A 288358-nucleotide genomic window follows, 5' to 3' on the forward strand; every position below is an offset into this window, starting at 1 on the left:
AACATATGCCCTAATTGTTCTTGGTCTTACTGGGGTGCCTCCTTCCTCTAACAATTTCTCTTGCTCGGAGGCGAACAACTTCAAACCTTGAGTCAACCATTTTCCCCAGTTTGCCTGAGAAAGTTCTAGGAACAGGCAACTTGAAATAAAAACAAAATAAATCAAAACAATAACACATTGTTTTTTGAATTGGTTACCCATTCTTTCTCTCTTCCTCAAGGGTGAGAAATTTCACTTACCTCTAAGCTTCAGAAGTTCCCCGTACGGGCCACCAAATGCCACAGTCTGGCTGGGCACAAATCACGAGCCACCACACAGCTTGTAGATTCAAACAGCAACTCTTTATTCCCGAACTCACACCAGCCGTCTACAATCACGTCCTCTGCCCAAAATCACCTCCACTGGGCTTCTATCTCCAAAATATACTGTCTGAATCCCGTGAGAACTCAAGGGGAACTCAGGCAGCAGGATACGCCCTATTCCCAGCAGGAATAATCTTAAACCTTAAACCTGGAACCTAAACTGGGAACGCCCTAAACACGATTATCTTAAAACCGGGAACACCCTAATCTGCCTTGGTCCTTGAGCAAGGTCACCTACATTCAATGTCGCTGCAACATGTCAGCAACATGGGGTACGCTGGCAAGGAAATTGTCATACCTACTTGGCTAATGGCTCCCAGCAGGCTTATATATTTGTTCCAAATATTTTCTCCCAATTCTGAATTTCACTTTCATTTTCTTAATGTAATCTTTCAAAGAACAAACTGAAGCCTAGACAGGTAATTTGACTTGCTTAAAAATTACTCAGTTCATATATATCAGATCTGGAATTTGAACTCAAGTCATTATTTTCCACCTCCCAGATTTTAGTCATTATACTATAATTCTTAAAAATGTTAAAACAGTTCATTTATTTATGCTAAAATATTTTAAGAGAATGTCTATTATTTGGTAGTTTCAATTCTTGAGTATTGAGTCTACATAAATGAGCAACACATGTTTCTAGTGCATTTACCTAGGAAAATAGAAGAATTTAAACCAAAACTCTAAAAAGATATGTTGAATGTTGTTATGAAAATAAATAACACAGGGAAGGCAGGAGTTTACTACCTGGGTTGTGAAGGATGTAATCAAATAGAACATATGATTGATCAGAGTCTGAAAGATAGACAAGTCTAGAGAACAAGAAAGAATGATAAGAGATACCACAGAGTGTTAAAATGGAAACGTCAGAGTAGTTCATAAATGGAGCCAATAAGGCAGCATTAGGATGGAAGAAGGAGTTGTGCTTATTTATTTTGAAATATATAATGAGAAGTTTTGAGAAATGCCATTATTTTGAAGCCTAAACATCTAGAAAAGTGGGTTCCAATTGTATTCGATTAAGTAGCTGTTATGGTTTGGAGGTGAGGTGCCCCCCAAAAGTTTACAGTAGATGGGGTAGAGAGAGAAGATGGGAGGGGAGTGGAGGGGAGATAGTAGAGGATAGGAAAGGTAGCAGAATACAACAGTTACTAATAGGGCATTATGTAAAAATGTGGATGTGTAACCGATGTGATTCTGCAATCTGTATTTGGGGTAAAATTGGGAGTTCAAAACCCACTTGAATCAAATGTATGAAATATGATATGTCAAGAGCTTTGTAATGTTTTGAACAACCAATTAAAAAAAAGAATAAGAAAAAAAATTAAAAAAAGAAACTTACAAAAACAAAAACAAAAAAAAAAAAAAAAGAAAGTTCAGAGAGGAATGATTGGGTTGTAAGAGCCTTAACTCAATCAGTGATTTAATCCCCTGATGAGGATTAATTGAGTGGTAACTGAAGTTGTAGAGTGTGGCTGGAGGAGGTGAGAATTAGGGTGTGGCTTTGGGTTAGGTATATATTGTATCTGGAGAGTGGAGTCACTCTATCTGCTTTCTAATCACCATGATGTGAGCTGCTTCCCTCTGCCACACACTCTGCCATGATGTTCAGCCTCACCTCGAGCCCCGAGGAATGAGCTAGTCTTCTATGGACTAAGACTTCTGAAACCGTGAGCCCTCAAATAAACTTTTCCTCCTCTATAGTTGTTCTAGTCAGATCCTTTAGTCACAGCAGCGAAAAACTGACTAAGACAGTAACTTTTCTGATGAGGTCCTCTTTAAGGCAAAACTATTAAATGATTACATTTTACTTTGAGTCAAAAAATCTACCTTTTCCAGTACTCTTTTCTTTCTCTTTAACATTAAATTATCCACCATAATATGTAGTCTTTATTAATGCCTTTATAAGATGTGTGTGTGTGTATGTGTTAATAAAGTGTCTTCTAATATATTCACAGAATGAATTTTAAAACTAGCCCTAGCTTTAATTGTGGAATACTATTAAAGGCTTGGGTTTTAGATTTGTTTATTCTTTCAACAAATATTTCATTCCTAAAGGTACAACAGCATAGCAGTAGTCAAGGCTTTTCCTTTCTTGTAACTTCAATTCTAGTGAAGAAGACAGATCACTGATAAACACTAATCATAAACAAATGAATGATTCTTCATCTTGATAAAGAATAAATAGGTTATTAGGATAGAGAATTATTAAGAAAGGGATTAGGGTAGGCCTCTCTAAAGAGTAACATTTGAACTAAATCTCAAATATAAGGAGTCATCCTGGGGTGACTGTGGAAACCGAAAATGTAAAGGCAAGAAAGATCTTGGCACATTCTGAAGGCAGAATAAAGCCAAGGAGGAGAGAGTAGCAGGTGATTATGAAAGGAGACATATTTCTTAAATCTGTAAGTTTCCTCTTATCTCAGTTTCCTTATTGCAAAAGGGTAAAAATAACAGCTTTTTTACTGAGTTATATAAGCATTAAATATTATAAAGGAATACATATTCCTCTGGCAGATTATGGAAATTCCTGGGAGAAACTTACTGTTGGGAGAAAGAATAATAAACATGAATAACCCCTTCATAGGAGAAACAGGGTCTACCTCAAAACCAGTCCCAAACCCAATTCACACCTGACCACTGTTGATACATAAAGTCATGCTGACATTGAACCCTAGGACAGCTGAGCTGGAATTAAAAAAAAAAAAAAAAACTAAAAGTGCTATAGTATTTACTTTCAGTAAAACTCTTAAGGATACTAGAACAAAAACAAAAGTTCTTTGGAATCCAGACAATGAGATATAAATCTAGCAGGTCTAATTAGTCCATCTGTACAGTTCTGTAGAGAATTGGACAGGTTCCAGTACTTTGGTTCAAGTTGTGTTAGTTTACGTTATGAGATGTCCCCCAAAGCTCATGTGTTAGAGCAAGAAAGTTTAGAGGGGAAATGATAGTCTTAACCTATTCAGTGCATTCATCCACTTGAGTGGATTAACTGGGTGGTTAACTGTAGTAGGTAGGGTGTGGCTGGAGGAGGTTTGTCACTGGGGGATGTGCCTTTGGAGTATAGATTTTGTCCCCTGAGAACACAGCTTTCTTCCACCACATATCAACCATGATGTTTTAATAGTACATCAATCCCGATAGAGATTAACTGGGTGGGAACTGCAGGAAGGTTGGGTGTGGCTAAAGTTGGTCACTGGTGGGGGGGTGCCTTTGGGGTTTAGATTTTTGTCTCTGGTAAGGAGCGTTTCTTTCTCTCTCTCTCTCTCTCTCTCTCTCTCTCTCTCTCTCTCTCTCTCTCTCCTTCCTGGTGCCCATGTACTAACCTGCTTTCCTCTATCATTCCTTTTATCATGATGTTCTGCCTCACCTGGGGCCCAGAGTAATGGAGCCGGCTGTCTATGAACTGAAACCTCTGAAATTGTGAGCACTAAATAAATAAACTTTTCCTCCTCTATAATTGTTCTTCTCTGGGCTGGGGATATAGTTCAGTTGGTAGAGTGCTTGCCTCACATGCACAAGATCCTGCATTCAACCCCCAACACTACAAAAAAAAATGTTTTTCTCAGGTCTTTTGGTCACAGTGAAGGAAAAGTTGACTAATAGAAGTTGCAACATACCTACTATGAGAGGCCCTCCCCAGAGACAGGATAGCAAAGTGGAGTGGGTGGGATAGTTCCTGGAAGTCTTAGCAGAGGGTTCTGTGGTATCTGGAAACTAGAGAGACTGGTAGTGCTCAGCTGAGGCTGAGGTGTCTATAGGAAGATAGAGATGCCTGATGGGTTCCAGAGCCACCTCAAAAGTAATGTAGTACCTAAAAGATGCTCTGGTATCTGGCAGCAATTTGTAGAAAAATTTAGGAATTGAAGAACAAGGGGTGGGGATCGGGACATGTAGTAAAGCACAGGAAAATGTGGTTTTAATGCCTTACGTTGTGTGAGATATATAGTAAAGGTCTCTGTGGGATTGCCAGATAAAACACAAGATGCCCAATTAACTTTAAATTTCAAATAAACAATCAATTTTTTAGTATAAAGTATGTCCTATGCAATATTTGGGACATACCTAGATTAAAACTATTTTTCATTATTTATCTGTAATTCAAAAGTAACTGGGCATCTGTACTTCTATTTTCTAAATCTGGCAAACTTATAACGATTAAATTCCATTTGATTATAGCTTGATTAATTTCCCCTGACTATTTGGAGGTCATTTTCTGTGTAGCAGATTTTCCAGCAGACTTATTATATTGGGGTTTAAACATTATTTACTTAAAACACAGTGCCACCTAGCTAGGCCTTTGCTATTTAGCTATTTCATACCCACTACAGGAAAGAGTCACTCAAGCAGTCACAATCCACCGTGTATTGCTATGCAAAAAAATTCAACATTCAGAATATTTAGTTACTTATTTGAACACACCCCCCCACAAACCCCCAGTCAGACAATTAGTGTTTCTTAAGTGCCTAAGACTGAAAGCTTACTTTCAAAGATTTGAGGTGAAAGAATTAGAAGAAAAAAAAATATTTCTGTAGTGGAGAAACTCTGGCAAAGGACCCTAGGCAACTGGATTATGGAGAAATTATGAGATAGACCTGAGGAAGGAAACTTGAAAAATTTAGTCTCTTTGATCTTTTTGTCTAAGTACAGACCTGTCTATAGGCCTTTGCTACACTCTGGTTCTAAAATTAGAATTTCCCCTCTTAAAATAGACAAAATATCATTGAAGAAAATCATGATTTCTTGCAGATGCTCAACTGGTTCTGGGAAAGTTGGGTTCACCTGACTCCTAGCCTCCACTGGATTTCACTTTCCTACCCACTCCAGGGTGCTGAGTTCATTAAAGGCACAAAGAGCCAGGGTAAAAGCCATCTCTATTGAACTTGATGATTTTACTATCATTAGTAAGATTCTGAGACTATTAAAGATGGCCTCAGAAGTGAGGCCAAAAATGAGGACACCTTTGGTTCTTGGTTAAGGGGTAATTTTTATATCTACACTTTCAATTTTCCCAATTTTGAGTCAGATAATATTTGCTACTAAAAGGTCTTATTCTCCCTTTCACATGATGGCATGAATTGAGGATCCCCACACCTCCCAAGAAAGGAGAGAGATTGACTTAAATAATTTGTGTGTGAATGTGTATTACATTCAAATACTTTTCAAAATTTCTGCCAGATTAATTGATTTTAAAAAAAATTAGCTTCAGGACCGAGATTGTGGCTCAGTGGTAGAGTGCTTGCCAAGCAAGTGTGAGGGCACTGGGTTCAATTCCCAGCACCATATAAAAAACAAACAAACAAACAAACTAATAAGATAAAGGTATTGTGTCCATCTACAACTAAAAAAAGTATTTTAAAAAAATTAGCTTCATGGGCTGGGGCTGTAGCTCAGTGGTAGAGTGCTTGTCTTGCATGTGTGAGGTACTGGGTTCAATCCTCAGCACCACATAAAAATAAACAAATAAAATAAAGGCATGCTTTCCATCTACAACTACAAAAAATAAAAATAAAAAAATAGCTTCAGGCTGTTGTATATATATGACTTACATCAAAGGGTTTACTTAGCATTCTCTGCTTTTCACAATCATAAGCAAGTTTTTAAAGCACACATTGATTTACATGATTAAAATGCCAAGGTCTTTCATCTTTTCCTCACCATCTTTCAACCCCTCCCTCCTGTTCCTGTACATGTTTCTGATTCACTTTCACAAATGCTGACTATATTGGACTCTATGTAATGTGTTTTTTACACTTATAAATAGACCAAACTGCTAAAAAGGGCACCACATTCATCATTTCAAAAGTTGAGCTACTTTTTGATCTACATTGTCTGCTCTTAGCCTTAGGTTCCGCATACTAAGAACAGAGACTCTGATTTGACTTTGAGTTTCAACTTTGTATCTTATCATTGATGTCAGCTACATTATTAAATTTAAGTGTTAATTATATATAAAATGGTTGATGATAATAATATTAGTTATGCAGGTTATTCATAGGAATCATATGATCAAATGCCTGAATAATACTAGTACATAATGAGTGATCAGTAGGTGCTAGCCCTTTTGTGTTTCCTGCCATTTCAATTTCCTCCTCAAAGACAGCATAACCTTCTTATGAACCACCTAGGTTCTCTGCTTTATGCTGTCCCTGGGACCATCTTGATTTTAACTGCCTGTCCTCTTTTTTTTTCTTATTTTTCCTGTCCCCTTCCCTTTCCATTCCTTTCTCCCCTTCTTCATTTTCTTCCTTCCAGAAAGACACTTATTAAGGGCTTTCTATGAGCCAGTACTATCTTGGGCATTGAGGATAAAATGATGATAAAAAGTGATGGCCCCTCAGGAGGATCCAATGAATTCTGAATCACTTTAGAACAGCCTGACACAGAAGGGCTCCATCAAGTGTTCATTAAATAAATTAAAAGCAAACCTGAATTGTTGCTTTGTTTCTGATGCCTGAACTCAATCTTATGTTCCATCAAGTGATCAGGCCCTGGCCAGTTGTGATAACAAGTTTGTTAAGTACTCTGGTCATTTCAGTATTGAGGGCCAATTACTTTTGCCATCTCATTTTCATTTGGGGCAAGGTGGGGAGAAGAGCGCTGAGAACATCCCACTGCAGGCAGTGGTTTCTGAAGTGCCGCCCCCTGCTGGTAGGTTCCTTCATTGCCAATTGCTCGTTTGGATCTGTCAAATCCACTTTTATTGCTCTCTGCTATTCTGGTCTGTGTTGTGCCTCTCAAATCCATGCTGCTCCATATAAGACCTTCTGAGTAAAATGAACATGCTGGATTATCTCAGATTTTCCATTTCCCTTATTTAGGAGTACTGAATATTCACCTACTAGCTTTGCCTTCCATGCTGGATAAGCAGTGGACCCCATGCCTGCCCCCCACCTCATTTCTCAGTTAGATCTACTCTGTGGACAACCCACACACCCAGCTGTCATCATTTAAAGAGGAATAAGGTTTATTTCTCTTCATTGTTCTTCTTTATCATCAGATATCTCAGAATGTCTACTTCTTAATGAATGTGTACATGAATATTCATGAGTCTGTCAAGTAGATGTTAAGACATTTTTATGAATAATTCACAACAGACAATAGGTGAAATCAATGTCTGGGGAGTAAATGATGTGAACTTCAAGTTTTCCTTCTGCCTGTGACATCAGAACAGTAGAGAAGATGCCCTAACTAACCTCTAGGAACAGTTTTATAATTTTTAATATTATACACACTTCCTTTAAGTAAGCCTAAACCTTAATTTGGAATAGGTTTTAATTTGCAAAAATATTGTCAATATGATAAGAGAGAATTCTTTTACATCTCAGACTCAATTTACCTATTATGATCATTTTACATTAATTAGCAAGGCACATTTTCCACAGCTAATAAAGAGATTTATTACAATTAACTGAAGTCCATTCTTTATTCTGTTCCCTTAGTTTGTACCTAATATCCTTGTTGTGTTCCAAGATCCTATACAGGATTCCATATTTCATTTACTTGTGTCTCCTTACACTCTTCTTGGCCATAACCATTTCCCAGGCTTCTTGTTTGTGATAATCTTGAAAGTTTTGAGGAGTACTACTCAGGTATTTTGCAGAATTTCTCTCAATGGAGATTTATTTGATATATTTTTTAATGATTACAGTGGGTCTTTTGTTTGGGGAAGACCTCAGTGGTAAAGTGCCCTTCTCATCCCATCATATCAATGGTATATACTATGCATCATTTATGACTCAATATCAGTTTGATTACCTGGCTGAGGTAGCATTTGTCAGGTTTCTCCACCACAGATTACTTTTCTGCACACCATACTCTCTGGATGGAAGATACTACGTGCAGACCACACATTAGGAACTGAAAGTTTACAGCCTCCCTGGGTTGGTTCATTTTACCGAAATTATTCACAATTGCTCTGCATAATTTGTCTATTCTTCCCCCTATTAACTTATTTATTCAATTATTTATTTCCATCAGCATGGGATCTTTAGCATTTATTTTAAACTTTGGCTTATAATAACGATACTACATTATTTATATTCTTGCTCAAATGCTTCTATCTTTAATCATTGGGAGCTCTTTTAGTTGGGCCCTATGTCCCTTGGACACTCTGTCATCATGTGTTAAGGTGTTCAGGATACAGTGCCCCAGAATAGGACTTAGGCACTTGAGAAAACAGCAGAAGCAGAAAGTTCAGCCTTACCCTCCTCTTACTCTTTTCCCCGAAGCAGCTCATAAAAGCTTCATTCAAAGGCACTCTTCCTAAACTCAGAGGAAAACATGGAGATCCCTGGAATAATGTAAGCAAACAGAACCAGCTGGGCTCTCCTCAATTCATAATCCCTGGATCACCCACCCTTTGTCCAATCGAATTTCTCCAGGACTGTCCACTCTTCATCAAGTCTAGATCTCCCTCTTTCCTAAAGCTCTCAGGTTATGTAAAACCTAAATTAACTTGTAAGCTTTCCTCTTGTTAATTGATCTTTTATTACAGGAGCCCCAGGCAAAAAACATTTCAATGAGTGAAGAAAATGTGACAATTTTTTTCCAGTTTCTGTTCGTTTATTGCTTCTTTATGTCTGTGTTTCCTGCTCCCTTCCTAGAAGCCAGCCATTTCTCCAAGGATCTCTATCTAAAAGGCAGATGCTTTTTATTGGAGAATGGTATTAAAATCAAGATACAGGCTCTGGTTGTTCTTATTGTAGCAAGGAGCATTCTCTTCTGTGCTATTTCCTTTAGTCAGTAACAAGACATGAGGGAGCTAGCCATGAGGGTCATTCTCAGCAGGTGAGGTGCAGAAATGGATGGATTATAAGACACTTGGCACTAGAGAGAAGAGAGGTAATGTTAATGAGTAAACAATTGAAGATAGCACCTAGATGGTCAGCAAAGTTTTCTGTCTGTAGTTAGAGTGAAGGATTCAGACAATGGAGAAATTTAAGACATAGGACAGGGTCAAACAACTAACCCAGGAAGCTAGATCATTTTATATGGAAAATATCAGCAAAGAGGCATTATTTTGTTATAGTTTTCATTACTAATTAAAAATGACAAAATACAGATAAGTTATTTGGTAATTGCCTTAGACTTTACTTTTTTCATAAACAACTCTAAGAGATTTTTCAACTATCTGTGGTGATAATATTTATATGGTACATTTTAGCTTCTTCAGAACTACCACACTATGTTTCCCATTTTATTCTCAACCATCTGTGTGGTGAGATAAGTAGTATTTACCTCCCTTTTACAAATGAGAAAATTGTGGGACAGGATTTAAGTAGCTAGCTTGAGGCCATCTTTTTTAGCAGTGGAAATAAAACTAAAAGTTTACCTTCGATCTCATGTTCTTCCCAGGGCCTAATCCAAGTTTTCTCAAGCTAGGTACAATGGCCATTTGGGACCTGATGATTCTTTGCCATAGGGGCCACTGAGCAGCTGTCCTTTACACTGTCAGGCATTTATTAACACAGGGCATTTACCTGCAGGAGGCCAGGGGTACACTTCCCAAGTTGTGACAACAAAAAAATTTCTAGACATGTCCAGTTGTCCCTCGGGAGACAAAATTGCCCTCATTAGAGTACTATTAGCCCTAGTTCATAATCTACTTTTAAGCAATAAAGACGCAGATACCTCACCCCCAAAATTCAGCAGTGTATATATGAAATATCTGAAGATCTAAAGTCCATATTTTAATATAATGTATGAGCTGTGTGTCATAGCTGATTATTTCATTCACTAAATTTCAAGAGGTGTTTTTTAAGATATAAGACCTCATTTACAACAGTAATTTAGTATAGCTATTACAAAGGTGCTGAGTTTAGGATTATAGATTAGAATAGGATGAGGTTCAGTCATATTATAACATATGATATTAGGATTTCAGTCAGGGTCAATCCATTGGGTTGAAAGGCATTGTTCTCTGTAGGGCCATTTAAACTATAATTTTGACTTCATTATGTAAATAATACTGTAGATGTACTTGTTAAACATTTGATAGATGTAAAGGAATGACTGAAATATATGTTTTAATTATCACAAATTTGCACATTCTAGATTTCAGTTTCCCACATTCTCTTTTAATCTCACACATTTACATATATGATTTTTTTACATAATAGTAATCACAGGGTATAATTTGAATCTTTTTTTAACTTCAAATTATATCATAAACATTTTTCTCATTGCTCCATAATGTGCATAATTATAATTTAATGACTACATAGTATTCTGTCTAATTGGTAAGTCATAATCCATTTAACCATTCCCCTATTGCTGTATATTCAGGTTGGTTTTTTGCTATCATAAATAACTCTGCAACAATCGTCTTTGTGATTATTAAATTATATTACTTTTGGAGACAGATTCACAGGAATAAAATTACTGAGTCAAGGTTATGAGCATTTTAGTGGTTCATGAAATGTAATGCCAAATGGCTTTCTAGCAGGATTTGCATTGCCAGCAGAAATATAGGTTTGCATTAGTTATATTACATTCTTTTCAGAATTAGGCATTTTAATCTTTTTTCCTTCCTGTGTTCTGTAATTTAATCATTGTGAAATTTACTTTGAATCTTCTTTTGTTGGGGATAATAATCTAGGGTATAGGGGAAAAGAAAAGAAAAATTGATTGGATGCTCACTCTGGCCATCACTGCATCAGGACATTTGTAATAATTGCCAAAAACATCTACCCTACCTCTACCTCCCCAGGCCAGTGTCTCTCAATGCCCTTACCTTGTTTTACATTTCTTCATAACATTCAAAAGTAATCCAAAATTACATTGTCCATTTATATTACTCTGTAATTTTACTTATTCTTACAGTAAAATTAAAACTTAGTAGAGACAGGAGAATTTTTTCTTTTTCTTTTTCATAGCTAACTGATTTCTGGGACAGTACCTGGCTCATAGTAGGGACTGGGTGAACATTGTTGAATGACTGTATGAAGATTTAATTAATTTTGATTTATGACCATATCAATTCTGACAGATGGTCATTGGGGCTATTTTTCAGATGTCTCGCCCCTTCCTTCCCCACTCGATTGTATTCAAGCAGGTTTATGCAATTTGATTTGGTAAATGAAAGGTGAGCAGAAGGGATGTGTGTCTTTTGGGGGGTGTACTATTTAGGAGCCAAGCATACCTCCACACAGGTCTTTCTGTCCCTGCCACAAATAGTATGTAAGTTCCAAACAGTTGCTTCTCTGCCAGTCTGGATCTCAATTTAGAATAGATATTAAAGAGATCAATACCTTTGAATGACACTGGAGACATATGGAGTATGAACCCCAAATACACACTAATTCCTTGGGGCTGAGATTTTGGGGTTGTCTGTTACTCTAACATAATTTAGTATAACCTCACTGCTATAGATTAGTAGGTTTAAAGAATGTGGTCTAAAATCACAGAGCTGGCCATGGAGAAACTAAGATTCAGATAGGACTCTGTTTGTGTCTTCCCCATTATTCCTGAATACTTTCAGGTTAAATAGGTGCATTAGTTTTCCAGGGCTAAGTACCACAAATTAGGTGGCATAGACAACAGAAATTTATTATCTCACTGTTTTAGTCAGCTTTCTTCACAGCTATGACTTAAGGTACTGAGGATTAGGACTTCAACATATGAACTTAGAGGGGAAAAGTTCAACATATGAAATAGGAATAAAAGTGCTTATTCTATAACTCAGCATGAAATCATCTATATACACATACATATGCATATATATACAGATATATATATATATATATATATATATATATAAACATAAACAAGGTACCATGAGTTTATGTAGGATATAAACAGTCTATAACATTTATGTGACAACATTTATAAGATAATTTAGCTTACTATTGCTTCTGATATCCTGACAGTGTTCCTGGAAATTTGTGGAATTAGAAACAGTAAGTGATAATGCAAAAAATGGGAGTGAAAATAGCAATGTTATTTTTTGAATATATATATTGTTAAAATGAACAGTATTGGAGTTTCAATTGATGATGACAGCTGTTGTGTACATATGTCTTCAGTATTTCATGATTAGCACTGAGTATTCGGAATAAATATAAAGGCATTTGAAATGGTATGGCTACGATCCCAGATACTATCACCATATGTCTTATGAATTTCCCATTTAAAACTACCAGGTTCATATCATTTGACTTATTGATCTAATACACAAGTTGCTGGCCTATAACACAAAGCACTGAACTTCAAATAAAGGAAGCTAGCCAAAAGAGCTTGAAATTCTCATTGCATTGAACTTGCACAGTCATTGCAATTTAGGATCCCCAAAGTTTAGGTTTACAATAAAACAGTTTTAAAATTCACCCATATGTTAATATCATTCTGCAAGAGAGCAAACGTAATTATTTGGGCTCTTTCTATAGGGGTTCTTGCAGATTTTACTCCAACAAGGCATTTGTAAATCTAATGTTTCATGTTTTTACTGGTAGTAGTGAGGAAAAAAATATTCGACTTCAAAATATACTTACCCAGCAGATACGTAGTCATGGTCCCACATTGGGGACTGTTTGGAATCAGAAGTATTACATACAAATCTACAGTAACAGCAGCAAAAGCATTTATCACAAAGACCAAACATTTAATTTCATGAGAGAAGTGTGCACTTTACCCTAAGTGACTTAAGTTGCCATTGTTATCTGTGATCTTTTGGCATCTTTTAGTTCTTTCATGGGACATGAACATAGGAGATGAAATTTCAAGACAGGGTATTTATGGAATGAATTTGGCCTCTTCTGCTCACCTAAATACATGCATTCAAAGCCATAACCTACAGTGTGACTGTGATGGGAGGTAGATCTTTTAGGGAGCAATTAGAGTTCAATGAAGTCATGCAAGTGGGGCCTTAATCCCATAAAATTGAGGTGTTTATAAAAAGAGGAAGAGACACCAGAGATTTTCTCTCTTTGTTTGCACACAGAGAAGTCAATTGTGTGCAACTCAAGCAGGGAGTGTTGAACGAAACTGTGACTGCTCATACTTTGAAATTGGTCTTCCAGTTCCAGAACTGTGAAAAAATAAATATCTATTGGGTAAGTCCAGCAGTGTGTTTTATTCTGTTGTGACACCCAAGCTGACTAATGCAATAGCAGACTGGAGGCAGGTGAGGAAGTTTCTAGGATAGACAGTTTTCAAAACAAAAAATAATGGGAATAAACAGCAGAGGGTAGAGAATGTCAGTAGAAGGTGAATACTGAAAAAAAATCAAATAAACACATCTTCTGCGATTTTTATTTATTTATTTATTTTTAAGTCATGGGAATAAACTCCTCCATAGAGCTCTTTATAACTCCAAAGAGCTTTAGTTTATTAGAGTACCAAAAGAAATGATTCATATTTGAAAGGCTGGGCTGGTTAGATTCCACATGTGTACGTGCTAGAACAGAATGTGAGCAATATCATTTTAAAAGGTTGTTAAATATTAACTTATCTGGGAAAAAATATTTTTCCTAATTCCCATTCCTCTCTTTCCAATGAATTATCTGAATAAATGAGATGACACTTGAATACAAATATTTTTAAACTATTAGTAAGACCAGTATTTCTTGATTGGGCAATAAAAAAAATAAGTGATCAAATAAAGAAGAATGAAATTATAGCATTTGCAGGTAAATGAACAGAACTGGAAAATATTATGCTAAGCATAATAAGCCAATCCCAAAGAACCAAAGGCCAAATATTTTCTCAGATATACATATGCTAATTCACATTAAGGGCAAGGGATGGGGAGAATAGAGCTATCTTGGACTAGAGAGAGGAAACTAAAGGGAGAAGAGGTGGCAGGTGATAGGAATTAATATATAGTAGAATGAACTGGACATTATTACCCTTTGTACATATAGGATTACATGACCTGTGTAACTCCACATCATGTACAGCCAGATGAACAAGAAGTTATACTCCATTGATGCATGATGTGTCAAAATGCATTCTACTGTCATGTATAACTAATTAGAACAAATAAAAAATATATTTTAAAAAATTTAAAACACTGACAGGAGATGTGAAGTTCTAATTGTTCTGTATTACTAATTGTTCATTATTACTAGTAATAATGTTATATAGATAACATTTCTTTTAAAAATAATTTTTATGAAGTTTTGTACACACACAGGGTTCTGTGAATGTTTTTGTGTGTGTATATAAACATCCCTATATACACACATAGATTAGTTCTCACTTCGTACAGTAGTATGGGACCATAAAAATGACTACACAAGCTGAAATAATGCAAAGTGATCCTAATAAGCAATGGAAATACAATTAATCTATTACCTTTAAAAAAATTTTGTTCAAAACATTAAAAACTCTCTTATTGACCGTTTTAAATTTGGCAAATGAAAAAAATGCTATTATTTATTCAATACGCTTCAACTTAAAAAAAGAATTAAACATTTCATTTCTTTCCCTCCCCAAAATATTAATTAGTTCTGTTATGGATTTGATGTTTGTGCCCCTCCCTCTAACTCATGTTGAAGCTCCAGTCCCTAGTGTGATGGTGTTTGGAAGTGGATCCTTGGGAGGGAATTAGGCTTAGGAGAATTTATGAGAGTTCATGACAGTGGGTCTCTCAGAATGGAGTTAATGCCTTTCTAGGAAGGGAAAGAGACCAAAGCTTAAGTGCTCTGTCTCTCTCCCTTTCTGTCTTCTCCCTTTATCTCCACAATTTGAATATATAACAGAATGAACATCACTTGAGTTCAGTTATGCTGTCTGGCACCCCAATTTTGAACTTCCAGCCTCCATAACTGTGAGAAATAAATGTCTGTTATTTAAACCACATCTATGGCATTCTGTTTGAGCGTCCCAAGCTGAAGCAGGTTGGAACAATATTTGCTGCCTTCCTATCATAAAACTTACAATATGGAGCAAGTGTCTTTTTTATGTCTTGGCTAATTGTCACATTCCTCTGTAAATTCAGATTAGCTACCAATGTTTCATTCCTTGCACTTTGAGTGTTGTGAAGTATCTCCAAGAGTTTCATCAATGGAAGTTTCCTTCAGACTCACTTCCCTCAGGACATCATCTTCTTGTTCACCATGGCCCCTTTCCTCACTCACTTTCATTAGCTTTCATGTCTCACTGGCTGTACTTCAAGTTTTTCAGATAGTGGTGATGGTGCAGACATTCCCACGGTTAGCTGTATCTTCTAGAAGTCTATGTTCTATTTCAGTTTCATTTTTAGCTTTATCACTTTTTCCTTTGCCGATGTTCTACCTTTGTTGATCAAATCCTCTTTAAATTATGAACTTTGTAAAATGTCATGTGGATTTCACACTTCTACGAGACAAGGAGTCAACAAAACCACATTCTTGGCTGTGTGTGTGCACAGAATGATAAGTGTTCAGTGATCAATCTGAATGAAGTCACATGATTGGTCCCTGAACATATGTGCATATATTATTTACCTAGTGATTGGTAGACTGAAGAGTTGGTAGCAGAGTTTTGCCTTATGCAATTAACCACAGTTACTGTATCATAATTATTATTTGAATCCTATTGTTGTGGAAGTGATATTTTTAGGTTAGACTCTGGTAACTGAAAGCTCTGAAAATCAGAGTTGCTTAAATCAAATGTGCATACACATATACCCACACTCACACACTTCACAGCATATGTATTATCAATATATCATAGCCTTATATCTTATTTTCCTATTCTTTTGGCCTAGATGTTTCTTCTTCTTCTTTATTTTATTTTTGCATATAAAATTATGTCTCTTCCCCTATTAATACATATAGGAGAAGACTTAGAGAGTTTATCTCTAAATAAAAGTCTCAGCAGTTTCCCTAAAACTCTTAGTTAAATACAGAATAGATAGTTCTCTAGCCAGTCTATCACAAGGGCATTATGGGGCTGTAGCTGGTGACTGGTGGGGTGGTCATCATTACTCACATGTAATAAACTTGCTTTCTGTCATCATTTGTGGATTTCTTATGTTTACTAGAATCCATGAATACTCAAAAGTTGAGGAACTCAAGTTGGGGATAGCACTTGAATATTTAGCAGCAGTAAAATTTTGTGATAAATTTGACATAAAAATACTCCTATTGTCCTCTGTTTCTCGATCCACCCTGTGTAATAAGACCATAGTTCCTCTCTCAATCCTTGAATCTTAGCCTTGGGACTTGCCTTGGACAACTGATGAGGTGGCTAAGGGGTGGTGTGCCAGGACCTTGTACACTTCTGCTCTCTCACTCTGTCCAGGAGCTGAGCTAGTCTGATGAGATTTTAGGGATTACATAAAGAAGAACTCAATTGTCCCTGGCAAAGCTATCCCAGACCAATAGACAGCCAAGTGAACACTACATATGTGACAGAGTCCAGTCAAGATCAGCACAGCCATCAACCCAACTGTGGATGCCTGAATGAGCTCAGCTCACACACACAAAATGGGTTGGCTGAAGCATATCGTGTGAAGGATCGTAAGTGCTTATTACATATAGCATTTTAGGGCTTTAAAATGCAGCAATCATTGAAAAATACAATGTTGTTTATGGAGCCAGTGATTCTTTTTTTTTAATCTTAGCCATTGCTGTAATCTATAAAAATGTCCTTTGCTCAGCCCCAAAGTAAAGATCAGATTAGCTTCTAGACCACTCTCTCACTTTAACTTTAAATAAACCTTTTAGAGCTCCATCATTGTAACTTCTGAACCATACAATTAAGAAGGGCGGGGTCATGCCTATCTTTCCAATTACTGATGAGTCGGCACATTACAAATTATCTGGTATACAGAATCACTCGATAATTATGCTAAATGAACGAAAGCTAAAAGTTCTTATGGATAAGGAGCAATGCCTCTAAGGAAACCTGATTGATATTGAAAGTGTCTCACTATTTTGGAAAGTTCTCCTTTTTAATAAAAAGGACCTGAACAGACACTTCTCAGAAGAGGATATACAATCAATCAACATATATACGAAAAAATGCTCACCATCTCTAGCAATCAGAGAAATGCAAATTAAAACTACTCTAAGATACCATCTCACTTCAGTCAGAATGGCAGCCATGATGAAGACAAACAACAACAAGTGCTGGCGAGGATGTGGGGGAAAAGGTACACTCATACACTGCTAGTGGGACTGCAAATTGGTGCAGCCAATTTGGAAAGCAGTATTCCTTGGAAAGCAGGGAATGTGACCACCATTTGACCCAGCTATTCCTCTTCTCAGACTATACCCAAAGGACCTAAAAACAGCATACTACAGGGACACAGCCACATCAATGTTTATAGCACCACAATTCACAATAGCTAGACTGTGGAGCCAATCTAGATGCCCTTCAATGAATAAATGGATAAAAAAAGCAGCATATATACACAATGGAATATTACTCAGTACTAAAAAATAATAAGATCATGGCATGTGCAAGGAAATGGATGGCATTGGAGCAGATTATGCTGAGTGAAGTTACCCAATCCCCAAAAAACAAATGCTGAATGTCTTCTCTGATATAAGGGAGGGGGATGACTCAAAATGGTGTAGAGAGGAAGAGCATGGGAAGAAGATTACCTCTAGATAGGGAAGAGAGGTGGGAGGGAAAGGGAGGGAGAAGGGAAATTGCATGAATGGTGGAAGGAGACCCTCATTGTTATACAAAATACATGTATGAAAAAAAAGAATAGCATTACCTTAGATTAAGAAGAGAGAAGTGATGGGAGGGGAGGGGAGGGAATGGGGGGATAGGAAGGATAGTAGAATAAAACACACATTATTATTACTGTGTGTATATATGTGACTGCATGACCAATATGATTCTGCAACCTGTACACTCAGAAAAATGAGAAATTATATCCCTTCTGATTCAAATGTATGATATGTCAAGGTCATTATACTGTCATTTGTAACTAATTAAAACAAATTTTAAAAGAATTCAATTAAAATGTTTTTTTTTCCTCTTGAGGAGAAAAATAACTCCTCCTTTTCTACAAGTCATGGTGTTTCAGTAAAAAAAAAAGGAAAACAGAAATACATTTATACATGCAATAATATGAAGGAATGGCATCTGGCAGCATCATTTATTTTCTTAAGAATGACATCTTTAGAATGATGTCATGAACTTGGGAGTTTTCATTGAATGCTAGGTATGATTATATATGTCCAGTCATCTATATTTTCTTGTTTGTAGCTCTTTATGACTGAGGGAACAGATTTGAAAGATGGCAATCTGAGCTTAGAATTTAAACCCTAGGATGCATTCTGGACTCACAAGAATTGGGATTGGAGGAGCATACATGTTTTACATAAATGCAGCTATGTCCCTACTGGACTAGCAACTGCCTAGAATCTTAACTGAAAGGGGCAGAAAAGAAGAATCTGAATATCTTATTTTTCTTCTTCAAAAAGATCCACTCACTTGTAATCTGTAACTGATATTTTCAAATAATTTTAATTCTTAAAGATATTAGAAAGGCAATGCCAGGCAAATTGTGAGGTCAATTTTTACAAGGTATAAATGGAACCATTTGGTATAAGTCCAGAGCAACTCTCTAGAACATAAAATCAAATTTTAATAAATGGTGCCCTATAGGCAGGTCGAGATATTTTACATTCTTTATTTAGTGCTTTGCCATTCATAGGAGGATGATTATAGAGTGGATTATATGCCTGCCCAGTGACTCAGAGTTTCCTGGGGTTGGTGGTTTGTAAATGAGGAATTGGTAAGATGCCAGGATGGCCCTAGGGATCAGAGGGCTATTGATTGCCCAAAAAAACTGGTTTAATCTGACCCTTTGTGAGCCATTTCCAAATTCTGTCCAGTTAATCTGAGGATTCTGACTTCCATGCACATTAGCCAGCATTCTTCAGTCCTCCACCCACAATGAGGACAAACACACAAGGAAAAAAAAAACTCATTTTCAAAATTCAATTTTTAAAATTTTATTTGAAAAATACAATATACAGCAGAGAATTATTTTCTCCCCTACTGCTCTTTTCACAAAAGAAACTATATGGTAAATGTAACTGAGATATTTGGCTAGGATAGATCCTGAGAAAAGAGAGGCCCAGCTAGAAGTGGAATAGACAAAGTCTGTCAAAGAAGGTTCACCTCTCTTTTAACATAAAAGAGCCTTTTAAGTTATCTTAGGAATCAGATAAAACATGTGCAGAATTTCTGCCATGCAAACAGAGACTACTGAAATTTTCAGGTTGACCAATTTATACTGACCTGGGCCCCAAGTGAGTAGAATAAAAAGGAAATGTCTTTATCTGAAAGATATGTGTTTGTCTGCTTTTGCTAGATTATGTATGTACATATTTACATATTAATACTTTCATAAAGGTATTTTTCATTATTCTAAGTAATAGCATCAGGTTAAGGTCTCTTTTCTGGCCTTTGCCCTATTTGCATGTACCTTTTTTGTTCTTTTTGATCATTCATCACACAAGCATGGGCCTATGATATATAAATATTAGAAATGACTTTACTCTGACTCTGAGTTATATCTGAGTTTTGAGAATTTATAACTCCTACATTCAGACAGGTTTAGCAAGGTGCAAATATACAATACTGACATACTCATATAGCCAAGGCTTCCACCAGAAAAACATGCCTGCTTGGATCCTTGGGAAGCTAATAAGGAACCAAAGGAAATAACCACACTCTGGAAGCCTTGCTGGTAATCCTGCTTCTAAAAAATTAGGACCATCCCCCTTACTCCCATTCCCAGTAAGTAAATCCCACTGCTGCCATTGCCTAAGTCTTTGAAGACAGTCAGACATTTAAAGCTGTTCATGCTCTAAATTTCCAGCAGAAATGAATCACTACAGAGATCTAAACTGGTAAAAATAGAGAATTTTCTTTATTTGGCCCTAATAGAAGGGTTTTAACTCCTACAACGTTGGAAATGGGCGAGTGACATCCATTTGGGGAACAATGAACAAGTCTTTGATTATCCTTATTCGCAGATTTCTGTCAAATTATGGAGTCAATTAAAACTCACTTTCTTTCAAGATTTGCTTCAGCCAATTCAACACCTGCTCAAGGGAGCCAAAGTAACTCAGGTTAGCTTTAAAGATTGTGAAGTCGCTGCCAAGAAGCACCTCTTCCTTAGATTACAGTGACGTTCACATGCTCAGTGTCAAAGATGTCCTGCAGACCCCGGGGGCCTATGGGAGAGGGCTCAGGAGACACATTTGATTCAGGCTTCACATTCATGAAAAATCTGATATTTTGTTTTAAAATAGGTTACTATAGAGTTGTTTTTGAAAAGTGTTCATTCTTAAAAAGTAAACATTTAAAATACGGCAGAGCTTTTGTGACCCTCTTTTGGCATGTCTGTATTTTTAAAACAGAGGTTGTTGCAAAGAACTCTACTGACCTCTGAATGGATTCAGCATTCAAAATGGCATGGCCATGGTGGCATATTTGAAAGAAATATAAGTCTGGGGTCCAAAGATCTGAATTTAAGTTTTAACTCTGCCTCTTTCTAGTTGCGTGGAATTGGACATGTTTGTTTACCCTGTCTTGGCTTCATTTTTCTCATCTATAAAACAAAGCCATACTTTTAACATGTACATGGAGATATTATGAAATTGGATGAGACAATTACTGTTAATGTATTTTTGCATTTTAAAGCACTACACAAATGCAAATTAAAATACGTTAATCATATTTCTGGAATTTATATCATTAAAATTGTGTATCAGTATGTGGTTATTTCCTATTTAAATTATGTGGAATCTTGGCCAGTAAAAAATAATCTAAGGAGGGAGCGTATAACCATTTGAGGACATTGTTACCAATGGAAAATTACTCAATAAGAAGTTATCAATGCTGGATTTACTCATGTAGTTTATCCTAATTACTACCTGCCATCAAAAACTATTAGTCAACAATTAAACCACAGCTGTCAGGAGAAAAAGTCCAAATAAATAATTTTTAATTATGATACATTACTTATTACAGTAAAAATTGGCATTTTCCCCTTCAAAAGCAGAAGCACCAGTCTTAGAATGTATGCATGAATGGTATTTTAAGTGAAATATATTATAATATAATGTGCAAACATTATTTTAGTATAAGACATACTTTCTAAAAGTAATTTCACACACTGAATTCTGTTAGAATGGAAAGAATGTCATGCTTAATAATAAAATAAAAACCCCCATGACTTTCAAAGTCCACTTCAAATTAAATATGGTATACTGCTGAAGAGATATATAAAAAATTAAAAAGCTTAACTAGCCAAAAATCAAATTAAATATGGTATACTGCTGAATAGATATATGAAAATTAAAAAGCTTAACAAGCTCAAAATAGAGGGTTTTCTTATACAAATATGACTCATGTAGAAGTTTCTTCTTCACATAGTTGCAGAGATTCTTTGAGAAACTAAAGTGAATATTTTATTTAAGAATTAATTTTTCATCTGATCATTTCATTTTTTATTGAGCACCTCATGTGTGCTGCTAGGCTTTGTTGCAGATGTTGGAGATACAGAAAAGAAAGACACAGTCCTGCCCTCGAGGAGCTCACAGTCTAGTGGGGGAAACAGATAGGTTGACATTGATTTTAAAATTATAAAAATTATTAGACAACTTTATAAACTTCTATTGTAATCAAACAAACTTTGGGTGTTACGAATGGATGGTAAAAAGGGATGATGTCCAATGCAGGGAAAAACCATCTGCTTCAATATCATGTGACTTCCGCGAAGGCGGTGATGTGGTTCTGCAAAAAGAAGAAATTACAAAGTCAGTCTTGGGAAAACTGGTTCTGTAAAATATTTAGAGCTTTTACTAATCATCATTAGCCTAATACAAAACTGCAGCCCGAGGATGTTTAGCTTGCCAAAACGTACAGTGTTATTCAACTAAAATCTGTGTATTATTACGTAATTTAGCTGTTAATTATATATTTTATTCAATATTCTTAATTAACTGAATAGATTAAAATGTTATACCTGCTTTATTCAAAATTAACACCGAAATTTGGAGAGATAAAAATGGCAATGCCAGACATGTTAATATTCTGTTCAGTGTTAATGGAATTTTAATGCTGCCTGTTGGAGTTTCAGATTAATTGCTCCCTGTGAGACAGATGGCGTAGAATGAGGTGGTGAAATGCTCAGACTGAAGTGGCATTTGTTAGTTGACAAAAATCTACTTAAATATCTTATTTTTGATGCTTGAATTTAGATTCCAGACTGCAATATCTGTTTTTTACTTCATCCATAAAATTCTTGATAGAACTTGTTTTTTTTTTAAAGCAACAAATTATATATGGAGAAAACCTGAGGAATGACTAATATTTAAATAGCATCAGGCATGCAATAGGCCAGGTCATGGCTGCTAGAATATTGCAGTGAAAATTGATATTACATAATTAATCATGCCACATTTGGGATTATGTCAAGATCTAACACGAATGACAACTTTTACAGAAAACAGCAACATGACAAAAGGGCTCCACCATCACATTACCCATTTGGAATGCTTTTAATAGTAGTTGTCACATTGGCTCTTTATAATACAATGGTATCATAAACAGAATTTTATATAATGAATGCATGCCATGAAATGTCTTCAGCATAAATTTAGTTCATTTCCAGTTAAAGTGTTTTAACCAGTTAAAGCACACTTAAAATGTATGTGAAGATGAATATGTATTTTCATTGAATTTGGCAAAATAAACAGCAAGAATGTGACTGACTATAATTTAAGGCATTGTTTTCTAGACTTGACCCATTTAATGCTAGAGAAAAACAATATTAGCAGAAGTCAGAAGTAAGCAGAGCATGCTGGCTGCTTCACAGAGTCCTGATAACATTTTAGAAATTTTAATTTTCCATTTAGATAATGCATGATAAAAAGGTTGGGAAATTCAGGAATTTATTGCCACGTTTTCCTTCCAAAAGTGCAGGCCTGACTTTGGGACGAGAAACAGTTTTCAGAGTTATATAATCCACTATGATTGAATAAAAACCATAAGAATTGTGGAAAGAATACATCTTCGCTTTATTTCCAGTATCCCTGTGGGAACTTGAAATCAGTGAACTGAGAAAATACAATCTGATATAGAGTGTTTCAGTACAAAACTGACATTAGTGTTACACCTCTGGACAGGACCTAGAATTAAATAATTACTAGAAAGTTAAGATAAAAATTGAAGATTAATCAATCAGTGGCAAATGATGGGTAGGGAAGGAGTAAAGAAGAGACACTAAGAGAGAGGAGAAGACATAAAAATGAACAGAAAATAGTGTTCTGAGGCCACTGGTATAGGCCCTTAGTGTTCCTGCTGTTGACCCAAATAAAGAGGGGGCCACAGGCTCATTAAAATTGCTGAGGATAATTCTAAGTGAAGATGACAGCAACACTCTAGTGGGTAGAATTAGATGTCTGGTGATCTTAACAAGGCACAGAAGTCATTAGAAACAAGCCATGGATGAGCAATGCAAAGCTTGACAGAAGCAGAGAAAAGCCAAGTTCACAAGTGTCAGCTGGAGAGAGTACTTGAAGGGTGTGGTCACTGTAGGGGGCCACATAAATGTAGGTTATCATTTAACCTGGATGTGATGAAAGGTAAAAGGGGGCTGAACATAATCAGCAAGAGCAGACCTAAATTGGGACCATCTCAAAAAAAGAATGTAAAATCACAATATGCTATGATTTGAATGTGTCACCCAAAAAATAGGAGTTGGAGATTTATCCTCAATACAACAGCACTGGGAGGTGGAGCCTAATGAGGTAATTAGGTCACAAGGGTAGGGCCTTCATGCATGGATTAATGTGATTATTGTGGCAGTGAGCTGGTTATAAAAGGGCGAGTTCAGATCCCTTCTCTCTTCCTTCTCTTTCTCTTTGCTTCCAACATAGGATGATGCCACTTGAAGGCACTTTCCAGATGCTGGCCTCTTGATCCTGGATTTCCCAGCTTCCAGGACTGTAAGCCAACAGATTTTTGTTTATTATAAACTAACTGGTCTTTAGAATTTTTGTATAGATGCCTTAGTAATGAGATGTTGAACATACAACTCTAAGTGTGCTATTGAGATCCAGAAAATGCTGGGATTCAAGGTTGTGATTTAAAAATCACATGCTTCGGTGGCTATTCCAAACCAAGGAATATTACCCTTTCCTCCATGCCAAGTCATTATCAATTTTAACTACAAGGGTAACAGTTTATTTTCAGACTGACTACATTTTTAGATCCCAGAGTTCAGGGGGAACTCTTATGCTTTCCTCTTAATTAACACTCTTTCCATTTCATATCACATGTAAGTTTTAACATCTGAGATGATTTTCCTATTTGACAGGAATTAGAAGGATCCCACTTGGGGCTCATCATTTAAGTTAGCTGTGGTTAGCAGAGAGCTAAACATATGAAAATAAAACATTGAAGTGTGCATAGGGAAGAAAGGGAAATTTAATATGATCTCAGTACATAAAAAAATTGCACAGAGAGGACAGGGGTCTCTTTATCAACTTCATTGTTTAAAAGCAAATGAATCTATACTCTAAAATGAAGGAGATGGATTATCTTCTTGCTTATTGCAGGCTTTTAAAAATAAGATTATTTTTTTTCTAGCACAAGGGTGATTTCCCCTGTAGGAATCTAGAGAAGGGACCAGATTATTATATAACAAGAAAATTATGTTACGATCTTTATGTTACCATCTGAGATTTTATATTACACAATATTCATCAATAAGGTATGTAAATACACACTTTGAAATATACAGATGTAATAATTCACATGAAAGAAATTATGATATTTCTCACTTCCCCACTGATGTTTTTCTCAGTAATACAAAAAAAAAAAAAAAAACAACTGCATTTACTATTTCCATATCATGTATCTTGATGAGCATTGGGCTCAGTATGAAGCAAGCCAAATGACAACGAATTTTTCCTTTTGTGTGAATTGTTTTTTTGTTGTTGTTACTGGGATTGAACCCAGGGGCAATTAACCACTAAGCCACATCCCAAACCCTTTTAATATTTTATTTAAAGACAGGGTCTCACTGAATCTGCCCTTGAACTCAGGATCCTCCTGCTTCAGCCTCCAATGCTGCTAGGATTAGAGGTGTGTGCCACTGTACCCAGGTAAATCTGTGTGAAATCTTAATTATGCAATACTAAATCTTATTTCTGGAAGACAGTACAAACAAGCAGTAGGCAAACCAAAATCTCATGCATAGAAGTAAGTGGTCTTATAAATTTATCAGCACAATTTCTGGTGCTGTTCACAATTACACATGCCAGAGGCTTAAAGTGAAGATGATAGAACTGCAACCCAAGTAGGTAAAGTTTGGAATATGATACATGAACTATCCATTAGAAAGTATTCACTCAGATCAACAGAAAGCATGGAGCAAAATACTGAGTCCAGTCCTTGAGTGCAGGGATCCCATGGAAAAGCAGGTACTTCATTTCTAAGACATCTTTTGGATTCATAAATTTGGAAAATTCTAAAACCTATAGCATGTCCATTTTTAATGCTCTAAATTCTAGATGAAAATCTATTTTACTATTTATTTTTTCCCCTCCCCATTTACAGAAATTATGCTCTGCAATGAATTTAAAGTGCTATTTAAACCAAACTATCATTTATTTATGGCATAAACAATTGGTGATGACTTGCCACCTGAGATTTGCCACTCACCACTTCCTTTTAAAAAAATAGGGGAAATGAGGGGAGAAAAAATAAAAACATTACTCTAGAAAAGTATGCCGAATTAAAGCTATATAAAAACAAAATGTGAAAAGCCATTATTAAGGAGCTATTTAGTTAAGGAATTTTAAATTCTCATTAATAAGTGAAAAATGAAAACATTTGAAAAATTAACAATAATTACAAGCAATCTATAGTGTCTAGGCCTCTTTTGGTTGTAATGGAATTCTGCACAGAAGGACACATTTTTCCGTATTTGCTTTTGCTTTGCAACCCAACTCCAATTCCAGTGCGCTCTAGCGCACATACGTTTATTGCCTTAAGTGAAGGTGTTCACAGTGGCTTACTCCTATTATCCAGCTGAACAGCCTGGCCAGACAGTCTTTAAAGGACCTTTCCTGTGAACTTTCTTCTTGGCCATTCTCAGAAGGTTGGTTTTCAGACACCTACAAAATGTGTTTTACATATTATTTAAATATTTACTTCTTTATGTAGGAAAAGCACCAGTTTAAGTTCTAGGTTGCTAACGCTGCTAGATCAAAAGCTGAGATTAAATATTTTTCCAGTTCTTTCTTTGAAAATGCTTCATTACAAAAAGATTGGACTTTGTGTTTTAGTAAGAGATTGTCATCAATCAGGCTAGGTTTTTAACCTGAACATAAAATAGGATCCATGCATATAATGCCTTTAATTCAATGATCTGTAACTTTGACCCTGTTGGTTGGGGAGATGTGTCATTGGGCATTCTGCAGTCAGGTAGTTTCAATGTCCAGTGTTTGGATGTGCCTTCCAACACTGGGAAGTTTTCACAAATAATTTAACCTGAAGAACCAGCTTTCTCCTATGTAAAATAACAGATAATCCTATTTGAATGGACTTTATCCTATTTGTATATATGATATTTTAGACATATTGATCCTTATCCCTACTCAAATATATCCACCATTAATTTAAATTTATAAGAATCATAGAAACAAGCTAAAAAAAAGGTAAAAAGACAGAATAAGAAGGATGTGAAAGAAGAGGAGGGACTAGGAGAAGAAGGAAAAGAAAAAAAATAATGAAAGAAATCAAGAATTTTTAAAAATGGCTAGAATTTTAGAAATAAAATCACCATTTGTTCATTTGATCTTATAGTATATAATTCTACAAGTCTACATTTCTAATATCTAAGCAAAATTTAAAGGTCAAATGTTTCTCACAAGACTTGGTGCAAACTTAATGGGTAGCAAAAACATAACTGATACAAAACAATTTGTGCTATTTTGCTGCATAAATTACCATCTTTGATTACAAAGTGATCCTCTAAACCCTGTTTCTGTAACAGAATCCACAAATATTTGAAATATAAAATATTTTGCATCCTGAAAAACTCCTGAGGATTTAGGATAAGGAATCACTGTCCTATGATGAAACCAGTCAATGATTCTGGTGTTATACTGATGTAGCCCACATTTTATCAGGAAAGATAGATGGCTAACATAATCCCAAGTATTGTTGCTCTTTATTGTTGCTATTTGCTTCCTTACTTTATTCATTGTATGGGTGAAGAGAGAACAGAAAAAGCACTTTTACTACGAAGAGTGAATAGAGTACATAGTACTCTACAACCTGACTTTGTTTAAATTTTCCTCCTGGTATGGTACACTGTGAAATTGGTGAGAGTATTTCAGTAAACAGAAATAAAGACAGGTCCATGTAAGAAGAAACTATTAGAGAAATTCAGACTTAAAGCTGTGAAATTGGTTGTAGAATTCATGTTATGTAATTTATTTTCATTTTAAGGATTTGGGGTATGGAAACAAGCACAAAAACTAAAATGTGACAGAACAGGAGTTTCCTTGGAAAAGAAAAGTCTTGGGGACCATTTCTCTCCATACAGTGGTTCCGTTTCAGTGCAGGATTTTGTATCAGTTTGGAGTTTTATTTCCATTCAGGAATTTCCTTTTGTACTCTTGAGAGAAGAGGGGCTAAAAGCTATTTTCTGAGAGAATCGTTTCTCCCCAAAGAAGGAGGAACTCTCTAGGCGGCTTTCTCTGATAAGCTAATTAAGCCAAAGGCAAGCCCAGTTTTTACTGGAGCATTAGCTACAGATCTTATAAAGTATTTTCAAGTCCTGAGATGCCAAAGAAGCAAACAGCTTTCTACACCAAATCTTTAGGGACACTGGTTCTCATTCATGGTTTCATGTTAGGAGCTTTAAGAAAATACTGATGCAACTCCTGAGACCTGGATTTAATTGGTCTGAGGCATGGCATGATAGCTGGAAATTTTAAAGGCTCTCTGGATGATTCGAATGTGCAGCCAGCATTGAGAACCACTACATTAGAGGCTCTGCTGGCCCAGCTAGATCCAGGCCATGTCTTGCCCCACATCCAACTCACCTGAGTTGCCTGATACATTTCAGATCCCCAGACCCAAATAAGGGCACACTGGATCACATTCTTTGGGCTTGCATCCTCAAAGTTTACCATATTTGCAAGTGCTTATAAGCAATGGAATCCCCTTCTTTTACATGAGTCTGAGTACCACTGCCTGAAGGTATAGTACAGTGATTGGTTAGTGAAGTAGGCATTGCCAGGCATATGAAATTAGTTCTTTTTTAAAATGTAATCACTGTAAAAGAGTACTGCCTTTAAAAAAAAAGCAGCAATAGTGAATGATTATAAAAAGAAGTCCCTCGTGTTCAAAATACTGTAGATCAGTTGCACATCAGATGCCTTGCCCAGAGCCTCACAACACCTCTAGGTTGTGAAGGGCTGCTTTATTTCAACTCCACGTTTTCCAAATGCATTGACAAGACATTTCATGGAAGTCCACTAATGCTCATGTGTTTATGGTACCTGATGGATGTGGGAATCCATGTACTCTGCATTCTGAGTTTCTTATCTAAGTATCTTAGGTCCCATGGCCCCTTTTTATCTAATAGTCCTAGCTATATTCTCAATAATCAAGCATGTTAGGAGTAAAAAATTCCAATTTATCTCCTGTCCGGTCTGCCTCACACTATGAAGTTTCCTGAGCCATGTGGATATTTCCTGACTGCTAATTTATCCATCTGCTTCAGTCTCTCTTGCTCCTATGAATTCCATTTCTTTCTCATTCATTCTGGACCCTATGCTTGATCATCTGAAAACTCATCAGTATCCTGCCAAACACAACCTTTGCATGAGTTGGTTTGTCTATCTGGAACATTCTTCTTTCCCCTCCTCTTTCGCATAATGATCCTTGAGGTCTCCCTTTAGTTAATGTTGCAAGCATTCTAAATTTAGTTAAGTCCCCTGTAGTAGCTTCTTTAGCATATCCATCATCACAGTCTTCTGTATGTGCCTACAAAATGGTCTTTCTCCCTTCTACACTGTAAGCTGATGAGTTCTGGAAAATATATCTCAGTGTTTCTTATTTGATGTTTGTTTCATTAATTACAAAACTGACTACATACAAAATTTTGCTGTATGTAACAACTGATGATAAGGTAATTCATTCATAAATAGCCTATAGGCCTTCTTTTACACTAGTATTTTAAATAACTGGATTCTTATTTATTTTATTTCATTTTGACTTTTGGAGATAGTTTAGATTTGTTAAATAAGCAGGCCAATGTTATATGACAGAGAAGAATTGGAGAAGTGGCTAATGGACAAACTGCATAATGAATTCTTGCATGATCAGGACCTGATTAAAATTCCTCATTTAAAATTTGCCTATTTTCACGAAGAAACACCAGTTGTAAAAAATTAGACAAGCCAAATCAAGATACATTTCAGAGCCATTCCAAACCACAAGGGCTCTGAACTAAGATAATCTATAAAATCTTTTTTAAAGGTAAATATACATTTACCATACAAACCATATAATCTCCCAGTGCCATATACCCTCTACTCTTAGGTATATATACAAAAGAAAAAAAAATACAGATTCATACAAAAACCTGTACATGTGTGCTTATCAGCATTCTTCATTATTGCCCCAAATGTCCTTCAATTGGTTAATGGGTAAACAAGCTGTAGTACCTTCACAGGACAGAATCCTATTCAATAATAGGAAGGAAGGTGGGGGAGGCCTGTTGATGCATGCAGGACAAATCAGACTCAAAAGGCCACGTGCTGTATCAGTCCATGTATATGACAACCTGGGACCAGCAAAACTGAAAGAACTGAAAATAGATCACAGGTTGCCAGGGAGTGGGGGTTGAAGGAGGTAGCTGGTGGCAAAAGGGGAAGAAACATTTTGGGGTGACAGAAATGTTCTATAACTTGGTAATGGTGATGATTACATGATGGTATGTGTCTATCAGAACTCACTGAGTGTTCAGTTTTTAAAAGGAAACTTAGGGAATAAATTGTGCTCAGTGTGCCCAAACTTTAAAACATTAGGATGGCCAGTCATAAACTAAATGTAAAGGCCCAGTAGTGTCCATAATTTAGTGTGTCAGTTATTGAATTGTTGTTTTAACACTTGATTGTTAAAAAAATATATATAAAATAAATTTACTGGAAAATATTCAAACAACATTGATCAAAATGAGATACCTCACTTAAAAATAAGTGATCTCTAACACGGGTGAAGATTATGAACAATAGTCTCCATTGTTGGCGAGGACATTTGCATTAAACCGAAAGTCTGAATAGTATTCATTCTCTTTGTTTTAGGATTTCCTCTTATAAATTTATCTTGTTATTGTTTGATTTACAAATATAAATGTATTATGGCTGTTTACCTTAGTATTTGTATATAATTGTGGAAAATTGGAAGTAGAAGCAATCTCTTATGCCTATCAAAAGTAATGGTTATATAATTTGATATGGTTTATAATCTTTTTCAACGTATTATTGTGTGGCATAGTGATTATGAGTTTGGTATCCAAAATGACAAAGATGCAATATATTTCCATGAAAATGAAAAATACAGATTTGTATTCTTGATTTAAAACACAGGCCAGGCCAGCTGTGTGACCTTGGGCATGTTACTTACCCCTTTTTAGTCACTTTCTTTGTAATGTGGGAGAAAGAAGCACTCATATGATATCTATAAAAACTCAAAATATTTTACGTGTGAGGTTCGCTGTAATTTGAGACTCACATTAAACTCTAATTGAAGATTAGCTTTTACTGTTATGCTTGATATCCGATTATTGTATTTACTGATCTATACTATGGTGTATTTTTAAGTGAGTAAAAGCAGGCTATGAAAGGGATCATACACGGAATCGCTGCTGGTTGTGCACAACCTCCTCCCGCCCCCCAACTCACAGGTTCTTGAAAGCTACATTAAGAAAATATTTCCAGTGATTACTCTGGTGAGATACAGGTACTTCCCATTAATTTTTTGTTTTGTTTATTGAATTTTATATTTTATTTTGTTTTTTGTGGTGCTGGGGATTGAACCAAGAGTTGGAGTATGCTGAGCAAGCACTGTACCACTGAACTATACACTCAACCCTGAATATTCAAATTTTAAACATTGACTTGAATTGTTTACTCTTTGATTCCTTCTTTAAGAACCACACAAAAAACAATGGTTGGTTCTTTCATAAGACATGTCATTGTTTAGTTTATTTTCCTAGTTTTGGTTAACATTTTACAGTTTCACTGCAGAAAGTTTTCATGGTATCATGGTGCCTCTGATTGATTCCAAGGACTCTTAGTGCTTCTAGGATAGTGCATCCCAAAGAAGCAGATTTGATGGAAGAGGGGATGAGCAGCCAGGAGCAGTTTCCTGTGCACAGCTAATTATGTAGGCATTAGGAATGATTTTTTAATCCATCATTGTTTATTCTCTCCTTAACTAATGGCTGAATCATGTCACTTTAAGATGCAGACATCAACTCTATTTATTCACACAAATGAGATGAGAATGCTTGTTGTCTATATTCCAAAGTAAATTGCTGAAATATGCATTTATAAAAGGACTGTTGGATAACTGGAAAAAAATCTGGCTTTTATTCTTCGTGTAGTACATTCTGATTCATAAATAGTGTGAAAAACTAAATACTAAATATATGGATGCACAAACTGGAAAAATGACATATGGCAAAGGAGTAACTAAATGTGCTACTCTTTTTAACCTAAAAAAATGTTAAATGCTTGTTGAAATCTTTAAGCTTCCATTTTCAATGCACTGTTTTAAAGCAAAATTAAATTTAACAAGTGAGAACAGAGTATGGCACATAAATGTTGATTTACTTCAAATATTTGGCATAAATGCTCAGAGCTTAGATTAAGGGAAAATGCCTAAAATATGACTATGTTTAGTTCCACTAAATATTCCAATAACTAATTACTAATAAAGTTGTTTTGATATGGTCCTGTATAACATTTATATTACAGTCCAGCAGCCCTGTAAAACAAAGATTTGTATCATAGGAAAGCAACTGAATCTTAAATAGATTGCCAGAGTTATTCATGCAGAGCATTCTGAAGCCTCAAAGAAATTTATCACAGGGTACATGTTTGTCTTGACAAGAAATCACAATATTGTTTTGCTGTTGCTAGGGCCCTAATGTATGCAATATTTAATACCGTCATATTTTTGGCCACATGTGCTCATGCATGAGGTAGACATTGCATAAACTTTTAAATCTATGAAATACATTCATAGAGGTATCCTTGTCTGAAGTAAGAGAGAATTCCTAATTTTTGCACGAAGGAAGGTGTCTAACTCCACCTACTTATTACATAGAAGAATTGGGTTTCAAACCAAGGATTTCCAGCTGCTAAAACCTAGCTCTCCTTCTACCCCCTTCCCTGACTAAATTTCAACTCTTGCTTCCCTTGGATTCCTGAAATCCAATAATCTGCAAAGGAGAACATGTAAAGGTCAATGCATATGGTTGCCTGGGTCATTGTGAGTTCTCTTAGAATTTTGCTATCCGTATAATTTGACTTTGCCGTTGCCATGGGAATTAAATATGGTAATTTCCATCTGTAATAGTACATACTCATTATGATATTTCTAGATTTTTGGAATTGTCATTACTGCCTATCACTTTCATTTAGTTAATGCTTCAGTTAAGTAGGGTATGCTTTCACATCATGAGCTTCATTGGCTAGTGAAAAGCCCCTTACCCTAGGTATATGCAAACTCTTCTATTGTAAACTATTTCTGACATTACCTTCTGTTTCTTGTTGGCAAGAGAAAATCCTCTTTGATTCAACTGATTAATATCACATCAATCAAAGAGAACACAATGCTTGGGTTTAGATGAAAAATATATTTTCCCAAAAAAGCACTTTTTATCCTTGAGTCTATTCACTTTACCTTTCAAAATTATTCCATATCAGCCATGTGTGCCTATAGTGGCCTGTGATAACTGCCTTAATAAAATAATGTGGATATTAATTTCTCTTAGTTCTATTGGAAATATTCCATTTTCTTTCAAATCTTATCTATTAAATTTTAAATATTTCTCTTCCCTTGTCAGATAAAATGCCTCTTTCCTTTTATTTTCCATGGGGAATCAGTTAAGATCCATCATGCATACATCATTTTCCATGTATTTACCTGTGCCAACCTGAGCATCAGCATCAGGCTTCAGAATGACAGCAAGTAGGGGCAAGAGAGTGGTAAAGTTTCAATGGTTGACAACAAAGAGCTCACTGCTTTGCCACTGGAATGAATGCAGTGTGACCCAAGAGGCTCACTGAGAAGGAATACCAATGTACACCTTACCCATTAGAGTTGTGAAGAAGAGAAATCTCTGACGAGAGAACAGAAAAATACCACAGAGGAGAAATAAGCAAGCTTTTTCAGGTGGGGAAGGTTCTTCGTGAGCCCTGGCTCACAGTCCTTTTCTACTGTAAGCTATTAAGACAATTAGAAAACTCCTCCGATCAGAATCAGCACCTGACTTAAAATGGACTCTGCCAAATGATACCTGGACAGTCAAAATGACATGGCATGGCTTCATTGAGATCTAGTCCACATTGTCCGTAGCATTGAACTGGACTTTCACAATATCCTTTGTTTTTTATTTTTATTCACTGTTACTCTTCTTCAGTTTACTGTCCTTCAGTTTATTCTCCATTCTGAACATGTTTACTTCCTCCAGCTCCTTAATGAATCTCCATTGTTCCTTAATGAACAATGGAGATTCATTAAGACTCGACTGTTTAATGTCACATAAGAAACCCTTCACAAATTTTCATCCACAATCACAGAATGCTTTTCCATGTATTTGACCCCCAATGATCTGCCTATTCATGAACTTTACCCATTTTTTCAAGTAGCATGTTTTATATACTAAAGACATCGAACTTTTGATCTATACATTATTTATATTTTACACTTTTTCATCAGGCTTTTAAAAACTGTTTTTAAAATACTCTTGGTAACTTCTGTTTTTCAAAACACTTGAACTTTTTTTCTGGTTAGCAAAGCCAAGAATGAAGCACTAAAGAATAGTACCTCCTTATAAAACCTGGAAATGCTCAGATTTCATACTTTTATGGTACTATCTAGGGTTTCTGTTTCATTTTTCATTATTTCTTTTGCTATAAATCTTGTCTTTAAATAAATTTTATGATTTTGCAATATTTCTATTTCTATGTTTTGCCATAGTTAATTCCATTTAATTCTACATGTAAATAGCTTTCACTCTTTCTCCCAACCCATTCATCTAATGACTTTCCTAAATTAAAAGCTCTGGACAGTGGTGTATTACTCAGTTGGCAAACATTTTCTGGTAACTTTTAATGAGAAGCATGATTTGCAAATTCTGACAAAGCTGATATTTTATGGTTATGTTAACCCTTACATGACCTTTTGAGTGGGAACAGAACTCATATATCACAAACTTACTCCTTGAAAACCTTGAAGACATTACTCCATTGATTATATGTCTAATGTGGAGGGAGAAGTCTGACCCAGCCTGCTCTTATTCTTGGGAAGTAACTAACTTTCTCTAATTTAGTGTTTGCATATTTCACTAAGTACACATTATGACAACCTCAAAAACTCAGAAGCTCCCAACAAACATTTATTTCTGGTACCACAGTTTGGCAGCCAGGTTCTATTATTTGTTGAGGTTGCAGGTTAGATGCTGGTTGGCTTCTGCTGTCTTCCCATTCTGGGGTTGAGGCTGAGGGAGCAGTCCTGATCTAGAAAGGAGCTTCTCCTGGAGGAAGGCACGGGATCAATGCCTCTGATGACCCTCTGAGTCTCTGGCTGATATGCGTCCTATAAGTTCTATGCACATGTCATTGGTCAAGCCCAAATAACCATTGAAGGAAGGATGTTTACCCAAAGAAGGAAGTACTTAATAATTGAGAACAATGCTATCCCTCAGTATTTAGAGGATTCTTCAGTTTTGGTAGCTAAGAACTTCAGTGAGAAATATCTAATTTCTGATATGTATTTCAACTTTACCTTGTATCTGAATACTGTTGCTGCTCCATTTATTCTCTTCTTTAGGACATACAATGACCCATGTTATTTTTCTGTGGTATGTTCTGTATCTACTATCTTTTCTGAATCTATTATCTTTTCTGAATCTATTATCTTTTCTGAGATCATTTTTATTCTCCTGTTCTTCTATTGCAAAACTTGCTTTTAATGTATGTGCTTTGAGTTTCTCCAGTGTGAATTTTCTTCCTCAAGGTTTCTAGTATTGGTTTAAATCCTTGCAGGGCATTATTTTTTTTCTTACATTAATTTCTACTTGTACAGTTATCTTTTCCCTCTCATTTCATGTTTCCTTTAATTTCCTTGGCTGGAAAGAAGATGCTATCTATAATAAATGTAATTAAATTTCATATTATTAAACATTTTTTAAAGATGTGTTTTATCTTTCTTCTGTGTCACAAAAATCATTTTAAGGGATTTAAGTTCTTGTCTTGATTATTTATGCTTGAAGCAGGATAGAGTTAGCTCAGTTTATTTTCCTAAAACAAGGGAGAAAGGACTCATTGATGATCTTTTAGGAAATCCTCCACAAAGATTCTGAGTAGAGGAGCTGGACAAAGTAGTTTTATATCATCATTTTGATGATATATTCTTGGTACATCCCTAGCACCTCAACACATGTGTTCCAGATGCTGTTCTAAGTATTTTACTATAATGACCAATCTATGAAAGAGAAAACTGAGTCCCTGGGTATTTAAGAGATTTGCCTGAGTTCAAAATTGCCCCAAATCCCAAGCAGTCTACCTCCAGGATTTATAAGCAGAACTACCATACTATAACATACTGGATCCCATTGTAGGAATGTGGCACCATTGATTTAACAATTCACTGCTGATGTACAATTAGACTTCTCATGATCTGATATGAGTAAGAGCTGTAATGAGTTATTGGTAACTTGAATACTTAGTGGACATTGGAATATGATCGGCCAGTTTCCACAGATGACTAATTCTTTTCATAAAACCAAATGTAATGAATGTTCAGATATACTTAGTATTCAGAAAAATCATGAGTTTTTCTCATAAACTATGGTAATTAACCATATGACAAACTCCCTATAATTAAGGGATAAATTGCTGGCATAAAAATAAAGCACGCTTGCATGCTATAATTACTCTGTAGCTTATAGTTTATCAAACATGCACTCTGAACATAAGAGGTTATATAAGTACATAACTTCTGGAAGAAACCCTGTGCTTTTTCCACATGAAAGTGACAACAAGAAAATGACAGTTTGGTGTAATAATGCTAAGCCTACTGGACATGTCTGCAGGCCAAACTTTAACACAGGGTCCCTATCTCCTCAGAGGGTCAGCTTTAAGAAACTAATATATACACTATACAAATATCAATTATTTGTATATTTGTATAGTAACAAATGAACAAATGATATTTATATAGTGATATTTCTCACTATATAAATATCAATTATTAAAATCAATTACTGGAAGAATTTTGCATTTTTTTGCCAATGTGAACAAAAGTAAAAAGCAATATGTTTACTTCATTTATTCCTCATCACAAAAATAAAGCACAGCCACAGTGATGGTCTTGCTTTCATTCTGGCTGATAAGCATAAATGCACGTCCTTTTAACAGTTTCAAAGGAGAGTCTGAGATATATTCCTAGTACATCCCATCTTCCTCTGTTTACATGTCTATGTAGTAAAAGAATAAACCAGGCCCTATGCAGGAAGTATTCTGCCTGGGACCAGGGGAAAAAAAAAAAAAAAGAGCAGAGCCAGCATCATGTACAGACACTCCAGTGAGTGACGGGAGAACTGAATCAGCTTCAAACCATCTTTATTCCCCAACCACAAACTAAAGAAAAGTACACGGATTTGATATGGACAACAAACAAATACAATAATGAAAGAAAGAAGTTAATAAACATTCTCTCTGGCAATTCAGAGTCTAATATAATATTTTTGCTTTTATCATTTTATATTTTTTAAAGGCACTGTAAATAACAATGAATCCACATAAAATCAACAATAGGAATTTTCAATCCTTTAATATAGAGAATGTCATAGTAGTACATAAGAATATTTGCAATGCTAGGGAACTACTAAAGAACTCCCATGCAAACAAATATGTTCAACAGCAGAAGTCTGTGATGATTACCTATGGTGATTTCGGAGGTATACAAAGTGAAAAGACTCTGATTGTTACCCTGACCATTTTCTTTAAAATGTGTTTAAGATCTTTTTCTCAATTCCATTGTTTCCTATGCTTATTTATTAAGTTAAACAAAATCTAATTTGTAGATATAATTCAGTTTTTAAAATGTGTACTTATTTATATAAGTATGTATCTCAAAACATTATACTGTATAATGTTTCTCTGTGGCTTATCAATGATGTGGACTTTTGTGGATAAACATGGGAAATTTATTATAATAAAACATCAGCTAAACCCCTACAGAACAGAAATTAAAACAATCCAATGACTCAGAGAGAAAGCTGTTCATTTCCTTTTTGGAACCATCTAAAGTGCAATGGTTATGTGGGCTCTGCTCCAGGAGGTCATCCAGGGACACAGATTGGCAAGGTTGATCAGTCATTTTACAGACCTGTTTCCAAGATTGCTCCAGTCTATATTTTCCATTTGATGATAAGGGGTAGAGAATGCCCAGAGCAAGAGTCTTTGAAGAGATATGCTAGAGGTTGCACTTATTCCTCTACTCATATTTCATTGCTCTAAACTTGGTCACATTCAACTAACTGCAAGAGAAGCTGAAAAGTACAGACTAAAACTGGGCAGCCATGGATATAGCAAAAATTTGAAGGAAGATGGGGAGAATGAATATCAGTAGACTCCTGGCAGTCTCTGCCACTATAAAAAGACCCAGTTTAAAAATTGTTGTGGGGACTAAATATAGTTGTAAAGCGAAGTGTTTTATAGAATTTACAAAAACCATTAGTACAAAACTTGATGCATACTAAGGATTATTAAATGGTAGCTGATATTAATATTAGTATTTAGGATCTCTAACATCTAAATACTTAATTCCCTCCAAAGTATTGTAGGTAAGTGATTATTTAGCTATTCTGGAATCCTTATAGTAAAAAGAAATAACCTCTCCTAATGCAGTCATTCCATTTTCAGAAAGGATTTCCTCTCTCTGGTCATCGTTTATTTTCCTACCTCTATTTCTTGTGTTCACCCTACTTGTGATCTCTGAGGTCCTATAGAACCAATCTCATACATCTACCATTTATTAGACACTCATGGGAAATTATTGCTTCTTTCATGAGTTTTCTTTGTCTCTGATCATCTTTGCTCCAATAATCTCTCATTGTCCATGACTTTGAGTCCACTCAGCATCCTGGACATATTCACTAACTCATTTAATGTTCATTTTTGGAATACTGAATATTCTATTTTGTTGGTCTCCACCATTGAACTGTGTTGCCAAGAGCATTGCACGATATTCCATGTTATCCTGACCAGGATGAGCACAGCAAATCATCAGTCTGCTCAGTCAGGGATGCATTTTCCTTAAGTGAGACTTAAAGATCCTATGAATTATTTTGACAGGGGTATCATGCTGTTGGCACATGCCAACTTGTGGTCCCACTGAGCTATTTTCATTTGTGCACTTAACCTAAATGCTCCCTACCCTACACAATTTTCAAATTCAAATACAAAACATTTTATTTCTATCTAGATTATTGTCTCTTCTTACAGTTTCTTAAGACATTTTATTCTTTCACCCAACTATCACTCACAGATTCTCTCCACCTCCACTCCTGATTAGCACGTGAGTAAATTTTTCTAAGATACTGACCAAAATGTGAAAGTGGATCAGGCTGATTCAGAAGACACTAGTAACTCTCCGAGCAATCAGCACACAATCAAATGCACACAACTGCGTCAACATTTAGGAAATATCATCCTATCCGGTTCATCACAAGAATCTCAAGAGCAGCTTGTCTTAAGAACTTGATTTCTGTGCTTGCTGCCAGGCCTGCTGAGGTCTTGATCTGCTGTTCAATGTTCTTCGTAGTCTGGCTGTATTCAGCCCAGCCTGCCTTCACTGCCTCCTTTCAGGAAAGCACGACTAGTATTTTCCTGCTGCCAGAACTTTGAGAATGAGATTCAACACATATTTATTAAGACCTGATTATGCGCCAGGAATTGAACACAGCACTTTCTCATAGAAACGGAATATGAAAGAAATGGAATCTATTTGATGAAAAAATGCATATATTCCCAAGTAAAAGCATCTTACTACTTTGTCTATGTGTGAGACCAGTGCACAGCATTCCTTATATAGAAACTATAGCAGAATACTTAACAGATTCCATCTATAGGTACTCAGCTTTTAGCATGAGGGATACAGAGACACTTTAAATACAATATGCATTTTTTAAGATGATCTTTTCAATGGCTAATTTCTTGCTAAACCATTAGACTTTGAGGTTAAGTAAATTAACAATAACTGTGCAGGCACTTTCCAGATACATACACAGGAATAATTATTAATTTGCTGTAGATAACAATTACATTTTAGAATTTAAATTGTGAATTACCTGTACAGATGGTACCTTTTCCAAAGGACTTTCTACTCGAGGAATGCTGATCATTGGCATCTGGGCCAGATTATCCATGTGTATATGCTCATTTTCTGGTTGTCTTCCTTTGAAATTGTTTACCACACACACGACCTAAAATTTCAAACAGTTATAGTTACTATAGATAGTGAAACTATATATCATATGACTGTTGCCTTTTTGAACAGTTTAATAGATCCAAATATAGTAATAAAGAATTAAAATAACTTAAATATTACATGCATAAAACTTTACACCCATATTTGTCTCATATATATTTTAACAACTACTTTGATGCAGATAGGTTCGAGAAATTCACCATTTAATATGTAGCTCAATTAATAATGAAAATTTATTATTCCAAATTTTTCATTAAAGTATACTTAATGCTCAAATCAATCCAAAAATAACACCATAACCTTATAAAAATTCATAGCAAGCTAACCTTCCCCTAATGTGGCTAACCTACAACTTAATTTAAATGCTAATTATTTTCCATTGCTTCAAGATTATTGCATTCATAATAAACCTTCTACAATTGGCACTATCTAATTTAGTAACATCCTTTTAATTAACCTCATTTATTGTCTATTATTTTTGTTGCATATGTACTTGGTATTTCAACAATAGAATACCGGGGCTACTACTGAAATAGAAGACCCTTTACATAAAGGAAATTGACCTTGGTTTCAATTGATTAGATCCCAGAGATAAAAGAATTTGAACTAAACCAAAGGTTCTCATATTTTTGTATGCCTAAAAATAAAGTTCTGGCACTGTTAAAAATGCACATTCCTAAGCCTGCCCCTAAAATTTCTGAAGTAGAATATAGGTGAAGAATGAGGCCTGGGAGTTGGCATTTTTTAACATGTTCCAGAATTTCTGGATGGAAGTGGATCATACTTAAGAAGTAGTAAATTAAACAACACAGTAAAATTATTTGCTATTGTTCATTTATAATAACTAGTGAGTAATGTACTGGGCTTTGTTTTTCTGGATTTATGGAACTCTATAAGTCAAAATGCAGGTCTTATAAGCCAATATTCATTTTTAGTAATACTTTATAATAATACATTAACATTGCATATTTTCACAAATGCTCCATCACAATGTCTTTTCTTTAGTAGAATTTATTATTGAATATTTTCAATGACCAACTACAACTTGTTACTCTCAATTTTTAAATACAAATTACAAATCTTTAAAAATCATAACATACTATGAGATTTTCCTTCAGAAAAAATAAGTTTCCTTGCAAACTCTTACTTATCTCTTATCCTTCCATTTCCTAGAAAAATTACAGGTTAAAAACCTGATAATTTGATATCTAATATCAAATTCTGATAATTTGATACCTCAGCTTTACCAATGCCACCAAGATCTTTAAAGTAATGGATGGTAAAGGCTTGAAGATGGGTACTTCATAAATCTACTGTCAAATGATGTTTCTAGCTTCACAACCCCAAAAAAGACTCATAGATACTGACTGCCCAGGAGACAGAGTTAGCAAATTTTATCTGGAGAGGGAAAGTGATAAAAATCATTGATTATGTGGGATAAAGTTTCTGTGGGAACTACTAAAACTCTGCCACTCTGATGCAAAAATAGTCACTGATAGTTCATAAATGGCTTATTAGTGTTCCAAAAAACTTTCTTTAAAAAAAATAGGCAGCAAGTCAAATTTGGTCTATCAGCTGTAATTTGCTGACCACTGCTCTGGAATATAAAGGATATAATCAAGAATTTTAGCTAACAATCACAACAAAACAAATTAGCAATTTCATATGTATACATATGATACATACATACAGGGACAGACATTCTTCCCATTCTATTAGTATTATAAATTATTGGAAAACAGGGCAGATGGGAAAAAAACTGCAGATGAATCTTCTGAATAAAAATTTGATGAAATTAAATAACTATGTACAAAGCCATAAGGAACTCATGAGATGAAATTCACCTAGAGTTAATTTGGGCTTCTAAAATTAGTATAATTGTTTTTGATATTATTTAGGTTTGGAAAACTCAGTGAAAAGATTTACTGTTTATACCTGCTTTTATTAAATGACAGGTTAATACCACTGAAGCAGCTGAAAATTCATATATGAAATTCATAAGCACATAACACGTATTAGACACTTATTAAATGTTATCTATTAGCATAATAATTATTATTCTTTACTCTTGTTATTTAAATTTTAAGAAAGGAAATTACCAAATCTTCTTTACAGTCATATTGAAATATTTAATAAGTCTTATCTGCTAACATTCACAAGTCTTGATTTACTGTTCATAAAAATAATAAGAAAAAAAAAACAAACAAGAGATCTGGCTGATCCTGAGTTCAAAACTGAAAACTGACATTCTTCATTCTTTGGGTCCATTTTCTCAATTAGAAAGTGATCACCAAAGTAACTCCAATTCTTTTTTTTGGCAAAGGTGTGACAAATTCAACAAATATTCAAGACTAAGTTCAAACTTCACCCATCTTCTGACCTACCCCTAGACTCTCTCAGGAAAGGCAACATCCCCACACATATCTTCTCCCAGCCCAGTGCAGCTATAGGAGGCTTAAAATTTAAATTTATCTTTTACACTTTCTATACTCAACCACTTATTGAATATGCTCAATTTTACTTTCTAAACATGTTGATTATTTCTATCTGTTTGAGTCTATGTCTATCATCAACAACTCCAAAGACTAAGCAACCATCACTTCTTCCAGATTCCTGCAAAATTTTCTAAATTATCCCCCTAAATCCAGTCTTGGTCATCTTCTATTTTGTATAATGATGTGAAAATGATGATTCCAAATGCAAATTGAATTATATGATCCCGTTAGAACAATCTTTTGGCTTAGCTTCCCATTTATCCTAAAATGTAAATGCTAACCACTTTGCAACCTTCCTTCTCTCGGTTTTCCAAACACCTTTGCTCCTTTTCACTTCCTTCTATTTGAAATACTCCTCAGCTCCACCTTCTTTGAATTCCATTTTTAACTCAGTCATGGTCTATCCCTTTAGCATCTCTAACTCACAGAAGTCTTTCCTGAATCTCTGACTAGAACAACTTATTTTGGTTTTGTGTGTTTGTTGTTTTGCTTTGTGCTCATGTGAAACCATGCTTCTTTTTTTTATCAGAGCACCTACATCAGTAAGAAATTATATATTAGTTAGACTAGTACTTTGATTAATATATGCCTGTTCCAAGACTATATATGTTCCACAAATCAGAGATACTGGCTTTCATCTCCTGCTGTATTTCCACTGCTACAGTAAATGAAAAGATTAATGCATGAGCCACATTCAGGCCAAATATTCTCAAATTTTCCAGTGTGTGTATATAATTTAATTTCCTTTGAAAGATTCAACTTTTGTATTTGTGACTTCCACATGTATAAGTCTACCTTTTCCTATAAAGAATATATGTGTGTGTGTGTATATATATGTATATATACACACACATATATTTGTTTTCTTCATCCAGTAGTGATAATAAATTGATATGATTTATTTGTGTTTGTTTTTTCCCTTCCCATAGCAACAAAATATCATTATTGCTTGAGATGAAGTTCCTGGGCTTTGGGGTCAAATAGTCTTCAATCTTAATTCTGGACACTTTCATATTCTAACTTTTAAAACATGTACAGGATATTTAATATAACTAAGGCTTATTTTTTTTAATCTGCATAATGAGGACAACAGCCACATCTCAATGAGTTATTGTGAGGTATAATGAAACTAATGTAGCAAAGATCACAAACATAACTATTATTTTTATTATTATGTAAGATAATATGACATACTACTGTTGTGCTCAATAAATCTGAACTATTCTTACTAACACTGAAACATATATAATTTTCATAAGTGTTTTGAATCATGCATTTGTATAAAATAATATTAATCAATCAACAACTATTAGTCAACTAACAATTTCTTTGCATGTTGCTAAACATGGGATTCTACTCATTACTCTTAAGCAAAATGCACATAAGATGGGAACAAATTTAGATTGCAACATAATTCCTTGTAAGATGTAAAACAGACTTAGAGTATGGCAAAAATCAAGAAAAAAATGGGAAAACCAAGTAATCAGGAATATTGCCTAGAGAAATTGGGACTTGCCTAAGCCAAATCTCAGGCATGTAAAAGACTTGAATATAGCTGTCCAAGATGAGGACCATGACACTCAGCACTTGGTCTGTTAACAGGCACTGGGCTGCACCTGCAACATGTAGGATTTCACTTGACCTTTAAAAGAGCCCTGAGAAGCGGATAAAACAGTTTCTCATTCATCCATCTATCACCTGTTTCCTGAGCAGTTCCTTGGTACCCAATCCTGTTCTAGCCATGGAGGATATGCAATGAACAAAGCAAACAGACTTCTCCCTGGGGAGCTTACATTCTCCAGTGACTGGTAGCAAAACAAAAACAAAACAAAACAAAACAAAAAAACATTAGATGTGACATAAGAATTGGAGTGCTGTAGGAAAAAAAAAAAACAAACATTTTTTTCAAGGGTAATGAGTAGAATCCCTATGTCTAGCAACATACAAAAAAAATGCTAGTTGAATAATAATTGTCAATTGATTAATACTGTTTTATCAAAAATAAGGGAGGAGTCATGTTTTAAACATGGTTCAGGGAAGACCTTGCTGTTTTAGGGGTCACCAGGGGCTCAATGACTTGCACAAGGTCATACAACAAGTGGCCAAGGCTGGACTCAGATGTAGGTTTTTCTGACTTACAACTCTTTGCTTTGCCCACAAAGGCATATATGTAGGATGGTCAAAGCTTGCTTCTGAGAAAGCAGGAAGCTGATTGGATTCAAGGTGCAGGCTTTCTGTACTCAGTAAATAGAGGATAATAAATTTCACTAGGAAGAGAGCAGGTGATGGAAGTGTGGATTTGATGCTGCAGGAAAGAGGTTTTGTTTTTGTCTTGTTATTGGCAGTGAGTTGTTATAAGTCTACAGAAGTAGAATGGGGGTGGTACTGGCAGAAAGCCTGAAGGGAGGAGGCGGCTAGGAACCTACTGATAAAACAGAGGTGAGAAGCAATAATCTCTAGATTGAGAGGTTCTGGTTAAAAGGGCAAAGATATAAGATATGGAAGAAATACTGTTTGTAGTGGAAAGGAACTTGAACTAGATGAATCACTGGTTGTGGGAGAAGAACCAGGAGAATGAGTCAAGGCAAATGCTAGACATAGAGTCTGGGTGATTGGAGGGGGTGGGGGCTCTTTTAACCAAGAGTCAGAGGCTTGGAGCGGGTTAATGTTAATTTTGTTTTGGAATCATTTTATAATCCTGCACACACTGCAAGATAACTGGAAGCTCCCCAGGATATTACAAACCAGAGCTGGAGTCATTGCTCAAAATAAATGTTCTACTGAGTTGCCCAAATGAGAAACTCAGGAATCATCACAGATTGCTCCCTGTGCCTTGGCCATATCAACTCCAGTGTTCCCTCAGGCTCCAAAACATCCCACCTCCCCGATCCCTCCTGGAGATGCTCTCCTCTCTCTGTGTCATTGAGGTCCAACTTTTGCCATGTTATTTTCCTGGGTCTGCATAAACTTTCTTCTCTATCCTCACCTGGAGTTTTCTTTTTCAGTAAATATATTTTCATAGCACAAATTTTATCACAAGGTGAAAGGACATGTGAGAAGACAAACTATCATGTATGGAACTTATGTCATTCATTCATGTGGCCATTCACTGAACATATTCTATCTCATTTAATCTTTGTAAATCCAAAGACTGATCTTTAGGGAGTCTCTGATTCACCTCATTGAAAGGAGACACTAAGGCTCAGAAAGAATAAAATTACTTAAGGATACAAATTGAGCTCATGAAGAAACTGGGCTTCAATCATGCTGTGTTTTTGTTTCAGTTAACTCAAAGTCTGACAGTAGATCCTAAATCGCTCACATTTTTAAGCAAAAGCCCAGATTTTTCTTGTAACATACAAGGCCATTCAGGATACACTGTCTGTGTCCTGTTCCACCCCGCCTCTTGTTACATGTGCTGGAGGACCGGTACCATTCTAGGAGGTCATGCTCTTTCATAAACAAGCTGCACCCTGTGTCTAGGGCAGAGTTGGGCTCCATGCAGCCAATGTTTTGAAGCATTTCATGTTGCTTTTGTGCACTGTGCTCTTTGACTCTCATTCCAAAACTTTTCAAGTTGAAATACCACCTTCCCTTTTTGGATTTATGTTTCATCCCAAACTTTATCTCCTGAGTACTGGTACTTATATCATTACCTTTGACCCTCTGCAAAACTCTTTGCCTGTTTTTCTTTTTTTTTTGACTTGTTATCTATTTAAGTACATGGATGATTTATTTTTTTGGATATTTGTTTCCTGCACCAAGAACAATGCCTGGATTAGAACAGAGACTCAGTAAATGTTTATTTTATGATGGAAGAAAGGGAGAAGATGTTTAAGGGAATAATAGGACTGTTATTGTCTTTCTCCTAAACCAGACTGTAACTCCTACTAGAGATAGGCCATGTTTATTTGAACTTCCTTGTATCTCCAGTTCTTGGCACAGTGGTTGTTACCTGTAGGCACTCACACTCACAAACTACTGTGAATAAACACATAAATGCATGTGTAGTTATTATATGGTGAAAGTATTGATTTTGCATGACTTTTTCCTGAAGTCCTTTTCCTGGGCATGGGGGAATGTTCCATGAGCCCTCTTGGAATGTTCTGAGTCTGTACAACACAAAGGTCTTGAACACAAGGAGGATCCACTATAGAGCTCAACCCTCACCACAGGATTCTCTACCTGGTAGGTAGCTAGGAAGGTGCCAGGGTTCCTGTTTTGACTTTGCAAGGTGTTAGGAAGTTTGCTAGAGACTAGAGGGAAGATGGCAGCAGCCACAGTAAGGTCAATAGGAAGGCTAATGAGATGCTGGAGAAGATGATCTGGCCTGAGAAGCTGAAGCACAGCAGTCACATCTGGTTCCTGTGCTCTGAAATTTTGACTGTTGGTGTGTTCTTTGCCTTGCCTGGGAATACTTTAAGATTTGCTTAAGGTGGTTTTTTTGTTTGGTTTGTTTCTTTGAAACGTTAGTTTAAAAATGCGGTGAATGAAAGCGAGGAAAAGGTTTTGGCTCAAGTGTGGGCTCTTTTTCAGGAGGCCGCAGGATGTCTCTAAGAGCAAGAGAAAGGTGTTAAATTGATAAATTCAGCTTAAGGCTATTTCTGTACTTGGATAAAATTTGACCCAAAGTGGCCTCTGGATTTAGTGAACTGTAGCCTATCTTGATATATAAACAAATTGCAATGTAATCTATAGGACTGTACCAAGGAATGGAATCTAACCATTCACAACAGCTGAACCTCCAGCCAATCAGAGGCTGAACACTGCCAAAACATGACCAAGGCACTGTTCACTTCCTGTTCCCTGGGTGTAAATATAACCTGTACCCATGGTATGTTGGGGCATTCTGAACCAACTTTGTTCTGAGATGCTATCCAGTTTTAGTACTTCTTTTTTTTTTTTTTCTCAAATAAGCTTGGTTAATTTTAACACAGATTTTTTTTTTCTTAACAGAGGGTGGTCCTAAGACTCCCAGACCTTGAGATTCAGAGTGAGTGAAATCACCAAAAAACAGAAAAACAAAAACAAACAAAACCCACACATGCACAGGATGTAGAATAGAGATGAGATTATGGTCACCATTTTACCACAAGAGATTCCAGAAGAAATAACCTAATAAATATGCAGGTGCATAAGTTGTGCTTAAACATTTGCTCACTAGAAAGATTCAAATACATTTTTTGGTTACTTACTGGTTATTGAATAGTGGAAGGAGATTGAGGAAGGACAGGTTAGAGTGAGAAGCAATTCAAATGCAATCAAAATGGAAATAAAGTATTTCTTATAAATTATAATGTGTCCATGCAAAAATAATCTTTGATTTATAGTCTCTACAATTTGTCATCCAGGTGAAAGTTATATACCTACAATTATAATGGATTGATACACTCTAATATTGGACTCAAATACATTTTTTCAACCACCAGAACTTATAGAAATATTCCAAGGTTACTTTAAAATAGGAATATGGATGGCAGGCTCACTTCGTGAGAATTCTCTGCCCTATATGGTGAAATATGACTTGAGGTGGCATTTCCTTGGAAGCTCTCCACAAATTTTTAGTTATAGAAATGTAATGACCCTTCTCACAAGCGGGCACTGTCAGAGCACCTGTGACTTGTTGGTTCCTGGAAAGCATGGGGCAAGGCACTAGATTATTCAAATAGGCACTGTTCAGATACTCCAGACATAAACTGCCCAGAGGAAATTGTTTAAATATCCATACGGTCAGTCCAGTTTTATATCTATCCAGGGAGGACTGATTTTAGCCCTGATACATTTTATCTGAAAATACTTTATTCATCTTTAAGTGTAGAATTAATTTTTTCATCCCCCAACCTGACATTAAGCAGAACATATGTGAGAGGAAAAAGAAATGAATGACTTAAAATATTAAGTATGATCATGTGATATGCCACATTTAGACAAACTCAGTAATTCTCTCTTGTATTTTCTTATAGGCAGTTTTTCATGTTAATTAAAACCCAATAGTATCTACATAAATTTGACTTACCAGAAATACTGCTATAGATATTCCAACCAGAAAGCCTGCTATCACATCTGACCAATGATTTCGATATTCTGCTACTCTGTTGAGTCCAGTAAGAAAAGCCAAACACATTAATCCCAGGCATAGAACTGGCTTGGCAAGTCTGGTTCCTTTGGCTTTGATTGTGTTGGTAATGTACATCTGAAAGAGTAAAAAAACATGACCTTCCTTGATGGTATTTTCTTTTTTTCTATGCATAGCATATTACATGTATGTACACATAAATATTACAGACATATATACAACTATATGGCTCAATTAATGTAGTTTAAGAATTTTTTTGACTGAAGTTTCATTAAAGCACAATTTAAGATTAGATATTATTTAATTTTACTTACTCGCCATGACCATTTCTTACTATTGGCCAATTATTATCACCTAGGAACAATGAGCACAGATATTCTAGGTAGCCTTTTTGAAAAGAAAAAAATTGTTAACATACCTTTTCTTGTATTATCTGAATTTACATTTTAGCGTGATCTTAACAATATTTTTAGAAGGGGAAAACTGATAATGTCTAAAATGTTTTCACTGTTATATGTCATAATGAAAGGACGCATGCTGGATAAAATAAGAACTGTGAATATTGCTTAAAAAAATAAAATGGAGCAATTTCCAACAAACAGATATTACTTTGAAGAAGGAATTTAAGAGTCAATACAGTGCCAAGGTCTATTTTTATGTTTTTATCTGAAATGGTGAAATTACTTTCTGTAAATTTATCAGCCAAAAATTAGGACGACAAAAACAAAAAAAATATGATGGAAATGTATCAGCTAATAAATAGATACTTATATTTTTGGCATGTTCACACACATTAATGAAGACTATGTAGTGTTATTTGATTGTACTGAATGAAAAATTATGTGCCACCATACTCAAGAATCATTTGTTCCTATTCCTAATCTGACTTGCTCTAGAGTTCACCTGCTCATATTTAAATCATGTATTACTTCATAAGCAAATGTGACGACTAAAGGTGTCAATTATTATTATAGTCAATAGGAAAGTAATTACAAAAGAGATAGCTTTACCAGCACAATCAAATTTTATGGTTTTAATGTCAGTAAGTATGCAGTAATGATAATATGCCCAGAAAGATACCTAGAAATGTATATAATCACCTGACTATTGCCATGAGTTGAATAAAAAATGCATTTGCCTAGGGGAGTAGACCAAAATATTTAAGTTTTTAGATCACAGCAACCATTTTAGAACACTACGAACTTTTGTAATTATCTTTTTTGTGTTTTTCCCCTCTCTAGGCAAAGTGTGAAGCCCTGTTAGCTGCCAGAAGAGGCAGTATGAATATTTAAAGAGTACAAATGATACAATTTTTGTCTCTAGCCAAGTCCTAACCCTTTGCAATCTATCCTGGTTCCCAATATTTTAAAGGGAAAAAAAAACCTAAAAAACTAAATAGTCCCCATGTTGGCCTGTGATCTTCAAAATTAGTTCTGTATATTCAAAGCCAGTGCTCAGTAGAGCTTAATAATTTCAGTTACAAGGATCAGCACATAGGACAGGGAAATAGGAAGAGATGAGAAAGAGAAAAAGATGGTTTTGTCATTCTAAATGTATTCAAGAGTTCTGCCTTCGTGACTACCAAGGCAGGGGTATCGTGCCACATCAGGTTTCCAGTGATGCAGCAAATGCAGTTATTCCTTGGATGTCTCCTCTGTATGAAGGGAGAGTGGGATTTGGGCTGCTTGTAAGATTTCCTTTAATATAGTTAGAGGACTGATTGATAGTTCCTTACCTTAGCCTTTTTTCACATCTGTCAGAACTCTAAAGATTGCCTATCCTTACTAAGACAAAACAAATATGGTACAGTGGAATAATATTAATACCACTAATATTAGTTACAGTCATCATTTAATGAGTGATCACTATGCAGGGAAAAATTCTAAATATATTACATTATCAAATTAAATTCTTTTTAAAAAAATCCCTGAAATTTAGTTACCATTGTTACCTTCTTCATCTTAAAAATGGGAAAACAGAACCAAGGTAAAGCTTGTTATGAAGAGTATACAGCTTGATTATTGGGATGGCATTGTTGAGAAAGAAGAGATATAAATGGAAATTAAGGGGAAGATATTTAGGTACTTAAGCACCTAAGTATTTCTTACTTTTCCTTTCTTCTTGATTTATTGTTGAGAGCAATGGTTGATGGACAAAAACTGAATATCAGTAAACATAAGAGAGTTGGAATTAAAGACAGGAGAAACAAAGCCACGATAATATCACAGGAGTGAGGTTACATTTATACTCCACCCTTAGCGAGAAATGGGAAAGTAGGGTAAGTGTGGTTCATGTACAAAACCTCCTACAGAATCTATATGACTTTGATAAAGGCTTGCTTTGCCTTATCCCCAAAGGCCATCTCAGATACAGCTCAGCCTTTACCTGTTCAAACTGTGGAGACTCATAGTAACCTGTGAGCTTGTACTATAATGTGCTGAAGTTTCTCCTAAACTACCTTAATGATTTAAACAAGGCTTATATGGGACCCAAAGACACCATATGGCCACTTTCAAAACTAATGAAAAAGATTTTATATCAGAAAAAGCCTGGAATTTGATGTTTTTTTCTCTATCAGATCCCACTTCATGTCCAGATGCAAAGGGAAGATGAGAAGGTGACTTAATTTCCAGGGTTATGAGAATTTCAAGTTACAGATTTTTTTTTATTAGTGCATTTCAATTATACAGAGTAATGGGTTTCATTGTGCATATAAATTATGAAATCAGCATAGATGCCTGTCAACAGAAGAATGTATAAAGAAAGATTTAACTTGAAGGCAGATCATAGCAGTTATTTATAATGCACAGATTTTTCTGGAGCATAATCAGCTAGCATGGATATAACAAAAGAAAAATTAGAGTTTTCACTTGTACTTGGCAACTCTGTAGTACTTTATGAAACCAAGTGCATTTTAACCAGGCTAATTGTGTTATCTTTACAGAAAGTCTATTATTCCTAATTTGCAGAAGAGGAAATTATGGCATAATAATCTATTAAGTGAGCTGGATACAGGACAGGAATTTATTATTTATGCTTTCTTGGTTTTTAATTCACTTATGAAACCATCTTGATTAAGCAGATGTCAAAATGTAGCTTAAATAAACACAAACAGAAAGATGATATTATTTGAGCAGGACAGTATTCACTCAGTCCTCAAGGGTTAGTGGAAGCTCACTGCCTTACAGGCCAACTCATTTAGCCATATTAGTAGTTCTCAGGCACCTATTCCATAAATAACTGTTAGCACTAAGGTGCAGAAGGATAAAGTTGATCATTTGCTGCTTGTTAATAACCTGGTATATATTCTTGCACATTTTTCTCTTTGTTTATACAAATATACAATAATTAACATACATATTTTGCATATTTGTTTACTTTGACTAAAATATAATCATTATGCCCAAATTATATCTGTCATGTGAGTTAACTCACTTGCTATAATAAAGATCTATATTTTGAATAGATTGAGAATCTATTATACTATTTATAAAACAATACTATTATTAAAATAAATTTTTTAAAAACCCAAATGTTTGTTAAGCATCTCCTGTGCATCAGTGTTGAGTTTCTTCAAGAAGGCAGCTAAGGCTTGATTTTGAAGAATAAATACTACAGCTCCAGGTAAGGGAAAAGAGGGCCACGGGAGCTGTCTTAGACACAGGACAACATAGGTAATCCTATAATGTGCTCTCAAAGAACTCTGTCTGTCTTCTGTCAGAGTGCTTCCCATCATCTGTGGTTATTATTAATTTTAGTTGTTTTCTTCATTAGAGTGAGGATATAGAAACCAAGTCTGGGTTGTTCACTGTATGCCTTGTGTTTTGCACTGTGCCTGACCCATAGTAAACACTAGATAAACACTAGATTTATTAAACAAAAGCATGAATTAAGGTAAATGCAGATATTCAAGGGAGAGAGCATAGAATACTTTCTTTGTTTCATTTGTTACTACCTGAATCATGTTTTCCATTTGCATGTACCTATGTTTAATCATTCTCTCCACTAGAATAGCCAATTAGCACGGAACTTCTATCCAGTCACTACTCTCCCTGATATACATAGAAGATCTTCTACACAGGAGCCACTCAAAAATTATTAAATGAATGAAGCATGAATGGCATGGATGGGTGAAAATAAATTTTGAACTCTGTCTGAAAGTACATATCACTCTTGAAAGTACTTATTGTCTGAAAGTACTTATCACTGTTATTATCTTGCAAACGTATTTTTTTACTTGCTGTTATGATTTGGATATGAGGTGTCATCCAAAAGTTCCTGTGTTAATGCAGGAATATTCAGAGATGAAATGATTGGATTATGAGAGCAGTAATCCATCAGTCCATCTTAGTTCAAGTGGACTGACTGGGTGGTAACTTGTAGGGAAATGGAGCATGGCTGAAGGTGAAGGAGGTGGGTCACTGGGGGTGTACCCTGGAAAGGTTCATCTTCCCTATGGCCCTTCCACCTTCTCTCTCTGCTTCCTGGTCACCATGACTGGAGCAGCTTTCCTCTGCCAGGCCCTTCCACCATAATGTTCTGGCTCACTTTGGGCCTAGAGCAATGGAGCTGGTCCCCATTGGACTAAACCTCTAAAACTGTAAGCTAAGATAAGTTTTTTTCCTCCTCTGAGTTTTTATTGGAAGATCCTTTGGTCACAACAATAAAAAGCTGACTAACACACTAGCTTGTCTTTGTCCTCTTTGTCAGGAGCAATGCTTGTTACAGAGTAGGCACTTGTGCTAGGAAGAATGTCAGCCCCCTAAAGATGTCCATGCATTCATCCTAGGAACCTATTTTGGGTTCCATACTATTTCCTTTGAATGTGTTCTCTAATCAAACGAGTCCTTCAAAGTACAGATTCTTCCCTGGCTATAGTCAGAAAGAGATATGGATATGCAATGGTACTGCCTGTGAAGATGGAGGGAAGAATGCAGAGGTAGCTCTAGAGCTGGAAAAGGTGACCAATGAATTCTTCCTCAGAACACCCTGAGGTTTGCAGCTGGATGACAACTTGACTTTAGTCCAGGGAGACCCATGTTGGACTCTGAGATACAGAACTCTTATAAATCTGTGATGTTTCAAATCACTACATTTGTGGTAATTTGTCATTATGTCAATAGAAAACTATTACACTCAATATCTATTTAATGTGTAACTGAATTAATATTTATAAAAATTTCCATAGGAAGAGATAACCATGGCATAGTGATTAGGAACTCTGCTTTGGAACCAGAAGGATTTGGGTTTGAATCCCAGCACTGCCACGGTGTGAAGTGTTCAACTCATGTAAGGTTATCTAGGTATCAAATGCAAGTGATCATTATAATACTGCCACATGGTGTTGGAAGGATTAAATTCTAGGGCAAAGGTAGAGTACTGAGTGCAGTAATATCTACAGTGAGTTCTCAGGAACTGTAGGGGTTAAGTCAGAGCCAGAACATGAAAACATAACAGGCCCAGAATCTTCATACTGGGGGCAGAACCTGGTGAATGAAGATTGGTAGGTTTAAGATGGTCCTGTAGCTGAGCATTTGGAGGACTTTATTCCTTCTCTTGTTTTCATGCTTCTTCATTTTTCACTATGTTATTTTGACATTTTTCTCCTTTTTTAAATACTGCAACTGAAATTATCCATAATTGTTTATTTGCTGGTGATTATTATGTACACTTTTATCATTTACCTCTTTCTTCCTACAGATTCACAAGTTAGATTTCATCTATTGATGTGAGAATAATGCAGTGGCCAGATTCTTCGGCAAAATAGAGACTTTAACATATGCTCATTCTTCTCCAAAAATTCAGAGCCCCAAATTAAGCTCTGCAGAATACAGATCCTCTGCCCCACCCAGAGTCAGGTGGACTGTTCCGTATTGCACTCTGTACTTTACTCAATATCTTAGCCAGGTTAGGACTGGATTATCTTTAAACTGATCTCTTAAATTGATAACTTTGATTAATACAATCTAATAAAGCACATAACTTATTTTTTAAAACATAACCTCAAAACATTATTGGTCATATTATATTTATATCTATGGTGGTAAAAAGAAACTAAGTCTTCCATGACTTGTTTACATGGATCAATGCCTACCTATTTTCCCTTATCCTGGACTTCTGAGACTCTTCAAAAATTGAAATTTCCTATTGCATTCAAAACAACATCCCATCCTGTCAAGATCACTTTCAATTTTTACATTGATATCTGTCATATTAGTTTTCTGGTTTATAGACAGATTTCCCCCAAATAAGACAACTTCAAGGATGTGATCCTCTGGCACTCCAGAAGAGATCTGTATGCAACTTGGTAAAGTGACAGTAAAAAAAAAAATGAGGGGTTTATTTACCAAGCCAATGTGCAGTGTTCTGAACGTCTTATCATTGTATTCATACCTGATATTCTTATCCACATTGCTAGGTTTTCCAGATTGCTATCAAAGGTATCTGGTAGTGCATGTAATAACAGTTATGATGGAAGGCCCTGCAGTAGTGGAAAGACCAAGGATTTTAGAAAACATATTTATATTCACATAATTCAGACCTCTCAGGGGAGGTGGTGATAGTAGTATAATAAATGATAGTATATTGAAGTGTTAGGGTTCAGAAAATTATACACCAAAGCATAGCATTTTGGCATTCTTAATACTTTGAAGTAAAGGAAATTAGAAGGTTTCAGAAGCATGATTTCTCTCTGACCTTTTCCTGCCCTCCCGTCTCCCCTTTGCTTCCCCCTACCCCTGAAACAATTCATAGAAATCAGAATTTTTCTTCCTCAAGGTGGGTCATAAAACCTAGAAAAGTCATTATCCCCTTTATACTGTGAAACCCTCCTTACAAAGGGGTCCTGGCCAATACCATAAAGAAAGGAATACTGCTGAAACCAAGAAGAATCTAACAGAGTCTGTCACATTAGATCATACCCCTCTATGCAATCACATCTACATGGTTGTTTATTCTGCACTGAATCTGAGCATAAAAATAGACTGTTTTCCCTGAATCACTGGGTCCTCAGTTCCGAAGTCTCCCATGTAACTTAAAACTTTGATTCAATACAATTTTTATGCTTTTCTTTTTGTGAGCCTCTCCTTTGTTATAGGAGCACTGTCATGGGCCTTACGATAGGTGAAGAAAAGTATCACATATTTTTGCCCCCTCAGAAGTCATTAATTTAATTTACTACATTCTGGATTATATAAAGCCTGAAGCTACTCTATTTTCCATAGTGGATCTAAACTTCATTGTGAGCACCTGCCTTTCAGAGTAGGAACAGCATGGGAAAGGAAGAATCCCGAATACATTCTCAGTTTTTCTCTTTTTCTCACTGTTCCTTTTCTGGCAGAACAACACAGGGGTCTAGATGGAGGCCTGCGAGACCTCATGGCTGAGGTGGGGAGGCAACATCAGAGCAGTGAACGGAGGACTCTGACAAAGTGCTCTCTCTGTCTTTGTTGGCCTCCGTTGCTGTGTCACTGATACCCTACTGACAACCACTACTCCTGTCTTTGTGGCCCCAGGCTGACTTGATCCGTCTAAACTCACAGGTGAATTCAGACCCTTTAATCTCCAGCACTCCTTCTTTCTAGTCCCAGGTGGGCTATGCCCTTTCAGCTCTGCTGAGTCATAGCAGTTGTCCTTTCTGCTTTCTGACCTGCCTGCCATGGATTGAGAGGGGAAGTTCTCCCAGTTTCAAACTAGAAGTGAGCTACAAGCTCCTCGACATTTTTTTATATTCAATGACCAACTTCCTTCTAAAGGGTTTCTAACCAAAGTGTACACAGCTGCCATTTTGCCCTCCTCCCCCTTTTCCTCTCCTCCAGTCTCCTCCCCTCCTCTAGGTTGGTGGTGTCATCCTGTACCTTATATTAGGTCCAGTGTTCTTTCTATTATGGGCACGGTGATGAAGGTTCCCAATGAGTTTGAAATATCAAGCACAAACATCCATTTTCCTATTATTGACAATACTTAGATCTTCACATTTTGCTTTTGATATGTAGAAGTAGCTTTGGAATTTAGAAGTCCTTGTTCTTTCTTGACAAGGCTAGCCTCATTTAACACTGACGTAAATGCCAGCTTCTTTTTCTGATTGTTATTGTCTCTTGTCATCCTCAGACCTGCCCTTCTCTGAGGCACTGAATCCAATATGATAGCCACTAGCTGTTGTAGATACTAAACAATTGAAATGTGGCTACTGCCACTGTGGTACTAAATTTCTAATTCTGTTTTCAATTAAGCTTAAGTCTCAAAACTAGTACTTAAATAGATTATTACAAAACTTTAAGGTATTTGAAACTAATTATGTGGGTATATATATATATATATATATATATATATATATACACATATATATTCACACTGTGAATTTTATGAAATCCAAATGCAGATCAAGATCAAGTATTTCAGGTAAAAATTTAATACTTAATTAAGATGTCAAATATATACTGGATTTAGAAAACTGAAAAAAGGAATAAAATATAATTAACTTTAAATTGATACCTGTTGAAATGATAATAGTTTGGATATACTGGGTAAACAAAATGTATTTTTAAAATTAATGTTATTCCTTCTACCTTTTAAAATTGTGACTATTAGAAAAGTAGTTCACTTCATATTTCTATGGGACATGCTGACCTAATTGAGTGCATCAAAACTTAAGAGAAATGAAAAATAATCAGTAAATGTTCCCAAAAGATTATACATATTTCATCACTTATTGGTACTTTATATTATTTGTCACATTGTTTGGAGTTAGTAACTGAATCTAAACAATATTTTAGGATATCTGTGCTTTGTCAGATATTTAGCTGTATCTTTTTTTATCTCATCTTTCTATAAATATATTACTATTTCCAATAGCATATTCTGTAATAAAATATCATTATGAAGCTATTTTGAATTTTCTGACTTAAACTATCACAGTCTATACTTTTTTCAGATTCTAATTATCATAATAGTTACTTTTAAAAAATTTTACCTTCATTAAAATTAACCAACTATTTTGTATTTTATGAGTTTAACAATCTGGGTTAGAAGGTCAATCTATCCCCAATTAGTCCCATGACCTTAATCAAATTACTAAACTTCTGAGAATCTTAGATATATCATTGGTAAAATGAAAATAATCATAACATTCACTTTGTGGGATTTGGCATAGAAATCATAGAAGGAGTGTCCACTTTATTACTGTCATAGGGTATGTGAAGACTTTTGTTTTCTCTGTGACTAGAATAAACATAAAGAATTGAAATGATTTATTTGTATTAAAAATAGGTATTTGCTGAGAGAAATAATAAATTCAATTGCATAACATGGGCATGGAGATAATGGTGCTTATTGTATTTGAAAAATGAAGCACAAACATCCATTTTCTTTACAATATCCTTGATGGGTACCCAACAAAAGATTACATCAACAGGAACACAGAATTTATCCTGTAGTTGACGTCCTTGAATGGGTAACATTAGGGAGTCACAAATGTGATGTAAGTAACAACAGCCTCAGTGTTCGGGACCAGCTGGTACATGCAGTTAAGATCAGAATACGCTCAGTAACTCAGCTGCCCTCAGCACAATGGCCAATTGATGGTTTGGCTGTGAATAACAGCTCCTTCATCACTGCCTCATTTACCTTATCCTTGAAGTGCAGCCCCAGCTGATTTCACATGGAGACCATTTCTCTCCAGCATGACCCCCTGATAAGTATATTGCACACCTGATAAGTATATGGCACTTCATTCATCAGGAAGAAGAGCAAAAACACTTTCACTGGACATTGTCATCTATGAAATCAAGAACAACACTTATTTACCACTTAACATTCATTTTCCATACACCAGATAAAAAGTAAGCTGAGATTTACATAAAAATAGGCTGCTGTCTTATTTCTACTTCTGATGGAATAAAAAGCAAGCTCTGTGAATGTGAGGAGTTACGTGCAAGCAAAATATATTTGATTGCTATGATATCAAGACTGTCACCTCTGAGATTTTAAATACCCTGACTAGCAAGTAAGGAACTAAAATTAACATGCAAAAAACCAATCTGTAAATCTGTAAATACTATAAAAATATGCGCTAGACAATTGGATGAATTGAGGGATTAGTTTTGGCTTACTATAAAGGCAAATGAAATAAGTAGAACCTGAAAAACTATTAAAGTATGTAAGCCAAAAATTTCATTTGAATGTTGAGGACAAGAAACTAGTGGTGAACCTGGGAAAGTATATTTCAAGTACTTCTGACTAATTCTCAAAATTGTTTGAATTTGCAGTTAAATCTTTAGGACTAAAATATTTCTCAGATGTTTGTCATTAAGAAAAAAAAACTATAGTTAATTATGTTGTGATTACCTTTATACATGATCTTTAAATGAAATATACTGTATAATATATAATACATATCCATATGTCACCTAGAATCAGAGAAACTGGATTTTAGATTCTGAATACTGTCTTAAATTATAAAATAATGAGAAAAAATCAAATCTTGAGATGATAAATATACTATTGTAACAGGGAAGAGAAGTGTGTGCTACAAGGCTTTGAGTCTCATGGTTACTGTGGAGTACATCTGAATAGTGCCAAATGCAGGTTTGAAATCAGCAAGAAGTACTTCATGGATCCTCTAATCATTACTATAAGTATCATACATATTAACTATGGTGTGACAGTTTATAGGAAGTCTTCAGATTTGAGAGTCTGCTTATAGATATTTCTGACCTTATTCCTAATCCTAACTGGGTAATAAGTAAAGGTTAGATGGTTTTCTGATTGGGGTTTCTGGAGGGGCTCTACTTTCCCTCTAAGGGTTTGAGATTTCCCTCTTCTATTTCCCAATTTTCATTCAACTGAAAGTTGCTTAGATCCACCTATGAGCCTTCACCTAGTTTCCTACTCCTCTTAAGAATGAGAATGTGGGAGAGGATGAACTCCAATAACCTCTTCTTCTACACCCACCACCTTCTACCTCTCACACCAAAAAGCTATGGGTTCAGAGGACCCAGGCTGTCAAGAAGTCAAAAGATACCTCTGCTTTCCTGCCTCTCAAATCATATAATCAGCCTCAGGCCAGCTGTTGGGGCAGAGGGATAGATCCTTTTCATTTTGCTACCCAGTATTTTGTTCCTATCATGAAAAGAGTTGTCATTTTTATATTTTAATAATATATTTCCTTCTCCTTTGCTAGCTTATAAGGGATAGAAACGTCCTTTACACTTTGTTTATGTGCCTAGCATGGAATTGGTTCACTCTCAATAGCTAGTTAATCCTTAAAAATATTAATATTTCTGAATGCTTTGTAAGAGTCCAGGGATGGGCTAAGTGCTTTATATGTATGCAATTCAGTCATCCAAATAATGTCATGATGTTGGTACTTACAACTAGTCACAGGAAGGTTAAGTAACTCACCTATTAAATTAAGGCTAATAGGTGGTGAACAAGGGATTCAAACTCAAGCAGTTTGGCTACAAAGCCCATGCTCTGTCAGAATGCTGCACATAGTACAGAAGTCAGAGAAGCCATTTCTGCTTCAGTCTTGAGGCAGGAAGGGCATGAGGACTCCTTGAGTAGAGGTAAGAGCATGCTCTAAGGAGGAACTGGGGGACCCGAAAATAACTGAGTGTGTCAGACTGAAGGCTGTGTGGGAGGGGGCTGTGGGTGATACAGAGAAAAGAGTGGCAGGAAATCAGTCCAGGAAGATTGATGGGGCCAGGTTTCAAAAGATTTTGTGTGTTGAGTGAAGGAGTTTGGATTTTCATTAAAAGGAAAGTGGGACAACATTAAAGGGTTACGAGAAAATGACATTGGGGAGTTTTTAAAAACCACTCTAATAAATTAACAAATAATAATCATGTATATTTGTGGAGTAGAGAGCAATATTTTGATTTATGTATACATTATACAAAAATTCAGTCAAGTCAATTGACCTGTCCACTACTCACCAATTTATCATTTTTTGGTGTGTGTGATAAGAACACTTGAATTTTAAAATAATAATTTGGCTGAAGTGGTTCCAAGTGTTGGGTTGTCACAACCTGAACTAGAGTAATGGCTGCAGTTAGGAGCAGATTGAAATATTAAAGAAATTGAATCACTAGGATTTGTCTTATAATTGGATGTATGCTTGCATGTGTCCATGAGTGTGAACTGAGTGGACACCATTGGTGGAAGAAGAAAGTACCACGGTGAGGGAGAAGTAAAGCATGACTAGTCCTAGTTCTATTCATAACTAGTAAAAGCAGCTTCTCGTCAGGGCATTTCTATTCTCATCCAAATGGACAACTATGTTCAGACATATACTAAGAACTGACCTGTCTTCTCATTGAAATAGTACACCCATGGTAGAACCATGGCACTGTTAATAATACATTTTAAATGCATAATGGGTTAAATAGACTTTTGAAACCTGAGCCAGGTGCCAAATCTTCATGTCTGATGTGTTACCAGTTTCCAATAACTGAGTTAAAACACTGGAGTGGACTTCCATAAGGCAGGGTGATAATTGTCTTGTCCCCTACTCTATGTTTAGTCCCAGCACATTTAAGGAATACAAAAAGCACTCATTGAATGAAAGAATGGAAACACTGCTTTGGAGAACTCAACTCGGATCTGTGTTAGAAGGGTAATATCTAAGTAGAACAGAAATATATATAAAATTTATAACAAATTCCACAATATATATAATTTCATGGCTTTTGGGCCTTAAGTACTATATAAGTTATTATCTATGTGTGTATATCACTCTAAAAAATTTCATATTTTCCAGGAATCTATTTCTCTTTGAAAAATTAATAAATTTAATGGCTTGGGGTAAGGGAATCCACTTTCTCATCTCTTTCCACCCTGCAGGAAGCGTCCACATTAAGTGCCTGTTAGGAGTGGATCATGCCCCAGGTAGAATCAGAGAATCTAAGTCTCAGTCCTAATATGGGTTCATCAGGGTTATGCTGTAAGCTGAGTGGCTTATGTCCACTGAGCCCTAGTTTCCCCATTGGTCAATGTGGAAACCAGCAATGTTTGTTCTGCTACAGCTCTATAACCCTGAACCCTGGAGCTGGGAAGCATTCCAGAATTCAGAATGTGCAGATCTTCAGAGGTAATATAATGAACACTATTTTTGTCAGCTTTTTCTCTGCTGTGACTAAAGTATCTGACCAGAACAATTATAGAGGAGGAAAAGTTTATTTGAGGGCTCATGGTTTCAGAGGTCTTAGTCCATAGAAGGCTGGCTCCATTCCTCAGGGCTGAAGATGAGGCTGAACATCATGGCGGAGTGTGTGGCAGAGGGAAGCAGTTCGCATCATGATTAGCAAGAAGCAGAGAGAGACTCCACCCTCCGGATACAAATATATACACCAAAGCCATGCCCTAATTCCCACCTTCTTCGGCCACACTCTACCACTTCAGTTACCACTCAGTTAATCCTCATCAGGGAATTAAATCACTGAGTGTGTTAAGACTCTCACAACCCAATAATTTTTCCTCTGAACCATCTTGCATTGTCTCACACATGAACTTTTGGGGGACATCTCACCTCCAAATCATAACCCACAAACTGCTCATTCTTTCAATGACACCTTCAGGGCATTGCATGATATGCCCCATGATAAACCACACTCATATCTCTACACCAAAACAGCAAAGAACTGATAAATAGCCTCGCATGAATGTACCAAATAAATCAGGTCAGATTAGGCTTTTCTATCTACAAATAAACAAACAAAAAGTGAATAGACCTACTTTGAGAGGGTAATTTTTTGTTTCATCATGCTTTGTTCACTTTGAGATTTCAGAATTGAGAGAAAAGAATTGCAAAACAGCTGTTTTGAGGACGGGATGAGATAATGACACTCAAGAAGCAAGTATGGATAATGAGGAGCTGAGTGAGTCCTGAAGCTATATCGATCAATTCAGAAATGTTTTGGTTGAATTGGGAAAGCCTTTTCTTGTGAAGAGGTGACCAGGACTGGGGTTGCCTTCAATGCATGTAGTGAAGACAGCAAGGGCACTGAGGTTCATGGGGTAAGGTGTATCCTGGGACATGTGAATAGATGCCTCTGGTGAAGCTGGAGAATTCTGGTTTGTCAAATAAGTAATTAACCTGAAATTATCCTGAAAGAGAAGGACAGTGTCTTACATGCTTGAAATGCCAGAGGAAAAAACGTTTTGGGCTAATGGAACTGCATGGGCTCAGGGAGGAAGACAGATACAGATATCCTCAGCTCTCACCAGGTCGGCAGAACCCGGAGACAGGGGAGTTAGAAACAGAGACATGGATGTTTGGCCACAAATAAGGGATAAACTTCCAGTGGGAATAAGAGAGATAGGAGAAATTATTTCGTAGGTTTGTTCTCCTAAATCTTTTGTTTTCTTGTGACCTGTCACTTGGTTGGCAAGGACACAGTTGAGGCAGAAGAAGAAGGCGTGTGCTTGCAACTAGGAGCCAGTGGTAGCCAGCTTCTCATTCTCCAGGGCCAAATACCCAAAGGAAGAAGAAATGCAGACCATGTGTTTCTTGGCAGACAAGAAAAGGTTTCCTAGAATACCACTAAAAATATAGTATGTGCCTGGAAAAAATTTTGATTAATAGCTTAAAAATAGAATGAGGCTTCATGAGAACGAAAGGGCAATAGATAGACTTTGTCCATTCATTCCCTCATTCCTTCATTCATTTTCAATGAACTTTTATTGTTTCTTTACTGTGTCCTGGACAATGTGCTTGGGCTAGGGGTATGAGTTAGGGAAGTCTGTCCTTGATGACCTGAAGGAGTCCTTAGTCTAAGAGAAAAGTGAAATGTAAAATGAGGTGCATATTCAGGAGCACAAATCATAGGAAGAATTTTCAGAAAATAGAAGTCAGATTGATCAATGTTTTTTGTTTTTTTTTTTCTAGGCCTCAAGTATACAAAGACCTTTTCCTTGCCTCAAACAAAAGAAAAAAAAAATTTGAAGCAAAAGCCAACCCAAACATGGGGAGGGGTGGGCAAAGCTTCTTGTGGGGGCTCTTTCCATGAAAAGCTGAAAGATGAAGGGGCAGGAGAAGAGGAACAGGAAGGAGATTTTAGGCAGAGGGGAAAGAGGAAATACCTTTATAGAACCTTAAAGAGAGAGGTGTAAATTCATTTCCTTTAAGGACAAATAAAGTAATATAAATGAGCCAAGTAGTCTAAGTGGAGAAAGCTAACAGCAAAAGCATGGTGACATATGTAACTGGCCCCAGTCTCATGTTGAGGAGGTAGTAAATGAGGACGAGGCCAGCAGGAGGGAACAACTGCTTTTAGAGAGGGGACAGCAGTCCTCGACCCCCACCGTTTTGCCATTAGTGAACATACACCCAGTGCCGCCACAGTACTCACATTTCAAGAATAAGCACACACAAAATTCTAATATAAAATTCACCAATTTTAAAAGGTTGCTAACTAATTAAAATTTAAAATGTGTTAAGACAAATACTACCAGATTTGCTTAGTGGATTGGGCATGCATCACCAGTTCACCTCCCTATGGGGTGAGCAAGAGTGTGGAAAGCTCTCAGGAAGGCCAATGTCAAGTCCCTACTGCATTTCAGGAAAAGGGTCCAGCTTCTAAGCATGATAGAAAACACCCTCCTGATGTGGCCTTTCATATTTCTCCATCCTCAATCTACCACTCTCTCCCCAGAATTGATGCTCTATTCACGCTGACTGCTTACAATTTACTTCAAGAGACCCACATTCTGTCACTTCATCTCTCTGGTTCCTTGCAGTGAGTTGAGTAGTGCCCCTTCAAAGGATATGTCCAAGTTTTAGTCCCTGGAACAAGTAAATATTCCTGTTTTTGGAAAAAGGGTCACTGTGGTTGTAGTTAAGACTCTCAAAATGAGATCATCTTGGATTTGGGGTGGGCCCTAAATCCCAATAGAAAGTATCTTTGAAGAAAGAGAAAAGGAGGGGAATACACAGGGAACGCTGCAAATGTGGCCTCGTGGAAACAGAGCTTGGAGTTCTGCTGCCACAGGCCAAGGAGAATCTAGAATCACCAGATGCTCAAAGTTGCAAAGAAGGATTCTCACCGCGAGTCTTCAGAGGGAGCTTGGCCCTCAGGAAGCCTTGCTGGCTTCTGGCCCCCATAACTATAAGAGAATACATTTCTGTGATTTTGGGCCACCACATTAGTAGTAATTGTATGGCAACCCTAGGAAATCAATGAACTCCTTAACCACTGGCCATCCTTGCCTGGCTTCCTCTCCCAACGTTCCACATCTGTCTCCTGGCAACCTACTGGCCTCCCCATCGCCCTGTGCCTGTCTGTGAAAGCACTTACTAAACATGTTATTGGGTGGTTTTCGGCCCTTCACTCGAAGCAGCACCTGAGTGTTAAGCACCCTCACAGTAAAGACAGCAACTTTGTCTCAGATCCTCGGAACCCCTATGTGCCCCACATGCTCAGTAGTTGTTTGTGAAGTTGTCTGAATTGATTGTTATTTTCAATGTTTGAAAGTTCACCTATTCATAGTTATTTTTATGACATACATTTCTTCTCTAGCACATGGTCCAAGAGCTGTAAATTAATATAAAAGTATAGTGAAATAAAAACTTATATTTTTTATGTTCTAGAAATGTTACTGGACACTAAGACAACTAATGACCATGAAAATGACTAAAAACTCCAATCTAGATTTATGCCTTTAAAGAAGAAGCTTATGGTCACTGCTGAAGAAAAATGCAGGGATTTGTGTCTAACCATCAGGTCAATAAAAGTCAATAGTGTGATGTGCCTGATAAAACAAACCACCAAACAAAGGATCAATGAAGAAGTAAACACACAGGAAGTGACACAGTGCATGGTTCATTATCTCTGGATTAATGCTGAGGTGCTTGTGTAGGTATTCTCTCTTTGATATACTTTAATAACTCTATTAGGAAAGCACTTCATGGTTCATACAATTACAGAATTTTAAAAGTTGAAGAAAGCTTACAGAAATCCCAGCTGCTTCTAAACTATATTCCATGAATTCTTAGGAAATTGCAGAGAACCTTCTAGTGCCTTTATGGGAGGAATGTGTGGAGACAGTAGTGCATTATTTGATTGTATGTTATAGGGCTGGTTACTTAATTTAGAGCCTAGTGCAAAATGAATGCATGGAGCTCCATGTTAAGATTCATTAAGATTTACGAGGCCATGACAGCAGTAAAAAACCCAGTCTGGGGCCCTGTGTGATTACAAGGTACACATGCATGAAGCTGGCCCTTCATGGTAGGAGCTCCATTTTAGAAAGTTACTTGGGCAATGACATAAAGAATGAATGGATCACAACTGGCTTAATAAGAGGTTAATAAGAAATTTTTTTATTAGTAATGCAGTCTAGCAACGATGGGGGCCTGCACTAAGTTCTTGTAAATGGGAGTAAAGTTTTATCATCCTTAAGTAACACTTCATATGATCATTCAATTTTACTGTTTAATCTTCTCTATTTTAATTGTATTTGTAAGAATCTTACAGTTTTATTTGAAACACCATAAGGCTTCATGAAATAAAAGAGACCCAATAAGAAAACTTTATAGGGTAAGGAAAAAAAATTACAAGAATAGGTTAAAGTGCTTGCAATTCTGTTAAAAATAGCCCAACTGAATTAGTGGGTGCCACGAAGTTAAACCTAATAGCAACAAATATAAGAATACAGAGACCATTAGGAACCCTTAAATATAAGAAATATGCCTGATTTTTGTGTGGTGGCTTCCTGTAGTGCTTGTTGTCTGATGGGTGCACTATGACTTCCTTTTCCTTCTTAAAAAGCCATTAGTACTTGAATTATGCCATGGCTACTTGAATGGCAAAGGACCATGCTGAAAATCAACATTACACTTCTGGGAAACTAAAGAGATCTCAAATACCCCAAACAAAGGGCCTAGGTTACGGGATCTGAAATTCTGCATTGTCAGGCAGCCCAGGCATGCTCTTTAATTTGCTGGCTGCACTGGGGGGCTGGTGGGGTGGGCAGTGAGGCAGAGCAGGCCAGAGAGTACACCTGAGGAGCATCCCTGGCTCCAGTATACCAATTGTGCGACTCTGGCCAAGTTATTACACTTCTCTGAGCTTCCATTTTCTCATCTTTTATTTAGGGAATTATAATAGTATCCATGACATACAACTATGAACTCTGAAGATTAAATGTAATCTATGTTCTCAGTCCTGGCACATATAGTAGAAGGAAATCAATTAATATTCAACTGTTCGCACAAATAAAGTGTACTCTTTTAATGAAAAATAACAATAGTCTCTTGAGTTTATGGGTTTTAAAAAGTATGTAAGGATTGTACTGAAGTTGGCTGCTCAGGATTCTACAGCTGTGCTATACAGAATACTGAGGACATGAGAAGCCACAGACTCAGCTAGGGACAGGACCCTACCAGACAACATCTATGAATCCAACTCAGTTGCCTCCATGTCCACATGCATGACAGGGATGTGGGCTTGTTCATGGTGTGCAACATGACTTCCTAATCTTCAGGATGTGTGTGGATCCCCTTCAGGCAGCATCTCCAACCATAAGAGTAAAAATTTTCTCAAGTTAATATTAGAGTGATGAAGGGGCTTAGAAGGAGGTCAGGTGGCTTCTAGCTAAATGTCAAAGTGTGTCCCCATTATTTCTCTTAGTTCTATTAGAATGATCAGAAACAGTACACATGCTTGATTTATTTAACAAACTAGAGCTTTTTATTCAGAACCATCAGTCAGTGCTTAATCTTGAGTATTTCTTTTTATGAATAGGTGTACTTTGAGACTATAGATCTATTAAAGGACAAGAATAAGGCATTTATTTAAAACTCTTAGCTTTAAATAATAAGCATTTAATATATAGCTGTAGTCATTTCAACCAATAAATACAGTTTCTTGACTCCTGTTATGTTCATGCTTTATAGCAATGAGGTAGCTAAAATTTATATGTGATAAGATTTATAATGGAGGTGAGATAAGGATGCACAGATACTAATAAAATCAGGCTCATTTTTAACCTTTTAAAGTAGTACATTACCTAGGCCTTTGGGGATCAGAATAAGGGTAGTGGCACATTAAAGATGGTTTCCTTTCTAGGTGCAGGCACTAAAGAAACATAGTAGTAAAAACTACTAAATATATATCTGCTCTCCATTGTTACCACAGTTGGCAATTCTAAACACCATTCATGATAACACTTTCCTGCCCTCCTTTTCATTGGTTTTGGCAGAACACATTCTTTGAGGAGAGATGCTACAGCCCCCACTCCCACCCCTTATCACTCCTCCAGGGAGAGGTTGAGTTAAACCCCTTCCTTTCAAACTGTGCAGTCTTATGAGCTCTTTGTAACCAACAAAATGCAGTAAATGTGACACTATGAGCTCACAGCAAATGAATTTCTGCCTAGGTCACTAGAACACTTGTGCTTGGAGTCTTGCAGGAAGTCAGACTCCCTAGGGTTGCCATTCTGCAAGAAAGCCATGAAAATGTTATGTGTAGGCAGTCTCAGTCTTCACCTCCTCCTAGTCCAGATGTAGAAGGAAGGGTGAATGACCAATCCTTCAGTGGATGCCCGGCCCTAGCTTTTTTGTTTGTTTTGAATCAGCTTTTGACTTTTCTCAATTGAGACTAGAAACATCATAGAGCAGAGATGAGATGCAGCCACACTGTGCCTTTTCCAATTATTTGACCTACGGAGTCTGTGAGTATAATAAAATAGTGTTTCAAGACAACTTTGGGGTGGTTTGTTAGGGAGTAATAGTAAATGGAACATTACTTTAAGTTGAAATAATTATTGCAATTACTGAGTGTTACAAGATTCAGATTAGTATATTTTTATATATAATCTTCATATATTTTGCATTATACATGGAAGTCAATCCAAAGAGCTCCCAACCATACATTTGTCCTTAGCACATGGACTCATCTATGCATATCTGTCTTAAGAGCAGGTTTATGGAGAGGTTGGGAACCACTAGAGTAGTTTTTGGCTAAAGTTAATATCTCGTCATTTTGATGATGTTAGTTCTGCCTATCCATGAACAGGGTATATTTTTCCATCTTCTAAGATCTTCTTCTATTTCTCTATTTAGGGTTCTGTAGTTTTCATTGTATAAGTCTTTCACCTCTTTTGTTAGGTTGATTCCCAAGTATTTTATTTTTTTTGAAGATATTGTGAATGGAGTGGTTGTTCTCATTTCCATTTCAGAGGATTTGTCGCTGATATACAGGAATGCCTTTGATTTATGCGTGTTGATTTTATATCCTGCCACTTTGCTGAATTCATTTATTAGCTCTAATAGTTTCTTTGTAGACCCTTTTGGGTCTGCTAGGTATAGAATCATGTCATCTGCAAATAGTGATAATTTAAGTTCTTCTTTCCATATTTTTATGCCTTTAATTTCTTTCGTCTGTCTAATTGCTCTGGCCAGTGTTTCGAGAACTATGTTGAACAGAAGTGGAGAGAGAGGGCATCCCTGTCTTGTTCCAGATTTTAGAGGGAATGCCTTCAATTTTTCTCCATTCAGAATGATGCTAGCCTGAGGCTTAGCATAAATTGCTTTTACAATATTGAGGTATGTTCCTGTTATCCCTAGTTTTTCTAGAGTTTTGAACATAAAGGGATGCTGTACTTTGTCGAATGCTAACATCATCAAAATGGCGATATTACCAAAAGTTCTCTATAGGTTTAATGCAATCCCAATCAAAATCCCAACGGCATTTCTTGTAGAAATAGAGAAAGCAATCATGAAATTCATATGGAAAAATAAAAGACCCAGAATAGCAAAAACAATGCTAATCAGGAAGTATGAATCAGGCGGTATAGCGATACCAGACTTCAAACTATACTACAGAGCAATAGTAACAAAAACAGCATGGTACTGGTACCAAAACAGGCGGGTGGACCAATGGTACAGAATAGAGGACACAGAAACCAATCCACAAAACTACAACTATCTTATATTTGATAAAGGGGCTAAAAGCATGCAATGGAGGAAGGATAGCATCTTCAACAAATGGTGCTGGGAAAACTGGAAATCCATATGCAACAAAATGAAACTGAATCCCTTTCTCTCGCCATGCACAAAAGTTAATTCAAAATGGATCAAGGAGCTTGATATCAAATCAGAGACACGCAGTCTGATAGAAGAAAAAGTTGGCTACGATCTACATATGATGGGGTCGGGCTCCAAATTCCTCAATAGGACAACCATAGCACAAAAGTTAATAACTAGAATCAACAAATGGGACTTACTCAAACTAAAAAGTTTTTTTCTCAGCAAAAGAAACAATAAGAGAGGTAAATAGGGAGCCTACACCCTGGGAACAAATCTTTACTCCTCACACTTCAGATAGAGCCCTAATATCCAGAGTATACAAAGAACTCAAAAAATTAGACAATAAGAAAACAAACAACCCAATCAACAAATGGGCCAAGGACCTGAACAGACACTTCTCAGAGGAGGACATACAGTCAATCAACAAGTACATGAAAAAATGCTCACCATCTCTAGCTGTCAGAGAAATGCAAATCAAAACCACCCTAAGATACCATCTCACTCCAGTAAGATTGGCAGCCATTATGAAGTCAAACAACAACAAGTGCTGGCGAGGATGTGGGGAAAGGGTACACTTGTACATTGCTGGTGGGACTGCAAATTGGTGCAGCCAATTTGGAAAGCAGTATGGAGATTTCTTGGAAAGCTGGGAAGGGAGCCACCATTTGACCCAGCTATTCCCCTTCTTGGTCTATTCCCTAAAGACCTAAAAAGAGCATGCTACAGGGACACTGCTACATCGATGTTCATAGCAGCACAATTCACAATAGCAAGACTGTGGAACCAACCTAGATGCCCTTCAATAGACGAATGGATAAAAAAAAAAAATGTGGCATTTATACACAATGGAGTATTACTCTGCATTAAAAAATGACAAAATCATAGAATTTGCAGGGAAATGGATGGCATTAGAGCAGATTATGCTAAGTGAAGCTAGCCAATCCCTAAAAAACAAATGCCAAATGTCTTCTTTGATATAAGGAGAGTAACTAAGAACAGAGTAGGGACAAAGAGCAGGAGAAGAAGATTAACATTAAACAGGGATGAGAGGTGGGAGGGAAAGGGAGAGAGAAGGGGAAATTCCATGGAAATGGAAGGAGACCCTCAGGGTTATACAAAAGTACATACAAGAGGAAGTGAGGGGAAAGGGAAAAATAATACAAGGGGGAGAAATGAATGTCAGTAGAGGGGGTAGAGAGAGAAGAGGGGAGGGGAGGGGAGGGGAGGGGGGATAGTAGAGGATAGGAAAGGCAGCAGAACACAACAGACACTAGTATGGCAATATGTAAATCAATGGATGTGTAACTGATGTAATTCTGCAATCTGTATATGGGGTAAAAATGGGAGTTCATAACCCACTTGAATCAAAGTGTGAAATATGATATATCAAGAAATTTGTAATGTTCTGAACAACCAACAATAAAAAATTAAAAAAAAATAAAGTTAATATCTCCAAACCCTCTGGAGCTGCATTTAAACAGTGGTTTGAGGAGAAATACACAAATAGGATAGAATAATGATTGTAAAGATAAAGAATGATAACTCAAATTATTTCAATTCTTTCAATTTATGTGACTACTAAGGAATTTTTATTTATGTCTAAAACTTAAATAAATGAAATCATGTGAATGCACAGTATTTTTGTTGAGTAAGTGCAAGTTTTAGTTCATACATGAAATTCTGTACTGAAAATTTATATCTTTTACATTATAATATATTATAATGTCATATAAATATAAAAACTATTATTTGAAACATTTTAAAGATCACATATTCTGAAACTATATTAAGACTGAAAAGAAGAAATAAAGTAATGATTATTATCGCATAACTTACTGAAAAAAATTTTTCATCTAAGAGAAGGGGTACTAAAAACGATTTTCTCTGGTGTCAAGTATACTAGATTGTATCATTGAACATGGAAAGATTAATTTCAATTACAAAGATGAGACAAAACTTCAAATAGAAAATCAATCTTACTCTCTTCAAAAAGAACATTCTTTTTTCTTTTCTTTTTTAATACCAGAGCATCCCAAATCCCAGCAATTAGCAAATTTCTTACACACATGCCTCCTACATAGGAAACATATATTGTACCACCAAAGTAAAAACAAAAATCTGGATGTGGCCTTCTCCAAAGTGCTGGCAGGCAGGCTGCTGGCATGTGATCCACACTATCAACCATGCTCCTGCAGTTGACACAAAGTTGATAAAAGTGAAGCATCCATTCCCCTCAGTAGGGTGGTAGCAGTACAGATGCTGGCAGGGAGAGAAGAGGTACCAGGGCCCTGTAGTCACGGCAGGGTATCCTCGCCACATCCTTCCTGTGGTTTGCTTCTGGCTGATTCTCTCTGCGTAGATTCTGCTGGTTTCTGCTCATTCACAGAGCCTCATTTTTCAGCTTGTCCTCTTATCTAATTTTGTCTAAATCACCCTGATTCACTTTCAGTTATTTATAGTAGAGACCTTTAAACTAATATGCAAAAAGTGAAGAGAATCTTGACAAGGTGAATATAGAAGTTGGAGACAAGAGAAATATTGTAGGCTGAGAGAAAGCAAAAGTATAGAAATCTAAAAAGTATATTGTGTTTAGGAACTAGTAGAGGTTTAGTATAAACTGAGTTCACATGAACTAAGAACTGAGTCCCTGAAAAGGGTATTCTGAAACAAAGGAGGTGTTCCAGTCAGTTCTGGTTGCCAGAAAAAAATGCCATATGATGGCTGGCTTTGACAACAGAAATTTATTTTCCCATAGTTTGGGATACTGGAAATTCAAAATCAGAGTGTCAACAAGGTCAGGTTCTGGTGAAGACTTCCATCTTGGCTTGCAGATGGCCACTTTATTGCTATGTCCCTTCAAGGTAAAGAGAGATAGAAGACAAGCTCTCTGGTTTCTCTTTTATAAGTGCACTAATCCCATAATAAGGGTCCCACCCTCATTACCTCATCAAATCCTAATTACCTCACAAAGTCCCACCTGAAAAAATATTATCACACATATGAATTATGGGATCATAATTCAGTCCAAAACAAGAGCAAAATGAGATTTCGTCCAGGGCCAGGCCTGCTTTATAGGCCACATGTCAGAGTGTGAAAGACTGGCAAGGAAAGGTTATAGGAATTTTTCATGCAAGGTGTCATGTGATTAAAACTTATTCTTCCAAAGTATTACTCCTGCTACAGGCTGTAGGCTGGACAGGGTGAGGAAAGAACTACGTCAAGAAGTTTATTTGAGAGACTCCTGCAGTAGCCAAGGCCAATAATGTAAAAGAGCTGGGTTCAAGCAGGAGAAGCACATAGGGGAGATAGTAGAATCTGTGAGTGAGAGATTTCAAGTGTGGAACCAACAGAATTAGTCAGACATCTGGATGTGGGGGTGTGAAAAAGGGAGGAGTTGAGAATGACTCAGAGATCTCAGGGTTGGGTAACTGGGAGGGAAGGAATGCCAATCAGAGGACACACAAGCAAGGCTAGCATGGAGTAATGGCAAAATCATAATTTTGGTTTGATCATAATTTTGGTTTTTGAATTCTGGGTTTAAAGAGCTGATGGAAAACCAAATAGATATGTCAAGTTAGGTATAAAGCCTGGAGCTCAGGAAAGAGGCTAAAGCCAGTGAAGGACTTTCAGGGTTCACTTGAAAAGACATGAAAGTGGGATGGATGAGATTGTCCTCAGGCAAGAAAAGAAGGTCAAGAATAGAAATTCTGTACACTGGTAGATAATTTTCTTTCTGACATGGCAACAAAGCATTTAAATGAGAGAGAAAGCAAATTCTTTTAGTATAAAATGTTTTCAAAATCTTAAAAAGAGAAAAGCAGAGATAGCAGATGAATGGCCCACATTATTCATACCATTGAGGTGGCCCTCAAAACAAGAATCTGAAAAGGCCCTTGATAAAATCACTGGTAGATTAAATTTGAGGATTGGTTTCAGCAGGGTGTGAGTGTGTGTTTTGGGAAGAGAAATAAACCTGTGCTGTAATTGGCTCATAAAGTGAGGAAGTATAAATTAGTCTTTCTAGAAGTTTCCTTTCAGGATGAGATAGTAGCTTGAACTAACAGAAAAATTTTGCATGATTGTTTTGGTGTTTGACAGTGGAAATTTTAAGGAGAACATATTTCTTTATAGCATCCACTAATATTACAAGCCCCACAAAGAGAAAGAAAGCAAGCAGTTAAAAATATTGTCTGTAAAGTGCTCAGCACAAAGTGCTAAATAATGATTATTATTTTATATACTAAATTGCTGTATTATTATAGACGAATTTTAACTTGTTATTTGAAATTCTCCATTCCCCTTCCAAGATTTTCCTTAAATGGAATAAACAAACAAATAGCTCAATGCAGACTGTTCATGCAAAGGTAACCTTTATAGTAATAATAGAAGAGGTGCCAAGAAAGCTCCTGGATTTCAACTACATCCTCAACCAAGAAGGAGTTTAATAACTGAAGTTACAATGCTATAATTTGTTTCCTACATATTGAAGGTACTAAAAAATGCAAATGTATGTGACATGGGGAGGTTCACAGAAAATAATACATCATGCTATTAATCTCTTGCTGTGCGTTAACTTATTAGCTCCTCTCTAGTTACAATTAGATGAAAATGGTGTGGCAGCCACAGAAGTAAGTTGCTCTGATCTCCGTCTTAGAAATATAGTGTTAAAAAAAGAGGAAGGAAAGAAGTAGAGAAGGAAAGAAGGGAAGTGGTGTTCTTCTGCTATAAACTGAGCTTTCACCTATAGTTAGCTCTCTTGGTTGGTAAAAGCTCCCTGCTGGCCTGGTTCCTAGAAGCCTGGGGAAAGAGAGGGTTTTATCTGAATGAAGTAGAAATGCCTAAAATGCATTGGCAGATGGTGGAGGAAGGAATTAAAGGGCTCAGAGAAGTGTGCATTGCTGCAATGTATATATCACATGAATTTTGAAGACCCACCAGAGGATTATGTGTCACGGGAATACCTAGTAGACACACTGCTCACTGAGGCCACGGGAATATAATGGTGAGAGGGACACCAGCATCACTCAGAAGTCCACAGGGAGCTTTTCTCTGCAGGTCAGAGCTAATGGTAGGAGAGGCTATCACAGAGCTGAGCTTCTTGAAACTAATGGGGTCTACAGAGTCTCTGAAGAAATGAAAGCCAAGTTTCAGTGCTTAACCACCAGAAACCAAAAACTAGGGTCATCAATCATCATAAGAAAGACCAAGGCCAGTGTGACAGCCAAAGGAGTTAACCATAGAAAGTTCTAGAGATGGTTTGTAGAATATTATCATTTCCTAATATAGAGGGAGTCAACAAGACTACTGAATATATATCATCATAAGAATTTATGAGTTGAGGGTACATGCCTCAAGAAAAATGTTTCAGGCTTTGCACAGTTGCCAAACCCAAATGACTTCATCAGCTGAAGAGGCAATAGGTCCCCAGAGGTACACACTGCAATGATTTCCCCAAAATTACCTATGACCATTTACTCAGTCATTTATATGTAGGGTAAAAGAGAATACCTATATATTTTGAGAACTACTGGACACAAGGAGTAAGTGGATATTGATACCTGGATACCTAAATCAGTATCATCATAATCCCCTGTTGGAGTAGGAATATATGTGGACTATGTGATAAATGAGTCCAGGCCAGCATGTGACTCACAGTGGGCTTACTGAATTTGTTAACACATCTGTTAATACACCTCTAGTAGTAAATGGAATAAATCCTTATTGGGGAAATTCAACTGGAAGCCCCTGAATCTGACGCCTCCCATTCCCTGCAAGAGCGTAAATCAAAAACAATGTTGTGTTAGGGGAGGTAGGACAGTGACTATTGAATGCTACTGTTTAAAATCTCAAGAATGTAGCAGTGGTGGTTCCTATCTCATTTCCATTCACCACATGGGACAGGTCCTGGAGAACAAGTGTAGCCTGTCAAATCTTGAGTCAGGTAATAGTGGCCTCATTTGTCTTCTGTATCCCACTCAAGAAAGAAAGCAGATGGGATAAAGCTCAGATGCACCAGAAAGAGGAAGGTCCTATGCCACAGTTTATACCATATTAACTCCTCCACTCTCTGCCATAATATATCTGTACAGACATGAAAGTTTGCATGTCTCAAAGAGTGTCTTGGACATTTAATATTGAAGACAGCATGCTGAGGAGGCAAGATAAATAAATGATGGCTAGCACACTGGAGGCCCTGGTAATTCACATTCCCTCCAAAGTAAAAGACGATGACTGCATCTTGTATCCCAACCACAAAGAAGAAAGTGCAGCATATGGTAAGGGCCTTTGGGTTCTTGGGGAAACAGCCCATGCCATGAATGCTACTCTGGCCTATATACTGGGTGCTCTGGTCTGAATATTTGTGCTCCTCAACTCAGATATTGAAACCTAACCCCCCAAATGATGGTGTTAGCAGGTTGTTCCTTGATGAGGTCATAAAGGCTCTGATTATAAAGAGGCCCCAGAGAATCAGCTTATCCCTTCTGCCATGTGAGGACACAGCAAGAAGGTAACAGCCATGAACCAGGAAGCAGCCCTCAACAGACACTGCCTGACAGGGATGATCTTGGAAATCCCATCCTTCAGAACTATAAGAAATACATTTCCATTGTTGTTAAGGTACCTGTGTGGTATTTTGTTAGGGCAATACAAATGGGCTAAGATATGTGGTGACATGAAGAACTGTGAGACCTGGAGGAAGGTAGGGCTTTGCAGAAGGCACAGGCTGTGAGGCATGCAGCCCTGCTGCAGACAGTGTGACCCAGCAGACATTGAAACTTGAGGTTTCAGTGGTGGGAAAACACTGCCTGTAGCTCATGGTACAGGAGCGACTTACAATGCAGGCCCCAGGAATGCAGGAGCAAGGTCATGCCACCTGCAGCAGAGAATTACATGGTTTTTGAAAAGCAGGCTTAAGCATGGTACTGGGTCTATCTGACCTGAGCTGCTTGGTCCAAGATAATCAATGATCATGAATTCAGAGCTGTCCCATTATAAAATGGGTTCTGCTGGACTCTGTTAAAGTGGTAGTACCTACCATGAAGCTCTAATTAACTATAAGCACTGTGAATGCTTGTTATAATGAAATTATGCTGCCAATTATTGTACATTGCAAAGAAATTAAAGATATCTTAGTTGTCATCTTAAAAGGCAATTAAGCTTCTTTAACTCCTTAAATAATGGGCAGAACATTAAAAATTAAGGATCATAAAAATAAAATATGCATTCACTTAAGATCAAAGTATAATTAAAATCCAATAATCCAAATCATTTATATTACTTTTAGCGCTTGAGCTACTTGGTTACCTGGAAAGTGGGACACGAGACAGGAATTTTTGAAGTGCATACATTTTTATAACTGTCTTCCTCATTTATATTATGTAACATCCAATTAAAATCAACTAAGAGATTTTCTTTACCTACTGTGTGTGAGACACTACCCCCTGAGGATCACTCAAAATATGGCTGCCTTCACTTTCCTGGGGGCATATCCCAGGAGGTAGTGTGATGTAAGAGACCAAATGTTGACTTTGGAATCACACTGATCTGGGTTGCCCTCCTGGGTCTAAAGCATAGTACCTGAACAACTTTGAACAAGTTAATTAGCCTCTAATATCTTCAATTTTGTTACCTGTACAATAAAGACAGCCATGCTTTTGTTTTGGCCACCCTGAAGATACACATATATAAAGGACCTAAGACAATGTTAGGCAATCAGTTGATTTTCAATAGATGGGGCTGTGGGACAGAGGTTTGAAACAGAGCCACAGAACTGAATATGATGATGAGGCCTATGTACTTGGCTACATGTAGCCACATTGTCTGGGTCACCTGGTGATGATATTCAGACCTTGAAGTGCACATGGGAACACAGGTTCCAGCTGTCAGCCTGACTTTCTTATTTCTGTGGTTTAAAAGAGATTGTCTAGAGATCTGTGCACAGCTCCAACTTTTAACCACTCTGGTGTGGCTCAGCAGTTCATAGATTCCCAGCTCCTTGCCTACCTAGAAACTATAAATTTAATCTGACCCTGGTCTCATGGGCTCCTAGTTATAAGAAACTGGTTAAATCCAAATCTTTATCAAATTTGAGATTCTGTGACAATCTCCTTAAAGATTCCCTTCAGCTTTAGTTTCTCCATCATTTTAATTCCCTCTTTACTCCCTAGCAGACGATTTTTAAACTTTAGGAGTTTATGTCAGGACATAGAGGCCTGATGCATTATAAGCATTCAGTTTCTCCACAGAATTGAATTAAATGCCAGCATTCTGAAGCACAGCTTTTGTCACATCATTTTTCAGCTCCACATTGCTTATTATCTCAAGTCATGGATCCTCAGGGTGGTTTACAAGGCCTTCCTCATTTACCTACTCTTGCTCATGCATAAAGCCCACAACTCCCCACATACGTTTCCACTGTAAAGGTCCCCCCAGTTGTGTGTTCCTGATTGTCTCCATGTTTCTTGCTCTCTTCCTTTGCTTCTGTGGCCTACCTCACCTATAATGTACCCATCCAAGTCATATCTACCTTCCAGAACCATTCCAAGTGCCACTTATTCCCTTAGCCCTCACCCCTGCTGCCTGTCTATAGTGGACAATGCGTGGCTCTCACTGTCATCACTAGATTAGCCAATGGTATAGTTTGGCTGTGAGTGTCCCCCCAAAGCTCCTGTTAATGCAGGAATATTCAGAGATGAAATTATCAGATTATGAGAGTTTTAACAGAATCAGTCCATCCAACTTTGAATGGACTAAGGTATGGCAACTGTGGGCAGGTGGGACATGACTGGAGAAAGACTCATCTCATGCTCTAGAAAGGCTTATCTTCCCTTTTGGCCTTTCCCCCTTTCTTTCTTTTCACTTCCTGGCTGCCATGAACAGGGCAGTGTTCTTCCACCATGTTCCTCTGCCATTCTGTTCTGTCTCACCTTGCACCCAGAATGAAGGAACCTGCCAACCATGGACTAGACCTCCAAACTGTAAGCCAAAATAAAACTTTTCCTCCTCTAAGTTGTTCTTGCCATGTATTTAGATCACAGCAACAAAAAGCTAACACTACTAGCAATCACATTTGATCTAGCATTCATTAGGTACCATACTCAGGATAGACTTACCCAGTGGGTATGGTAGGGACAGTATCTAGGATCTTTGAAAATGTCTTCAATTATTTTAAAATCAGAGAGAAAATGTGAACTTTTTAGGCTGAAGAAAATATCTATTCTATAATATTTCGAATTTGCTTTTATAGCATGGCTATTGTAAAACATAATTTTAAATTTCTTTTTTTAAGAGGGAAGGGTGCATGAAGGAATAGTATACCTAGGGTCTACAAAAGTTATAATGAACCCCCCCTGGCTCTCTTATATTGCCCTATAATAGTATGTCTTCTTTTTCTAGTTAGAAAAAGAATGTGTGCCCTATCTAGAATTTGTCTATTCATAACCAGAGATATGAAAAATTGTGCTGTATATGTGTAATAAGTATTGAAGGCATTCCACTGTCATTTATTTTTAAAAAATCAATTAAAGAAAATTTAAAAAAAAGAATGTGTGAGTTGCTGCCAGTAGTCCTCATGCTGGAGTTTGCTAACACCTAAGAAAATACAGACATATTAATGGAATTCTGTGACATATTTTTCAGTTCTTCAAAGATCCTAATAGAATAGTGTATTTACCCATCATGGGCCCACATATACTAACTAAAATGTCAATGCTCTTTGCTTTTAGCTAGGACTATTAAATCAGTTGACAACACTGGTTATCTCAGATTGTTCAGTGGTTCTGATACATTATCTAAAGGGCTGAAATTTCTGTGATGTAGCTAGAAAACCTGATATCATTACAAAGTCACATGTCCATCACAGAATTGCCAAATATAAGTGTCATTTATGGAAGTCTGGTAAAATTAGAGATGCAGAGTATCCATATGTCTTTAATTATAAATTTAACTGTCAATTACTATCTCTACAATTTTAATAATTCTATGTGCACTATTTCAAAACAGCCTCATTATATTTTTATTATTATGGGTCACTGTGTAATACATAGGCCTAAGTTGGTGTAGGAATCTAATGTATTTGATAGAGGATTGTAAAACATAAGAGTTCATGGAAGAATGTGAGGCAAGGGAGGGTGAATAATAAAAGGGGTACATGATAGTGAATATATTTGGAACCAGTGGGTACTTCATAGATGTCTTTTTTGTACTTCCAACAATAACACTGAGCTGAAGATTGACATGAGAGACGTTCGTTGACTAATAATAGTGGTATCAGCACCAGTAGTTCCATTAATAGTACAGTGGTCACATTGTGAGTAAACCCACAATAAATATTTTTGATAGACCACCTACTAGACACTTAATCAAATTTTCTCATTTGAAATACACTTTAGTATTGAATTGCTCCTAAGTGGGAAAACCTTAGAGTTTGGCTCTGTGATAACCGCTGGGTCTCACTAGCCATGGAAGACAAACACATAAAGGTAGCCCAGAGTGTATCTTTTTACTAACCCATCCTTCTCCTCCAAACACAATCCCCAACCAGTCTCATGAAATGAATTGCTACAAGAAAACTGGCATGCATTCCCCAAATTCCTATGCCCCAGAATCTGTGCCATTCATGCTCCTATACAAAATTAAGTGGAAAAATCACTAACAGGAAAGGGTAAGCTGACTCCAGGCTGGTTGTACTGATTTACCACTTGACTCAGCAGCCTGTAAGCAGTGGTTGTTGCACAGGGTACCCTGAGAGCTTATTGTACAAGATGACCATGTGGGAAGTAAAGGTATGGTGATGCTAATGAGTAGTTACCAGTGACTAGGAGGACAGAGAGAAATGATGTTTTAGCTCCCCACTGATATTCTAGAAAACACTGAAATAAATTCTTTAATGTCTATAAACTCTTCCCCTTTCAGTATATTCATCTCTTTACAATCAGTCATGACTGGAGGTGGAGTCTCTGTCTGCACCCAAAACAGTTTGGGCAGTCTTGAGATTGGTTTGGACAGACAGAATAGAGTAGTGGTGCTGTTCGGGAAGTTTAGGAGCCTAACTCTCAAGACACCTTACATCTTGGGCCTTTGCCCTCTTCTAAGGAAGCTCTGAGAGGCCATCAGGGAAAACAACCTGCAAGAAAGACCTCCTAGGAATGGAGAAACTCAGCTGTTCCAGCTGCCCCACCTGAACCCGGACTCCAGCCAAATGACCAAGGAGAGAAACCAAGATAGACCACCAGGAAAACTGCAATAGCACCATTACTGTATTCTGTCTGTCCAAAAAATTCTGAAGATAGGAGACCATTTTTTGAGGTTTAGGACAATTGGTAATGAAGTGACATAGAACGGAAAGAGGCCAGCAAATGTAGCTGACTCTCTTTCTTTTCTTTTAATATTAAAAAAAAAATCTAATGCCAGAGTTGGAAGTGACCCAAGAGATGGTTTTATGTCTTTCCATCTTAGTGATTCAGGGGGTCAACTGGAAAGCCACCAAACAGGGTTATTTTGCAATTTTGAAATTCATTTGCTCTTAATTAGAAAACACATTACTCGTTTCATATGAAAAGAAATATCATAAAGCTAATTTTAAATATTCTAATGTAATTTAACATTGAATTATAAATTTGATAGTTGAAGGTTAAATAATCTTCAAGTTTTTTTTTCCCCCTGGGAAAACAAGAGTATTTGCAAAAATAGGAATAGGGATTTATTTTCCTGCAAGTTCTCAGGAAAGCAAAAGAAAGCTCTGCAATCAAATTATCCTCAAAGCCTTAATTAAAGTCAGATGCTAAGGGAGAGTTCCAATTCATTTATTTTATTTAGTAATCCATATACAGAAGCACCAGACAATATTCTTCAGTTCTTATTCAAATGCATCTTCATAGGTTTCATTTGTTTTTATTTATGTTTATATATGTTTTTCATCAGCATTTAATATATATCAAATACAGTCATAAGACCATCTCCACAAAGAATACTGACCACATGGCTATTTTCTCCTATTGACTTGCCCATCGAAATTCTAGCAAATTTTATTTCATGAAACTACATTAGTTTGAAACACCCAACATTTTTATTATGAAGTTTTCCCAATGTATTTCTACTAAATCTTGGAAGAAATATATTTGTGTATAAGTTCAAATATAATGGCAAAAAATATATATATAATGGCAAAACCTGACTACAAAGCCTACATTTGCAGCAGGAGTTACAATCAGAGTTGCCATAGCAGCCAACCACCTACCCACTCTCTCTCTTTCTCTCTCCCTCTCTCCCTCTCTCTCTCTCTCTCTCTCTCTCTCTCTCACACACACACACACACACACACACACACACACACGGTAGGGAAGAGAGAAAAACAGAAGAGAACAGATACATGAGGTGGGAGGGAAAGGGAGAGAAAAGGGAAATTGCATGGTAATGGAGGGAGATCCTCATTGTTATACAAAACTACATATAAGAGGTTGTGAGGGGAATGGGAAAATAAACAAGGAGAGAAATGAATTACAGTAGATGGGGTAGAGAGAGAAGATGGGAGGGGAGGGGAGGGGAGATAGTAGAGGATAGGAAAGGTAGCAGAATACAACAGTTACTAATAGGGCATTATGTAAAAATGTGGATGTGTAACCGATGTGATTCTGCAATCTGTATTTGGGGTAAAATTGGGAGTTCAAAACCCACTTGAATCAAATGTATGAAATATGATATGTCAAGAGCTTTGTAATGTTTTGAACAACCAATTAAAAATAATAATAATAAAAAAAGAGAACAGAATCTATTGTTCAAGACAGAGGAACCCATGAATGTAATGACAGGCAGGGATCCTAACTTTCAATCTGAACCACACTTAAAGACAGAAGGTTTCTGAGTGTTGGAGTGTTTATTCAATGATTACTCTTTAAACTCATCTACTTTGCACCTTCATCTTTAAACTTTGCTGATGCTGGGATTGTACAGGAGGAGGAGGGAACTTAGTTGATCAGGCACACATTAGGACTAGCTTGATTTAATGTTTCCTATCTGGAGCATTCAGAATCATTGTCACAAGAAAATTTGTGGTATATATTCATCTATAAAATAGGTGTAATAAAAGCACATGTTTCAAGAAAGTTTTATGTGGATTCAATAAGTTAGCATAAATAATCAATTATTAAGTAACAGTGACAAATAATAAAATTTAAAATTTAATAATATGTAAGAATTAGTAAAGTATGAAAGTAACAGTGAAGCAATTAATGCTGGACACATAGTAAATGCTCAATAAATGTCTGCTATAATAATTATAATTAACCATTACAATGAATACCTCCAAGTCTTCTTACAGACTAGAACAGTATGTTTTATAATGCATAAGTAGCTAAAACAAATGCTTGCAGGTGGGCAACAGGCATGAGCAAGATAAAATATTAAGATTCTTCCAGTACATAGGAGGATAATGTCTTCTCCCACAATCACATATTTTAAATACTATTTTGATGAACTAAAAATACCAAGTATTTTGTTTTTGTTACATTTTAACCACCAATGGTGAATGCTGGTTTACACAGTAACATCTAATTTCTACTCATGCTGAAATATTCATGCAACAATAGTTGGAGTCAAAGAGCATTCTGGAATTTGTCTTCCATTATTGGCTTGATCACATATTTATAAGCAGAGATATATTTGCAATATTGTGCAAACACAAATATAAACATGGGATTTAGATGGGATGGCAATGAGGGAAAAGCATTTTGTGACTTCCGATTTGCTTCTTTTTAAACCTTCATTTTAAGGCAGGGTGTTTTATATTCTTGCAGGGGTAGAACATGAAGTTAAGTAACTTTGTGAATAGTAAAGAATGTACATGGGTTAGCATATTTCACATTGAACCACAGTCACCTTACACCATGAGAAGAAAGCTGAGCTTACAGGAGAGAGAAATCGAGGGCAATGAGAGCAATTAGACCCAGAGAGTGAAGTGAGAAGGCAAAAGAGGAATTGTGCGAGACAAACTTTACAAGTTAGTAGGCACTAGAAGAAGAAGTGGATCTCCACAACTCTTCTCTCTCTCTCTTTCTCTCTCTCTCTCTCTCTCTCTCTCTCTCTCTCTCTCTCTCTCTCTGGAAAAATCCAGGAAGTGAGGGATAGAATTAACTTGATTTAAAAACCTTAAAATGTTAAAATGCATCCTCTATGGCCTCTAACATTATCTTGCCATTGTAAATGTTATGTTCAATGATTTATTCCCCCTTTAAATTGTCTTTCTGCTTTGCAACATTTGTTTATTTGTTTCCATCTCTAGAAGAAATGTTATAGGCACTGCTATAATTCTCTCTGTTTTAGTGGTAGCTGACATGATTGCATTAGAAACATCTCCATCATCAAACAGCTCTTGGAGGTTAAAAATAATCCTAAATTTTTCCAAATCATTAGAAATAATCAAATTTGGTTTCAAATTGGGCCTGAGTCTTAACAAACCTCTTGTTAATAAGCTGAAAGCAGAAGGAAGTAGATAATGGCACCATTGGGAAGAACACCAGAAGGCACTTAAATTCTCTTAACTTCTTTTTGGAGTTCATGGAAAATCCTCTGGAGAACTCCTTGTGTCCAACAGCAAGATGCATGGAACATCCTGCTGCTAGAGGCACAGGCAGATGACAATAATATTGGGGGTCGAGATGCTCCTGCTTCCTTATCTTGCCTATCGATAACACACTCAGCTGTGACCACTTATTTTTGCTTCAAGTTCCTAAGATGGCTGCACTTGGGCTTGGCTCTTACCACAAAAATGATGCAAATGCTCAAAAATAAAGGAGAAACATAATTTCTAAAAATATTTTTGTGAGTGCTATGAGGAAATACTAAAACACAGATTGTGATACTATGATGAAATAATTACCAACAACAAAAGAGCTTTCTAAAAAAAAAAAAAAAAAAAGCATCCCTTCTTCACCCAACCAAGGAATTTGAGAGCTTGAGTAGGCAGTGAAGAGCCTAGATAGTTCTCTTAATTGCACTGTTACAAGTTCATGGGAAGTGCTACAGAGCAAATTTGTTTCCATTAAGTCCTATTTAACACAAAGACAAATATATGCACAAATAGAAATGCTACTGGCTATATTTTTTAATACAACCAACTACCCACACACAGCCTCATGAGAGTCAACCGACTTAATTTTATCCACCGTGTAAACAGCAATTATTAGAAATGAATCGAATGGCCAATAGAAAGCTATTAATGTCTTTAAGTGACTTTTGTTATGGCAAAGAAAAGAATTTCTGCATTGGAAGGATGAACAGAAATACACACTAAAACAGGTTTTTAATCCTTACTTACTGTCAGATACATGGCTGCATAGACGCTGAGAGCTGCTTCTTTGGATGGGAATGTTTTCCTTGCTCTCATGATGAGATCCGGGTTGCCAGTGCAAGCTTCTTCCCCACTGATGAACTGTGTGTACTGCTGGCATCCAAGTGCTGTGTAGTTAGGCTTACACAGGGCAAGAAAATGTGGAGCCAGATTTCCTGTAACAACTTGTCCAGCATTTACAAAGATATCTGTAGCAAATAATCCAAAGGTATAAATTCCTGAGGAAGAAAACAAACAATTTTAGCTCTCTGCTTTTTTTTTTTTTTTTGCTGTTGTTATTGTACCTCAATTTACAATAAACCAAGATGAAATATTTTAGAAACAGTAAAATTCTCCATATATACATACACCTGGTTCTATTCATTTCACTCCTCCTTAGTTTCTTCCTTGGCTTTCTGGACTAGTGGGAAGTATTAAATTATTTAACATATTGAGCTGTCTGCCACTGGCTATATTTTGATGCCTCACAGGTTTATAAGATACAAAAGAAGAAAATATATTCTAAGACTGTTTGAGTAATGCTAGTTTTAAATGGAGCCACGTATCTCTTGAGAGGGTATAGTCTATCATGTTTTACTAATGTTACCAATCTTTATATTTTCCCTGCTTTTGAAAACATTTTTTTATCTCACTAACATAAAGCAAAGCAGTTGTCTTCCTTGATTATGTCTCTTCTGCCCATTCAAACTGATATTAACTCTGCTGGAGGTGCCAATTAGCAGTAAAATCCAAAGCCATTAGTTTTCATTTAAATATCATGGAAAATCTTAAATAAAGCAGAATGCTTTCAGATGAAGCTTTGCATTGCCTTCAGAAACACTTTAAGAGGTACAGAACAGCTTATCTTTTATGGATTGGCTTTCTACTTATCAATTGTGGGGCAATTTAGTAAATAATAAAAAAATCAATATAATGATTTTCCAATTATCTTTACAGTATTAAAATTTATTTACGCTGGTCACCAGGAGGTATAAAATTAAGTACATAGATTTTTTTCCCCTCCTGTTATAAGAACTTGCCAATTTACTTGAATACCAAAAACATTTTCTAAATTCAATGTCATTCATCATTATTGTCAAAACTTATTTTTCTACTTAGGCAAGATAAATTTTTTGCCAATGATTTCAATTAAACTTAGATGCAACTTTCAAGGTGTGATGCTGATGTAATTCATTCTTTCATAATTTTGGAAATAAAATCCATGAGAACCTCTTAAAACTTGACAAAATTCTTCCTAAAACAGTTGGCTCATTAAGAAGTCATCTGATTTTATTATAAAATTTAGATGCTTTTCTTCTTAGTCACATATTTCTGGATTGTTTGTTTCCAAAACCTTTTAATCATTACTAACTGTCATGTGGGAAATCATGAAAGTTGTGCAGGATCAAATAATTTTCCAGTATTAGATACATGGCTGGGTCCTTTTAATTTTTACATTATGTAAGATTTATGCATAAAAATTTATGCACAAAAATCTGCACATAGCAAATCTCGTATGTGTATCCAAATGTCAATGACACAAAGACATTAGTTCTCCTTTTATCCTGAACTTCTGAAAGGAAACAATAAGAATACCTTTCTTTATATCTCATCAGCATTCCATGAATCTCAAAAAGGAAAGGCTATCAAAAGCAGAATTTTGAGAGAGGCAGAGAAATAAGAGAACTCCATAAGATACTAATGTACACAATCTCTCCTTCCAAAACCTCAGGGCCAAGCACAGGAGTCTAAATTACAAGCTCTCTTCATCTTTACTCCTTTGAAATCTAGGCTAAGATGTACTCATTTTATTTGACTAAATCATTCTTTTTATCTAGTGTAATAGGTCTTCCTGTTTAAAATAGAAATATTTGATAAGCATATGGAAAAGTCTCTTGATACTTGTGAAGTTTCCAAATGTCCTTCAGAAATATCAGTGTATCACGCCCAAGGCCAATGTTGTAGTTGACTACACAGATAATTATCAAAGTGGGATCCCATGAGGGATTTGACCTCAAGGATAAAGTCACTACACAAACTGAGGTCCTTTTATGCAGTGATGCTTGGTTACAAACTTTCATTTCATTAAAATAAACCAGAAACACAGGTATCATGATAAGGGAACAAGAAAAAAATGAAGCTCTCCTATGTTTTACAGAGACTCTAAAGCATACTTTGTGCCACAAATTCTTGAGAAACATGTATTTAAATGCACAAATGTGATTTGGTTAAATAGACACAATATAATTTTCTTAACAGTTTTTAGGAAAGCATCAATTTCATCAAATACTTTCATTTTTCATATATTATTGCTTATTTATTTTATTATTAAGTGTTTCTTGTACAAAGAGACATGAGTTAAGAACACAGTATTAATGCATGTGAAAATACCTTTTTAGTTTTCATAAAAAAGTTATTCTTCACCAAGATAAATGAGGACTGTAGAGATACATAGTATGATGGTTATTAAAAGAACAGCTTTGGATATGAAGACCTTTTGTCTTCAAAGAGATCTATAGCCATGATGGCATTTGGTTTATCTCTAATGAGTTTATATATAGATTAGGTCATCTAATCTAACATCTCCAAAGTTTTCATCTCAATCCCCTCCTAGAGAGATTAATAAATACTTAAGTGTTATACTATCCTCAGTGTATCTCTTAATACTGTACAGAATTTATCTTAAAATATATAGCATATCAATATATTCTCATTTTATATAATTAATCCAGAAAATAATAATTTATATTAAATTTTATGGTGTCAGTTAAAGAATTGATCTTGGCCAAGTTTTTATTGAATTGAAATAATGTTCAGTAATTCGTCAGTGAACATTCATATTTATTAGAGCTAGCATTTGAGATGGAAAGTTAAACATCAATGAGTCTTGTCCTCTAATAAGATCACCAATATAAAATATAATATATATATATATATATATATATATATATATATATATATATATATATATATATAAATAGTTCAGAATTTGAGCCTGAAATACTTCTTATGAAATGCAGTATTTCTTGAAATTGCCAGGTTGCCAGTCTTTACCTTTATGATGTTGAACAATCTACCTCCATATCATTTCTCCACAGTCACTTTCTGATATTTTATAATAAATCATTTAATTATATAACTGCTAGTTTCTTAAAAAATATCCAATATCCAAGTGTTTTTCTTTTCTTCCTTCATGTGCAAATGATACCCAGAAGAGGGATCTTGGAGCATTAGAGAGAACGCAGAATGTGATGTTCATTTATAAAACCAAATTGAAATATTTCACAAGAAAGAAAACCTAATATTTTTATACAGTTAAGACATGGGTCATTTTAAAAATTAGCTTATACATCAACAATGTTTTGGCAAGAATAAAAACAATGCAGTGAACACATACCAAGAAATCGGACAGTTCGGCGCACCAGTGGGTTTATATAGCAACAGTCTCCAGTTAAAATTGTTTTCTCCTGGTTTTCAAAATCCCTTGTGGCTAGTTGTAGGCAAAACACAGCAGTTTCTCCAACTATTATCTTGCAAAGAAATAAAAGATTAAAGGATATTAGAATGGAACCAATATAAATGTGTTTTTTTTTAAATGCAAAAAGCCACTCCTTTTGTAACAATCTTGATGTAAAACTGAGACACATTTGTGTTTATATCTTTCATTATAACTTTGACACTATATATAAAAATCGTATTTCTCTCAATTCAAGGGAGTATTAAAATTATAAATTATGAATAAAAATAGACTATAATGATTTTGTTTTCTAAAAGCCTTCATTAAAAATGAAATATAGAAAGGATCTTTAAAGTACTCAGTTATTTTTGGTGTGTGACTGAGTTTTATGATTTATAAGTGACTGTGTCTTGTTTAAATATAAGTCTTCTGTAGAATTCAAATAGATTCTTTTTGCAAAAACTTAAAAATCCGGTATAAACATACTAATTAGAAATCACAGTAATACTTTTATAATAAAAAAAAGCAATCCACATGTTTTGCCTTAAGATTGTTCTCATCTGATACATCATTAAGAATTGTAATGATTAACATATTCTTTTTCATTAGTATATATACTAGTAGGGTTCATTTAGATATAATCATATAAGCACAAAATATAATTTATTCCATCTTGGTCCCTAGTAATTTCTTTTTCCCTCTTCATTTCTTCCCCCTGTTCCCTTTATTCTACTGGTCATCCTTCTACTTATTTATAGTTTTTTTTAATTAGTAAATTATGAATATACATAAACATGAAATTCACTGTGATAGATTCATATATGTACATAGGATAGTTTGGTCAATTTAATTCCATCATCCCTCCATTTTCCTATCCTTTCTTCCTACTTCTTAATCCTCTTCCTCTATTTTATTGATCTCTCTTCTATTTTCATAGGAATCTACCACTTTTTTCCCTCTCATTTTTCTCTAGCTTCTGCATATGAAAGAAAATATATGACCCTTGACTTTCTGAATCTGGCTTATTTCACTTAGCATGTTGTTCTCCAGTTCTATCCATTTACCAGCAAATGTCATTATTTTTTATTCTTCTTTATGACTGAGTAAAACTCCATTGTGTATATATATCACATTTTCTTTATCCATTCATCTGCCGACAGGCACCGTAACTTGGCTATTGTGAATTGTGTTACTATAAACATTGATGTGGCTGTATTGCTATAGTATGCTGATTTTAGTTCTTCTGGATAAATATTGAGGAGTAACATATTCTTTATATTTTAGTATAAATGTTTTATTTTAATCTTCATAAAAACCAGATGAGACAGGGAATAATATAACCAGTGAAGAAATCAAGACTTAGAACTCAAGTGAAATGCTCAAGAGCCAGTAAGGAGAGCTGGGCTGCGTTCTAGTATAGGTTTTCTGCTCTATTTTCTGACTTAAAGGACCTGGCTATCTTCCACTTTGTTCTGTACCATTTGCAGTGGTTTTTGTACATGGCTTTTAAAATCACCAGTAAAATAATTAGAATATGTGTTATTATCTCATTTTACAGATGAGGATGTAGAAATTTAAAGGAGATAAAAATATTTACTTCCCTTCAGACCAGTCAATCCAGGAGAAATCTCTCACTCATCCTTACAAGTATTACTCTATTTAATACCATGAACAACAGCATAAGAAATAAGATTAAGAGAAAAGGAAAGTGAAGTCAATAATAATGCCTGCAATTTTGTCATTGTTAAGTTTGTTTTTGGTAAGTTTTGTTAAGATGCTGTATAGGTAGTCCTTGACGCTCCCCAGGTGCTATGGTTCGATGAGTTCCCCAGAATTCATGCAGAAATTTAATTCCCAAAGTCAGGTTTGTTAGAGGTATTTGGAAGTGGGCCCTTTGGGAGATAACTAGGATTTAATGAGATCATGAACTTGAGGACCCTGTGATTGCATTAGCAGCTTTATATGAAGGGGAAGAAAGATCCAAGCTACACTTGCTCTGTCTTGTTATGCAATGCTTTCCACCATGTTAGGATGCAGCATGAAGATCCTCACCAGATGCTGAGCAAATGTTAGCATCATGCTCTTGAACTTCTCAGCCTCTGAAACTGTGAGCTAAATAAACTTTCATTTGTTACCCTTTCTCCGGTATTTTGATACAGCAATAGAAAACCGACTAAAACATCAGGGAAAAGTTTCTGGAGTCTACATAAAAAGTAATATCTATGATTACAAGATATTCAAAATAGTAAGTGACAATAGAGGGGGGACATAGAGATTAGGTGCTCAACCTACTTTTACCCCAATGTGAACAAAAAATTATGTGGCACCTACCAATTTTCATTTTTATTTCTATCTCCTTTTCCTCTTTTCTTATTATACTTTTATTACATATACCTTTTTTCTTACTATATTTTTCTTACATATACTATATATGCATTTTTCTCTATTTTAATTTTTGACCCTTTTTATTGGTATATTATACTTATACACATTAGTGGAATTCATTGATACATATTCATACTTGTACACAATATGATGATATAATTTGCTCACATTTGTTCCCCAGTACCCATATCTCTTCTTCCAAGAAGGCCAAAGTTCAAGGTTAAACCAGAAGACATTGAGCTGAACTATATTTTAAAAGTCTGGTGTTGCCTTTCTGGTGAGACTGAATTGAAATAGGAAAGATTCAAACTTCCAAATTCCTACTGACTTTTTTTTTTTTTTTAGTACCAGGGATTGAACTCAGGGGCACTCAGCCATTGAGCCACATCCTCAGCCTTATTTTGTATTTTATTTAGAGACAGGGTCTCACTGAGATGCTTAGTGTTTTGCTTTTGCTGAGGCTGGCTTTAAACTCGAGATCCTCATGCCTCAATCTCCCAAACAGCTGGGATTACAGGCATGCATCACGGTGCCTGGTTCCTCCTAACTTTTAATTTTGACTGGTGAAGCAAATCAGCTGTGTGATGAAATGATCTGGTCAAAAGAGGGGGGTGCATTATTTTTCATGGGTACATCAGCTGTCACCAGGGCCTTAGAAAAAAACTAACAAATAAATAAGCTACATATTTGACACCTTCTTATTTCCCTTTCTGAATAAGTCATTTATGTCCTATCTCCTCTCTTTTGCCCCTCAAAATAAATAACCACTATGATTTTTTCTGGGTTTTCAATTTCCACTCCTTCCTGATCTGTTTTGCCATAGAATGTTCCAAATTCTAACAATCTACTATGAATTCCACTTCATGACTTCCCATTCCCTACACAACTGCAGCCCTCCTTCTCTTCTCCATAGCAGCTGTCATGGGTGTCCACTCCAGGCTAGCCTCACCTCATAGCACCCTGAACACCAACTCAAGCTGATGATACAGTGTGTGTATATGTGTGTGTGTGTGTGTATGTATGTATGTATGTGTGTGTATTCATAAATATATATGAATTATATCTAAAATTCTTATTGAATGCTTAAATAAATCCAATCCTCAATAGATCTCATGTTCAATAGATCACAATGTCCTAGTCTGATTTTGACCTTGTGCCTGACTTCTAATAACCAACTTCTCCCTTGTTCCTGTGACAAAGGCTTTATCCCATTTCTTAGTTCCCATAACCAGATCTTGTATGTGCAGTCACTAACTTGATAATTTTTTTCATTATAAGATTGATTGAGAACTGTCTTGTGTGGGCAACTCTTTCCAAAACAACTATTCCCAGTGAGTCAGTCAGGGATTCTCATAAAAAGCAGCACCTCTTAAGATTAAGAGAATAACAACTATCAGGCAGAAATGAGACACCTATCATCCCCAGGAAAGGGCAAAGCACTGCTGGGCTCCTTATCTTTTAAAGCATGGTATGTGCTTTCCTATGGGTCCCACCTTGCTAGCTATTGAGAGGATTATGTGCCTTTCCCTACCCCCTTGCTCACTAACTCTCCAACAATCTCTGGGCTTCAGAAGCCAGGCATAGCATGAAAACCAGGATACCCTGCCAGGACTCTCCAAAGACAAACATAGGAAAAAAACTGTTGAGGAGTCACTCAAATAGCAAATTCCCAAGGTCCTTAGCTTGTTACTCACATATGTGTTTCCTTCCACCCCCTACCTATGTGTTCTCTAAACAGCTACAGCGACTCATCCTTATCACAGGGCAAAGATGTTTATATAGCATGCAAATCCATATGAAATACAAGAGATATAACATTTGACCAGGATGAATAATGACAGGCTAATTACGCCTCCCAAGAGGTTGAAGTGAAATGTACCTAAAGCCAACAAACGTTCCTACATTCTAGACCTCCCCTACCACCCTTTCACATGAATAAAACTAGTTCTCTCCTTTGTCTGGGAGCCAGCGTGATGCCATCTCTCCCTTCCGCTCTGGCTAGAAGTTCTGATAATCATGCTTCCCTCATAATTGTACTATTTTTTTTAATCTGATCTTCTGATGGAGGCAAAGGAGCACTTTGTGACTATATCACCAGTATTTTTCCTCAAGCTAATCATTTGCTTGGTGCATCTCAGCACATTTCATTTTTTGAACTTCTTGTTTGTGTATTGAGCATGTTTGCGACAATAGTACCTCAGTCAATGGTATTTGGCTGCTACTATAAGATACCCACTCAAAAATAAATAAATAAATAAGCAAGCAAATAAATAAATAAATAAAGTGAAAGATACTCAGATTGGATTAAGAAAAGAGAATTGAATTCCAGAGTTGGTGGATTATCTCAGAACCCAAGGGAAGGGTCTTGGAGATGAGCTCCACCCATGGAAAGTCCTCTGCGGTCCAGGCACAGGGTCTCTCTCAGTCTCAGTCTCGCTGTTGCCCTGGAGTCACACTGTCTCACATATCAGCTCCTAGAGGGCCTGACTTATTCTTATCTTTCTGCAAGCCAGTTCTCCTGATTCCTAACCTACGCAATGGCTCCAACAGCCTTGAGTCTTATATTGAACATTTTAGCTTAGTTTAAGGAAATGGTTCAACTGACTCATCTACTCAACCCCAATGCCAAATTCCCAGGAGGCTCAGCTTCAGGTAGGGCTCTTCCTTGGTTCAATGAACCAAGGTTAAGAAAGTGTGTCATGGTTTATACAATCTAGCTTCCTGGGGAGAGAGGGTAGTTCTCAGAAAGAAGAAATTCACTGTGACCTGATGGCTTTCATATCCATTATACTCTCTGGACATCCCTATGCCAGTTCTTGGCCTGCACCAGCCCTTTCCATCATGTTCTCTGGAGACTGTGATCTGTCCATCTACTTGGACTTCATCTCATCAAACATACATGTTTGGACCCTAGTGTCTTCTTGGACCCAGTGGGTCTGTCTAATTCATATGCTCTAGTTCTCATTTCCTTTAGGACTCATTGAGACATCTATGGAACTCCTCATCAAAATAAAACTCTCTCTTACATCATCTCCCCACCCATCTTCCTGAATGAAAACTCCCATTGTTAATATTTCTTAGATAAATTTAAGTGTTGAAAATAAAATAATTATTATAATGAATGCATTTAAGTAAAGGCCTTCTGAGTTAGGACACAGTGCGAGGCAATGATATTCAAGGAAGACAGAAACAAAAACCTTAAATAGGGTACAGGGATGCACGTGCTGACTGGTTTGGGTGATATTTGCCAGTAGAACACTTAGGAAGAATTGTCATGAGTGACTGAGGGCATCTGTGGTGGCTTGTGACTCTAGACATACTACTGTATCTCTGCTGAGGACACTCTTCCTAAAGACTAGTCCTACCAATGACAGCATAATGGAGCACTCAGGCATGCCTATTTCTCTGTGACATGGGATACCTCTACCAGGCAATTTTGGTTGTTAGATTCCCCATGAGTTTGGACAAATCTTTCTTGGAATTGTGCCTCACAGTCTGGGGTACCTTCCACATAATTCTCCTCCCCTCCCATTCTCTAATCTAGGTGAGACCTCCATCATCATCTGGGTTAGAGACTTTCTCTGTTTTCTCTAGATTACCCTCCGAACTTTGTCTTTTACGGTTGCTTTTCTAATAGATCTTTTGCATACTTGATCTTATTTTTGACCTCCTTCTAAGAAAACGTAAATTAACACAACATTTAAGAAAGACATTGTGTGATCCTGGCTACAGTTACAGGAAGAGTGGTGGTTAGATAAGTGAGCCAAGGATTTGGAAACAAACCCCACCAGAAGAGCATCAGGAAGTCCCCAGATGTTGCCTTTTCCTGGTAGCTCTCTGTTCGAGCCCCTAGAAGCTCAAATAGATTATCTTGGCCTTAGATAGCACTTGGTAAATGTTATCCATGATCATAATCAATGACATAGTTGTTGGTAACAAGAATACTATTAGCAACAATAAGAGTGCTATTAACACCAATAGCATTAGTACTGAGTCTGACATATATACATAATCATTTGTAATTAGTAATATTACTATTAATAATAATTGATGTTCTTATCTACTTTTTCTTCCTAACCTCTTAGCACAGCAGTAGGAGGTACAGGGGACTTTTTGGTGTTTATTTTTCTCCTATTTCTGTCCTTCTTTTTGACTGATATAAAATCAAGTCACTTTGAATCTAATGCATACACTTCTCTCTCCTGAATTTGAATTAGAGGCTCTGGTCAGTGAATTACAAACCTAAATTCTATGTTCCCCAGTATTTTGTGATGACTCTTTTCTTCTCCTTCCAGAATCACTCCCTGGTAGACTTCATCCCTCTGAAGGCTTTCCCACCCTTGCTATTCTTGGGAATCCTAAATGTTCACCTCTCCCCTAAACTCCAGATACAGGAATTCATGCATCAACTAAATGGCAATATCTCAACAAGTTCAGATCTACCTACTAAAAATCCTCATAGTCCTCACACCCAAACAAATCTATGGGTCCCACCCCAAACCTCCTGCTCTTCCGTGTCACCTCCTCAATGAGTCCACTCATCCTCCACTTGGACACTCAAGCACCTCTCTCATAAACTTATCTGTCATTATATATCCTGCTAACCCTTCTTCCCTCATTGGCCTCTCTCTACCAATCACTTTTACTTTAATTACATTTAATTGAGAAAAATGTATATTTTCAAGTGGCTTCTGGAGGCTGAGGCAAGAGGTTTGCAAGTTCAAAGCCAGTCTCAGTAATTTAGTGAGGTCCTAAGCAACTTATGGAGACCCTGTTTCAAAATAAAATATAAAAAGGGATGAGGATGTGGCTCAGTGGTTAACTGCTCCTGGGTTTAATCCCAAGTACCAAAAAAATGTATATTTTATGGTGTGCAATGTGCAATATGATTTTTAAAATATGTATACATTGTGGAATGCCTAAATCAAGCTAATTAACATGGGTATTGCCTCACATATTTATTCTATTTTATTTTTGTGGCAAGAACACTTGAAATCTACTTTCTTGGCAATTTTTAAGTAAACAGTACATTGTTATTAACTATAGTCACCTCATTGTGCAAGACATCTTTCAAAGTTATTCCTCTGGTCCAACTGAATTTCAATTAATTCTTAAACTATGATGAATTTATTCCTTAATTCTATTTCATGTTTGTTCATTTCCACCTCTATCACTATTTTTGTTTTAAAACCTAGTGCCTCATTACTTTTATCCTGCATTGTAGTATCCTTGGAATTCACCTTCCTTGTTCAGACTGTCTACTGACAGATTGATTTATTCAAAATAAAATTTGTGCAATCCAAATGCCCTATGTATAATTTCAAGTCCTTATAGCCTATGGATTAGCAGGACTTGTCCTAACAGATCATTTACAGCTGAGCTTAGACCCATGCTTTTCAGCTTTTGCTTTCTTACACAGCCCACAGACATGCTCAGCATTTACATACACCCAGGCTTTTATACTTGGCCCATGGCTCAATATAGCTTGGTAAGCAGGACATTGCCGAGTGTGCAAGACGTGATTTAAATATTGCCTGCTCTATTGCAAGCTTATGTCTATCTCTGGTGCAATTCATCTGTCCCTTCTCCGTGTACCAACAGCACATAGTACATTTATTATGGTGATTTCCATATGGTTTTATAAGTATCAGTAACATCTGTCTCCTCCACTCAGCTAGAAGTTTCTCTGAGGCAGGGACTGTATAATGTTTACACTTGGAGTTTTAAAGCTCAGTGATTGACAATAAATGTGAATGCTCTTATCAATGAGTGAAATCCAGTTTAATCTACTCATTTTAGATATAAGAAAATCTATTCAAAGGTAAATAGGGAAGTTATATATGCCTGAGTCACACAGTGCATAGTCAGAATCCAAATCCAAGTTCAGAGCTATTTTGAACATAATCTCAACCTAGGAACTTGCAAACTTTTCCTCCAGCTTTTCCAGGTCAAGAGAGGTCAACTCCCTGGCTCCCCACACCTTGAAGTTCCACCATAATCCTACCAGTTTTACAGTTTTAAAGGGAAGGTTTTGGGTACACATCTCATAAGCACCTTCAAAATTCTTTAGATGTCCAGGTATAAGACAACTGAGTACAGAAAGATGACTTTACTGATCATGTTACACATGCCAGTCTTCTAGCAAAGGCCAAAAGAGCATCACATCACCCATCCCAACTCCACTGTTATTTCTTATGGTCTTCTGTATCTTCTCTGCAGACCCTGGCCTATTATGTGGAACTGAGGACCTGGTTTTGAGTCATTTTCTATCTTATAAAGAAGGGGTTCTTAGTTCTGGAGTCACTGGCTGCCATTCTGATTATGTTCCCAAAGCAGGCCTTGGGTACAGAATGCCATAGTTTTGTTCTCCCTGTAAGTGAAAAAGTTAGAAACACAACAGTCCAAGGGCACAGAAATCAGCAATGAAAATGCTAACAGCATTGTCAGCTTTCTTTGATAAAATTTCCTTTCTTCCACGAACTAGCAAATAAAAGCTATTTCCAGAGAGAGTTCAAGTGATGAACCATGTTGGCTGAGATGAACTCAGGGCCATGGCCCTTCACCTGCTGCCACAAGGACCAGCTGCCTTCAAGAGTGAGAAAGGAGCAGAACCTCAGGAGGGACATGTGTGGCCTTTGTGGGGAGTATCAACCAGCCTCCCAAGGGTCAGCCTTTTGTGGGGGCAGTCCTCCCTCACCTCAATGAGAGTTCTTTATGCACTGGAATGTAAAAGAAAAGGGAGGAAAAAATTTCTACTGGTAGACAGAGCATGGGCTAGCATACACCATGTACATAGCTGTCAAGTCCCCACTTCATTCACCTTGCATCTGCCTTCCAGCCATGCTCCCATCTGGGCTGTAGCCTCAACTATGCTCCCTCTTCCTTTGCAAGAGAGGCAAAATCCCTCCCTGTTCCAAGCTCTGCATGAAACTCTGGAATAATTCTGTAGAAGGTTAGTGACTGCTCATGTTCCTTGCTTACCTGATGCAGAATGTGGAGAAATGCCCACTAACAGCTCAGGAGCTAATAATGCAGGACCAACACTGATTTACCCATCCAGCCAGGACTGGGTCTGAGCAAAGGTATTGATCCTTGAGTCAGAATCTTCTCCTTGGGGATGAGGTGACTCTGTGTCCTTGGAGGCAAGACTTCTGCTCCTGAACCCAGGCTAGAGGCAGATGCTATTCTCCACATTCACAGAGCTCTGCAAACTTGAGCATCATGCTCCCTGTTAAACCCCACCCCCTTGCTGGGTCACTATATTAGATTTTATATAACTCAGTGTTAAACACTACGGAGTCCTTCTAACCCTGCCTTGCCTATTATCTTGGACCTACTGCCCCTCTAATGACCTGTCTACAATTCTGTCCTGTCTTTGAGGACAATTTTTCCATTCAGCCTTGTTTCTTATCCATGATCTCATCTGGCAGTGAGTAAAAAGCCCAAACATGCTAATGAATAGTAACCCACAAAACTGCAGGTATGAATTATAAATCCCCAGATATAAGTGTATAAGTGTCACCAATATGAGCACAAAATGTTGCTCTCATACCTCAAATCTGGACATTCAACCTTTGATATCTATACTGCTTAATGACAAAATACCAAAGCAAGATGTTTTAAAAACATGGAATGTTTATAGACCTTTTCAAATGCTAAATACCAAAAGTCTTTAAGATTTCATTAGTAAGACCCCAATTATAAATTCCTCTCTGAGGGTGACTCTAACATATCCAGGCATTATTGGTTTGAAATTGGTACAAGAAAGCCATTTCACATGTAATGAATCAGTAGAACTCATGCCATCAGTGTGTAATTATTTGGCATTATATTTCATCACAGATTTCAGATGTGAGTGAAATAATATCTGAGAAACAATGATAATATGTAAAAATATAGTTGTGGATGATAATTTAGGTTCCTATCCAACGTATTTTGTATTCTTGACAATTTGTCAAAGGCATATGTAAAGAACTCATTTCCCATTGTCAAGTTCAAGTTAGCCAAGGAAAGTTCTAAGCTATACTGAGGTAAAAAGTTGCACTGGGTATTACCTCATTAACTTTGTGTCCTGATACAGAAAAGCCAAAGCTTCTTACATTTCATCATTATAGCTGAGCGATACAGTTGCTAATTTCTCTGAGCATGGTTTCTGAGGATAGATGAGAAGTAATTGAACTGAAGAAGTGACATAGTTGGTTATACAATAGTTGTACAGTATTTTCCAGCAGTTAAATAACTGAGGTTGTATCTTCCTATAACTACCTGCATTTCATAACTGGACCACCAAAAACATATTCTTTCTTTGTTTTTAATTAATTCATTCAAATTTAGTTGACCAAAAGTATGTATTCATTATATACTACACGTTCAGAAAATTGTATACATCATAGAACGACTAAATTGATCTAAATAACATGTTTAGTCTCACAAACTTTTTTGAAAGATACTTGCTTTCAAACTAAAGTCTTCATGGGAAGTGGCTACCTCATCTCAACAACATCCCTTGAACATTTGAATCTAGATGAATTTTCCCCCAAAGGAATCTTAGGATAAATGATGTGTGTGTGTCAATTCCAGATCAAAGAGGTAAAAAAAAAATTGGGAGTGTTTTATCCATTTTCTCTTCCCCAGATGCTGGCCAGAAGCAGAGATCTTTGGGCTCCAGCAATTGCTGCTGCCACAAGTTGGAAGCGGCTGAGGTCCCTCAGTCATAAGACCTGCACTGGACTCCTAGATAAGTAAAAGATAACTCTTATGTATGATGTCAGTGAAATGTGAAGTTTTTGTTATGGCAGCTAGAACTTGCTAATTTTTATACTATTTTTTTAAGATGGAGTAAGTCTCAGTTTTATAGTTTTTAGCAGAAAAAAATAACTGGCTAGAGTTGAAAAATACTGGCTTTTATTGTATTTATTCTAGACTCCCTTCTGCTTATCAAGTGGTATTGGTTTTTAATTAGTCATAATGATATGAAAGATCCTTTTCATTAAAATTTGCCAGAAAATGGGATAAAGAAAAGTAAATTAGAGCTGAGTGGTATGCGTCCATGATAGAAATCCTGAAGGAGATACTCTAAGGGGGGAATTTGGGAAACATATAACATACAATAAAAATAAAATTACTGGAATTTGCTAGGTTTTATGCAGTATTCTAGCTGCTTTTCAAGTATTTACCTACTTAATCTTCAAACTTATTAGGTAAACAGTGTTATTAAAATTCAGATACATAAGAAGAAAATAAAGCACAATCAATACGTTACTGGCTATTGTCCTGGGGAGAGGACAGTTTAAGTGGAGTGGTGAATCAAAAAGCCAGTTTAGATAGAACAAGATGAAGTCAAGAATTGAATTTATTCCTTTGAGTTAGGCTGGCAGTCTTAAAGATCAACATCCCTAAAATGGAGCTACTAGGGGATAAGAAATATATGAAACTGTCATCCCAACCACTAGGTCAGATAAGCCTATTAACTCTTTTCTTAACTGGGAAACCAGTGGAACAGTATTTGTCTATTTCCAGAGCTCCACAGGCAGTGGTTCTCAAATGTGGTCTATGAACCAGCAGCAGCAGCAGTTCCTGGGACTTGTGTTCTCTCAGGACCCACCCCAGTCCTACTGACTCAGCAACTCTGGGGGTGGGGTCTAGCCATCTAGGTTCTCAGTGCAGCAGGATATTTCAAAGAGTCTATAACTCTTGATTACCACACATTTTTAATTTGTCAGGGAGATATTCAAAGGAATTTTAGATATTTATTTGAACAAATAAGTATTATATATACTTGTGCTAGCTATGCTACAAAGACAGGTTAAATAGATTCTAAAGTATAAAGAAATTAAACACTCAATTTCCAGATATTTTAAGTGAGACTTGAAGAGAAGAAGATTCCTAACCAGAAAGACTCAGTCAATGCTCAGCACCAGACCAGTTCACTCATGTCCCTGGCCTCAGAATTTACTGCACAGTTCATTTTGTCTAAAATGGAGAAGGCACAAAGAAACAACTTATTTGCCAGTGTAGACAAATGTGCAGATAATGCTGGAAAATAAATAAAGGATGACATCAGAGGTAAGTGATGTCTGAGAACCGGGTATGTAAGGGACCAAACCTGCACAAAATGGAACTTGGTATTCCTTTCTGGAACATTCCTTGCAGAAATGCATCCAGTATTCTTCAACCCCATGTAAATAGAGTTGTCAGCAGTAACCCTCCAGAGCCTGAGGATATAAGCACAGAATACTTGCTTCCTAGAATGTTTGCCCACACTGAAAAGGCTTACTTTCTCCCATGCAATCCTGTCAAGAACTTGAGAACCAGCATGGCTGAGGACTGGCCTCATCTCACTAGAGGAAGGACCAAGGGTAAGTCATAAAATCTCTCTTCACCTCACTGTTCACACCTGTAAGATGGAGAAACGATGCCATCATGGGGCTGCTGTGGGGATTACATAAGTTAATTGTCAAAATTATTAGACCAAGAGATGGCACAGAGCAAGCCCTATGTAAATTTTGGCCATCATTAGATGATGACCTTGAAGATTCTCTCCAACTTGTATCTGCAATGAGATACAAGATTTATGCTGGGATACCAGGAATAGGTAATCTTAGAGCACTTTGATTCTTTTGGATATTGTTAAAGCTCAGACACTAATATTTTGGTGCATGTGTGGGTGAAGTGGCAGTAAGAAGATAGAGAAAAAAGAGGTGTGTTCTGTTAACAAGAAGACATACATTTACACACTATGCACAATCCTTTCTTAAAATGACAATAACTTATGTAAAGCATTAAAAATACTTTCCTAGCTAAAATAAATGTTGATGATTAAACTTCACATGATTTTTATGCTTTGCTCAACCATTCTTACACATGTGGTGAGCACAAGCAATAAGAAAAATGAATTATGAGAACACTGTAATACAAACTCATTTTGTATGCTTATAATATTATGATTATTATTTTAATATATGAGGTTGACTTCTCCATGTTCACAAATCTGCTGGAGGCCAACACTGTTATCATGAACCCATTAGGTCCTCAAAAAAGTTCCCTCATAATTAAGCAAAATTGATAGATAGTCTATTAACAATCTTTTCTAAAATACACTTTAGAATTCATTTCCTCTCCTCTTTATCAAAATAAAAGAGCAACATTATAAAATGTAAATATTCTTTGGGACTTTGGGATGATGGAGAATTTTAGAAATGTCTGAATCACAGGAAAAAATTAAATGTCCTTAGTTAGTGCTCCTCAAACTATACTTAGCAGGATGTTAAATGATATTTTGAAGGGGAAAAATAGATTATCGGTCAAGAAAAAGCAGCAAAAATCATCTATAACTGCCTGAAAGTTCAAATGCATATGAGCTCATCAAGAGTCATAATTTCCAAAGGCTCCATAATGGCACTATTTTATCATATTCATCTTATAGATAAGAACACAAAGCTTAGAGATACTGCCTGCCTTATTGTATTAGTCTATTTTCTATTGCTATACCAAAATACCTAAGGCTGGATAACTTAAAAAAAAAGGAAAGATTTGTTTAGCTCACAGTTTTAGAAGCTAAAGGTACAAAAAACCACTGAGCATTTTGGCTTTAATGTCACATCATGGTAGATGGAACCATAGGGCAAGTCCAGAAAGAGGGAGATATCACATGCTCAGACAGGCAAGAAGGGAGGCCAAAGAGGCTGGGGAATGGCTAAGCTTGTTCTTTCCTGAGAACCCTCACAGAAGAATTAACTCAGGGGTCTCATGGGAACTACCTTAATCCCTTCCAAGGGCAATGCTTTTAACAAAGATCCCCTCCCACTAGGCCCCACCTCTTAAGGGTCCCAACACCTATTAAGATTGGCACACTGAGGACCAAGCTTCCAATTCATGAACCCTCGAGGGGCATACTCAAACCACTCCAAAACTGAGGCATGTATCTAAGGTTATTCAGCTAGTGAGACATAAAGCCAGGACTTAATTCCATGCAATCGAGTTCTGGGGTTCTACTTGATCCTGTGATATTTTATTATTGTACTTTAGTTGGGAAGAAAACTCTAGCAAGTTAAAGTTTTCTTATCTGACCTTCTGAGTTTATGAGTATAATTTCCTACTAATTAACTTTTCTGCATGAACCAAAAGATTGACAATCTGCTAAAGAAAATTGTCAATGTTACTGCTCATTGTTTTCCAAATTTATTTCATCTTGGAAATCTATATTCTAGGGACCATCCTTCTTAAAGCATCTAGTAGAGCTTGTATCTCAAAAACTCTAGTGAGAATAGGTAAGAGCAAAAGTCATCTTCCTTCTTGGGGGAGAGAAATTTGAAGAAGGGTGATCAGCTAGTGTAGCTATTATATGACAAGTGGAGAAAGAGAATCAGAGCTTTTGAGAAAGAAAAAGTAAAGCGGAAAAAAGTGGCAATGAACTCCTTCACCACCTACTTGGATATTAGAAAGAGGAGAGAGGAAAGTTTAACACAAAAGAGAACAAGTATTAACTAACACAATGGGAAGGAAAAATATTACTCTAAAGGTGACACAGGTGGGAAATAAAAAGGCATTTGAGTAGTGTTTTGAGATTGATGTGCTGTGGGAAGTGGCCAAGGGAACACACTGGGATTTACCTTACTTTTCAGATTCATGGTTTACAAAGAGCAACTTTATTTTCTTACAGCACAGAGAGCTATACTTTTCCCCACTTGACTTCCTGGAATGTCTGCTGACAACTGTATCTGGGGAGAATTTTCAGGGACTGGAGCCAGTGTGCCGGCTCTTTATTATTGCCTGGTAGCAGACCATAATTCTATCCCTTTTTCTTTAACTGTATTTCTGTTGTTCTCTTTACTGGTTCAATTTATGTTGCTGTGCGGTTGAGATTTCTTTTGTACCAAAATACAGGTTTCTGTTGTATAAGGGGACTGAATTATTAGGGGTCACCTTCAAGTGCCCTACCACAGCATCACGGCAATATGTATTCAATAGACTAATCCATGATCCCCCAAATAACACTCTCCTTTTCATGGAAATAGGCTTACGAGGTGACAGCTCTGCCTGGGAAAGCAGAGACACTGTTCCTTGTAATTTCAAATTCATCATACAGATCGTTCCCTGGAGGCCATCTTCTTCCGGTTTTCTTGGCTTTCATCTCTCCTGCCTTTAAACAGACTGCCAGAACAAATGTCTTTTAAGGCCATTCAATTTTACTGAAAAAAGGACCAGACATTTGAAGGACTTTATTTTTAAAATGCTTTCACGAGAACAGTAAATGATGATTACATAGGAAATCCTTATACTTACCAAGCCATTAAAAATGTTTGATGAGAATGTACAAAGAAGAGCATGATTGAAACCCAAAAATAAATGAATGAGATGAATCTTGGAACATCAACTCATTTTGCCGTCTGGACCCATTTGTATTTGGTGTAAGTGCAACATTCCAGATTACTGCTCACAGTGTATTAGGAAAAGGTATAATTATAATTTAAATGCGAAACCCTGCCAGCTCTGAATCAGTTGAATTTATTAAGCAAGCCATTTAAATCTTTCCAATAGATAATGGGAAATGTATTTTTAAAAGATGATTATTTATTATCCCAAATACTTTGAATACCAGCTTGTGCTATATACTTATTTATTATATAAATTCATAAATATATTCCCTTGGTCATTTAAAAAAGTGGCATTAAACACTTGCCGTGGATCAAAAAAAAAAAAAAAAAAGAGCTACTGTTCTAACATCATATGTGTATCAATTTGATTTGGTCCCCACAACTACCCTATGAGGTAAGTATTACTACCTCATTCACAGATAAGAAAACTGACACACGAAGAGGAATTTTCCTGAATTCTCATAACTAGTAGTAAATGGCAGACTTGAGATTCAAACCCAGGTAGTAAGACTCCAATGTGAATGTTATATTCATCATAAAGGACTTTCGTAATAATGGAGTCAAAGAACTTTATAAGATACAAATTAACCTACTTTATTACTAAATGCCAAAAACTTGACTTGTAATATTTTATTATTTTGCTTTCTTTTAGGAAGACATGTGGGAAAAAAAAATTTTTTCTCACCCTTTGCACTTATTGTTTCCCTCAATTACCTATCTTGTAATTGGGATAAATTACAAACATAAGCAAAGAAATATGTTCTCTAAATAAGCTAAATAAATCTGACAAGAGGCTCTAACAAAAAGTTGCATTTCATCAAACAAAGAGTAGGACAGAGTTTGTATTTGTGGGCAGAGTATAATGGGGCTCAGAATACTGATTTCTGCAATGTGTCCCTAGACTACTGCATCTTATTTTGAGAATCAGCCTATTCTTCTGAAATGCCTTTTAAAATGTTGGTGATGGGGCAGTTTGGTAGGAGGTAAAGAAATTAACATGATTTCAGATTACGTTAACAGAAAATTCATTTAAGGAAAAGAAAAATTTGAAGAAAAGTTATAAATTAATACTATTTCCCCAAATAATATTTTTTTACAGATGTTGACTAGCATAGCAGAAGATTACAGAAGTGATATAGAAGATTTAATTCTAATTTTTAAGGGGAAAAAGATATCTTTGAAGCCCATTATCTCTTTCATATATTACTTAGTTTCTGTGCTATTTTCCCCACAACTCTTGCTGACAAGATTCTGATTAGCATTTCCATTTGAACACACATGTGAAAATTACCCTCTGCTAAGATTCCATGACTTTTATACTTGGAAGGAAATCAATCTTATGCAGCTCCTTCGAACCTTCAGAATATCCCTCCAAATGTCCCAATCATACATAATCTTAGTGTCTGCTTGTCTACTGAGTTATATTATGGGTTGTCAAAATATTTAGAGTCATAATAGCTCAGCAGTTAGCAAGTGTGTGCTGAGAACATAAAGTACCAACTCTAAGCCCTCTGACATCAGGTTCATAATTTTGTACAGCAATACCAAATGAAGGTTTTAGATGTGATTTTCCTCTGTCTGTTCTTTCTATATCATTCAGGGAAAAAATTCATCTACCTTATCCTTTCATTTTGTTTATTAGAGCTTCATAGTTATACATAGTTATACACAGTTATGACAAACTTATACATACATGGAGTTTATGATTTCCCCCTTTTCCCTCTCCTTTTCTCTTCCATCCTACCTGCCCTCTTCCATTTCCTTCCTCTAGTCTACTAGACTTTCTTTTGCTCATCTATTAATTTATATTTGTTTGTGTTTTTGTTATCCTACCCTTCCGTCCCCCTTTCTTGTACTTTACTCTAGTTTCTGCATATGACCTTTGAGTTTCTGAGTTTGGCTAATTTCACTTAGCATGATATTCTCCATTTTCATCCATTTGCCAGCAAGTGTCATAACTCTTTTAGTAGCTGAGTAGAACTTCATTGTGTGTGTGTGTGTGTGTATGTGTGTGTGTGTATACACATACCACCGTTTCTTAATGCATTCATCTGATGATGGGCATTTGAGTTGATTCCATAATTTAGCTACTGAGAATTGTGCTGCTATAAAAATTGATGTGCTAGGTCACTGTAGTAAGCAGATTTTAGATCTTTTAGGAAAATACCAAGGAGTGGGATAGCTGGTTCATATGGTGGTTCCATTCCTAGTTTTTTTGAGAAGTCTCCATAGTGCCTTCCAGAGTGATTGTACTAGTCTGCAGTTCCATCAATAGTGTACAAGTGTACCTTTTTCCCCACAACCTTACCACCATTTATTCTTATTCATATTCTTGATCACTGTCATTCTAACTGGAGTGAGATGAAATCTTAGTGTTGTTTTAATTTGCATTTCCCTGATTGCTAGAGTTGTTCAACATTTTTTTCATATATTTATTGGCCATTTGTGTTTCTTCCTTTGATAAGTAAGTAAGAAAAGTGAAACAGGAGGCATCACAATCCTGGATCTGAAATTATACTACAGAACTGTAGTAATAAAAGCAGCATGATATTAGTATCAAATTCGACATGAAGACCAACAGAACTGAATAGAAGACACAGAGACAAACCCCAAAATACAGCATTTTAAACAAATGGTGCTGGGAAAACTGAATAGCTATATGTAGAAAAATGAAACTAGAACCCTATTTCTCACTCCACACAAAACTCAAATTGAAATCCATTAAAGGCTTAGAAATTAGACCAGAAATTTTAAAACTGCTAGAACAAGATATGGGGTCAATACTCCATCATATAGGTTCTGGCACTAACTTCCTTAACAAGACCCCCAAAAGGACAAGAAATAAAACCAAGAATCAATAAGTTGGATGCCATGAAACTAAAAAGTTTCTACATAGCATGAAGAAAACAATTAAGAGCATGAAGAGAGCCTACAGAATGGACGAAAATCTTGGTGATATACTGTTCTGATAGGGGATTAAAATCCAGAATATGCAAAGAACTCAAAACACATAATACACATGTGTGAGCACACACGTAACCCAATGAGGACATGGGCAAAAGAACTAAACAGAAACTTCTCTTATGCTCTTACTGTGTGGAATATTTTCACCTTCATAGCATTGGGTTCTTTTCATGTCTGCCCAGAGGGTGCTGAGCCCCTGTGGTCTCCCCACTAGGATGCCTTTGTGGATGCCTGGTGGCGACAATTCAGAAGATTGAGCAGATCCCCATCTGTACTATATAGTAGCAAATGCTTTGCAAGAAATGTGGGAAGGCTAAAAATTCTCTGGCTCCACCTCTGACTTAACTGTGGAAGATCTTGAGTGATGTGGGGCCCAAACTGACAGCGGATGGGAAGAGAGAGAGTCCCTAAAGGGGCATGACAGACTGCATTCTCATTTAGCAGCCTTTCCCTACAAGCTCCCCTAAGTGCAACAGTACATTTCAAAATCATGATTTTTTGACCTATGGTTTGTCATATTTCACAGTCGGCAGACATTTTGAGGATTCTGCAATTCACTATCAAAAGGTAAATTTATAACAGATATTTGAAATCCTATGAACATTTAAGTCCTAGAGGACTCAAATACTGGGGATAGATTCCCTCAAAAAGAAACAGGAAACAATTCCCCTTAATGAGCAATTCTGAGCATAGTTTGCTGGCCAGCAGTTTTAGATGGCCATTAAAATCTCAATCAAGTTTTCTTTCAAAATTGTAATTATCATCTCTCCATATAAACTTAAGCAAAATGGTATTAAAATGAACCTAGTATAGGCAGTATTGAAACAATTTTAAGTAGATTTAACATCAGCTTTTATAACTCAGGGTACCACTAAAAAACTGACATAAATTAAAATTCTTAATATCCTGACTTAAAATTAAAATTCCACTTAATAATTATTGATTGATCCAAAACTTATATTAGTAGACATGCGTTTTTCTAAACAATGCTCTCTCTCCCTCTTCCTAAAAGAGCTTTAGTTTTGTTCAGTTGTCAACCTTTGCATAAGAGCATGATTGTCAGGGGATTTAGGGCCATTCTCAGGCTCAAAGGATGAATTATTTGTCAAGTCCTAATGGCCCTGTCCACCAGACCTGTGGCTATTTTAGTCCTGAATATGTGAATATGGGATTTTTGCTAGACATGGGTACTTCTGAAATAGGGGCTCTTGCTTTTTTTTTTTTTTAAAAAAAAAAAGGATGCATAAGAGAAATGTTATTTTTCTGCTAGTTATCATCACATTTGGGTAAGATTTCTAGAGCAAGGGTGGCATTGTACAATGGGCGGGGGGCACCAAGAGTAGAGGAGACATGTATTACAGAAGAGGAGATGGAAGAGACACTTGGATCATCGATCTGATGCTCAGATATTTTATGTTTGAGCAACCCTGATTTGCTAATTCTTATTACATGAAGTAATAGATTTTTCTTATTGTTTAAATGTTTAAGTCAGAGTTTTCTGTCCTTTGCAGATGAAAGAGTTTTCATTGATAAAAAGAGTAAGACCCTGAATTGAGGAAGTACCATGAAGATAAATTTAAAAGACACGAATAACTGTATGTGAGTACAAATTACTGCAATACCATGCTGGTAAATGTAAGATTGAAAGTAGGAAGAGAACATATTCAATTGGTGATAGTTGGGGGAGGGAGTAAGCATCATGAAAGTTCATGGTTTTTATATGGCATATGATTTGTAAAGAGAGCTAAGCTTACAAGCAAATTAAACAGACTAGAGACTGAGGAATAAGACTGAGAAAAGGAGCAGGAGAGACAGCTTTCTAGACAGGATGACCATATAATTGATGATGCAACCTATACTAAAGTGTGAAATGGCAAGCTTAGTGTTACTGATACAAGACAACAGGATCAAGCAGGGACTGCCCCAGGTAAACCAGGACATAGGGTCACCACAATTATAGCACAGAAGAGAAATAGTCTCTGAGGAAGTAAGGTATAAGTTGTCCCTGAGAAACAGGGAGTGTCTGGATTTGGCTGCCATGCAGCCTGATATGGGGAACCGATGGGAGATTACCTTGGGACTATGATGAAAATGCTTTAGGATCCAGGTGAAAAGCTAGTATTTAATTCTATTCACAGTGGAAGGCCATGAAATTTCCTTGCAAGGAAGGGGGCAGCTCAAAACTACACTTTAGAAAAATCAAAGTGGAAGGAAGCAGGGGAGACAAGAGGAGGAAAACCCAGAAAGTAGCTACTGCAGTAATACTTTCCAGGTGATGAACTAGGGATGCAGCAATAGGAAAGCAAATGAATATATGCAGATACTGAGGAGGGGAGGGCAGAGGGAGAGGCTCAAGGGCAAATTCAGAGATCACCCACATTTGGGGAGTGGGAAATAAAAAAGAAGCCAACAGAAGACACTAAGCAGTGAGATGGAAGGAAATTATTGTGCCATGGACACCAGGAGGAGACAGAATTCAAGAGGAGGGACCATGACCAGCCACCTTCAGTGCAGCAAAGGAGAAGAAGCAAATGGAAGCAGGGAGGTTGTTGTTGGTGAGCTCCAGGAAGCAGCTTGACATGACAGAAACAGAAAACCTCTTTTCACATTGCATTTGCCTTTCAGAAAACCAGGATCATTGACTCAACAGAATAACTCCCCTCACACAAACAATCTGACCTTAAAAGACCGGACAGTAGGTTTGACTAAATGATTAAATCCATTAGGTGAGGAGTAGAGGAGGGGAAAGCTCTGAAGCCAGACTGTAAGAGTTTCCTTTTCCCCTCTGTACCACCCTCTTCACAAAGTTAGGGCTCTTGAAGGTATTCCTTTCCCAGTTCTCCCCAAACTATAAGCTCAGCCTTCCCTAATCACTGAAAACCCTGATACTGTGAAAGACAGGATATGTCACTATCACCCCAGCTCTGTGCTTGGGAATCAAGTCTCATTTCTGCTAATTCAGGTTGAACATTCTGACCTATATTTGATAATAAGATTTATGCATCATTCCTGAAATGCAGTTTCTATTTTGCATCTGATTTCTGTTAATGTGTTCCTGAGTTTCTGCTTTGACCACTCTAGTTCCTCTAAGGTTGAAACTGTGTGTTTATGTTTTCCAAGCTCCAGGATTTTGCTGCTAAGCTATATGGTGACTTAGACACTTATTTTCTTGCTTTGTGATGGATGTTCTCAACAGTGCACCCCTACTCCTGGATTCATGGGAGCTATGTTGTGACCACCTCCCAGACATACAATTACTACTCATGAAGACCATGATCCCCACCCGTGCAGGCTATTTTCTGGAATACCTGTATTCTGCAACTGTGCTTTCTAGAACCCATGTTTTGTTGCAGGACTAGAGCCCCTGAGCACCTCCAAAGGAGTCTACTTTCCATTCCTTTACTGTGTCCATTCCTCAGATATGTCCTACACCAACTCCTTCTAAATTAATTCACTTCACCAAGTTACAGAGTGGGTCTCTGCCTCACCATGTTCTGATGTAGAATAGTTTTTCTTTTCTTTTTTTTAATCTAATTCCCATCTTTGCCAAAAAAGCATCCAGGCAAGAAGAGCACTTGCAAATTGGAAGCACAAGAAAACAGATTTTGCATTGTCCCTTCATTGACAAAAAAAAAAAAAAAATCACAGCATGTGATTCATATACTTGGAAATCTATAGAAAGCAGTGAGAGGCACTAATCCATGCATACAGATGAACTGAAGTCTTTTAAGGTCGCAGTACCATCTTTGTTGCCAGTACTTGCACTGTGAATAAAGCTGTCAGCAATGATATTTCTGTGATAATATCTAAATAATATGAATATACCCCACATATGTGTTTAGAGATAATAAAGTAGTGACTTCTAGTATCTATCCCACCTGACCTGATGCCTCTGATAATTAAGTACACAGAAATAAACTTCTGATAGGGGTATTTGCTTTGAAAATGGGGAGGCTGGAACTCTTAAACATTAACATAAGTGGGACATTGAATAAAAGTGAGGAAGCAAGGAACAGTTCCTATTTCCAGCATATCAGGACATCTGGACCCATGCTCTACCACACTAACAAAGAATAAATGATATGTCTTGCTGAGGGTAGTGCTGCACAATAGAGGTCAATGTTTGTGATATTCTTAATCACTATTCTCCCATTATGGTGTGAGATCCTTGAGGATTTTTTTTTCATTGTTTAATCCTATGCCTTGCAAACTTCCTGGCATATTAGAATTGTATGAATTAATTCTTACATTAAATGGACTGTGCCCAGAGTCTCAGCTGTGGATCCAGAAAATATACAGGTTCTACAATCTTCAGGCCACTTGCTGCCATGATGTGTACTGAAAGCAAGATAATCTCCTTTAAAGAGAGAGAGAGTGCAAGAATGCCTAAATGATGCCATGATTAGCCTTTCTTCACAACTTCTTTAACACATAAAAAGGATATGCTCTGATCCAAGTATGAACTACAAAAATATTCAAGTATTTTCTCATACTTCTCTATTTTTTCTGCTTGATGAAAAAAGTGTATTTTATTTTTAAAAACATGATTTAAAAATCATACTTGAAACAGTAAACCAAATGTCTATTAATTTGATGAAATTGTAAAAACCTATTCAGGCATCTTCGGCAATACATATCCAAAAGGTGCATATCAATGAAATGATATTTGCTAAACTCTTAAAAAATGTAGCCACAAAACCACTGCTTCTTTAAAACACAGGGGAAAAAATTATTCCAGATCTGCCCTACCCAATGTAATTGGATCTAGCCTTGAGCCCTTGCCTATTAAGCACTCAGAAGACAGCTGGTCCAAATTGAGAAGTTCAGTAAAAGTGTAAAAGTCTAAGTGGATTTAGAAGACTTAGTACAAACAAGAATGGAAAATAACTTATATTAACTTTACCTGTTTCTCTTTTTATTTTTCAATGTGGTTCCCATAAAATTTAAAATGCTTTGCCTTATATTTCTATTGTGTCTCATGAGTCTTGATTCTATTTTTATGGCCCCTGGTACACCCAAAGCTGCAGGTAATTGGTCAGCAATCACAGTTATTTAACGGATTCTGTGTTTTGAAAGGAATCAGAACTAAGGAGAGAGAGTTCATGGGTATCATGGACATAGATTTTTGAGGCTTTATTTAGTGTGCATATTTGATTGATTTTCAAAGGTATAAATCTAAAATTAAATATGAGAAGAGCTTTGGAAGACTATCCATCCATCATGTTTCTTTATTACAATGTCTTAGTCTTTGAAAGATAAAAAGGCCCTATGATGTTGACTCCACTAAGCAACTGGGCATACATTTGTGGATATCTTAAAAAAGATATGTCCAACCCTAGAATCTCAGACAGGTATTTTAATCAATTTTCCTGACATCTGTCTTGATTCTGAATTAGATCCAGTTCTGCCATATCAATCACATCTAAGGTCTAACGTACAACAATCAATATGCCATTCATTATTCTTTTATGTTCCAACTAAAACAAATAGATCACTGTGGAATGAACTCACAGAATTTGTACTCTGATTTTTTTCTACTGCCTGAACAAAGGTTGTTACTGTTTCTATGGTAAATGCTAATGTATCCAGAATTTCTAACCTGCTTTTTCTTGATGCTGATTTTTTTTTTTTTGCTTATAACCTAGGATTCTTAAGTCATCTTTTGAGAAACACAAGTTATGTGAATGCAGCAAGTTCAATAAATTCTCTATGAACTGTCTAGTTTCTCATGCTGACATCATTTGAGTGTACCTTCTTGGCATGCTTTTAATCAGGCTAGTTTTTCCCTACAAGGTGTGATGAGTTACTGGTGTTTTTATTTATCACTAGAACTTTGCACAAATCCTGGCATGGTGAAGGCAATTAACAAAGAATTGCTTAAGAAAGATAAGACAGGAAGGAAGGAAGGAAGGAAGAAGGGAAGGGAAAGAAGGATGGATGGAAGGAAGGAAGGAAGGAAGGAAGGAAGGAAGGAAGGAAGGAAGGAAGGAAGGACAATATAAGAAAAAGGAAAAGCATTTTAGTTGTATTGATAATCAAACTAAATACCTGCCATCTGAATGAATGGTGTTAGCTATGGTACATTCAGGATCTACTTGGATCCACTTGGATACCTGACACTATAGCCATGCAATACTAAGCACAAAACACCAGTGACAGTATTTCATCATCCTTCCACATATAGACAATCTGTGGCTCATATTTTTAATAATACATTAATATACTTAAAGAAACTTTATTCATTCCATCTGGCCCATCACAGGACGGTCTCCTGTTTTACAGTATTATTGGAATCCACAAATCCTCATACTTATATATTTATCATCTGTACTTATCTGGGATCCTACATCAACTGAGAGTAACTCGGAAAAGCAGGCTTCACAAAGGACATATGAAGAGATATTTAAATACAAACATCCTGGACAATGCTCTGTGAAGGAACTAATAACCACTATTTCTGTCACCTCCATCCTACTTAATGTTAGTAAATTAAGCTATTTTCTTCTAGTTTAAAATAGTCACAGAACATAAATACTCTGGCTGTTTATTTCAACTCACTCTCATTTCAGACCATGAGTCGAATATGTTTATATCCATAAGACCTATCACATTACTTTATAAGAGCTGCATTTTCCAAATGGCATCAGTCACTTGATTTTAATATAGATTTTTTTATCCCACCCTCTAATCTTCTTCTCTATTAGTGATGATCTGATGTTGCTTTGGGACTTGTTTCAATTAACACATAAATTATTGCTTTCTTGACTTGTTCAAAATTCTCTCCTTTTATAAACTTCCAGTGTGGTACAATCAAAGGCACTAAGTGGAGCAAGAATACTTCTTTTCCCAGAAATCCTCCTGGACCCCAGGAACACATCCCTTGCTGTCACTGAAGAGTATGGAAAAATAATGGATTTTGGAGCCTAGCAGACCTATTGGTTTCAAATTACTTAACTTTATGCAAATTACTTAATGTTATTTGAATTGCAGTTTCTTCTTCAAAAGAGTAATAAAAATACAAAATGATAGAACTGTTATGAAAATTAAATTGCCCCCTAAAATTAACATGTTGAAAAGAAATAGCTGTTATACAATGAACGCCTATTATGAGGAAACTGAGAATGAATGAGGAATGAGTGAGGACAGTTTCCACACCAAGTTGATTAGTGGCAGAGGCAAGATCCAAACCCATCTATATCTGATTCTAAATTTGCCTCAGTAAATATTAATTTTTATATCCTCCTAATCAAATCCAGATACACCTGATATGGCTAAAATGCCATCTTCCTAGAGACACCTTCTCCATGCCTGAGTTCACTAAGATCTAAGAGCATGGCACATGGGATTCATTTATACATTAACCAGCGGATGGCTGCCTTCCAGGTCCTAGGTACTCTCCAGGTTCTGGAATAAGTTTTTGAGATTTTAGCTTCTGAAGGTTTTCTGTATGCATCTGGATCCTTACTGTGACTTCCTACTGTTAGAACAGTCATTTGTCTTGACCCCAACTACCCTTTTCTGTACTCACTGCAAAATACCTAGCAAAGGTTTAAAAAGCCAGAAAAAAAGCCAGGCATGGTGGCACACACCTGTAAGCTCAGCGGCTTAGAAGGCTGAGATAGGAGGATCAGGAGTTCAAAGCCAACCTCAGCAAAAGCGAGTCACTAAGCAACTCAGTGAGACCCTGTCTTTAAATACAATACAAAATAGGGCTGGGGATGTGGCTCAGTGGTTGAGTGCCCCCGAGTTCAAACCTTGGTACCAAAATATATATATAATTTAAGCTCTTCCAATATTTTAACTGCATGACACTAAGCAATCCTAATTTCTCTGAGCCTCAGTTTATCATCTTTAAATGACTATAGTACCAAGAAGAGGAGCACCGGCCTGCTGAGAGGCAGAGCCGCCCCCCACCCCCCGCGACTGCCAGGTAGGCGGAACTGTGACCACTGACAGAAAAGGCCCAGTGGCCCGGGGCGGGACAGAGCTTCCAATCACTCCTGCAAGGTAGGCGGGCCTGCGACCCACCGGCAGAAGAGGAGCAGCGGCCTGCTGAGAGGCAGAGCCGCCCACTCCCCCTGCGCTGGCAAGGTAGACGGAACTGTGACCACCCACAGAACAGGCCCAGCGGCCTGCTGAGGGGCAGAGCCGCCCCCCACCCCCCGCGCCTGCCAGGTAGGCGGAACTGTGACCACCGACAGAAAAGGCCCAGTGGCCCGCGGAGGGGCAGAGCTTCCAATCACTCCTGCAAGGTAGGCGGGCCTGCAACCCACCGGCACAAGAGGAGCAGCGGCCTGCTGAGAGGCAGAGCTGCCCCCTCCCCCCGCGCCTGCAAGGTAGACGGAACAGTGACCACCATCAGAACAGGCCAGACGTGCAACCGACAGACAGAACAGGCCCAGTGGCCTGAGGAAGGGTAGAGCCGCCCCGCCCCCCGCGCCTGCAAGGTAGGCGGACCTGCGACCCACTGGCAGAACAGCCCCAGAGGCCTGCAGAGGGGCAGTGCCGCTGCCTGCGCCTGCAAAGTAGGCAGAACTGCGACCACCGACAGAACAAGCCTAGCGGCCCGCAGAGGGACAGAGCCGCCGACCGCGCCTGCAAGGTAGGCGGACCTGCTACCGACTGGCAGAGCAGGCCCAGTGGCCTGCCGGCGTGGTAGGCACATTGCCCCAATTGGAGGAGGGGCAGAGCCGCTGCCCACGCCTGCGAGGGAGACTTTGCAACTATACAAGACCAATATAAATATATAGGGGGAAAATTCAATAGCACAACAGTTTCACCAAGTAGAAAGGAACGCGAACAGTATGAAGAGACAAGGAAAGAAAGGACCACAAGCAATGCAGGTCAACTCAACGTTAGAAGAGGTAATAGCTGCAGCAGATGGAATGTCAGATAAAGAATTCAGGATATACATGCTTCAGATGATCTGGAGTCTCAAGGAAGACATCAGACAGCAAAATCAGACAATGAAAGATCACTTCAACAATGAATTACATAAACAAATCCAAGAAGCAAAAGATCAACTATACAGGGAGATAGAGGTTATAAAAAACAGACAAACAGAAATCCTAGAAATGCAGGAAGCAATAAACCAACTTAAAAACTCAATTGAGAATACTACCAGCAGAGTAGAACACTTAGAAGATAGAACATCAGACAATGAAGATAAAGTATTTCAACTTGAAAAGAACATAGACAGCTCAGCAAGACTGTTAAGAAACCATGAGCAGAACATCCAAGAAATATGGGATAACATCAAGAGACCAAATTTAAGAGTCATTGGGATACAGGAAGGGACAGAGTTTCAAACCAAAGGAATGAGCAATCTATTCAATGAAATAATACGAGAAAACTTCCCAGACTTGAAGAATGAGACAAAATCCCAAATCCTAGAAGCCTACAGGACGCCGAATGTGCAAAATCATAAGAGACCCACACCTAGACACATTATAATGAAGATGCCCAACATACAGAATAAGGAGAGAATTTTAAAAGCTACAAGAGAAAGGAAGCAGATCACATTTAGGGGAAAGCCAATCAGGATAACAGCTGATCTTTCAACACAGACTCTGAAAGCTAGAAGATCCTGGAATAACATATTTCAAACACTGAAAGAAAATGGGTTCCAACCAAGAATTGTGTTTCCAGCGAAATTAAGCTTCAGGATGGAAGACGAAATTAAAACCTTCCACGATAAACAAAAGTTAAAAGAATTTGCAGCTATAAAACCATCTCTTCTAAACATCCTTGGCAAAACATTACAGGAAGAGGAAATGGAAAATAACAATGAAAACCAACAGTGGGAGGTAGGACAGTAAAGGGGGGAAAATAATCAAAGAGGAAAACAAACCATGTTTAGTAACATAAATAAACAAATATGGCTGGAAGAACAACCCATATCTCAATAATAACCCTAAATGTTAATGGCTTAAACTCACCAATCAAGAGACACAGGCTAGTAGAATGGATCACAAAACAAGACCCAACAATATGCTGCCTACAGGAGACGCATTTGATAGGAAAAGACATACATAGGCTGAAGGTGAAAGGTTGGGAAAAATCATATCACTCATATGGACTTCGGAAACAAGCAGGAGTGTCCATACTCATATCAAATAAAATAGATTTCAAGCCAAAGTTAATCAAAAGGGATAAAGAGGGACACTACATACTGCTTAAGGGAACCATACACCAACAAGACATAACAATCATAAATATATATGCCCCAAACAATGGTGCAGCTATGTTCATCAAACAAACTCTTCTCAAGTTCAAGAGTCTAATAGACCACCATACAATAATCATGGGAGACTTCAACACATCTCTCTCGCCACTGGACAGATCTTCCAAACAAAAGTTGAATAAGGAAACTATAGAACTCAGTAACACAATTAATAACCTAGACTTAATTGACATATATAGAATATACCACCCAACATCAAGCAGTTACACTTTTTTCTCAGCAGCACATGGATCCTTCTCAAAAATAGATCATATATTATGTCACAGGGAAACTCTTAGACAATACAAAGGAGTAGAGATAATACCATGCATCCTATCTGATCATAATGGAATGGAACTGAAAATCAACGATAAAAGAAGGAAGGAAAAAGAATACATCACTTGGAGAATGAACAATAGGTTACTGAATGATCAATGGGTTATAGAAGACATCAAGGAGGAAATTAAAAAATTCTTAGAGATTAATGAAAACACTGACACAACATATCGGAATCTATGGGACACATTGAAAGCAGTTCTAAGAGGAAAATTCATTGCTTGGAGTTCATTCCTTAAAAAAAGAAAAAACCAACAATGATCTCATACTTCATCTCAAAATCCTAGAAAAAGAAGAGCAAAACAACAGCAAAAGAAGTAGAAGGCAAGAAATAATTAAAATCAGAGCTGAAATTAATGAAATCGAAACAAAAGAAACAATTGAAAAAATTGACAAAACTAAAAGTTGGTTCTTTGAAAAAATAAACAAAATCGACAGACCCTTAGCCATGCTAGCGAAGAGAAGAAGAGAGAGAACTCAAATTACTAGCATACGGGATGAAAAAGGCAATATCACAACAGACACTTCAGATATATAGAAGATAATCAAAAATTATTTTGAATCCTTATACTCCAATAAATTAGAAGATAGTGAAGGCATCGATAAATTTCTTAAGTCATATGATCTGCCCAGATTGAGTCAGGAGGATATAGACAACCTAAACAGACCAATATCAATTGAGGAAATAGAAGAAACCATCAAAAGACTACCAACTAAGAAAAGCCCAGGACCGGATGGGTATACAGCAGAGTTTTACAAAACCTTTAAAGAGGAACTAATACCAATACTTTTCAAGCTACTTCAGGAAATAGAAAAAGAGGGAGAACTTCCAAATTCATTCTACGAGGCCAACATCACCCTGATACCTAAACCAGACAAAGACACTTCAAAGAAAGAAAACTACAGACCAATATCTCTAATGAACCTAGATGCAAAAATCCTCAATAAAATTCTGGCGAATCGGATACAAAAACATATCAAAAAAATTGTGCACCATGATCAAGTAGGATTCATCCCTGGGATGCAAGGCTGGTTCAATATACGGAAATCAATAAATGTTATTCACCACATCAATAGACTTAAAAATAAGAACCATATGATCATCTCGATAGATGCGGAAAAAGCATTCGACAAAGTACAGCATCCCTTTATGTTCAAAACTCTAGAAAAACTAGGGATAACAGGAACATACCTCAATATTGTAAAAGCAATCTATGCTAAGCCTCAGGCTAGCATCATTCTGAATGGAGAAAAATTGAAGGCATTCCCTCTAAAATCTGGAACAAGACAGGGATGCCCTCTCTCACCACTTCTGTTCAACATAGTTCTCGAAACACTGGCCAGAGCAATTAGAGAGACGAAAGAAATTAAAGGCATCAAAATAGGAAAAGAAGAACTTAAATTATCACTATTTGCAGATGACATGATTCTATACCTAGCAGACCCAAAAGGGTCTACAAAGAAACTATTAGAGCTAATAAATGAATTCAGCAAAGTGGCAGGATATAAAATCAACACGCATAAATCAAAGGCATTCCTGTATATCAGCGACAAATCCTCTGAAATGGAAATGAGGACAACCACTGCATTCACAATATCTTCAAAAAAAATAAAATACTTGGGAATCAACCTAACAAAAGAGGTGAAAGACTTATACAATGAAAACTACAGAACCCTAAAGAGAGAAATAGAAGAAGATCTTAGAAGATGGAAAAATATACCCTGTTCATGGATAGGCAGAACTAACATCATCAAAATGGCGATATTACCAAAAGTTCTCTATAGGTTTAATGCAATGCCAATCAAAATCCCAACGGCATTTCTTGTAGAAATAGAGAAAGCAATCATGAAATTCATATGGAAAAATAAACGACCCAGAATAGCAAAAACAACTCTAAGCAGGAAGTGTGAATCAGGTGGTATAGCGATACCAGACTTCAAACTATACTACAGAGCAATAGTAACAAAAACAGCATGGTACTGGTACCAAAACAGGCGGGTGGACCAATGGTACAGAACAGAGGACACAGAAACCAATCCACAAAACTACAACTACCTTATATTTGATAAAGGGGCTAAAAGCATGCAATGGAGGAAGGATAGTATCTTCAACAAATGGTGCTGGGAAAACTGGAAATCCATATGCAACAAAATGAAACTGAATCCCTTTCTCTCGCCATGCACAAAAGTGAATTCAAAATGGATCAAGGAGCTTGATATCAAATCAGAGACACGCCGTCTGATAGAAGAAAAAGTTGGCTACGATCTACATACTGTGGGGTCGGGCTCCAAATTCCTCAATAGGACACCCATAGCACAAAAGTTAATAACTAGAATCAACAAATGGGACTTACTCAAACTAAAAAGTTTTTTCTTAGCAAAGGAAACAATAAGAGAGGTAAATAGAGAGCCTACATCCTGGGAACAAATCTTTACTCCTCACACTTCAGATAGAGCCCTAATATCCAGAGTATACAAAGAACTCAAAAAATTAGACAATAAGAGAACAAACAACCCAATCAACAAATGGGCCAAGGACGTAAACAGACACTTATCAGAGGAGGACATACAATCAATCAACAAGTACATGAAAAAATGCTCACCATCTCTAGCAGTCAGAGAAATGCAAATCAAAACCACCCTAAGATACCATCTCACTCCAGTTAGATTGGCAGCCATTATGAAGTCAAACAACAACAAGTGCTGGCGAGGATGTGGGGAAAAGGGTACACTTGTACATTGCTGGTGGGACTGCAAATTGGTGCAGCCAATTTGGAAAGCAGTATGGAGATTTCTTGGAAAGCTGGGAATGGAGCCACCATTTGACCCAGCTATTCCCCTTCTCGGTCTATTCCCTAAAGACCTAAAAAGAGCATGCTACAGGGACACTGCTACATCGATGTTCATAGCAGCACAATTCACAATAGCAAGACTGTGGAACCAACCTAGATGCCCTTCAATAGATGAATGGATAAAAAAAAATGTGGCATTTATACACAATGGAGTATTACTCTGCATTAAAAAATGACAAAATCATAGAATTTACAGGGAAATGGATGGCATTAGAGCAGATTATGCTAAGTGAAGCTAGCCAATCCCTAAAAAACAAATGCCAAATGTCTTCTTTGATATAAGGAGAGTAACTAAGAACAGAGTAGGGTTGAAGAGCATGAGAAGAAGATTAACATTAAGCAGGGATGAGAGGTGGGAGGGAAAGGGAGAGAGAAGGGAAATTGCATGGAAATGGAAGGAGACCCTCAGAATTACACAAAAGTACATACAAGAGGAAGTGAGGGAAAAATAATACAAGGGGGACAAATGAATGTCAGTAGAGGGGGCAGAGAGAGAAGAGGGGAGGGGAGGAGAGGGGAGGGGGGATAGTAGAGGATAGGAAAGGCAGCAGAACACAACAGACACTAGTATGGCAATATGTAAATCAATGGATGTGTAACTGATGTGATTCTGCAATCTGTATATGGGGTAAAAATGGGAGCTCATAACCCACTTGAATCAAAGTGTGAAATATGATATATCAAGAACTATGTAATGTTTTGAACATCCAACAATAAAAAATTTAAAAAAAAAATGACTATAGTACCCATGTCATGTGATTATTGGGAACCATTCTCTGAGTGATTTAGGACTACATAAATGTAAGAAGCCATGTTATTGTACTGTCAATATCAGTCATTACATGATACATGGATGTCAGAATGAATGTTCATTCTACAGATAGCTTCTGCACTAGCAACTGTGAGATCAGAACTGTGGATCCATACAAAACTTCCGTCGTTACGTTATCTCTCATTTGTTGTTTCCACTTGCCCACATTCAAGTTCTGACCACCTGGATTGTTGATTTCTGCCTCATGGGATGGTTTCTGATCCCTGGTTGCTGGCGATCCTAATGTGGGCTCTCAAGCCTTGCACCCCAGACTGTACGCCTGGGACCTCATCTCATTGCCTGTTGTATCCTTTGCCTCCTCTTGATTCTAATTCTTTTTTGTTGTTTGTTTTTTTTTTTTTAGTGAATTATAATTATACGTTGTAATTCTGGCTCAGCACTGGTGTCTGTTGTCCATTAAACCCTTTTTTAGAACTGCTTGCCTGAAGCCTGCCTGTCCACCATCCAAGCAGCCATCCTTCTCTTGGTCTTTCTGGTTCTAAATGTATCATGGTTCCCCCCAGTGTGTAATCAAACCCATCTGAGGTATCAGGGCTGCCCTAGTCCCATTTTCCATTGAAAGAAACATCAAAATCTTGTGGTCTAATTCTCGCCTCTCTTTTTTCCCATGCCCAGTCTTCCTGGCTTTACCTGCCTGCAGATTGTTAAAGCTTCTATAACTTTAGCTTCTTTTGGTTTGTTCTTGCCATGTCATTAATCTGACTGCTTTTACATACTTCCTTTGCAAACTTTAATGTGTTTCCTCTTTCGAATTCCTTGAAGTTCTCCCTTCTAAGTGAAAGAAGCCAAGATGCAAACACATTCACATCATAAAATTTATGCAAATCCAATTAATCCAATCAAAGCTTGTTTGTGAAAAGCCTGTCTTATGTGTTCTTTGAAGTCATTTCCCATGAATGAAAATCTTAATGAGATGACTAAATTTAGGAGTATAGTGCTTCTTGCAAGAAAACCAAGCACATTTAATCCTTGGTACTACAAACTGAAAAATATGAGTTTCACCTTCCAAGAATAGTACTTTTCAATTTCACATTAATTTCAATCAGTTTTTTTTTCAGAAAGAACTGCAATATCTTCAATTTCTAGAGCAACAAATGCATGTATACATTTCCATTCAATTTCCAATTTATAATGAGAAGACTAAAAACATATATTATACAGGTGAGCATACCTGTTACACAATATAGAAAATGCAAGGCAAGATGACTCAATTATAGGAGCAAAACAGCAAAAGTAATAAAAATAACCTTTCCAACTTGAATTTTAGTTATGCATGTCCCACGTAAACTTTCAACATAAATTGTTGTACAAATATTGGTCTCTTCGCATTGTCCAGGATACCTGAAATGACTTCAAATCACTTAGCATGTGTGTCACAGAAGTTAACTTATTAATAACCAACTAATTCACAGTGGTGATATAAATTGAATAAAATAAAGTAATCTGAGTACAAGATCATTCTACTTTAATTTGAAAGTGAGAAAAACTTTAAGAATTCTGAGACAAACTGTGTGCTAAATTGCCCTACACTGCTTAAAACTCTGAAATAATATTTTTTTTATTTTTCTCTAGTTTACTAAATTGAAATCAATGCAGAAATAAAATTATTTGAGTGAGAAAGGCAGATTTAAAATGCAGAAAAAGTGAAGCTGAAAGGTTAGAATGTGAATCATAGCTTTACCTCTGCAAGAGGGTAAGAAATCAGGACATCAGTCTGAGTATCAACAGAGTGTAAGTTCCTCTGTGCTGTAATTCTGTGCTCTGCAACTTCCCATTCCAGACATTCTTGTAGTTCCTTCAACCTACAAGGTTTCTCCAGCCTAAAAGACTTTGCATGCTATTTGATTGGAACACCTTTCCTTTCCTCCCTGACTTGCTGACACCCCTCCTTTAGGAACATATTTTCATGATTCACTCCTCCACCCTACCCCCGCTTCTTATCATGATTCACTTTGGAATATCTAGAACCCATCACACACACTGGTTTTTCTAGGAAGGTCTCAGCAAATGTTCCCTAATAAACATATGAAGGGATGAATTCCTGAATACAAGATCATCCTACTTTAATTTGATCTTCAGTGGGCTGTTTCATTTGCACCCATTTGATAAGGTGAAGAGCTAATTTGCACTTGTTTGATATGTCACTCTAATTGGGAAATCTTGAATTTCATTGAAAAGTATCCATAAACAATAAAATCCTAATTTCATTTCCCTGTTCTGCCTGAAGTTAATTGAACTTGTAAGTGATTTGCTTGCCCAAGCAGCCCTGAATCTTTCCTCTATTCATTAATGTCATTCTCTAAACTACAACTAATTTTTATCACTCTCAGTGGGAAGAAACCCTTCTCAAGAACATTCCCATGTACTGAGTCAAGCGTTTCAACTCTTGATCCATGATTACTAATGAAAGTGTATAGAGAATGATTCAGAGATCCTGAGTGACAATAAAATCATGACTCATCTCATTTAGAAACTGCCAACTCTCTGAATGCAACATCAGAACAACATAAAAAACGTCTTCTAATTTTACCATACACATTTCACATGTAAAATGCACTGATGGTTTAATTTACAAAGCTGAAAGAAAAGTGATTTGCTCTTAAGTCACCTGATTTATTTGGGGGAAAAAATCTAATTATATTGAAATATATAAAATGTCACACTTGTTGAAGAAAGAATACATACTATACAAATGTTAAAGTAGTGATGTTAGAAAATTATAAAAAGATATGCTGTGTAAAGATAAGACACAGAAAATGAAAAAATAATTACAGACTACGAATATAATGATGTTAAAGATTTTTTACACAAAACTTCAGGTGTTTGAAAGAGTGTCTATTTGAAATCAATGAGACTTATTTTGCACTACATTCTGTATAACTCTGACTACATGAAAAATTAAGTAAATATACTTGAAATTATTGATGACTAGAAGATAAAGTAGAATATTAAATACCCAGGTTTGGGAAAAAATAATTTAAACTCTATAACTTAAGTATCTATGAATGGAAAGTGACATAAATATATTTTTTCATAAAAAAATAGAGTGCCTAGGAAATTAATAACAGTCTTAAATAAGTAAAAGTACTTAAAATTATTTTAATTCCTATTAATTCTTTTAAGATACACAAATTATCATTTATATCTACCATATGGAAGGCATTACATTTGGGAGTATACGCTGAGAAAGAGGCAAAGATACACAAGACATATTTGCTAATCTACATAAATTTTTGATCCTTTGATAGGCAAAATATTTGTACACAATTAATGATAGTGCATAACAATTCAGAAATATGCTACATGTATATGCTACATATAACTAAAAGTGTTTAATAATCATCAGACTCCAAGATGACAAATCCAATTAGAAGAAGTTGCCTGGAGTTCAGTCTTTAGGATTAAGAAGCCAAGACAAGACCAGTTTCAAACAGAGGGAAAATTCTGTGATCTCTCAGCAGTGTATATTGTGGTCACTGGAGGAGCCAGTGGACATCTTCTTGCTGTGGGAAGATGTATCTACGTGGGAAGAGGTGGAAAATATTCCCTTTATAGATGAGGTAACTGACCACAAGGTGGTTTAATACCCACTAAGACTAATGCTTCAATGAACAAAATAGTGTGCAAACTAGGGAAAATGCCTGATCTAACTTGCCAAAGTTGAAAGTACGCCTGAGATATCGTCTTCAGTGCTGAGCATTAAATATAAGAATGTAAGATATTTCAAATTCAGTCAGACTTGGGCAGCCAAAATGGTAGAACAAATTCAAGTCCATGCCAAGTGAAGATCTGTGTGGTTTCTCACTAGTTGTATGGCCTCAGACAAGTCATTTAACTCACAGGGCACAGATTAAAAGATAAACCTATATGAATCCTTGGTCCTCTTTCATTATTAAAAAGTTTTAGCTATAAAGAAGCATGTTCTCTTTCATAATGAATTTACAAATCATTTCCAAAAATGGAATGGCAGAGTGAGGCTGATAGAATGGCTTGAATAAAGTGTCTACTGGAATCCCATATCTGTATTCTAGACTTTGCCCCCAAAAATAAATGAACGAAAAGGGGATCCCAAGTAATCATGTGGTGAGGAGTCAGAGAAGAGGAAACAAAGGTCTCTTTGTGAAAGACAAACAGGGTTGTAGCTTTGATTAAGTCTCTTCATTCATTTTAGAAACTGAGTACACCCAACACTGCCCAGGCACATGCAAAGGAAGAGGTCATTATCACCAACCCAAGGATACTGTTTTCTTTTAGTTTTTACATCAATTGGAAATGTCAGGAGTTCATTTTAAATTATAAGATGAATCCCCAGGTGCACTATCTCTATCCAAGGCTGCTCAATTTGGGTGTCTGTGAGAACATGGCATTCTGCTTTGATGAGGTCTCTGGAAATACAAGATGTTTCTCAGTGTGAAAAGTGCTTGTATGCACCCCAGTGTGAGAAAAAAACTAAATCTGAAATGGAGATAAAAAAAAAAGTACAGTTTTTTCTGTTGCTATTGAAAGCACCCTTTTAAAAAATGGGATCCTTGCATAGGAAACACATAGAGGTTCTGGTTATACTAATAAATTTCAAATTTCTTTAGAGAGGAAATAGCACACGATATTTTGATAATATGCAGATGTGTTAGGAGTACATTTATGCTTAGCTGCCCTATAATTTCACATCCTTTTATTTCCCAACATTGCTTTGAAATGTGGGGGAAGGGTTTTGAGATTTGGAGCATGTCACTTAACCTCTTTAAATCTTAATTTCAAGGTATACTGCACAAGGAATGTGCTCACCAAATATTTGTTGAGAAAAAAAAGTATGAGAGGAGGAAAGCAGAGAAGGAGGGATGGAGGAATGGAAGGAGTACAGAAGAGAATGGAGGGAATTTTTAAACATTCATTCTTTCTATAGTGTTCCAGTTCCAAATGTTTTGAATATTTTTATACCACACCAAACACAAAATACACCCTTAATAAAAAAATTCAATAGACTAGCAAAACATGAATCTGACAATAGGGCAAAAAAAATTTTAGGTCATCAATTTAGTTAACATATTTTGGGTGTATAGTCTCAAAGTAATGAGGATATAGAAGTCCCAGTTCCTAAATTAAGAAGTCTACAATTTTCTTTAAGCTATTTCAATGTATTCTGTGTGATATATATGTACCACTTTGTTCATGCTCCAATTCTAGGAATAATCTGCTAAAATGCTACTAAAATGCAAAGTCTTAGGCCGTCATTAACATTTTATCAGAAAGATACCATTCCAAACAGGCTGCCAAAAGTCTTTTTGCTATGCCCATGTTAATTAACAACTGACTTAATTAGCATTGTGAATATAAAAAGAGGATTTTTTTTATTGATATAAGTAGTGGCTTTTAATTAGCATGATGAATGCTAAAAATGGACTCCTATTGGAGAAAGGAAAGATTTTCCAGTTACGTGGATTATCTAAGAGAGTTCTGAGACACTTCCCATGCCTGAATGAACAAGGTACAAGACTCTGGCAAGGCCAGTAGCATACACTCAATGGCTTGTTCTTGACGGATCCAGATTCCAGCCATTGTTGGTTTGGGAGAATTTTAGCTTCAAGTATCTCAACCTGAGATCACAGAATATCTCTTCACGAAGAATTTCATAAACCTAAAATGCTATAAAAACCAGAATGTTTGAAGTTATTAAATTTACAGCACAGGACTACTCTACTTGTTTTATTGAAAGGTTATTAAATAATGGTGGGCTCAACGAAATTTTGTCTGATACTTGAATTCAAATTCACCTTACCTTCATCAAGAAAACCTTCAGTGGGTGCCTGGATAGCATGTCTATCAAAAATAATCTAGGGCTGGGGTTGTGGCTCAGTGGTAGAGCACTTGCCTAGCATGTGTGAGGCACTGGATTTGATTCTCACCACTGCATGTAAATAAATGAATAAAATAAAGGTTCATAAACAACTAAAAAATAATAATCTAAAAGTCAAGTCAGTTTACAATGCCCTAACATTGAGATGTTCAAGTCTAGTGATTGAAACATAGATAAAAATGCAATCTAAAGAAACCTATAAAGTTATTTAAATGCTGAAATTTGTATATGAGGCAAAAGGGTCATAGAGAACAATGTAGCTATTTCAACTGGGAAAATATAAGAGGTGTATTTGGCAAAGTTTGTGCTAGGTCTAGAAGGATATGTCAGAATATTCCAGAAAGCTGTGAATTTGGGGGGAAGGGAAAGTGGGGGGGCAATTTATAGAGGTTAGAATCCAGAAAGATAAAAATGGATTTATACAAGAAATCACAAATGTAGTAATGTTTATAGATGTATGTGTGTGCATGTATACACTAAACACACATACATACACACACACACACACACACACACACACTTTCACTCACACATGTTCTCTCATTTGAGAAATGTCTACCAAAAAAACTGTTATTAGAGTTTTAAATGTACCTGGGTTGGGAAAACAATCTCTGGAGTTGTGTTTTTACCCCCTACCCCATATGGTAATTTTACTGACAGTGATTCTCAAGCTACATCTGTCATAATAGGACTAAAAATGTAACTAGCCTGCTGAGTGGAAACTGGCATTCTCAGAAATAGTTTAAATAGCACTGAATATAGAACTCCATTTCACATATTCTAAAATATCTTCCATCAAAATAATAGTCCTTATGGTTTTCCAAAGTCCATTAACAAGTCCTCCTAACCACAGGTTAAGTTCATAATTCTGAAATCAGAATTTGCCCTCTCAACTTGCATGGATAAGAATATCAAGTTCTATTGACTATTCCACCTGTGTTACGAATCAGTGAAGTTTTATGTTTGCACAAAGATCTTAAAACTCCTTTTTTCATGTTCTTTTATAACTAAGCCTAAAGACTAAGAAGCATATGGACACTACAAATAGCATACTGATATATAATCAATATGCTTTAGCTCTCCCCTGCCTACTAGGAATGCCATCATTTATGCTGTGAAGCAAATTAGTGAACAACTGCATGTAGCCAACAGACCATTGGACTTGAAGTAATAAGTTCACATTCTCAATGTGTCATTTACCAACTGGAGCAAATTGCAAAAGCTCTCTAGATTTGTTATTGCATGCACTATCTGAAAGAATTAATGTGAACAGTAAGTGGCTTACCTCATTCATTCAACAAAATGATTAAGTACACATGATGTCATTTGACTCTGCACTATCAATAAAAATTATTAGCATTTATGTTAAAAGAACAGCTATCACTTATTGAACACTGAGTGCAAACATGTATTTAATTGTTGTAAGATATCATGTTAACTATTATTATCTCAGTCTTACAAAGATAAGATCTGAGGTTTGGAGATATAATTTTATGCGTATTATCTGAACTGTTGAAGCTTATGAAATATGCCTTATTCATTTTAGAAGCCCATTCAATGGCAGTGCTACCTAGTACATAGTAGATGCAATAGTATCATTCAAAACTTCAACAAATAATGTATTTTTAGCACAGTGAAAATTTAAAAATCAACATGATACAATACATACTTAACAAATGGCATCAGCAGAGCTCCCTGGAAATATGATTTACTTCAAATTATGGAAAGGAATGAAATGATTCTTTATAATAATCTTTACAATACTCAAAGCTTGTTGAAATAATAGAAATTGAAAAATAGAATTGAATATTAGAGTAATGGTCTGTAATAATCAGGAGGCCATTTTATACTGTTGGCTTTCTATTTTTGCTACTCTTTCTATAGGAAAATCAGAAAATAAGTTAAAGAAATCATATTTATTTTTCCACACCACAAAGTAAATACATAAGGCTGGCAAAGTACTGCTGCCAGTAGTGTTAACCATCTCTGATGACGGTGGCTGCACAATCCACGTAACTCCTCATCTTATGTTTCCCTTACAGGTATGAAGTGATTTACTGTCTCCAATGTGCTTTCTCATCTATTTTATTCTCACAACATCTCTTCAAGCTGGGAAGGAGGAAGCCAAAATTTACTGGATAAAGTAACTCTCTCAGAGAAGTTACATGGATATGAGTGATGACAGGTGGAGGGAGAGAGTAAAAAGGGAAAGAAGAGAGGGCAGTGGAAGAGAAGAGGGAGGAGGAAAAGCTAGTTAGTGTTCTGATTCCTGGGTCTTTCGTTTCCCCTCAGCATCACCATCTCCTTATCAGAATACAAAGAAGAAGGACAAATGGAAAAACAGCGACAATGAATGTTAAACGGAGGAAGAGAAAAGAAGGGGAAAAGTGTCAATGTGAAAAAATGAATAAGAATAAGAACATCAAGTAAAACAAGGTCCCAAGAGACACCAAGAGAGGTTCAAAGAGTCCCAAAGAGTAGCTTTTTAGAGGATCTGGACATCTTTGACAGTATGATTAAACCATGGAGGCATACTAAAAAAGAAATGGTACGTGTACACACATAATATTTTATGCATTATTTCCATTCATTCACTGCACTTCAAAATCTAGTGCTAAGTTCAAGTTTAAGAAACATGCCTTAAAAGCAGAGGTAGCTTCACCTCTCTGAGTACTGTGGTTTGCACATCCAGAACCAGAGGGTGGTTCTACAGAAATGTGGATGCCTGCAGCACCATGACTGTGTGTGCTGCCGAGACAAGAGACATGCCTTCATATCAGAACAGAACTCTCAATCCCTTCTGCTGCCACCCACCTCTCCACGACATTTCCAAGTTTAATAGGAAACAAAACAATATCCTACACCACACATTGAGACCATTAACTTCAGTGGAACACAAAGTTTCCCATCAAACCAAGAAAACTGAAATCAAGGACACAGTGTTTGAGAAAATTTTTAATTTCCTGTACTGAATTACTATTACTAAAAATCTTTAAAGACCAGTTAACATGTTAGGATTCAGATATTTGATAAAATAATTAAATGCACAGGCTTTGACAACTGGCACTGTAATTGTGGACATTGAACTGGTCATCTAACCTCTCTACATCCAAGTCTCTTCCATAAATTTACCGTGGAAATTAATAATATTAATGAATTTAAATAACTTAAGTCTGACATAATAATCTTACTGAACTTATTACATTTCATCAATGAAATAGATTTAATGATGGTATATTTCAGGAAAGTACTATCTTTGTGGGCATTAAATGAAGCAGTGCATAAAATATATCTAACATAGGATCTGGTGCATAGGAAATGAATAATAAATATTAGTGTTAGTGTACTTTAAGAAATTGAAGTGTCATCAAAGGTAGGAATTATTAACTTGGTTTTAAGAATGGAATTCTGATTGCTGCACTTTTCTTACTATTCAGACTCCTTAATTTATGAAGGTTGGAATGAACTCAGTGGCTTCTGCCTCTCTCAAATAGGTTTTCAGCTTTGGAATCCACTAACAAAGGTATTTTGCTAAGTGCTTTATAGAGGTTAGCTTGATTAATCATCCCAACCTCAAAAGGAGTAATGATAGCTGTCACATACATAGCTGGGCACTACTCTGATACTTATATGTATTGACTCATTTCACACTCACAGTGTATCCTTATTATCTCCATTTAATAGTCAAAGACATAGAAAAATAGAGAGGTAAATGGGTTCAAGTTTCACAGGTGAAAAAACTGGCAGATATGGGATTCAACCCAGGCAGTCAGATTCTAAGGCTTGTGATCTTTACCCCTACAACCACTGACTCTCCAAGAGCCAGGTGTTTTTATCTCCAGTTTTTGAAAAAGATTTTGGCAAAAGCATATGGCTAGTGAGGAGAACAGGATAAGAATCCAGACACATCTGACACCCATATCTGTGCTTCATCTCCTATTCCAGCCCCAGTAGTGGGTTCCAGGAATGAGGATGAGAGGGAATACCCAAGGCAAGGTTAGGAGGAGAAGAGGTCTTATGGGAAAGCATTGGGTACAAGATGCCTTCCTGTCACCATCTACCTTCACTCCATTCAGTGATGCCAGCAGCCATGGGATGGCAGCTGTGGCTACATTCCTCAACTCTGGATCTCAAGGTCCAGAGAGCTTCCTGAGGATGCAAACATAAAGAATCTGAGATGTGCATAAACTTCCCACCCTCCCCATGTAGTGTCAGTAGCTACCTTGGTTGGTGCTGATTTTCTTTATCTTGATTCTGGCTCTATGAAGATGGATGGACGAGTTTAAACTCCTTTGAATCATCTGGACTGCTCAGAGATCTAAAGGACAATAGGTCCTATGACTAATGAATCCAAATTTGGGGAGCAGAAGCTATTGTCATCACCAGTTCTTTTAATCAATGAAAATCAAAGGTCACTAATTAAATTTCTATCTGTGTATGCTTTATGTGACACTTTGATAAATGCCATACAGATCAAACTGAACACTACCTATTTTCAAAGGGTTTATAAATCATATCATCCATGTAAAAATGAAAACACAATTAAAATAATTATTATAAAATATTGGGGACAGACTTTAAATTGATCTTATGTAGATATTTTGATAACAGAAGATCCCTCTACACTCCAAGCAAATAAATAAATATATGAATAAATATGTCCTTAGACACTACCTCTCAGACCATGTCCTGCTCAGTTCTTAGAAAACTAATTTAAACGCTCAGTCTGGCCTTCCAAGTCTTATTCATGCAATCCCAGCCTTTGTCTTTAGCTATGAACCCCCATTTCCCCAAACATGACTCTCTGAAATGAAAAAAAAAACAAAAAACAATAGTTGTTTGAGGAGTGAATTCAGCATTTTCTGCCCTCATGGGCTGGTAAAGGAAGCTGCTGCTGTGATGTCTTAACTCAACTGCCAATTGGACTCACCTTTCAAACAAATCTCAAATGCTACCATCCCGTCTAGGAATCCTCTCCCCATCCTACCAAACAAAAGTGATCTTATCCTTTTCTGAATCACCAGAGTCTCTGTGGTACCTATAAGTATATATATGCAGAAGTAAATATATATATATATATATATATATATATATATATATATATATATATATACATAAAACTTTTATCATTATTATTTGAATTATGATCTTCAATGTGTTTACCTAATTTCCCAAATTAGGCTGCAAATTTCTTAGTATTGGTGACCATGGTTTATTTCTCCAGTTGCCTCAATTACCTCTCTTTTGCCAGGAAACCATTTGCACTACAAGGATTCAATAAACACTTACTGAACTGCTATTTTATTAATAATAATGATGGATGGAGGGTGTGGTTTTGTAGTAGAACACTTGCCTGGCATGCACAAGTTTCTGGGTTCAATCAAACACTGCAAAAAATTAAATAATGCTAGTGATATAGAACCTCTTATGGAGCATCAACCATGCCAAAAGTGACATTAACATAACTAATTTAAAATTCAAAATCCTGTGACCAAGGGAATTAAGGCTTACATTAATTGTTCAAGTTTACATAACATGTGGAGTTCCCAACTCAACATCTCAAATATATCTTCAATCAAAAATCCAATTTGTTAAGATTCTCAATCTGAGCCCAAGGGAACTCTATATGAAAGTGATACAATGCATAAGATATATGGTTTTTAAGTTTTGGATAAATTAATTTAATGAGTATGAAACAAATCTGCACCTCTCAAGAGTAATGAGTTTAAAAACTTAAAAATATATTTATTAAAAAGAACCTTTATCATCGCAGTATAAGAACTATAAGAGATGAGAGAAAATATTCTTGTGTGAGGTATTCGTTCAGAATAATGATTATGAATAAATTGAATTTGCACAAAGAATAAAGCATAGGCTTAGAAGCTTGATGGACTAGAGTTAAAATTCTGAGTGTAACATTGTAGCTCTTGTCTTTGGGCACACTACTTAAACTTCCTATTTTAATAGGGAATAGATTATTTTTGAAAGAACACATACATGAAGCTGGATTGGGACTTCTGATGTATTTTAGCAAATTATAGAGTCAAAAGACAAAGCAAAACATTTTCCTGGGTAAAGTATAAAAAAAACCTTTCCAGTTTTCTTGAGAAGATGCAGAGGTACAGCTGCCACTCCTATTTCAATTCCTGGTGTAAGGACAGAATACTCTATTATTCCTACCAGCACAAGAGAAACAAAGGCCAGCATCACATCTTTCCTCCAAAATCCAGTACTTCTCTTTAAACCAGCAAACAAACCCATTCTCTCAAACCTAAAGAACTAAAGGTCAAAACCTGAAACCCAAGTTGGATCATCCCTTTAAAAAGTCTGACTACTATATCCTCAATGCCTGCTCCATCAGTCAACCCCCAACATTCAGAGAACGTGTTCTTTGGAAGCAATAGGAATATGGCATTTGGCATCAGTCCTATGAACATATAAACACAATAGTCAGTTTTTAAAATTTTTTTCAGATGTTCCCAACTTACTATCTGAATCTCAAGTTTCCTCAAATGTTAATTGGATCCCCTAGAAGGGCTGCTATACAAAATATATGTGACTACAACTATTCAGTACCCAACACAGTGGGCACTCAGTAGAGACTAATTAATTCCCTTTCTCCTTCCTAGGTTCTGCGTAAGTGGAGAATTATCAAAATCTTTGGACCAATGTGTTTTTTTCTCTCACTGCCACCTGCCACCATGGATGGTTGGTTCAGATAAAAAGTGCTACCTCATTTCAGTAAGACACAGAATGTCATTTACCACAAGACAAGTTACAGTGTTTATTGTATTTATGATGGTTGCGACCAAATAAATGACATGAAAGTAACTGTTTTTTTTGTTTGTTTGTTTGTTTTTTATCCTTAGAAAATCCCTGAGCTAGTCCCCTGGAAAACAGGTGGCTGGAAACCCAGACTCCACCCAAAGTCAAAAGACCCCAAGAAACAGACCATTGCTTCCTCTGCCAGTTTTTGAAATGGAGGAGAAAGATCACAAACATGAAGTTGTATTGGGACTTCTGATATATTAGCAAATTAAAATGTCAAAACACAAGGCAAAGCATTTTTCTGGGGCAAGGTATATCCCATTTCAAACCACTATGCTAGAACTGAATTTGAAGTCAACTATCACAGTATGTGATAAAGTTACTTTGAAGTTATCAGAAGATGCTTGGTTTGTTCACAAAATTCCATTTTGTGTTTCAGGAACATTTCATTATTTTGTAAATCACAAAATCATGTTCTTTAAAATCCAAGATGAATATCAAAGCCAAATGGATTCAGCAGATGTTCTTAACAGTCATAATTGCAATTTATACATTCAGCTATTGAAAATAAAACTTCACTTTCCCTGTCCTCTTGATTTTCCAATTTCCTCTTCATTCTTTATCTGAAAAGGGGGGATGGGAGGGGGAGGGAGAGGGAGACTACATCATAGGAAGGGAATCTCTACTACTTTGTCAGTCTAAAGAAACCATAATGTGTCAGGTTTTCTAAAGAAATCCCATCTATTCTCATACAAAAAAAAAAAACACGTCTGCATTGTATTCACATATGTAAACTGTGATGTAATTATTATTCCAATAATTGTATATAAGGGTATATATACACTTGTGAGTGTATCTTTATAGTCCCTATCCTTCTCTCTCTCTCTCTCTCTTTCCCACTCTCAGACACACACACACACACACACACACACACACACACACACACCAGTCTATAAATCCAGAAGGCATTCTCAGCCAGATTTAAAGAGACAAGGATTTGAGCCGCCCAGGGAAGGAGCAGCCTTAAATAAATCTGAAGTGCTCTTGTGATTTAGGCACAGCTCCTTCTCAGCAAAGCCCTGTTGCCCAATCCTCTTCATTGACAAATTCCCAATTTCTTTTTTTAGATATTTGGTCTCTGGTCAGCTTAGTCCATTTGGCTTTTTCATCTGAAACGGAAGGAGGTAGTAAAAATATCGGTGTGCCCCGACTGGGGAAGCAGGGGTACCTTCCACACCCCAGCAATTGACCCCCTCTGTCCTCACTAGCTTGGCTGCTGCTCATCTTCCAGGAGCACAGAGGAGATCAGTGAAGCAAGGCCACAGAATCCATCAAGTCCAGATTCACCCAAAAAAGCAAGCCCCTTCCCCATCCCCGACACCCACCCATTACCTCCTACAGCCCCCTTCCCTTCTGTTGCCTCCGCGTCACCCAACACTGCAGCCACCGCAGGGGGTGCGGGGGTGGCGTGTGGGGAGAGAGGGGGCTTCCTTCGCACCCACCCCTCACGCACCCAGAGAAGACTGTCCTCTGGGGAAGGGGCTGCCAACAACTTGGAGGAACTTAGAAAGCAAAAGCTGCCGCGCCCCGACCCTTGGTGGGGCCGCAACCCCGAAGGCGAGGGCGAAAGAAGAGAGTCCGCGGCGAGGGCGAGCACCCCCGGGCTTACCACGAGCACGGGGACCCCGGCGGCCAGAGAGTAGAGGAGCACGGGGGGCACGGCGCTGCTATCCTCCGGGCCCGGGTAGGGCTTGCGGTAGGCACTGTCGTGGCAGAAGAAGCCCTGCACGTTCACGGTGAACGTGTCGGTGTATTCGAAGTAGTAAGCCAGCATCACCGTCCCTGCCATGATCACCATCTGGAAATAGAGCATGCTGCTGGTGAGCGCCGCGGGCAGCAGGGGCATGCACGCCTCCGGGCCGAGCCAAGCCGAGCGGGCGGCCGACGCGGCAGGCCCCCTCCCGGGTCCGCCGAGTCAGCCACCGGGGGCGCGGCGGCGGGGGAGGCTGGAGGACGCGGAGCGGGAGGAGGGATGGAGCCGCTGGAGGAAGAGGCGGAGGCAGTCCGGGTTTTGAGGCGCGGGCAGGCTGCGGAGGAGGCGGCTACCCCCGGACGAGTCCCTGCTCCCCTGCCCGCCTCCTGCCCGATGCTAGCGCCGCCCGCCCCGGCGCGGGGTCGCGCGGAAGGGCGGGGAGTCCCCGGGGACTGGCTGTGGCCGCTGCACCCTGGCAGGAGACCATTCGCGAAACCGCTGTTCTGGGTCAAGCCCTCCGGCCAGCAGGCAGAAAGCCGCGTCGGCGGACCGGGCGGCAGCAAGCGGGACAGCGGCACCTGTACCCGCTTCTGAGGGCAGAGGCTGTGGAGCTGGAGAGCTCCTGGCGGGGGGGAAACCAAAATAAAAAGGGGAGGAGAGGCAATAGAGATGGAGCTTCTAGAAACTCCCTTTCTAGGCACCAGCTGAGCTGTTTAAGAAACCCGCACAACGCCTGGGAAAATGGTGCGTGGACACGTCTTCAGAGCGCAAATCCCACCAAAGCGCAAAGTGTCTGAAGCGGCGCGAGTTTCAGCGTGTGCCTTTAGCCGCGCTCCCTTGGATTCCTTAACCCTGCACAGGACCCCAGCAGAGCAGTGGTTTCTAGGTTCGATTAGAAAAATGATCTCAGAGGATTTTAGCTTCGGGGTTTCTTTGCCTCCCCTGCAGCTTCCTAGGGCTTTGTGTGTAAAAATACAGAAATCATTGCTTGAAGCTCCAGAAGCATCATCTCTTGTACACCGGTTCCTTCCTTCTTCCATGTATTCTTTTGCTCATCTTCTCAGTCTCCTTTTATTAGCTGCTTGTGAGAGGGGGCTTTGCAGATTCTTGGGAGTCAGCGGTACCAGCCACCAGGAAAAGAAAAAAGGCTATTTGATTCATCTCTGTATTCCCCTAGTTTAGGAATCTGCAGGAATTCCTCTAGGCTCAGGTGAAAGGAGAGGCAGACCAGTGCAGGCTCACAATACATGCAAAGTACACCCATACGTGGGTGTCCACGCGTGTGCGTGGAGGTAAGGTGCTATGGAATTCGTTTATGCAAGGAATGGATTCTGTGATGCCATGCAGGTCCCTCTGTGCAAGCTTATGTAGTAGACTCCTAAAGGGCCCTTTGGAAACCTGACACTGCAGGTAAGAAAGCATTTATACAAAGCAAGATAGGAGAATATTCTTAGAGCTCTGCCCTTCTCATTAAAATGTAGAATTACCTCCGCAAATTTCTAACTTGATTCATTTTAATGGGTGTAAATGATTTTTAAAAGGTGGGCCTTTATCATCAAGAAAATTCAACATTGTTAGGCTAAAAAAAACAAGCAGTTCAAATGATTGGTAGTTTGGGAATGGGATAGTAAAGACAGTGTGGGTTTCTTTAATGTTGAATGGATATCACATATACCTCCACATTATACAAAAACCATTCAGAAACTTATTTCTCAGAGTGTGCACTAAGAGATGTGTATAACAAGCAATTTGGGGCTGTGGGAGTAAATAGTTCCTAGGTGGACAAAAGTGATTTTCCATATTATAAAAATGTAACTATTATAACAATGCATGGGTTAAGGTTTCATTCAGAAAAATAATTATACTGCAATCACTGTAGTATAAGGGAATTTAAACCACTTCTTTGGTTCTAAAGGGTATCGTGCAAAATTTCCCACTTAATATAATTTTTAGAAGAACGATGTTAATCACTAAGGTCAACTCATTTGTTCCACCTAATAAAAACAAGCATTATTTTCAAAATTGAAATATATTATAATTCACTGTTAATGTGTATTGAATGCTTCATACTGTACATGTAATGCAATGGAGTCCTTATTTTCTTTCATTGCTCTATTTCCTGAATGAGCAGGGTATGACACATGGTGGATATTTAATTAATATTTGTTGAATAAATTAATGAGGTTACTACCCTAACAACAACAGGAAAGTGTTTTCATTTATAAAATTTGTCAAGGTTTAGGAAATCACAGTCTTTATGTCCCTAGATAAATACAGCCCATCTACTGGCATGGTCACACCGACATAGAAGTTCAGTATAAGAGCATCATTCTGATACTGCAATAGTTCATATGCCAGCTCTGCCACTTAACAACTGTGAACCTAAGCAAGATGCATGACTGTTTTCTGCTTTAGTTTCATCACTAGAAAAATTGAGATGATATGAGTAACCACTATACACAGTTGATATAAGTATTACATGATGCTCAGCTCACTATATATGGCACATAATGAATATATAAATAGTGTTTAGATTCTACAAAAATCAACTATCTAGCCTACCTTAAGTAACTTGGGAAATCCCAACACCTATCACTAGTCACTTCCTTCTCATATTGCTTACAGCGTGACTCTGGGTGTGCTCATATTTTTGTAGTTGTGCATGTTTCTTTCCTATAGTATTGTGTTCATTCTATCTTTTTATTTAAATGCAGTCAATCTCAGGAACAAGATATGTATGAGCTTTTTATCACTGTAAGTAAATACTTGGGGAAATTAACTGAGAGGAAGAAAGATTTATTTTGGCTCATGGTTTCAGAAGTTTCAGTACATTATCAGCTGGCTTCATTGCTGCAGGCCTGTGATGAGGCAGAACACCATGGTGGACCAGCATGAAGGAGCAGAGACATGCTCACTTCATGCTGGTGGTGAATCAAGGAGAGAGGGGAGGAGAATGAATAAGAAAGAAAAAATGCAGAAGGGACACCAAGGGCAAGAAATACCCTTCCAGGACACACTCTTAGTGACTTACTTCCTCCAGCTAGGTCCACCTCCTACAGTTTCCACCACCTTTCAATACTGCCATAAAATTATGGGTCCCTCAGTGGATTAATCCACTGATGAGATTTGAGTCCATGATCCAGTCATCTTCAGAAAAGCTCCACCTCAGAATACTGCTGCACTTGGGACCAAGTCTCCAACACCATGAACCTTTAGAAATATTCCAGATCCAAACCATTAAAGTTTTTTTTTTTTTCAGAATCTAATATCCCCATTATTTTGTCATTTTAAATGGTCAAAGGGCATTGTTGACTGATGCGTGGTTGATTGAACATCCAGTGCTGAAATTCAAAGTTAATATTGAATCTTAACATGCATTATAAGGAAATCAACATTAAATTTACCTTCCATAAATATTTGAGTAGACTGGATATTCATAGAAAATGGTTTGAGGTGGATGAGAGAGAATGAGTTATATGCCCCTGGGCTACTTACTTTGTCTTCCTAAGCTTGAGCTTCTTCTAAGCTAAAATGAACTCAATTTTCTTACCTCTGGGCTGATTTTGGCAATTAAATGAGAATATATAAATTAGCTGATCAAAAGAAGGAACTTATTTAGTGTATTTCTTAATTTTGTTTTAAATCATTTAAGCTAATTCTTTCCCAGAATACATCTTTTCATCTGCAAAGAATCCTTTGAAATCCTTCCTCAATTTTTATTTAAGTTTCTGGCTTTTTCTAGATTAAAAACATCCTGTTGCTGTGTAATCTTGTGGAACAAAGACTTAATTCTTAATTTAATTTGAATCTTAAGGATATCATTGTGTTTTCAAATCTATTACAACAATCAGCCTTTTTTTTTTTTTTTTTTGGTACCAGGGACACTCAACCACTGAGCCACATCCCAGCCTTATTTTGTATTTTATTTAGAGACAGGGTCTCACTGAGTTGCTTAGTGCCTTACTTTTGCTGAGGCTTGCTTTGAACTCAGGATCCTCCTGTCTCAGCCTCCAGAGCCGCTGAGATTACAGGCGGCACCACTGCACCCAGTGAGCAATCAGCCTTTCTTAACAAAAAATTGTACTGTTGGAACTCTCCCCATCTCAGCTCCTTCCAATTTCCAGTATTCATATTATATTTAAATGCATATGACTTAACAACCATTCATACCTCTACTGTGTTTCTCTATGACAAAATACTGAAACAAATCTTGGGGGAATCATTTATCAAGACCATTACCTGCCTTCTTTCCACCTCAATACCATATGCTCTAGTAAGAATGAGTAAGGTTCTATACCAGCATACAGATATAGTCCTTGGGGCTGGAGATATAGTTCAATTGGTAGACTGTTTGTGTAGCATGCACAAGGCCGTAGGTTCAATCCCCAGCACCACACACACAAAAAAAGATACAGTCCTTGTCCTTGTGGTTTATAACTATTCTTCTACAGATAGAAGACAAGTGTACAAAATGTCAAGTTGAGAGGACATTTATGTTGGTAAAAAAAAAAAAAAGTGGAAGAATAAATTGCCTAGTCCTTGGGTAGACAAGCATTGAATGCCTGTGGAAGACTAGATATGTGAGTGTGTTCTCCTCATTCATTAATACAAGTACAGGAGACTATTCCTGACTCCTCAAGATTTTGACCCATTGGGTTCAATAAAACAAATATTTTATTACTGAAAGGGTCAGATTGATATTTTCTGCCAAGGGCTAAGAATTTGATCCTAAAGGCTTGTGGACCAAATGTTTTTGTCAAAGACATAGCATTTGCAAACAAAATACAGAATGTTAAATGTTCATTTCCACCCATTTGACGCAAATAATGTGTAAATCCAGTCATTTTCCTTACACTTTTACATTTCATGTGAAAGAGAGAGAGAGAGGAAGAAACACATGACCCTCAATACATATTCTGTCCTTTGTGGTAGAATATGAAGGACTCAGAATACTTTACATAAGACAAATTAGAGATTTTTCTCCAAAAGAAAAATGGATTTCTTCTTTAAACAACAAGGCTTATGTTCATAATGCTAAAATTGAATTAAAATGTTTTAAAGAGAGAGTGTGAAAAGTTTTGCACTTTGCACTAAAGAGGAAGTTTAATATGAGCACATATTTAAGATCTCATGAGAATAGACTTGGAAAGATTTTTTTAAAGAATAGATTATGTAACTGCTTTCAAAATAAATAAGGGCATCTGGTAATTCATTAAAAAGTTATTGAATGTATACTACAAAAGGTAGTATCCAGCAGCTCATTGTTAACTGGATCTAGAGAATGAATAAATACACGAATATACTAACTCATCTACTACTTGGTACAGGGAACACCTTGAAGTTTCAATGAGAAAAAAGGCATAGAGCTGTTTAAAACTATTAATATAATTCAGAGATGTGACATCAAAAAAGAAAGAGTTCAGAACATTTGATTCTTACTGTTGATGTTATAGAATACTGCATCCCCACAAAATGCTACTTTCCAGTGTTTGATTTAGGAGATAGCTGCTTTCTCAAGAAAACAGAAAGAAAAGCAGCTAGAATGGTAATTTAAGTGTCCATCTCCGACATTCCAGCTATAATGGGAGGTTTATCTCAAAGGCCAGATGCTTCTGACTGGACAAGCAATACTTTTCTTCAGCTGGGACCACTGAGATGTCTTTAAACTGTCTCATTCCATGACTATATTATAGCTTGTTCTATTTTTCTACATTTCCAAAATTGCCAATTTTCACTTTCTACAGTTATCACAATGAAGCACATATTAGTGAAATTAGTTATTTCTAACTAAAAGTACATATGTGAAATTTATGGACTGAGTATAAAAATCCAAAATAGTTTTAAAATATCAAGGCCAGGAAAGAATGGAAATATTTAATCAATATCATTACCTGAACACTCCCAGATTAAAGTAAAAAATTTCAATTTAATAATATGCTATTCATATTCAATGTGTAGCCCCAGCAATTAGAAAGCTTTTCTGAGTCTCAGTTTCCTCATCTATCATCTAGGTTAATGAATCTTAACTATAAGAATATATTAGAAGGCTTATATTTGTAAAATTATTTATGAATATTAAGGAACTGGGGAAATCTACATTGGAAAACAAATGATCAGTTATAGAGAACACCTCATCCAAGTGGGTCCGGGGTCTCCTCCCCATTACTGAGTTCCAACTCAAAAAACAAACAAAAAAAAACCCCTCAGATTAATCGCTGCCTGCCTGTTTCCATGCCATGGCTGTGGGTATTGTATTGTTTATCATATGTTTTACTCATAAAAAAACACACTGTTTTGTTAAATATCAACTCACAGATTCATAATGCTAAGTGAAATTTCTAAGTGTACATGTTCCCTAAGAATAATTTCATGCAATATTAAGGAAATGGACATAGGAGTAAGACGGGAAAGAGTGGCGTTTTAACCCAAGGACTGGGGACTCCACAGACCTGTCTTTCTGTCTGTTTCTGCAGAATCATGATTACTTGGCCTTGGCCAAGTCATTTTAATTTCTCAGTTTCTATAGTATCCTAAACCTTGGATAATATTGCCCCTTAACCAAGAAACAGGTCCCAAGCCATCTACAACAATCCATCATCATCACTGCTATTATAATTCTTCACTACACCAGTATAATTCTGCCACTGCTAGATCAGCAGAACTTTCATTGATCCATTTGGACATGTGCCTGCATAAAATCTTGCTGAATTGTCTTTGTAACTTCATGTCCCTTGAAGATACCTGAAAGTCATTATTTGTGCTGTGCTAAATGAGGACCACCCTAAACTAAATGGCAAATCCTAATACTTTGAGAAACAAAGGGTCTTTAGCAGTGATGTGGAACATGTGCGACAAATTAAGCTGATGACAGCTGCAACTCCATTGTCAAAGACAAAGATTGTGAATGCTAATCAGCTAAGTTTGCTTGCCTTTCCGTGTGCTAGATAAATGATTGAAATGAAAGCATGGCAGAAACTAGACACTCAAAATGATTCCTTATGTTCATAGCCAGACTACAATCAACTATTAATTTAGCATCTTTAAAAACTGGGATCAAGAGCAAAGGAACAAGTCCAAGTTCATAACCTTGATTAGTAAAAGCCTGACTTATTCATAACCATACTCCACTCACACTGAAGACCTCAGTTAGGTAGAATCCTTTCAGTCATAGGGTTTTGCACATCATTTTGTGAAAGAGAAGCAAAGACTGATGCTGACATATTTCTTCAGTAAACTAGAGGTAGTAGTGAGGATCATAAATGTGAGTAAAGCACTTCCCTCTGTTTCTGGCCTATAGTAGTCAATTTAAAAAATAGTGTTGTTGCAAAATCTACTTCAGGCATTTTTTCCCCCCACAAAATGTCAAGTATTTATCCTACCATCAACACTTAGAAAAATCAGTCTACTATACCGTGTATCCCTGTAGTAATGGACTGTAAGAGCTGAGCTTCAAAATAATGACCCTACGTCAGATCAAAGAAAAATACTGTATATTCAGCGCTCTTTGGTTTGGTTATTAATTTAAAAGTTCTGATGAGAAAGTGAAAGATTTCTATTAATAAAAGCCATAATTCCCCAGGATACCCTATTTTAGAAAGTTAATTAAGATTTTACTATTCATGTACTTCTATTTTTATTGTACATGTATATGAACCAAAAGAAGTATTAAAGCAAAAATTGTGAGTAAAAAACAAACTAAAATATTTTATTCTCATCCATTGCATTTGATTGAAAATATCATTCCACATTGAAGCATTGATTATAACAATGGCATGGATAGTAATCAAATATGATCAATAATACTGACTTAATAATAAAATGATCCTCAGAAAAGCAACAAAACAATATGCACATTTCAAAATATTTTCCCTTTCTTTCAAAAATATTATTTACAGAGTATAAATATGCACATTTTTAAGGTTATACGTTTTTACCACTTAGTATCTTTCAATTCAGCAATGAAGGTATTTTCTTTTTCATTGACACAGAACTGTTTTTCTTATAATTGTAACTTAGTGGTGGATGTGGAGAGAAGCTCAGGAAATTTAATAATCCATCCAAGTCTAGTGAATTACAGGCCAGGGAAATAGAGCCATATCTTTTGCACCTTCACTAAAATCATGTTCTGATAAATCACCCGAAATGTTCATGGAAACACACACCTGAAACAATTGTGATTTGCCCATCTTTATACACCTCATGGCATGGTGTCTTGTTGGAAATTGAGGGTGAACACAGTAGAAAATTCATGAATGGAGCCTGTTTCTCCTGAATCCTTTCTCATTCTCAAGAAGAGCCAGAAGTGATCTGCTCTTTAAATCTCATCTCTTGAGATTATTCTACGATTTGAATTCCATTCATATTAAACCAAACCCCCAAATTATGAACTCTCTGAGGTCACATAGCTTCAGAGCAAGGAAGAAAACCTCAGTTTTCTGATTCCCATTCCATTTTGGTCCTGTTATTTTTTTCACACTGAGACAAAGTCATGGTTTCATCATAATCAACTGGCTTATTTTTTTTGACTGAGAGTATCTAGATCTTTTATCATTCATACCTCTTATCTTTAACTCTGAATGACATCCTGTTAAAAAGGACTTAGCCATGTCCTTAATCCAGGTTTTCTGAATCTCAGGCTGAATATTTTCTAATATAAAACATGCTTCTTTACATGTTTATCTGATTAATATAAAGACAAATATTACAGAACAAGAATTTATGTGGGGAAGTTCAGTTTGCCTAATGGGCCTAATAATCATGTGGTTGGGTTGAGAGAAATATATAAGTGAAGCTATACAAATATACACTATGACTTATGTCACAAAGGGATCCACCAAAGGCACATTTGAAGTTTCACATTCAAGACTTGCTAACTTCCAAACACCAAATCACTAATGAAGGCATTTCAGGCAGTGACAGAATGAGTTTTGGGAAAAAAAGGGCAAAATTCAGGATAGGCATAGGACTTTTAAGTGTTGTTACATCATACAGTCCAGAGGTCTCAGTTAATTTGAAGCTTGATTCTGTAGACTTTTGATGGTAAAAATCTGTTTGTAATTCTACAGAAGCATAAATAGAAACTGTCTTTGCTGACAGAGTTCTCACTTTGGTTTTTAGTGGATTTAGAGATGAAGCCATAGGCTTGAAGGATAGTTTCCCAATATTCCTTCAACTTTGGATAATCAGCCTTGGTTACTGAACCAGGAAATTAGGAAAGGACTGGGAATAGAGACCCATATTGTTCCACTTGGGCTGCTCTAACCACATTCTGCAAACTGGGTGAATTAAACAGCAGAAATTTATTTTCTCACAGCATTGAAGCCTAGAAGCCCAGATCAAGGGCCACTCGGCTGGTTCCTGTTAAGGCCTTTCTTCCTGGTTTATACATGCCTGCCTTGTTGCTGTGTTGTCATATAGTCTTTCTTCTGCACATGTACAGAGAAAAGGAACTCGAGTGTCTCCTCCTCTTCTTATCCTACCTCATCAAGGGCCATGCTCTTATTACCTAATTTAAACTTAATTACCTCTCTAAAGGCCCTATCTTCAAATACAATCAAATGAGGCATTAGGGCTTTGACATGTGGATTTGGGGTACAATTCAATCCACAACAGCACCAAGTGCTCTCCCAAGTCAATATATGAATGTTTTTATTAGGTTGAACCATAGGAAATTGCCATTTCTGAAGGAGAAAAACAATTTTTTCTCTCCATCAGCTGGCAATTTCAAGTGGATCAACCCACACAAGGTCACTGATGATTTCTTTATTGCTGGAATATCCAGCTGATGATCTCATAAATTATAACATTGGAGAACAATTGATTGTTTACTCCTTTTCATTGGTGTCTATACCTTCCAATCTGAAAGATTTCCAGTAGAACTACTTAATGTTTCAAATGAAGTTAATTTTATTACCTCATTGTAAAAGTCAGAAAGCATGAGTTAAAACTGAGTCAATGGCACATAACCTTAACAATTTACTTGGCAGTGCAACTACACTAAAGCCCTTCTCAACAACATGATTTTGATCCTATAAATGTTGGTGACTGAAAGGCCATCTTACTCATGTAGCCAGAAGTATAGAATGAATGCATATTTGGAATTTTGGATAAGCACACACATATTTTTTTTAACCTTTGGATAAGAAATTTAGTTGCTCTGTCTAGCTCATCAGGATAAGAAACTATGTGCTATGCTCCAGGAATCACAACAAATCAATCACTGACAAGTAATAGAGTCCAGTATCAAGTGAGATAAAGATGCTCAAAAATCAGCTCCATCTGAGAGCTTTGGCAAAGCTGTGCAAACTACTCACACCTCTTCTAAGTTTAAGTTTTGCCTTCTTCCCTCCAGCTGGACTGAATGATGCACCACAGGTAAAATATACATACATTTCTTTAATCCTAAGGAATATAAGAAGTATTGTGGATATCTCAGAAAAAGAAGCAATGCACAAAACAGAAAATTCCATCCAACATTTGGAGAGAATGTAGAGAAGGCCCTTCCTTCTCCTAACTTTCCCTCCTTCTGACAGCAGGAATAAGACCAGAGAATAGGAAGAAGTATACTAATTCCTGTAGAGAACTAGAGGATTGGGAATAATCATTGAGACATTGGGGAAAACAAACAGATTTGTGCCACTTGAGCCTAGAAAAATGGAGTTTGGGAGGGGGCTGGGGTAGCAGGAAGGAGGGAGTGCCAGAATTCTATCTGGTAGTATCAAAAAGTGGTTACCATCCGACTACACCATTGAGCATGTCCACTTGTCAAACCTAAATCTGATAGGTTAGTGAGGATTGACTTAGGAACTTGTATCATTAAAGGTTAGTGACAAAGGTTGGGGAGGAAGGAACTGTCTCTTTAAGTGGTTTTCTAGCTTCAAATGGTTCAAATGGAGCTTTTCCAAGAGTTCTGCATGTTTTTAATATATGTGAAAAGAGTCCTATGAGTGGTAGGGTAACATAGAGGTATTACTTATTATTAACCTTGAAACTGGGAGCCTACCTCAATGGAATATATTAAACTAGAGGATTAACATCTGTAAGGTAACCAAAATACCAAATGCTCAGCTTTCAAATGTTTAAACATGCATTTCAGGTAAACATAATCCATGTGTCTGCACATTGTGTAAATATTCATACTGCACATTAATAAAGATATAAATGAGCTGAAAATTGTGAATTACTCAGTAAAACCATAGCATCCCATCTTGATGAGATTACCCTTTCAGGAAAATCCATTAAAATGCAAATATGTTAAATAAATCAAATTTGGGGGTCAAATTTTCCGGGGAAGTACAATCTGCTAGCAATATTGCATCCCTACAGAATTTCCATCTGAATTGTACTAATGATGCTCATACTGAGAATGCAATGAAAGAAAAATTCCTAAGACTATGGGCTTCATCTTTAGCAGATGTTTTATCTTCTGATAACTAAATCAAAATGAGATGGATAAAATTCTTTGCACATACTTTACATATATTTGAGAGATACTTTATAATAAGCAATTCACAGGGGAAATGAGGAAGCATAGACTATTTTGAAATAACATAATTCACATATATCAAAATATTAAGTACATCAACAACATTACATGAATAGAATATCTTTTTCCCAGGCATGCTGGTAAAGGTCTGAATTCTGTTTTAGCAATGACTTTCTCAGGCATAAGTTCCCCTCCTCCCAGCTGATTCACAAATGACACAAAGGATGTCATGTTTGAGCATCTGTGGCCATCAGGCTTCTCAAATAAAAACTAAGATTCAGATAGTAAATAGCTCTTTGATGTATCATCAGTGTCTCATTCTGTAAAATCTTAGTCTTATCCTTTTGAAGTCATCCCAGAAGACCTGTCCAAAGGTACTGTTAGAATAACCCAGTGGAGAGGAAGTCTACCACACTCTTAAAATGCCCCACAAAGGACCTGCATCCCTAACAATTCTGAGACACTGTCTGTCCTTTCTTACCCTGACAGGGTTTCCAAACTTTGATGCACATTGGAATCACCTGGGGAGGTTTAAACCTCTTGCTGACCAGGTCACACCCAATACCAATTATATCAGAATTTCTAGAGTGGAGAAAAAGAGAGTTATAATTTTTTTAAAAATTCCCATGCAATTCAAACATGCAGCAAAATTTCAAAAGTCAGTCTGATACTGAGCATAGTGACTGGGATGCAATTCACATCACATGTATTTGTAGCCTACATGAAAGAATCCAGTCTCAGACCCAGAACTCTTCTTGCTACTGGGGTTCACTGAACCTTCACTTTGTGATAACAATTTTCCCAACACTCACTCAGATAATGTAAAGACAAATGTTAAACCACATTAATTATACATATTCAAATCAAAATAATACCATGTTGTTTCTTTAAAAATTAAATTACAAAAGTTATATGCAATGATAAGAACATATGCTACTGAGAATGTGATGAAATAAACATTTTACTACACTCTTTGTAGGAAGACTTTGTTGGAAAGTTATTAGGTGATAAGTAATAATAATTGGCCACTTGATGCAGTAGCTGCATATTTCTAAGCCTATCCTGTGAAAATAATTGACACTTGAAGAGAAATGATGGGTTAATCACATTATCTATGCCACAACAAAATGAAAAATTTTATATGTCCAGTAACAAGATGTGGTTGAATAAATTACAGAAGAGCAACTCAATAATATCTCATGTAGCAAAAAAAAAAAGCATTTTGAAAGAATTTTTAAGAACATTGAAAATTTTCTATTATGTTGGACTATAATTCTTTCATTCTACCTGCCCTTTTCCCTATTTTCCAAAATTTTCTTTAGAAAAAAATATGGCATTTAGAAAAGATAAACAAAACAAAACAAAAAACAAAATTGCTCTAAAGGTCCATACTGTATGTCTAAATTGACACATGAAGCCAAGTTGATGGTGCCTAAATTGTATCCCACCTTCTCTCCTCCCACTGCTTCATACGCTCCTCTCTCGGAGTTTAATACAAGTGAGCTCATACAGTGGTCTAGAGTGGTTAGGGAACATTTCACAGAGGAGGTAGCATCTGAGTGGAACCTCAAATATTTTTAAATTCTAGTAAAAGGAAAGATGTTGGTGAGAGTTTCAAAAACTTAAGAGTCTCAAACAATAAAGTGGAGGACAGAAATGAGACAGATGTTTTTTTGGGGGGGCGGTTAGTAGAAGATCAGTTTAGCCAAAGAAGAGAGTGGGTGCTGGGGAGAAGTAGCGAATTATTTAAGACAGGCAGATGGATCCATTTGGTAGTAACCCTTAGCAAAACAGATGCAATAGTTTAAGCTTTATCCTAGAAACAGTAAGAAGTCATCTGTTTGATCAGAAAAGAAATAATGTTCAAACAACATGTCATAAGGCTGACTTGACATTGCTTTATATAATAACTCACAAGGTAGAGGGACAGGAGACATATACAATCAATTAGGAAACAAAGAAAGTGGTCCAAAAATGCAAGATTATCTTCAAAATTTAATCAAATCATGTTACCCCATTGTTTAAACATTTCAATGGCTTTCTTTGACCACAGAGACGACGTTCCTTAACATGAGATTCAAGGCTCTAAATGGTGCCTACCTACCTCTGTAGTGCTTTGACCTTACCATATCCCCCAACTCTGCACTTAGCTTCTTGCAGCCTCCGTTCACCATGCTCCCTCTGATCATAAGGCATTTGCACATGTGGTGGATTAGTGGAGTGCTCCTCCTGGCCCTCATTGTCTGACTACTCACACTTTACATTTGAACTTAAGTGTCACTTCCCTCAGAAGTTGTCTCCCATGTCCCTGTTCCTCTTATCAGTACATATGGCACTGAGTGCCTTTGAGGCATTGCAGTCATCTCTATTGGGATGATATCATTGTTTGGGTTACTATTTGATATCTCTTTAGTTATTCTTCTAAGCCCTGTGAGGAATGAAGGGATGTTTTATTTTTACATTTCCACTTCCTAAATAATTTCCCAGAAACTGGTCTACACTGCATTGGTAGCTTTTAAATAAATGCATAATAAATAAAGTATGGAATAAGGTGGTAGAGGTACAAATCAGAAAGGATGAACATGAAAGACATTTTAAGAACCAGTAGGAAAAAAGAAGAGTGACGAATAAAAGATGATGTCAAAGATGATTACCAGAGAGTAGTGGTATCATGGACTATAACAGAGGACACCATGGGGCTGGGGGAGGAGGAAATGGATAATTTTAACATTGTAGAGTTTAGACATGCAAATGATTTGGACATGCAGACTTTGGAATTATCTACAAAAATGATGACAATTGAAACAATAAAGAGGAAAATTACCCTATATTGTGTGTATATATAGCTTCAGAGTTCCTTGCAGAGGTACTTCCACCAAAGGAATACTCACCATGCACATTACTCATTTCTGCTCAAGTGAAAGCAGTGATTTACCTGAGTGGTAATGACACCTTTCTCCACTGGGAAGATGTTATCTACTTAAATACTGAAAAAGTCTGCAGATTCAGCTCTCTTTTTGGTAATGGAGGCAGCTATTCTGGATAAAAATATTTTTCATTGAATAGGTCTTTTCAACCTCAAATATGGGGATTGAGTGGAAAGGCAGAGAACATTGGCATCCCTTTCTGGTCATGGATTAATAGAAACAGTGACTATCCATCTTCTAATCTCCTATATCTGATTGTCTTTGATTAGTTCAAAATGATGCAAAGGAATTAAGACATATCATGCTTTATTCCACTAGAGTCCAAGATTATAGAAAGTTTTACAATTAAAGTATAAGATAGGGGCTCAGTGGTAGAGCACTTGCCTTGCAAGTTCTGGGTTCAATCCTCAACACCACACAAAAATAAATCAAATAAAATAAAAATATTGTGTCCATGAGAGAAAAGTTTAATCCTAAACTCACAATGCAGACTTCAAGATCCTGTCTCTAGGAAACACATCCTCTGCTCTCTTGACACACTCTAGCCCCCATACCACCTTTTTTTCCCTTCACTTTGGGAAAAATAGCAAGGACACAAAACACTTCTATTTTTCTCTTTTAGTAGTTAAATTATTTTATGAATATGGCTCCTGTATAAAGAATCCTATATCAGAGCAGCTCAAGTTGTGCCAAATCCACCGATTGATCCAGTGCCACGTTCTGGGGCTGAACTGAGTCATGGGACACATCAAATCAGAAAGGCATGGGAAAGGCGAAGAGAAAATCTCATGGGGTTTTCAAGTGAAAAGCTAGAACTAGCATTCATCAATGAAAATCAGTACTCTATTATGCTTCCTGCCCCTATTTCAATGAGAAAGGTGAAAACATTTCAAATATAGAGTAAAAAAGTTTTGGTTTTACAAACAAAAGGCAAAAGCAACCACTGGCAAAATTGGCTATGTTTAAAATGATTATATATGTGTATATATAACATATAATTTTTGTTTCAAAATAATTATATTTTAATAATTATTTTTACAGGGAACTTGAAGAACAGAAAAATAAACTATATTAATTATCAATTTCCATTTGTCCCATAAAAAATGGATGTTCAAAAGGAGTAAGAGAATTCAACAATTTTCCCTGAATCAACAAATTAATATCAACTTAAAATAAACTTCTTAACATAAAAGCATGAATAAATTGAGTTATAGAGAGATGCTGGTTACTTTCAGTGTGTGCTAAAAAGAATAGCACTAGCAATTGTAGATCTCTTATGTGTAAGGTATTGTCCTAATCATCCAACTTTTTTGTATTATTATTTAACATTTTAAACATTCAGAAAAGTGCAGAAATGATATTTTTGGACATGTCTGAACCCACCAGATTTTTTTTTAATTATAGTTTCAAAAGCATACCTAAAAAGGATAAGCAAACCCTTCTGTCCATATTATTCACCTTTGGTTATTATGTCCTCACCATCAGTCTTATTTTCTCTTTCTTCTTCCCTTTCATTCCTCCCAGATTTATTGAAAGCAAACATTCAACTGGTCATTTCCTTCATAAATAATTTACCATATCTCTAAATAGGTGTTTTTATAAAGATAACACAATAATTATACTTAATAATTGATATTAACTATTTAATACATCTAATATTAATATTGCTCAATATTCAAATTTCCCCATTGTCTTTTTAACAGTTTGTTCAAATAAGTATTCAAAAAGATGCAAATTTTATTATATTTCATTGCTACATTAATTTATAAGGTTCCCCTTCTATAAGTTTTTCCTTTGAATTATTATTTAATATTTCAAACATTCAATTTTTCAAACATTATATAATTCAAATGACTCATTTATTGAAGGAATGAGTCATTTGAATTATGAAGTTCCCATAATCTAGACTTTGGTAATTGCAACCCTATACAGACAACTAACATATTCCCCATCTCCTATATTTCTGTGCATCAAAAGATCAAGTCTAGATTTGGTTTTTCTGACAATAATACTTCACAGGCATCCTATTTACTTCCATTAGGATATATATAACAACTGGCATATATACTGTTAACAGCATTTAAAAAGATTTTGACTTGCTTTTCTCTATTAGTAACATTATTAACCCTTGGTGATTATTGCCTAGATTTGTTAGGCAATAAATCTCCAACAGTGAGATTTTAATATTACAATATTAAATGTTAAATTTATAATATTAATATAAGAATTAAGTCATTAATATAAAAATATTATATTTAAATATATTATATATTTATTATAATTATCAACAATATAATAACTATTATTAGTTATAATACATATAATTACAAGTTTAAAATTTAAAGGTATTTGAAGTGTTTTTCTTATCGATAGATACCCCAATCATCCTGTTTTTAGCTACTCAGAGCCTCTTCACATTGGTTCCTGGATCATTTTTCACATCTCTCTATCACAGCTAGCTTCCTTACTTCCAGTGTAAGATGTCCCACAATCATCTTTTTCATGCTTTTCCCATAGAGCCCACTAACTTTCCAAGGTGCTTTGGTTCCTTTTAGGAGGAAATGTATCTTTATTCGCCAAATCTGGCCAATAAAGGTTGCCAGATGCTACCAGTTGGTTATCATTTGTAGGCCTTTTTAGTGGTAAGAACTAGATTTTTTTTTTCTTTTAGAGAAAACATGTCATGAGTTTACAATGGCATTCTAAATCAAAGTCAGGAATAGTAGATTTCTTTGGTATTATAGCTATAATTTCTTAGTTGCTGAGAATTATGCTATACAAGAACACCAACATAATTACACATCTGTTTTTATTATGCTTTGCACAACAGCAGCTAACAACATCAGTACTAACACAAATAACATAACCACTGAAGAGTCAGGTTTTTAATTTTTTTTTTTTGGTGTGTGTGAGTGTGTGTATTACTGGCATGGAACCCAGAGAGCCTCTGGCATGCAGGTAAATATTCTACCACTAAGCTACATCACCAGCCCACCACTGAAAAGAGCTAAACATTTTTATTGTGGGTTTTTCCCCCTAGGTTGATGCATTTTCATTTGTTTGAAATTCTTTAAATTTAAAAAAATAATAATTTTTTAGTTGTTGATGGACCTTTATTTTATTTGTTTATATGTGGGTGCTGAGAATCAAACCCAGTGCCTCACCCATGCTATTCAAGTGCTCTACCACTTAGCTGATCAGAATTTTCCATTCATTCGTTTAATCATAAGCAGTCATAGTCTGCCTACCATGTACCTGTATCTAGACACTCAGGATAGAGCAATGAGTAAAGCAGACCAAATGTTGGCCCCTATGGAGTTGATTTGTAAGTAAAATTTAGCATAGGTTACATAGAGATAAACACAAAGAAGAAAAATAAAGCTGAGGAGGGAGATTTGAAATCCAAGTGAGGATTGAAGTTTTAGATTTAAAATTTTAGATACAACAGTCAAGGAAGGCCCCACCGAGAAAGATGACATTTGAGTAAATATCTAGAGGAAGCGAGAAAACTCACCATAGGTTATATCTGGGAAAAAGAATGTTCCAGGCAGAAGAACCAACAAGTGAAACCCTGAAGGAAGAACTCCTCTAACTTGACAAAGAATGGAGAGGCTGGTGTGGCTAGGGTGGAGAGGGAGAGTAGAAGGAGTTGAGGTTGGACAGAGACTCAGGTCAAATTATCTCTCCTCTGGTAGATCATGGTCAAGACTTGGGTTTTTACTTGAGATGGAAAGCCCCTGTTAGGAAACAGGGCAGTAGCATGGAGTTACTATGTAAAGAATAGACTGCAGGGGCCTGGAGAGGAGAGGCAGAAGCAAGGTGATCAGTTCCAAGTGACTACCACAATCCCTTGGCCTCTAGGGCTGCTTCCAACTGCTGGATGGATGCCACCACTTGACCTGACCTGCAGCACCTCAACCTCAACACATTCAAAATGGAAGCCATGTTTTCTTCTGCCTTCCCCATGATTGGTTTTCCATCTTGTCCCCAAATTGTGTGAAAATCATCATTGCATGAAGTGTTTTACTGGAAGCCTGGGATCATTTTCTTGTTTCCTCCTTTTCACGCTCATTCAGTCAGTCCCCAGTGCAATGACTGTATCTGTTCCCTGAATCTTCTCCCTCCTCTCTGTCCCCTCTGCCACCATCTCCAGTCAAGTCTCATTCCTTCTACTTCAGGCAATAGACTCTGATACATCCCTTTCTCTTGATGAATATCCCTCTAATCTCTCCATGTTGCTTTCGGAGTGAATTTCATAATGAGAACAGATTGGGTCCTTTTCCTGGTTAATGAGAATAGTCTCTTGGTCTAATTTCCACTACCTGTCACCTTTAACATTTCAAACTCCTGTACGCTATACAAACCCATCTGGATTCCTCCTTTTGCTTCAAAAATAAAATACATAAGATTTGTTAAGAGACCAGCCTCACATTAGATAAGGCTCTGCCTTTCACCTTAGTATACATTAAAATGGCTCCAAAATAGGCTAAGATCAAGCTTATTTAAAGTTATGTTCAAAAGATAGATTTTTGTTGTAAATATTACTGTAACATTTCTTGGTTCAAAGCTATTATACAAAATAAATCCTCATACAACTTTATAACAATTGCTTGTTAGTATTTTGAAAAACTACTACTTCTAACACAATAACCTGAGTTAATTTAAGAAAATAAATAATCAATTATAGGACAGATAGGATATAATGCTTTCAGTACTAATACTGAAACCAATTAAATAAAAAAGGTAATTATAAAATTATAGACATTAAAGTTAAAACCCAGTATTCCTACTTCAAGACCAGTGAAACTGGCCTACTGGATGTTTAAAACCAAATCTTTGAGACAAAAACCAAGGAAATAAAAGGGCCCAGGGGAAAGCAGTCAATATTTTGGCCCTTGCCATGTAAGGTCAGCCAGAATCCAAGGAATGACTGAACCCTTCTAAGGGCCTTTCAACTCTTATAAGTCACTTAACCTCATGATCAGGGGGATCCTGAGGACCCTAGAGAACAGGAAGCCAACCAGTGCATATTCTGCAAAAAGGAGGGTCATTGGAAAGGGAAAAGTCCCTGATGCTCTTGAGGAAAGCCACGTGTGGTCAGAAAGACCCTGCTATATCTTCCCAGTTGTGCTCTGTGGGAAAACTTAACCTCTATGAACCTATTCTGCAAAATGGCCATAAAGGACTAAAGTGAGGATTAAACGAAGCAATGCCTATGGTATATGATATAACTCTAAAGAGCTTTCAATAAATATGAGCTATTACTACTATTATTTATGTCAATAGAGGATTAATGTAGGTAAAATGAGGACAAGGTCAGTCTCCAGGGGAAGCTGTCATATCACCCGAGGCAGAAATTGATGCAAGAAAAGCAGAACTTGGAGCCTACTGGGGACAGAAGCTGCAGGTCACCATGTGGCTCCCCTAATTAGACCAGGAAAAACAACTAAGCCAGTCCCAAGAGGCAACTCAATTGAGGCTGCCAGTAGCTTGATGAGAAGTTAGGTAAAGAAAAGTAGGACGTACAAGGGACAGTTCTCAGAAATGAGCTTTTTACACAACTCTTCTGGCTTGATGGATTTGAAGTTACTTGGCTCCTTTAAGAGGTAGTATCAAAAGTAGCTAAACGTTATCAAGTGAATTGTATCCCCCCAAAGGAGCATCAAAGTGCTAATCCCTAGTACCTCAGAATGTGATGTTATCTGTAAACAGGGTTTGAAAAGAGGTAATCAATGTAAGATGAGAACATCACAGTGGGCTCTAATCCAGCAGAAGTGGTATCATGAGAAAAGGGGAACTTTGGAAACAGAGATGGACAAGTACAGAAGGAAGATGATGTGAAGATGAGCAGGGAGGGGACAGCCGCGTGTCGAGAGGGGTCCATCTACAAACTCAGGAAGGCCAAATATTGCTCCTGCCAGAAGTTTGAAGTGTCTGAGAGGGATTCTCCCCTCTAGAACTAGCAGAGAAAGCATGACTCTCCCTCCCAACACTTTGTTTTCAGACTTTTATGTTTCAGAACTGTGAGACAATATATTTCTGGGTTTTTTTTTTGCTTGTTTGTTTGCTTGTTTACTTTTGAGTTTTTAACTGTTTGGTACTGGGGATTGAACCAAGGACGCTTAAACACTGAACCATATTTCCAGCCAATTTTTTTTTTATTTTATATTTTGAGATAGGGTCTCACTAAGTTGTTTAGGGCGTTACTAAGGTGCTGAGGCTGGCTTTGAACTTGAGATCTTACATTTATGTTTTTTTTTTTTTTTTTAGAAGAGAGAGAGAGAAGAGAGAGAGAGAGAGAGAGAGAGAGAGAGAGAGAGAGAGAGAGAGATTTAATATTTATTTTTCAGTTTTTGGTGGACACAATATCTTTTTATTTTATTTTTATGTGGTGCTGAGGATCGAACCCAGTGCTCCACGCATGCCAGGCGAGCGCGGTACTGCTTGAGCCACATCCCCAGCCCCACATTTATGTTGTTTTAAGTCACTTCAGATACTTTGTTCTGGAAGTCCTCAGAAACTAATATACCTGGTAATATAAAATACCAGCCAATTCTTTGGGGTTATGTAATATGCACTGGGAATTGTCTTTTTTCTTAAATTTAATTTCAATATTTCATTCAGAAATAAAAATTTATACATTTATAGTGTACAACATGACCTTTTGATATATGCATATATTTTGGGATGATTTAATCAAGCTAATTAACATATCCATTACCTCACATATTTATCACTTTCTTTTGTGGTAAGAAAATTTAAAATCTACCCTCTTAGCAATTTTTAGTATGTAGCACATTATTAACTATAATCACTGTGTTTACAATAGTACTTCTGAACTCATTCCTCCTAACTAACTGATATGTCATATTCTTTGGTCAACATTTCCTTATACCTGCCCCTTGCCCCAGCCCCCAGTAACCATCATCCTACTCCCTGGCTAAGTACCTTTTATGTATTTCCATATTTAATCCTTAAAGTTCTGTGAGTACTATGTACTAACACGGAGGGTAATGAGGTTATGGCTCTTTGCCTTGGATCACACAGCTAGTAAGGGGAAGAGTGACACTCAAGTCCACTCTGCCTTACTGGGAGCTGGTGCTCCAGTTACTACATTCTGCTTCCCTGGGGTACATGCTGGCACCCTGGACTTTAGAATAAATGTAGAACAAAACCAGGGTTCCAGATACTGTCATCTTGAGGGTGATACTAGCTAGATGGTAAAATAAGAGGTTCCAGCTTTTGTCCCCCCATAGAAAAAAATAATTGGTTAGCCACCCAGAGACAAAGTGCTTTTGTGGGAGCTTTGGGATGTGGGTAGAAGGTGGAAAAACTTCAGTGAAGTGCAAAGCTACTCTGTGCCATGGGTCACTTTGAGAAGGACATCACAAACTCCAGTGGCAGGCTCGATGACATGGTCCTAGGTATAAATCAAAATCTGCTCTGTTCCCTTTTGTACTCAGCTGTAGTTTGGGTTGGCTATTATATTACCACCAGCCTCATCTACCAAGGGACCTAGGAAGAACCATGTCCATCAGTGTTCCCAGTGGCTGGTCTTGGTCCTGGCTGTGAATTTGGAACAGCCCTGAGGTCTAGCTTCAGCCCCACTCTAACACAGGGTCCTGCCTATCTAGGACCTGAGAAGACACATGCCTGTCTGCCTTCTTGGCAACATGTTCACCAACCTCAGACCCAACTGTGGACCCTGAAACATGCATATGCACACATGCATACATAAATACACACACACACACACACAAAGGACACACACACAAATGGTAGCTATGTAAAATGATGGCTGTGATTGTGGTGATCAAATCACAATACATACAAATATCAGCACAGTAAGTTGTACACCGTAAACTATATAGCTTCTATCTACCAATCATACATCAATAAAGTTGATAAATTTTTTTAAAAATTAAAAGGAATGCTGTCATCTTAATAAATGACAGGGGCCATCTCTGTTTATGCGCCTTTCCTGGGCGGGTGGGGGGGGGGAAAGCTGAAGGCAGTCTGCTGAAATAACTCTGGAGAAGAATAAATATAGAATTAGATTGTATGCCTTCAGATCCAGATATTTTGATTAGATAAATGTTTGGTTTCAGGGAAGAAATTTAACTTTTCAATTTCTCATGCAAAAATGACTCTGGATGCTACAGTCTCTCTTTGTATCACTTTGTGTTCATTCCTTCAACAGATGAAACCGAAGCTATCACTACATTCTACAGAACAAAGCCAGACATTAGAATTTCAAAAGAGAAAAGAGATTCCCTGCCTCTCAGAACTCCCAGTCTGCATTTCACTTGTATCTCACTTCTGTTTTTCCATATAAATTGGTTATCATGGGTAAACATTACAGATGAATCTGATTTTCACTGTTTCCTCATTAGTATGTATAGCAATTAATTAAGAGCACTAATTTAAGAAAAAGACTCATCTGGGTTGAATCTTGGGCACATATATTATTTATGTGATATTAGGCAGTTGTCTAGACTCTCTACATTTAAGTTTTTTCATTTGTGAAATAGAAATAATAATATTTATCACATATTTTATAAGATACTCATTAATTTGATAATTAAATGAAATAAGGTACACCAAACAAACATTTTGGCTCCTGTCAAATGGAAAAGGTTATTGAAGCTCATATTATTATTACTCATTTATTCTCCGCAGCATAGTAAATATCAAAATGGTTGATAAATTAGTGAAATAAGATAATATAAACTAAGGCATTTTGTCAAATATTTCTGCCAAATATGTATATGCTGTTATCACTTCATAAGAATAAAATTTAAGGGCTAGGGTTATGGCTCAGCAGTAGCTCATTTGCCTGGCATGTGTGAGGCACTGGGTTAGACTCTCAGCACCACATATAAATAAATAAATAAAGGTCAATTAACAAATATTTTTTTTAAAAAAAAGAGTAAAATTTAAAAGCAGTTTGGAACACTGTTAAGTTTTAATATTCTGAAAATATTAATTATAAAAAGAGACAGTCAATACTTGTCCCACAAGTCAAAAAAATAATACCCCAATGATACAAATGTATGAATTGCCAAGATCATTGTAATGTCATGTGTAGCTAATTAAAAAAAAAATTTTAAAAAAGTAAGTATTGTGAAAAATTTTTCAGATTCAAAATGGTGGCACTTGTGTCAAACTCTAACAAAAAAATAAATAAAGCCGGGAGATTCAAAGGAGGGCTCACATGTTCACAAGCCAAGCTAATGTAAGATTATTACAATGAGTTTCTAAATTGCCCTTACATACCTATACCTGTAATGAGCTTTCCAAACTGCAGCATGAGTCTCATGGACCAGCAGCTGAATACACAAGAACTCTTGCCTGACTAATGAACCGATAGTCAACTCTTATAATCAGCTCCTCTAGCCAATGTTGTCTTTGTTTCAAAACAAGCTATATTTAATTTTTCTCTTGTGTCCTTAAGTTTCCTCTTGCCTCAGCTTCCCTAGATTTGCCCTCTATCCTCCATGGCACCTTTGTCTTCCTACATTGAAATGCTTCAGCTTATTTCCAGATAAACTATTTATGAAGAATAGCTCTCTGTTATTTCCACTGCCAATAGTTAGTGCAGTGAGAGCTCATGTATATGCAAAAATCCCAGGGTTATTGGATGGACCCTTTTGGCTTGAATCAGCTGCTTAGTTAAAAAATAATTTGACTCATAATTTTGACAGATTAAACAATAACTACAAAAAACTAAATTAAGCAGATTTTTGAAACAGGTATTGCCACCCACCTTATTTACTTTAACCTTGAACTATCTCTGAAAGTCTAAAATAAACCCACATATTGAAAGGCCAGGTCAAAGAATGTCTGTTCCAGAAATTATTTATAACTTCTAGCCAAGAGTAACCCTCAGTATAAGTTTCTCTTATTCCTGTCAGCATTGACCATCATGTTACATTGTTGATTTGAATATTGGTCTTATTTCTTCTGTTGGAATCCAGAGTTCTTGCAGGGGGAAAAGAAAATCTATGTATCTTTGTCTCTCATGAAACTTACTGTAGTATTTTGCATAGAAGAAATATCTAACATATGGATGAATAAAGAAAAAATACTAAATGAATAAACAAGTAAATGTTTATATTTATGAATCTAACTTTTTTAGAAACTCCAGACTTCCACTTCTGGAAAATCTGAATGCAGAGATCTTAATTCTTACATTGGTTAAAAATACTATGTTCCTTTGTTTTATATACTTGAATGAATTAATATGTTTTAACATTTGTTGTGTTTGAAATCATTGTCAACACATATTCTATACTTTACTTATAATTTGACATTGCTAAAACTCTTTTGAAATTTAATGATGCATGATCCTTGCTCTTTAGAAAACTCAATTCATCCAAATACAATTTTCTCATATGACTGAAACATTTATTATAGACATCTTTTAAATAGTAATCTCCTGATGAATTTAAATGCTGACAGTTCATCAACTAATTGGCAGAGAATCTTAAAGAGCAGAGGAATGGTGAAGGTGTTGTGAAGGACAGCCAATTGCAAATCAATCAGAAATGCAGATAAAAGAACTCATTTACTATAAGTCAATGTAATTAGATTTGCCCTTATTTGATTTGCACATAACTTTTTAAAAGTTAACCTAATGAATAAAAGACACATATGCATAAAATTAATTTAAAGTTTTAGCACTTGTTTGTTTTGCCTCCTGGTTATAAATATCTCAAATTAATTTCTAATTTTGCTAAAACATGTTTTTCACCAAATGGTAGTGTCTTTTCTTACATGAACTTAGTTGCATGAACAGTGTAGACCCTTTACATTTCCAGTATCTGAAAGCTGTCCTGATCTATCAGGTCATCCAGCTTTCCTGGAAAACTCGTCAAACTTACTTTTCCTATCAGATCATCTCCTGTCTGGCAGTTCTACCTTTCCAATTCCAAACAGAAGAGTTGGTGATGTGATTCAGAGGTAGAGTGTTTGTCTAGTCGGCACTAAGTCCTGGGTCCAATACCCAGTACTGGTGGGGGAGGCAGGGACTCCAAATAAAACATGTTCACTAACCCTTAAACCTGACAGAGCATGTATTCTTACTAACCTATGTGAGCTACCATGCTAAGTGATGAAAATGTAGTGTTAATCAGATAATACATTTACAATTTGATTTAGGATCTAGTCTTTCTTTCCAGTGGTTATTTGTTTATATTTTTATTAACATGTATGGAATTATACATATCAGTGTGTTGTGTGCTATTTCTACAAGTGCAAGTAAGGTACACTGATCAAATCCAATCTTTCTTTATCCCCCTTCTTCCTGATTCTCAACCCCTAGTAATTACTGTTCTATGTTCAGAGCAACTTTGTTAGTTCCTATTTGAGAGAAATCACGTAGCACTTGTCTTTCTGTGTTTCAGTTAACATAATGTCAACCAGTTCTTTCTATTTAGCTGCAAATGAGAAGATGTCATTCTTCTTTATGGCTAGATAATATTCCACTGTGTATATATTGGTATATACATTCATCCATTGATGGAGACCCACATTGTTCCACACCTTAGCTATTGCAAAGAGTGCCACAACAAACGTGGGCTTGCAGGAATCCATCTCTTGGGTATGTTGATTAAGGTCTCAATATTAAACAAACTCCAAACTCCCCCATTAGATAAAAATCTTCCATTTTTTTCTCCCCATTTAAAATATTGTAGATTATATTTCCATATTTCAGTAAAAATTTAATTGGCACTTCTCTCATTATTTTAAGTTATTTTCCTCTCATTCTTTATAATTAAGTCTTCTTTATAATTCTTTTTTATAATTATAATTAAGTATAAAACTAATTATTACTTCTTTCAAAATTCCTGTGATATTTATTCATTAATTTATCAAAAATTTCATTGAACGCCTATCATGTTTCTATAAGTATTTTGCACCATGGAAATACAACAATGAAAAGCAAACAGACCAAAAAAGTTAACATATCAAAGGGGAGATATAAACTGTGAAAAAATATGGTAAGGAAAGTGCAGAAAGGTCAGGAAGCATAATTGTGGGAGGTCAGTTGACTGTGACTAAGGGTTATAGAGTTTCCTGGGTGAGGAGAAGTTTCTGAAATTGATAATGGTGATGGTAAATTCAGTGAACACATAGAAAACCAATGGGTTGTACCCTGTGAATGAGTGATTTATATGACATGTGACTTATATCTCAATGAAGCTGTTTAAAAATGTAGAAAAACTAATTAAGCCATGAAAGAATAAGTTGTTTTAATGTTCACATCAATTCAGCATTAAGTTTTTCAGATCAAATTAAAGTAAATCTTTTTATTTAGGTAGGATAATGTTATCCCTAATAGGATAAATTCCCTGACTAGGGCAGACTGCAGTAATTCCTATTTTCTGTACACACTCTGGTTTACTCTGTTTGTGTCCAGGAAGCTGTGCCCTCATCTCTCCATACTAAGTCCTATCTATTCTTCAGTAAAAATTTAATTGGCACTTCTCCCATAAGGACTCAACACAAGTCTCCAAATAAAAAATATTTTCTTCTTAAAAGTTTAGCTATTTGGTTATGGTACTTACCATAATGACCACCATTTTCAAATACAGGAGACCTGTTTAAAGTTCCAGTTGTGCAGTTACTAACTGAATGGTGGGAGCAGTCCTCTGTGTCTTTATATACCTCTTCGTGGATCTGACAAGGATGGATACTAGTACTTACACAGCCAGTGCTTTTTACCTATTACACTACTTCATATTTCTTCAACATCTACCCACATAGTTGCTTTTGAGTGAGGCAACAATGAAGGACAACAGAAGTCGGCAGCATGTGTTCTTTTTCTGCAACAGTACTGTGACATAAATAAATCTTAGCCCTGTACAGAAAGGGACAAGGGGCCTAAACTGAAGGAGAGGTTTTTGTGCAAATGAGTGTATGCAGTACTGAGTCAGTTATGCCATCCCTTATAATTAAAAAGGCTCAATATTTAAGCCTATGAATTAATGCTTCATTGATAAAATGGATGTTTCCCCAAAGAAAAACTTCATCATGCAATGCAGGAAATGTAAAACCTTACCATAAAAATATAGTTGTATGTAGTTTAATTTTTTCTCTCTAATTAAGTTCATTTGGCTCAAACATCTGAAAAATATTTACAATAATTTTGAAAATGGAAGTACAGTATTTCAATCAAATTAAATACTCAACCTTCACCAAGTTTATCAAGCAATTAATTCTGTTGTTCATTCATTCATTTGTTCATCAATTGTTTGTTTAATTTTTTATTTTTTTTTGTGGTGCTGGGGATGGAATCGAAGGGCTCACATGTGCAAGGCAAACACTCCATGTCTCTGTCACACCCTAGCCCATCAATTACTTTTTGAGAAACTACCACATAGGGGCACTGTGCCAGGCCACGTGTGTCCACTGGAGAGCAACATAGACATTGTCAATATAGACATTGTTTCTGTCCCTATGAAGCTTAGAGTCTAGTGGGAGACACATAAAACAAGTAAATATGTAACTGAATGCAAAATGCACTATGAATAAAATCAATGGAACTATTTGAAAGAGAACACAAAGAAATAATTTGGGTAGTCAGAGAGGGCCTCTCTGAAGGAATCATTTTAATGGAGACTTGAGATTGGAAAGAAGCCAGCCCTGTAGAGTCAGGAAAAGAGCATTTCAGTCATGGGGAAGGTCATCTGCAAGTTTCCAGTCAAGTTCCATGAATAGGTCAGTAGGTAGTGAATTAGTGGTATTACTGGGCTAACTCAGAGTCTTGCAGCTTATAGCAAGGAACTAAATTACTTTCAAAAAGCAATAAGAAGACATTGAAAAGTTTTACATAGATCTGAATTGATTTGTGTTTAAAATAAATCACTCTGGCTATTAATCTAGAAGTTTGGGAATCTGGAAAATTGAAAGATATTACTGTATTAGAAATTTGGATCTAGATTGTGGGAACAGGCAGAGAAATTCATAGATTAAATGATTATTTAGAAGGTAAATAATGGGATTTGGTGATGGGTTTGCTTCAGGGTACATGAAGAAGAGTGAGGAAAGACAGATGCCCAGGGTGATTTCCTGCAAGGTAGAAATAGATATAGTGCCCCCGAGGTAGATGGTGTAGCCCCAAACCATGACCAACAGGACAGGAACATGGGCAACAGTGAGGAAAAGACACTGGAAAACCCAGCTTAATTCAGGTGTCCAGATCTTCATGTTTACCCTGAAATTTTAGCTTCAGCACCTCCTGAGTCATGGCTCAGCTGGGAATGAGAGAGGCACATGTAGACACCACAGAGAGGACCTGGGAGGCAAATGCCACATTCTTTTCCCCAGTGTGTTCTAGCCAATGCTGTCTGTAACAACTGGAAATATAAAGGCCTGCAGGAAGGTTGCAGATGTGTGATACAGAAATTAATAAAAAATTAGAGACATAAAAATAATTAAATCTGAAAAAATGTTACAACTTGATATTGAAAAATTTTGATTGATGAATATACTATTTAAGTTCAAGTTTTGTATACTTCATTGAGTCATACTTTTTGCCCAAAATAACTTCTAAAAGTAGAAATTTCAATGTCTCACTGAGCTAAAGTAGTGTGGTTTTCCATTCTCTCATGCTCAATAGTTTAGGAAACTCCATTATCTCATGGAACTTTAAGTGTGTTTTCATTAGCGAATGTGTGTTTTCATTAATGAATGGAGAAGAAAATAAAGGCAAATGAGAAAATAGTTCTGGTCAAGTAGTTAATTCAGCACAATTTCTCTAGAACCAAGTTTCAAATGTAGATATGTGATACTTACATTTAATTAACCTGATACTTAATTTGATGAAATTTAAAACAAATAGAATAGGTTGGATGGATTAAATGTTTAAAAATCTAATTCAATGTAAAGTAATAGGAAAAGCCTTCAATTTGGGGGTCAGGAATGAGAATGGTGAATGTAGCCAGGGTCAACAGATTTAATCTCTCTGGAGTTATTTCTGCATCTATAATATAGCCCTCATCTCAGAGTTGTTGAGTGCAAACAGATAATACCTGCAGGTGTAGTATTAGGCATCAGTGGTTACTGTGAAGAAAACACATTATATTATATGCATACAGAATAAAATCACACATATGTACTGCATACCTAGTGCAAATGAGTTATCATAAATTATATAATGGGATGTCAAACATGTGATGTAACCAATAAATGCTTATTGAGAGCAGTTACATGAAAGATAATATAAAAATGAGTAAAAAAACATTTCCTTTTTATTGTAACATATCCTAGCTGGGGAAGATGGGTAACAAATATAACTATGTAGTATTTAGGTATGGATAAATGCCATACAGGTAAATAGTGCAGAATATAAGAATAGAGTCATGGGGTGATTAATAAGGCCTCTGGTCTGAAAGTGGTATTGGAGTAGAGACTAGAAGTGAGAGAGCAAACATGTAGGTAAATAAGGAAAACTTCTCTGGCAAGTGTCAGTTTTGAGGCAGGGTAAGTGTGGTGTGATCAAGGATCTCTAATAGGGCAATGTGTGTGGAGTAGGAGGGTGGTAGTGAGATGAGAATTAGATGAGAACTGAATATATGACGTCACAGAGATAGTGCAGAGCCAGATCTTGAGAAGTTTGGCAGACCACGTTGCACATTTGGACTTTATTTGACTCAGAATGGAATCTGATGGGCTTTGGGCAGGAGCACAGCATGTACTGACTCATATTTTTAAAGTATCATTTGGATTGATGGGTAGGGACCATGAAGGAACCAGGAAAGCCAATTGGGATGTTGAGACACTAATTCAAAGACATGATGGTTTTTAGAATCAAATGAAGGTAGAGAAGTGATGTGAACATGTCAAAATTTGAATATCATCTAAAGCTAAAGTCAAGCAATTTTCTGATGACTGTATTGGATTCAAGAGAATGAAAGGACAGGTGGAGAGCAGAAGTATGAGCAACTCATTTGAGGATTCTGCTGTAAAGATGAGCAGAAAAATTGACTCGTGGTTGAAAAGGGGTGTGAGGTCAGGAGGAGCTTTTACTTAAAATGGAAAATCTTGTAGTATCTTTTCAGGCTGATAACATTATGAAGTAAATATTGGATAAATTACACAGTAACATGATGATGCAAGAAAGACCAATTGCAAGAGTACCCTCGAGTGAGATGAAGAGAACCTTATGCACAGAGGTTTGACGGATTCTTAGGCCACGAATCTGCCATTGTCAGAGGAAAAGAAGTCCCATTATGTGATTGACTAAGTAGTAAGGACATGAGAAATTTATTTATTCTTGTTGCCCAACTTTTCTCAGTGACAGAATGAAGGACAGAGATATCAGAACTTTGTGAGGAAAGAAAATATGAAACCTTCACCTAGGAAAGCAAGAAAGTGAATTAACTGAGGAAATGTCGTAGGATCACTTGAACTTCAGATCTGCATCGATGAATACAAAATTCCTGTGATTAGCATGACTGTTTTATTATAGCCTCATGTTCAGACACTTGGGACAGAAGAAGAGAGGAACAAAAACCTAAATTTAACCGGGGCTGGTGTTTTGATAAGTGATCATAATGTAAAGATAGCTAATTCCCAGTGCAGCAGCCATTCTAGATTTCTTGGCAGAAGATGATTTTGAGATGGACCCTGGTTTGTGTAGACTTTGAATGGTCAAAATGTTTGGATCGTGTCTCCAAACAGGATAATTTTGGGAAAATAAATGTTTAAAAAGGGGAAAGAAATCAGTGATTTTCAAATATGTGGGCCCATTAGCCTACACAATACATGGGGGGTATTTTAATGAAGAGTTTAGAAGTGGGTGGTGATGAAAAGGAAGAAAGAGGGAGAAAGCTCTTCCTAATTTTGGTAGCTTTTGACTGCTGCCTTATGTAACAACAGAAAAATATTATGAACTTTTGATTTGATAAAATACCCTTTTGGTTGCATGCCTTATAAACATTCAACTCAAATTTTCTAGGTTTGAAAACCTGCACAGAATTTGAGACCTAAACTAAAATTGAAAAGAGCAAAAGACAACAAAACAAAACTAAGAATACACAAAGCCTTTACACATTTGGGCAAGACTTCAACTTTTGTTGTTTTCTGAAGGTAACAATATGAATTGGTAGGAAACGAGATTGATTAGTCAATCGAGCAATAAAAAGTACACTCTAGAAGGTTCATTTTTCTCTTTTTTGAAAATAAATGCTTTTATTCACTTTCACTTTCTGATACTCTTGAGGACATAAGTAATAGTAGGTTATACCTTCTAACGAACCAAATATTATATAACGAACCAAATATTATATCTTTATTTAGCTCTTTTGCCCCACCCACCACCCTCAGCCCATTCTATTAATGAAAATAAAAGAATATAGAAGGGAAAATATTTTTTTAATGTTCAAAACATCTGTAAAATATTATTGCCATTTATCTGGCTGGTGACCTAATGCTGGGTTCACAAAATTTGACTATTCCAATAACTTAAGAAAACGAAGAAAGCACGCAAACACACAGAAGTGCCTTTTCAAAATCTGGGGATGGCTCTGTGATCTTAGGGGTCCATGGAAAGACACAGAAAGCCACTGGAATTCTTTATTCTTATATAGGGGACACACAAGGGGAGGTTCTATGGAATATTCTATCTCAAAAAGGGCAAAGGGGTAGGATTACAAAGGAACAGATGGGTGTAATTCAACCCCATGGGTGACACCCCTTCCTGGAACCACACCTTCCTTATCTGAGTGGAGGTAAAGTCCAATGTATTATGGGGTGCAGTAAATGTTCATCACCCCTTTACTCAGGACTTAAAGGTGCACTCACAGCTTCTGTCCAGAGTGGCTCTCGACAAAATATATATTCCCTAAATGATTCAACAGAAGAACATATTTATTTTTGTATTTTTGATTTATTGGGATTTATACTCCTCTTCAAAAGTTGAACAACCCTCCAAGCACAGAAGATGAGATGATCAGTATTGCACTGGATGCCCACTAGTGCTTTTAGAGTTTTCTGAAATCTTAGAGTAAATACATAATTAAATCAGGAGAGTTAATAATCCATGAATATACAAACCGTTAATAACTTCATCTTCATTTTCTTTTCATGACATTTTTTTCTGTGAAATGCATAGTGCATGATTTCTTTGTCATTGAGAAAAATATTGTATTTTTCTACATTTTCTCTTAAATTTTTTTAAATGATGAGTGGAAATAATGTCATGACTCAATCACAGAATAATTTTTGCTCAAAATATCTCAATATCACCACCATAACAGTGTAGCAATGTACAATTCATAAGAACTTTATATTTGGTATTTAAATTTTATCCTTTCTTATTTGTTAAGAGAATTCTTAAACATACCAAGAATACATCATGAGTCAGGAATACATGCTGAAAATTTACATTGCTATCTTACTTAATCCATATGTAAGTATGAGATTTTACTATCTCAACTTTATAAAGTAATTCAACTTCACTGATACTTCAGTGATAAAGTATTTTTTTTCAATATTGCATAGAAATAGAACTTTGAACAAATAATTAAAATAAATAATACATTCACACATAAAATGATGAGTACATGAATTATTGCCAATTCAGATTTTAGGGAAAATATTTTAAAGAAAAATAAATGATTCTAATTGAAAATGTGTGGCTGATATTTATTATCCATTTATATGCTATAAAGTAACTTTCAGTGTAAGAGACTTAATTAGCTAAATGACAGCATTCCTTATAAATGCAAGAGTCTACACTCTCTATTGTTCCTATAATAATTTTTATCTGAGAATGTTATTTGGATTGAAAAAAAATTGTCACATAAAATCTTGCCTTCCAGATTTTTATATTTTGCATGGAAGTGGTAAAGGGAACACTGGAGAAGGAGGCTGGAGCCAGGTGAGAATCAGGGTGGACAGCAATCTGTACCAGAGGGAGCAGCAGTCCACTACATATGGGATTACTGAAAAAAGGCATCTTGAAGAAGTTGACATGTTGATAGTGATTTGGTGATGTGGGGGACTATCACTTGGCTCACAGGTGAGAGTTCAAGTCAGAAGAGCATTAACAGTCCAAGGATAATAGCTATAAGGTCTCAGAACAGGTCAAGACTCTGAACTGACTTGAAAGAAGTCATCCCCATCAATCATCTCCACTGACTTTGTGACTCCAGAATCCATAAGGAGTTCCAGATTGTTAGGAACAAAAAGTGAAATTCTAGGACTTTTGCTATGATGCTAGATTTTAAAAGTGTTGATTGAGTTCTCTTCACTCAGAGAGAAAATTGGATATCAATTACTGTACTGTATTTGACATGAGTCATTATACTTTGTGAATTCTTAATATCTGCTTTAATTTATTTTATGTTCCTTGAATTTATTATTCATTGTTTTAAAGTTTTTGAGATGAAAGATTTGTCTTGTTTAATAATAACGATACCCATGACCAAAATGTTTTCTTTGAGAAATATTTTGTTCCTAGTTCATATTTTTTTAGCTTTTTAATTTTAGAAAATGTAAAACATATTTAAAATTAAAATATTATAGTGAACTCACCTATATATCTATTCTCCAGCTCTACCTATATCAATTGGTAGTTGATATCCTTTCTGTTATAGCTCTCCAGTTACATTTACCACCCTTGGACTTTGTTGTTGTTTTTGTTTGTTGCTGGAGATCAAACCAAAGGTCTTACACATAACATGCAAGCACTGCACCACTCTACTGGAGGATTTTCAATTCCACCTTAGACACTGTATCTTCCCTCAATTTAGAGCCTACATCTTGTGAGCAAATTTTTTCCCCTCACACATTAGATAGAGCACTAATCTCTAGGGTATATAAAGAACTCAAAAAGCTAAACACCAAAAAAAAAAAAAAAAAAATTCAATCAATAAAATGGGGCCAAGGACCTGAACAGACATTTCTCAGAAGATGATATACAATCAATAAACAATATATGAAAAAATGTTCATCATCTCTAGCAATTAGAGAAATGCAAATCAAAACTACTCTAATATATCATATCACCCCACTCAGAATGGCAGCTATTATGAAGACAAACAACAATAAGTGTTGCTGAAGATGTGGGGGAAAAGGTACATTCATACATTGCTGGTGGGACTGCAAATTGGTGTAGTCAATATGAAAAGCAGTATGGAGATTCCTTGGAAAACTGGGAATGGAACCACCATTTGACCCAGCTATCCCACTCCTTGGTCTATACCCAAAGGACTTAAAAACAGCATACTGCAGGAACACAGCCACATCAATATTTATAGCAGCACAATTCACAATAGCTAAACTGTGGAACCAACCTAGATGCCCTTCAGTAGATGAATGGATAAAAAAAATGTGACATATATACACAATGGAATATTACTCAGCAATAAAAGAGAATAAAATCATGGCATTTGCAGATAAATGGATAGCACTGGAGAAGATAATGCTAAGTGAAGTTAGTTAATCCCAAAAAAAACAAATGCTGAATGTTTTCTCTGATATAAGGTGACTGACTCATAGTGGGGTAGGGAGGGGAGCATGGGAGGAATAGATGAACTCTAGATAGGGCAGAGGGGTGAGAGGGGAAGGGAGGGGGTAAGGGGTTAGTAATGATGGTGGAATGTGATGGACATTATTATCCAAAGTACATGTATGAAGACATGAATTTCTGTGAACATAATTTATATACAACCAGAGATATAAAAAATTGTGGCCTATACGAGTAATAAGAGTTGTAATGCATTCTGCTGTCATTTATTTAAAAAATAATAAATAAATAAATAAATAAAAGATAAACATTCTTACATAACTTGTTATGTCTTCTAAGCACTTGTTCTCTCCCTCTCCTTATTCCTTCCCCTCTCCTCCTCCTTCCATCGCTCTTTGTATTTAAGAAGTCTTTTTATTCTCTTAGGTAAAGTTTGCCTTAGTCTGGATTTTGATGATGATTTTTCTTTGGCATCATTTCCCATATTTTCTCTTTCCCTTATATCCCTATAAAGTAGTCCTTATATGGAGAAAGGTAATCAGATCTAATTTCAATGTGATGGTATGTACTTCCATCACAATACACAATGTTGATTATCTTTTTTGTTATTAGCAGCCATTGATGATCCTTGTCTAGATCATTCACATTAGATTTGCAGTTGCAGAACTGTGATTTGCACTTTTATCTTTCCTCTTTCACTTATTAGCTCCAAAATTTCCTCAGGAAAATTTCCACTTGCCAATTATTTGGTTATTCTGAGGTTAGTACCTATGGGAAGTGTAGAGTGAATGATTCATTTCTTTATACTTTTCAAAATCCAGTTTCCTAAGGATTTTTTGGGGGGTGGGGAGTGTTTAGGAAGGGTAGGAGAGATACTTATTCTTATGAACTTATGAATTTAAATGTATTTGGTGTGTTTCTATCTAGAACAGATATTATTCTTATGGTCAGTCAAAATGCCCATTCTTGTCCATTGGAAACCTCTTTATGTTTATTCTGGACTTATTTTGATATGAAATCTGTAAACTTTTAGAGCTTCATTACTTTCTGTATGACCAATGTTCCCAATTCATATTTACATTTCCTAATCCAAACCTGAAGTCAGCTTTCTTCAGTGAGTCTTCATTCTAAAAGTAGAAAATGACATTGAGAGAACATGATCACAATGCTGGGGGCATATCTCAGATGTTTTAATAGCAACTTCTTGTAATTGTTTTCTAAACACTCTGTAATTATAACTTTAATCTGTTGTTTGACCCCAGAGATATATCATAAACATTACTAACTAGTCAAATGTGTTGCTTAACATTATCATTTTCCTTTTAGCTGTTGTTTTCGTGAGCAAACAAAATCATCCCTACAAATTTTTGCTTTTGCTGTTGAAGCAGTCCAAGGTTCTATCAACTCTAGGCTTCTCTGATACTATTATATATATATATAATATATATATATATATATATATATATATATATATATATATATATATTATATATATATATATAACCACTTTTAAAATATATATATAAAATGTTGAGCTTATTTTCTCTTTTTCATGCTTCATAAGAATCTTACGGACCCTGGGGAACCAACTAGGTATTCTAAAAGGAATTAAAGTTGCAATCACCAAACCAAGATAGAGTTATATTATTTGTAGGGAAATACTTGCCTACATGAATCTATTTCCATCTTGAATGGGTTTTCTCTTGAAGACCTTGTAAGTTCTCTGAAGCACCCTACATTATTCTGTCTTTCTGTCTTTTTTCTTTCCCAGGTTGCTGCCTCATGTACACATAATAATGTTCTTTATTGCTAGGAGATGTTATGCACATCCATATTCATTCACATTTTGAAGATTCCTTAAGATATGCCAGACCTGGAATACCCCCATGAATCTTATAGTTGAGATAGCATAATATGCACATATGGTTAGAAAATTTCTCTTGATAACTGTTTTAACTCTGAAGCCACATAATCTATAAATAGCCAGGGACAATAGAAAGAAAGTTAATTCTGATAAAGTTTTAAAAGTTAGCTATCAATGAAGCACAAATCTGATGCTTGCATAAATTAGTGTTAATAGCAGTTCAGTCTACTGAAGAAGTGCAGTCTTCTCAGGCTGTCTTGGGTTATTGTTAAAGAAAATGAACAACTAATAAACTGGATAACACAATTTGAAGAAGGAATAATATAATGTAATTTTAAACTCTTTATATAAACATGGCATTATAAAATCCTACAGGAACCCTATATTCTCACATCTATCTAATGTATATAGATGTCAAAAGATTTTTCCCTTCAGTGATTGGATAAAGAAATGTAACAGTTCCAAAACCTCCTCCATAAAATTAGCTGGTAGTTTTCAAGTTGAGTGAAACTATTAGTTCCATAAATCATGTGATTTTAGTTTTACAATATTTAAGTGGTGATTTGAGTACTGCTTTGTGAGATTTAGTGCTAAAGACATTTATTGAGACACAAAATACACTGAGTCTTACAGAAAAACTTAGTAAAGCACTCACAGTCCGTGCCCAGTGGGCATACAACCTAATTAGATTGATAGACCTAATGTGGTGCTAGGAGCTCACACTACATTAACAAGTCAGTTAACCACTTTTAAAACTGGGCCAGCAATGCTAAACTCTCATGGGGTTCATTATGCCTTAGTGCAAACTGGGCATCTCTAAAATTGCAAATGACTTGATAAAATAAAGAGCACTGGCAACAACTCTTACACTATAATGCTGATCCACACACCTTTTCACCTGCCAAAGGATATATCTCTATTATGCTCATTCTCATCAACCTCAGTCAGCCTAAATCAAATGCTTTTGTAGTCACTTCGTGGTAGTAGTAATGTTTTATGGGCTGTGACTTAGACCATTCTGATGCTATGTACCTAACTAAGGTAGGTCAATTCTATTTTTTTTTTTTTTTTTGTACCGGAGATTGAACCCAGGGTTGTTTAATCACTGAGCTACATCCCCAGCCTTTTAAAAAATATTTTACTTAGAGACAGGGTCTCACTGAGTTGCTTAGGGCCTTGCTAAGTTGCTGAGGCTGGCTTTAAACTCAAGATCCTCCTGCCTCAGTTTCCCAACCAGCTAAGATTATAGGTGTACATCATTGTGCCCAGTAGTTGGTCAATTCTTAAATGGAAAAATCCAAAGAAAAATCAGACATTTTCTATCATTATCTAGAATATAGGGTTTGTGTCAGAACTGACACACGTATGTACATGTTTACTGCAACAAACTTAACAGAGAGGTCTATCGGTTATATTGAAGCCTAGTCAAGAACTATTTAAACAATCCTACCTTGAAGAGGACACAGCTGCACAGACTGTCTCCTACTCTCTTAGAGTCTCTGGGCAGAATGAGATCCTTGATAAAATTCATCCCAAGTCCCTGTTAATGCCTGAGGGGCTACAGAAATGTCTTATCAGATATCACATACCTTCAGAGTGGGGTGAATGTGGAAATGCAGGGGTGTTAAGAGTCCAGCTATAGTAACAACCAGAAGTTTGGCAGGGATGGAGTACCCCTATAGTCAAGTGCAGCCACCTACAGTACCCTGCAGACAGTCCCAAGACTTTTCAGTGCTATTAAATATAGGTAAGGTTGAGTCAGAAGGGGAGGACCTCTGACCAACCAAAGAGGTTACAGAGAATTCTTACCACACAGTGTAGCACAGTCCGCCAGCTGACACAAGGACCTGTGTATAAAGTTTTCCCTTCCCCCTTCCTCTCAGCCTCTGAGGGTTAAGGGACCCTCCACATCTTGCATCTTGAAGCTATTTTGTGTGTATCAGGAAGAAGGACAGGAAATCCTAAAGATGGAAAATTCATCTAAATAGGATAAAGTGTAAACCATCTAAAGAATCATCTAAAGAAAAAACTTAAATTATTGAATCTATACAAGTTACTCTATTAAACCAAGTTATATTACTCTTCCTATGCCCTAGCATCATTAGTGAGGGTATGAGGGTTGTGATCTAAAGAAAGATCACATCTGTTATTGGCAGTATACTGAATTTTCTGTCTATGTGAATTTAGAAACCCTTTATAAACATAAACACTGACTTAGTGCATAAATCAGCAGTCTTGTCTATGTTACCAATTGCCATGGTAATTATTAATGTTAGAATGGTCAGGAATCTGCCAGAAAAATCAAATTATCAAGTCTGAGAAGATGTCAGGAAATGCTAGTATGTTAGAAATTTCAAAAGATCTGAAGCTTATATTATGTACACAGAGATATCTGAGGCAGGTTATTGAATCACAAAATATTCATCCATTACTCATAAGGGCAACAATTTCTTTCTGTTTTTTTTTAAGTAATGTATTTCCAGATCTTATGATTTAGCCTAGAATATAATAAATACTCAGTACATAGTTATTGAGTGAATGAACAAATGAATGGAAAGTGAAATATGGATACTGAAGTTAGAAACAGGGATTGAAATTAAGAACTGTAGGTAAATGGCTGTAGTTCAATTTCAAAGGCTGGCCATGATATGTATTACTGGGCCAATTATCTGCTTGAAGTAAAGTTATGAAAGACTAAATATCTTGCTGTTCATAGCTGATTTTCTTCCATTTATTTACTGCCAAGTCAATCCCTGAGTTTGCTTTACTGACTTTTGCTGGTACTACTGGGTGGCTTGAAAAGTTTCCACAGCAAATCATGTACAAAACCAAAGTAAAGAGTCAGAGTCGGAACTCCCAGGATCAACCTCCATTGTCTCACAGTATGGACCACTTCTGCATGCCTGGGCTTTTCTAATCTAGAAAAATACAGATGTTCTCCATTATGACATTACACAGAAGAGAATCTTCTGCTTTTAGCACATTGTTTTAATTAACAGTTGAATAATCTAGAAATAATGTTTTAAATAAAACAGAAAAACATAGAAAATGACAGACTGTTCTTGTGAAATTAAAAACAGTGTTTCAAAAATTGTTATTTGTACATGTTATTTGTAATTTCTCTATACTTAAAAACTCATACTTTTCTGAAAAATATAAATATTTATGAAAGCACAGAAAAATAAAAGTTTGTAATGACTCTGGGAAACTAAAACTATAGTCAAAGTTACAAGAATGTGTACTAATTACAAGGTCATTGAAACCAAAATGAGGAGCAGTTTATAACCTAGACCTGATTTTTCTTCCAAACAAAATAGGTTTCCAGTATGTGCCCCCTGGATACATTGTGGTTTGTATATGCCAGAAAGTGTTCCAGATATTTTAATATATCTTCTGCAAAAGTCTACAAAAATAATATTTTGGATTATTACACATTTTGGATTATAATGGGACAAATGCACAAATATAAGTGCTCAAGGTATTTATCAGCACAAATTTTGAAAGTGAAACAATGAAACTAAGTGAAATTCCTCTTTATTATAAATGAAGATATAAAATATAGGGAATACTTCAAAGCATTAGAAATGTGGATGTGTATATGTAATGACAAGGATTGTCACCATTGGTATATTTTTTGAGGAAAAAAATTGTATTTTATGAATGAGTAAGCACTTGTAGAACTTTAAGAAATGGATGGATGCCTCCCTTTACCTTTTCTATGGTACATGTGTTTAAATGAACAGAAAAGAGGCTACCACTATATTACTAACAGCATTTATTTATTATTATTAGCATATATTAATTGTATGCATTGATGAGATTCATTTTTATATTTCCATATGTGCCTACATCATGCATTTATCATGTGTTTGCCTCCTTCTTCTACCTTTAACTCCCTTCTCCACTACCCCTCAGCACCCTTCTCAGTCCCTAGTAATCCCTCTTCTACTTCCAGGTCATCTTCTTTAAGTTTCACATATGAGAGAGTACTTGTGATTATTTTATTTCTGTGTCTGACTTACTTTGTTTAACATGTTGTATGTCCTCCAGTTCCACTCATTTCTCCACAAATGACAAGATTTTATTTTTCTTTATGGCTGAATAATATACTCCATTGTGTATATGCACCATATTTTCTGTATTAATCTGTTGACAGCACCTAGGCTGATTCCATATCTTGGCTATTATAAAAATGCTGCAATAAACATGTGAATGCAGGTATGACTTTTGTATGCTGACTTAACTTTCTTTGAATAAATACCCAGGAGTAGAATAGCTGGATCATATGATGCTTTATTTTTAGTTTTTTTTTTTTTTTTGTGTGTGTGTGTATGTGTAAACTCCATACTCTTTTATATATTGGCTATACTAAATTACATTCCCAAAACAGTGTTTAAAGCTTTCCTATTCTCCATATAATCACCAGCATTAGAACTTACTTATTATATGGGAAGTAAAATCACCAGAGATTTTCATTTTCATTTACCTGCTTAAGTATTATAAAATCTTTCGCAATGATTTGCTTTCTAATAAAAATCAAGCCATGTTTAGACAATAAAATCCTTGATATTTGTATGTAGCACTGTTAATAAATGATCAAGTACCAGTATCAGAAAACATAAAAGGGAAATAACCCCAAGTTGAATAGTAATCAGTACACAGAGCTCTTCCTCTGTGCTGTAGGATAGAAATATACGATGTGAATTAATCAACAATTTCTTTTTCTAACATAATTCTAAGTATTCATATCCTTGGCTGAGAGTTTGGCTATTATTAGAAAACCCAATTTTTCCCCTTTTCCTCACATCTGTAGAGATGAAGAAAGTTTTGCAATATTTTTGAGGCAGCAATTTTTGATTGTACTAAAAAGAGCTAACATATTAAACCATTTAGTATCAACAAAAACTCAGGGAGTTTGGGCTCTTGACCATGAGGAAACATTGCCTTTCTCCAGTGGACTATGCATTTCCTGAAATCATCTCTAACCTCTCACTTGTTCTTCTTCTGAAGAAGGAATGATTTCACTGACAGGTGAAAGGAGAGATTTGCCTGTATTTATTAGAAATAGAGATGTCCTATTGATGTGTGGACAATAGGTAATTCTCTCATACAAATTTTGTATTCAGGGAATAGCCTAACCTCATTAATATTCAATATCCTCACATATAATTAGGAAATACACTTGCTTACCTTTAAATCTTGACATAGGACCTGGCACTTCATAGTCCTCAATAGATGTTAATTATTATAATTACTATTGATGTTATTGCTTTGGAGGAGGAGAAAGAACAATTTAAGAAATTAGAAAATTTAAAAATCTCATCTGGGATCTGACTGACAGGAATAGGGGAATGACAGAAAGAAATGGAACATGAGACAAAGGGAGAAATGCAAGAAAAGAGGAAACAGGAAGCAGATTTTAGGATGTCATGGAATGAATGTAGAGATTAAAGTTCTACCAACTTCAAAATTCTGAGAAGGCAGCATTGGACAAAGTACAATGAAAATAGTTATCCTCTTTTAATCCACTGAGGACACAACCTTGGGGAAAAAACAATAACAGTAATTTGGTTTAGTGGGGAAAATTTCCAGCTGAGGCAAATATTAAAATCCCTGAGACATAAGATTCATAGACCTAAGGAATTTTGAAAGAGGAGGTAGGAGTAACGCTTTGAACTATTTTTGGCTTTAGACATTTTTGAACTTGAGGAAATGCAGCAAAAGGGCAGAAGATTGACATTGTGGAGACTATAGTGCGATAAACTCTGGAGCATGGGCTCTTTGTAAATGTAGGACACCCAGCTTTCAAAGGGAAGCAGAGGGTGTATCCCTAGGCAGCATACTCACTCCTTCCCATTCATATGCCAGAATCATAAGACTCAAAGGAGATGTGGAAATGAAACGATGTGAAATGAACAAAATGAGAGGAGAGTCAAATAAGGCCTCCAGGCTGGTGAGGCCATCATAGCAAATTTATAATTTGCAAAATGTGTATATTAAATGTGGAATCAATATCACAATTAACCTGTTAAGAGAAGCAGTCTCAAAATTTAAGTTTGTATGTTAAAAGACTCAAAATAAACTGGCCCGGATTATTGAGCAACACTGAAATCAAACCTACTTTATTTACTTATTTATTTTTTTGCTGATTCCATTCTGGCAATTTCAATGTGAATTATATTATGAACAGGGATAACTGCTATGGGGAAATTGAAATAATTTTGTGTTTTCTAAATTGAATGGGGGAGGACTGCAGCTGATATCATCTCATGTATCCTTTGGATTCCTTGATGACATTTCACAGATGATGTGCCTCGAAATTGAGTGACTTGACAAGAGCTTTGTAATGTTTTGAACAACCATTAAAAAAAAAAAAAGAATAAAAGAGGGGCAGGAGTTGTAGCTCAGTGGTACAGCACTTGCCTAGCATGTGGGAGGCATATAAATAAATAAAAATAAAGGTTCATGCACAACTAAAAAAAAAAAAAAAGAAATTCAGTGACTTGAAATTAGAGTAATTGAAACTTGAAATTTATACACTTATTCCAAAGGAAATGGCCAATCTGCTCCTGCAAGGGTTCAGATTCCATGTGAGTGTAATCCTCACATGGATTACATTTGATAGGACATTTTTAAATTTTTAAATTATTATTTTTTTTAAAGAGAGAGAAGAGAGAGAGAATTTTAATATTTATTTTTTAGTTTTTGGCCGACACAACATCTTTGTTTATATGTGGTGCTAAGGATCGAACCCAGGCCGCACGCACGCCAGGCGAGTGCGCTAAAGCTTGAGCCACATCCCCAGCCCCTTAAATTTTAATTTTACATTTTAATGACTTTTTAAAAATACTTTGTGTGTGTGTGTGTGTGTGTGTGTGTGTGTGTGTGTGTGTTGCTGGGGATTGAACCCAGGGCCTTGTGCATGCAAGGCAAGCCCTCTACCAACTGAGCTATATCCCCAGCCCTTTAATGACCTTAAATCAGGTTTTGCTTTTGGTCTTTAATTTCTCTTTTAGAATATTATAATAGAGGGAATTCCATAAGGTTCAAGTTTGGAATGTATTAGGACACTGCACTGTCTTATTGGAGGTCTTAACTGTTTTATTGCACCATCTTATTTATTTAGTTTTGGATTTTTGTGTACTCTGTAATAAGAAATATTTGACAATATGTCTGGGCATAATTTGAAGTTGGAAATTAAATGGGGAATAAATTTTTGGATAGCATTGCATTGTGCCCTGTGAGTTATATCATTTGATGGTACTCATATCAAGACATTTACGGGTGCAACAATTACATATTCATTATTGTCTCAGAAGGAGACCCACAGGGGCAGTGGTAGGAACTGGAAAGAGGTCTTCTGAATAAGGAGTGAGATACCTCTGATGCTCTATAAGTTCTTCCACTTAAGAGGTATAGCCATCGCCTGGGTTGACCATAGGCTATGTTATTAAACATAAAAATATTAAATAATACAGCATTAGGGAAGAAAGCTCATTCTAGATTTTCTTTTTTCCTTATTCCTTAAGGAGAAAGGAATTTGAACCCACTCACATAGAAGCAGGGGAAACTATTGGATTGGTGAGCTTGTGGAGATCTTAGTGTCTGTGGACCACATTTATGGGAAGGCAGGATCAGGATGTTGAAATACTATAGTGAAAATGGTTCTCTTTTCCTTCCCCTATGCCAAGAATCCACTTACCCTCAAGTACTGGAGAGTCATCTTGTGGGCCTACCATCCTTGTGGCAACCAAACCAAAAAAAGAACCCTAGTAAGCCCAGTTTGTCTTCTCCTTCTGACTCAAATGTCTGTCTATGAATGACTCAATACTTCCCTGGGAGCCAGGTAGCCTTTCATGAGGGGACATAATAAGGATCAATCTGGCCTCAGGGTTTTCTAGGCAGGGTTCTCTAACTACCTTTAACAGTAATGAATTCAATGCTGAAATTTGTTCTTTATTTAGTCCTTTGATCCTTTCTCTTAATTAGAACCAGGAGGGGAGATTAGTGAATAATTAGTAACCAATAATTTATGTAATATTTATTCCCATTTTCATTGATGTACCTGTATTTCAAGGCTCAAAGATCAATTCTTAAAATTAAATCAAAATGAGATAGGGGTTTAAGAAAGAAAAAATAAAGATTATTTATACAAAGCAAAGAATGAAAAAATGGAATAATTAGCACAACAAATCCAACTACATGGGCAATTAATTCTTTCTATTTTCAGAAGGAATAGTTAAAGTTGGTAGAAAATGTTTAAATGCATGTTTATATTGCCTGATGGTTGAGCATATCAGGAGAAAAATCTCAATTTTATGGATAAATTAAAATTTTTTATTCTATCAAAACTCAAATTACCCTTACTCTAGCACTGTCCTGCTCAACATAGGGAAATCCAATCTTCAAAAACGCCCTTCTCCTATCCTTGTACATCCACCACCCCTACCTTAGCTACACACACCTGACACAAATGATTCAGAGTTTCCCCAGGAAATATCTCACGGTGTGTCAGTAATGGCCTAACTCAGCATCAACCATGCTCCATTGTCCCCATGTGCTCTACATCATGCTCCATGAAGATAACAGCTTCCCTACTACTGACCTCTGCTCTCAGGGGGAGTTGGAGGTTGCTGACCACCATGAGGCTTTAAGGGTTTAAAGTGTCTCTCTTGCTGCTTACCCTAGCACTCTAGGTGTCTGAATTCCACAATAAGCCCTCAGTTTCAATAAAGCTGGCATGTGATCTACCGAAAGGGTTGAGAGCAGCCTGTTTTCTTTGGACAATTAAAAAAAAAAAAAACAGATTCTTGTGACAGTGGTGAAAATTATAGTTGCCTATGGCACAAAGAGTTACAATGTTAAGTAGAAGAATTCTTGTGCTTTTGCTTTTAGATCCATGAAGCTGAGGCCTAGAATAAAATTGTTTCAACCAAGACCTGATATTCATAGTTCAGGTATTCACATGGTTTCTTCCTCCTTTGGAATGAGTTATTTCTCTAGAGTTCTTAATTTCCTCTTCCACCCTATATACTTTTGTGGATTATCTTTCCCCTTTGGACCAGACTTCATTTTTTCTGCATCAAGAGTTTTCCTCGTTCTGTCCCCCATTTTCACACATCTAGAAGATCAAAGCAATTCTTAGGTAAATATTCCACTTTGTTAATAAATTACAATATATACTTGAACTTAATCTTCTAGAAATTGTTTTAAAAGTTATTGTACCTATAGACAAAGTTCATGAAAAAACCTTTTTTTAAAATTGGTTCATCTGTTTTTTTAAAATATTCTTATTAATGCAGTATAATTATACAAGATAGTAGAGTTCATTGTGACATTCATATATATACATTATATGATTTACTCCAATTAATTTCCCAGTATTTTCCCTGTCCTTCCCCACTTTCCTCCCTTGGTTCCCCTTCCCCTTGGTTACTCTTATGGTCTTCCTTTCATTTATTTATGTGCATTTTTCCCCCACATGTGCATTGTATAAGAGATCTTCAAAAACCAAAGGAATCCAAGACTATCTTCACATATATAAAAGAATTATTGTCAACCTGTTCTTAAATTAAGAGCTGACAGTTCCTTTTACACTTTATACAATCAAAGTGATTAATATTTCTGGAACTTTGCTAATAATGGCACCATGTCAAAAGATCAATTAGTTCAATGGAAAGTTATAGTTACAGTAGTTTAGGATTGGACTTTCAGCTGTGCTTGTGGGAATACTTGACTCAGAAAATAAAGAGCAGTAAAAGGCTATTAGTAGGCCTATTAAATTCCTTGTACATGTGTGTGTGTGTGTGTCGGTTTGCTTGTGTTGCTAAGCGGAGTACCACCACTGATACAGAAACAAGTAGAATATGGTCCAAAGAGGAAAGAAGAATCCCAAAAGAATAGAAGATGGAAATGATTCAATTAAAAAAAATTAAAAGTGTAAGGGACTTGGAAACCATATACTGAGAAACTTCCATGAATCCACAGAATAATGATTAGAGCTTATTATTAACATAAGAACATGTGAGAAAGTTGAATACTTTTGTATTGCAACAAGAAATTATTTAAAGACAATAGCCATGAAAGCTAGTGTTCCCTTCTGGTTGGCAGTATCGACTCACAGGATAGTTAGAATGTTGATGAAAGGTAAAGGATTTTTGAATTTTGGAAGTGATATATAACTATAATGGAAACAAAAGGAGTACAGATCAAAGATCTAAACAATGATTTAGAAAATTAATATGCAATTGTCTCAAAGAAAGTTAAAGTTGATATCTCTTATACCCACTAAGTTGGCTACAATGAAAATACCAAAACTGTCAAATAACTAGAATTGCTATTAATTGCTGATAGGAGTGAAAATCTGGGCAATTGTTTTGGAAAATGATTTGACACTATCTTCTAAAGTTGAACGTATACATAACTTATGACCTAGCAATTCCACTTCATGTCACTAAATATAATCACTAGAATGTTCATAGAAACATTATTAGCAATAATATCAAACTAAAAGTTACCCATATAACCATCAGCAGGAAAATGTGTACAGGAGTAGGAACAATTTCCTTTTGTCTTACTGAGTTCTTAGTCGAGATCTTCACAACAGAGACTTACAAGGAGAAAGCAAACAGAAGTTTGTTAATATGTATATTTCATATACACATGGGAGATGCAGAGGAAATAAGTAATTCTCAGAAGGTGGCTTAGGATTCCAGCTTATGCAGCATCTTCAACAAAAGCAGACAAAGAAGGAAGCATGTTAGGGGAAATTAATAGTACATAAAAGCCAGGAGGTCTAGTTTGTTAGGTAGATCTCCCTGGTGCTGAAACAGTTCTAAAATCATCTCTGGTGATCAATTTCTGTTCTTCAAGGTAGCAAGGGAAGGGGAAATACAGTTTAAGATTTATGTCTTGTTTTGTAGCAAATAGGGAGAGGGCAGCAAATTATCTTTACATTTACTTTTCAATTGCCTTCAACTCAATCTGTCTGCCTAAGTGGCATGTTTGGGGGTAGCATATTTTGTTACCTTTCAAATGAATAAATTAATTTTGATAGAATTGTGTAATAGAGTAGTTTAGAGCAATAAAAAAAGAAATTATAATTGCATGAAACAATATGGAAACTTTTCACAATATGGGAAGCTGTGAGTAGAAGATGCAGAAAAAGTACATACTGTATGATTTTAATTAGATACACTCAGCCCTCCATACCTTTGGGTTTCACCTATGGGTTCAACCAACTATTGATCAAAAATGACCAGAAAAAGTTCTATCCATACCATACATGTACAGTTCTTTTTTTTCTTATTATTATTCCATAAGCAATGTAGTATAGTAACTATTTACATATCATTTACATTGTATTGGGTGTTATAAGTAATCTAGAGATGATTTTAAGTATATAGAAAGATGCATATAGGTTATATGTAACTTCTATGACATTTTATATAAAAGACTTGAGCTTCTGCATATTTTGGTATCCTCAGGGGGTCCTGCAATCATTCCCCTATAGATAATAAGGAAAACTCTAAACTATAAGACAATACAAATAAAAACTTTATTTTTTTTTACCCATGCTGTGCTAAAAGTAAGCATAGTAGTTGCTCTTACAGGGACACAGGGTAGTAATAAATGCAGCAGGAATGAGGACTGTTGAGTATTACGGGCATACTCTCCACACTGTGTTGAACCTCTTCTTCTCACTCCTCCCTTCCACTGGCATTACCTATTCCTTGGACTCTGAAGACTGCATCTTAACCAGTTTACTTCTGTTCTTACCTGCCCATAAACTATTCTACATTTCAAAACCAGCGTGGCCTTTTAAAGTATAAATACAATTGTGTCTTATTTAAATCCCTCTGTGGCTTCCTCTTATACTCTGAATAAATTCCCAATGATCACCATAGACTGAATGGTCCTGTAAGCTCTGCCTACCTCTTCAACTTCATTGTTACCATCAAAGTCCACCATACTGAACTTCTATCTACTTCCCCAAATCTTCTCCTTTCTTTTCACTATTTGCTCTACTTAGAATGATTTCTTCCTGGATCTTCATATGGTTAATTCCTTTACAATATTCATATCTCAAATAAAATTTTACCCTTTGGGAAGGACCTCTATAATCTATTATTCAAAATTAGCCCCACCCTACATCATACCACCAGTGTATTCCTACCACATCAAAATTGTAACATCTTTTTCATAGCCCTTATCACTATCTGAAACTTTGTTATTTCTGTTTTCATATCCATTTTCTGTCTTCATTCACAGAATATGAAATTCATACAAGTTAAAACTATCTTTGGTCTTGTCTACTACTTTATATCCAGAGGAAATTACATGCCTGACACAGATAAAGTGTTCAATGAATATTTGTTGATTTATTTGAAAACTGAAATGGCATGGAAGAGGTGAAACTATCACAGGGCATAGTGGCAGTTAGAACAAAAGAACCCAGAAGAGACACTGGGCATCTGGGCTTCACAGACACAGGGAATTGTGGAACTGAATAACTTGATTGCTACCTTCGCACCCTCAATATATTTGCCAGAAATAAACTTATTTGTCAGGAATAGTGGACCCTACATTCTCAGATGACGTAGATATTTTTTATATCTCTCTCCTCAGTTGGATCTTAAACTGAAGACAAGTTTCTTCTTTCCATATATTAAAAATATGAATCACATACTAATTATGTTCCAAGTATTATGATACCTTTAAGGGAATAGATAAAAATAATGCAGTAATAACACTTGTCCTCATGGTCCTTATCTTCTGGGTGAAGAAACAGATATTAACAAATAAACATAAAACAAATACATGATTTCCAATAGAAGTAAGATCTCTGAGGGGAAAAAAGTGAAACAAAAGAGAATAACTGGAAGCTAACATTTGGATTAGGGGTCAAAGGCCCTTTGAAGAAAATAAATAGTATTCAATATTCTGGGTTCAAGAAGAGCTAAAAATCTGAACAGGAATTTACTGGAAGAAAAGTTATGAAATGAATGCTTAGTCTGAGAAAACTGCCTTGGCAATGGGATCAGGATAAAAAGGAGGTTGGGTGTGAGTAACTGGGAGAAGCGTAAAGCTTAGAGAATGACAGTGAAGTAAAGCATGGTGGTTGGAAACACAGGCAAACTGGAGATTCATGATGAAGAATTTGAATTTTTTTCTGTCTTAAGAAAGGCTGCCAGGTGATTTTAGAGGAGGAAGCTGATATGTTCTTATTCACACTTTAAAAAATCACTTGGCAACCAATTGAGAGAAGAAGCTGGAGGGTCAGCTTGAAAAGTGGGCTTTAGTGAAAGATGGTGGCAACTTGGATTACATGATGGCAATAAATATGAAGAGAACTGGATGGATTCTAGAACTATTTTGGTGGGAAAATGCTTAACTTTCTTGATGAATTGGATATGCGGAACAGAGTTAATGGAGAGGGAGGTATCACATTTGATTTCCACAGTCTTCAACTAGGATATTGAGTAAAAGCAGGCACCATCTCCTAAACTGTGGGAGAGAACTGAGGTAAAAACACCTTAGTCTTTATATTCCTAGAGCTTTGGGTTTATGTTGGGAAGTCAACAAAAACAGATCAATTGAGTGAGTGAATGGGTAAATGGATAAATGGATGAATGAACACGTAATGTATGTAGAAGAGAAAATAAGGGAATAAAATTTGACCTGTCTTACACTATTTGAGGAAAAGAAATCACCACAGCAGGCAGAGAAATCTCTGACCATACAAATATATACATGATACTGAAGCAGAAACATTTATTTCGTTTCATCATGGATATAAATAACCTCCTTAACATGGGGTCGGGGGTACTCAACTTGTTCATCTATACATGAGGTATTCCATATTCTCTGACCTTTGTATCATTTCTACCATTGGTAAACATTCTCTTGTTTACTTTCTCTGGTTTTTGTCATTTGTTTTTTAAGATTTCACACTTAACTGAGATTATGCAATCTTTTAATTTCTAACTTATTTTACTTAGCATAGTGTCATCCAGGCTCACCCATGTTGTGGCAAATGTCAAGTTCTGGTTCTTTTTGGAGATCAGCAGTCTTCTGTTGTACACATACACACAGACTCTTTATGCACACATCTGTCCAGGAACACTTAAGTTGTTTCCATACCTTGGCTGTTATGATAATACTATAATGAACACAGGTCTCCGGACACCTTTATAAGGTGGTGACTTCATTTCCTTTGGGTATTTGCCCAGAAAAGAGATTATTGAATCATAAGGTAGTTTCATTTTTAATGTCCTTAGAAATCTCCGTACTGCTTTCAAAAATGACTGTACAAATCTACATTCTTACCAATACTGTACAAGTCCCCTTTATATACTTTCTAACATTTGTTATCTTTTGAATTTTTGATAATACTAATTCTAATAAGCAGGAGGTAGTATCTTATAGTGGTTCTGATTTGAAATCTCCTGATACTTACTGATGTTGAACACCTATTCATATACATGTTGGCCTTTTTTATGTCTTCTTTGGAGAAAAATCTTCGCCCATTTTAAAATTGGGTTATTTGTTTTTTAATTGTTGAATTACATGAGGTCTTTATAAATTCTAGATATTAACCCTTATCAGATTTGCAAAATTTCCCCCCAAATTTTGGTAATACCAACATTTTTAACAATATTAAGTTCTATGAGCACTGAATATCTTCCCATTATTTTGTCTTCAACTGATTTCATTAATGTTTTATAGTTTTCAGTGTATGCATCTTTTACTTCTTTGGTCAAATTTATTCCCACTCGTTTTGTTTTTAATTTTTAGTGCATCACAAATGATATTTTTAAAATTTCTTTTCCATTTAGATTGCTATTTGTATATAAAATGCTACTGACTCTTGTATATTGATTTTTAATCCTGTGACTTTACTGAATTAATTTATTCGTTCCAGCAGTTTTTATAATAGACACTGTGGATTTTTTAACATATGGGGTTATGTCTTCTGAAAATAAAAATAGTTTTATTTCTTTCTTTCCAATTTGGACAATTGCTCTTTCATATACTATTAGTTAATATGTGGAAACTGAAATTAAAAGCCCACATAACTTAAAATTTTTCCAAAGAAATTGAACAAACCATGTGCAAGAACGCTGAAAAAAATGCTAAGATGCTGATGAAAATTTATTAAAAGTCTTAAATAAATGAAGAGACATATTGTGTTCACAAATTAGGAGATTTAACATAGTAAAAATGTCAATTATTTCTAAACTGATTTATAGCATAATTGCCACTACTATCAAAATCTTAGCAAGATTCTTTGTAGACACAACAAACATATTCTAAAATATGTACAGGAAAACATTGACCCAAGAGTAGCTAAAACAATCTTGAAGAAAAAAGTTGCAGTGGAAATAATCATTCTTTCTGATATTAAGTTCTACTATGCAGCTATGGCAATCAAAATAATGTCTGGCATTAAGGGAGGGACAAACACAGACATCTATAGAACTTAATGAGAACCCAGGATTAGATTCACAGAATTATGCCCCCAAAAGATACAAACATAATTCACCAAAAGAAAAATAGCCTTTTCAACAAATGATGCTGCGATCAATGGACATTCATAGGTTAAAAAGAAAAAAAAATGAACCTCAGCTTAAACTTCACCACCCTTTGCAAGAATTAATTTAGAAAGGATTGTGAACTATAAATGTATATTGTGAACTATAAATTTGAAAAAAGCACAGAAGAAAATATTTGGATCTAAAACTAGACAGAAAATTACTAAGCTTTACACAAAAAGCATGACCTAAGAGAGAAAGAATTGATCAGTTGAACCTCATCCAAATTAAAAACTTACACTCTGCAGAAGACACTATTGGAAAGACGAAAATATTACTACAGACTGGAAAAAAAAAACTTTTCCATCCACATAATCAACAAAGACAATTATCCATTACAAATTTATCATCATGAATATGGATATATTAATATATTAATGAACATAAATATATTAATGAATATATTGTCATTATAATTTTAAATGAAGACTTCTCAATTCCCAAGAATAAATCCAATTAGAAAATGGGCAAAAGTTATAAAGAGATATTTCATTGAAAAGATACACAGGTAGAATCTAAGCAGATGACAAGATGTCTGACATATAACCATAGAGAAATGTAAGTTAAAAACCACAAGGAGATATAACTACAAACCTATTAAAATAGCTAAAATAAGAAGCAGTGACATTACCAATCATTGGTGAGGTATATAGAAACTGGATTTCTCATGCTTTACTGGAGGGAATGTAAATGTTAAGGCCATTATAAAAACTGATTATTTCATCTAAAACCAAAAAATGCAACAGCCATTGTATCCTTGAGTATTTATTCCAGAAAAAAATGAACATTTACATGAAGCCTGTACACAGGTATTCACAGTAGCTCTATTTGTAATAGATAAGGACTGGAAATGATCCACACATCCTTCAATGGGTTAAATAAATTGTAGAATGTCCATTGTCCATACTGCAGAATACTATTCAGCAATATAAAGAAATGAACTATCAACACATGCAACATCTTGGATGAATCTGCAAGGAATTGTGCTGAGTGAAGAAAACTGATCTCAGTTGTTACATATCGTATGGTCCCATCTCTATGTCAGAAATGGAGAACAGATTAATAGTGCTCACTTGTTAGGAGGAGGGTTGAGAGATGGAAGTGGTTGTGCTACCAAAGACAACCCAGGGAATCCTTGGGATGATTGTCCTGTTTTGTATCTTGACCACATCAATATCAAAATCCTGGTTGCAGTATTGTACTAGAGTTTTAAAAGATGTTGGGAAAACTGAGTAAAGGGTATCAGGCATCTCTGTTCTATTTCTTATAACTGAATATAAACTTATCATTATGAAAAATGAAATGTTAAATTAAAAATGTAGCATTGGAGTAAAAAAATAAAATATTCTCTTTGATGAATATTCAGAGTTCCAGAGCTAAGAAAGGTTTCTAGTTAAGGGAGGAGGGTGTAAAACTGGTCTCTGAGTGCACACCTGGGAAAACTAGGTAAGAATCAGCAATGTTTCAGGAAGGAAGATTCTGTGTATTATAGTGTTAAATTTTTATATGTAGAATTAATATAAATGAAATGAGTATGATGGGAAACAAAAATATTTGGGTTACATTCTGAGAAAGCAAGTATGCTATTATGAATAAACACATAAAAGGAAAAACTGGCAAAACATTATTTACAAAGGAGAAGATAGAAGAAGGAGGAATTTAAAAATCTTTCCTATAACTATGTGAAATGCATTAGCTGAGGCTTAAAAGATGAGACTTTAGCTAGACTGATAAAGGAACAGGAATGAAGAGGCGATATGCTCTAGTTAGAGATATAAATATCTGCAAAAGCTCAGGGCTGTGAATATAGAGTGCATGTGAGGAAATGCTCCTAGCTGGCTATGACTGAAGCTGAATTTGAGGTGTATTTATGGAGTTACAGAAGTTGTCAGGGAAAGTGGGAGCTCTCATAAGCCAAGCTGAGGACTTGGACGTCCATCTACCCTGAAAGTGGCAGGGAATTATTGGAGAAATATAAGCCTCTGGCTGCTTGATATTCCTAAGCATGATTATTTCTTCCCTTCTTTCCTTCCTCCTTCCTTCCTTCCTTCCTTCCTTCCTCCCACCCTCCTTTCCTCCCTTTCTCTTTCTTCCTTCCCTCCCCCTCTCTCTCCCTCATATTTTCTCCATTCATCTCATATTCTTTCCTCCTATTCAGCAATACACTGAAATAGGCACCAAGAGTGCAAATAGATACAAGATAATTTCTGTTCCTAGTAGCAAAAAATGTACATGTAATTAACTTACTGTTTTTAGAATTTCTTTTTTATTTTTGTTGACAGAAATGGAAGTGGAAATAAAATATTTTAAGCCATCTAATGTTCCAGACTCTATGCAACATTATGCATGTGTTATCTCAATTTATCCTCACTACTACCATATGAAGTAGGAAAACCATGGACAAGCATATTGACATATTATGTAAGTTCTTTTCATCATTAAAACTCTATGGAATATTGTCCCTGAGGTGTTCAAAAGCAGTCTAGACATCCATCTGTTAAAGTACTGGAGTGGAACCCTAGGGAATGCTGTAGCCTTTGGCTTGATGAAGTTATCAGTTTCTATTTTGAAAATCCTGAAATTCTACGATTAGATGGAAGTAGTGATGAACTCTTGCACTATTCTCAAAAGACTTAAATGTGATAAATTCTTGGGGGAAGAAACTGATGTTTTACTATATCTTCTTACTAAAAATGCCTCGACATTCTCCCTGGGGTGATGGTGGCTATGCTCATGCCAGGGCCAACTTCCAACAGAATAATTTTGGATACCTTCCTCTAGTACCCTGGAGATTTCAGAGACTTGAAATAGTCTTTAATTCTAATTTTAGTAATTGTATAGCTGTATTGGTCATAATCAAACTTAAGTTTGAATGGTAGGTTAAATGTCCATATGAACATAGATTTATATCTATATCTATATCTATATCTATATCTATCTATCTATATATATATATATGAAATTGAATCATCTTTCTCATGCTTACACCACTGGCATCAAATGAAATGATAGAATTTAAAGAAACTCACCGAGACTGAACCCTAATATAAGCTTTAGTAATGATATGTCAAGATAGAATCATTGATTCCAACATGTTCCACTGTGACATGGGATGTAGATAGTGTGGAAGATGTGCATCTGTGGGGTCACGAAGTAAAATGGGAACTCTCTGTACCTTCTGTTAAATTTTGCTGTAAACCCAAACCTGCTCTACAAATTAAGGTTTATTTTAGTTTTTTAAAAAATCAGAGTAACTCTATGTGTAGGACTGTAAGCTCCATGAAAGCAGAAACCAATTCCTCTAATGTTTTGATCCTGTTTTAGATACAAAGAATGAATGCACATACTTTACTGAATTGTGAGTAAATAAATGCACAAATGCAAGTATGACAACAGAGCAGTGTGATAGGTGCTTGTGATTCAGTAGTGAACAAGATCTAAAGGTCTCTATGAACATGGGCTTGGTGATATAGACATGGGCAAGTCCACTGTTAGTTGTGACCAATAAGTTAAATGGAATCAGTGTGTGTTTGTGTGTGTGTGTGTGTGTGTGCGCGCGCGCACGTGCACAAAAATGGGCTCCTGAGTTTTTCAGGAAACATCATAAAGACAGGAATGGAAAGCTATGAATTAAAGAAGGCTAGCTTTATAGTTTTAATAGTAGGTGTCCCCAAAAGCTCATGTAGGAGACAATGAAAGAAAGTTTAGAGGTGAAATTATTTGTTTATGAGATCTTTGACACAAGCAGTGAATTAATCCCCTGGTAGGGATTAAGAGAGTGATAATTGCACAATTAGGTGGGCTGGAGGAGGTAGGTCATTGGGGCCATGCATTTGGGGTATATAATTGGTGACCTGAGTCTAGTCTCTCTTTGCTTCCTGATCATCATGCCCTGAGCCTCTTTTCTCCATCATACTCTTCCACCATGATATCCTACTTTACCTTGAGCCCTGCCTTGAAAATGGAGCTGGCTGGCTATGAACTGAGACTTCGGAAATCATGAGCCCCCACCCAAATAAACTTTTTCTCACCTGAAATTGTTCTTGTCAGGTATTTTATTGACAGCAGCAAAAAAAGCTGACTAAAATACTAGCTATATTTTAAAATATCTAAAGGGGATTATTGAGATGAAGAATAGAATTTTTTATATTTAATACACCTAAATATCTTCCTCTTAACTCTGTGTTGGGACAACTTATATAGCTGCCCTGGAATTGAGTAGTCTCTATCTAATACTGCCAAAGGGAAACACATATCCAAATTAGTATAGACTCTGTCAGACTCTGCTTGAAAAGCATTTTTATCTGTAGGACAAATTCCTGGGAGATGAGTCTCAGCAATGTCAAAATTCACTTAAGCAATAAACAACTTTTTTAAAAAAATTATTTTTAGTTGTAGATGGACACAATACCTTTATTTTGTTTATTTATTTTTTAATGTGGTACTGAGGTTCGAACCCAGTGCCTCACACATGCTAGATGAGTGCTCTACCACTTAGCGACAACCCTAGCTCCAATAAACAAGTTTTAAGAAGTTTATTTGCTGATGCTATAACTTAATATTTCATTTAACATGTTTTCAGATTTTAAAAGTTTGAAAAACACTAGGCTATAATTGATTCAGCTTGATAGAATTTTCTTTCTGAAAAATTACAATAGTGTCTAATTTCATTGTTTATTGTTTTACACAAACAAAACATTCTAGAATGTATGGACTTAACATGTACCTCACTAATTAATACTAATTAATGCCAATATTAATATTTAGAGTTTCAACTCTAAATATTACTACATGATTCTCTATTTTTTCCCCGATAGTGATATTATTAGCTTTATATTTCAGCTGGGGAAACTAAAATGAAGATTGACTCAGCTGGAAACAAATCAAGTGTCACATCCAGAAAGAGACCCAGTTTGTACTAATGTTAGAACTGATGGGCATTTGACTGCAGGAAATATGTCATTTTCTTTTGAGACTCTCCACATTTCCTAGCACTCTGCTCTGAATTTAATTGACTCAAACCAAGCACCAGATAATACCATATTCTCGGAAGGGAGTAAATAGCATTGACCTGGACATTCATGATAAATGATGATAAATGCATTGCTTAGCTGGGTCTCTAAAAGCCATAAATACCAACCAAACAATAAAAATGACTTTAAAAAATAGTTTAAACTGCTCATACTGTTCCTAATTCAATGTAAAATTCCAAAAACTGTATCAAACCAGTTGTACAATACAATGTATGAAAGTCTGGAAAAAAATTATACTTAGGAATAAGGCCTTCAAAGACTTTCCTATGCTTGTGAGGGTCATAAGTTTATGTCCAATTATTATTTTATCTCTTGCTTATTTTATCATTTTATCATTCTCCAATAAATTATATTTACTGAGTGTTGTAGTCACTGATTCATCGAATGTAGTCACTCAGGGCACAGATATTTTAGAGTTTGTTAGGTGTGGGCACCAATCAGATGCTTCTCTAAAAGATTATTTTTGAGTCCACCTCTAATAAAAGAACTCATACAGTAGCAGGACAGAGCTTGAGATTCTACACAACACTTTTCTTCACTCACCCAATCTCCAACTCTGAACCTTTTGGGTACTTTCCCTGTCAGTAGGAGCATAAGCATGAAAGAAAGAAAAACCATAGTTTCTACTGTACATGAGGATCACATTCTCATGGAGGTGGGGAGACAGATGGAAGACAGGCAGGCAAGGGAGGGAAGATGGAAAAGAGAAGGAAATACACAGAAAGAACAGAAGGACGGAAGGAAAGAAAGGAAATTATAAAATGTCAGGCGATAATAAGGATTATAAGAAAAAATATGGTAGGAATCAGAAGTTGACATGTGCTAGTTAAGAAAGAATGCTAAAAAAAATCTTTGTGGAGATGGTGTTGGAACAAACATCCAAACTAAGTGAGTGCATGTTATATAAACATCTAGTGAAGGACTCCTGACATCAAAGAGAGAAGCAAGTGCAAAGGTCCTCAGGAACTTTCTTGACAAGGTGAAGGAAAGGCACAAAGGCTACTGAAACAAGGTGAGACATAAAGTCAGAGATAGCCAGGGGCAAAATAATACAGAACCTTAGAAAATGATATTGATTCTGGATGTTTTTCCCCAAGTTACAATGAGATGTCATCAGTTTTATTTGGAAGATAATCTATATATGTGGGATGCGGGGGTGGGGGCGGGGGAAGCCAAGGACCAGTTATTTGGCAATAAGTGAAGGCAATAAAATTGGATCAAAGATGAGAAATTATGGTGATGATGTTGGAGTGGAGATGTGAGCAGTGGTTAGACTTGGAATATATTTTTGTCATCATTAAAAATGGTGACAATATGGTTCAAGATACCTAGGTTTCTTAAGATGAATTTTCTACTTTTAGCTCAGACTTTTATAGTCACCTCTCTTGTCAAAAGGCATAACATTGATTGACTCTATTGCTTCAGTATAGCAGAAACCACAGAAAATAATACATGGAGAATTTATATAAGTGGACAAATTTCAAGAGGGAGACAGAAAAATCTTTTCGATACTAATTAAATAACAAAGCCAGATGTCATCTATAGAGAGAAGTGGAAGAAAACAAAACTCGCCTCTCTACCTTTTTCTGTAATGAAAACTCTTCTTAAGTTTTTAATCAATTATCTTGGCTGCAAATAATAGAAACTGATACTGTGTCATTAAGCAGAAAAAAGTACTTCTCAAAAGTATATTGGATTTTCCCAAGGATTTCTGGTAAGTTTGGGAAAAAAAAGGCTTGGAAAATGTGTACAAGCAAAGGAAGCAGGAGAGCAACAAGAAGCCCATCTGGAACCACAGAACAGATGGGTTTGTTTGAGACACTGATGCTTCTGCAGCTGCCTTTGGTCTCTGGGCGCCATGGCAGGCATTACAGCTGCCACAAAGTCCAGAGCTAGACACTGCTTGTTGCCACTAGAACCACTGTCATAACTGCTCTTCAGAATGTAATGCCACTTTTACTGCTGCCACCCTTGCAAGCTCTGTTTCTGTCTCCAGCTCCTGTCTAAAGGCCTGGGGCATTTGATGGCTGTATCCTCAGTCAATTACCTGTACCATTCCAATAAGAGAGTATGAGATGAGCATCTAGCTATTAAGGCTTCTAAAGGGAAAAGCAGGCCTCATCTCCCACCAAAACCAAGACTCATACATGGGGAATCCAAAAATATAGGACCACAAAAATATATCACAAATATCCATTACAAAAAATGGCAAATACATAAGCTAAGAACAAAAATTCTACAAGAACTAGTAGAGTTTATTATGAAAGGCTATTTTATTCTGATATAAATCCACATATAAAAATGGTGACAGGGATTGCACAAAAAAAGGCTGAAAGCAACCTGGATTAGTTCATCCCTTAATTTGAGGATTTTCATCAATTCTTTGGGAAGGAACAAAAATGTTATATAAGAATCCCTTTTATAGATGGAATTTTGTTCCCCACCCCAAATTCATATGTTGAAGTCCAAACATAAAAGCTCAGAAAGTGACTATTTGGAGACAAAGCCTTTAAAGTCATAATTAAGATAAAATAGGCTCACAGAAGTGGTCCTTAATTCAGTTGGCTGGGGTTCTTATTAAAAAGATTCAGATGCAGACAACAGACACAAGAAGACAACCATCTGCAAGCAAAGGAAAGAATCCTCAGCAGAAACCAAATCAGTTACCCCTTGATCTTGAGCTTCTACCCTCTGGGTCTATGAGAAAATAAATTTCTGTTGTTTAAGCCACCCAAACTGTGGTACTTTGTTATGGTAGCCCTAGCAAACTAATAAAATTAAGGGATCAAAAATTTGTATCTGAATCTCTTCATCTTTTGAAATTTGGTTCTGGAATGGCAAAGGCACAGTATATAAAACTTCACTCCATCTGCTGAGCCAATGAAGACAAAAATGATCAAGAATACCAAATCCAATCTTGGCTTTATGTTGAATCCAATCTTGACTACAGATTTCTTGTCAGCATAATGTTCCAGTCACCACTAATGGAGTGTGGTGAGTAGGTTAAAAATCCAGTGTCATTTCTATGCTAGAGTAACTATTTAGTCAAATATTTATATTGTTCGCAAAAAATATGTTCAGGAATTTTCAAAGTAATCTCTGTTGGATTCACGAAATTGTGGTTGAAATAACTTTTTTATATCATTGGCCTATACTGACCCCAGCTAATTACAATACAGAAGAATCTGACAACTTCCAGAGTGCTAAGTAGCACTTTTCAGACAATTTTATTGAACAAAGTTTCTCTCTTTGTCAAACAGATTGCATTTAGCAAATGCTTCATTGCCATGCCATTAATTATTTAAAATCACAGTATTTTCTCAATTATAAGATTGGAAAGTCTGGGTTGGGTTGTATCTGTATGGCAAAATAACTAGTTAACAACATTCACAAGGTTCTGGGTTTGATTCCCAGAACTGCAAGAAAAAAAAAAGGAAAGTCTTAAATGTCTCAATATCTGTAAGAAATTACCTAGTACTTTAAATAGCGTCCTTGACTTATCAGTCTCTATCTAGATAAACATACATATACATTAAACATATTTATATATATTATATGCATGTGTATATTCTGAAAAACTCCATATTTCACATATTTAATTTGATCAATTATTCACTTTTCTTTTGCTTCATTCTTTTGATAGATGCTGTACTAAAAGACAGGTGCTAGGATTTTCAGGGGGAAAATTTTGCCTCATAATTTTTATAAGCTATTATCACCTCATGATAACAAGGAATGACTCTTTGATCCAAGCACATTTACAGACTGATCAAATTCATCATTAGTGAAAGAGAGGGTCTGAACATGTTGGTAAAATGTCACTGTAGATTTAATGATCACTATGGAAAGTTGCAGAAGGATTCAAAGGAAAACTTTCCCATGATAAATTACTAAAATCTTCATGTCACAATATGAAGGCAATGTTCTTTGTAAACTAGGTACTGCTTTCTGAGACCGCTTATTAACTTGAAAACCAATTCTTTAAATCATAAGTTGAATAATAAAAATAACAATTTTAAAAACTCATTGGTTTAGAATACAAGAACTTTAAAAGAAAGACTTCTGCCATCGAATATGCAGTATAGAACAATTTCAACGGATCAAAGATTTCCCTCCTGTCAACTGTTGGTAGTCAGACAATGTCCCTGCCACTAAATTCTAGTGACCTTTGATATTTTTTCTGGTCCAATAATTTTGCATTGTTTAGAATACCATATGAATGGAATCATGGTACGCTTAAACATGGTATTGAGACTGGCTTACTCACTCAGCATAATGTCTTTGAGACTTATCTATGTTTTTGTATGGACCAATAGTTTTATTGCTGGACAATATTTTATTATATGGACTGTTTTAGCTTTTTCATTGCTGTGACTAAAAGACCTGACAAGAACAATTTTAGAGGAAAAAAAGATTATTTGGCACTTACAGTTTCAGAGGTTTCAGCCCACAGATGGCAGACTCCATTGCTCTGGGTCCAAGAGCAGAAGAGTATGGCATAGGAAGGCAGCTCAGGAAAGAGCAATCAGGAAGCAGAGAGAATTCTGCTTACCAGAGACAAAATATGTACTCCAAAGATATACCCCTAATGACCTACCTTCTGCAGTCACACCCCAATTGCCTACAGTTAATGACCATTATTCCATGACAGATTAATCCACTGGTTAGATTAAGGATCTCATGACCCAATCATGTTCCCTCTGCAAAGTCTTGCATCATTTAAAACATGAGCTTTAGAGGGTCATCTCATATCTAAACCATAACATGGACAAACAATAGTTTATCAATCAAGGATCTGAAGCAAAACAGTCCTCAATGATGGGGGTCTTGTTCACTATATCAATCTGAGTGTGATGTAGTTCCTACAAAAGTTTCTTAATGGGAAACAATAAGGATATGGACTGTTCATGTATCTTCATTCATAATACGCAAAAAAATAAATAAATTACTTGAAAGCATCTGACTTTAAAAAGGACTAAGAAAGATTTTACATATAGTAGACAATATATAATAATCTTATCATAAATGGAATCAATGCAGATGATCCCATCAATAAATGGAATCTTAAGAAAACATATTTAAATTAGCTATTTGAATCAGTTTTTAATTAAAAGTAAACATGTTCTATAGATAAATAAAGAACAGATTAAAGTATTAAAAAGGATAAGTAATTTAGGCCTGCAGATACATACTTATTACCCCTGAATGTATACTGATATTTAATAGCACAACTTCATTCCACGTAGTACATATAAAATTATTCAAAAGTATTTTTGTTGGGGTTACCAGGGATTGAACTTGGGGGCACTAGCCCACTAAGCCACATTCCCAGTCCTATTCTATATTTTATTTAGAGACAGAGTATCACTGAGTTGCATAGCGCCTCACTTTTGCTGAGGCTGGCTTTGAACACTTGATCTTCCTGCCTTAGCTTCCCAAGCTGCTGGGATTACAGACGTGATCACCAAGCTCTGCTGCTCAAAAGTATTTTACTATAAATTGGCATATATTGCTCTCCTTGAAAATTTAAAGATGCTCAAATAATTTAAATTGAAAAGAATCAATAGGGCTATTTTCTCTTATAAAACATTGTTTAGCTTTATTGGATAAAATTGGCATAGAATATACTGTATATATTGAAAATGTACAACTTGAAAGGCTCAAAAATATATATACACATATGGAACTATCTCTGCAATCAGGAGAAAGAACAAATCCATCAATCCAAACTTTCTGCAAACTTTTTTTTTTAAACTGGGTATTAAATCCAGGGGTGATTTACTACTGAGCTACTTACCCAGCCCTTTAAGTTTTGTTTTGTGGCAGGGCTTTCCAAATTGCTAAGGGTTTCCTAAATTGTTAAAGCTGGCTGCAAACCTACAATCTTCCCTCAGTCTCCTGAGTTTCTGGGATTACAGGTGTGCTCCACTATGCCTGGCTCCCCATTGCTTTTATATACCACTTCTTTGCCACCTCAGTCTTTATCACATTTGAAGACTGATCTCTTTGTCTCACTATATAATACTTTTAATATTATAATATATATGAAATGATATAAGGTATAGGCTTTTTTGTGTGGTTTCCTGTACGCATCATACTTATTTTAAAATAAGTATTGTTTCCTTTGTAGATTTTTTCCTTTTTGAATATTTATTTTTTAGTTGTAGGTGAACAAAATACCTTTATTTTATTTATATGTGGTGCTGAGGATCAAGCCCAGTGCCTCACGCATACTAGGCAAGCATTCTTCCTCTGAGCTACAATCCCAGCCCCAGATTTTTTTTCCTTTTATTGCTGAAGGACATTACATGCATATATAACAATTTGTTTATCATTCACCTGTTGGTGGACATTTGATTTGTTTTTCCAAGTGATTATGTCAGTCGCTTCACTTCTCTGTCAATGCTTTGTTTTCTACACACACACACACACACACACACACACACACACACAATGCTTACAATGCTTTATCTAAGTCTACCAATAATATTTTCTTTTTTCGTTGAATTGCTCTTTTGGGGGAAATCATTTGACTATATTTACCATATATATAGCTGTTAGTTTTTCCAGTGCTCTTCACTTTTTGTATCAATTAAGAGCAATCAAGATTTCTCTACAGCATCATTTTTCCATTTCCCAAAGCTCTCCCTTCTCCAGTGGCTGTAGTGAGAGAGGACACACTGGTGATGACTACCTCCTTCTACTGTGTGTGTAAACAGGTCTGGATTTTCCCTCTTAAAAGATACTTCTGGGTATGGAATTTCAGGTTGATCATTTCCCCCCAGATGTTACCCATGGTCTTTTGGCTTGCATTGATTTCCACCAGAAGTATGTTTCCTTCTTATCTTTCTTAATTCATAGGTGACATTTGTCCTTTATCACTACTTCTCAGAAATTTGATTCTAATTTATTTTGGTGAATTTTTCTTAATTTTTTCCCTTGAGATTCATTAAGCTTCTTAAATTTGCAGGCTTTGAGCTTACTTGATAATTGAGAAAATTTTTATTCATGTTTTTCTTCACACCCCCCCCCCCCAGGCCCTTTATTCTGCTTTCAGGTATTCCATTTATCTGTGCTGTGTTGCTTGAAATTGTCCCACTTCTCACCTATGCTCTCTTCATTATTATAAATTTTTCTTTCACATGTTCCATTTAGGGTAGAAAATGTTATTGCTATATCTTCATAATTTGCTAGTGTTTTTTATTCATAGTTTCTATTGCTTTGTTCAAATTTGCTAATCTTTTCTTCTGCTGAGTATTAATGTGATATTAATCCCATTGACTCTGTGTGTGTGTCTTAGGCATTATAGTTTTTCCTGTTTTTAATTAAATATTTTTGCATATCTTCCAATCTCTACTGAGCATGTTTTTCAACATATTCTATTTTTTAAATGCATGAAACATAGTTAAATATTTGTTTTATTGGTTCTTCTACTAATTATATCATCTTTGTAATTTCTGTGTTAGTTTTGATTGCTTAATTTTTATTTTCATTATAATGGACCTTGTAAATTTTTCATTTTCATCCAATGATGAATGTTTCATATTTTTATAAATATTCTTTATCTTTGTTTGGTGATGATGTTATATTACTGGAAAAGCCTGATCTTTTCAAGGCTTGCTTTAAGCTTGTTAGGAATGAAGCAGCATTAAGTGTTAGGACTAATTTTTCTAACTATTAAGGCATATGCTTGTGAGCACACTATATAATATCCCTTGAATTATGAGTTATTGTTTTTTAAATTCTGACTGATGAACACAAATTATACTTGGCTCTATATAATCTCTAGGAATTGTTTCCCCTGCTCCTTTCAAATAATTCTTTCTCCAACTTTGAGTGGTTTCCTCAACTTCATGTGCTGATCAGTACTAAGGTGAGTACTCAGGAGCACCCTGTACAGATGTCTAGATCTCCAACTCCATTTCTTCTCTTCAGGGGGAGCATAGCATAGGGCTCTGTTTAAGTTCCCACTTCATGTTTGTGGTATCTCTAGGACTGCTGGGACAATCGTTGGACTTATTATCACTCCTGGCTCAAGAGTCATTTTACTACCTGATGCTAAATATCTGAAAATTGTGGTATGATATATCATGTCTGCTTTCTAAGTTGCTTCAGGTGAAGTGTAAATACAGTGCTTGTGCCTCTATGCTGATTTTATGCAAAATTCCATACAACCATTTGATATATGATACAGTATTATTTTTCTTAGTGACTAAATATATTACCAAATATTTCTAAAAGGAGAAAAACTTTTCCTGGGAAAGAATTTGTTAGGTGGTACAGCACTTGAGGTCTACTCCAAATATTTAATATTTTAGGTAGAAATTTTTGTGATCTAATTCAATTTATACCCAGAGGACTAAAATTAGGTCATTTATTTTTTCCCTTTGGAGTCAGTGCTTAAATCTTCAGAAGTTAAATTTCAGTATAAGAATATTTCTGACATTCAACAATACACAAGAATCAGAATACAGGGTATATTTAATAAAATTGGTTTAATTACTGAGGAAAGCTCCTCCCTGATACTTAAGATAATTTATATATTATTTAAAGTAATAATTTTTTAATTAACTGAAATTAGCATGCCAAACCAGTGACATTAACTAATAACTGCTAAATTACTAGAAGATAATTTACATATTTTATTTTAGTTAATTAGTGTATATCATTAGTGTAAAGTATTGCCTCAAACATTTCCCAGAAACCTAGTATGTGTTAATTATGTAAAGCATAGATTTTAAGTAATTAATATGTATCCATTACTGTATCACATGCAAAGAATGCATTAGAACACTAGTCAGGCATTGCTGGGGCACAGAACATTGGGTCAGAGGCTTCTATTCATTCACTTTTAGATAATATTTACAAATTATAGTTATCAATGACTTTTGGCAATCATTGTTATTGTTGTAAGAAGCTTCTTTCTTAAATGCCTGTCTTCAAACCATCTCGAGTTCTGATTTCCAGAAGGGAGTGGGTGAAAATAAAATTCTGCTGAGGAGGCAAAAACACATTCAACACAATTTTGTTTGGGCCCCGGGCATGTACTGCCTTTGCTCAAGTTTGATGCAACTTTCAGACTTCTCTTTCTAGAATTTCTCTTATCTCTTTGACTAATAACAAATTCTTCATCAGATCTGCTGTGGGTTTTTGTGTGTGTGTGTGTGTGTCTAAAACTTAATTCACTCCCTCACTTCAGTCAGGTGTCTTAGTTAACGTGATTTGGTGTTTGAATGAAAGAAATTAAACTATGTTAACAAAAAGGGAAAAATTTTGTTAAAAGAGTTGGGTCTTTTTTCTTTTTTTTTTATTAGCTATACATGACAGTACAATGATCTTGACAATTGATACATTTGAATCAAATGGGGTATAATTTCTCATTTTTCTGATTGTACAGTTTACAGAATCACATTGGTCATACAGTCACCTATATACATACAGCAATAATAATGTCTATTTTATTCTGCTGAGTTTTTTTTTTTAATGTGACCCACAGGAAGAAAATGCAGATTCTTTAGCAAACAAATAATATCAGAAATTAGAAAACTTCCAGAAAGAAAGGCAGCTGCTGTGGTTTCAGTGTCCTTTAAAGGATCATGAGTTCAGATTGGTTCCCAGTCTGTGGTGTTATTGGGAGGTGGCATAACTTCTAAAGGAAGAACCTAGTGTGAGGTCTTCTGTTCACTGCTGGCATGCCCAAGAAGGGGATATGGAGACCCAAGCCCCTTCTTTTTCTGCTCTGTTCTTCATGTTCTGCTGTTAAGTGGCAGGTAGACATGAGCAGTGGGGACATGGCATTAAATGGTCAATTCTATAGACTGACTATTTGCTAACTCTCAGCATGACTCTGAAGCACACAAGGCCATTCTGACCCAGCTGTGGTTTAAAAAGAGAACAGTAGGTTACAATCCTTGACTAACAGGTTTGCTATTTTCAGGATTGTTCTTCCTTCTTAGGGTTGAGCAGTGTAGGTCCCAAAATAACTCCATTGATTGAAAAAACACAAGTTACCCTGCTTCAGCCTGGACCACATGAAAGAGGATCTTTGTGACAATTGCATAAAACAAAATGACCAAGAGTTGCCTTTAGGTAGAAACATGTGTAATAAGGACTTAAAAATATGATATAGTTCTCCTGTCAGTCAAAAATTAAGAGTTAGCAGAATTCTCCAGAAACCTTTCCTCCCACCTCAATTAAACTGAACTCACAAAGAAGTAAGTTCTCAATCTTCTCTCTGAGAGAACCCATTCTCTCTCTTGTGGTTACCCCCAACTTTCTCCTCCCCTTTCTATTAAATGTTGTTATACTTACTACTAAGTCTTGCGAAATTCTCTCATGTAAAGACGAAGAGATGAGAGCGCACAGAATATCCAGTTAAATCTTATGTCAGATATCATCTTATCTCCATTATCATTGCTGTGAGGTGAGCAGTTGGTTCCACCATGAGCTTCTCACCGGGAAGCTCTACCTTGCCACAGGCCCCAAATCAATAGGGTCAATCAGTCACAGACTTAAATGTTCAAAACTGAGCCAAAATCAATCTCTTCTCTTTATATGTTGATGTGTTTCAGGTATTTGCTGCAGTAACAGAACACTAACTAACATGGCAGCTTTACTCTCAGTCTTTTCCTCTCCTAGCACATCAAAATTTTATAATTCATTTTGGAAATAGTTGACCATGATTCTTGTAATTCCTGAATTTGCTTGTCCTAGATTCAGGCAATTTTCAGAGGCTAATTTGCATTTCTGGATATCAGTTCCAAATTCCCCCAAATCATATACTGACTGGTCCTCTTTGATATCAGATATCAACATCTGGTACAAGTACCTCATCAGAAGAGCAAGATCACAGAGAGTAAATATGGCTTCCAGGGATTGCTACTCATAGGTAGCAGAAACACATAAGTGGTGAAAACATGAGGTTAAGGTGTAATTCTATAGACTGGGCCTATGGTGCTGCTCCCCCACATGCTTTCTTTTAAAAAGCAAATTACCTGAGACCACTCTGGCTATGCCTGACTTAAGTCAAAAGAATATGCTGTATTCCTCAGCAAACAACCTGTTATCTGCAGCAGAAATGCATACCTGAAATGCCAACAAAAAGAACACAGATTACCCCAAAGCAAGGGGGTTTTGTAACCTTCACACAGACCAGATCCCAGAACTCAAGGAGATAAGAATAATTACTGCTAACCATAAAATATGTATGAACAGGATCTAATTAAAACAGGTCAGCATGGGCCAAAGTGACCTAGAGTTGTTATGCACAGCAGGGGACTTGAAAGTCTGATATCATCCAGCTGTCACACAAAAATTAAGAAGTGGAACTGAGTGGGATTCTCTAGAAACTTCCATGGGTCCCCAGTAAAAGAGGACAGGAGGGTTGCACCATCCTTCTTCCTGAGAGGGCCCCTCCCTCCCCTAAGAATGACCCCTTTTGCTCTTTTCCTATCCCTTCTAATAAACTCATCCTGTGACTCTGCAACATGCCTGAAATTTTTCTGGTGTGATTTCAAAAATTAAGGTGAAGAGGGGGCCTCTGCAACTGACTTAGCTTCACAAAAGACCTTTTCCATATAATTGTTACTCCATGGAGTAAGACCACGCATAGTGAAAACTTGAAAGACTGATGCAATTCCTACTGTCAGTCAAAAAGTTAAAATGTGGACCTGGTAGTCCAGTCGCTCCCTTTAGAGTGTCCACTTTTCCCTTTTCCTTTCCCTTCTAATAAACTCTTGCCTGCAACAATGGGCAACTTGCTTGAAATTCTTCAGGCAAAATTGTGAAGCTAAGTCAGAATCTGTACCACATGACACCAGGCTTCCTGGGCATCCCAAGCATCTATCTGAGTCCATAGGCTTTCTTCTCACTATATGCCTGTTCATCATTTGCTTTAGCATTTGGAAGCCTTGGTTCAAGTTACTACTGTGCTTCTTCTTAAAAATGAGCCAAGTCAGAGAGAGTAAGCACTCATCAGAAGAAAACTGCAACTTTAACAGAAATTGACAGATTGGCATTTCTTGGTGAAACAGATTTGAGAAGGTGGACCATTGTACCTTTCATCAGTGTGAAGGAAAGCTTTGGTTTGGAAGTTGTGTTTTAAGTTGTTTTTAATTGGCCAATACTTGTAGAGACTTACAGGCAAAGTCCTCTAAACATTTCTGCTCTTTATTACCATGGAAATTTAGCAAAGCCAATCATCAAGTCCTTTTATAATGAATACAAGAAGGACATAAAAATCACAGCAGGGTGTTACAGGGTCCTGGAGTTGTGATTGGATGGAAGCCTTGTTGTCTGAAGTTGTCTCAGCACAAGCCTCAGAAGAATGAATAAGCTGTAAGCCTGCGGTGGGAGATGTCTTTGTAGAGTCTGAATGCTACCTGGAGGGAGTGAATGTAAATTGCCAGGTTACCAAAGCAATCGAATTTGTCTGGTGGAAAGAGCACACTGTATATGGCAATAACAGTGCTCTTTGTTCCTTTAGAAGTAACTTATGAAAATTGTACTTCTCAAAAGATAAAAAGAAGCATGAGAGGGAGCAGTGAAGAATCAGCAGGGGTCACAAATAGTTTTCCAGAGCCAACTGAGTTTAGAGTGTGTCAGGTGGAATATGAATTAGATAAATATCCTATTGTCCTTCAGTAAATTAGAATAGAAAATGCTATCTCCTTTTCGGTGAATTTTTGAGACAATGAGCATTTCTTGTTACCTGGTCAGTTGAGTAAACACAAGACAAATCCAAATACATCAAAGTGGTCTATGCTAAATGTTACTCCATTTCCTTATTCAATTTCTTTCCTTACACAATCTTATCCTGACAGTTTTGATGAATTAAGATATGGTAGATTTATGGAAACAATTTTTGTTAAAACTTGTGTGTTTATGTGTGAGTGCATAGCTTTTGTTTTGTTTTCTTTTGATACGAGGAATTAAACCAAGGACCTGGCACATGCTAGAAAAGTGCTATACCAGTGGGCTACATCCCAGTCCTAAATCTTGGTTTTAAAGATAAATCTGAGATTTAATATAGGCCATGAAGTGAAATATTGACCTCAGGAAGTTGCCAATAGTTATTTTTCATCTTGAGCATGTATTTTTCCTTCCTATGAGTTATAATATTTGAGTTGCCACAGAAATGCCTTTCATCTGCTTGTGTCCTTGAGCCCAGTGAATTAGGAGGTATCTGGCAATGTTCATCCTTGCTGTGAATGAGTGTGGAGGTGATGGTCATCACTGATCTGTAATCTTCACAACATGTAGTGCCTTTATTAGCTCATCTCATATATATTTATGGGGTAATGGAATTGTGGCCTAATGCTCAAAAATTAATATTATCTAGCAATTTAACCTGTTATGTAGTAGTTAGTAATAAGCTATGGAATGAAAATAATAATATGAGGTCATGGGGTTTCTTTAATTGCCTTTAAGACTAACGAATAAACAAGTAATTTGTAGAAAAACAATAAGCAGAATAATCCAGAGGATAAACATGTGGAAACAAAGGGAGCCAATTAAGAAATGTGAAAAGCCCTATATGGTGGCAAATACCTATAATCTCAGAGACTCTGGAGGCTGAGGTAGGGGGATCAGAAATTCCAGGATAGCCTAAGCAACTTAAAGAGACCCTAATTAACTTAGCAAGACCCTGTTTTAAAATTTTTTAAAAAAGTAATAAAAAGGGATTGTGATATAGCACATGGTAACAAATCACTGGGTTCATTCCTTAGTACCAAAAAAAAAAAAAATGGAAAAAAGGAATATATCAAAAAGAAAAGACCAATAGAGCTAACTCCTAATGGGGTCAACTGGGATCATTGTAATTAGAATTTATGGCCATAGTGTAACAGTGGTCCACTTGATGCTTTAAATATAGGCTCTAAAATAGACATGCTTTTTCTTTCTTCCCTAGTCTTTTCCTCCCTGTTCTTGCCGCCCTAACAGCTCCTCCCCAAACTCGGGAAACAGAATTCTTCCTGAATCACCTCTTTAAAAACCCTCTGCTCCCCCTTGTGGACAGAATCACAACCTCTGGGACAGGATACCCTGTGTTTCTCTTTGCTAGCAAAGAAATAAATCTTCTGTTTCTTTTTTCTCAAAATCACGTCCTTATTGTTGGATTGGCATCGGGGACAATGACTGAGTTAGCATTCAGTAACAAACTGGCAACCCAGATAGGACCTCAGAGCAGTCCCCACTCCATCCTTCTTGGGAAGGCCTAGCCCTTCAAGAAATCCCATTTCCATGCTGAGGCTAGGTGGCTGGTGAGCCTGTTGAGTGAGAGCCAACTGCTGGAGAGTTAGGAGACAGGTGAGTCTGCTTACGGTCAAACCAAAGGAGCTATTCCTGGGAGTAAAGGGAAGAACTGATGGACTGTCCCAGTAACTGCCCAAGCTCCTTTTGCTTTAGTAACTCTGTTTCTTTCACTGAATGGTACAGGTTGCTCCTTCTTCATCCACTTTGGGAAAGAAAGAAAGAAAGAAAGAAAGAAAAAGAAGAAAGAAGGGAAGGAAGGAAGGAAGGAAGGAAGGAAGGAAGGAAGGAAGGAAGGAAGGAAGGAAGGAAGTGAATACAGTAAATCACAACAACCTTGGCCATCTGGCAAGTCCCCCAGTGTGCATGCTAAGACACTTGATTCCATACATCTAGTTTCTCTTCATGGGAATATCTGGTCTGTCTTTGCAGGATTTAAAGGATTTAAATTCCTTAAACCCAGTGCTGGCAGTCCCAGCACTGTTTCTCTGCCTGACCCGAGGCAGCTGCTGATTATCCTGCTATGGGATAGGGGAAAACAAGAAAAAAAAAAAAATCACAGGAAAGCTTCCTGGGCTGTAGAAAAATGAGCAAAGTGGATCTGGCCTCTGCTCCATCATCTGTCTACACCCTTTTGCTCATGGTAGGTGGAGGCTGATGGCCACAAAGGATGTGGGTTTCAGCACTGTTAGTTTTTGACCTAGGGACAGGAGTAGTTTACCATTTGATCCGGGGATATCCATCACTGGGGCATAGCAATTCTTGCTATGAAAGGATACCATCAAACTAAATTTATGGAGATATTGGCAGGATAAACAACTGCATCCAGAAAAGGAAAAACAAACAAACAAACAAACAAAAAACAAAACAAAAAAAACCCCCAGAAACTAAAGCCAACCTGTATTTTGTTGACAGCCTCTGCAAGGGGATCTTCAAGGAAGCCTAAAGAAAAGGATGGAAAGTTCTGCCTTCATTGAATATCAATATGCCTAAGTGTAAGAAAAATGCTCAAAAGGAATCTCTGGGTATAATTGACAGCGGGGAACTCACTTAATGTTGATGGCATTGTGATAATGATAAGGGAGATGGGTTAGGCTAAAATATATCCTGTGCTTCCACCCCTTGAGTGTAACCTGGGAGGAAAAAAAAGGTTAAGGCACATTTTTTATGTATGCAAGATTGTCCGATCCCCTAAGATGAAATTTTGTGTAAATTAAATGCACATATAACATTCATAAGGATTGTTTCAGAACATGAATTTAAGAAAGGGACTGAAAATAGAAAAGAGATATAAGAAACTTATAGGCATGGAAAAGTATTTTAGTATGGAAAACTGGAAGGTAAAAGAAATGTTTCTGAATAAGAAAGTATTTTGTATGGTAAAGTAGTATTCTTGTAAAAGTACAAGATAAAAGAGAGAACAAAAATAAGAATGTAAACAAGCTGTAGAACATCTAAGTAAGTTGCAGAAGGTCTATGGAAGATAAATCCTAAAAACATTGTGTTTGCTATTAAATTGGCTATATTTAGCACAAAGTTATTCAGATTGTAATGTACTGATATGAAGCAAAGTCTGAAACATTGATCTAATCTTCTCTATCAAGATAATTTTCTTATATCTGTTAGGTTTTATCACTTAAGAAAACTAAGTTAGGGTTTGTAGTTTTAAAGTCTTTTAAATGATTTCATCATAGCTGGTTAAATAAACAAGATATTTTAGGTTATAACAATATAGTTGATACCCAAAATTTATGTGACATCCAAAATAAATACTCATTGATTTGAGAACAATGTTTGTCTTGGCCTTCTCTACATTTTATCTAAAAGTTTGTAAAATGAAAGCTTATGTGTTTTGACAAGCAAGGCAACCAATAAGTTTTCTCTGTTATATATTGTATTTGACATAGAAGGCTATACTGTCATTTTAAAACCTGCCTTATATTTGTTTGCTTTGAATAAGTCTATTTCTGATCATTAACACTGTTTCCTTTTTGTATAAGACAAATAAAACTATCCTTTGATATTTACTAGTATTTATAACCCACACAGACCTGTGATTATTGTTATTAAGGACATCTATATAACGATGACACTACACATTACTGGTTTCTTTCTATATTAGATGTATTTATGTCTTCAAATATACAAGCCTTTTAAAATGTAAAACTTGAGGAGAGCACTTCACTAAGTTGTTGTTCTCCAAAGTAAAATTATCTGTAACAATAGTCTCCTTTGATTTATATAGAAATAAAAAAATTGGTTGGTGTTTATTTACGTCATTTCATTTTTTTGTAACTAGATAAAGGTAACCTGTTGTCAATAAGTCATATATACAATTTTGTGTTCCTGTTTACACTCAATGGGAATTTAAATGTTTTTTGGAAGTCAATAAGGAGAGCCTGATTGTTCAAAGTTGACAATGTGGAATATAAAAATATGTTGCCACTTTCCACAAAAAGCGAGTTAAGAACTATCTTAGCCTTTCGGTTTTACTCTGTTTCAAATGTAATGTTATTTTGTGTTAACTGATATTCAGACTCAGGAAACAATACATGAAAACTCTGTAGAATACTTCTGAAAAATCGCAAATATCAGCTTCAGAAATAAAACACTTTAAGTTTTGTCAAGAGACCAGCCTCACGTGGATTATGGTTCAGCCTCTCTTCCTTTTCCATGCTAGGGTGGCTCCAAAGTAGGCTAGAATTAAGCTTAAAGTTGTGTTCAAAAGATAATTTGTTTAGTCAGCTTTTTTGCTGCTATGACTAAAGGATCTGACGAGAACAACTATAGAGGAGGAAAGGTTTATTTGAGGCTCACAGTTTCAGAGCTCCTTGTCCATAGAAGGCTGGTTCCATTTCCAGGAACTCGAGGTGAGGTTTAACATCATGGCAGAATGTGGGTGACAGAGGAATACAGCTCACATCACGGTGATCAGGAAGCAAAGAGAGAAAGACTTCCCTCTCCAGATGCAAAATATCTACTCCACAGTCACGCCCCCAATTAACCATTTCCTCCAGCAGCACCCCACCTGCCTTCAGTTCTCACTCAGTTAATCCCATCAGGGATTGAGTCACTGATTAGGTTAAGACTCTCACAACCTGATCATTTCTCCTTTGAACCTTCTTGCATTGTCTCACACATGAGCTTCTGTGGGACACCTTACATCCAAACATAATTATAATTTTTGTTGTTATAAAGATTACTATGATCCCAGAAAACAAACAAACAAACAAACAAACAAACAAACAAAAAAAAAACAGGAGACATAATACAAAACTTAGGTAAAGATTTAGGCAAATTGTAAAAAAAAAAAAAAAAAAAAAATTAGGCCTGTAAAAGAAAGTAAAACTTGTATGTACTTGAGTTGATAAATATACAGGTCTTTATAAAGGTCAAATAGATAACAAAAATACGTTAGCATTAATTTTGTGTTTTCCTTTTAAAACTTTATAACTGTTGCCTGTTAGTTTTTTGCAGAAGTTCTACTTCTAATGGAATGACCTGAGTTAATTTAATTCCTTACCTACAGGACAGATAGGATATAATGTTGACATCTAGTACCAAATCCCAATTAAATGAAAGGGGTAGCTAGAAAATTATTAAAGTTATAACCTGTCACTCCCACTTTAAAACTGGTGAAACTGGCCTCTTGGATATTTAAAACCAAGAAAAAAAATGGTTTTAAAGTCAAGAAAGTAAAAGTGCCAAGAAAAAAGCAGTCAATATTTAAACCCTTGTCCTCCAAGGTTAGCCAGCACCCTTCTATGGTGAGTCACCTGACCTCCCAATCAGGGGGATCAAGAGGACCTTTGCACAGAAAGCCAATCAGTGCACATTATACAAAGAGGAGGGTCATTGGAGAGGTTATTGTCCCTGATGCTTCCAAAGGAAGCCACATATGGTCAGCAATACCTGACCTATCCTGACAGATGGCACAATTTTTAGAGGAAGGCTAGAAGAACCAAGAGCCTTTTCAGCTGTTCCCAAGAGTGATTCCTGAGGAATCTCAGCTGACTCTAAGCATTGATAAGAACAAGGTTAATTTGACCAACTTGGTCTTAAACACCTGGCAGGAGAGTATAGCCAAAGCAATTATACATGGACATTTTAAAGGAAAGACACTGGTTCTTTAAAGTATATATACTTGTATCAGTACTACCAAAAGTAAGTAAAGATAAAGGCTATAAAGGAAGGGTTCCTGTAGTGGAAGTGCCTAATAATAACTATCATAAAGAATTCTAGAGTCACAAGCTTGCCCTGAGTCAATTTGAGATTGATTTTATAGGTGTACAAATCTTCATTATTTGTTACATAGATAAACTTGATCTGTTTTTCACTGATATGACTATCTAGCCCCAATATTTATCTCTTAGATTGGTCTAAAAGAAGCAATGTGGCACACAAAAATCAGGTGACACAAGTGCCATTAATAAAAATTAAATGTTTTGTATGTTTCTAAGAACTCTGCTTTATTTCTAAAGCCTTAAATAGCTTCCACCCACAAATCAATGGTATGTTGGTGAAGCCAGATTTAAAGTTAGGTAGTCAGTGTAGTTAGGTAAATCAGGTCTAATACCAAGTGAAATCTAAAATGGAGGCCATGCTGAGAATGATTCCAGGAAACGCAGGACAACTCATGGAATGTTAATGAAGTCCTGAAAAGGCCCTAGGCCAAAGTCCATCCCAAAGAAGTGTTAATGAAGTCCTTCCTGCTCAGACTACTTCTTTGGCCCACCTGTGTCCCACCCCTCGGGCCTTCCCACCTACATTCCATCACTGAAAGAAACTATAAAATGGAGAGACAACCGCACTTCCACGGATTCCACCTCTTGGGTCCCCTTCTTCCTCGGGAGAAGTCTTTTCTGCTGTCCTTTAATAAACTTCTAATTTCTACTCTGACCTTGCCTCGGCGTGCTCTCTGGTGTTATTCTTCAACATTGGGGAAGCAAGGACTCGTCACTGGTCAACAGCGGTAACGTGGGGTCCACCCTGAGTTTTAAGGAGTTACTGTCTTCATGGTTTTCAAAGATTGGCTAAAATACGGATTGCTTTTGTGCTAATTGTTTACAAAAACGTAATGTTTTATTGTCTTATTTATTGTTGTCCTAGCATAATCCTCTATATTCCTTGTTTAGTCAACTGCCAACTGCCACCAGGGACCTCTGAACTGCCTCGATGCCAAACACCTTAACTGTCCATGCCCCATCTGTTAAGAGAACAAGGACTTTGGGATGGGTCACTTCACCCTATTTGCCCTCTCTTGGCACAAAGCAGCTTGGCTATGCCATTACCCATTTTTACATAGGAATGAAATGTATAAATTGACAATGGGGATGTGTAATATTGGTTCAATTCATGTTTTAACCATAGCCATCACTGCTCTAAAATGCACGTGCTCTTTCTCTTTTCCCTAATCCTTCCATCTCTGATCTTGCCTCCCTAATCTCTCCTTCTTAATCTCAGGAAACAGGATTCTTTTTGGATCACCTGTTTTAAAAACCTTCTGTTCCTCCTCAGGGTCAGAATCACAGCCTCTGAGACAGGAGATCTGTGTTTCTCCTTTGCTAGCAAAGCAATAACACTTCTGTTTCCTTTTTCTCAAAATAGTGTCCTTGCTATTAGATTGTCATCACAGATAAGGATCAAGCTTTCAGTAAGTTTCTCAATGTTATTAGAAAGGAAATTTCTTTAGTAGTGCAGGTACACTAAGATGAATTTGCCTTGTCACTGACTCCAGCACCTCATTAACACAGAATTGACCCAATGAACCCGCTCTGAATAGGAGGAATACCATGACAGTTCAGAAAAGACCAACTAGGGTCAAAAAACTCCCTCCCCAAGTTAAATGAGAAGTGAACCATCTGATTGGTAAAGACTGAAGAAGGTGGACTCCAGTTCTCCTGGGAAACATCATACAGCAATAAATTTTGATATAGCATTACTTTTCCATTGTCATTTTCTGCTTATAGATAAACCACTCTCCTTCTCATTTGACAGTGCTCCTTGCTTCTGCCTTACTTTCACTTGTAATGAAATTCTCTTGCATGACTTTTCATGTCCGATTAAATGTTCTTTCATTGGGACACAAGAACCAAGGTGTGAGGCTTAAGCTCTCCATTTGTCTGTGAGGAACCCATATTGAACATAATATAAAAGATGAGTTTTTAATTATTAATTTTAAAACACATATGTAATTAAGTATACATTTCTTGATTTGAGGATGCCTCACATGAGAGTATGCTACATTATTAACATCACAGCAACATGATAAAATTTAATTCTGTCCATAACAGAACAAAAATTATGTAGGCATTGTATTCATAAGCACAAGAAATGGGGCAAAAGGACAGTCAGTGTACATAAGTGATCAGGAAAATGGTGCTGATTCAAAAGGAAATAAAATGCTAATACCTCCTGAGCACTTCCCTTTCCTCCTCTCTATTGTCAAGATCACCTGACTCCAGGAAATTGTTTCTCCCAACAAGGAGTTGTTAATGAGTAACCCCTGGGTGGCTCCCTTCCTGCCAAATCCTGGGTAGATTTAGAAAATAGTGAGAGGCACCCCCTGGATGGCTTCTTCCTGCCTTTTTGGTTATGCAGGCAGAATTAGAGGAGGGGACAAGAGAAGAAAGAAAACCTAAAATTTATAAGAGGGGCAAAACACCCCACTCCCTGGGACACCAGCTCTGGACTCCCTCCTCTCTGGAGAAGTCTCTTTCTTTCTCCCTCTCTCTCTGTTCTATTCATTAAATAAAACATTTTGCTCTTGTTTGGGCATTTCTTGGGTGTTCAGTCTTCAACACCAGGTGAACTGGACCCAATCCTGATTTTCAAATCTGGTTTCACACATATAAAGCATTAAGTAGTTAAAGAGTTGTTAACACAAAATATGATGCTTTTTTGAGACGAACCAGAAGCTTCATAAAAATGAAGAAAATAGAGTGATAACATGCTAAATTGAAAACAAAATTTTTAAAAATGTAAGCAAGAAACATTCAGTGACTGTACTAAAAATATTTTCAATATTAGCTAAAATACTACCTAACATTTTCGATATTGGAATACTATCAAATGCTGAAAATATTCCTTACCATTATTTAAAATTAATTCTGTAGGCTTGAAATTTTTATCTTTAATTTCTCTATCCTTTTTTTTTTCCTACTTAGTCACTGATTGAGTATTGATATTTCCTTGGAAACAACACCTTGATACATTATGTTCTCTTTACATACCATATCACTTGATAGTCAGAATTTTATGAATACGAAACTTCTTTAATAATTTATCTTTCTATGTGGTTTCCGTATCTCCAGCCTTCTCTCTCTCTCTCTCTCTCTCTCTCTCTCTCTCTCTTTCTCCCCCACCCCGTGTGTGTGTGTGTGTGTGTGTAATTTTTTTCTGGAATACTAATCACCAGTTTAACTTTTAAAAAATACCTTGCCAATAAAGTTATTTTCATTAAAAAGAGTATACACAATGGTTCCTATTGCCTTTCAGAGAGGAAATGATGATTCATTCACACTGAAGTTGCATAACCTATGAAACTTTAAGATCCACTTCTCCCAACAGAAACATTTAATAAACTACCTGATTATTCTCTTTCCTGTTTTATTTCCACACTAGATAAACATTCTTTCCTCTGTTCTCTTTTTCTGCTGCTAAAACAAACTAGAATGATCTTTCTTCCCTCTCTCCAAAATACATTCTTTGTAGCCTTTAAAGAAAACCTTCTTCATAAAACCTACATAGTCTACTTTCATACAGTAAGCTTTCTTCCAACTTCCATGTTTATGTAAGCATCATAAAATGTTGTAACAGAGTTATAACAACCTGCTTATGAGACAATCTCAATTTAAGAAGGATAGGACTTCTATTTGTTTTGAGGTTCTCAAAATTTATCATTGTTTTAGGTTTGAATAGGGTTTCAGTAATACTTACAAATGGACCAAGAGAAATCAAAGGAGTTGTTTCTTTTTCTGTCTTGTTTAATAGAATATATATTTAAGTATGAATATTTTTACAATCTTAACTACAATTACTTGCTAATGACCACAATGAATACCGGAGTGTGACTACTAAAATAAGGCAATCAAATATGAAAGAAAATTTATAAAAATAAAAATTTCATAAGCTTTGAGATATTAATATTTTTCTGTTTAATTAGAGAAATAAAAAGTAGAATACTTTGGTCGCAAATGTCAAAACAGAGAAGGTAAAAGGCATATTGTGCTTATTGATTTCTTTATTCTTAAGGCAATTTCTCCTTCTAAATATCTAAAAGCAGTTGTTGGCTAAGTCATGAAGTAGAATAAAAGTGATATCAAAACAGAATAAAAGAAATCCATATAACTAAATAAAATTGATATCAAAATAGAGTACAAGAGAATCCATATAATTAGTAGCTCTTGAACTATTCTTTCATATTTTTGTCTCAAAGGTACAGAAATTATTTTCTAAAGTGTTTGTGATAGGTACTTTGAATAATGTCAAGAAAGTCTACAATATAGTGATGAAATGGAATAAAAGACAAGAGATAAGAGAAAAGCGACTTCTGGTGGTTGTAAATCCTATGCTCCAATGAGTATTAGTGACTATGGATTTGTTAGTCATAAAGCTATTTATAATCAATTATTGTAAGGGACTGGCGAACAACGGAGGAAGAGACCACCAAGAGACAGACTCATGCAACAGCAAAAGGGGATTTATTGAAGATCCAGCACGCTGGGGCTCCGTGCTCACTCAAGAAGGGAGAGCGGCCAAGAGCCCCAAGAACAACTTGTGCAGGGTTTATATACATTTTTTAGAGAGGGCAGGGACTTTACACACGTCATAGTCCCCTTTAACAAATCATCATACACCACGGGAAAATTAAACAACAACTCTCAAACATGATTAGTACATTCATTGGCGGGAACAGGTCGGGCAGGGGTGATAGGTCAGTCCTAAGGCGGGGTATACATTCAAATTGATTGGTTTAGGCCCCGGGGTGCGAACATGCTGAGCTGGACGGGTCCGGGTCATTAAGCAACTAGGTGGTCAAGGGGGTGGATTTCGACACACATCTAATGGGCAGTTCCGGGAATTATCTTAACTGCCACAGGAATTTCAGGTTCTGAGTGCAGCTTAGAAACTTTACAAAACTTGGTCCTTTACATTTTAATTTCAATTTCTTTTATCCTTTCATTATCACCAAATGTTATTTTCCAACTTGTGGTCTAACACAATTGTCAACAGATAGATCATAAACTTGCACCCAAATTTTCACTTTTTGTGTCTTATTCTTAACAGGATGGTGTTTTAATCAGTTTTTCATCATTGGGAACAAAAGACCTGACAAGAACTTATTGGAGAGAAAGTTTATTTAGGGCTCACAGTTTCAGAGGTTTCAGTCCATAGACCAGCCATCTCCACTGCTCTCAATCCAAAGGAGGCGAACATCAGGGTGACAGGCATGGTAGAAATAAGCAGCTCAGGGCATGTCAACCAGAAAGTAGAGAGGGCTCTGCTCTCAAGGGACAAAATATAAACCTAAAGGAACCCCACTCCCTGCAAGTGACCTAATTTTTCCAGCCACACCCTACATGCATACAGTTACCTCCCAATTAATCCGTGTCACTGGTTTAACCACTGATTAGATTAAAGCTCTCATTACCTAATTATTTTACTTCTGAAAATTTTAACATTGTTTCACACATGAGTTTTCAGGGTACACATCATATCTAAACTATAACAAATGAATATTTGAATATTAATAAATAATAAAAAATAAAATAACAATAAGAAATAAATTGGTAAAAGGAGAGACAATAAAGGGAGCAGAAGAAAATTTCAAATAAACCCTTCTTTTAAAAATATTGTATCCATTAATTAAGCGGAAAAGCAGGATGATCAGGGATTGAGACAGAATTCACTTCTTAGAAATTAAAATTTCATAACTGATTTATTTTTAAAAATTAAGTGAGAATGTTGAAGGATAAATTTCAGAAAATCTTCCAGTAAATAAGAGTGAACAAAAAACAACAAAAATGTTGAGCATGTCTGTGTGTGTTTGTGTGTGGCATTTGGACCCATACACACACACACACACACACACACACACATTTATATATTTATAATTTCTCCCTGTGTGTGTGTGTGTGTGTGTGTGTATGAGAGAGAAAGAGAGGCAGAGACAGAGACAGAGAGAAACAGAAAGAGTGAGAGAGAGCTATGTCTATCTCTAATATGTGTGATATTCAGGGAGTCTAACATCTAAACCGTAAGAGTTCCAAACAGAGAAAAGAGAAAGATGAGGAAGAAATCAATAATTGTGAAAAATTGGGGAATAAAACACTCAGTACCAAAATAAATGGTCTCCAGTGTAGAAAGAAAAATCTTGCCCAAGTGTCCCAAAATTTAGAGAAAATATTCAAACAAGATACATGATTGTCAAATTTTGCAATATCAGTGGTAAAGAGTTTCTTAAAACTTCTTGAGATTCAGAAGGGCAAGTTGCTGGCTACAAGAAGATGAAGTTATACTTTGTGAATGTAATTGTTTTTAATAGAGAATTCCATATCCGGCCAATCTATTAATTCGATGTTCACAGAATAGGAAAACTTTTAGATTTTCCAAGAGTCCCATAGTTTAAAGAATAATATGCCTCCCACATATTATCCATGTCCTAATCCCTTGAATCTGTGAATGTATTACTATAAATGACAAAGGGAAATTAAGGTTGCAGATGGAGTGAAGTCTACTATCAAACTGACCCTTCAATAGGGAGATTGTCCTTGGTTATTCTGGTGGGACCAATGTAGTAACAAGGATCCTTAAAGGTGGAGTCTGAAGAGGAGATCAGAGTGATGATGCTGGGTGAGAGCTGCACCCGTCACTGTGGGCTTTGCAGAGGGAGGAGGGGGTACCTGGCAAACAATGAGCAGTCCCTAGAAACTGGAGCAGACAGGAAAGGGATTCTCCCCTGGAGAAAGAAAGGCAGCCTGCTCACACCTTGATTTTAGCCTGATGTGATCTGAGTCAGACTACAGATCTACAGAACTGCCAGATAATAAGGTTGTGTTGTTTTAAGCAACAGAAACTGAATAATTTATAACAGAAACAATAGAAAATTAATCCATATATATTTCAGAATCTACTGGAAGATTTTATCTTTGAATATGGGAGAATAAACCAAGAACAGGACACCTGAGATCAAGGGAACAAGTGATATAACACAGGACAAAGTCCCTATACCCATGCTGTAGACCAGACCTACAGAGTGAAGAGAACATTATGTAACAAGAGAGTAGATACACCTGGGAGGTTTCAGTAGGAAAAGAAACACACACACACACACACACACACACACACACACACACCAAAAAAAAAACTAATAGATGTTTTATACATTTGATCACATAGAAAAATGTAATAAGATTTTTTTTTAAGCAGGGATTGAACCCAGGGGTGCTTAACCATGAGCCACATCCCCAGCCCTTTCATTTTTTATTTTGAGACAGGGTCTCCCTAAATTGCTGAGTCTGGCTTTGAACTCATGATCCCCCTTCCTCAGGCTCCCTAGCCACTGGAATTACAGGCATATGTCACCATGCCTGGCTTATAGTAAGATATTTTTAACAGAGCTACAGAGTTATGTGTCCAGTTAGTCAAATATATTTTACAACTAAGTAAATAAGATAATGAAACCACCATTAACTCCAAGAAAACCAAACAGTTGTAAAAGAAAGGAAATGCACCCTTAGAGTACCATATCTGAATAGAAGTTACATGGTCATAATAATAACAAAAACATTGTGTATAGATTTTGTCAAGAGTCATGATACATCCATTGTCGGAAAAGGACGAGGAGGGAAAAGGAGTAGGGATTGTAAAAGCTAAAGTCTTCATTCTCTTACAAAGGGGTCCATAGATGGTATCTAAAATGTATACTTCATAGCACAGCATTATATACATGTTATGTGAAGAAAGAGGTTAAAAAGTTACTTGATAGGAGGAAAACACACAATTAGTAGACTGCAATTATTTGTGATTTTCTAAGACTTTTTGACCTTTCAAACTATGTCAATGTATTGATTAACAATAAAAAATGAATTTAAAACAGAACAATTATAGTGATTTGTATGCCGCAGTATTAATAGACACTACCTATGAGTGGCAATATTATAAAGAAAATTATTCTACTTGCTACTAACAGACACTGTCTTCATTCTCTGCTTTCTTTTTCTCCATAACACCAATCACAATTGATGCCCTAAATAGTTGACTCAATTATTTGTTCACTGCTTTCTATATTTGCTGGAATATAACATCAATGAGGAAAAGAGTGATTATCTATTTTCATCATCACTGCCTTCCCAGTGCCAAAACAATCCCTGCTACACAGAAAACATTCAATAAATAGAAACAAATCGATGAAAATTTTAAAACATTATGATGATATCTATTTTTAAGCTTTAAAAGATTTCTTATTTTAAAATCACGGGGGAAAAAAACACTGAAAGTCATTTTCTTTTTGTTTTCTGTTTTAAATTTATTTTGCATACTGGGGATTGAGCCCAGGGCCTTGTGCATGCTAGGCAACTGCTCTACCACTGAGCTACACCCCAGTTCTATTTTGTTTTTAAAGAAAAAGAAACAGTACTAAGAATAGAGGGGTGATGCTGAGGCTGAATCCGGTTGCTGGTTTTTATCTTGTTGTTTTGAGAGAGGGAAGCTGCAGCAAAGGGCAGCAAGCAGGTAAAACTGCATGGGGCTGTTGAAACCCTGGAGCTACATAAACATAAAGGTGCAGGACACCAGGTCAGTGTCATCTTACAGTGTTAGTTATCTTATCAAATAAAATCAGTTAAGGTTTCCACACATCTGTATACAATTCCTTAAAAACAAAGTGCCTAAGTTGGTTTTTTTTTTTTTTTTTTAGGAAGATCCTTCAGAATCCACTTAAGGAAGATTTGAAGCCAGCTTTTCAAGAATGGGCACTTGCAGAAGCCAGCTTCTCCAGTCAGTTACTTTTGTGGCTGCCACAAGCTCAAAATCTCCTGTGTGAAACATGATAACACCTCCCCCAAAAAAGTGAACTTGTAATCCAAGATGACAATCTGTGCCAAAGAACCCTAAAATTATGATTGATACCACTTCTGACCATCTAAGCAACATGCAGCTTCTCCCTCTCCCTTCCTGGCCTCCTTCACACTTGGCCTCAAAAATAAAGCTTTCTTTTTTGTAAAATTCTGGTGCCTCACTATTGGCTTCTATGTTCATTGGGCAGGGAGCCCATGCTGGGTATGAATTGGATGGGGTGGGTTGTGAAGTGCAGTGACAGTGATTGGGAGACCAGTGTCTGAGACTGGTATCCTTGATGACTTTGTGGCTGTGGCATACTTGGTGACTGGGAAAGTTTCTGTGCAAAGGCATAGGATGCCTGGTTGCTATGGAGATGTCCTCCATACTAGAGTCTTATCAGTCTTGACCTTATAACAGCAGCTCCTGGGAATAAAGGAACTTCCTTGCTAAGATAACCACAATGTTTCACCTGTTCTGAATCTGCCCGCAAATTAGTAATTTTAAACAATGTACTTTCTTGAGAGCTGCACAATTCTCCTAACATTGGACATTGCAACTGTAGAATGTAACTGAGAAAATAATTGCATACTGTTGCTAACTCTGTAACTTTCATGAATACAAAGAATAATGCTTGCATAGTCTTTAATCTGGTTTAGAGACATATATAATAAAGATTGCTAGTATAATTCTTTAGACCTGTTTCTCCATCAGAGAGCAGTGCACCATCCCACCCCAGCTTTATCTTTAAGATCTGTGTGTATTGATGCTTTCTTTCTTCCAATCTCCCATCACCCCTCAGGGGAACCTGCTAGTTTGGCCGCATTTCTGACCATCCAAGGTAGTAGAATGAAACAGACATTATTACTTTATGTATATATGCGACTGTATAACCAATATGATTCTACAATATGTATACTCAGAAAAATGAGAAATTATATCCCATCTATGTATATCAAAGTATATAAGTGCATTCTACTGTCATGTATAACTAATTAAAACAAATAAAAATTTTTTTTGTGTGGTGAAACAGGAGAGAACAGACATGCTGTTTATTTATTTATTTTCTCCCTTAGCTAGGCAAAGTTAAACAGATAGGTGAAGGCTAATGGAAAAGTTTATAATCCGGTCCCTAGTTTATTGGGTTCAGGCACAAGTTAATATCACCTAAAATAAATTGATAGACAATAATCTCCGTTCATACATTAACACCAGTTAAAATAGCACCTAATAGTTAACAAACTTAGTCATCATTCATCCTTCCCCATTTCTGTCCCAACTATTTTCTCTCTCTGCTTAACTATCTAGATTCCTGGATTCACTCACAAATAATTTAGCAAATGTCCCCAATTCACCCTAAAGCATTTTTTCCAATTGTTATAATCCTTCTAAAAACATCCACCGGCTCCCCAAATACCAGAATTGTTTCAGTTTAAAGAACAATGGGATTTGGCATTAGAGGTTGTAATTTATCCTGCTGTGCTCCAGTTCTCCTGCTCTATCTAATCTTGAGAACTTTAAATAGCTCAAATCTCTCATAGCTATTCTCCCTATGGCCAGCTCTATTCAGCTACCTAGTAGCTTCTACCTGTTTTGCTTGTATACAGATTGACTTTCCAAATTCCTTCCACTGTTATGACCTTTGTTTTCCACTGCATGAAAGAAAAATTGGTAGAAACAGCAATGATAGTTATCTTATAACTCAATTGTAAAGAAAGTGTTTCCTATAGTCTGTTTGTCAGTTTATTTACTTTTAGATGAAAGTTGCTCATACTTAGGCTAAAGACCTTTATTACAAATACTAAAAATAGTTCATTCAATCTAACTTGTAGATTTTTACTGCACTTAAAAAATCTAATAAAAGGGTTTTACCTCTTATAGTCTTAAAGCATTTAAACACATTTTAAATAATGTCAAAGTTTGATTTGTATCACTCTCTCTTCCCTCCTGTCCTGAAAAGCTTGCCTCTCGGTTCATAAGATTGCCTTGGATCATTTTGTAGAACAATACTAGAAAGCTATTGCAGCAATCAAACAAGAAGAAAACTCTGTTATGGTTTGAATCTGAGATGTCCCCGGACAGCACATGTGTTGGCTTGGTTCCCAAGGCAACAGTATTCAGAGGTTGGGCCTTTGGAATGTGATTGGCTCATGAGGCTCTGACCTCATCAATGGATTTTTCCCTTGATGATTTCACTCCACAGTGGGTTTGGGGTTAGGGGTTTTGTTATAAAAATGAGTTCTCTCTCTTTGTTTTGTAGTCATAATGAAGTAATTAGCTTTGCTCCACCATGTCCTCATGCCATGATATTCTGCCTCACCATATTCCCAGAAACAATGAAGCCTGTTGATCATAGACCGAAATCCCTGTAACCATGAGCCAAAATTTAATCACTCCTCCTTAAATTGATTTTCTCAGGCATTTTGTCACAGCTTCAGGGCTTGCTGGTTAATTTAGGGTCAGTTACATGAACCAATAAAATCAAGTCAACACTACTAAGTTCTAGAATAGTTCTAGAACTATTTCTAGGCTAAGAAATACTGGAATATGGAAGAGCTTGTAGAAAGAGTGGTAGGTATTAAAAAATGGAGGTAGATACAAAGAGATGCATCCATGAGGCAATAAAAATACAACTTTGGATCTAAAAAGACCTTTCTGCATGATGCAAATATACTCTCTGTGTTCATAATCACTGTGACCAAGAAACAATTCAGATTAAAATAAGCCCATGATACTATAGGTTTCTATAGATTTAATGTGTAGAGGGGGATAGTTGGAGTAGATATTGAAGGTACGCTATTCTATTATTATTTTGAATGATACTACTTTTTCTATTGAACAATACATATTGGAATGGTGAAATTCCAGAATTTTCTTACCTCTACAAAGATGAAGCAGGGGAAAATGGTGTTGCTCCTACACTCTTGGCTCTGGGGATTTGGAAGCATGTTTTCCTGTTGGCATAGGAAAAAAAGAATACAATGATTGTGAAATCCAGCTTGTACGTGGTCACATGCTCCATGGAGGCTCAATATATTCTCATTACAAATCTAACCTTGTCTTTACCAGGAACTAACTTTCCTACATTCTGAGTTACTGTTTGGAATGTCAGAATATCTGTATCTTCCACTTGTATTGCATCTAGCATCCACAGAGATGCTTCCTCTTTAAATGCTGCCTCTGACTTGAGAAATTATCAAACATTTCCACTTCATCCTAGTGCAGGTACGAATACCTAATATTTGACTGAACCTATTGGAGAGACAGGAATTATGATTGAAAGGTTGTGTTAGATTTCCCTGGGCACCATGGCTACACCATCGCCTGCAGCTCCGTGCCTGCTTCTTCTACAATACTTCCACAATATTAAACATTTCCTTAGATGGCCTCTTATCAGTAAACTTGTCAATAACCCCTCCAAATGTACTCCTCTCCCTAAGAATATGTTGGAGAAGGAAGAATCTTTTTAAATTCCGAGTTCTGCAGAAGCTTAAATTCCAAAGAGGTTGAAAATTATTGTTACTATACTATTTGGAAATTTTAGAGTAAAACGTTCTTAATAAGAAAACCACTTTATTAGATAGATATACATGCATGGGTCAAGATAGTGAAATAATCTCATCAAAATTATCAATTAACTGTAATTCATTTCTCTCTACTGTAATTCAGAGAGAAGATGGGAGGGGAGGGGAGGGGGGATAGTAGAGGATAGGAAAGGTAATAGAATACAACAGTTACTAATATGGCATTATGTAAAAATGTGGATGTGTAACCGATGTGATTCTGCAATCTGTATTTGGGGTAAAAATGGGAGTTCATAACCCACTTGAATCTAATCTATGAAATATGATATGTCAAGAGTTTTGTAATGTTTTGAACAACCAATAAAAAAAAAGTCAAAAAAAATTATCAATTAACATTTTGAGAGTGATCCTCATTAAAGAAAAAGAAAATATAATACTTAAATCTATTTCAGATAGCCAAGTAGGAAAAAAAACAGAAGAACTTCATCTAAATCAGATGTTTATATGGAATTACCAGCAGAGAATGGTCTGTAAAAATAAATTTGTACCTACCACTCATTAAAGCAGAAAAAGATATGAAACATCAAAATGGAAAAACAATTTAAATTCCTTCATAGATGAAAGTGAAGTGATGAGAAGTATAATTTTTTCCCTATAATGCTATATCATGACCGGGCCCCAAAGTTGTGTTGTATATTCTAAGTTCAATTACTGTAAGCATTTGAGATCAGCCTGCCTACTGAGTGGAGCAAACCACAGCTCTGTCCCCATAGTTCAGTAACTTTCAGTAGAATGTTTCACTTGAGAGGAAATCTGAAATTGTTCATGGAAACTGTGTTGCTATCATGGGTTAGATCTTTATTGCTCTTTAGGGACGGTATATGTTCTGCAATGAACAGGACAGCTCTACACACTGAAGAATTGTTCTTGCTTCCTGTTTCATTTTCTAATGTTCCACTGGCTTATACTCACCTTAAACATATGAATAATAGTTCACTTATGATAAAAAGGAAAGATAATAAGGAAAGAATAATAATTCAGTTATGATAATAAGGAAAGAACCCCAGTAATTTAAGAGAAGGTTTTTGTGGTCATGAAACTTAAATGGAATAAAGACAATGTTTCACAATTATAAACATTGTGTTTACATGGAACATTATGTTCCCCGAATATAATATGCCCACCCACACTTAGTTTAAAAGGTTTTCATTGCATATGCAGCAACTGCAGTTACTGCAAAAGCAAATTGGTAAGATTAAGGAACACCTTAAATCTTTATTTTAAATCTTTATTTTTAGCACTTAGCATTGTGCTAAATATAAATATTTAAATCTTTCAAATGATTTAGAACCAAATAAAACGTTGTTATTGCAGACTCATGGCATGCCTGAGCTTTTGAATTTCATGAATGACATTCATTGTAAACCATTTAATATTTCTACACACACATACACACACACACAAACACACACATATTCTTCAATTTTAGCATAATGGTAAAAAAAATCTGTGTAATGAAATTATATGTTCAAATTGTTTATTTGTTTTGGGGGTATACATAGTTTTAATTTTCCTCCTTCATCAGAGTCTTGGAAAGAAATGGTAATGCTGAAGGGATGGGGTAATGGAAAGCAGAGTGCAGTCTCATTGTTTGAAAGAGGGTGAACAGAGCTGACCCAAGAGAATATCTGATCTTTGAGATTTTGTGCAGGGGAGATGTGAAAGAGGTAGAGGGTTTTCTAAACTTCTTTGTGAAGAACTTTCACATAATTCCTGGGAGAAAATCAGACTTGACTGTGAATTAGTTCTGCCATAAAAAAAAATTACTTCTAATTGATGGTGATGAAAAACAAATGAGATCCCCCAAAATGTAAGGTAAGCATATGGGGAGAGAACCTAATAACCAGAACTCCTTGCTTCAGCTGTGCAGGATGTGACCCTTAGCACCTGCTACACTTCAGTACGATCAACCAGTGTTACCTGGGGCAGTCCCTGCCACACTAGCCTCCCTCCTTTCTAAATATAAAATATATGAGATTTAAAGTGTATAATGAGAGAGTGGGAAAAATAAAATGTAATCTGTACTAAACTGGAGGGAACACTAATGTGTAATACGATGATAGTATATTGCAAACATCATTTCAAATAGTTTTAGGTTTTGGTACAGAGGAACAAAGTTCTCCTTTTAAAATGAAGACATTAACAAAAACAGCATGGTACTGGTACCAAAACAGGCGGGTGGACCAATGGTACAGAATAGAGGACACAGACTAATCTACAAAGTTACAACTATCTTATATTTGATAAAGTGGCTAAAAGCATGCAATGGAGGAAGGATAGCATCTCCAACAAATGGTGCTGGGAAAACTGGAAATTCATATGCAACAAAATGAAACTGAATCCCCTTCTCTAGCCATGCACAAAAATTAACTCAAAATGGATCAAGGAGCTGGATATCAAATCAGAGACTCTGCGTCTGATAGAATAAAAAGTTGGCTCCGATCTACATATTGTGGGGTCGGGCTCAAAATACCTTAATAGGACACCCATAGTACAAGAGTTAATAACAAGAATCAACAAATGGGACTTACTTAAACTAAAAAGTTTTTTTCTCAGCAAGAGAAACAATAAGAGAGGTAAATAGGGAGCCTACATCCTGGGAACAAATCTTTACTTCTCACACTTCAGATAGAGCCCTAATATCCAGAGTATACAAAGAACTCAAAAAATTAAACAATAAGGTAACAAATAACCTGATCAACAAATGGGTCAAGGACCTGAACAGACACTTCTCAGAGGAGGACATACAATCAATCAACAAGTACATGAAAAAATGCTAACCATCTCTAGCAGTCAGAGAAATGCAAATCAAAACCACCCTAAGATACCATCTCACTCCAGTAAGATTGGCAGCCATTATGAAGTCAAACAACAACAAGTGCTGGCGAGGATGTGGGGAAAAGGGTACACTTGTACATTGCTGGTGGGACTGCAAATTGGTGCGGCCAATTTGGAAAGCAGTATGGAGATTCCTTGGAAAGCTGGGAGTGAAACCACCATTTGACCCAGCTATTCCCCTTCTTGGACTATTCCCTAAAGACCTTTAAAGAGCATACTATAGGGATACTGCTACAACGATGTTCATAGCAGCACAATTCACAATAGCTAGACTGTGGAACCAACCCAGATGCCCTTCAATAGATGAATGGATAAAAAAAAATGTGGCATTTATACACAATGGAGTGTTACTCTGCACTAAAAAATGACAAAATCATGGAATTTGCAGGGAAATGGATGGCACTAGAGCAGATTATGCTTAGTGAAGCTAGCCAATCCCTAAAAAACAAATGCCAAATGTCATCTTTGATATAAGGAGAGCAACTAAGAACAGAATAGGGAGGAAGAGCATGAGAAGAAGATCACCATTAAACAGGGACGAGAGGGGGAGGGAAAGAGAGAGAGAAGGGAAATTGCATAATAAAGGAAGGAGACCCTCATTGTTATACAAAATTACATATAAGAGGAAGTGAGGGGAAAGGGGGAAAAATAAGAGAGAGAAATGAATTAAAGTAGATGGGGTAGAGAGAGAAGATGGGAGGGGAGGGGCGGGGAGGGGACTGGGGATAGTTGAGGATAGGAAAGGCAGCAGAATACAACATACACTAGTATGGCAGTATGTAAAAAAGTGGATGTGTAACCAATGTGAATCTGCATTATATATACGGGGTAAAAATGGGAGTTCATAATCCGCTTGAATCAAATGTATGAAATATGATATGTCAAGAGCTTTGTAATGTTTTGAACAACTAATAATAAAAAAGTAAAAAAATAAATAAAATGAAGACATTACTTTTGCTGCTTTTGGTTCTCTCCCTGGGAGAGCTAAAGCAATGGTAATAAGGAGTTTTAGATGAGTTTTGTATACTAATTTGGTATAGAACTAGTGGATTTGGCTTTTGTAAACAATTCTGTACAAGTTACAACCTGAGACTTACAGTTGAAAACTAAATGAAATGGTAGCATAGCAGTAGTGAATGAGTTAACTATAAATGGAAGGTCTGTATACAATGATTTAGAATCAAAAAATATGTTTGCTCTTTTACATAGGCAAAGATAAATCCTCAGCTATATCTGGTTTTCTTGAAGAACTTTTCAGAAATGTCTTCTGCTTATTTATTTAATGTATTCTATCATATGTGCCTATGGCTAAAGTCTAAATGACCTTGTCCTTGAATTTCAATTGCTATTGAATCTGAGTCTTTTTTTATTTATTTAAAAATTTTTTATTTGTTCTTTTTAGTGAGAGTAGAATGTATTTGATATCTAAAATATATATGAAGTATAACTTCCCATTTTTCATAGTTATACATGATGCAGAGTTATACTGGTCATGTATTCATATATGAACATAGGAAAGTTATGGCCAATTCATTCTACAGTCTTTCCTATTCTCCCTCCCTTCTCTTCATGCCCTTTTGTCTAATCCAATGAACTCCTATTCTTCCCTGCCTTCCCACCTTATTGTGTGTTAGCATCCACATATCAGAGAGAACATTCAGCCTTCATTCTTTTGAATTGGCTTATTTCACTTCATTTTCATACATTTATTGACAAATGCCATAATTTAATTCTTTTTAATGGCTGAGTAATATTCTATTGTGTATATTTTCTTTAACAATTCATCTGTTGAAGGGCACCTAGTTTGGTTCCATAGCTTAAGCTGTGTGAATTGAGTGGCTATAAACATTGATGTGGCCACATCACTATAGTATGCTGATGATACATCTTTTGGGTATATGTCAAGGAGTGGGATAAATGGGTCAAATAGTGGTTCCATTTCAAATTTTCTGAGGAATCTCCAAACTCTTCCCACAGTGGTTGCACCAATTTGCAGTTCCACCAGTGTACCTTTTTTCTCACATCCTCACCAACATTTATTGTTATTTGCATTCTTGATAATTGCCATTCTGACTGAAGTGAGATGAAATCTTAGTGTAGTTTTTTAATTTGCATTTCTCTAATTGCTAGAGATGCTGAACATTTTTTGATATATTTATTGACTATTCATATTTCTTCTTCTTCTTGAAGTATCTGCTCAGTTCCTTTGCCCATTTATTGATTGGGTTATTTGGGTTTGGGGAGTGTTAAGTTTTTTGAGTTCTTTATATGTCTTGAAGATTAATGTTCTATCTGAGGTTCAGGGAGCAAAGATTTTCTCCCATTCTGTAGGTTTAGTAGTGTATTAATTAGTCTCCATGTATTAGAGTAGCTTCTATTTTTATCTTATTTTGTTTTAATTAATTTCTAATTTAATTCCACTAGGATCTGATAGAATGCAAGGTAAGATCTCCATTTTTGTGATTGCTAATAGTAGATTTGTGGCCTGAGTTATGGTCTATTTTAGAAACAGATCCATGTGCTATTGAGAAGAGAGTCTATTCAGTCATTGATGGATAAAATGTTCTGTATATATCTATTAAACCTAAATTATTAATTGTATTTTTTAGTTCTATAGCTTCTTTATTTAGTTTTGTTTTTCATTTTTTTTGTTTTGAGGATGTCTCCAATGGTGAGAGAGGTGTGTTAAAGTCATCCATTATTATTGTGTTTTGGTCTATTTGATTCTTGAAATTGAGAATTTTTTTTTAATGTACATAGATGCTCCATTGTTTAGGGCATAAATATTTATGATTGTTATGTCTTGTTGATATATGATTCCCTTAAGCAGTATAAAATGTCCTTCTCTCTCCATTCTGATTAACTTTGGCTTGATGTCTACTTTATCTGCTATGAGGATAGAAAATCCTCCTTGTTTACAGGACCCCTGGGAATGATGTTTTTTCCCATCCTTTTACTTTCAGTTTGTGAATTTCTTGGTCTATGAGGTGAGTCTCCTGGAGACATCATATTGTCGGATCTCATGTTTTAATCCAATCTGCCAGTCTATGTCTTTTGGTTGATGAGATTAGGACATTTATATTCAATATTATTATTGAGATATGATTTTATTCCCTGTCATTATTATTTCTTTTGGGTTTTTAATTTGAATTAGTTTCTCCTTTCATTGAATATTTATCTAGGTTAGTTCCACCCTTTGCTGGTTTCCACTTACTTTTTTCATTTCTTCTTCATGGAATATTTTATTGACTGTGTATTGCAATTCAGGCTTTCTAGTTGTGAATTCTTTTACTTTTTTATTTATCAAGGAAGATTTTATTTCATCATCAAATCTGAAGCTTAGTTTTGCTGGATACAGTATTCTTGGATTGCATCTATTTTCTTTAAGAGCTTGGTATATTTTATTCCAAGATGAGAAATCAATGAATATTTTCTACAAATCTAGTTTATCACTGAGAAATAAAATATAGAAATAACATTTTAAAATTAAAAGTAACAGGGCTGGGGTGTGGCTCAGTGGCAGAGCGCTTGCCTTGCACATGTGAGGCGCTAGGTTCGATCCTCAGCACCACATAAAAATAAATAAATAAAATAAAGATATTGTGTCATTCTATAAATAAATTTTTTTAAAGAATTAAAAGTAACATTAAAAATCATTTGCTATCAGCATCAACAAGACTATTAATGTTCTATTTTCATAAACTCTAAAAGTTTGCAAAAAGGTTTACAATTTCAATGGTGAATAGGGATAGAACAGAGTGATGGAGAATGTGATGATTATAAGGGAGGAGGAGAAAAGAAAGAAATAAAAACTTAAAGGAAGAGTGAAAAAGATAAGAGAGATTGGCTGTTCATAGAAGAAAAGAGAGAAAGAGAATCAAGGGAAACAAATAAGTGAGGAAAAAAATTATATATATATATATATATATATATATATATATATAATAAAAAATTTTAAAATAATAGATAAAAATTATAAAATACAAAATATACTAATTAAGTACCCTAATCCTCAAAAATCTGATCCATGAAAAATAACTGGTTTTAAAAATAATAGAAATGAGGAAAAAAGATGAATATGTATAAATGTCCATGAACAATTAATTCACAATTAAACAGAAAAATATAAGATCTTGATGAAAAGTAAAATAATAGTTTCCACAGGAGTTCAAAATATTCTCAGCTTCCCTTCTCAGCAGTGTCAGTTGAAGTATGATGCTTGCTTCACCCTCAGGGTGGAGTTACTGAAGTGAGATATTTAATCCCATAGGCAGAACTCCTGGAGTTGGGGTTTAGGCTCAGGTAGACTCCAGGCTCTTTGCTGAATGCCAATTGGTCTGGAGATTTTAAATCAGACACTTCAGGGCCCAGCAATTGCTGGTCCATGCTAGAAGACTGTACCCCAGGGATCTCCCGTGTTTCCCTGGTGTGATGGAGGAGCCAATTTTTAGTCCACTATGTCACCTATGGACTGCATGTTTTCTGGTCATTGGGTTCAGTCTCCAAACTCAATCTCTCCTGACCCACCCTTTTGAATTCCTGATCAGGCTCATCTCTCCCTACCAGTCCTGTATGCAGCCAGATTGGAGCAGAAGGGGGAAAGCTGGGTAGGTTTCCACCACCAGTAGTCCCCTGTGTAAACCTTTCTCTACATTTGATTTTCTCCTAGGTCACTTAGGCACCTTCTATGTCATGCAGTGTAGGTTTGCCAGACCTATATTTCAGGCCAGACTTGGGTTTGCCAGGAATTATTTCCCTTAACTGCCAGCCCTGTGGCTGAAACTGTCCTCCACAAGCAATTGAGAGAGACGGGGCTTCTTTCCTGTACACGGATATTGTGCAGTGTGCCTTTCAGTTTAGTTGGGCAGTGTCTTTGATCTCTAGACTCTCCATAGCCATACATGCTTCAGGCCTCCTACAGATGCAGGTTCCTTTAATTCCCTTATTGCTCCATCATGCTCATGGAGACTGCTCTGACTAGTGTCTCTGGCTGTAGCAATGGGTATAGCACTGGGATTTCTTTCTTATTTAGTTATGTCCCACCTCTTAACTCCCTGATCGGTTTGAATGTCCAGTATTAAATTCCAGTAAAGTCCTCCCACCTTGCTGAGAAGCTGCCTACCTGCTTTCTTGGTTTTATGCCATGGAGCATCCAGGAAAGCAACCTTCTCTGTTCTGCTTTCTTGAAAAAACCTTGAGTGTTTCTTAACAGTACATATGTTTGTCAGTTTTAGACAAGTCCACAAATTCTTTGAGGTTCCTCCTTTCAATAATGGAAGGCTGCTTCCCCTTGTCTTAAGCATATGGTGGTCTTGATGACTCACTTCTAATGACAGGAAAATAGAAGAAGAGATGGTGACCTTGGAAGCTAGGTCATAAAAAGTGCTGTGGCTCCACTTGTTCCTGGGTTGCTGGATCTGGAACAAGTTGTCTCCCACACTGTGAGGAGAGACTCATGTGGCCAGGACTTTTGACATCCTGCCAAAAGCCAGTGAGGAACCTAGGCCTCCTGCATATAGTCATTTGATTAAAGAGTCTTGGAAACAAATCCTTCATCCACAGCAAAACCTTCAGATAACTGCAGTTCCTTCCAATTCCTGATAGCAACAATAAGACAGATCTTGAGCCAGAACCTCCCAACTAAACCATTCTCATATTCCTAGTCCACAAAATTTTAAGACTGTATTGTTTTAAGCCATCAAATTTGGGGGTAATTTTTTTTTTGGTACTGAGTATTGAATCCAGAGGGACTTTACCACTGAGCTACATCTCCAGGCCTTTTCAATTTTTATCTTAAAATGGAGTCTCACTAAGATGCTTAGGGCCTGGCTACGTTGCTGAGGCTGGTGTCCAACTTTAAATCCTCCTGTCTCAGCCTCCCAAGTCATTGGGATTACAGGAGTGCATCATTGTTCCCAGCTCAAAGTATTTTTTTTACACAGAAACATACTACGATAATTATCAACTATGATTCATTGGCATATTAGATAACAACAGTAGTGAGGAACATTTTTTTTGTGAAGAAATAAATATCCACCCAAGGAAGAATATATAGCAGTAAAATTTAATGGAATAAAATCATAGAGAAGACAATTTTAGAAGTGGTTATTTGGTTTTATTTATTTATTTTTCTCATAATCCACTCTAGAGTTCACCCATCAGTATACACATTGTCATGTCTCTCCTGACCCTTCTAGTATGGTTTCAAATTTGTGCCATGAATGCCACAACTGGTCCACAAAAGTCAACTTAGGTGTTAGTATCTCAGATACATTTCAGATTCAATCATCATATAAATATGCAGATTTGGGGGCTAATTGAAATCTGGTAAAAAGGTTTTTTATGAGAAAATGTTATTAGATGGGGTGGTTTTAAGAATTGTAATTAGCCGTATAATTTTGAAAAAATTTCTATATGCTATAAAATAGATTGAAAAGACGAACAAATTACTCAAACTATTCAAATACAAAGTATTCTGGAAGTGTCCCCTCACCTCTCAGGGGAAATTAATTTTTTTTTCACATGTAAAGTAATACACAGAAAAATCTACTTAATTCGCCTATGGCTTAACTGTGACAAATTCAAATTCTAGAGTCATTTTCCCTTATAAGTACAAATGGAATGCTAATTAATGTTACTATTAGTCTCAGAAAAACACAATTAGGAAGGTAAATCTGCTGCTTTTTTAATCCTTCAAATCAAATAATGCATCCCATTAGAAATGACTCAGGGAAGATTAGAGATTTGGCTTAATTTCACTACAACTATTCATCATTAATGCAAAATAATTGAGAAGAGACTGGACATTATTACAATTTTGTAATATTATTGTGTTCTAAAAGTATACATAGAAAAAAGTCACATAATATTTTCAAGAAAAAGTTAATATAATTGTGTGCATCAAAGCTATTCTCTAATTGCCAAAGACCGCTATCATATTCTACATTTTATTAGCAATTATGTATTGTTTTAATACCATGTTCTGTATTAATTGATTTTCATTAAGTTTTCCTTTGTGCCTCAAGTACTGCATAAATATGAAGAAACCTTCTTCAAGAAAATAACTGCATTGACTATTGATTGCAGCTTCTGTTGAAGAATCTCACAAAAAGATGAAAATCTTCAATAACTCCAATAACCTTGTGTGCTCTAGGGTACTGCCTAATGGGTTATGTCTAATTTCAGAGAATATTTGGCTACATAATCCTTTTACCAGCTTCCAAAAATTTAGGCATTATGGGCTGGATAGTGTACTCGCCAAATTTATATGTTGAGGCTGTAAACTCCACTCTCTCAGTTTGGGACTGTATTTGGAAACAATGTCTTGTATATGCTGCATTGGTTTTCTTAAAGAGAGAGGACTTACATATATAAAATGTTTTATCTTCATCAAGCTCTTCATCTTGATTTTTAAATCACAAGGTTTCTAAAGTTTTTAAATATGAGTGTCAGCTTTCTAGAAGGTGAGAGAGTAACATAAAATGCTACTGGTTTCATGGTGAGTTCTAAAATATGCCAAAGTGTTTAAACTTGACCATCTCAGGAAATGACAATTCTGTTGCTATTCCATCAATTTAAAGCTCCTGTATTAGATTACTGAAATCATAGCAGCTTAAACAACAACAACAACAACAACAAAAAGAATTGTATTTTTTCTTTAAGTAATAGTCTAGAGCTGATAAGGCAGCAACTCAGGGCTGAAGATTAGCCTCCTCTGTCATGTTACTCTTCCATCCCAGGCCAGTAGGTTTATTTTATTTTTATTTTTATTGGTTGTTCAAAACATTCCAAAGCTCTTGATATATCATACTTCATACATTAGATTAAAGTGGGTTATGAACTCCCATTTTTACCCCAAATACAGATTGCAGAATCACATCGGTTACACATCCACATTTTTACATAATGCCATACTAGTAACTGTTGTATTCTGCTACCTTTCCTATCCTCTACTATCCCCCCTCCCCTCCCCTCCCATCTTCTCTCTCTACCCCATCTACTGTAATTCATTTCTCTCCTTGTTTTTTTCCCATTCCCCTCACAACCTCTTATATGTAATTTTGTATAACAATGAGGGTCTCCTTCCATTTCCATGCAATTTCCCTTTTCTCTCCCTTTCCCTCCCACCTCATGTCTCCGTTTAATGTTAATCTTTTCCTCCTGCTCTTCCTCCCTGCTCTGTTCTTAGTTGCTCTCATTATATCAAAGAAGACATTTGGCATTTGTTTTTTAGGGATTGGCTAGCTTCACTTAGCATAATTTGCTCTAGCGCCATCCATTTCCCTGCAAATTCCATGATTTTGTCATTTTTTAGTGCTGCGTAATACTCCATGGTGTATAAATGCCACATTTTTTAGTAGGTTTATTTTTATCATGTCTACATTTGGGGGACAGAAAGAAAGACAGGGTTGGACAGGGTTAGACATAGTTTTTAAGGAAATGTGCACATCACCTCCAGATGGCCAGGATATAATCAGAAGTCCAGAACTGGTAACATGGAAGGTTGAGAAATTTGCCTCACTAAAACTTCTGTTTAGAGATGGAAGAAGCTGGGGATGAATGCTGTCTGCCACCTAACAGAATACGTGGATTTATTTTTCTTTCCACAAATCTTAATTTCAGACCTGGGAATTCAACAAACACCATTTTGAAAACTCAAACCATGTCTTTAGGCTTTGTGTGAAACTGAATAGCCCACTCTGAAAAGTGGAACAGTGTGGCTGATACCAGCAGGGTACAGACATTGGGTGCTTTCCAGTGAATCAGAAAGTCTTGCTGCAATTTTAGAGTTGTAGTCACAAAAGTGCTGCTGTAGCATTTTTTTTTTCCTCAATAGAAGAGAAATTGTGAGGTATACTTAGACTAAGTCACTTTGTAGAGGGGAATAAAAAGGCACCAAAAGGCTGTTCCTTGTCCTTTGAACTTTCTTCTGGTGTAAATTGGACTTGTCGTATATCCTCTGTCAGTTTGTTCATATGGCAGTCTAAATATACAATTATGAAAATAGTCCTAATTTCTATTTTATCAGTTGAAAGAACATTTTTTTAAAAGAGAGAGTGGGAGAGAGAGAATTTTTTAATATTTATTTTTTTTTAGTTCTTGGCGGACACAACATCTTTGTTTGTATGTGGTGCTGAGGATCGAACCCGGGCTGCACGCATGCCAGGCGAGCGCGCCACCGCTTGAGCCACATCCCCAGCCCTGAAAGAACATTTTTTTCTGAATGTAAAAGCATTTGTTATTTTTTATAAATAAACATAAAGAAGAAAATAAAAATACTGCATAGCTTTATCATCCAAAGGTAAATCCTGTTATTATTTTAGTATATATTGTTCCAGGCTTCATCAAGTCTATAGATTATAAATTAGTAAATTCTTTGTAGAGTCTCTTAAGCATATGTCATTTGGCAACTACAACATAATTTAGGGTTCTAAGGGAAACTCTGTGTATGGCCTTCTTAGTCTTCTTTTAGTGTTCTGTCACAATTTTATCTTAATTATTACATGATTACATACCACCTGAGTGTGAGGATGCTTAAGACTTTGATGACTTTGCTTATGTATTTGTGGTGAGTTCAATACATTAATTAGAATCTGTGTGAAGATTTGCTTTCCCCCAGCATTCTAATTTACAGTATCTAAGAAAGGGTCTTTTGGTACAGCAACTCTGAGTCTTTCTCTGTTGGGTTTGAGTGCCAGGCTTTTCACCTGCTGGCTCAGACACAATCCTTTTATTATCTGTATAGCAATAGTTCCCCTGGCTTACTCATCAGTCCCTCAATAATCCCTCTGGCAAGTAATTTTGTTCTGTACCTTTTGGCACGAAAGGCAGATCTTCATTAGCAACTTCATTGAAAACATCTCCATGCAGTTGGAAGCTTAGTGAAGATGTTACCGAGAAATTTTATGCACATTCTTGTGTAAGTATCATTTTGCTAATATTGTAAAACTTCTTCAGTGAGGCCTATCTCATTTTCTTTTTTCATTCAGTGTTGCTGTTGAAAAACACACTGTCATTGTATTTCTCAGTTCTCTGTAGATAGTCAACTTTATTCTAAAATGCTTCCATAACTTTTGGGATACTCTCTTTATTCCTGCTTTCAAAAAAAACTTAGGATTATGTACCTAAGTGTGGGCCTTTTAAAAATATATTTCTTGTTACTTTTAATGTTGAGACTTGTGTTTTTCCTTATCTTTTGTAAATTCTTGTGTTATTTCTTGGACAAATGTCTATCCTATATTATTGTTGTATTTTTTTTTCCTGAAAATTCTTTTTAATGTGAGTTTGGGTTAGCATTTTTATCTTGTAGAAACATTTTGTATTGTAAGTTTCTTAAGCAACATTAATTGTCATCACCAAATATGAAGTAATTGTTTGCTACAACTATATGATCTTATGGCTAAAATTAACTAAGAGTCAATCTTTAGTACATTAAAATAAGTGAGGATTTCATAAATTATTGCTTGAGTAAATATAAGTAGGTTGAAATAACTTTAAAATGCTAGAAAACTTGAAATATGAACAATTAAAAATCACAGCTGAAGTCATAAGCAGCAGAATTGAAGCTATAGAAAGACAATGATTGAGGAAAAAACTTGACATGCTTCCCTAGAACAGAAAAGTAAAAAACATCAGAGATAAAATACATACATAGAGCACTACAATATTTATTGAAGGTTTTTTCAAGGAAGAAATAGATTAAAGTTCAGGACCCAAATCTCTCTTTTTAGATGCAATTTTCTTTCCAAGTTGGTATAAAATACAGCCAACTCTGCTACTTCTTGGATGAAAACACAGTCATTACTCTGTCTTTTTGGCTTTCCTTTAGTGCCTACCTACAGAGTAGACACCAAGTATGAGACTGAGGTGAGAGAGCCCATGGGGCATTGCTTGGCATAGGAAGACCTGAAAGGGAAAACCAAGAACAGCTCACCAGAGAGAGGAGACCAGCACTGCTTTCTTTCCCCATTGGCATGTGTATTCTAGACTCCTTCTTCTTTGCTATTGAAGAGGTAAGATGCAAGACCAGTGGAGAGGAAACCAGATCACTGGCTTATCAGAGGTCTACACTATACTAGGCAAAAGATTTCTTCATGTGATGATTAGTAACTCCTCAGAGAACTAGAATGACATAGGAATAAGAGACTAAATTTAAGATAGTAGTAGAGAATTTTTAGTGTTTCTTTGCCGATAGTGTTCCCTATGGATGGCCCACCTCTTCGTGAAACTTGTAAGAGTGTAAGTGGGGGCTGAAGCCTATGTGTGCTTGTTCAGGATCTTGGGCTCCTTTGAGGACTCTTTTCTCATGCATTATCTATTGCTTCATTTTTAGGTGCTAGTTAAATAGTGAGTGAATAGAGAAGACCACCTTGGGTTGACATTTAATTGGTAAATTTTCACTAGAGAGGCTGAGACTTCTTCCTGTCTATTCTCTGGAAACAAGGAAATCTTTTCAGAAATCGCTCACCAGGATGAGCACAAGGAGTTTGGCACTTTTGCATTTGTGAATATTTCACATTTCTTCTGTAGTGATTCTTTTTCATTCATTGGGTAGTCAATTCCACCATCTCCTCCTTCCGGATCTCTAACACCACAGTCACCATCAGGAATCCACCAAAGGCCTTAAACAGGGACATAAAATAGAGGGCATCTCAGATATCACTCACAAATGACAAGATTGGTTCTTCTGCCTGACTAAATTCCAGAGATCAGGGTTTCTCAAATGTTCAAACCAGAACAAATTGGAGAACACAATAAAGATGTGTATAAGAGAGACAAGAGAAAAGCCACATGGATCCTGAGAGATCAATGCAACTCTGATGCTCTATTTGGCTCCAGATGGAGTCTTAGGAGGGTATTGCATAAGAAAAAAAATCTGAATGGAGTGGAAGAAGAAAAAATTCTAAGGTTAGCTTCTGCTTCTTCTTGGTACTTTATTCCTCAAAAGGCCAGTCGGTAGAACAGAAATCTTGTTATTATACCCATTTTACAGGTGAAAGAAGTGAGTCTTAGGGTTACTTGCCCAACGTCAAACAGCTGGACATTGATCTGGTATTATAAATACCCAAGTCCATGTACTTGCTACTGTGCCATCAGTTCTCACAACTAAAATACAGTGTGTGGGAAGTGCTAGGATACAGGTAAGCCCAAGGATCTATGATTTCAAACAGACGATCAAGGGAAGGTCTTGAAATAGCTAACCAAGTCAGTGACATAAACTGAACACTCAGACTGTATTTGTGTTTCCTAGAGTAGTGACTGACACAAATAGAAGAGCATGAAATAAGTACAATTTAAAATAAAATAAAATATGGAGCTGTATTCAGTAAAGCAAGCCATACAATCAAGAGACTCCCGTTTTTGGAGCACTACTTAGAGATAGACTGCTGATGGCATCTTTCTTTCCACAGAGTACAGGAAGAGAGGAAGGAGAGAAGGGCTGAGATGGCTGCGGCACAGGATGACACAGCACAACTGTCATTCATGAAATCAGGACAAGATCACGACTGCCTGTAGGAAACGTGAAGTATTGGTCCCGAACACACACTTCATGGTTTGTTTGAGTTTTTTTTTTTAAATTAAATGTTCCCAGATTGAGCGGGAAGTATTAGAGGGGATGACAGGAGCCCAGCTGCTGCCTCCAGGGAGAGATGAAAAAGTGTTGTCAGCTGCTGGGAAACCTCATGCACTAGCTGATAGGTCAAGATCACAAGTGAACAAGTCCACCTCTGTCCCCACTCCCACCAGATGTCGTTTCATTGAGGTCTTAGCTTGTTACTGACCCAAATAAATGTACAAGAGACTCTTTTCTTCCTTTTCACCTTTGTGTTTTATTCCCTGTCTTGCTTTAGTGTCTTATTAATCAGGTTTTCACAATGAAAGTGGATGATATGAAAATTCGACATACTCCAACATATAATTATTCCATTTAACAATTCTCTTTATATATAAAGGCTTGTTTCATCTTCCTATTGGGGTCACCCATCTGGTTTCCCTGGTGAGAGTGAAACAGTTTTAACAAGTAGATTCCTTTTGGTCTAAGTAGATGCAAACCATGAAGAGAAAGCTCCAGCAAGGTTTCTCGCCGCAGGCAACTAAGCTCCCCTTTTTGATCTTGCCCTACCCCCCAAGGGATCCAGTTCATCCTTCTAGGTGTGGAGCACTGAATGAATCCCAACCCTGACCCATAGTTCTCTAGTAGATAGCAAGGTGTTCATAAATTCACTCTTCCCTTGAAGCATCTACACTGCAATCATTGTCCTCTGTCCTTGATTACAGAAGGCCTTCTTCCTGTTTTAATTTGTTAACTGTTAACTAGGTTTTTCTTTTGTCAGATTTGGTGCTGTTTCCACAATTTCCATGTCATCTCTCATGCTTGATTAAACAGACATCTAAGTAGAAATAAACATGTTTGCTTCTATAGAATACACTAGTTACACTGATATGGTTTTAAAAAACACACTTCTGGTAATTAAAAGATTTCTGAGTTAGAAGTCTCTTTTAAGAGCCATAAGCACAAGTCCTAAGAAAACATTCTATAAACATGGGTTGAAAGAAAGAAATGAAGCAGAAAAAAAATCCATTTTTCTTTATATTTTTTTTGTTAATCTATGATCTGTGTTTTCAAAACTTAACCCCTTGCAAATTCTATTCAAACAAAACCCACACAGCTGTTTATTTCTCTACATGACATCCCACCCTATCCAACTTAATGGAGAAAGGACATTAATATTTATCAGGCACCTACCAATGTCAGGCACCAAGCCAAGTAATTTTCACATGCTATATTTAAGTCCACATAAAATTTCTTCTTTTAGAGATGACAAAATAGTGACTCAGAACGGTTAAAGTAAGATTTCCTTCTTCAGTTTTGTAGAAAATCACAAGACAGTATTGCTTCCAACTAAAAAGATGGATGGAATACAAAAATTATAGTTTTTTACATTCATCAGAGAGGTGAAGTGTACAAAAATATTAAACTAAATTTCAGAGCTCTCTCGCTAGGAGAGAAAGCGTCTTCTGCTACATCCCTAGAAAGTGGGAGAAGACACAAGTGTCACACCGATGGTGAGATTTCTAGAGTCAGGGGAAACCACCAAACGTTTAAGGGTCACAGGGGCTGGCATGACAGATTACAGCCTCGAGGGGCTCCAGAAGCAGAGTGCATGTCCACCTGCCAAGTCTTTCCTAGATTAAAAGAAAAAAGAGAGAGATTTATGGAATGATAAAAGCCAGGAGTAACACTAGAATGCAGAGGAAGCCTTCTGGTGAGGTGAATAATGGCACTATAAGCAGTGAGACGTTAAGATTTTTTATTGGTACTTAAATCAACCAAGTACTGCTTGAAGAAAAGTCTTAATCAGGTCCTCAAATTATTTGAAATCATTGGTGCCCTGAAATCTACCCAAACGGTAACCCTCCCCAAATCAGGTTTAAGTACAGATTTTAGGAAAGATGCCCTTAATGGAGGTAAATATCATTTACTTCCATCTGTGCTATTCTTTGATACCAATATCTAGAATATAGAAATGTAAGACATGCAAAGAGGCATAAAAATGTGACCCGTGATCAAAAGAAAAAATGATCAATAGAAGCAGATTCAAAGATATCCCAGAGGTTAATTAACAGACAAAATCTTCAAAATAAGGTGATTCTGGGAAATTAACCCAGGGTAACTCTAGCACTGAGCTATACCCCAAGGGATAGCTAACTTGCTGATGCTGGCCTCAAACTTGTAATCCTCCTGCCTCAGTATTCCTAGTCACTAGGATTATAGTTGTGTATTACTGTACCTGGTGCTTAAAATAAATATTATAAATCTGTTAAAGTTTTTAATGGAAAAGCTAGACAATAAGCATCAACAGATAGGAACTGTTATCCAAAAATAACAATATGACAAGATGTGGTTATTGACCACTGTTTAGATATATCTATATACATACACATTAACTTATTGCTGAATCAAGGCCACTCCACTATTTAGTAATGATATATAGGTCTTTTCTATCCTATTCATGGAAAGCTGGGAATTTCTATGTTTTCAGAATAATTTTTCCTTCAAACTTATGTGTGGAGAGCAGGCAGTGCCCTGCTCAGAGTTATTCATGATGTATAGAACAGTAGTTTTTAGACTGTCCCTATTGTTCTCAATTTTAGAAAGTCATAGTTTGCCACGAGCTATTGTCTATCATGAGCTTCAGTGCTGAGGTAGAATGACTTTATACCTCTTTTGTACAAGTGAACAATCGTCTTCTGCCTGCCATAACATAAGGCACAAAGAGATAAATTAATTGTGCCAATAAAAATGACCACCTATGAACTTATCAAATTAATCAGAAACACACAGATGCATGAACACATCAAACTCATATCAGAAAAACCAGTGTGACTTTATTGAATACACCATACCACCAAATGAAGCAACCCTCTCACTTGAGGCCTACAAAAGGAAGAGTACCCCGAGACTGGACACCGCAGCTCTGTGACCCCTTCACTTGGTCACTGCTCATGAGCCTTGCACAGGAATATCACTTCAGGGACAAATGTCCACATCTCTGTTCTGGGATCATGGTTTCTCCAGTCCCTGATAGTCACACAAGGCCCACTCTGAGCCGATACTCTGAAACTGCCAACCATGCAGAACTTGGCCTAGAATAGATTTCTGTTTGCTGAGAGCTCTGTGCCTGGAATCTTAGGCTAATTGGTAACATCTGACCACCTATAGTGATCCTATGCATTCCTATTTGCTTTCTGTCTTTGTTCTCAGTTCTGCCTCCTGAATGCCTGTGGCTCCTTAACACTTTCTTAGCCTTTTTGAAACACACCACACACACATACACACACACACACACACTTGTGCAAAGTAAGATGCATGACTTGAGTGTTACAGATATTAGAAATTAAGATTGGAATAAAAGAACCTGTATTTGCCCAGCTTATGACTGTCAGGAGGCCATAAGTATTCAGTGTACTTCCACTGATGAAAGTGGTGTAGCTTGTGAATTTATCATTATTCAATAATTTTTGACTTTGTGGAAAGACACAAGTGTGTTTGGACTATGTTAATGACAGTATGCTTGCAAAAATGTGCTTTTCCAGATCATTTCCCTGCAATGTCATTTCCAAAATTCTTGACCAGTTTTCTGGGTCCTTCTTTATTAAAACAACTATAAGTATTCAATAAGGAAACATTTAAATGCAACAATGACATGATTTCCTTTGAAGTGACCATTGAGATGAAAATGAAACAGGATTATGGCTCATTTTACATGTTATTTTGTCTATTTGTCATGTTAATAAATCGCTGTTGACAGGATGAACCTGTTGGCTGCTGTTTCTGTTTCTAAAAGCCTATTTATATGCACTATATAAATGTTTTATGGGTAGATTTCCCATCATATTTTGACTTAGAGTAAAATAAAAATATTACTTTGCTGAAGGACATCTCCTGTGATCATAGTCTTTTGATGACTTCTAAAATGAGGAATTTAAATCTTCACATATCATCAAACAATATTATTTCTTTTCCAGAAATGTCTATTGATTTTTAATATAACACTTTTCCATGCAATCTTTTAATGTGAACATTTGCTAAGGTGTCACAATATCATTAAGAAATAATAATTTACTCAAAGAAAATTTATTGGCCAACTGCTACATGCCAGATCCTGGAAATTCAATAGTGAACAGGCCTGGCATGAGCCCTGACCTCATGAAGTTTGCTCACAAGCTAATGAGGAAAACACTCTTAAAAGATGAAGTTAAGCACATTATATTTTAATTTTCTTTTAGCACTGGGATTGACTAAACAATGCTAAGCACATAATCTAACACTATACCCCCAGGTAGGCACATTAAATTTTAAAAAAGTTTAATTTGAGTTTTTAGTAATTCATGAGTTAGTCAACAGAAGATTACAAGCAGTTTTGCACTCCCCTGGGAGGGCAAAAGAAGAAACTTTTATGAAGTGTTTGCAAAATTAAGGGAAAACATATTTGCCTATTGGTCAGAGTGATAAGTCTCTAGTTAAAGGTTAGTTGGTGGTATCTGATTGGTATACTTGCTATTTTCTTTTTGTTTAACTTGAGCTTCAGATTATTTACATAGAAACTTGAAGTACTAGAACTCTCACAGTGTAAAGGCCTCCAATTAAAATATTTGAAAACAACATTCTGTAATTATTTACAAAGAAACTGTGTTAAAATGTTATGGCAAAATTGCAATAAATAACTGAGTTGACCTTAAAGCAAGAGACAGAATATTTTTTTTTTACCAGCTGGTGGTCTGGATTTACTAGCTTGTGGTCAAGGGGCAGGCTGCAAATTTACACCCTTCCACCCCTTCCAAGGGTTTGAGTACACCTTTTATACCATGAGTAAAGCATGTCAGTACATTAATTTAAGTAGCTGTTGGTATGATTCAAGACCATAAACAAACACCATGAAATCTAAAATCATAAGCAGAAGGGGAAGTGGGTCAAAACGATCCTCCTTGAGTCCAAGTTAAAGAATGGTTATTAATGTCTAGACATTCATTTTCTGACAAGGTACATTGTCCATGAAAAATGGGAACCCAAAAGAGAACAATTTTATATTGTCTAAGTATTTCCATTTCATGTTGCCAAACATACTATGCTAAGTTACTGCTGATGGGCACAGAGGTGGGTTGTTCCTGTTGGGTGCAGAGCAGGCTGAACTGTGTTGTCTGCAGGGCAAGCTGAGCAGATTTTGGCTGCAAGATAGCCCACACACTCAAACCCCCCTCTATCTGGTCCTTTATCACCTGTTTGCCTCAAGTCTGAACATTCAACCCTGCTTAAGGCTGAACACTTAACCCCCCCCCCCCCCACCGCCTTGGGCCAACAAGGCAGCTTGCAGACCCAGAGGCCCCATTAGATTTGGGCTATAAAAACTCCCTCCTGCCAGGCCCCCCTCTCTCTTGCTCTTTCTCTCTTGCTCTCTCTCTCTTGCTCTTTCTCTCTTGCTCTCTCTCTCTTGCTCTTTATCTTTCTTACGCGCGCTCTCTGTCTCTCTCTTGCTCTTGCTCTCTCCCTGTTCATCTCTTCTCTTTTCTCTCTCTCTCTTTCCTTCTTTCTTTTCTCTTTGTTGCACTGCTGCAATAAAGATCTTTTGGTTGCTCCGAGTGTTGTGGTCACTTTCCTTTCAGTTCCCATATGAGAAACATTTCTTACATGACATGGAGTCTCAGGGTAAAATGATGAAGTTAAGCACATTAAATTGTCTATAGGCTGGCCCCTAACATTATAGAACTTCTTAAGCAAATACTACATGAACAGACTAGGAGTCTTATGAGGACAGGGCAACTTCCAATTATTGATCTTAGCTTTTTGTATCTTATTTCACATTCTCAACACTAGTAGGGATATAAGTTTGACCTCGTTGGTTAGCCATAGCTTGACAAACACAGTCCCTGGATTTGACTGATCTTCTAAGAATATAGCAAGATGCCATCTCGGTTTAATAGTCAGAATTTCCCTGCTTCATTTTAATCTGTCACTGTAGTTCCCCCCATCAATGTATTCACTAGCTGTATTGGTATAAGATTACCTTTGCTCTCTACTAGCATTGCTACAACTTCTTTTTCTTCAGAACATTCTTTCAGGGTAAGTTGAATCTGCGCTCCCAGGTCTACATCATGGACATTTGGTTCAAGATAAACTACTTTCTTATTTTCCTTAAAAGCAGAGTTATTATTTTGCTTCAACAATTTATTTTTAAGGAGTAATTACACACAAAAGATATACTTCCAATTTTGATAAACATTGCAAAGCAAAAACAATTTACACTTACTGCCTTCATTCATTTATTAAACACATATTGCAAATCATGTTATGTCAGGAAATACACAAGGAAGTATGAATATCACAGTTCATCTATCATGAAGTTTAATTTTAAATGACTAGGAAGAGAGATGAATGCATTCACAAAAACAGTAGGGAACATGATAGAAACCTTTAGAGCGTAACATAGTATCACAGAGGAGAGACTTAAGGTTCTACCTGGCAGATAGTGATGAGGACACATCAGAGGAGTTGACATTCCATGGAGGTTTAGAAAAATAAGCAGAATATGGTAGATGGAGAAGGTAGGGGATGGGAGTCTAAGTAGAAGACACATTTTTTAAAACAAACTCATTGCATTGATGGAAGAACTATTATAATAAAATGCAGAGATGAAAATAAATACTTCTTCCCCTTGGGAGTTCAAAGCATAGAAGTTTAAGAAAAGAGAACCAATAAGTAAGTGCCATAAATATTTAATTATTGTATTAGAACTCTATGCCAAATCCACAGTGTGATTTCAAAATTCCAGAAAATGTATTTTGAACTAGTTAGATATTTGAAATATAATTGTTAACACTTTTGCAATTTGAACAGTTTGGAATTGGTGCACGAATGGAAAACTATAGACCCGCCAATAAAAGTAAATGCAGTAATTGAAGAAGTGGCACTTCAAATTAGTGAAGGTTTTTTTTTTTTTTGCTTGTTTGTTTGTTTGTTTTATGTTTTTAACAAAAAATGTTTAGAAAAAAAGTAAATAAATTTGGAAGGTAATTCTGAGGGGTCAATAAATAAGTCTTCTTCCCCCCATCCTTCTGCATTTTCCGGGCACTTCTGTTCTCCCTTAATCTCCTTACAGTTATTAGTGGGTTTGATAGGAAGAAGAGGACTTAGAGCCACAAATTACTCTGTCCTTTCTCCTGGAGGTTGGCTAGTCTGTGGAGAGCATGTCTCTGGCCAACACTCAGATACTTAAGAAACTGGCAATGCATGCTGAGTGTCTCCGGCAGGTATCCATTGTCTGGTGTTCCCTGAGCCTAAAGGATAAGGCTTTCAGTAGTAGAAAACTTGTTTTAACTGAAAGATAATTAGTCTTCTGATGCATGGACTAAAATCTTTGAAAGAACTACAGCACTAGCTTTAAAGTGTCTTCAAATTTTGCTAATGCTTAACTAAGTGCAAATTGTGTGGGTGTTTTACTGTAGTAGGAGGCTCTGGTATATATCATGCCATATTTTACAGGTCTATCTGTGGCTATTAATGACAACAGCTTTTACCAACATCTTTAAACCTTCAGGCAAGGAAACTAGGCAGAATTCTAATTTTGGAGTAGAATACAATGTTTGCCCACATGTGGATGGCTGCTTTTATATAGTAATGATTGCAGGAATATGCCTTTAAACAGGTAGCAGGTAAGGCTCAAGACTTTGGCCGCTTGTCCCCAAGAACAAGCTAGCCTGGCCTAGCATTGCAGAAGATATTGACATGGTATTCAATTTCTTTTCGGAAATCGGTAGGCAACAAAATATTTGCCACTTTTCATTGCAAGGCAGCTGGAGTCCTTGTGAACTAGTGAGCTTCTGGTTTTAAATAGTCCTTGGTAGGCCTAGGAAGAAGTGTTAAAAAAATTGCTCCTAATCTCATTCTGCATTCATGGCCAGGTGAAAGAACCCATCTTGGATTAATATGGCTGGTCCAGAGGCCCCTGAGGGCTGTCCTAGCACGTGGTCTCCATTGATCTGGCTTAGTTAATTATACAAGCTTTGACCTTGAATTTAGATTTCTTGAGTTCAATGTGTTTAGAGTCTAGCAGGCACATGGCAGTGTTAGTCCTTTTCAGGACTTTGGGGACACAGCTTCAGAAGCAGCCGCAGCAGCTACAGTTTAAGAATCTGATTAAGCTACAACTTAAGAATCAAATTGCCATTTGAATAGATGCAAGGATGGAGCAAAGACCTCCACAGGAGACAGGGTTCATAGGTCTAAACAAGTTTGTGCATCGGCAGTGGCAACAGTCATGATGGCAAAAAAGGATTGCCCCAGCCTGCTTAGAAGAGTGTGCACACACTTCCAGGCACCAGACACCGAACTCAAAGGCAAAATGGAAATTAAGGAATTTTACACAGAGGAAGATTTTTCATTTCCCCAGACATAAAAATTTTATAGTGCCAAAATTAATGTCTTTCAGGGAGATTTCTCCCAAGAGAGTTTTAGTTCACTGGCCATTGATTCTGGCAAAGTGGTATAGGATAATGCTGTCACAATCTGTCTTTATCTGTCCCCTTTACTCATGCCACTGAGCTTCTGCTACTGTTGTGGGCAGTAATAGGTTACAAGTGGGGGTTCAGGATTGTGATGCCAACAGGGGTGACTCCTTCAAGGGGCTGTGATTCATTTTAAATCTTGAGAATGTGGGAGCACAGCTACTTATGTGCTCCTTCAAATCTTTGGGCTTCCTTAGCATAATGTCAGTGACGAAACAGCTACTTCTGAGTTCCTGAAATAATCACCTATTCCATTAAGAGTCTGGGGCATGGCTGCTGGAGGAGCCACAACTCCACTCAACATACAGAAGCTTTCCAGCTCACATTGAGCAGAATGAAACACATTAGAGGATAGAACTGAGACATGCTCTTTTGAACATTTTATTCATAAACACAGGGATTTGATATCAGATTTGAATTTATTTTAGATTATAACTTTGGGCTTATGAAGAAATTTAATCATTAGATGTAATTTCTCCCTAGGAATTAGGTTATATGTTATGGTTTGGATCTAAAAATGTACCCCAAAGAGCTCTGGTGTTAAGTAATGTAGTAACATTGAGAGGTGAAAGGATTGGAGTGTGAAAACTATAACCTCATCAGTGGATTAATCCATTTATTGGCTTAATAATATAAGTGGATTTATTGGGTGATAACTATAGGCAGTTGAGGCATGGCTAGAGGAAGTATATCACTGGGGGAGTGCCCTTGGGGATTCCATCTTGTCTTGATCCTCACTTTCTCTCTGTTCCCAGGTTGCTGTGAGCTAAGCAGCTTTCCTCTACCATACCCTTCACTCATGATGTTCTGCCTTGTCCTGGGCCCTGAGCAATGAATTCACCAACCATGGACTGAAACTCTGAAACCATGAGCCAGAATACATTTTTCCTCATCAGAGTTACTATTGTCAATTATTTGAGCCACACTGACAAAAGGCTGATCCAAAACAAAATGCAATGAAGTATATGCTAGAAATTTTGCAGTACCACTAGGATGTTTTCTTTTATTGTTAGAATATCTTAATTTCATTGCTGTAGTGGCCCACATGGATTTTCTTCATTTGAAATAAGACATGGATAAAGGATGACTATTTGTTTTGGGTCACAGCATGGCCTTGGATTGTGTTGAATTAATGTATGGTGCTGATTGGTAACCCAGTTTAGAGACTTCTTGGGAAATATCTCTATTGTCCACCAGAAGTAGCCAGAGGAGGAAGTGAATGAATTGAGGGAGTGGTGTTTTGTAGGTGGAAGCAGAGCTTCCCAGAAGGCTTCCCACTGGGGGAGTGCCCTTGGGGATTACATCTTGTCCTGATCCTCATTTTCTCTCTGTTCCCAGGTTGTCTTTGACCTCCAAGGAACATAATAACATCCCTACTCAACCACATGTTTAAAAGTCAAGTCCTATATACTAAGAACACTCGGTATGTGTGTGTGTGTGTGTGTGTGTGTGTGTGTAGAGTGTATGCTTCATCTCTAATCTTCTGGTTTCCAGGAAGAAAGGTTGTCCCTTAACTCCAATACCCTTGTAATTTACCCCCTTGATTTCTCCTCATAGGAGTAGACTGAATTATCTAGTGTATTTTTCCTCAATTGGGTTAGAGCTTCAACTATCCCCAGTCTCAAACCAAGAGCATTTGTGTCTTTTCCCTCCACATCTTCCCCCCACCAGGACAAGTGATCTAGGTACTTGTATCTATTCTGGAGACTCAAAATTTTCCTTCAGAATACTCTATAGACTAGAAAGGAGAAGATAGGAGGATCACTTGCATAACAGTAGTAACTGGCTATAACAATTTTTGTTGCCATGTCAATGCAGACTAGCAAGCACCCTCAAAATGCATAGTCAGTCACTTGCTCACAGTTCTATATATAGGCGAAGAAAGATGCTTTACAATGCATCTGATTCCATGGCCCAGAAGGAAAGTATAGCAAATAGCCAGGGTGTATCCGTCTCACACTAGAGATCAGAAGCTCCCAGAAAGATCAGTGGAAAGATTTGCTGTTTAGGTTTGGAGCTGGTACATGTTGTCTTTCACCAACAAGTACCATGGCCAGGGCAAAATTTTGGGGTTAAAGAAGTGCCCACTTCTGTAGAGGTTGTGGGTATGGGAAAGGAATGAATTTTTGCCAAACAGTGATACCTATGTCACCAGGAAACATTATGATATATGTTGATTCTTTTAACACAATTAATATAAAAGAGAAAAATTTATCAACAAGGTTCCCTTCTTTTATCTTTTAGTATGATGTCCACGATAGAAAGATAGATTTCTATTCTTTTTTTTTAAAGTGTCTTAGTTTAAGAAAATTCAATTTAATGGAAATATATTAGAAAGAACTAAAATAGTACACAGATCACACAATCAAATCTGAGTCACTGGAGAACAATTTTATCCTCCTAAATTCTGTTAATGCTGCACTTTCTTTCTTGAGTTCATTTAATTATAAAAAGAGAAAGTACTAATAAGATAAAAAAAAAAGCAAGGATTTATATTAAATATTTTTTTCTGGCTTCAAAAGGCTTTTATAATTGTAATACATCTGATTCTTACATAAATACTATGATAGATAGATTATTGATAGATAGAATATAAGTTTATATATGTTTAAAAATCAAGGAAAACCAAGGAACTCTGAAAGGTTTCCAACAACTAGGATTAAATTCATAACTTCTGTCAAAAATTCTATAATTTTTTCTAATAAAAAATCATTAAGATAAGTAAACAGATGCAATAAAAGATGCAGATGGTATACACATGAAAATTATTTACTGTAATATTAACCTTTGTAATTCATACAACCTTTCAAAAACTGAAATTATATTCTGAATTTCTATTTTTTTCATTGTATTTTGTAGGTTTTGCATAGTAGAAAGTGGATTAATTTATGGTATCTTTTCTAGGAGAAATATAGAAATAGAAATTTGCATACCTATATTGATTCCTTTACTGATTTGTATCTTTATCTTAATTCTTATTTCTATGCCTCTACTCCTCCCCATAATTATATCTGTATAACCTATGATTTTATTTACTTAATAGTTTGTGGAGTGCCTAGAGTAAAACTGGGACTAAGGAAGTTGCAGTTGTTAGAGACATTACTGCCATGAAGAAATGTTAAAGATTTTGCTCAGAGACTCTAAGAAAGATGGCTTGAGGACATCTCAGAAATTGGTACTAGGAGTGAGGTAGTTGTAACTAACTTGACCATGTGGTTCAGAAGCTTTTGGAGCTTTTTGAAATTGGTGGAAAGAATTTTGAGATGCTTATAAATGCAACTGGAAATGCTTTAGATTGTTTTAAGCAGAGTTTAATAAGTGATTCTAGTGGGAGCTTGGAAGACCAGAATGCCAATAGGACTGTGGACCGGAAGACATGGCTCAAGAGGGCTTAGAGAAAAATGTGGAGACTATTGGTAATTGAACTAGAGGCAATTTGTATTATGTTCTGGCTGAGAAGTTGTCTGTAATTTTCCTGTGTCCTGAGACTTTCTGTGAGACTCATTTAAAAATAAATAAATAGAATACCAGTAGAGAGATGAGGAGAACAAGGGGACAGATGAAGGATGGAAAAGAGGAGGCATAGGGAATTGAAATGGAGCATATTAAATTCCATGCACATATTGTTTCAAAATGAGCCCAAGTATTATGTACAATTGTAATGTATTAAGCATTAAAAAAAGAAAAAAAAATTGGTTGCTGATGGAAAAGAAAGAACTTAAAAGTAAAACTTTCACATAGCTGCAAAATTAATAATAGCAATTTTTAAATCTGATTTAAAAATTTGTTGACCCCAAACTCAGTAGATATACATTTAAGATAATTATAATGGAGAAAAAGTATGGTTTTACTGATTAAACTCTTGGAGTTAGATAAAATATTTTAATTTTAGCAAAGCAATATATGCACATAGTAAATCACCCAACATTATGGAATGGCTTACAGTACATCAAGAAATTGTTCCACTCTCTTCTTTAGCAATGGTCTCACTCCATGGAGGTACTCAAAAGAATTTTCTATGACCAATTTTGTTTACACTAACCTTCAACATAATAAAACTAATGTTCAACATAAAGAAAAATAAAAAAATAAAAAGCGCTAGACCTACAGTGATATAATTCTATTTAAAATATTATTGGGCTTGAAGCGGAAATATTGTAGTTCTGAATGTCCTCTTACAGGAGATTATAGAGAAATAAAAACAATTTGGCAACAAGTTAAAAAAAAAAACAGGTGGCAAGTGAGTCATTTTAGTGAAATTCAATGATTTTCCTGTAACATAAAAGACTTGGTGGCAAATATTGTAAGACATGGTGGTGGGATGAACCCAGATGAGTGGTGAGTGACTATGGAAAATAACACTGCTGAAATCATCACCAGCTCCTGCTAACATAAAGGTGACTCTGCTCTGAAAAAAACAATTACATGCAGTTTAAAAATTGTGCCCCAAATAATATTTCCCAGTGTGGTTTCCTCTAAATATGTGGCATTTAAGTCATTACTGGATCAAAGCTTTTGTACTAAATCAGATCTATGTTGAGAACAGCAAAACCAAAGAAACATAACTAGAAAATTTTTTCATTGTTCACCTTCACAAAATACCAAAATCCTGTGTAGTAAAATAAGTGTTTAGATAACAAAAAAAGGAGCAAAATTTTATAAAGTTTGTCATCTTTTAAAATTTGAGTAACTACAATAATCAGCCTCAGCACATTCGCTTATGGCTACCACCACAACAGCCCATTAAAGCCAAGCAGTGCAAGTACTAATATACTACTTTTTAAATCATGGTGTTACCCTATAGTTTTCTTAAGCTGATAATGTTTTCATAAAGTTAACAATAAAATGTTCTTTAATCCAGCTTTAATTCCGTTTTCTAAATAACAGCCCTCCCTAAACAAAGTACTTTTCATTACAAATGCATGCCTAAAAAGAGTCCCATCCAAGAGAAATTATGTCTCTTAATTGTCTCTATCCAATAAAGCCAGATCTGTACTTTTGAAGTAAATAGGTGGATTTCAAAGTAGTTCCTTGTGATTTTTGACATCTCAGGCTTTTCCATAAACAATGATGCTTCATTTTTAACACAGAGCCTGAACAGTAAGAGGAACTTACTAAGTTTTAATGAGAATTGCACTCTGTGATCTAATCCTCTCTTCCTAGATCTAGCAAAAAATAGGGGGGGGGGGTATTCAGCATTAAATTGGGGCTCTTGGAATGGAAGGGAGGAAATGGGAAGTATAATAAATATTTATATTATTGCTTGCAAAAAAATGTGTAGAGCAGCACTGTATTTCACCTGGACTTTGGCAGTACCTTTCACCTAGTCCCTCTCTGCTCATGAATATGGTATCTATGTCCCATCAGCCCAGTGCTAGTCATTTTTAAATACATGTCATCTCATATCCTGTCTCTGTCATAACTCATCAATGGTTTGCATACCTTCCACAGCTAGATCCTGAGTCTTCCCTACAATCTATAAGACACTACTTCACCCATCACCCAGCTCAACTTCCTCTCTTATACTATTTTCAAACTCTGGGCTTTCTGTTTCAGCCACTCTGGCTTCCTTATGTTCTTGCCCTAGAAAACTGCACAGGTCGGTCGGTGCATCATTTCATTCAAATCTCTGTTCAAATGCTATCCTGTTAGGAGCTTTCTCTGACCACCAATTGTTAAAGAATACCACACTCCTACACTTCCCTGCCCAACAAAACCAGCTTTCCTCTCCTTTGTTTTATACCCTTTACCACCAATTAGCATGGTTTCATTGATTTGCTTATCTTTTATTATCCCTGTTCTATCACTAGACATAAGTTTTACCATGGCAGCCTGGTTAATAAATCCCGGAGTTATCATAGGATCTCTTTCACAAATAAGAAAAGTGAAGCAGATAGAGGTAAATAACTTGTCAAATACCACAACCATGCCACAGCATCACCATACATAAGCCCTGGTTGTCTCACTTCAGGCTCTATTAACTTTTTTTTTTTTTTTCATTTAACCTAAGATATTTTTCTAGGGAAAAAAAAGCATTAATAAAATGCTGAGACAGAATGTGACTGAAGAAGTCCCTAGGAAAGGTTTTTGCCTGTCTATATTACCTATGGGATTTATTCTCCTTCATACTCCTCTTTTGGTCTTTTAAATTTTTCTTGCCATTTAAAAAAGTTTTTTTTTACCTGTAGTTGGACACAATATCTTTATTTATTTTTATCTGATGCTGAGGATCGAACCCAGTGCCTCATGAATGTGAGGCGGGCACTCTACCACTGAGCCACAGCCCTAGCCCCTTCTTGCCATCTTTTTAAATCCTTTGTAGTTTCCAGCTCATCTCAATTTCTTTGTGAAAACATCCATAACCTTCCTATTTCCTATGATCTATTGACTATTAATTTTAGCAGCAGAGTCCTGTCTTCAAGCTGAATCTGGAGCAGAAAATCAGAAGCAAAACAAACAAAAATGGAATGAGCAGCTCTGTTGAATCCAGCGACAGGATGGGATAGAACATCAGCTCATGTAGATTAACAGTTCTCAGAAGACATCAGAGAGATATGAAAATGAACAGTATTTCTTTTAGAAATCATTTTCATCAATACACAAATGCAATATATGCAACTTTTTAGTGGTATTGTTTTATCACTTTCCAATGTCTAAAATGTACAACACAATTATAGAAACTACCTAGCTAAGATGCATTGATGAATTTCATTGCAGTTCTGTAATTTTATTGCAATTCTGATCAAGACAAGTCTTATATAAGGTAGCTTTGAGTTTATTTTATTTTGCTTTTCCTTATCTGACATTGAAGCTACTTAATGTTAAATGAGGTTTGTCTGACCATTCTAAGATGACATCATTTAAGGCAATATGTTTTCCAATTGCACATGAAGCAAACTCTAGTATCTTTATAATAGGTAACATTTTGAGCTATTTATTCTACTAATATTATTTCCTTTTTACTGGAAAGGACTCCTGTGCTGAATGAAATATCCCCAGAAGCCATGTCTTTTTTCTTTGTTTAACTCTTACCATAAATGATCAATCCTTTGACTTACCATATATGATCAGTCCTTTGGCAGATACTGTACATAAGCCAGGCAAATTAAATTCCCCTCAGGAATTTGAAATTTAGAAAGGAAAAACACAGCCTAAAAGTCTTTGTATTAAAATGATACATTATTTATTTTTTTTTCTAAATTACTGAAAAATTGTAAGTATTTGGCCAATAAATTATTTATTCCACCCTACCCTTTCCTTGTTTTTTTTTTCCCCAAAAGTGGCAGAATATTTGTTTGTAAATAAACGAAAATTCTTTATCTACCTTCCACCATCAGAATATGAAAAGAGGTACGATTTTTTTTCAATAGCAGCATTTAAGTTTTCTTTAGAATATATATTATGCTACTCAAACTCTAACTTCCCCTTGACAATCAGGTTCTTTTTTATCTCTATATACTAGACAAAACAAATCCTGTTCATAATAGCCTGCCAGCCACACTCAATCCATTGGACCTCTTCCATTGCACAGATTCAAGGCAATAAAACACCAATACCTCTAGTTAGCTGAGAGCTTCTTTTAGGGATAGAGCACAGCTTGGGAACATTTTCTAGCATATGGGCCTCAGTTTCTCCACCAGTGAAATGAGATAGATTCTGAATTTTAAATTACCAGCGACTGAATTTAAACTTACTACTCAAAATAAATTTATTGAAATTTATTCCTTGAATATAAGGAACATATAGTATACTTCTATTTTATCCTTATAATCCCTACCATATAGATGTTTAGTTAATATTTATTGAATTATTCAATATTTAAAACAATTTGAAGATTTAAATTTGTGTATTTGAGTTTGTAGGTTAGATCTGAAAATTAATTTTGTGCTGGTGAGATTTTCAAATTCTATATAATAAAATTATTTGTGTTCACGTTATTCAGTGTTAAGCATATTTTGAATAAATACAATATTTTTATATTTAAAAATAAGCATTAAATTTAAAAGGAAAACAAATATGTTATTAACAGAAAGTAGAACAGAGAATTCCAGGGGTAAGGGGAAGCAAGGATGAAGTACTCATGTAATAGGTGCAGGGTTCTCTTTTCAGGTGATGAAAATGTCTGGTATTTATAGAGATAGAAGTTACACAAAACTGTGTATATATTAAACATGTTTATTTCTGCCCTTTCAAGTGGTTAATTTTGCTTAAAATACATGCTATCAAGAAACGTTATAAGAAAGGTACTATAAGAGGAAGGAATTTCAGCTTTCCTAAATTTTCATTTTCATTGTCTAGAGATTAACAGAAGGAAACTGCAATGTGCCACTCATTGAAGAAAGTTTTCCCTTTGCACTCCAAAAGATGTCTTACAAAGACAGAAAACAGCAAAGGAGATTAAGGGCAAACAGAATTAGTCTCTTTCAATCATAACTATTAACTCAAAAGCTTTTCATGGTCAAAATGTGTTAATAAATATGCTTTTGTGAGGAAAATTAACAGGATTAACTTGCTAACCGTGTATCAAATAAATATGTAAAATCATCCAAATGCTTAAAAAAGTTTCTTTTTTTTATTTTTTTTTTATTTTTTATTTTTTATTTTTATTTTATTTTTTTTATTGTTGGCTGTTCAAAACATTACATAGTTCTTGATATATCATATTTCACAATTTGATTCAAGTGGGTTATGAGCTCCCATTTTTACCCCATATACAGATTGCAGAATCACATCAGTTATACATCCATTGATTTACATATTGCCATACTAGTGTCTGTTGTATTCTGCTGTCTTTCCTATCCTCTACTATCCCCCCTCCCCTCCCCTCCCCTCCCCTCCCCTCCCCTCTTCTCTCTCTGCCCCCTTTACTGACATTCGTTTGTCCCCCTTGTATTATTTTTCCCCTTCCCCTCACTTCCTCTTGTATGTACTTTTGTATACCTCTGAGGGTCTCCTTCCATTTCCATGCATTTTCCCTTCTCTCTCCCTTTCCCTCCCACCTCTCATCCCTGTTTAATGTTAATCTTCTTCTCATGCTCTTCGACCCTACTCTGTTCTTAGCTACTCTCCTTATATCAAAGAAGACATTTGACATTTGTTTTTTAGGGATTGGCTAGCTTCACTTTCTTTTTATAGAGGTTCTATCAAGTTTAAACAAAAATACTGCATTGATAAAGTTGACAAAATAAAGTATACCTGCTATGATCTTTAAACCTTCATTTGACTTTACTAGGTCACATTTTAGTGACCAGGACAACCCATCATTTTAGAAAGTAATGTGACATTACTAAATGTCCTGCCTTAGTGAAGGGTACCACCATCCTCTGATTATACAAAGCAGGAATCTGTCAATCATCTTTGACACCACCATTTCCCTCAAGCTTTCATATAACCCTACATCAAGCCTGGTTGACTTTACCCTCTCTCTACACCCTTTTATGTCATCTCAAATGTCAACTTCTCAAGAACTGGCCCTCCATTCCAGTCTACCATAGATTCTCACAGTGTAAGTAACTCTTACACCTGTTGGACCTGCTCTACTCTCTCCCAAACCTATTGTATAGGTGCCAGAAGATCTTTAAGACATGAGGATCTGATCATGGCATTCCTGCATAGAATCCTCTGGTGGCTTTCCATTTCTCTTAATATGGTTATCAGGACCTAGTTATTAAGCTGCTTCCTCCAGTCAGGCACCTGGGCCTCCAGTCACAATGGCTTTCTCTGGATTCCTCCAATGCATTGTGCTTCACCAGCTCAGGGACTTCACACATGTTTTCTGTATCTACTGTCTTTCTTCCAATCCCCTACATTCCTATTTCTTTCTCCTCTTTATTCAGATTTAACTCAAATGATATTTGAACACAGAAACTTTCCATGATAACAATTAGATTAGGCCCTTAAAATGTTTTCCTAGAGCACAAGAGGATTTATTTTTTAATGATCATCACAGATAACTGTGTGAATGTTTCAATGTAAGCTTTAACTAGATTGTGAGAATTATGAGAAATAGGGCCATGTCTATGTTGCTGAACATTATGTTCCAATTACAAAGAGTGAATGAATTTGTAGTTGACAGTAACTGAAGTAGGAACAACAACAACAAAAAACTCTAGCAAAGGATCATAAGTTATTATTTGAGAAGTAACTCTAACACTGAGCATCCTCTTCTCCCAATTCTTATATGTGAGGTCATTGAGTTAGCACTTAAATGCTCTACAATTAATTTATGACTTTAATAATACTCCTAGTTAATGTGGAAGCTCTTAGAGAAAGAAATATGTCTAATATATCTTCTGTATTCCTTTGATACCTTACAGAATGAAGAACACAGAAGCTACTTAAAAATGTTTCTTGCTTAATTGACGTCTCTCTAGTCATCTTAAAAGACATCTAGTTAAGACACTTAGGCAACACTGTAGCCATACTATGTCCCTGGAACTCCAGTCTGTTTAATATCTGTGGACATTTTATATGCCCATCAAACTAAATGGGGTCAAAGCTAATTTTGGTTTCTCTTCCTACATAATTCTCTCCTCTAGTCCTCTGCTATGTTTTAGATAGGAGGAATACTCCAAAGGCTCATGTGTTAAAAAAATGCAAGAAAATTTAGAGGTGAAATGATTGCGTTATGAGAGCCTTAACCTAACCAATGCATCAACTGACTTGAAAGAATTAAGGGGTGCTAACTGTAGGTAGGTAGGGTGTGGCTGGACAGGGCGTGTCACTGGAGGCATGCCTTGGGGATATATATTTCATCTCTGGTGAATAGAGAGTTCTCCCTCCCCCTTATCTCCCCATCCCTCTTTTCTGGTACCATGTCTTGAGCTGGTCTCCTCCTCCATGCTCTTCTGCCATGATATTCTGCCTCACTTCGAGCCCAGAGTAATGGAGGCAGTCCTTTATGGACTGAAACCAATGAAACTATGAGCACTAAATAAACTTTTCCTCCTCTCTGTTGTTTTCATTGGGTCTTTTGTTCACAGCACCAAAATGCTGACAAGAACATCTTCTTCCTCCCTGTAAATGGTACTGCAGAGTGTCTATAGTGACCCTTTAAACAGAGTACCTGTTTAGACACTACCCTGCTTAAAATTCTATGATAACTTCCCATCAGATGTAGAATAACCTCTAACCTCTTTATTGTAAAACCCAAAATTCTTATAGAATCTGACCCTTCCTCACCATTTTAACCTCATTAAAAAGTCTTGCTTCTCCTGTTCTCCTTGCTCCAGCCACATGTATAAGGAGTCTAGCTCACCTCCCACTTAAGGCCTTTTGCATCAATTTCCACTTGCTCAGAGAGCATTCCTTCTGATTTTGACAAGACTGAATCTATCCTAGTCATTTGGATCTCAGCCTGAGTGCCACCTACAGGGAGACCTCATTCAACTTAAGAATGCAAAGTACATACCCAGTCTCTATTTATTAATACAATTGAGATCCAATCTAAGGTCAGATTGCTGGGGTGTGAATAGGGATGGGATTATTTTAGGAGGTTTGAGGAAGACTTCTCTGAAGATGGTACAAAGGAAAGACCAAAGAGCAAGCCACTCAGCAATCTTGAGAATGGATCTTGGAGGTCAAGGGAGTGGCTCTGTAAAGGCTCTGAGGCAAGAGTTGGTATAGCTGAGGATACAAGGGGCCCATGCTGGCTGGAGCTGAGTGAGCAAGAAGACTCAGGGCTTGAAATCAGAGTCAGTAGCAGACTAGGTCACACAGGGGTCTCATAGGCCATGGTAAGGATTTTGGATTTTGTATAGATAGTAAGCCCTTTGAACACTGAAAAGAGAGGCATTATATATCAAGTGTGTATGTGTGTGTGTGTGAGTGTATTTAAAGCTGAATAAATATATAAACAAACAATGAAAAATGAAAAGGAAATTATTTCTGATACATGGACATCTAATGATGTCTCCCATAGATGTGGAGAGGGAGGATCACTTGCCCAGCATCCCTCACACACCCAGAAATCTGAGACTTACATCAGACCAAATGAAATCTCAAAGTGTGACTGACTACCACTTTGAAGGAGGCCCCCCTCCTGAGGCCCCTTTCCTGCTGTTCTTTTTCCAAAACACTTACTACCTATTCTGCTTTTTTTTTTTTTTTTTTTGGTCCATTTGGTTTTGTCTTCTTCCACTAAAACACTAGCTTCTTGAAGGAAGTCAATTCTGTCATGTTCTGTGCTATGTCTGTAACAGTGCTTTGAACAGTGTGTCCAATAGTTGCTGAAAGAGCAGATGAATGAATGCAGGCAGTAACCAAAGGTGTCCCAAGTACACATGACCCCAGAAAGAGAGGATGACTGCCTTGCATGTGACACCCTCTCCTCCCCTAGATGTACCCAGCACTACCACACTGGCTCAGGGACCTGTAATACCACCATTTTTCTTCCCTCCATAAAGTTTCTGTGTGTCCTAGCAAGGATTGCTCAATAGGAAATCTCCCTGAGGAACAAAGAGATGTTCTTCCCTCTTTTGGAGTACAAGAAAAGGCACTGAGAAAATTCTCCACTGGTTGAAAGAGAGACCTGTGTTGTTGTAAAAAATAAAAATCACCATGTACTTTGAGATTTAGGACTTTAGCATCTATACACCTTATGTTAACCATTATTTCTAAAACAATGACACCTTAGAGGAATATAATGTGGATTTTGTAAGTACCCTATTTTCTCAACATGCTTTCTGCTTATGACAATTTTTTTTTCTTTTTTGGCTGCCGACATATGGCCAAGATTTATCTTATTGAGCAGATCTTATGCTTTTGAATGAAATACATGATACCAATAAGCAATTTCCTGATAGAACAGAAAGAGAAAGATTAGAAAATGCTTATCCCTCAAAAGCATACCCATAATTATATTAAAATTTCCTTTGACTGAAGGAGAAACATGTAAGGGAAAAAAATCTATCTTTCCCGGGAAGGGAAATTTCATAAACAGATGAGTTCAGAAGCATGGCCTCAGAATAGGAGATGCATAATTCAAATTTGCATCATTCATCCTTTCAAGGTCATTCATGAGCTGTGAAACCATAGTTGCCAACAGAGATTATAGATGTCATAGGAAGTAACACATTCATATGACGATTGAAACAAATTATTCTAGTGCTTTCATCTTTATCCAATGCTTCAAACTGTAAATTGTTTAAAAAAATCTTTATTTGCAATAGAAAATAGAGTTAACAGTAAATATAACTTAGAATAATTAAAAGCAAAATAATTAAAAGCCAGGACCTGGTTTCTCCTATATCCTGGCAGTGAAGAGGAAGAAGGAGAAATAGAAGGAACCTCTGAATCAAGATCAGTAGGCTTCGTGCATATGCTATTGCACACTATTGAACTCCCTAATAGGCGAGCTAGTTATTGTGATGCTATTTATTGAATAATCTACCTGTCTACCACTAATTTGAAATGCTGCTACTTCTTATGATATTGACGTTTATATTCTGAGTGATTATAGCTGATGCTTAATAAAGCTTTCTATTCTGGAAAAATAGGGCAAAATTTCCCTGTCAATTCTTATTTCCCATGATATATATTAATTTTTACATTCAGTGAAAGAGTAGAGAGGGAACAATATAGACACACAACAATATAGACACACATAAAGATTAAATTGATTATCTCCTGTGATTTTATGTGTTATGGGAAAAAATATCAAATCTCAGAGTGAGCTGGAAACATTCCACAAGGCACTATAGTTTACTACTTCTTAAATATTAATGTTCTTAAGAATCACATTTCTCAAACCAAGACAACCTTTTTGTATCATCTACTGCAGTATATTATTCACATCAAAGTTTATTTTTATTGTGCAATCAAAGAATAAGCAAGGGGTGATTGTAATTAGACATAAGAACTTTACTATATTAGACTCCAAAGTTTCATTCCAGGTTTGAATACATGTTGTTGATGAGATATTGTGTATTTGTAATATATCCAGGAGCAAAATTATGGAATATGACTTGACAATACTTCCAAAAATTCCTACCAATATAAATTTCTTGCCCTGATATGTTTCTCTATTTCAGTCAAATTACATCATTTGTATTTTATACATATTACTATTTCATCCTGGATTTTGGACATTATTTATTCCTTGAAAGAAGTATGTGTTCCTTGTTCCTTTTAATTCCACCTATATCTTTTGTAGATACATTTTCTTGCTGTTAACCTGATGTGTTGGTTTTGTTTTCTCCTTTTTGGGATTTTCAGATTCATCTTTGCTTTGCTGTTGCTGTGGCAGCGACTGCTGCTTCTGTTTTCCAAGAATCACACCTGGGGAATTTGTGATTAATTCTACTTCTCCCCCTCTTGTTCTAAAATACACTAATATCTTTATTGAATCATTCCTATTGCTCTCCTCACGTATCATTTGCGATCTTTCCTAGTTCCTTGGCTTGCATGTTAATTAACAGATTTATTTCTTTTGTATTTCCCAGTGAAGACAGTTAGGACAATACACGTTACTCTTGCACATCTCTGGTTTCCTCTTCCACCATCTTTCTTGCCTGTGTTTGCCTCACACAGAATTACTCATGCTTTTAACTAGATTTAAGTGTGACTCACCCACACAGCAGGCATTGCATTTGGACTGTGTTTCCTTAGTGAGCTAGCACCATACTTTTTACATTTAATTCTGGCTGTGAGTTATCTTCTTATCAATAGTTTTACAATTATATTTTATCTTATTCCCCTCATCTATTCAATTATTATTGCTTGTTTGCTGTTTGGTTTTGTATTTTTCTTTTATAATCTATCATTTTTATATGTTCTTTGTGATTTTTCCTTATATAATTTGGAGGGACTACAGTCATTTTAAAATCATATCAATAAATATTTAGAGGATTTATTAAAGATAATTAGAATTAGCATATAGATATGAGGGCTATGGTAGACATCACTAGTATTTACCAATAAACCGTTCTCCTGTCTTCCCTGAATCAGAAAAGTTGCATTTCCCTAAGACTTCTTTTATGGAGCCCTAGGACTAGCCCTGGCTAATGAATTGTGAGTAGAGATGACAGTGTCAATGGGGGATAAGTCCTGAAAAGGCTCTGTGCTATGTCCCCCTCTGCACTGACCCTGATGATGCAGCTGTGAGGTTCCTTCCAGAAGGCAAAGCCCCAGTGCCCTGGTATATTCAGTACCTGTGCAAGTGAGCTCCTGCCACCAACTCCACAGTTCAAGTGAACAGTGAGAAATAAATCATGGTTATGTTATACTACAGTCATTTTATTAAATTGTTAACACAGCAAATCCTAGTCTATTTTGTCTGATTCAAGGACAGAAGAGACAAAAAGCACAGGCAAGGCAACCTAACATTCAGACTAAAGTAGTTGGCACTGGCTGGAAATAACACTTTGCTTACAAAGAAAGAATGTAGGGGCCAAAGCACAAGCTTGGAAATCAATCTTGTATGACTCTCATTGGTAAACGAAGTCCATGACTACCTTAGGTGACAAAAATAATATTTGTTAAATTCCTAGGGTCCAGTTGATATCATTGAAAGTAGCTATAATAATTATTTTGACTTTTTATTGTTTATTTATTATATATTACAAAGCGTTAAATTGTCTGCTGAGTAAAATCTTATTAGAATCAATAAACTTTATCAAATAAAGTCATTAAAAGTACTGGCACAGAGCTAACGGTATAGCCCAGCAGCAGTAAAATTGCCTAGTATGAATGAGACTCTGGGTTCAAACCCCATCACAACACACACACAAATGTACTGGTCCAACTCTTATTATTTCATGATTTATTTGATGTACACAAAAACCTCCAAATCCTTGATATTCTTCAAAGAGACAATATTCACCTATGCAATGTATTAAATTCTTTTTCTGGATATAATCAGAATTTGGTGTTCCTTCTATTATAAAGTTTATGCTAAATTATTTACTTGCCAAATAAGTACACATATGAGAAATGTAAAACAAGGATTATTTTAAATTGTATAACCAGAAATTTTTATTCTCTCCACAATGTCAAATAAAGATATTAAAGGATTAAAAAATACTTTGGTATTTCTAACTTAGAAGGTTAAATATCTTTATTGTTTACTTTTTTATTATCCTTAATTACTGAGAATTTTTCTTTTGTCCACGTTTCAGAGGCAACTGAGTTGATTTCCAATTGCTTAGAAATTAAGAATATGCATGTGTATTTGTGTGTGGGTGTGTGTGGGGGGGTGGTGTGTGTGTGTATTCACCAGGATCCTTTTTTCTTACATCATCTACAGGAAACTCTAAAATATGATTATGTGCAGCTGTGTTTTATTTCTTCTTTCAAACAAGGCCTTTTCCCTCTTAATAAATAACAAGACTTAAGCAAATTCTGAGGGATACATCTCTACACATATTCACCCACAGTAGCATTTGGTAAATTTAAATGTTGCCTGTCATATTTATAGTTTAGTACAGAAAATATAGTATATTAAGAAAATTAACTCAATGCTTTAAATGTTTCTTGAAACTCTAAACCCTCTAAACCCAAATCACTAAAGCTTCACAAAAGCTGGTTTATTTTCACAGAAAATATTTGACTATAAGCTGGAGTATAGCTCAGCAGCAGAGTGCTTGCCCAACATACACAAGGCCCTGGATTCAATTCCTAGCATTGCAAAAGAAAAAGAAAAATATTTGACTAAAATATTTAAATATCATTTTCTTTCTTTTTTTTACTTTGAATATCAGAAACAGAAACATCCTTAGCAACTCCAATGGATAACTTGATCTATAGATAACAATTAAATTTTTTTGTTAATTTGTTTTTATAAATGTGATACAAAATCTATTAACCTGATTTTTTAAATCCAAATACATACTAAAGGGGCACTATTGGTAATAATTAAAGGAAAAAGAAAAGGAAGTATAAAGGTAATAGATAACCAATTTATCCTAGAAAATCAGATGTTATTATCATCTCAACTTGAATTTTCTTTCCATTTCTAAAATACATAGCAGAATTAGGTAAAGGGAAACAAAAAAGCACACACATGATTAAAAGAGGGAAATGCAATTATGACTATGGCAACAAGACCGAAATATTTTGCCAAGAAAGTTTTCTTTTACTCAGATGTACACGTTTCAGAGAATGCACTCCAGATGGCAAATTCATGGTTTATGTGGGTGATTTTATCTTTACTATCCAAAAGAGTTTTGCAGGTTGCAGTTCTGAAACTGACATCTGCTGTGAATGAAAGTGATTAGGAGTTGAGGTTATAGAGCCTGTTACCACTTCCTACCTAGCTGCTTGACTTGGGAAACAGGGGAGTCGGTAACATTTCCTGGTATAAAGACTGATTAACAAACATGTTTCTTACCCATGAGAAGGTAATTCCCTGTCAAGGAATTGAAAGTAGTGGTTGATTTGAGCTTCCACGCTATATTTCCCAATCTAAGCAATAATGATGAATGTTCATAAGGCCTAAAGGCAGAGAATACATAAAAACAACCTGAAAAGAAACATCTGTAAACAGAGTATGGATGTTTGTTTGTTTTAATGTTGTACACAAAAACAAAATCCATTGGCTGATTTTAGCAGCTGTAGTCACAGCAGAGCAGTTTTCAGAGGCTGTACAGCGTCATGAATAAACATAGTAGGCTCCCATAGAACAAGACAAATAAGAAGATTGGCTCTCATATCCAACCCTTGTTAGCTCTGTGGCTATGGGGAAGCTGGTTGGCCTGTTCAAGTTTCAATATTCTTATCTAGAATGAGAATCTATTTTTAAAAACTTATTTATTTTAATTAGGTATATATGATAGCAGAATGCATTTTGATTCATCGTACATAATTGCAGCAAACTTTACATTTCTATGATTGTACATGATGTAGCATCACATTATATGTGCAGTCATACATATAACTAGGGTAATGATATGCATCTCATTCCACCATCTTTCCTGCCCCCATGAACCCTCCCTACTCTCCCTTCCCTTTGCCCAAGCAAAGTTCCTCCATTTTTCCATACCTCCCCCCTCCCTGTTATGGATCAGCATCCACTTATCAGAGGGAACATTCAGCCTTTGGTTTTTTGGGATTGGCTTACTTTGCTTAACATGATATTCTCCAACTCCATCCATTTACCTGCAAATTTCATAATTTTATTTTCTTTTATTGATAAGTAATATTCCATTGTGTATATATACCACAGTTTCCTTATCCATTTATCTATTGAAGGGCATCTAGGTTGCTTCCACAGTTTAGCTATGGTGAATTGAGCTGCTATGAACATTTATGTGGCTACATTACTATAGTATGCTGATTTTAAATGAAGGCAAAAATAACTGACTCAAAAGGTTGTTGTAAAGACCAAAGCTTTAATGTACTTATATCTAAGCACTTAATAAAATACTCAATAGTGAGAGCTATGTTAAAATCAATTTTATGGTATCAAAGCTTCCTATGTCCTATACTAATCTTGCGCAAGGTGCTTAACTTTTTGATTGTAAATATTTAAGACTAAATTTTTCATTCCTTCTCTCTTCCTTCTTTTTTTCCCCCCTTTCTTCCAATTCAATTAGACCTTGTAGCATAATTTTGGAGCATGATTTTAGTTCTCTCACTAGAAGACAGTGACATTAAACATTGAGATTTTCAAGCTACATTAACCAAGTCCACTTTCTACTTATTTCTCTAGTTTCATTACTTTTGACAGAAACAAGAAGAAAAACTATAACCACAAGGTTTTTCAGAAAACATGTAAACATTTGTTTTATACAAGGATTTATCCCTGGCACAAATTGAACTTCCAAGCAATAAAACTGCCAAGTGCAAGTTCTCTTTAAAGGAAATCTTAGTCGAAGATGTATTGGGAACTAGAATGGTAGAAGAGAGTGACAGGCATCTTATCAAAAAAGTAGCTATTTCCTTCAATATGGATAAATAAAATATATCCCAAAGCAAATTGCATTAAGAGCAATATTGTGCTGTGTCTCTATGGTGCTTCTCCATGAGCATAATCAGCCACTTAGCCACAGGGTCATATTTTGTAACTATAGCATTGGACAAGGAATCAGTGGGCTGATGAGATTTTCTCAGCAAGAGAGAGAAATGGGCTCATCAGCATCTCCTTGATTTCTGTGTTCTTATGATTGAACAGTTGATTTTAGAGTTTTCTTTCTTCTTGGAGCAGGAGATTTTTTAATATTCCATGAAAACTAAATCAAGAAGTGAAGCAACATGAGAATACCATGCTTGAGAGATCTTAGGATAAGATCCAGATCCTTCAACATGGTCACCGGCCTCCCTGCCAGTTTAATTTCCAGTTTTTCCCAACCCTTGCCTCTGTCTCAGCCTCAATATTTTCCCACTAGTACTTCTATCGCAAACTTTACTCTCTGTTTGAAGCACTCTCTCCAACAAGTACTGCAACTACTCATTTATTCATTACATGATAAGGATTTATGTTCTTGGTATGGTGTTCTGCCTTCATATATTTTATATTCTAATAGGAAGAGTTACGTAAAAACCAAGCCAAACCAGGAGCAGTGGCACACACCTGTAATCGCTGCAGCTCAAGAAGCTGAAGCAGGGGGATCCAAAGTACAAAGTCATCCTCAGCACTTGGCAAGGTCCTAAGCAACTAAGTGAGATCCTGTCTCAGAATAAAATATAAAAAGGCCTGGGGATGGCTCAGCAGTGGTTAAGCATTCATGGGTTCAGTCTCTGGTACAAAAAAAAATACTCAACAACTAGAAAAGTACAGATGTAGTAAGTTAGTAATTACAAATTCTTTAGGTCTTCACTACTTCCCTACTTATGATATAGACCAGAACAACCTCTTACGGTCCTTGATCACCTTTTTGTTGTTGTTTTTGTTATTGTTATTTCTACTCTTTCTCTCACTTTTGCATCCCTTGTCTCTGTCACAGTACTTGGTAGATACTAGACATCCACTAACATATATGCTTAATAGATTGATAAATTAGGATTTGAGAATCATGGTGCAAATTTAAAACTGTCAGGTAGTTGTTGCTTGATTTTCATAGGAGATTAGAAACATATTTTTAAATAGTGGGTGCCTAATGTCTTCATTCTTTTAATATTATTCCAATAAAATACTTAACATATAAGTGGTCTTGAAAAATGAAGGGCAGTTCAAAGCTGAACAAGGGGCATTGGAGGGGAAAATTCAAATAGAGAAAGAAACAAGTTCAAAGACACATGCAGAGAAAAGATTGAGGAACTACAATTAACCTGGAAATGTTAGGGAATGGAATGTAAGAGTATAGTTTTAAAGTAAACTATTCAAATGCTGAGTAAACTACTCAAGTTTATAATTAGCCCCCAATTTAGTGAAGAACATTAACAATTTAATCTTCTTTAAATACTCATTATGTGTATTTCACAAGATAATCCATTTATTCCACAAATTAACCTTACTGTCATTATTTCCACTTTATTGATGAAGAAACTGGTCTCTGAGGGAGAACTCACCCAAGATCAACAGCAGCTAATATTCTAGCTTGTTTGGGAACCTAGTGTGTTTTACAAAACCAATGCACTGTGACTACACAAAACTTTCAGCCAGTTGAGTTTTTATATTTTTCTTGGAAGTTCCCAAATCATAATATGGATCCTAGCTAAGCAGATCTGCTTACCCAAGTCTCTTTCCAGTCCAAAATACAGTATATCTACCCCTAACTGAGTGAGGTCTGAGATCTGTGCCTAGGGGAAACCATTCTGTCTTGAAGATATTCATTCATTCTCTTGAATTCAGCTTCAGGTTTTACTGGGTAATTCTTACAAAGGAATGAGGTTGAGTCTTAAAGGCATGACTGATGCAAAAGTGCTAGATTGAGTGAGAATGGAGATGTAGCGTGACCACAATGCTAATTTGCTTAATTCTTGCTCTTCACTTGGGCTCCCTTTTCTCTTAGGCCCTACTCTTCATTCTCTCTGGCTTGCATCTCAGATGTAGCTGGAATAGAAACATGGGTACAGCAAAAGAGTTATATTTACTGAAACAAACTAGATCAGCCCTCAGAATGACCTCTAGGGAGATAAGGAAGATGATAAACAGGAGGTACTGGTAATAGTAATCAAAGTCACTGAAGGGAACTTCTATCCTTCTCTATTCAGAGAGGTGGAAATTAGGAGGCAGGATGTGTAGTTAGATTCAAATTCAACGAATTTTTAGTTGCAGACCTCCTATGTCAAATAAGACATTCCAGAAAACTCCAAACTATGAAACATAAAAAGGTTCTCTGAAGCATGCTGAAAATCCAAGTCATGATGCTGCTCAAATCCCCCAACTCAAACTTAGAAGCATCTTAGGTACCTCCTAGGTAAACTTTGGCAGCAAGGATTCCAGTGCAAAACAGCCGAGGAACCACCAATGAAGTCAGACGATGGGGATCCAGTCCCTGCTCTGCGTTTACTGCTCTAGGACCTGAAGTCTCTTAATTACCCTGTTTGATAACAGTTGTTACAGTGAAGATTATTAGAGGAAATGGCCATAAACATTACCCATGTAATGGTAGAGATACTCAATAAACATCTTTATGGGAAGTAAATCCAATTAGAAGTTAACATTGAACTCTTCTTAATAAGTTAAATTAATGATATTTGGTAATTACCTAAATAATATGCTCATAATTAAAAAGGTATTTTGACCATGTGCATCTTCATTTAGAAAGGATTGTAAATTTTTCATATCATCTCTATTTTTGGAGTGAAGATGGGAAAAAAATAAACAAGAAAAAAACATAAGACTGAGGACCACTCATTATTCAGAACATGCAGCTGTCTCCCTGCTTTTAGAGCAGATATTAGTATCAATTTTACAAATGAAAATGGAGATAAAGTCACTGTAATACACATTTCTACACGCCAAGCCAGAGAACATTAGAGACAAATAAATAAATACTTGATGCCAGAGGAATATTTTTCTCTAGTAAACGACATGCATTAACTCTCACAATAGAATGAACTAATAAATGATTCATCCAGCCACTAATATTTAATCAGTTTCTACCTGTAATTGATCCAAGAGCCTTTTAAATACTATAGTATATTTAATCATATTCAGGATTATTCTTTGTTCAAGGTTAATTTCTTAGTCAAGCTTGTTTTAAAATGAATAAATGATGCAAAGGGAAAGCATATTATCACTCACATTAAAATCTAATGTTGTAATTATTTTATTTAGATAAGTAGATTTTTATCTGCAATGTTCTATCTTATCTAATAATTTAAATTCTTGGCAAAAACTGTTTGTGATGCCATGAAAATTTTCTTTACTCTAACTTACTGAGTAGATTTCTGTTTTCTTGAGAAATTGCTTTTTAATATTTTTACAACACTGCCATAGTTTACCTACTTAATTTCATATTGTGAGCCATCAATAATATATTTGGTACAGCCCATGAAATTAAAAGCAATGCCAGATCAAGAAATATTAGTGAATTTCCTTTACATTTAGTTTTTCTTCCTATGCATATTATAATTCTTAGATGAACACAAACACTACCCTGGATTATTATGCTTTTCCACAAGAGGGCTCTTGAAAGGCAAAAATACTGGCCTTGTTTAGTGATTTGCCTACATCTACTGGCAAAGACTAGAGAAACAAGATGTTGCAATATTTCCCTGAGAATTAACTGAATTAGAAAAATACTTTAAATATTTATCTTCACTAAGTAGACTTAACTAATAAAAGATAAAATGTATTGAATGCTTCTCTTGTATGAGGCAAGGTGTTAAGTGATGGACGTGTAGCTATTACTATTATTCATTGCACTTTACAGAGTTAACTGTGATTATGCCAGAACTCTGGAGCTAGGTTGTCTGGGTTTGACTTCCATCTCTGCCAGGCTTATTATTTCTGTGGCTTTGGTTAAGATACTTGTTACTTAACTATCAGTCCTTGGTTCCTCTTTTGTAAGATTGTTGTTAAGATTAAGGAAATTAACAATTGTCCCCATGAAATTTTACTACCAGAGATATGTTGTATATCTATTTATGTATTGTATGTGTATGTGTGTTTTATATGGAACAAGTATTGAGGTTATGTTATTCTATTAATAACATGTAAGATTAAGAACGACTCACATTTTAAGTTAAAATAAGTATAAAAATTTAAAAAAAAACTAAGGTAATTAAGATACACAGACCATTTAGGAAAATCTCTGGGATATATTAAGTGTTTTTGTGAATGTTAACTTCCATTACTATTACAGAGGACAACACTGAGGCACCATCCAGGAAGGGACAGAATTTGGTCCAACGAGTGTGCTAGAGCACACAATAACAAAATGCCTCTAATATAAGAGAAGTTTGGCAACACCATCTCCTCATTCTGCCTTCCACTGCCAGCACCAGGGGCCCACCCCACGTTCATCCACACTGCCTGTCCTGTCTACACTTATCACTGTCACTACAGGTGCTGATTTATAGCACCGTTACCTCTTGCTGTAATAATCACTGAATTATGTATTGCTATCCATCGCAAATCTACTTGAGTTCCAGGGCAGTATCTTTTTTATGCTTACATTTTCATCACATAGTAAATGTTTACTTTGGCTAACAAGGATTAACAAGGACGACTAAAACTAAGAGTATGCTAATCTTTGAAAATGTCCTGTAAAACAGTTTTTGTTAATTTCATTTTACAAATTTGGAAATTGAAATTCCAAAAGCCTATTCCATCAAGATCTCATAGCTTGGAAATGGCCAAGGTATTTGAAAACAGTCTTGACTCCTAAGCCTGTGTTTTTTCAGTCTAACATCCCACGCTCTTCTCATGGTTGTGCATTTTCTGGCTGAAAGGAGACTAAAAATCCCTCCAGGAAACATAATTGAGTGAATTGAAGAAAGTTCAGAAATATAAAAGGATAGGTAAATAGGTAGGTAGATAGGTAGGTAGGATATACAGAGATTGATATATAGATTACGAGACGGTTTTCTTTTACAATCTTTTTTTGTTGCTATTGTTTTAACAATTTATGTATTTAAATGAGGATTGTTCCCTTCAGTAGATTGGTCAAATGGTGTATTTTTTTCAATATGATTAGAAGTTCTCCAGCTGATTTTATAACTCCTCTTTTAGAATTATTTTGGTCAAAACTTAAAACATGCAAACATGAACTAATATTTAATTCAACTATAATAAGTTGAATTATATAACTATAATAAATAAGACAGATACTGCTTTTCAGGACTGGAGATTCCACCATGAACAATAGCAGGTGTAGTTCCAGTGACCAGAGGCCTTCCATACTATAGATTGAGGCAGATATGAATTAACTAATTGCCAGATAACACAAAATCAAAATGTGAAACACACAAAGAATAAAATAAGAATATTCTGCAAAGAGAATGTATCTACATGTTGAGAACTTGAGGAAATCCTGCTTCAAGAGGAGATACCTGAATTGAGAGCCAAATGCTGAGCAGGTGCTAACAAGGTGAAGGGGAGAGAAGACTGTTATGCCATGCAGAGGAAACACATGTGTACAGACTCCGAAGCAGAAAATGCCATCCTGCTGAGGAGGGACTAAAAGAAGATTGGTGGGAAAAGACAATAAGTATAAAGGGAAGGATGGTTCTAGAGGAGGCTAGAAAGTAGAAGGCAGATGATTTATTACCTTGGGGAACATTTACTAGGGCTCTCTACATTCCCACTAATACCTGAGTACAGAGGAAGAACAAAGTAAAAAAGCACTCTCTTCTCAAAGAACTGCTTAGCCTGGAAAAAGATGGGCACACAGGTGTACACACACATCACACATCAGTATCAAATAGCACTAAGATCAAGATGCCAGGGGAGCACAATTGGAGGAGTAATTGTTTCTGATTAAGGAGGCTTAGGAAGGAAGGAATTGGAAAAGATTTTATTGAGTAATTGACATTTGAACTGAATCTTAAAGGCATTTTAGGCCATAGTGTGAAGAGAGGCACACAGTATGAATAGATGCCATAAGTCTATTAAATAATAATTCCTTTGGGGCTGAGGGTCCAGCTCAGTGGGAGAGCACTTGCCTAGCATGCATGGGGACCCAGGTTTGAGTCTCATTATTCTAAATCATCATCATTATCATCGTCATCATCATCATCATCATCATCATCATCATCATCACCATCCTTGAAGAAATCATTTATTTAAAAATTTAAAGGAAATTATATTCTCTTCAGAAATAATTAAAATAGAAATAATATAGTAACAAAAAATGGAAAACCTTTAGTATTTTCTATAAATGAATGCATTTATAAATAATGCTTTGATAAAAAAGTACCTACAGTGAAAATTAGGAAATATTTGAAAATAAGTGATAACATAATTGGCACATCAAAAGTATAGAGAATGTAACTAAAACCATATATAGATAAAACTTACAGATAAAAACTTACAGATTTCTATGCACATACTAGATAAGAAAGATGAATATCTAAAAAAAAGAAAGATGAATATCTAATCTTTATCTCAAGAAGCTATATGATCATCAAGTCAAATCTAAAACAAGTGGAAGGAAAAAAATGGAACGTGCAGAAGTCCAGTAAATAGCAAAAATTACACAATAAACCAACAAGACCAAAAGTGGCTCTTCAAATCAATGTATATAGCCCTAGACTAAGGAAAAAGAAAATAGGCTAAAATAATATTATAAATAAAAAGTGGAACATTACCACATACTGGAGATTTTATAATGTCATCAGATAACAGATTGTAAGCAGATTTCTAAATATAAGTGAAATAAACACATTGAAAAGACGATTTAATAAAATTAAATTTGGAATAATTGGGAAATTATAAATTTTAAATAACTAATTAGAAAATGACGAATCTAGAAGTACTTATTCTCTTTTCTAATTCCTAATATCTAAAAGATGAGACTGTTTAGCACTGTCAGTCAGCATGTCCCAAATGTTACCACTAGGTGGCAAACGTTTACAAACTATGGCAGGAGCCTGGCATGACTGTGAGAGCCTGCTGGACACCATTTTTGTGTTCTACAGCAATCACAAACAGAATGTTCTAAAGCGTTCTCATTATTGTCATTTTGAGCACCTGCGTTGCTTTCAAGAAACAAGACAGTAGCAGGAACAAAAACGCATTAAAACATTGTGCACAGGGTTTATTAGCAGAAGTTGAAATCCAACTCTAACAACAGAACCTTCCACTGGAGGCTCAGAACAAGGCCAGAGAAGTGGAGCAGCCCTATCACAGATTCTCATCTCCATGACAACCTTTTCAGGTCCATGCACAATTAAAGCTACAGTATCATTTTTTTTCCAAGGGGGGAAAAAATCTAAGTCCTGGCTGGTATTCATATTTTTTAGAAGAAATTAAATGGATTCTAACTAATGGGCTGAATTACTAGACGAGGGTAGGACATAGATTTGAAAATGCTTTACATAGGAACCCTCGCTCTCATCAATTAGTAAATGAAAATTTGTATTTTTTGTGGTTTGATGTACTGAAATTATCAATATAGTCTTTAGCTTTCTTTGACAACAGCTCTTTTGTGCCAGGTGTTCTCAAAAAATCCTGGCTTAATTTCCCTTAAGGCTACATTTGTGGATGCAAAAAAAAAAAAATGTTTATCCATTAGCAATTGGATTTTGACCAAATGGTCTGTGTTGGGACTTCCTCAGAATCCTGGAATAACCTTATCTATAGACCCTCTGCTCCTTTTTCTACTTTGAAAATATCACTGGGTTTTTCAGTTGAAGGTCTGTAAGGTTCAGATTCCCTTTTCCCTGAAGGAGATTATTCAGAATTTTCAAGGGATTCAAGAAGCAATTCAAAAGGTTAAAAATGAAGCTAATAAAGAAAATTTAATGGAACAAGAATTTGGCACTTTAGCAACAAATGATTGATGGAAGATTTTGTGATTTAATGACAAATTCAAGTTTATATGGAAGTATTGGAAATAATGAAGGTAATTTCTTTGTTTCTTTAAAAATGTATTACTAAAGACGAAACTATGAGAGCTGCATTTTCATGTGACCCCATGAAAGCAATACATGAAAGGCTTAGTTGGCTTTAACACATTTCCAAGGTTCCTGAGGATGTAATAAAGGTGGTCAAGCATTACCAAGGGTTTTAATAGAATATTATTCCATGAAAATCATAAGCATGTGCTTTTCTTGTTACCTGTGGAAATGTACAAGCAAGACCTTTCCTGAAATTGGAGAGATGGTGCAGATGACTGGCTCTTCAGGGACCCTTGCAGTTCTAGCATCCTATGTTTTCCTGGGTTTAGAATGCAGGCACTGGGGCACTGTTGCTTGATTCATTTGAATCCCTTTAGCATCTAGTGCAGATGGTTAGGAGGAATGGAGGAACAGCCCAGTCTATTATCCAGACTGCCTAGGTGCTCTCATTGCTTGAAAATGAGTGCATGATGTTTTGAAATATATACACCTAAGAATGGCTAAATTGAGATAATTAATATATTCACTACCTCACATATTTAGCTTTTTTTGTGATAAAACACTTAAATATATTATCTTAGCAATTTTCAATAATACATTACTATTCACTATATTGGCTGTGTCGTACAATATGTCTTTTGAACTTATTGCTTCTATATAACCAAAGTTTTGTATCATTGGACCAAGCTCTCCAAACCCTCACCACACTCAGCCCCTGATAACCACCATTCTGATCTCTGCTTCTGTGAATTTGGTGTTTTATATTCCACAGACAAATATTTATTGTCTTTTCAGCCTGCCTTTGGTTATCCACACTTCATTCTTAGATCTAAGAGTGAATGGGGCTGGCCCAGCAGCAGAAATGGAACTGAGTGAGACCTACCTGTACAAAGATGGGTCCAAAGCATTCAGAGACTGAAGACATAACTGGGTGGTAGAGCTCCTCAATGGTAGGCCTAGCATGTGTGAAGACCTGGGCTTGATCTCCGGCAACACACACACACACACACACACACACACGTAAAAGTGCGTTCTGAAATGGACACTGGACAAAAAAATAGTAATAATAATCAATAGAAGTTGTTTTCTCGCAGGGAACTTAGAAGTTACCATATTGGGAAAGAGGCAATTTCTTCTTGCTCATAGGGCAAAGGGAAACCTGGAATTACTGATGGCCATTTTTGCCACCTTCTAGGGAGATCTTTTCTGAAAATAAAGATAACTTAAACAAAACCTATGCATTCACACAGAAATGCTGTTTAACATATGGATTTAATATGTGGAGACAAGTCCTGGTTACATTTTAACTATGAGTGAAGAGGTGGGGAAAAGGAGAAAACATCAATAATGATACTATATGAGCCACTTAAAATGAGATCCTGATAAATTTGTCTATGTCTTTGTAAGTTATAAGCATGAAAGATTTTTAAAATTATTAATTTTATTTTTAAAAATTATCATCAAATTTACATTTTCATCAACAGGTGTATGACTTTTAGCATTTGCATAGATTCCAATCATTGCCACCATTACCATGATAAGGAAAGGGTTCCTTCTGTTATCTCAATGATTCCCACATGTCCTCCCTTTCCAATCAGATCCCACTCTCCTATCCCTTGACAACCATTGATATTTTGTCCACCTCTATATTTTATCTTTCTGAGAATGTCATATAAGTGCAATAATATGATATCCATCCTTAATTTTTGGTACTGGGTATTGAACCCAGGGGTGTTTTACCACTGAGCCCCAGCCCCTTTTAAGTTTGAAACAGGATCTCACTAAGTGGCTTAGGGTCTCATTAAGTTGTTGGGGCTGAACTTGAACTTGGGATCCTCCAGTTTCAGCTTCCCAAGTCACTGGGATTACAGGCATGCACATTTTGAAACTGGCTTCTTTTCCTCAGCATACTTAAAAGAGATGACATGTGGCACATATCATTAGTTTGTGATGAATACTAGCCCATTAGCCCATAGTATGATATACCACTGTTTCTTCATCCATGTGAGGGACTTTTGTGCTGAAGGAAATTTCTAAATAAATATTCGTCTACAAGTTTTATGTGAACATAAGCTTTTATTTCTCTAGGAAATATGAGTTGCTAAGTTATATGATAAGTATATGTTTAATGTTATGAGAAATTGCCAAACTCTTGTCACAATGATCATGCAGTTTTGTACCACCACCAGCACTCTCTAAGAGTTCTAGTTGCTCCACATGCTTGTCACTTGATATTGACAATAATTTTTTAGACATTTCATCTTTCTGATAAGTATATAGTAGTATTTCATTATGATTTAAATTTGCATTTTACTTAAGGCTAATGATATTGTTTTTTTTTCTAAAGCTGATTTGCTATTCTTCAACCTTCTTGGTGAGTGTCCTAATATTTGTCTATTCTTAAAACTAATTTCTTTGTTTCCTTACTTTTGATTTTTCAGATATTCTGTATATGTGATTTACAAATATTTTCTCTCATTATGGAGTAAAAGCTTTGAATTTTGTTGAAGTTTCAATTTTTTTTTCTTATATAGATTGTGCTTTGGTGTCATGTCTAAAAAACTTTTTGCTTAATTTCAGGTCACAAAAATTTTTCCTTATGTTTTCTTCTAATTCTTCTAGGTGATAATAACACAAAAATTAAGTTTGAGAAGCACTACGATGCTTATCCAGAAAGCAAATATTCTGTAGACATAGTTCTGTCTTACAGACTATCCTACATCCATTGCTGGGTTTAGGCATAAACAAGCATATGTGGTCAGTTTGGTATAAAGACCTTTGAAGATTAAGGTATCTAAATAACCAAGGGACTTCTCAGAGGAGCCCATTGTATGATATAGCACTGATACTAAAGGACAAGAAAGTCAGTGAACACATCCAATAGCACAGCTTTACCTTAGGGTCAGGGAGAGTTTCTTAGGATAACCTAGTGTTGCCAAGAATTATCTCTGATCAAGTCCCTCTTTAAATCTAGCAGAAGGCAGAAACTCAAAAGTTAAAGATGTTTCGCTAAGGGCTGGAGATGTGGCTCAAGCAGTAGCGTGCTCGCCTGGCATGCAGGCAGCCTGGGTTCGATCCTCAGCATCACATACAAATAAAGATGTTGTGTCTGCCGAAAACTAAAAAATAAATAATAAAATTCTCTCTCTCTCTCGCTAAAATTTGACTTATGATCTAATGAGGTTGTGGAGGGGTCATTCTTCCCCAATGTATTGCAGAATGAAAAGATCCATTTGCTTCCCGTGATTATCCCATGAATCCCCAAGGTATCGGTGGAATTAGCAATGGTGCTTAGCTGATGTGGCTCTAAGGACACACTGTTTGCAGGAGAACCTGAAGCGTGGTGTTCCATTGCATCAGAAGAGACTGGAGAAGTCAGTAATTTCACTAGAGGATATGGTACTGTTGTCTGTTTGGAATAGTGACATCTAAAGGAAGCCAACAGTGGATAATGTCCAACAAAAGCAACTGGCCAAAGGACAGACCAAGAAACAGAGTCAGGAATGGAGAAGCATGGCCTAAAGCCACAATTCTAACTAAGATTTTCCTGTGAGTTTGAGAGACATAGGGTCCTCTATTATCAAGTTGGTTTAGAGCCAGTGAATGATGGGTTACCCATTGACCTTTGGTGCTCTTCTAGCCACCAACTGCATTTTTTATCCCTCTGTGCATTTGAAAGTCTTATTTCTTTTTATGTGGCTTAAAAGATAATAAACCAATGGAAACTGGCACTTACAAATAATATCTAGGAGTTGATCCTGCATTTCAAAAGGACTGAGCCATTTATATGCTTTAAAAAAAAAATCACTTCCCAGGCTCTACTCAAAAATTCCTCCTTCAGTCCCTCTGAAGTATAGCCCATATGTTTGTATTTTTAACAAGCTTCACAGAGTATTCTGATCCTGAAAAATCTCTGCTCTGAAATTCAAAAGAGAAAATTAAACAGCTTATAGGATATTGGGGTAACATGGAATACAAGATGAATGCAGATACAGTTTTAAGTCCTGCAGGTATACCTTTTTTTTTCTTTGAAATGAAATCCATAAAAATTAAAGGGACACACATTGGATTATGAGGATGCTGCAATTGACCACCTGTACTCCCACTTCAGGAAGGAAGGATTTACTTTCCCTGTGGCTAAATGTGTTGCCCTCAATTATCACCCTATCTCAGTTGCCTTTATTGCAGAAAATCGCCTTGTCATAGATTACACACCCTTTTCAACAATCATCCAATAACTGATGAATGTGGGGGAGAATGTCCCCTGTCCCACATTAGGATAGCTCTGAAGAGTCATTCCAGCTCCCAGAATCATTTTAATAAATAACTGAGGTCTTCTCTGAGACTGCACTAACCTTCATTGTCTCTCTGTTATCATATCCTGCCCTCCCCGCCCTGCCCCTTCCACAGTGCTAGATCTCAAAAATACACCTTAGCACATTTCTTACAACCTCATCCCCATCTCAGAATGAACTCAGTCTTGTGTCAGTCCTGCTGGTCACAAATGGTCAAATCCAAAGAAATTTACCATATGGACTGTGGGCTTTCTCAAGTTGAATCACACACAGTGTGATGAGAAGAGATGCATCCCAGTTAAAAATCTAAAAATAACAGAGCAAAGGCTGCCAAATCAGTCTTTCATATTTTCTTGCTTTCTTAAGTTCTTCTTTCCTCTTTTCCATGTTCCATCTATGATATTTGCTTTAGGTTTATTCTCTCACTGTTGACTGGCCACTACTTCTGGATAGAAAATGTGGTTGATATGTTTGTATTTTTACCACCAAAGAGGAAGGGCTAAGTTTTTTTCCCCTTAATCCAGTTGGTTAATTCTTAGGGAAAATTCTGTTTTTCCAGGCTTTGGTCAGTTTCCAAAAACTGAACCTATCACCTATGTTTAGGAGCCAGGGGCAGGAATATACCAATTCTCCTTTATGTCACATAGGACAGGAAGATGAGAATTTCCTAAAGAAGTTGGCGTGTCATTGCCAAAGAGTCTGGTGACATGGGTGTATAAGAGTGAGCATATAAAACATGTATGGTATTTCCTCTGAATAGAAGTCTTCAACATCTCATCATTATATATATATAGTGTATATATAATATACACAAATATGTATATATATGTACATATATCACTGTTATTATTTAACATCTGGTGATTTGAAGTTCAAAAGCAACATTATGTCACTGTTTCATTTCTATCTTTACAATGCTGAAAAAACATAAGAAAATAAGTCACATGCCTATTATGGGTTAGAGCTGGTGTTCAAATCAGGTATTCTGACTCCAAGTCTAAAAACTGTCCATGTCTGTACCTACTTACCAATTATTTTTCTTAAGTGAATCTTACTTGATTTCCTACTCAAGAAAGACACACTTAGCTTTCTTGTGTTCCATGTTACCCCAATTATTAATTTTCTCTGTTGAATTTCAGAGAAGAGATTTTTCAAGTTTTTTTCTGGATCTGAGGTGAACACATAGTGCACCCAAATGCTCAGCGTTGTTCCTCAGTGATGAATGCCCATTCAGGGCAGGTGTGCTCCTAGAGAGCTAAAATGATGCCTTTGAAGAATAGGCAATTGGGCTGGGGTTGTAGCTCAATGGTAAAGTGCTTACCTAGCATATGTGAGGCACTGGGTTCAATCCTCAGCACCGCATAAAAAAATAAATAAAATTCTTTCCAAAAAAAATAGGTGATTGTTTTCAATGCTGACTAGCTAGCACACAGACCACTCTTCCATCACCTTCCAAAATAAAGGCCAAAACTGTCTTTCCTGAAATTCCCACTAGCAAATCATGCCTCTTAATGAATGATCCAAAGAAAATATGCATTATCATTCATGAAGGCTGCACTCAAAATATGCACATCAGACCAAGGAGACACTTCTTATCCCAAGAACACTCACTTTTATTTTCCCTTTCTAGCACTTTTCCCTACACAATAGGAACCATACTATTTTCTAATCTTTTTTCTTTTCCTTCCATTGGACTCTCTATCTACTGTGTTGTGTTAGCTGCATCTTTAATCACTGGCAGTTCCCTCATATATTTTTTGCTCTTTCAAGATTATGTGGGTTCATTTATGTCCTTGCTGTCTTGCACACATTTCAAAATCAATTTGTAAATTTACACAAAAAGCCTATTAGTATTTTTATTGAGATTGCATTGTTACGTATAACAAAACTATGAACATGTCTCTCCACTCATTTATTAATCATTACTATAATTTCTCTAAGCAGTGTTTTTTTTTCTGTTTGTTTTTAGTTCTGTTTTTGTTTTGTTTTCTACTTTATTTTTGTACACAGGTCTTGCACTGGCCCTCTGCAGATGGAGAGTCGGGCTGGAGAAAAACCTCAGGTAAGAGTGGAGGTCAGAGGTCAGGAAGGTGAGTGAACTGAAGGAAAACTGGTGTCACCAAGGAATTCAATATCTTCCTTCACCAGCTCCACTTACATTAACAAATTTTTCCTACTTGAAAATGATATTAGTATTCTAGCTAGTGTATAATCCCCATCACTTGAGGTCAACTGACTGTAGTTAGTAACCATATCTACACTATACCTTCAGAGCAGCACCTCAATTTGTGTTTGACAAAATCAACAGTTAATATAGCCTAGCCTTGTTGTTATGAAAAACTAATCATCATATCAGAAATGCCAACAGCCAGCAGGAGCCCAGAGAGTCAAGGGTTGGATTTTCCCCTAGGGCTTTGCTAATACCTCAATGTCAGACTTCTGTCTTCCAGAATTGAGAGAGATTAGACTTCTGTTATTTAAAACTATGCAGTTTGTGGTAATTTGTTACAATAACCACAGGCATAATAGGAGGAGAAAGAAGAAGGAGATGTGTAGCATCACAGAAATGTAAGAGAAACAAATATTTCATGAGATGATCTGTGCTATAAAATGCTAATAGTCAAGATGGATGAAGACCAAAATACAAAGGAAGGAAAGAAGTAGTGGGGAGAGCTTGGCCAAAAGTTGCAAAGTGATAATCAGATGGGAGAATAAGTTCTGCTGACCTATTGCACAATAGGCTGATGAGTTAATAAAGTATCATGTATTTTAAAAGAGTGGAAGAGAATATTTTGAATATTCTCATTATAAAGAAATGACAAATGCACAGGAAGATGAATATGCTAATTACCTTGAATTGGATCATTATGCAATGTATAAGTGTATTGAGACATTCCATTGTACCCTATAAATATGTACAATTATTATGTGTCAATCAAAACCAAATTTTTAAAAGATTTTTATTACATTTAGCAGCAAAGATGGCAACAAGAATCTTTGTGCCAATGGTTTCATCTTAAAGATAAAAAGCAAGTATGATGTACTGAATAGTTAATTTTTTAATGAGTAAGATTTTACAAACAACTATTTTAGATCTCTTTTCTTTCAAAATACTGCAGCTGGACGAGTAGGGAAGAAGTAGTTATGTAGTTAACAAGATATGTAGGGATATTTTAAGGGTTTTGTTTGCTTCATTAAGGTAGAAAAATACTACACAGTGTTTAAATCCTCTGCAAGCATTGAAATAGCACAGGCTAAAAGGTTATGATGTAATTAAAGGAGAAAAAAGATAATAGAACACAACTCTTGAGTCACTGGGCAAATTTAGGATCCAAGACTTTAGGCAAGGGAAGCAGCATTTCTTCCACTGTGAACAAAGGTTCAGGAAAGAAGGAGTTCTGGCATATGTATGTGGGATCTAAGGAAGCTAAGGCAATACTGTGAGATGGTATCTATTTTCCAATTTACTCCGTAAAATTGAAGATGAAGTTATTTACTAAGAGAAGGGCAAAGTCTGGGATAGAAAATTTTGAAATGTATAATTCTTTTTAAATAACCAATCTGGACCATAGCAGAGAAAGCCAGTTAGAAAAAAATAATAGAATATTACTGCACATGATTTTATTCTTTTATTGCTGAGTAATATTCCATTGATGTGGTGATTATTATTATCCAAAGTACAGGTATGAAGACATGAATTGGTGGGAATATACGATATAATATGCTAATTACCTTGAATTGGATCATTATGCAATGTATAAGTGTATTGAGACATTCCATTGTACCCCATAAATATGTATAATTATTATGTGTCAATCAAAACCAAATATGAAAAATTGTGCTCTATATGTGTAATAAGAATTGTAATGCATTCTGCTGTCGTATATTAAATAAATAAATAAATAAATAAAAATATTACTGCACAGACTTGAATATTCAATTTTTTTTGGGGGGGGGGGGAACTGTTAATATACAGAGGTACCAATCTGTACAGCATGAGTTCCTACCTTAATGCTCAGATTTCAGGGGTGAGGAGTGAAGAAGATTTTTGAATCGATCAAAAAATTGATCAAACTGATCAATTACTCACATTTGATGGACCCAGGAAAATGGAAGAAAAAATTAATGGAGATGAAGAAAATTTGGTTGGAACAAGAGCCACATAGTTTCTAGGCTCAATAGTTTTGTTTTTGTTTTTTTTTTCCTAAAAAGTATTTGTTTCCATCCTTCAAATCCAGGACCTAGTATATATGGATGAGAAAAAATATTATCCAAGGGGAAAAAAAAAACTTCTTTCTTTTAAATAAAGAAAGGTAAAGGTTAAAAGAAAGAAAAAGTCAGGAAGAAATGGGAATGCATTAAGGAGAAAATAGAATAAAGGACAAAAGGGAAAGGATTTCATTAGGTTATGGGTATGGCTATGCCATTCACTACAATAAGTTTAAATGTTAAAATATGGTTATCCATTCTTACTGGGGTGAGGTGATATCTAATTGTGGTTTTATGTAGGATTTCCCTAATGATTGGTGATACTGAGCATATTTTAAAATATACTTGCTTGCCATTTGTATGTCTTCCTTTGAGAAATGTCATTTTAAAAATCAGGTTGTTTATGTTTTTTGTTTTGTTTTGTTTTGTTTTTGCTATTAAATTTTGGAGTCCCTTATATATCCTGAATGTAAACTAATCCCTTGTCAGATGGCTAGTTCACCAAAAGACAAACAAATAAACTAAACCCCTAAAGATAACAAAGTGCTGGCAAGAGTGTGGAGGAGAGAACACTTGCTTGTTGTGGGTGGAAATGTAGATTGATTAGTCCAGTCATTATGGAAAATGGTATGGAGGTTTCTCAAATATGTAAAAAATAAAACTGTCCTATGATAGCGTAATCCCACTACTAGGTTTATATCTAAAGAAAACGAAATCTGTCTGTTGAATAGGCACCTGCCTTCCCATTTCATTGCAGCACTATTCATAACAGACAGCAATGGAATCAAACTGAGCGTCCATCAATGGTGAATGGATTTTTAAAATGTAATATATACACAATGAAATATTATTCATTCATTAAAAAGAATAAAATCCTGTCACTTTTAATGACATGAATAAAACTTGAGATTACTGTGGTCAGTGAAATAAGCCAGACACAGAAAGATAAGGACCACATGATCTCACTTGTATGTGGAACCTAACAAAACTGAAGTTTTCTTAGAAGTTGAGAGTAGAATGGTCATCACTAGAGTTGTAAAGAGCAATGGGGAGGGAGGGATGGGAAAAACCTGATCAGCGGGTCCCAGATTTTAGTTAGCTAGAAGTAAGAAGCTCTGAGGTGCTATTGCACCATAGGGTGACTGTAGGCCACAATAAAGTAAGGTGGTGTACATTTCAAAAAGGCTAAAAGAGGATTTGAATGTTTTCACCATAAAGAAATAAAAAATATTTGAGGAAATAGATACATTTACCCTGATTCAAACATCACCCAATTTATTATCTGTACTGAAATGTCACATGATACCCCAGTAATATGTGTAATTTTTATGTTTTTATGTGTCAATTAAAAACTATTTTTTTTCAAAATGTGGTTTTCCATGAAGGCTGTTCTGGGGATAGTTCTAAAGATTTGAAGGAAATTAAAAATGAGAGACTCAAACAACATGGGGAAGTGAGCGTTCCCTGCAACAGATAGTCTGTGTTTTCCTTCTAAAATCACCAAATACAACATATGAGGCCCAGTTCAATTTGAATTTCAGATAAACAAGAATAAGTTTTTTCCTGTAAGTAGTTCTAAATATTGCATGGAATACTGTGTTATATTTAAGAAATACTCATTATGTATCTGAAATTCAAATTGTACTGGCTATGTTTTAGTTTTATTTGTGGACTCTCGCAACCCTGTCATCGGCACAGTGGTCAGTTTCACCTAGGAGCAGCATTGCAGTAGCAACATAAACCCTGATAGAGATGAAAGTGCAGGTTTTTTAAATGAGTGTATTTAAAATGTTTGCCCTACACAATTTCTTGAAGAACGATTTAAATAAGATTTGGGTAAGAAGGTGTGTGTGTGTGTGTGTGTGTGTGTGTGTGTGTGTGTGGTGTACTTTATTCTAAAGTTGTCTTATTTTCTTTCTGAAAGGCTTCATCTCATGTTTGATAGTATATCCCAGAAATAAATTTTATACTTATTAAGGTACATATAACTGGATTGAACCTATGTTCATATTAAGACTGTTCCTTCTCACTCTAGAGGTATCTAAATGAAATCTGTCCACCTGTAAGTAACGAATGAATATTGAGCAGACTTCCTAAAACCCCATCAAGTCCCTACACACATACAAAAAAAAAATCAACATCTGGAATGAAAGAAAAAGAGAATAAAGTCAATTGAGGTCTTTTAAATTGACACTGGGAATAACATAATAGCAATACCATTAGGGTAAGTGCTTCATGTCAGATATTGTCCTAAGCATGTCACCTACACTGATTCTCACCATAATCTGTGGATGAGATGTTTTTAATCTCCACATTTTTCAAATAATAAAATTGAGATACAAGATCACTCAATTTAAAAAGGATAGAGCAAGGACTATTGGGGCAAAAGTATAGGGTTTATCTTACTGAAAATTGTATATGAAACCTTCAATTAAGTTTCTAGTATTTCATCCACAAGTACTAATATAGAAAATTTTTCCAAGGATACTGAAGAATACAGTGTCTATTAATGGAAACCTAAAATACAGAAGGATACCCATCACAGGGATAGCCATCATTACCTCTAAGAAAGAGATTGAAATTGGAGTCGGTGAGCAAGTGTTCTAGCTACCACAGGCTTTTATTTATTTTTAAAAAAAAATGTAGTTCTTATTTATATAATATAAAAATAATTTAAAAGTTTAATTATACTGTGTTATCAATAAAATAAGCAGCATATTTAACAACATTAAATTATCATGCAATTACAGAGAGCAAATGTTTCACTCTAGTAAATAAGTTAGTTCTTAAGAACAGGTTTTCGTAAAACATACCTATTTGGAAAATAGCACATACCTATTCAAAATCACAATAATATGACAAATGTAAGGAAAAAAGTGAAAGTCCTCTTTAACTGGGGGAAGGAGAATAAAAGGGGGTAAAATATGAAAGGAGCATGAATCTCAGATACCTGTTGCAAGTACTGTGTGGTAATAAAATTCTTAAATTTTGATTAAACCATTGACTTAAAAACTTCAAAAGGGTCTTTTCAAAATTATCTGTGTCACTCTAAGGTGAATTAAATACCCTCTTTTTATAAAACAGACACAAAATCTAAAATCATTTGTAAACCTGATGTCATCCTTTGAGTTTTTCTTTATGTTCAATGAATATTCTCTTCAGTTTCTCTCTCTGTTAGCAGTTAATATCCATCTTAATAAAGAAATGTCACTCTTGCTTCTCAACTGGTTAACTGGAAGTTATTATTATATAAAACTTTTCCTTAAATGCCTGTAAAACCAGTCAGTTGTTCTAAGCTTAGTTTATATTCTCTAAGATTATTTATTGAGGTCTATCATTGTTAAATCCTGAGATCACCTTGATGCTATCAAAGCCACCATCAAAATTACATAATAAATTAATACAGCAACAGAAGAACCTATTAATTTGCTTTGGTTTAGCAAATATCTACACTGACTGGTCAGTGTGTCCAACAGTTGTTTTAGCAAGTGTCTTCTATATACTTGGCACTGTTGTATGTCATGGGGATCCAGCAGCAAATCAAACAATATCTTCATGTAGGTACCAAGAGATCTATAGCAACTGGCATCATTCTGAATGTCAGATCAAGTCTGATATTCTTAATGATTTCCCTGTTAAGGTATACACCCTCAAGATGAAAGCCTTCAATTTTAGGATCAATATATAATCTCCTCAGTTACTTGAAACAGATAGAGAATCATGATTTTATATATACAGATGTATATATAATTTTATCTATATACATATAGTTATATATAGTTATCAGAGCCCATAGAAAGGAAATGTTTAAAAATATTCAAAACCAATATTCTAAAAATATTCCAGAGTAAAGCAATATAAACTAGCCCATGAACTCTAACATTCAAAAAGAATGAGCATTGTGCTAAAGGCTGAGCATAGCCTAAAAGAGCAATCCCTATCCCTCTCAAGTTCAGAGCTTAGTAAAAAATACCAGTCTTGAAAGTTTATAACTCCAACAGTAAATCCTGATTCTGAGCTCTGCCATTTGCTATGAAGATAAACAAATTACAATTGACAGAGAATGACAGTGAGGACCAGTTCAATCCGAGGAGATTGGTTATGGAGACATGACTTTGACCTATTCCTTAGAGAAGGGGATCACTGAATATTTCTGAGTGGAACTCATCAGGAACATTGTTACCTGGTTATGGTTTTTAAAGCATATCTTAAATGACATATTCTGATTGTATTCTTTACTCTCAAAATTACTTTAGCCACTTATGTGTGTCATAATCACATCAAATATGATTTAACTTTTGAAAGAGGTAGAACTCTCTTTTACATTAGTATATGAGTGTGACCATAATGCTTACTAGTTAATTAGTGATATTAGGTGAGATACAAATGATCACCCTTCTATACATGTCTGAAGATGTCTCATATATTAAAATGGTACACAAATCTTACTCTGCACTGTGTAGGATTATCTTATTAAATATATGTCTCCTCTGTTTTCTGATAGCTATTTTCAGGAAAAGGTGGACAAATATGTGTGTTTTAGGTCTGGGAAGATGTTTATATTCCTTTCATTTTGTGTTTGACAAGCAGTAGAATACAAAAAAAAAAGAGTTAAGATGGCAGACAAAGTGGGTTGAAAGGTAGATAAAAGTTAATTTGGGGGTGATTATTTGATCTTGTTTAGTTAATTATGTTTGAAAAATGTTTTAAAGTTTTTATGTTGATAAAGAAGTTTTGGACAGTAGTAACAACAACAACAACTTTCATTTCTTTCATAATTGCAACGTGTCTAGTCCAGTGTTTCACAAAGAATTATCTCCTTTGATTTTCTTGTAAATTTTATGCAGATTATTATCAATTATTATAGACAAGAAAACAAGCTCATAAAGGGGAAGTGACTTGCCACACAACTCATCAAATGGAATAACTAGGATTCAATTCTATGTCTGTATAATCCCAGGGGTCTTTTAGTTATATTGCAGCCATTCTTT

At 36.1% G+C, this 288358-nt stretch overlaps 1 protein-coding gene across 1 annotated transcript; it reads right to left on the bottom strand.

Moving 5' to 3' along the window:
- Positions 1 to 19317: 19317 nt before the first annotated feature.
- Plppr5 (phospholipid phosphatase related 5) lies at positions 19318 to 136150 on the bottom strand. Its single transcript, XM_027935251.3, has 6 exons — positions 135722 to 136150; positions 88404 to 88536; positions 84995 to 85245; positions 48597 to 48773; positions 39946 to 40080; positions 19318 to 22064 (listed from the first exon to the last, which is right to left on the bottom strand). Exons 1-6 carry the CDS (start codon positions 135956 to 135958, stop codon positions 22032 to 22034), a joined length of 966 nt encoding a protein of 321 aa, XP_027791052.1. The 5' UTR covers positions 135959 to 136150; the 3' UTR covers positions 19318 to 22031.
- Between the last annotated feature and the right edge of the window lie 152208 nt (positions 136151 to 288358).

The sequence above is a fragment of the Marmota flaviventris genome, chromosome 10, assembly GCF_047511675.1.
Source record: "Marmota flaviventris isolate mMarFla1 chromosome 10, mMarFla1.hap1, whole genome shotgun sequence".
NCBI lineage: Eukaryota > Metazoa > Chordata > Mammalia > Rodentia > Sciuridae > Marmota > Marmota flaviventris.

Excerpts from the sequence above, each read along its gene's own strand:
- Plppr5 (XM_027935251.3), bottom strand. The coding sequence starts at position 135,958 with ATGCCCCTGCTGCCCGCGGCGCTCACCAGCAGCATGCTCTATTTCCAG. Across the intron at positions 48,774-84,994 it reads ATGCAGCCATGTATCTGACA|ATGTACATTACCAACACAAT; the intron begins GTAAGTAAGGAT and ends TTACTCTTTCAG. Across the intron at positions 40,081-48,596 it reads TATCTATAGCAGTATTTCTG|GTCGTGTGTGTGGTAAACAA; the intron begins GTAAGTCAAATT and ends TTGAAATTTTAG.